This window comes from Pongo abelii, chromosome 7 (assembly GCF_028885655.2).
Source record: "Pongo abelii isolate AG06213 chromosome 7, NHGRI_mPonAbe1-v2.0_pri, whole genome shotgun sequence".
Classification (NCBI taxonomy): Eukaryota; Metazoa; Chordata; class Mammalia; order Primates; family Hominidae; genus Pongo; species Pongo abelii.
Genome location: NC_071992.2, coordinates 18,980,059 through 19,213,618, shown reverse-complemented (window position 1 = coordinate 19,213,618; position 233,560 = coordinate 18,980,059). Strand labels below are relative to the sequence as shown.

General features: G+C 39.2%; 3 protein-coding genes and 1 long non-coding RNA gene across 16 annotated transcripts; 2 read left to right on the top strand and 2 right to left on the bottom strand.

Moving 5' to 3' along the window:
- Window positions 1–39,323: 39,323 nt before the first annotated feature.
- Window positions 39,324–45,751, bottom strand: LOC129060900 (uncharacterized). Its single transcript, XR_008527776.1, has 2 exons — window positions 45,510–45,751; window positions 39,324–39,495 (listed from the first exon to the last, which is right to left on the bottom strand). It is a non-coding gene; the product is annotated as an uncharacterized LOC129060900 (long non-coding RNA).
- A 107-nt stretch (window positions 45,752–45,858) lies between these two features.
- MTMR7 (myotubularin related protein 7) lies at window positions 45,859–162,760 on the top strand. 2 transcript variants are annotated; one of them, NM_001133083.1, is given in 14 exon segments: window positions 45,930–45,969; window positions 85,746–85,868; window positions 87,780–87,942; window positions 97,353–97,510; window positions 109,576–109,704; window positions 117,380–117,514; window positions 127,628–127,760; window positions 145,518–145,627; window positions 147,285–147,410; window positions 149,561–149,610; window positions 152,931–153,131; window positions 154,458–154,598; window positions 156,698–156,824; window positions 158,738–160,767. In NM_001133083.1, coding segments are annotated over 14 exon segments (1,983 nt in total). In that variant the 5' UTR covers window positions 45,930–45,945; the 3' UTR covers window positions 159,101–160,767.
- Window positions 127,173–212,637, bottom strand: VPS37A (VPS37A subunit of ESCRT-I). Of its 10 annotated transcripts, XM_054561228.2 has the most exons (13): window positions 212,163–212,237; window positions 193,771–193,815; window positions 193,605–193,679; window positions 191,186–191,300; window positions 190,602–190,702; window positions 183,538–183,763; window positions 182,025–182,095; window positions 178,352–178,479; window positions 178,210–178,268; window positions 178,064–178,132; window positions 173,898–174,041; window positions 172,019–172,099; window positions 160,935–163,954 (listed from the first exon to the last, which is right to left on the bottom strand). In XM_054561228.2, exons 4-12 carry the CDS (start codon window positions 191,228–191,230, stop codon window positions 172,019–172,021), a joined length of 924 nt encoding a protein of 307 aa, XP_054417203.1. In that variant the 5' UTR covers window positions 191,231–191,300; window positions 193,605–193,679; window positions 193,771–193,815; window positions 212,163–212,237; the 3' UTR covers window positions 160,935–163,954. The 10 variants fall into 10 exon arrangements, with proteins under 10 accessions (XP_063582592.1, XP_054417200.1, XP_054417201.1 ...); XM_063726522.1 differs by lacking the exons at window positions 160,935–163,954; window positions 193,771–193,815 and adding an exon at window positions 127,173–128,635 and having other exon boundaries at window positions 178,064–178,114; window positions 212,163–212,605; XM_054561225.2 differs by lacking the exons at window positions 160,935–163,954; window positions 193,771–193,815 and adding an exon at window positions 127,173–128,635 and having other exon boundaries at window positions 212,163–212,523.
- A 292-nt stretch (window positions 212,638–212,929) lies between these two features.
- Window positions 212,930–230,295, top strand: CNOT7 (CCR4-NOT transcription complex subunit 7). 3 transcript variants are annotated; one of them, XM_024251627.3, is made up of 7 exons: window positions 212,930–212,984; window positions 214,282–214,493; window positions 216,317–216,510; window positions 222,146–222,307; window positions 224,677–224,821; window positions 226,985–227,095; window positions 228,667–230,295. In XM_024251627.3, exons 2-7 carry the CDS (start codon window positions 214,377–214,379, stop codon window positions 228,793–228,795), a joined length of 858 nt encoding a protein of 285 aa, XP_024107395.1. In that variant the 5' UTR covers window positions 212,930–212,984; window positions 214,282–214,376; the 3' UTR covers window positions 228,796–230,295. The 3 variants fall into 3 exon arrangements, with proteins under 3 accessions (XP_024107395.1, XP_054417208.1, XP_054417209.1); XM_054561233.2 differs by lacking the exon at window positions 212,930–212,984 and adding an exon at window positions 213,071–213,336; XM_054561234.2 differs by lacking the exon at window positions 212,930–212,984 and adding an exon at window positions 213,672–213,690.
- Window positions 230,296–233,560: the final 3,265 nt, after the last annotated feature.

The following is a 233,560-nucleotide window of genomic DNA, read 5'->3' as shown; positions in this document are numbered from 1 at the left end:
CACCCCTTAAAACCCAATAAGCACTTTAAAAGACAACTCTAGGAAATTTGCTCTTCATTTTAATTTAAGAATACTGATTACAGGCTGGATACAATGTCTCATGCCTCTAATCCCAACACTTTGGGAAGGTGAGGCAGGAAGATCTCTTGAGCCCAGGAGTTTGAGGCCAGCCTGCGAAACATGGTGAGAACCTGTCTGTATAAAAAATAAACAAAATTAACTGGGTGTGATGGCACGTGCTTGTAGTCCTAGCTACTCGGGAGGCTGAGGTGGGAGGATCACTTGAGTTCAGGAAGTCAAGGCTGCAGTGAGTCATAATCACACTACTGCACTTCAGCCTGGGTGACAGAAGAAGACCTTGTTTCCAAAAAAAAAAAAAAAAAAAAAATGCTGATTACAAAAAGAAAAAAAAAAAGCCTGAAATTTCTTTCTCAGGAGCCTGATCTAAATGTTGAGAAAATTGTGGTTCATTTTTGGGAGGGGTAGGAACCTGATCTAAATTTTGAGAAAACTGTTGCTGAATTTTGGGAGGGGCAGGTCCCTGTTCCACGTCCCTCTTTCAGCAGCATAAGAACATTTTGGCCAACAGTTTCTCAGTGCCACACCCTTGGAACCATGGTCACAGGCTTTTCCAATGTTTCCAGACTCTATGGCATCCGTATTCCAGAAACAGAGTTTAGTCGCTCAAACCTTTGGCTTTTCAATCAGATAGTTGGCAAAGTTGCTATTTGCTGCTCACAAAGAATCCTGTCTTTGTGAAAAGCACACCTGTTGATTTAGAAAGGTCTTTTCCCGTTGGGGTTTCATGTGTAACGTGTCTTAGCAAATATTCACAGCATAGGTACTAACCTCCAGAAGTAAATATGACCATCTACATTCATGAGGAATCAATTTGGTTAAGCCTGCTGGAAGAACACAGGACCCAAGGCTGTCAACCATGCTCAGGCCTGGTTGTGAGTGGTCATTAGACCATCAAGTGGTCAAGGACCCTAGCTAGTCATAAATACCAGCCAGGAGTATCCAAAATTATCCTGTCTCATTTTACAATCACTTATACATTACTAAGTCAGTTCTTGGCCAGAATACCTTTAAAAATATAATCCAGCTTTTATAGGTCACCATATTGGAGATTTTATTTTTAGTTTCAGAAGAATAAGACACTGGTGACTATTGCAATTCCAAACATCACACATTGTAGGGGTTTGATCCTATAATGTTAAACATTATAGAAATTTGATCACCATAATGCCAGATAATTACCAGACTCTAGAGCTTGTATTTTATTTACCTTTTTGTTGTTGTGTTTAAGACATTTACAAAATAAGAATATTTGAATATTTAAATCAGGGATCCACTTCTAACTTTTTTTTTTTTGTTTTTGAGGCAGGGTCTCACTCTGTTGCCCAGGCTGGAGTGCAGTGGCTTGATCTTGGCTCACTGCAACCTTCACTTCCTGAGTTCGAGCGATCCTTCCACCTCAGCCTCCCCAGTAGCTGGGACTACAGGCACGCGTCACCATCCTGGCTAATTTTTGTATTTTCCGGTAGAGATGGAGTTTCACCATGTTGGCCAGGCTGGTCTCAAACTCCTGACCTCCTGCAATCCATCCACCTCAGCCTCCAAAAGTGCTGGGATTACAGGCATGAGCCACTGTGCCAGGCCCTCTAACATTTTTATTCAGACTTACTTTTGCTCTTTCCTAGTAGATCTTTTTGGTATTATTTTATAAAATGAAAGGCAAAATGGTGAGACACCTATTCTTTAATTAATAAGTTTATTAACAGATAAGCTTACAGCAACTGAAAGTGTTCAACATCTGTAGGTATGATGACATGAAAAAGTTTGAATTTGTTTCATCTATCACCTTGCACAGTATGGCAAGTGGAAAGAGGCACTGTAGGTGCAAATCCAGCAATTACAGCTGGTTAAGCCTAAAACAAAAAGAAAATATTCCCAATTTCTTCTTCCATGAACACATGTATCTTGTTTTGGATTATATTTTTCCACTGCATTTTGACCTTCATAAATATTTTTCAAGTCTGCTCTTTCTGTCCATATTATTATGTCTTTCTATTCCATTCTGGGAAGCAATAGGATCTGGAGTAGAAAGATGCCTCTGATTTCCCCAGGCAGAGAGAACACACCAAGGAGAAAGGTTGCGTTAGTGTTTTACCACCCTTTAAAATCGGTGCTTCCCAAGTGTCTGACCGAGACACTTATTAAGAATACTAATTCCCAATCTGGGCCTTTGAAGAGTCTTATTTGATTGGCTTAAAGTGGTAACAAGGGACTTCTCTCTCTCTCTCTGTTTTTTTCTTTTTTTGAGATGGGGTTGAGCTCTGTCACCCAGGTGGGAGTGCAGTGGCACAATCATAATGCACTGCAGCCTTGGCCTCACCCGCTCAAGCAGTCCTCCGGACTCAGCTTCCTGAGTAGCTGGGACTGCAGGTGTGCGCCACTGAATCTAGCTAATTTATTTTTATTTTTATTTTTATTTTTAGAGATGCAGTCTCGCTATATTGCCCAGGTTGGCCTTGAACTCCTGGTCTCAAGCAACCCTCCCACCTCGGCTCCCCAAAGTACTGAAATTGCATGCATAAGCCACTGTGCCCAGCCAGACATCTCATTTCTTAAGCTACTGGGACACTGTTATCATCAGGGCAGTTTAGGATGAATTAAAATAGGTTCAAAGAACACCTTTAAAGGATCAGGACCACCGAGGGAGACTGTAGAGGTTGTACTCTGCCCAGCCAAGTAGGGAGGAGCTGGGCTGAAATTTTACCAGCCCTGATGGCCAAAAGGTTCTCATTGGCAAGACTTTGGGGGAACCTGAGAAATAAGGGCTTTTAAATTGGTCCACCCACCGGAAGCATCTTTTTCTCATTGGCACCACACTGCATGTGTGTCAGCTACTGGCCCGATCAGAATGGCCTACAGCTCTGGTTATGTGCACAGATTCCTGGGTTCTTACCCCATATCTGTTGAATCAGCATCTCTGGATTGGTTGTATTTTAAACCATCTCCTGCCACTCCCCACTACTGTGACTCTCATACATATAAAAGTTGGAGAACCACCAAGTTCTTAGATACAAAGCCTTTTTTAAAAATTTTTATTTATTTTTATTTTGTGACAGAGTCTTGCTTTGTCACCCAGGCTGCAGTGCAGTGGCACAATCTCAGCTCGCTGCAACATCTGCCTCCCGAATTCAAGCAATTGGCCTGCCTTAGCCTCCTGATTAGCTAGGATTACAGGCACCCACCACCACACCCAGTTAATTTTTTTGTCTTTTTGGTAGAGACAGGGTTTCACCATGTTGACCAGGCTGATCTCGAACTCCTGACCTCAGGTGATACGCCCACCTCTGCCTCCCAAAGTCCTGGGATTACAGGCATGAGCCACCGTGAGATCCAAAGCCCTTAAATAGCAAACTCTTTGACAGACACGACTTCATATTCTTTTCCTCCCTAATCTTTGTGGACTTTTCAACCCTTATCAGAAGTTGCAGGCTTGAACCTGGAGGTGGAGGTTGCAGTGAGTTGAGATCGTGCCATTGCACTCCAACTTGGGTGACAGATGAGGCTCTGCCTCAAAAAAAAAAAAAAAAAAAAAAAAAAGAAGTTGCAGGTGGCACTGAGCAGAAATTAGAAAGGACCCTAGTGCTCTAACAGTACAACCTGAAAAAGCAAAGTCCATAGGTCCCCAGTCCCTTGGGCCAAAAGGCATTCTACCAATTCCTAATACCTTTGGACCTGGAGTGTACTTATAATAAACATACAGACCCCAACTACGACTGTCATTACTGGAGGTCAATAACCACCTCTCCTACCTGCACTGCTATGTCCATACAGGACCTATGTCTCCCTCAGTTTCCTCTTAGTTTCCACACTTTCCTGGATTCTGTTCCTTATGCTCCAGTCCTACTGCAACTCATTTCAAAGTTTGTCTCTATTATCTGTAGATTTTGCAAGGTCCCTGAACCTTATCTTCTTTGATATTTCAACTTTTACATGCTGCCTTGCTTTCCAACCATTGATTCTCTTTGTAGCTTTTCCTCCCCACCTCCCTGACTGCCCACCACCTGATTAACCCTTATCCACCCACAGTGTTCAGCTTTGTTCAACCTAAGTGCCAGGGATATGCCCTCAGGACACACTGGTTTCCTTCCTTTGGGACAGAACAAACACCTCTGGATACCTACAGCCAGTGAGGCTTCATGGGGGCTACTCAGGTTCAGCTCTCCAGGAACAGATTTTGTTGAATTATTTTCAATTTATTTATTTAGGTTTCTGACTAGGATATTATTGTGTCTGAGTCCAGCACATTTCACAAGGTGGTATCTGATTTAAAGCTTAGAGAAATGAGACACAACAGAAAGGACAAAATTGAGACTCAAAGCAAAACTAAATGAACATCACTTCAGGTTTGCCTGTGGATCTTCCGTTGTGATTTAAACTCCACTTCCCCCTTTCTTAGAGTATTTTGATAGACTTTCCTTTTGAATCTACATCGCATGTTCCCCCTCAATCCCTGCCTTCTGAAACAGGGAATGCCTAGAAGTGCTTGCAGTTTTACCGACTTTGAGATGCTGGGAGAGATTTCTTTCCTATTTTCAGACTCCTTTTTTCATATTACTTCAGATTGCTGCTGATTCTGCTAGGTAACCAGGTTTCTCCTACTCCAGAGTTTAGATGATTTTACTAGACATGTCTAGAAAGTAAGATACTTCACTTATGGAATAAACTGGTGTTTAATGCATTTTTGCTTGGCTTCATGTAACAAGAGCCGTAACATAGTAGGAGATCAAAAATAATTCCTTAATGTTTTTAAATAGCTTTCCAGAGGTTAAAAAAAAACCCTAGATTTTGCGGAAATAATTGGTTAGAGGGAAAAAAACACCACTGCAATCTACTGATTCTTCCTAGAAACAACAATCTTGTCACCAAGACTGGATAGAGTGACTTGTTATTAGCAAAGGATAATTAGAAGGTGGCCAATTCTGAACATGAAAGACTACATATTATCTATTAAATGTTATTAATAAAGTGCACTATTTTGTTCTCTAATACAAGTTTTAGTCTTAGTAAGCAATTATTTTCCCCCTAAGACTTCCCCCCAGAAAACTGAGTAATGGATGGATAACTGCTGATTTTCCATATAACTGGACTCAAATAATCATTGTCGACTCTCCCTAACAGAGTTAAACGTCCTGTGACACAAATTTCCTGAAAAGCTTTGCTACGTGACGCTCTTTCAGTGGCCCTGTGTACGGAGATCAAGGAGTGAAAACGAGCCCTTAGACTGAAAGTGAACCTCACAATGGAACAGAACGACCCACCACCAGACAAGATTCTGCACGTGGTTAAGGGACCAACTCCAGTCACAGTGATGACACACCAGTTCAAGGAGTAATATTTCAAAGGAAGAGAAAGCTCAGGCCACATCCAGTCACCGTGCATCACCAGCCTCAGAAGAAGGGGGGACTGGCTTATGCAAATTATCAAATTTGGTTCAGTTTCCCAGCATTGTTTTCCTTACCTGCGGCTGTTTGTCTTTCATTATAGAACTAATACCAAAAGTTCTCCCTTACAGGTGGGAGCTAAATGATGAGAATTCATGGACACATACAAGGGAACAACAGCAACTGGGGCCTTCTTGAGGGTGGACGGTGGGAGGAGAGAAAGGAGCAGAAAAAAATAACTATTAGGGCCTATGCTTAGTACCTGGGTGCCGAAATAATCTGTATAGCAAACCCCCATGACATGAGTTATATATAAGAAACCTGCACGTGTACCCCTGAACCTAAAATAAAAGTTAAAAAAATGTACCCAGAGAATATGTCATGGAAAGGGAATTTCTCTTTGATTTGCAATACAGAAGAAAAGAAAAGCCCTTCTCTTACTTGGATAATGTGGAAAATATTTCACTGCTGTTCACACTGTGATAGCTTGGGTTGAGGGAGAGGAGAGGCAGGAGGCTGGGAAGCTGGGAGGACTCGATAGAGCATGGCTCCTCCTCCTGGGGTGTCTTCCAGCCTCGTGTTCTCTCTTGCGGAGAAAGTACATTCATGCTCAAATATTAACAACCATTCCCCAAAGAATGGGCTTCTGAGCAGAATAAGATTTGAAAACTAGAATTGATATTTCGAAAGCTTTGGAAAAGTGATCTCTTACCTTTCTTTGTTGGTTGAAGGAGCAAGCTAGGAAACCGATGGGAGTGTTTTGATTAAAAGTTTTGCCAGAGTAATGGGTGGGCTTAGGTTTTTCTTTTCTTCTTTCAGTCTCTGGTATAAAGACACAGCAAGTCAAATCTAGGGGGGAGTAAGGAGTGAAGCAACGGGGAGACAGTGCTTAGTGTCAGGGTTCTGGTTCAGATAACAATTCAAAGTTTCTAAAAAGCCCATAAACATCTGGAATCCATGCAACTGGCCTGGCGGGGTTGCAAGAAAGGCTCTCCGGAGATTTGTCAGTTACTTCCTGCCCTAATCAGGACAAGCATGTGTGAATATCTTTTCCCAGTGTGTCTCTACTTTCATTTCCAGGGGAAATGATATATGTAGGCATAATTGGAATATGGAATGAGAAAACACATTTCGTACATTATTATTAGATGATTATTTCCATAAGCCCCCAGTAGTCAATAAGATTTGTCTGGTGATTTACTTAAAGTATAATTTTAATAGAGCTCTATTTTTCATATGTTTGTACATATATATGTGTATATATTGCACACAAATGTAATATATATGTACTACATATTATATGTGTATTTAATATATGTGTATTATATATATAATATATAATATATATGTGTAATATATGCACTTATATTTTAAAAAAATAAGGAAGAGGCCGGGCACGATGACTCACGCCTGTAATCCCAGCACTTTGGGAGGCCGAGGTGGGCAGATTACCTGAGGTCAGGAGTTCAAGATCAGTTTGGCCAACATGGTAAAACTCCAACTCTACTAAAAATACAAAAATTACCTAGGCATGGTGGCATGCGCCTGTAATCCCAGTACTCAGGAGGCTGAGGGAGGAGAATCACTTGGACCTGGGAGGCAGAGATTGCAGTGAGCTGAGATTGCGCTACTGCACTCCAGCCTGGGCAAACAGAGTGAGACTCTGTCTCAAAAAAAAAAAGGAAGACAGCAAAACATTCATGTGCACAGAAACACAGATATAGAAATGCTAGAATCTTTTTTGTGTTCCAGGAAAAAGAATGGCAGCCCCATATATGAAGAGACATGATTTTAACTCAAGTCAAATTCTTTATAGGAAAGTATACGGTAAGATTTAAAGACTTTTTTCTGTATATCTAAAAATCAATCACAGCAACTGGCTTAATGAAGAAAAAAAATAGATAAGAATAACACTTAGAATTTCTGTTCTTTTCTCCAGGGAGCAACTGCTTAGTACTATAAAGAATTGCAAATATTAATATTTTCTGTTTACAGGGAAAGCTTGAAAGTTATACCAGAAGTTTCAAAGACTAACTTCTGAGCCTTGAGCCTTTGCCAATACACTACATTTATTTTTGTTTCCTTGCGTGCTTACAGTTTGCTTATACCCCAAGTTCTATGCAGGCTTTGATTTTTTTCCCAAAAGATCTGTCCAACACTCCTAACGAATTCCCCTCTCTGAAACGTTAGTGACCTTTCCGTAGGGGCTGAATGCACCAGTTTGGCTCATTTAAAAAACATATAAACCAGTGATGGCAATGGAGAGAACACCCAGGAACCCAGTGCTGGAGCCTCATGTCACAGCAGAAATGATTCGTCAGCAATACGGTCAGCGTTCCCAGGGCAAATAACTTCCATTTCACCACTGGACTGGAAGACAAAGATAGAGATGATTTTTTAAAATTAAGTTTTAAAATTTTGACATCTTGTACTTGGTAGTGCCTTTGACAGGGATATATGTATACACGTGTCTGTGTGTGTGTGTGTGTGTGTGCGCGCGTGTGTATACAATCTTAGACTCTATCCTTCCTAGTCCCTAAAATACGTGATGAGAGATTTTATAAGTGAAGGAGTACTCCTCCGGGCCAAACATATGGATAAGAGAATTACAAAAAGCAATACCCCAATTATGAAGCCTAATTATATCTACTTAATAAAGGACAAACAAACTTCTTACAAACAGGCAAAAGTAATCAAACTCTAACTTTATTTTATTTTAAATCTGCTGAGTCTGGCGATTAAATTTTTCAAAGGTGAAGTCTGAATGGCCCTATATGCCTTGAATTTCGTGAATAGCACGTTGCGGTGAATAATTTGTGCAACAAACATATTAAAGAGGCTTGGAAATGAGAAAATAAGCTAATATTTAGTTTACTTTTCAAAAGGTGTGAGGCTCAGAATGATTATTCGGGTAGTGATTTTAATTTAGAGAAGATCTGAGAACGTGTAACCAAACTTTTGGAGGCCAGGAGAGCTACAGGCAAGTTCTGGCCAATCATTCAATTATCAGTTCTTAATGATCTATTTATGTGGCAAGTACTGCGCTAGGCAATGGATATATACAAATAAAGAACTGAAACACTCATGAGCTAGTGAGTAGACATGGAACACATTATTGTAAGGCACCATGCCAAGTGCCACAGTAGAGATGGCAACTAAGAACTCTAGGGGAACACAGAGTCAGAAGATACTGCTGGCCTCAGAGAACTGGGACAGCTTTCTTTAAGAGATGGGATTCTGCTCTGTTGCCCAGGCTGGAATGCAGTGGCACCATCACTGCGGCCTCAGACTCCTAGGCTCAAATGTTCTTCCCACGTTCACTTCCCCGAAGCACTGGGATTACAGGTATGAGCCACTGCACCTGACCAGGTGAGGTGATCTTTGAATTGGATCTTGAAGGAAGAGCAGGCATGTTCCCGATGACAGAAGAGCCAGTACTTCCAGGCAAGAGGAGCTCCCAGTGCCAAGATATGGAGTCCTAAAATCACCCAATCTTTTAGAGAAGCTTAATGCTGCTGGAGTGTAGTTTGCTTGTAAGTAAGTACAGGGTAAGAGTTGAGCTCTGTGGATAGATTTTCCCACTGTTTTCCTGCATTATCCTTGGCTGCTTACTTAGTTTATAAAGTTAGACAAAAGGATCTCTAAGTTTCAAAATTTTATGATCCTATGAAATTTTTGGTAAAAAAATCTGTTCCTAGTTGGACGAAAAGAACTCTTTGGGGTGAACAAGGGTGTGGGATTGTTTCCATGAAAATGAAGGTTTGCAGCTGCCTCACACAGCTACATTAAACAAAAAAAAGGACAAGACTTTTTTTTTTTTTATTCTTAGCACATCTTCTTGACATGTGCTTCTAGCACTATTCAGAAGGCAAATAATTTTTCCTCCAATAATAGATAAGTTTCTTTTTTGTTTCTTTAATTAGACTCCCTCAGCAAATGGAAAGTTTTTGTCCTGGTGTCATTAGATGAAAAAGTGTGTGTTTTAAAAACAGCCAACCTACTTCTAAGAGCAAGATGAATACATATTTATTGTCATTTAACTATACACATGTACAAATGCAGGAAACTGAGGGTCCAAGTCTGGGTGGAACTGTCTGATCACAAGTTCTTTGCAGACTTCAGAAACCACAGTGGACCTCAAGTTATTGGGATGAAAGGAACGACCTGTAAAATTGATATGCTACTAATTAACGAAAGAGAAATAAACAGAAAACATCTATTCGGCACATAACGTATAATCTCAATGAAAAACATAAAAGTTGAAAAAAAGGTGGGCTTATAAAAGACAGACAGACATTTGGGATTTTTTTTTCAATACATAATATTGAAAATTATTATGACTTGATTATTTAAGTAATTTCACCTTAACTCATAAATACAGAGACTGTAGCTAAACTTTAAATTTTAACTCATAGACAAAACTCCAGGAAGAGATAATTGCTAGTTTTACAAAGTCATTTTTTAAAAAATCAGAAAAAAGCAATTATCTGCTGTTAAAAACTTGAATTTTAATACCTTATTTTTGTTCTTTTTTTTTTTTTTTTTGACAGGGCCTCGCTCTGTTGCCCAAGCTGGAGTGCAGTAGCATGATCTTGGCTCACTGCAACCCCATCTCCTGGGTTCAAGTGTGCTTGTGCCTCCCCCTCCCAAGTGGCATGTGCCACCATCCCTGGCTAATTTTTTTTTTTTTTAGTAGGGACGGGGTTTTGACATGTTGCCCATGCTGGTCTCAACCTCATGAATGCAAGTGATCTGCCCGCCTCGGCCTCCCAAAGCGCTAGGATTACAGGAATGAGCCACTGCACCTGGCCATAATTTGTTTTATTTTCATCTCCAAAGTTTTAAAGAGTACTTGATACATTTTGCTTCTCTGAGATCTGTGATTAAAGACCACTGATTGCTCTGACATAAGCAACTTCACCCCAAATACCTTTTTACGCTCTCTGAAATGGAAAAACGTGTGACATATAAGAAACCTTTGTGTTTCCCTGTTCCGATGCTCTCATAGCAACCGGCCCACCTGCCCAAAGCATATCCACCCTTTTTCATCAGATTTGCACTATCTCCCACCTGTAAAACATCCTCTTGGTCATCTCTGCTTGAATAACTACTTTCAGCTCAGAAATTCTTCATTACCTATTCCCCATCACTTAACTGGTAATTAGCTCCATGCTAGCTTTTTAATAACTGTCCTCAGCTCTTTCATTGGTGACTCTAAGTAGGTTCTGGTGTTAATGCCTCAATCTACTTAATAATGTCATTGATGCTTGGGGACACAGACTTTTTCTTTTTGGCACTTCCACAGAGTTTAGCTCAGTCAATATTTGTTGATTTTGAATAACTGGTTAATTCAACAAATATTTACCAGGCAGCTACCATGTGAAACTAGCATAGGCCCTGTATCTTTTTCCAGGTTTGTCATTAAAAGCTGCCAGCAAACTCAAAGTAATTTAAACATAAAAATCTGTATCCCTTATAGATGAGTTATTTATGGAAGTTAATGATTTGAAATTTTTTATTTGGCAAAAAAGAGTAAGAAGGAGAAGGAGGAAGAGGAGAAGGAGGAGGAGGAGAAAGAGAAGGAAAAGAAATGGAAATGTTTATGGGGCTTTTACAAATCCAAATGTTTATTTTCTGTGTGTTTATTTCACAGCATTACTATTTATGTCATAGGTTTATGGCTAATGGTGTGATGACAAAAGGAATATATGCTATCTCTCTGAACTCAGGAACCTCCCATGGCTGTCTTGAAAAAGATGTGAGCCTCCTTCCAAAAAGGGCCAATAACCTATGTGATGTCAATATGTCAGCATCCTCAGTGACATGATGACTATCTTTGTTCATTTAGTGTTGCTGTAACAGAATATCTGAGACTGGGTAGTTTATAAAGAAAAGAGGTTTATTTGGCCTACAGTTCTGGTGACTGGAAAATTCAAGATTAAGCGTCTGCAACTGGCGAGGGTCTCGGGCTGTTTCAACTCACTGCAGAAAGTGGAAGAGGAGCCAGCCATGTGCAGAGATCACATGGTGAGAGAGGAAGCAAGAGAGAAGGGAGAGCCGTGGCAGGCTCTTTTACACAACCAGTTCCGGAAGGAACTAATAGAGTGAGAATTCACTCACTGACCTAAGGACGGTGTTAATTTATTCATGAAGGATCCACCCCCCCTAGGACCCAAACACCTTTCACTGGGCCCTAAGTCCAACATGCGGGATCATATTTCAACATGAAGTTTGGAGGGGAAAAAACATCCAAACCATTACCAATAACCTAGTGGAAATGACAGGGCATGCGAATTTGAGTTCAATAACTCGATTTTTAATCTAACTGTATTGCTTAGTTTAGCTACTCAGCTTCACTTCTTGGAAAATCAGGGAAAATTATTATCATGATAATTATAATAAAGTTATCTTCATAGGGTTCATATAACAAAAGAACATGAGTATGCATGAAAAGGTATTTGAAAGCCTTTGAAAAATTAGTTAGGATAACAAATTTCACTTTGGCCCATCAGTCCTCCACAATCATTCAACAAATATTATCTTCCCATATTATGATCCAGCCATCATGGATTTTGAAACTTGCTTAATTGTGGCACTCAATAACAATATCACCACATAATCTTGTTTTGTTCCTTGTAGATGAACATTTTTTCTTAGATGAACTTTTTTTATATGGAGGAGAGCTCTGGCTCTTTCATTTCCCTGTATTTTAGGCAAGTTCCAAGGACTTAATAATAGACGTAGATTCCTTATAATTGATGGTAAATCACAGCATTAAATATATTGCAAAAATTATAAAACAGAAGGTAGTATATTAAAAAAACAAGGAGTTTTAATGCATGTAAGCTATGCTATAAGAGATAAAGGTATTGGATCATGCAATTCAAATCTGCAAAACCCCAAAAAGGAATTTATTTATCTGGTAATGGAAGGCTATGAACAAAAAAGAATTGCAACTAAATACTGTACCCAAGTTGGTAAATTTCTTTCTGACAGGGGGTGGAAATGAACACTTCTGAAACTGCTTTGCGTGTGGAGTGAACAAATGAGTACATACGAGGAGCCAGATTTCTCACAGTCAGATATGAAGTTAAAAATAAGGAATACGAGAAGCTCAGAGTGAACCCTGTGGCTCTAGATTAGAGTCAGAGGCATCAATATAAACTCCTGTTTATGTTCATATATATGCAAATAGATAGAAAAAGAAATAATCTTAGATGTGCATATATATGAGTTAGTATGCATACATAACATTGACTCAGCAGCAGTATCACCCCAAAGGCAATAAGCACTCTGTGTCCAGATTTTGGTTTCCACATATCATTATCCAATAAAAAGAAGCAGGGCTCCTTGGAGAAATGGCTGATTCTAGGGCTGGGGCAAGGAAAATACGAGACAGTTGTTGAGCATTTTGTAGTGCCAGAAAGTAAGGAAGTACTAATAAGAAGGAGGAGGAGAAGAGGAGTGGAAAGGAAGGGGGAAAAGGAGGGATAGAAGGATCAGAAGGAGGAGGAGGAGGGGAAGAATCAGGAGGAAGAGGAGGAGAAGGAGGAGGAAGAAGGGTAAAGGGAAAGGAGGAGGCGTCAGGGGCAGGAAGATGAGGGGAAGGATTAAGAGGAGGAGGACTAGAAGGACTAGAATGAAGAAGAAGAGGAAGAGGAAGAGGAGAAAGAGGAAGAGAAAGAGCCATATTAAAAGGACCAAAAAGCCAACCTGAAAGGGCTCCCTATTGACAAACCTGGAATAATTTGAGCGGCCAAATAAATAATGATAGCATTGGATTATAACACAAAGAATAAAATAAGTATTGTTGAGTCCATACTGGTATAAATGAATGAATGAATGAATGAAGGAGAAGGGGCATCTCTTTCTTACAGAAGAATGCCAAGCAATATATGTAGATACTTCCTCCTCCAGGAGGTAGAGCTTAATTTCCTTACTCTTGAGCGTGGGATGAACTTAGGGACTCAATGCCAAAACACAGAGAATGGAAAGGAAAAACAGTAACTTTACAGAGAAGAAACTCACAAGATACCATCTTAACCAAGTGGTAAGTCATGTGAATATCACCTACCTCTTAATATGATGTGAAGAGAGCTGCAAACCTTATCTCTGAGGTATTCTTATGAAAAACAAACCTTGGGAGCAATCTTTGTGTTTTTTTTTTTTTTTTTGAGACAGTCTCATTCTGTCTCCCAGGCTGGAGTGCAGTGATGAAATCTCGGCTCACTGCAACCTCCACCTCTCGGGTTCAAGCGATTCTCCTGCCTCAGCCTCCTGAGTAGCTGGGACTACAGGCTCATACCACCATGTCCAGCTAATTTTTGTATTTTTAGTATAGACGGAGTTTCGCCATGTTGGCCAGGCTGGTCTCGAACTGCTGACCTCAGGTGATCTGTCCGCCTCGGCCTCCCCAAGCGCTGGGATTACAGGTGTGAGCCACTGCACCTGGCCCCCTGGGGGCAATAATGAAGAAAAAACATGGAACTAACCCAAATGGGGGGAAATTCTATAAAATACCTGGCCTATACCCTTCAAAATTTCTGGATCATGAAAAACAAGGAAAAATAAGAAAATTTTATACACCAGAAGAGAAACTAAGGAGAGATGACTACTAAATGCAATGTGGTTTCCTGGATTACATCCTGAAACAGAAAAAAAAATATTTTATTGTAAAAAAACTGAAATCCAAATAATGTCTATAGTTTACTTAAACAGTACTATTACTTAGTTTTGTCAAATGTACCATGGTCATTTAAGATGTTAACATTAGGAGATACTGGGTGAAGAGTATGGATATTATATTTGCAACCTGAAAGTATTACAAAATAAAAAGCTTATTTCAAAATTTTTTTGGTTTTGGCAATAAAAAGATGCGGTACTGATACATGCTACAATGTGGATAAATCTTGAAAACATTATGTTAAGTGAAAAAAGCCAGTCACAAACGACCCTATATTATAAGATTCCATTCATATGAAATAGAACCATCCATTTGTCTGGAACAGGCAAATCTCTAGAGACAGAAAATAGATTAGTGGTTGCCTAGGGCTGGAGGGAGAAGAGGAAGGGGAGTCACAACTAATGGGTACAGGTTTTTCAGAGAGTGATGAAAATGTTCTAAAATTGATGGTGGTTATGGTTAAATATGAATATTGTAAAAACCATTGAATTGTAAAGTTTAAAGAGGTGAATGATATGATGTGTGAATTATATCTCAATAAAGCTGTTTTTAGAACAAATTCTCCTGGGCAGGTTTTTTCTGTCACTGGATGTTGAAGTTCGAACATCATCATTAGACTTAAACTTGATTTTTCTGCATTTCTTGGTTCTACCTTCCTTTATGTTGGTGACCCCTCAGCTCCACATGGCCCCTTCAGGTTCAAATTGTATTCACTTCTCAACACTCTGGTGGCATGAGGATGTCTTTCTACCTACAGTCCCAACAAAAACCTCGTTTCACTTTATTTTTTATTTTTTGAGGTGGGGGATCTTGTTATATTGCTCAGGTTAGTCTCAAACTCCTGGACTCAAGCGGTACGCCCACCTCAGTCTCCGGAGAAACTGGACTACAGGTGCAAGTTCTGATTGGATGATTAGAAAGTTTCTAAACCAAACTCCTCCCAAGTGTGTGTAATAGGATAGGGGTGGGAGGGGCGGATAGGTTTGTGTGCCATTGATAGCTACTCAGACAACAAATAAAGAAACAAACAAAACCCATCGTTCTGTTAACAGGAAAAATGTGAGTGAATGCTGAGTAGCAAAGTAACATATATCTACCCTTTCTTGGTCAGTATGTAGAAGTCGAAAGAAATGAATCTTTTTTTTTTTTTGAGACGGAGTCTCGCTCTGTCGCCCAGGCTGGAGTGCAGTGGCGCGATCTCGGCTCACTGCAAGCTCCGCCTCCCGGGTTCACGCCATTCTCCTGTCTCAGCCTCCCGAGTAGCTGAGACTACAGGTGCCCGCCACCAAGCCCAGCTAATTTTTTGTATTTTTAGTAGAAACGGGGTTTCACCATGTTAGCCAAGACGGTCTCGATCTCCTGACCTCGTGATCTGGCCGCCTCGGCTCCCAAAGTGCTGGGATTACAGGCCTGAGCCACAGCACTTGGCCAGTGAATCTTAATGAAATGAATGGGTTTTCCTTAAAAAAAAAAAAAAAAAGCAAATAAATATTTATGCTGTATTTCTAAATTTTTCTCTTTGTATTCAACAGAAAAAAAAGAAAAACCAAAAGGAATAGAAAAAAAATTGTACCAGTTTTGAGTATACAAAAGTATACAGTATGCAAAAGTATTGGCGCTTTTTCTTTGTAGCAATTTAGTTGGTTTCTAACTTTCACTCAGGCAGGGAAATATGATATACCACCAACTAAAATGCAGACTGTTTCATGACAGGATAAAACTGTTCACTATTATAGCCATTGGCCACAGGTAACTATTCAAATACAAATTGAAATTAGTTACAGTTACATGCAATTTAAAATTCAGTAACTTAGTTGTATTAGTCACGGTTTTAACTGTTCAGTGGTCACATGTGAGTAGCGGCTAATGTGTAACAAAGAATATTTCCATCATGGAAAAAAAATTCCATTATTGAACAGCAACGGTTTCAATTATTTTATTTTTTATTTACTCATTCATTCATTCATTTTTTTAGAGATAAGGCTGGAAGGCAGTGGCGCAATAATAGCTCTCTACAGCCTCAAACTCCTGGGTTCAAGCAATCCTCCTGCCTCAGCCTCCCAAGTAACTGGGACTATGGGTGCAAGCCCCCACACCCAGCTAATTTATTTTATTTTATTTTATTTTATTTTATTTTATTTTATTTTTTGTGGATACAGGGTCTCACTTTGTTGCCCAGGCTGGTCTCATACTCTTGGCTTCAAGCAATCGACCCACCTCAGCCTGGCTCTGGTATTACAGGTGTGAACTACCATGCCCGGCCCTGTTATATTTATTTCTAGAGTTTTATCAGACATCAGATTTTTGAAAGCATCTCCCATAAGACAATTTAATTAGGCAGATAAAAACAAAGAAAGACTCACACTTAGTTACCTTCATTTCCTGAATATGATGACTCCATTCTTATGAGGTTAGCTGGATGCCCCTCAGTGGTTACTGTTAACTGTCCATCCCAACGTGGCGTTGGAGTCCTTCGTGGCTAGACCCCAGAGTGGCTCTGTCTAGAAAGCAGTGAGTATTGTTAGTTCCCTTTCTTACCTCATAGTGCGTCCCTTGGTAAGTTCATTTGCTAGGGCATTGCTCACTGTAGGCAGAGCCCCAGTGTGCTCCCTAATGTGGAGCCAAAGACATTTGCTCCTGGTCACAGCTGCTGTCACCACAGATACACAGTGGCCCTTTGCATGCCAACATTGCCAGTTCAGCCATCACATTGAATCTTTTATTGAAATTGGCAGAAACACAAAAATCAATCCCACAACACATACTTGGATCACCCTGATCTCTTTTGCTCTTCTCAGCTTCTCAAGCAGACAGAGGACACCAGGGGTCTCTGTGTTGTGGTCTTTGCATGCCCTAGCACAGGGCTCTGTGGTTGTCTTCCCACAAATTAGAAGAGCCAGGCAAATATGCCCTTGGTAAGACATCCCCCCTCGCTCTGTGCAAGTGGGTGGGTGAGGAGTGTCATCAACTCCAAGAAGACTTGGAACGAATACTGCCAAGGCACTATTTCCGCTCCAATACTCCAAGCTATCAGCATCATGTTCTCCTATCTGGGCTTTTCCTTAAGATCCCATCCTCTCTGGAATGTGTAAACCTCCTGAGCCCCTAGAGACAAAGACTTTGCACATTTCACCCATGGAACTCTGCATAGCACCAGGTTTCACTGAATGATATCAGATCCTTGTTGACACAGATTTGCCATCTAGAGACTTTACCGTACAGTTTTACTTCTTCAGTCAGACCCTTAAAATGTGTAAACGATCCTCATGCCTGTAATCCTAGCACTTTGGGAGGCCAAGACCGGGGGATTGCGTGAGCTCAGGAGTTAGAGACCAGCCTGGGCAACATGGTGAAACCCTGTGTCTACTAAAATACAAAAGAAATTAGCTGAGCGTGGCGGCGTACGCCTGTAGTCCCAGCTACTCTGGAGGCTGAGGCATGAGAATCGCTTTAACCCAGGAGGTGGAACTTGCAGTGAGCCGAGATCACGCCACTGCACTCCAGCCTGGGCGACAGAGCGAGACTCCATCTCTACAAAAAAATAAGAATAATAAAATAAATAAACAAAAAATGTGTAAATGTTCTTTTAAAATTGCTGCTTAAAGAACTTCCAAAAATAACTCAATTTTGAAATTTAAAATATAGGATATAGAAATAGGCTGGGTGCGGTGTAATCTTAGCACTTACACGCCTGTAATCTTAGCACTTTGGGAGGCCGAGGCAGGCGGATCACCTGAGGTCAGGAGTTCAAGACCAGCCTGACCAACATGGTGAAACCCTGTTTCTACTAAAAATACAAAAGAAAAAAAAAAAAAATTAGCTGGGTGTGGTGGTGGGCGCCTGTAATCCCAGCTACTCAGGAGGCTGAGGCAGGAGAATCGCTTGAACCAAGCAGGCAGAATGTGCAGTAAACTGAGATCATGCAACTGCACTCCGGCCTAGGCAAGAAAATGAGACTCCATCTCAAAAAAAAAAAAAAAGAAATAATCCAGATCTTTCTCAAGTGAATAAATTAAAATAACAAAAAGGTTTTTGCATAACAGCTTTACTGAAATATAATTGACATATGCTACTGCCATGTTCAAAGTATGAATTTGATAGGTTTTGACATACAGGAAACCTTTGCCACAATCAAGATAATGAATCACCAGGCTGGAGTGCAGTGGTGCAATCACGGCTCGCTGCAGCCTCAAACTTCTGGGTTCAAGCGATCCTCCCACCTCAGCCTCCCATGTAGGTGGGATTACAGGCATGTGCCACCATGCCTGGCTTTTTTTTTTTTTTTTTTTTTCATTTTTAGTAGAGATGGGGTCTTGCTGTGTTCCTCAGGCTGGTCTTGAGCTCCAGGGCTATAGTGATCTTCCCACCTCAGCCTGGCAAAGTGCTGGGATAACAGACGTGAGACACTGCAAGCTAGCTTATACGTATTCTTCGGTGAAGTTTCTGTTCAGGTATTTTGCCCATCTTTAAAACTGGGTGTTTGTTTTCCTATTATTGAGTTTTGACAGTACTTTATATACAAGTTCTGGACACGAGTCTTTTAACAGATATGTGATTTGTAAATATTTTCTTCCAGTCATTGGTTTGTCTTTTTAATCTCTTAAGATGTTTTCGAAAGAGTAGAATTTCTTGACTTTGATGAAGCCCAATGTATGATGTTTTAGTGCATTGTGCTTTTGGTGTTATAGATAAGAAAATTTCACTTAATCCAAGGTCACATAGATTTTCTCCTATGTTTACTTCTAGAAGCTTTATAGTTTTAGGTTTCACATTTACATCTATAATCTGAGTTAATTTTTGATTGGTGTGAAGTACAGATCATAGTTGTTTGTTTGTTTTTTTTGCATTCAAAAATTAACTTTTCTAACACTGCAGTTGAAATGACTCTCCTTTTACCACTAAATTGTTCTTGTACCTTTGTTGAAAACCAGTTGACCATACACGTGCAGGTCTTTTTCTAGACTCCGTTTTGTTTAGTTACTCTCGTATAACTGGTCTCAAGTCAAAACTACATTGTCTAGGTTACTGCAACTTTGTAAGTCTTGCCGTTTGGTAGTATATTGTGCAGTATATTAAAGTGAAATTTGATCATGAATATTTCCTGTCTGTCTCTCTTAGGATAGTATATTGGGTGGTATAAAGTGTTTCTTATTTTTCAAAATTAATTTGGCTATTCTAGGTTCTTTGCATTTCCATATTGTCAAATCAGTTTGTCAATTCTACAAAAACAGCCTGCTAGAATTTGGACTAGGATTGCACTGTATCTCCTACATGTGGAGTACATCATAATAATATTGAATCCTTCAATCCATGAAGATAGTACAACTCTATTTATTTTGGGTTTCTTTAATTTCTCTCAGCAATGTTTATAGTTTGCTGTGTACAAGGGTTATACTTTTTTGTTAGATTTATCCTTATTTCATATTTTTAATGTTATTAATGGCATTTTTAAAATTTTCAATTTCCAGTTGTTATTTGCTAACATATAGAAACATAACTTATTTTTTTGTGTTGATCTTGTATCCTACATCCTTGCTAAGCGTACTTATTAGTTCTAATAGCTTTTGTAGAGTCCATCAGATTTTCTGTGTATGGAGCCATGTCTTTTGGAAGTAAAGATAGATTTACTCCTTCCTTTTCAATTTGGATGTCTTCAAATTCTTGTACTTGCTACTGCATTGGCTAGACCCTCCAGTACAATGTCAAATAGTAGTAGTGGCATTGGACATCCTTGACTTGTTTCTGATGTTGGGAAAGCTTTCAGTCTTTCATCATTGGGTATGTTAACTGTAGTTTTCTTGTGGATTACTTTTTCAGGTAGAGGAAGTTCCCTTCTATTCATAATTAGCTGAGAGTTACTTTATTTATTTATTTTTATTTTTAAATCAGGAATGAATGCCAAATGTTGTCAAATAATTTTTCCATATCTATTGAGATGACAATATGGAGGTTTCATTAGTCGGACAATATGATGAATTAAATCGATTTGTTATTTTTAAACCAACCTGCATTTCTGGGATAAACAAAATGTTTTTAAAAACAGAGAAATTCATCAGGTTGGATTTAAGTTAAAGCAATCTGACTGCTTGGTTAGTGCAGCACAATTTATTAAATCATGGAAGATAAGTTATTTTTCTAGTTATGACTGTTTTCAATAAATCTCAAAAACTTTCTTAACTTTTCAGTGAAACTATACTAAAATATGTGAAATTTGTAGTGATCATTAGTTTATCAAGGTAAAATGCAACATATTCTTCTCTTCAGTCTATTTAGAAATTAGAAAATATCTGAAGTGTCTACTTTTCATGAGATCTTATGCATTTCCAAATACATAATTTTTTAGTCTAGGGCAAAGTATTTTGTGTGGTTCTACCTGTTTACACAATCCTCTCTTTTCCCTCTATTTTATGACACTCTTAGTTGAGAACTAGTCTAAACTCCCTTTTTGAGGCATTTTCTCAAAGGAGGTTGCAGTATTACTGCCTTGGGTGATCCTGGTAGCCCATGGAGGGAGGTGAACATAAATGCTTGAACACTAATACCACCCGTTAGCTACTGCTCCTAAGAGAGACGGACAGGAAATATTCATGATCAAATTTCACTTTAAACTCAGGGCAGGAAGTCACTATCCTCATCAAAAGGGAATTAAGAGATTCCCTCGGGCCTCAGAAGACAGGGAGGCTGTTTGTACTAGTGAGAAAGTTGCCAAAGTGAGAAGGGAGATAATGAGCTCTTCAGATGTGGGGACAGAGCCAAGCAGACATCAGCTCTTTCATTAACCAGTCAATCAGGTGAAGCAGACTGGAAGGAATTCAAGCCTTCAGAAGAAGTAAGATGATCAAGACTTAATCCTCAAGGTTGTTAAGCAAGTACATAAGCAAAGGCCAGGAATTTTTGCCATACAGTGGCTGGTGGTGCAGGATTTGGGGACAGGGAGACCAGGGTTGAGTGGGGACTGCACAATTTCTTACCTATCTCTCCTTTCATTTTCTTTCTGTGCCACCCCAGTTTTCTTATTTGTGTCGTTGTGAGATGAAGTAAGTAAAGCAACTAGCGTATTACTGGTACTTCACTGTAATAGAAGAAAGATGCCATTCATAACCCTGACCGGCTTCTAGAAAGGATTCTCTTCAATGGAAGGCTGCTTCATGCTGCTGGAGGCTTAACAGGTTTGTACGAGAGCACCAGCTGGGAAGCGTCGACTTGCTCTGCACATTAAAGAAGCAGAACCCCGTCTCTAGTAAAAATACAAAAAATTAGCCGGGCGTGGTGGCGGGTGCCTGTAGTCCCAGCTGCTTGGGAGGCTGAGGCAGGAGAATGGCGTGAACCCGGGAGGCGGAGCTTGCAGTGAGCTGAGATTGCACCACTGCACTCCAGCCTGGGCGACAGAGCACGACTCCATGTCAAATAAATAAATAAATAAATAAATAAGAAGCAGCAGAATGTGGAGTTCCCAAGGCAGTCTTGGTGGGAAAGGAGCAGAGAAGTGAGTATGAGTAGAAAAAGCCAGTGAGGCTGGGCGCCGTGGCTCACGCTTGTAATCCCAGCACTTTGGGAGGCTGAGGTGGTTGGATCACGAGGTCAGGAGTTTGAGACCAGCCTGGGCAACATAGTGAAACCCCGTCTCTACTAAAAAAGTAGCTGGGTGTGGTTGTGTGCACCTGTAATTCCAACTACTCAGGAGGCTGAGGCAGGAGAATTGCGTGAACCTGGGAGGCAGAGGTTGCAGTGAGCCAACATCGCACCATTGCACTCCAGCCCAGGCGACAGTGTGAGACTCCATCTCAAAAAAAAAAGAGAGAAAGGAAAGCCAGTGAGAGGGAAGGCCCAGTGAGGGACAGTGAGAAACCCCCAAGGGTGAGTGCAAGAACACCTCCAACAGCCAAATGCTAGATGTTGTGGGTGAAAATGTCATAGATTTCCCCATATGTTGCAGAGGTATGCAAAATGGAAACTCTTCATTTCTCTGCAACTGAACTAGATTTCGAATGCCCCTTTCCGCTTGGTAGTGACAAAAGAAATCTGAGTCAGGTCAGCTCAGACACTTAGGATTCAAAACTCAGCGAATAATTGCTGTCTTCACAATCAAGTCCATTTCTTCCTCAGCTCTTTTCTCCCTTCTGCCCAGGAGGTGATGTAAGTACCAGAAGGAAAGGATTTTAACTGTCATCCATATCAGGGAAGAGAATGCTTTATCCTCAGTCATCTTTTGTCTTTCTCTGGCTGCTACTGAGCTGAAACTTGTCCCCCCAGGCCTCTGGGTGCATGATCCACTGCTTATGCCAAAATGACCACTGTTCTCCCAAGGACTCTGATTACCTGTTCCATGCAAACCACGTGTCCTCCTCACTGGGGCATAGAAATCGGATTCCTTCACATCTCTATTAGTCTGTTTTGCATTGCTATAAAGGAATTCCTGAGGCTGGGTAATTTATAAAGAAAAGATGTTTATTTGGCTCATGGTTCTGCAAGCTGTACAGAAAGCATGGCACTGGCATTTGCTCAGCTTCTGGTGAGGCCTCAGGAAGCTTTTACTCAGGGCGCAAGGTGAAGGGGGAGCTGGCATGTCATATGGCAAGAGACGGAGCAGCAGAGAGAGCAGGAGGTGACAGGCTCCTTTAAACAACCAGCTATTGCGTGAGCTAAGAAAGCAAGAACTCGTTCATGACCATGGGGAGGCCATTCTTGAGGGATCCACCCTCATGGCCCACCTCTAACACTGGAAATCACATTTCAACATGAGACTTGGAGGGAACAGACATCCAAACCCTATCAATGTCCACTAGTCTAGGTGTCATCTCCATCGTCCTCTCAGGGGCCACAAGCAACTTTCTGCCACTGTCCCCTTATCACCCTGGAGGTCCATGAGGCCAGCTGTCAGGGTGTCTCACTCAGAATTTGCTGACCAGGATGGATGCTGAGTTTCTCCCTGAAACTCACAGTCTTCCCAGGTTTATCTACTGAGAAAGAAGGCCAAGTCCTTTCTTGTGTTGGCTCCCATAAACCCATATTAGATTTGCAGTTTTCTTCCCCACTTCAACACGGCCTGGGGGGAGGTGGAGCCAGGGGTCACAGACACAGGCAAACTCACTCTTTTGTTCTCCTCTCCTCTTTGAAGTTCTTTCTCCAATTCAAGCAATTGAGCAAAATATTTCATCTTCTTGTGTGGCTAGAAATGGACTCTTCATCTTTCTCCTTCGCAAGGATTGTTTATGGGTAAACATTGTGTCTTCTGCCTTCAGGCATTGGCTCTTGATAACAAAAGCCATGTTTTTGGAATTCAGAAAACGTTTTCCTCTTCAGGTGCTGTGGCTCTCAGCTCAAGTCTCTGCTGTTCCAAGGCTTTTTCTCTGTAACTTCTCTCTGACTAGAGTGTAGATGAAAGATGTTACAGGTGCTGGACCAGTGAGAAGAAAGGGGACGATCAAAGAAAATGTAAGGAAAGACAACCTCAACTGGCATTTCAAACATTATTCACTACACTAATATGTGTTTTTAGGTTGGTACTACTGTGTGGGATGAAGTGACCCTTCTATGGAACCTAAACATCTTCGGTATAGTCTATATTTTTGGAAATATTTGGGTTCAATTGTTTTTTATTGGAAATCTAGAAAAAAGCTTGGGTGTAAGTCTGAGATGACATAGTACAGAAGAGCAGCAATGGAAACCTGGAGCCCATATTGACCTTGAGCATATAAGCTCCCCTACACACATCTAAAAATCTGCAGATATGTGGCCTTTCCTGTAGTATGGACTGTGCACTCAAGCTCATTCTATCTCAAAGCGAAGATTTCCTTGGTGATATCTGGGTTAAACAAGAAAGGGCCAAAAAATGTTAGGTAATTATAGTAGTCCTAACAGAAGTAGGAATTGTGGTGGTAGGAATCTTCCTGAAGAATCAGACATTCCAGTGTGGACTGGCTGGGGAAAGAACAACGTGAAACAAGACCAGGACAGGAGGCATCTCTTCAGCAATGCTGGCGTAGAGACCTAGACAAGAGAAATGGAAACTGATATCCTAACTCACCTAATACCACCTATTGCTCATTATCTACAACATAAATTAGTGCTCTCAAGGGCCTCAATTTGTAGTCAATCAATGTCTCGTTTGCTGACCTTCCAGGCAAGTGGTATCACCGGGCATCTGTGTGGATGCATTGCTATGAATGAATACTTTGGCATTGTCTGAAAGAGGATAGGATAAGTGTATTAGACAGGGTTCTCCAGAGAAACAGAACCAATAGGATATACTAGTTTCATATATATCATATATATAAATGAAATTTATTTTAAGTAATTAGCACACACGATTGTAGGGGCTGGCAAGTACAAAATCTATAAGGCAGGCTTGCTGCAATTCTGGCAAAAGTTGGTGTTGCATTCTTTACTCCCAAGGCAGTTTTGAGGCTGAATTCTTTCCTTTTCAGGGTCCTCAGTCTTTCCTCTAAAGACTTTCAACTGATTGAAAGAGGCCCACCCTTGTTATAGAGGGTAATCTGATGTTTTCACTGATTTAAATGTTAAACACATCTATAAAAATACCTTCACAGCAACATCTAGACAGGTGTTTGATCCAACAACAGGGCACCATAGCCTACCCAAGTTGACACATAAAATTAATCACCACAATAAAGGTTTTTATTTTCTTTAGAGTAGAAACATATGAGTAGGGCAGACTGGGAAGACGAGAACAGGGTTAACATGGCCTAGTGTTTGTCCCCCTCTGGTTACTCAGGTTTCAGCAGTGATGGAAACATGGGTGAGCCCCAAACTAGGAGAGCTTCCTGAGAAATTCTATGGACTCTGGGCTCAAGCAGAGCTGCCCTGAGGCTGAGAGATATAAGATGTGACCCAAAGGTAGGAAGAGAGGCATCCTCCCCACTTCTGTAGAAAACCCAGCGTGGCACTGCCCTTCAAAATGGTCAGTCTGAAAGTTCCAGAAAACAACACTCTTGACATGGATGTTAATCTTCTCATTGAAGGGCCCCAGGGCACTGGCAAGGATGAGGTCTCCTCCAGCAGGAGTTTTCATGTGGCAGAATCTGAAGTGGAGCGTGAGGTTAACAGGTGTACCCAGGCCTATCTGAACAAGCCTCTAGGAATGCCTAGACACGCCTGCGAGGAGCTTTTCTGGAGACAGGACTTTGTGTGGTTTTTTTTGTTTGTTCCTTTGTTTTTGTTTTTTGAGACAGGGTTTCACTCTGTCACCTGGGCTGGAGTGCAGTGGTGCCATCTTGGCTCACTGCAATCTCCATCTCCTGGGCTAAAGCGATCCTCCCACCTCAGCCTTCCTGAGTAGCTGGGACTACAGGCGCATGCCACTATGCCTGGCTAATTCTTTGTATTTTTGGTAGAAATGGAGTTTCACCATTTTGCCCAGGCTGGTCTTCAACGCCTGAGCTCAAGAGATGTGCCCACCTTGGCCTCCCAAAGTGCTGGGATTACAGGCTGAGCCACCTTGCCTGGCCAGAGACCTGAATGAGCAAGTGGAAACAATGGGCCAGTGGAAGCCATATCCACAGGTTAGAAAGACCTCAAGACTTTTGGGTCATACTATCCTTTACAGACTGTAAATTCAATTGGTCTCAATAAACTTTTTGTGGATTTCATAAGAATCCTTACAAATCTTGTTACCTGTATCCATCTGACATGCTTTGGTTCTGTGTCTGTACCCAAATCTCATCTCCAATTGTAATCCCCACGTGTCAAGGGAGGGAGGTGATTGGCTCATGGGAGCGGTTTCTCCCATGCTGTTCTCGTGATAGTGAGTTCTCATGAGATCTGATGGGTTTTTTTGTTTGTTTGTTTGTTTTTGAGACGGAGTCTCGCTCTGTCACCCAGGCTGGAGTGCAGTGGCACCATCTCGGCTCACTGCAAGCTCCGCCTCCCGGGTTCACGCCATTCTCCTGCTTCAGCCTCCCGAGTAGCTGGTATTACAGGCGCCCACCACTGTGCCCGGCTAATTTTTTGTGTTTTTAGTAGAGACGGGGTTTCACCGTGTTAGCCAGGATGGTCTCAGTCTCCTGACCTCGTGATCCGCCCGCCTCGGCCTCCCGAAGGGCTGGGATTACAGGCGTGAGCCACTGCGCCTGGCCTGGATCTGATGGTTTTATATGCATCTGGATCCCTTGCTCGCACTTTCTCCTGCTGTCATGTGAAGAAGACCCTTGCTTCCCCTTCACCCTCGGCCATGATTGTAAGAGGCCTCTCCAGTTATGTGGAACTGTGAGTCAATTAAAGTTTTTCTTATAAATTACCCAGTCACTGGTAGTATCTTTATAGCAGTGTAAAAAAAAGACTAATACACCATCTACAAATTGAACTCCACCTAATAACTAAAGTCAAGAGTCCAGGGTACAGGGTGAACAAAACCAGCTCTGTTCAGGTTACTGCATAATTGTATAGATGAATGTATTAACTTTATACTTGCCCAAAATCTGTTCTTTGGTCAAACTGATGGAGCTGTGTTAGTTTAACTTAAAACCATAAGTGATTTAGTTTTTATGAACAAGAGCATGTGATTTGAAGTAAGATAATCATGAATTTGAATTCTTGTACCACCTTGACAACTTTGTGACTTGGATTAGTTAATTACTTTTTTCATCTCAGTTTCTTTCTCTGCTTATGAGTCTGTTATGAGCCCTGGACTATAGAAAGGACTCAAAAAATAGCAGTTGTTAATATTATTGCCTACTTCATCCACTACAATTTCCATTATTTTCCCTTAAACTTTAGTTGACACCAATGAAAGTGAGATTTAAATATCTGCTGTGGTTCTTAACCTGGGTGGGCATTTGGAACCAAGGGACAGGGCAGGAGGTGGGGTGCTGTTTTTGGCTGTCAAAATGATTGGGGATTTCTGCTGGCAATAATATAACGATAACAATAGTGCCCAGAAATCAAGAATAAGAAACAGTCTGCAATTTGTCAGTCACCTTGCACAATGAATTAACTGTCTCACCCGAAATACCCCTAGGGTCCATTAATGAGAAATGCTGTGTTTTCATTTCTGCCTATTTTGAGCTAGAAAAGAGAAATGAAATGGAAGAGGAGCTGAGTCCAGCAAGCAGGGTTTGTGAGAGTTTACATGTGGGAGGTACTCTTCTATCTGCTTACAACTCATTACTCTTTGATTTCTCACAACTCAGTTATTAATTCCCATTTTACAAGTGAGGAAACTGAGGCACAGACATTAAGCACATTCCGGGCCTGTACAACTGAAATGGAGGAGCCAGTATTCAAGCCCAGGCAGTCTGGCTCCTGAGTCTCTGTGCTCTCAAGAGTTGCATTATAATGCCTCTCAAGTAGGTGAAATAAAGCAAAACAAAAAGCAAAAATAATTAAATGACGTAAAACACTCACTGTGGGTATAAATAGTTTTAGAGTTTCCAATGATAAATGAAAATTCTTTGTTTTTTTTTAAGCCCAAAAAGATTAAAATAAAATTATTTTCCTTGGTAGTGCCTCCCATTTCTGGGTTTTTTTTTTGTTTTTGTTTTTTTGTGTGTGTGTGTATAAATTTAAGTTGCGATTTCATTACATGAATATTTTCTTTAGTGGTGAAGTCTGGGCTTTTATGGTGTCCATCTCCTGAATAATGTACATTGCACCCATTAATTTCTCACCATCCACTCACCTCCCACCCCTCCTATGCTCCAGAGTCTCCAGTGTCTATCACTTCACATGCTATCGCATGTGCACACATTATTTAGCTCCTACTTATAAGTGAGAACATGTGGTATTTGTCTTTCTGTTTCTGAGTTTTTTCCTTTAAGATAATGGCCTCCAGTTCCATTCGTTTTGCTGCAAAAGACATTATTTCATTCTTTCTATGGCCGAATAGTATTCCACTGTGTATATACATCACATATTCTTTACCCATTCATCCATGAATGGACACTTAGGTTGATTCCATATTTTTCCTATTGTGAATAGTTTTGTGATAAACATACAGGTGCTTATTTTTTAAATAGTTTTGTGATGAACATGCAGGTGTCTTTTCGTATAATAATTTCTTTTGCTTTGAACTGTTATAGAGAAAGCAATTTGAGGAAGTTATTAGTAATCTCAGTGGTAACATACACACTTTGCTACAATTTGCAAGAGGTGTCTCCTCCTCTCAGTGCAGTGAACACTCTGTGTGTGTGTGTGTGTGTGTGTGTGTGAACATATATTTTTATATACTCTATTTATAAAGATAAATTTATATTGAAGGAGTATTCATTCTCCATAGCATTCTAATGAAAAGTTTGATATCAATTTTTTTAGAAAATAAAAATATACTTTATTGATTGAAGCAGAAAATAAAAGTACACTTTACTGATTGAAGGATAAGACAAAAGAGTAAAGGTAATAATGGACTTAAAGCAATCTGCACTTTCATTACATTCTATGATGACCTCAATTTGCAGACTTTGAACTTTTGCTTATCAACTGATAAACACACATTTAGAGTTGGCCCTTGGTAATCTGGCTGGCCAATTGACATATTCCTTTAAACTGTATTGCTTCCTTGGTTTGTCCAGAAGTGTTCATGCAATTACTTGAATATTGAATATATTCTTGCATTTTCCAATTATTTTTAATAATTGGTAATAGAAAAATAAGACTACTTTTATTAGTCCGTTTTCATGCTGCTAACGAAGACATATCTGAGACTGTGCAACTTACAAAAGAAAGAGGTTTAAATGACTGATATGGTTTGGTTCTATGTCCCCACTCAGATCTCATCTTGTAGCTCCCATAATTTCCACATGTTGTGGGAGGAACCTGGTGGGAAATCATTGAATCGTGGGGGTGCCCCTTTCCCATGCTGTTCTCATGATAGTGAATGGGTCTCACAAGATCGGATGGTTTTAAAAATGAGAGTTTCCCTGCACAAGCTCTCTCTGCCTGCTGCCATCCATGTAAGACATGACTTGCTCCTCCTTGCCTTCTACCATGATCGTGATGCCTCCCCAGCCATGTGGAACTGTGAGCCTCTTTCTTTCTTATGTAAGAACCTCCTTCTTTTGGCTGGGCATGCTGGCTTACGCCTGTAATCCCAGGACTTTGGGAGGCCGAGACGGACAGATCACGAGGTCAGGAGATTGAGACCATCCTGGCTAACACGGTGAAACCCCGTATCTAATAAAAATACTAAAAATTAGCCAGGCGTGGTGGCAGGCACCTGTAGTCCCAGCTACACGGGAGGCTGAGGCAGGAGAATGCCATGAACCCAGGAGGTGGAGCTTGCAGTAAGCCGAGATTGCACCACTGCACTCCAGCCTGGGCGACAGAGCAAGACTCCGTCTCAAAAAAAAAAAAAAGAACCTCCTTCTTTTGTAAATCGCCAGTCTCAGGTATGTCTTTATCAGCAATGCGAAAATGCACTAATACAATGACTTATAGTTAGTTCCACATGTCTGGAGAGGTCTCACAATCATCGTGGAAGGCAAGGAGGAGCATGTCACATCCTACATGGATGGCAGCGGGCAAAGAGAGAGAGATTAGGCAGGGAAACTCCCCCTTCTGATATTGTCAGATCTCGTGAGACTTATTCACTATCACAAGAACAGCATGGGAAAGACTTGCCTCCATGATTCAATTACCTCCCACCGGGTCCCTCCCACAATACATGGGTATTGAAGATGAGATTTGGGTGAGGACACAGCCAAACCATATCACTAGTGATATGACAATAGTAGCAGATATAAATAATTAAATATGATAAGGCATTTAGCTTTAGTTTCAATCACATACTTTTTGAATTTCCATTTTGCAACTGTGTATTAAATAGTGAGGAAAAAGAAAAAAATCAATAAAATGTGCAAAATTCTAAAAATAGATTGTTGATGTTTATGAATCACAGTTGAAGTGTGCTGATGATGGAAATGGAAAAATATTTAAAATTAAGGATTGGGAACTAGCACTGAAGACACTGTGGAAATCGGATGCTATAGGGAAGCTCACAGAGCCACTGCCAATAAGTTGGCTAGCAGAAGCTTCCTCTTTCAAAGCCCAAAGGAGTCAGGTGTTTGATGTCGTTGATAAATACCTCAATACAGTCACCACACATTGTCACAGTCTTCTGTTCAAACCTAGGCATTTTTTTCCCTAGCAATCTTCTCTTCCTAACATTAAAGCAAATTTCTTTTGTTTCAAGTCAGGGTCGCTAGTAACCCAAGTGAATGAGAATCAGGGTAACAAATTACTTTAGGAAACTATTTTTCCTTATGTATTTAACGTACTTTTTGGGATTTATAGGCATTATGTATCCTGCAAAGAGACAAATACTATTCATTATACCACTATTAAGGATACTGTAATTTAAAAACTTTTCTAGTAATGGAAGTTCTGTTGCCCAGTTTATTGTCTATTCCATTGTCCTACTTTGGTTTTCAGGGCTTCTGGACATACAAAGATGAGTCACTAAATATGAGGTCATGGGGAAATCATTGTTGAGTGAGTCCCTTCTCGTTTCTCTTCTCTTTTATTCTTTAATTCAAAAGTTTTAAAGTTTAAAACAATGATTTCAAAAGTGGACAAGAATACTATCAGTTAAACCAGAGTAAGATCCATTTTTCTCAATATTCTAAAAAAGTTTATATAATTATCTCTATTTAATGTTTTGCTCTTGTAAATTGTCTTAAAATCTTTTGTGTTCACCATTTCCAAGACCAAAATGAATGAAAAAAATGCTAAAAAACATGATCATGAAATCAGGAGCAGTAAGCTAAGGAAATGGGTCCTTCATTGACACATTATCGTGTTGACATGATATTGTCAATATATAGATATATAGATATATAGAATATAGATATTCTATATATAGAATATCTATTCAATATATAGAATATTCAATATATAGATATATAGATATATAGAATATAGTTACATATTCTATATGTAACCATAAAAACAGTTACATATATGTATTTATATTTGATATATATATGGATATAGGGTTACATGTGTGTGTATATATATGAATATGGATAAACATATGGATATATACATGGATATGGATATACATATATGGATATATATATGGATATAGGGTTACATATATATGCATAGGAACTGGCTTGATCTTGAGTTTTAGGAACAGACCTTCTCCTTCTACCTTAGAAATAAGAGGAGCCACTTCTTATATATATATGTAACTCCACATCCTGGTAGGATATAGTTTCACAGTCTGCACAGACCATGGAATCTAAAGAGCTTTATGACTCTTTTAGCCTAACAATGTAAAGATAAAGAGTTGTTACTGGTCTTCAAGAGAAGCCACTTCTGATGGCACCCCTCCCACTTGAGAGCTGCCCAGTCCACCACTGCTCTGGAGTTTGTAGGAGTGCCTCCTCTTGTTTCTAAGGTAGAGGGAAGAGGTCTGTTCCTAAAATGCAAGGTCAAGCCAGTTCCTATGCATTTCGCTGGAGACATATTATAAATGGGAGTCAGATACAGTGTAAGCAGTAGCAGGATTAGTACCATTGTTTGCAGGAGGACCCAGGCACAGCCATCGTTTGTGAATTTGGAGCAGTGAACAAGCTTTTTACAACTTGACTTTTGCAATATAATGCATTTATAAGTTGATTCTTTCTCCTTCTTATTGTTATAAGTCCATTTTGTGCCGCTCTAATAGAATGCCTCAGACTGGGTAATTCATAAAGAACAGAAATTTATTCTCTCACAGTTCTGGAGGCTGGGAAGTCCAAGATCAAGGTGCCAACAGGTTGGGACCTAGTCTCTCCGTTTCTGAGACATTGCCTTGAATGCTGTGTCCTCCATGGGGAGGAATGGCGTGTCCTCACATGGCAGAAGAGCAGGAGAGAGAGACAGCCCACTCCCATAAGCCCTTTTCATAGCAGCATTGATCCATTCATGAGAGGGGAGCCCTCACGACCTAAACATTGTCATTAGGCCCCATCTCTCAACACTGTTGCATTGAGGATTATGTTTCTAACACCTGAATTTTGGGGATACATTCAAACCACAGTATCGATTATCCTTGCAAAATGGCTGAATGATTAGGAATGAAACACTGAAAATAAACTTGATTTACCCTACCAAAAAATAATGGGATTTGTGCCATGTTAAGTGCTTTAAGAATGTCTTTGCAGTGGCAACAGTCAGTAGCTACTGCCTAATCCAAATGCAAACACAGGTGGTTCTCAGCAAGTTAGATCCAGATCAAATGCTTATGTTATTTCACCATTTTGAACAAATCTTCTTCACTGCTTTTGTTTACAGAAATATTCTCTCTGCCAAAGAAGAGAAGAAAGAATAGTCATGCAGAGCCAGCATTTGAAATTATTCATTATCTCCACAAGAAAACCCTAATATAACCCAAGAATAACTTTTAACATCTGTTTATTAAAAATCTGAGAGTGTCGTGGTGAAAAGATCCATATTCATATACATTTTTCCAATATTTAGAATCTATATCAAAATTAAAAAGATGGTGGGATTAAGGTAAGGCTTTATTAATTATGTAAATTCTATTTTCTCAAATATCAAAGATATATTTGTTACCCAAATACCAAAGATGCATTTCAGATTTATTACTAAAAGTTAAATTGAGTAATTTTAATAGACTATTGTCTTCAAAGCACCATAAAACTTTCCTTTAAATCCAATTGGACTCATAGAAAAATCTTCGGGGTTTTTGTTTTTTGGTGTTGTTATAAAAGCAGCCTTGCCAAGAACTTGACAACTCAGGAGGAAACACCCTCCTCTTTTCTTTTTCTAGCTATTGTTATACATTTGGGATATTTGCTGTTATTGTTTCCTCATGGCAAATATGCCTGATTTTGTTCTTGAAAAATAACTGCTCAGAAAGACTATTTTTGAATTGAAATTTTAGGAGGGTCTTTCAACTAATCAGTGTCTAATTAGTGGTTTGCTAAAAAAAAGTATTCTCTACAAAAAGTTTTCCTTTGACTCATGACACTATGATGTGATTATTGATTATGTTTGGTTTTTATTTTGAAATGCCTTTTTAAATTTTTTTTTTTTGAGATGGAGTCTTGCCTCGCTCTGGCACCCAGGCTGGAGTGCAGTAGCAGTATCTCGGCTCACTGCAACCTCCGCCTCCCGGGTTCAAGCGATTCTCCTGCCTCAGCCTGCCTAGTGGCTGGGATTACAGGCACCTGCCACCACCAGCTAATTTTTGTATTTTCAGTAGAGATGGGGTTTCACCATATTGCCTTAGCTGGTCTTGAACTCCTGACCTCAAACGATTTGCCCACCTGAGCCTCCCAAAATGCTGAGATTACAGGCATGAGCCACTGTGCCTGGCTTGAAAAGACTTTTGAAAAATACTTGTTCTTTATAATTATTAAAATATGTAATGTGAATATTTGTAAAATATTTTTTAAAACATAAAATTAAAATCAACCACAAACCCACCACTCAGATGTAATTGTTGTATCTATTGATTCCTTTTTCTGTTTTCTCTCTTCAGACACACACACACACACACACACACACACACACACACACATTTTGAAACACAACTTAGGTCATACTATATATAACACTTTTGTATCCAGGTTTTTGGCTTAAAATTTTGCCATGAGCATTTTTCTAAGTCATTAAGTATTCTTTTTTTTTTTTTTTTTTATGAGACAGAGTCTCGCTCTGTCGCCTAGGCTGGAATGCAGTGGCGCTATCTTGGCTCACTGCAAGCCTCCCGGGTTCACGCCATTCTCCTGCCTCAGCCTCCCGAGTAGCTGGGACTACAGCGCCCACCACCACGCCCGGCTAATTTTTTGTATTTTTTGTAGAGACAGGGTTTCACTGTGTTAGCCAGGATGGTCTCCATCTCCTGACCTTGTGATCCGCCTGCCTCAGCCTCCCAAAGTGCTGGGATTACAGTCATGAGCCACCGTACCCGGCCAGTCATTGAGTATTCTTTGAAACAATTTTAACGGCTCTATCATATTGTATATATGGCCACACCACAATTTATTTAATAATTCTATTTATTTTTGCTATTGTTTCTAATTTTTCACTATTCAAAATGTGACAGGAAGTCCTAACTGGACTAGAGCTGGGACTCAGATGCTTCCATATTGTTAGGTTAGGAAAAATCCTGCCTCCCCCACTACCCCACCACAGTTCTATTGGAATACAATTATTTTCACAGGAGCTGAAGAACTTCCTGAATTTATAAAAACTTGAACCCTGAAGAGATATTTGCAATTATCTGAAGAACTAGACAGTCTGTAATGCAGGCTGCATATCATCTGCCCCACAAAGGTCCTGACTCCACCCAAAAAACGAGATAAACTCATCACAACTGCAAATGGGAAAACCGTGAAAAGCAGATTCTAGCATCAGGTTTTCATGTCAGAGGGAGAGTGGAGGCTCTGGGTACAATGGGCTTACTGATCTTAGAATGCATCCCAGTGATGCACCTCGTGGGGAATGGCAATGTGCATGAATAGAAGGCCTATGGACTCTGACACTGTGGTGACCCAGAAACTCTGCTGTGGTGCAAACCCTTACTTAAGAATGTCCTAACTTCTCAAGAATATCTGCAGTGGGCAGATCTCTGGCACTGGGGTACAGTGGCAGCTTTGCGATTTCACAGGCATTGAGGAGAGCATGTCTTCAGCACTGTTAGTGGCTACAACCACAGTGAAAGTAACAATACTGGCAATGGCAGTGACTAACCATAACGGAAGCTAAGTCCCAGTCAAGAATTTGCACAGAATGGAGCTGTCACGGTGGGCCCAGCTTGGATCACCGTGATGGGAAAAGAAAAAACTCTTAAACTCTAGGAAGTGAACATCATTGGATGGGGAATTCTCCAAAATGAGTGTGAGTTTGATTCTTGAGTCATGAGCTGAGGCAGGCTTTCAGCTTCCCTGACATCACATGCTGCAAATTTCCCGCAGCCGCAGTGGCAGTAGAGAGGAGTAGCATATTTTAGGTCTTTCTGTGCCTACTGCCATGGAATCCTGAGCCAGCTGACAAGACAGCAGGGACCCACCAGGATTGGCTTGTGTATACATGTTGGAAATATTTATTAGGGAATATTAGGAAGAACAAGACTTTGTCATGAAGATGGAGGCTTCAGGCTGGTGAGATTTTAGATATTAATATTCATGTGACTGTCTTTATACTCATAAATTCATGAAATCTGAAGTATTTAGATTTCATAAAAGCTGTATTGCGACAGGTATGTGTGTCAGGTCAGAATCAGCACAAGGAATAAAATCCACTCTAAGTACTTATATTAGTCAGCTAGGGCTGCCATAACAAAATGCCACAGAATGGCACAGACTGAGTGGCTTAAACAACAACAATTTACTTCTCACAGTTCTGGAGGCTGGGAAGTCCAAGATCAAGGTCCAGCAGGGTGCAGTTTCTGGCAAGGGCTCTCTTCCTGGCTTGCAGACAGCCACCTTCTTGCTGTCTGCTCACATGAGTGAGAGACAGAGAGCTCTGTTGTCCCTTCCTCATCTTATAAGGGCACCAATCCTAAGGGATTAGGGCCTGACCCTTATGACATTATTTGACTTCTGTCACCTCCTAGCAGGCCCTATCTCCCAATACAGTCATATTGGAGGTTAAAGTTTCAACAGATGAATTTTGTGGGAACACAAACGTTCCATCCATAACAGTATTTTAAACCGACAGAATTTAATGCAAGAGATTAGGTGCTTACAAAATTAATGAGAGGGCAAGAAGAGGAAGAAAGCTTAATAATAAGAGGTGCCATAAAATGGATCATCCTGTCTGTATAGTTATTGAGAATGTCACTACATCACCGAAGCAATGCCCTATGGTGAGTATTTACATGGGACACAAGTATTTTCATACTCTGGGCTCTTTTGAAAGATCCATCCCTAAATATTTTCCTTATTTCTTGTTGCCGATCTCAAATTTTGTTCCTTCCAAGTCCCGGGCATTGAACAAATGCTGGTCACTCACCTCTAATTGGCATCAATCTGTATATGTGGCCATCTATCCTTCAAGGCATTGAAGTTTCTAGAAAAATTGCACAGTTCTGCCCACCTGGAGAAGTTCCGTCCTCTCCATCCTTGGTGGCCACTCCTGAGCAGAGCTGTAGTGCTGCAGCATTCCACTTCTGGCCGCTTTGAGTTTATGGTGCAGAAACATACATAAACCAGGCTGGAACTTTTTCTTCTTTTGTGAAGTAGGTGCATTAAATGCCCTATAACACTGTAAGTATGAATTGAGGGAGAGGTGGCATTGTTCGACACTGGAAGAAGGCATGGGAATCTGAACCACCTTCTCGGGCAACTCAGTTGGACCTTTAGCGTATGCTTCAGTGGGAGCTCTCTCTCTCTCTCTCTATTGTTTTTGAGACAGGGTCACCTCTGTCACCCAGGCTGAAGTGCAGTGGTGTGATCATGGCTCACTGCAGCCTCGACTTTCCAGGGAGATCTCTTATGTCCCACTTCATTCTGATGTTTGAGTGCTTCTGGGCTATGCAGAGGATGCAGACATCCTCTGCATCTTTTTAACATGAGTACAATGGACCACCTCATACCCATTAAGATGGCTGCTATAAAAAAAAAACTAAAACTAAAAATCCTCCAGAAAATAACATGTATTTGTGACGATGCAGAGAAATTGGAACCCTTCTGCACTGTTAGTGGGAAGGTAAAATGCTGCAACCACCATGAAAAACAGTGTAAGATTTCCTCAAAAAACTAAAAATGGAATTACCATATGACCCAGCAATTCCATGTCTGGGTGTATATTCAAAAGAATTGAAAGCAGGTGTCAATGAGATTTTTGCACACCCATGTTCATAGCAGCATTATTCACAATAGCCAAAATGTATAAGCAACCCAACTGTCCACTGGAGAATGAATGGATAAACAAAATGTGCTCTATCCACACAATGGAATATTATTCAGCCTTCAAGAGGCAAAAAATTCTGACATATGCTACAACATGGATGCACCTTAAGAAAATTATGCCAAGTGAAATAAGCCATTCACAAAAGGACAAATACTTTACAATCATACAGTATTTATGTGAGGTACCTAGAGTTGTCATATTCATAGTAATAGAAAGTAGAATGATGATTGCCAGGGGCCAAGGGGAGGGAAAAATCAGGAGTTATTGTTGTGTGGGTACAGAGTTTCAGTTTCGCAAGATGAAAAGTGTTCTGGAGACGGATAGTGGTGATGATTGCACAACAATGTAAATATGCTTAACACCACTGAACTATACACTTAAAATGGTAAATTTTACGTATATTTTACCATATTTTGAAATATCTTAAAAGTTAACACAAGGGCACTGTATGGCTGGTGGTGGGCCATGCAGTAACCAACTATGAGTCTTCAATTAGAGCTTGTAAGAGGCTCCATACCAACCTCTATCTGCTGCAGTCCCCTTCAGTATATCTGGATCTGCTGAGGTCAAAAGGCCACTGTGATAGATCTGTATCCACTACAACCCAAACAAGCTGGAGAGCCTTTTTGTGCTCTGGGCCCTGTGCAGAGCTGGTAGCCTTTCTGGATAGCTCAGGAATAGGTTACATCACGTATTAGTAGGGGTGCAAAGTGAAGCGACTTGCCTTTTGCTTTGGAGAGGCTATTTTAACATGCTCCAGACTACTGCAGATCTCTAGAAATTCACTGAGATGTCAGGACCCTGAACTTTCCCAGAATGTATCTCCCACCCTCTGATATGCATGTGTCTTAGTTGGACATCTGCTACTTTCAGTTCAATAGGTTCAATCAGCATGTTATTATCAATGTAGTGGACCGTGTAGTAGCCTTAGCATAATGTACTGATCAAGGTCCTCGTGGAAAAGTTGTGACAGATGAAAATAAACTGCTTATGATAATCTCTGCTCATTGAAATGAACAGACAAGAGTTACTTTGGAAGAACTGCATCTGGTGGGAATGTTCAAATGAATTTTGACATGAACCTCAAAGAAGTTGATAGAGGTGGAACAGCATGAGCGAAGACATAGAAATAATTTGCAAGTGCAGGATATAGAAAGGGATTGGTTGACTGATACATTTAAAAGTATGTATTGAGGCTTGGTGCAGAGGCTCGCACCTGTAATCCCAGCACTTTGGGAGGCCGAGGGGGGCGGATCATGAGGTCAGGAGATCGAGACCATCCTGGCTAACATGGTGAAAGCCTGTCTCTACTAAAAATCCAAAAAAAAAAAAAAAAAAAAAAAAATTAGCCAGGCGTGGTGGTGGTGAGAGCCTATAGTCCCAGCTACTCGGAAGGCTGAGGCAGGAGAATGGTGTGAATCCGGGAGGCGAAGCTTGCAGTGAGCCGAGAGCGCACCACTGCACTCCAGCCTGGGCAACAGAACGAGACTCCATCTCAAAAAAAAAAAAAAAGTATTGAGCACCTACTAAATGCCAGTGACTTACCTGGCTGAGTTTGTAAAAGACAGCACTCTGAGCCTTAAATGACAGAATAAGGAAATAATTCACAAGGCAATTATAAATCACTTGAAGGTTTTTAAGCTGGAGAGTGATATGGTTAGGGTGGCTTTTCATGAAGATTAATCTGGCAGCAGAGGCTAATATTCCAGCCAGGAAGAAGCAATAGGTTATGACCTAGAGTCTGAACTAGAGCTGAACTAGAGGATCTGAACTAGAGTCATGACAGCGAAAAAGGAAGAGAAGGATGGGATGGAGAAATGCTGTAGAAGAGGAAAATGCATCTGCCCTGATATGGGGGCCAGTAGGAGAGATGAGCCAAAAACAACTCCAAGGCTTTGAGCTTGAGTAATTGAGATCAATGAAAGAAATAATGAAATCAAGAGGAGGAGTTGGTAGTAGGCAGGAGACAATAATAAGGATGATATTATTACACTGAAATACCTTGAGGGCAGGGACTGTGATTGTTTTGATCATACTTTTGTCCCCAGTGCTTGGCATAAGATGAATACTCAATAAATATTTGTCATGTAATATGTCATATGCTCAATTTCAGTAAAGTGACATGTCCACCCTTAACAAGGAAGTATAATGATCCCTCATTTTTGCTATTAATTCTATTTTCATTTTGACCTACCTAAGGCATGTATAAAAATATAGGAAATACTATGATGAATACCCACATATATGCCAACTACTCAACCTGAGGAACAGATTTTTTTTTTCTTTTACAGACATTATCACTACAGATATTATCTGTCTTAGTCCATTCAGGCTGCTGTAACAAAATACCATAAACAGAATGGCTTATAAAGAATAGGAATTTATTTCTCATGGTTCTGGAGGCTGGGAAGTCCAAAATCAAGGTGCTGGCCAATTCAGTGTCTGATGAGAGCCTGCTTCTGGATTCACAGACGGCTGTCTTTTCACTGTAGTTTCACATGGTGGAAGATGTAAGAGGTTTTTCTCTGGCCACTTTTTAGAAAGGCATAATCTCATTCGTGAGGGCAGTTTACTGAATCCCAAAGACCCCACCTCCCAAAGGTCTCATCTCTTAATATCATCACCTCGGCACTTAACATTTTAACATTTGCATTTTGGGGAAACAGAAAACATTCAGACCACAGCATTTTTATTGTCCCCATCCCTCCTGAAGGTTCCACTTCCCAAAGGTCCCATCTCCTGATACCATCCCCTTGGTTGTTAGGATTTCAACATATGCATTTTGGGGAGACACAAACATAGCATTATCATTATTCCATCTTATAGGCAAGAAGCTTAAAACTGAGAGTGGTTAAATAACTTGGTTCAGGTCACACAGCTAATACGTGCCAGAGTCGTGATGTGAATATAGGTCTTTCTGCCTTCAGAACCCATGTTTATCACTTTATCTGGTTTGTGACATTAGGGTTATTGATGGGACATCCAAGTAGAGGTACTCAGCAGGTAGATGGAAACATAATATGGCATGTAGGAAGAGAATCCAGGACTGGAAATACTGATACAGGAATTATCTGCAGCCAAGTGATGGTTGAAAGGATAGAAGTGGGAAGGGAATAAGAAAATAAGTGTCCTGGGTGGATGCAGTGACTCACGCCTGTAATCCCAGCACTTTGGGAGGCCAAGGTGGGTGGATCACTTGAGGTCAGCAGTTCGAGACCAGCCTGGCCAACATGGTGTAAACCTGTCTCTACTAAAAAATACAAAAATTAGCTGGGCATGGTGGCAGGTGCCTGTAATCCAGCTACTTGGGAAGCTGACGCACAAGAACTGCTTGAACCTGGGAGGCGGAGTTTGCAGTAAGCCGACATCGTGCCACTGCACTGTAGCCTGGGCAACAGTGAGACTCATCTCAAAAAAAAAAAGCAAATGAAAATAAGTGTCCGGAAGACACAGTCTCGAACTTGAGCTGTATGCCTTCCTGGAGGGAGAACAAAATACAGGAGACTATTTTGCTATTTTAATTATTTTTAAATGTTAAAATATTTTATTATAAAAGGTTTTATTCTTATATGTAATCAACATATAATTGCACACATTTATGGGATACAGTGTGATATTTTGATATACGTATACACTGTGTAATGAACAAATAAGGGTAATTAGCATATCCACCACCTCAAACATTGATCAGTTCTTTGTGGTGAGAACATTCAAAGTCCTCTTTTCTAGTTATTTTCAGATATACAATACAATATTGTTAACTATAGTCACCATACTACGGAATAAAACACCAGAACTTATTCCTTCCATCTAACTGTAATTTTGTACTCACTGACCCATCTCTTCACATACCCATCTCTCCCCGATTTTCCCTAGCCTCTGGTAGCAGGTATTTTACTCTGGACGTCCATGATATCAGCTTTTTAAGATTCCACAAATGAGTGGGATCACACAGTATGGGTCTTTCTGTGCCCTGCTTATTTCACTTATAATGTCCTCAAGGTTCATCCATATTGTCACAAATGACAGGGTTTCATTCTTTATGGCTGGATAGTATTTCACTATGTATCTCTACAACATTTTCTTTATCTATTCATCCATTGATGGACACTTAGGTTGATTTCATATTTGGCTATTGTGAATAGTGCTGCAATAAACATGGGAGTGCAGATATTTCTTCAACATAGTGATTTCATTTCCTCTGGATAAATACCCCCTGGTGAGATTGCTGGATCATACGGTAGTTCTATTTTTAATTTTTTGAGGAACCTCTATACCGTTTTCTATAATGGCTGTACTAATTTACAGTCCTGCCAACAGTGCATAAGGGTTCCCATTTCTTTGCATCCTTGCTAGCATTCGTTATTGTTAGTCTTTTTTATCATAGTCATTCTAATTGGGGTGAGATGATAGCTCACTGTGGTTTTGATTTGCATTTTCCTAATGATTAGCAATATTGAGTATTTTTTCACAGACCTGTTAGTCATTTGTGGGTCTCATTTTGAGAAATCTCTGTTCAGGTTTTTTGCCCATTTTTAAATCAGACTATTTGGTTTTTCTGCTGTTGAGTTGTTTGAATTCCTTTTATATTCTGGATATTAACCCCTTGGCAAATGCGTAGTTTGCAAATATTGTCTCCCCTTCTGTAGGTTGTCTCTTTACTCTGTCGTTTCCTTTATTGTATAGACGCTTTTAAATTTAATGTAATCCCATTTGTCTCCTACTGTGTTTGCTGCCTATGCTTTTGAGTTCTTATCCCAAAAACCCTCGCCGAGACCAATGTCTTGAAGAGTTTCCCCTATGTTTTATTCCAGCAGTTTCACAGTTTTGGGAGGAGGCTATTTTAAAGCCTTGACTGTTCACAGAGTAAATACTCTTTTCATGCTGCCCTAGAATTTCCCTTTTGGCTCCTGGAAAAAGGGCAGAGCTGACTGCAATCCACCGAGTGCTTTTCCTCCACATCTTTGTTACACGGCAAGGCCAACAGAGACATTGATACATTGCATCATCGAGTTCATAAAAATCCTGAAGAGATGCTGCTTTTACTTTTTGCCAGGCAGAACCCCAAATGCAGCTCTCACCATAACATACTGAGTGACTCCAGATGAGGCTGAGTTTGTTCAGAGATGTGTTCCCGCCTCCACTTATAATATGGTCCATTTGGGTTTAATTACGCTGAATAGGATTGTATTGAGTTTGTAATCATTAGCAATACCATCCCCAAGGAAACACGTTTTGGTCTCACTGCCAGATCAGAAGTTTGCGTTGCCTCAGGAGAAATGTAAATATTCCGGAAAAAGTCTTGCAAGTGTTTTTGACAAGAATTCAAAACTCCTCAGGCCATTGAATATCACAGGATTTTGGGAAAGTGCCCAGTTAAAATCAAGTTTGTATTTTAAAATTCTGTAGCAAAAGTATTTGCAACTAAATTATCTATGTGATAAAAGTTACATAAGAAGAATTCTCTAGAAGACGTTTGGTAACTTGCAATCAGGTAGTTTAGGTCTTGCATATGGTTAGGTATCCCTAGAGATCTTTAAAGGCATTACCAACTCCCTCTTTAAAAAAATCAGAAACACAAAGGTAGAGACAGTGCATTATTTTGACTCTCAAATTCCCTTTACACTTCAACATAGTATAGGCTAGGCTAAATTGAGCGTTAAAGTTCAGTGGCTTTATGTGACAACAACAACAACAAAAGTGTTCTTTTCACTCACAAAAGAATCAGCTGTGGCTTTCCAGAGTAGTTCTTGTAATAATGTAAGCTAATGGTAATAGAGATACAGGCTGTTTCTCTCTTGTCTCATTTCATTTGAATACTGAATAGTTTGGGGCCAAAGTTTCTTCAAACATGAAGAGCAAATTCATTATTATTTTCTCGCCTTTTTAAAAAAATTTATTTTTATTTTTATTTTTTTGACAGAGTCTTGTGCTATCACCCGGGATGAAATGCAGTGGCACCATATTGGCTCACTGCAACATCTGCCTCCCGGTTCAAGCGATTCTCCTGCCTCAGTCTCCCAAGCAGCTGGTATTACAGGTGCCCACTACCATACTTGGCTAATTTTCGTATTTTTAGTAGAGATGGGATTTCAACATGTTGGCCAGGCTGATCTCGAACTCGCGAGCTCAGGTGATCTGCCCGCCTTGGCCTCCCGAAGTGCTAGGGTTATAGGCATGAGCCACCACACCCAGCCTTTTCTCTTTAATCTCAACATGTGACCTCCACATCATCAAGACAGGAGATGAGAGAACTGACGGGCCACACAGGGGCTTCGTTGGGGTTTGGCCCAGAAGTGGCATAAGCCGCTTCCACAGTCCATTGGCCAGAACCAGTCACATGGCCCCATTCAAGAGCAAGGGAGTTGAGAAGTGTAGTCTCTGTGTTCCCAGGTAGGACATGAGAGTTAAATATTGATGTGCACAGCAATATCTGCCATTTCACAAGGCAAAAATCCCAGACACTGATGATAAAATGAGGACAACTACAATGTGCCCTGGCAAGGGAAAACCCAGTTAGGTGGACATGCAGGTAACTAGATCTTAACTCTTGCTTTGCTTGATGGTAAAAATAGTTTTGTTGAATACACTTATTTTCCATCCAAGAGTCACAAACAGTAGAGAAAAAAATAGCCATTTTCCAACTCTGTGGACATAGGCTGATTTAGTGTAAATTTGAGTGTGGCTCCATCTGCAAATTACATAGAGTTGGAAGAATAAGCTTTTTTTTTTTTTTTTTTTTTTTCCCTTCCCTTCTCATTTCTTGGCCTGGGGCCAGATGGAGAGATTTTTGCTCTGTGAAGACTCAGACTCAGACTCAGAGATGCAATATTCATCCTACTGGACCACGGTTCATTCCAGACACACCAAACATGAAACTTCAAGAAGTACATGATTCTAAGTCTATCCACTGATTCTTCTTGAAGTAACAGGAAAAATGCAGTAAGTAGATCATTCTTCTTGAGGCTTCTTTAGCATTGCCACATGCTCTCTCACCACCTTAGTTGGTTTACCTTTTATTTCCTTGGTGTTGGCCATATCACAATTACAGGATTTAGTGTCCTTCTTATCTGGGACTCCCTTCAATCTTCCAGCATTTGCCATGATACCTTGAGTATGACCCATAGTTAAATCATAGCAATATTTTCTGAGTAAATGAATGGCTGGTTTTCCTTTTCTCTCTACTTAGGATGAATATAGCCAGATATTTCAACAACATACTCTCGGTTCCCTCACCTTACTGCCCTCCAATTCTTGCTACTATTTCAATCTCTTCTGCCCTGCTAGGTGGTGTTGGAATAGCAGTGAAGCTTGGGGGGCTATATGACACTTTAAGTACCAGAAAATTCTTTGTGGTTGTTAGGGATCAATACAGTTTGTGATCTAATATCTTAACATTAGGCTACTTAAATTGTTCAGACTTACCTCCCTTCAGCTACCAATCAGTGTTTTTTTTAAAATCGAGTATAGTAAGCCACAGGTCAGAAGCACTTTCATGCAAAAATTATCAAGTAGACTTTTAATTAGCTCACCAGAAGAATAGAACCCTGAAAGCATATGATTTCAATATCATTTGCCTATTTAGAATGTTCCCCTCCACAAAACTATATAAGATTCTTGGTATTAATGGAATTTGGAGATGACAGCTAACTTTTGAGATCATCTGGGCAGGCGACTTTCTCGTTTTATAAACAAGGAGACTGAGGCCGGTGTGTGAGTTGGCACCAGAGCGCTCTTGACTCTATTCCTGGTCTTCTTCGGTAAAGAAGAAATTATGCCCTGGGTCAATCATGACATATGCAAATGGTGGTTTATAGTACTTATTCTAATTGCCTCCCAAAGCAGTAGGAGGATGAAATGGTAGAAGACGTATGAAAGAGGGATCTGGAATTTTTAAAATAAATTCGACACCGTATTAATTATTTGTTGGAAGCCTGCAGTGTGTCCAAGTATTAGATAAAAAAAGGTAAGCAGAGTCCCTATGGTCAAAAAAAAAAAAAAAAAAAAATCACAATCCAGCCTGAAAGATGAGTAAGAGTGAGGAAAAAATTGAACAAAACTATGTAGAGTTCTATAAAATTTCACTTATGGTGGAGCATTGTACTCTTAGGGCTGCAAGAAAAAAAAAAAACAAAAAAACTGGAGGGCGTTCTTCTTCTCTTTGGCTTTTCCCAAGAGGCCTAACACTAAGAATGGCACCAACCCTACTGTTATTATCATCAATAGGGAAATGGTACCGCATAATGGATGCTTTGTATTTCTATCTCTCAGTTCAGTTGGAGCTAAATAAAGAGGGCAAATGAGCAGCCAACCCCGTGCCAAGGGAAAAGTGTCGCCTGCAACAGTGAAGTCGCAGGTGGATGTGAGATGCCTGACTTAGCAGCGCGCTTACCAAGGCGCTAACACTGCTGCTATTATTTCCACCCGCACCCCCAGTGCTATGCCGGCCGCGCCTGGGATGAAACACACACATTGAGCCCACGAGACCGTGCTGGGTCTAGAGTGTCTGTGGCAGCCTTCTTTTCCGCCCCACCCTGAAATCCTACCTATCCTGGGACGCCCTAGAAGGAAGCCCAGGGACGGTGTGGAGCAGCGTGTACTCCTCATTTCTCTTCCAGGAGGCCACACCCAAAACAAGGCCCTCTTTGTGTCTTGGGAAACAGTGGCGGTACAGTGCTTCGCCGGCTGCCCCTCTTAAGAGAGAGCGAGCAGCCATCGCCCCAGCAACCCCAAACAGAGGCGCGTCACGGCGGCGGCGCAGGTGGGCGCAGGCGGGCGCAGGCGCGGAGCTGGGATCTCTAGGGCCGCGCGGGAGCTCCGGGTCCGCACGCCGCGCGCGGAGCACCTGGGGGCGGAGCCAAGACCGCGTCCCGCCCACTCCCGGGCGCGAAGCCCCCTCCCCGCGCCTCTCCTGTCGCGCCGCAGACGCGCGCAGGTGCGTGACGCCGCGCCCGCCCGGGACTCTGCAGACGTGGGCCAGCCATGGAGCACATCCGCACGCCCAAGGTTGGTGGCACCAGCGCGGGCGGAGGAGGGACGAGAGGAGATGGGGGAGGAGGAGGAGGGATGCTCAGCGCGCGGGAGGCCGACTGCTCTGCGGGGCGCCGGCGGAGCCTGGACCGCGGGCGAGGGAGGAGCAGGCAGTGCCTGAGCATCCCGGGGTGCCTGCGAGCCCGGTCGTTCTCTTGCTGCCTCCCAGGCCTAGCCTTAGCTGCTGCTGGGTCTGACCTCTTGGTTTTGGGGGTGCGCAGTGGACACAGGGGTGAACGGGAGGGAACCTCAGTTGTCTGCTAGTAACTGGGTGTTGATCAACCCTTCTTTCTCCTGGCACGAGGCTTTCTCTTTTAGCTGTTGGCCGCTCAGAATAGTTGAAAGGGAAATAAGCCTTTCGGTGACAGGTGCAAGGAAAATGAGCTGAATGCAGATGGGCTCCTGCGCTTGGAAGCTTGTTAAATCTAGGGTGTCAGGTCCACCCGACTCGGCCTTCCCAGTCCCCATCCTCATCCTCAGCGTAGCAGCTGCAAGGGGCTTTACACAGAACGGATGATCAATATTCATTGTAGGTTGAATGATGGTGTGTTCTTGCCTTTTCCAGTCCGTTTTGTTCGTTAGAGAAAAGGACGCAGCTTACGGATTCGTCACGCACTGTTGTGTTTTAACAACACCAGCTTTTGCTAATCAACAAAAGCGAATGGTCCCTGATCACTCCAGTAAATTAACATTGGAAACGTTGATCGCTGTACCGACTCTTCCTACTCAGTTGTACTGATAATCTAATTTAGAATGAAAATGATGATCGACGTTACTGCCTGATAAAAACCCTAAACGAGTGAAAGACTATGTTTAAAAACCCTATTGGCTGTCTGTTGTTACTACCATCACAGCTCCTTGCGTTTTTGCAGGGTGAACTTCCATTCAAAATGTAGGCCCCTGACAGGTCAAAGCTAGGTCAGAGTGGCCATAGCTCAGGTGGTTCCAGGGATCCCACACATTTAAGAGGGGTGGGGGCAATTGCTTTATGGCCAGCAAGAATTGATTCCTAAATTTTGGAATAGTTCCTGAGTACCTTTTTGTAAAAGCAGATTAAAGTGATCTCATGTCATTGGAAGAAGAAATCTTTTAGTTTGCTGGAGAATGTCAGTTCCGACAGTAAATTTAAATTGTATTGATTTTGCACTAGGGAACTAAATTGTCGCTTCACAATCAGGAAATTGTAAACTTAGAAGACAGTGCTACAAACCACAGAATAGGTGGCTCAAAGCTTTCAGAGTTTAAGTGGTACTAAATAATTTATTCCAGAAGGATGAATTTAACTCATGGACTCTGCCCTTGCCAAGGGCATTCTTCCTTCTTCCATGATGAAGGGGGCCGTTTGTAAAAGTGATAGCTGTTGTGGATATTGATAGCAAGAATGATAGGGTGACATGGCAGTGGATGCCACTTTGTTACAGAATATGAATTTGGGGGAATCAAGGCCTTTTCTGTTCTATATACAAAGCCACCTGGTACAAAGTCACGTGTGAACCTGAGTTGTAAGCAGTGTTCTCACTTACTCTTAAAATTGGTGTTTATGGATACCCTCTAAGCGGTGCAGTACTTGAAGTCAGAAATCCTTATTTATCTGGAAATGGAAAGAAATTGGGGGAAAATGGAAAATTGTCTGAAGTGTTACTGAATTGGGTGGGTCATTAACATTTGCGATAATGCTGGTGAAAAAAGAAGAAATTCCAGAGGTTGGTTGGATCAGATTCATTTATTCATTTATTTTATTCTACAAGCATTTAGAACCTTTCATGTGCCAGGCTCTGTGTTAAGTGCTGGGAGCATCCAGGAACTCACAATCTGTAAGGGGAGGCAGTTGTAAATATGTCAGTGTATGATAGAGACATGTGCAAGGTGCAGTGGGTAGAGAGGGAGACTGAATAGAGGATCAGCTCTGCCCTCAAGGTCAAGGGAAGCCTTCTTAGAAGAGCCGTCTTAACCTGGAAGGAGTTAAGGAGGACTAGGAGCATTTTCAACAGTGGTCATGTAATTGTATAAATATATATTGTAATAAATAATTACAACCCTAAAGAAGCTGAAAAGAATAACAGCGGTCAAAGATAAATGATTCCTTGAGGTTGAATAACATCCTCCTTTTGTTTTACATTTTTAAGGGCAAAATTAATTTTCACAGTCTAAATGAAAAAGAGAACAACATTACTTACAGAGCTTGCGGAGTTAAATATATAGTTGTTACTGGTCATATTCATCTTTATTATTTGCTTCCATTATACCTGGTGAAACTATAGGTAAATTTCCTTCGATTTCGTGGTTTCATGTCTTGGGTTTGCAAGGAGTATATACAAAGTTTGTTTATCTGGCCCATTGTGGGTTTAAAGCAATATTTACCGTGTGGGTAGTAGAGTTTTAAGAGGAAAAGAATTTTATGCGTGTATAATGTACAGTTGCTTTTCTGTTACAATGGAAGTCATTCACTCACTGTAGACTGTGTAATATCCATGACAGCCTCTGTGTTCTGCTTTAGTCTCTGGAGTGCAGTTTAAGGAGACAGGTGCACGTGCATAATCTGCAATGCTTTGCACATATTTCTTTCTGGGGGTGCATGTATGTTTAACTGAAGCCTTTAACAGAGCATATGCTAAGCAGAGTGCTTCTCTTCCAGAATGGTTCCTCTAGAGGGAAAAAAAAGTTCCAAGGACAAGCTGGTTTGCGGTTGGGTTAAAGGGGGGACACCAAGTATTACTTGTGTACTCATCCCAGTGAACTTCTAGGTTTCTACTTCACTGTCTGGCTTTCTTTACCACTCTGAAAACTTGCTGGAAGCTTAGGCATAATTTGGGTACAAGTGCTGCTTAATTAAATGAAAAGACTTCAGGGCTCCTGGAAGTAGCTTGAAGTGTTTGTAGGATTTAGTTTGGTACTAGATTGAGGCAAATGTGTCCAGGATCCTGGTAAGTGATTTCTACTTTATATGCTTTGGTCTTTCTGGAAGGCATTTTTCCCACGTGTAAATTTGAGTTATGAAATAGAATATGTGATAACCTCCAAAACAGACCTTGCAAATGTCTTCTCTTCCTTTCTACACCTACCCCCTAGTCTGACCCTGACTGGTCTCCTGATTTATTTTTTTGCTCTTTTCTAATCCCGTTCTCACAGAGGGGCCTGGATGATGCTTTTATGTCTCAAATTGATCATGCTACTTCCCTGCTAAATTTCCTGGGTGGCGGTCCCTTTGTACCCAGGATATAAAGTGAGAATCCTCAGAATGGCTCGTAACGCCCTGTGTAGACTGAGCCCTTCCTACTTCTCCAGCCTCGTTTTGTGACAATTTTCTTCTTATCCACAACCCTCTGATCACAACTTGTTTTCACAGAGTTCTCCAATGGGACCAGTTCTTTTCTGCCTCAGGACTTTTGCACTGCTGTTCCATCTGGGGGGACATTAGTTCTCACTCTTCACCTGGCTAAATACCTCATCTTTCTAGTTTCAAATTGTGATTTCTCAGGCTATTGTCCAACTCCCCCATCTAAATCAGATCTGCCTGTTGTATTTTATCATAACACCTTGTGTTTTCCCCTTAGGTTCTTCATTACAATTGTTAAATTTATTTGAGTTATGTTCATTTAATGTCAAGCTCCCCTGCTTGATGGAAGTCCTATAATGGTAGGGATTATATTTTGTTCACCCTTTGTATCTATAGCACCTAACACGGTGCTTGGGACCAACTAAGCATGCAGTAAATAAATTCAAAATTGAATTAGTGAAGAATGCATAATTCATTACTTTTTGTTTGTTTGTTTGTTTGTTTTTGAGACGGAGTCTTGCTCTGTGGCCCAGGCTGGAGTGCAGTGGTGTGATCTTTGCTCACTGAAACCTCCATCTCCTGGGTTCAAGTGATTCTCCTGCCTCAGCCTCCCGAGTAGCTGGAACTGCAGGCATGTGCCACTACACCCAGGTAATTTTTATATTTTTAGTAGAGACAGGGGTTTCACTATGTTGGCCAGACTGTCTTGAACTCCTGACCTCAGGTGATCCACTTGCCTCGGCCTCCCAAAGTGCTGGGATTACAGGTGTGAGCCACTGTGCCCAGCCTCATTACTTTATTTTTAAGAATTTGCTTTATTAATCCAGGGCTCTTGTGCATTGTACACTTGTATACAATACTACTTGACAGTGTTGTGGATCTTATAGTATTAGTGTGAAATATTTGTGGATGTCAATGTATCTGACATAATATGTGAGATATATATGAAACATTTTGCAATTATATATATTTTAATGAGATAAAATTCAAATAATGTAAAATTCACCATTTTTATTAAAATGCACAATTCATTGGTTTTAGTATATTTACATATTGTGCAACCATCGCTACCATCTAGTTCTAGAACACTTTCATCACCCTGAAAAGAAATCCATTAGTAGTTAGCCCATTAGTAGTTAAACTTGATGATGCCCATCAAGTTACCCATTAGTAGTTAGACTTGAGGATAATATCTTATAGTTATCTATGTTGAATATTATTTCATTGAATTTAGACTTTTGCTTATGTCTTACTCTTTTTTGGATGCTGATACACATCTGCTGTTCCTGTCAGTTTGGTACCATCCACTATTTAATCAGCTTGCTTTCTATTACCTCATTCATTATCTTATCCAAGAGCAGAAGTGACTTAAGCCACTTGCCCCCATGTCTCAGGATCTTGATCCTAATAGCAGATTCAATAGTTCTCTCAGTTTGATGTCATCTAGAAGTTGATAAGTTTGTCCTTCATCACGTCGCCAAAGAGCTCCTCAAAGAAAGAAAGGAAGTCTTCTGAAATGATGATGGTGGATCCATGATGTTCTTGCTGACTGATGGTTTCCACTTTTTAGGTTCATACAAAGGTCCATTAAATAACTCATTTTAGAACCCTGCCAGAATTAGTGTTGAACTCACCAACTTATAATTATACAGTTCTGTTTTCACCATGGGCAAATAGTTATCTCATTTTCAAGTTCTGTCTGTGATGGACGGACATCAGCATATCCATGAGGTTTGCCTTCTCTTGATCATTCACTGTCAGTATACTGTCAGCTCCAAGGGTTATCTCTTCTTTTATCTTCCTTTAGCAAATAATAATTTTCTGGTTATAAAAGTAATAATTTCTACAAATAATTTCTACATGTAGAAATTAGCCACTGTTAATATTTGGCTACATTTTCTTCTGGTGTTTTTTCTCTTTGCGTACACTAAACATTGCTTAGAAATTTAGGATCACCAGTTCAATTTTGTAGTTTGCTTCTTTAAATGTACCATATTGCAGTGTTCAAAACATACTTTTAGAAGATTATGTGGGGCTTTTTTTTTAATCCTATGGAAATTTCATTATATTTACTATTTCCCCATTTTAGGGCTATTATAATAATGTCCTGATGAACATCTCATTATTATCTGCATGTGATTTCTTCCCTAGAATAGAACCCTAGATGGAATTACTGTGTCAAAGAAGATGAATAGTTTTATAGTTGATATATATTACCAAATGACTTTCCAAAAACGTTATGTCATTTAGCACTTTCAGTAATAGAATATAGACTATCTTTCTTACTATACCATTGCTTTATTATTTAAGGTTATTTTTTGCTAATTTAAAGGGGAGAATAGCACTTCATTCTTTTAGTGTATTTTTTTTACTAGTGAGGTTGAAGCTTTTCCAAAAATGTGTTTACTGACCATTTTGTTACTTTTTGAATTATCTATTTATATTTTCCCCATTTTAATAATGGGTGATTTAGTGTGTATGTATAGTATATGTATTTCAATAGCTTTATTGAAGTGTAATATGATTTATGTAGCATAAAATTTACCTTTCTAAAGTATGCAATTCTGTGATTTTTTTGTATATTCACAGAGTTGTACCACCATCATCATTATCTAATTTCAGAACATTTTCATTACTCCAAAAAGAAACACTATACCCATTAGCAATCAGTCTCCATTTCTCCCTCACCCCACCCAAGGTAACCACTAAATATACATTCTGTCTCTATATATGTTTGTTTTTCTGGACATTTTAAATTTAATCATACAATATGTGGACTTTGTGACCTCTTCTTTTCACTTAATGTTTTTAAGGTTTGTCTAAGTTGTAGCATGTATATCAGTACTTCACTTTGTTTTATCTGTTCTGTGGCTAATACTGCATTTTGTTTATACGTTTATCAGTTGAGGGAGATTTGTGTAACCGTGTTTTGGCAATTATGAATAATGCTGCTATGAACTTCAGTGATAAGTTTTTGTGTGGACATATGTTTGTATTTCTCTTGGATAGAATTTCATTTTTCTGAGAACAGAATTGCTGAATCGTATAGCAACTTTGTAGTTATCATTTTAAGGCACTGCGAAATTATTTTCCAAAGTGGCTGCACTATTTCAGAACCCCGACAATAATGTGTAAGGGTTCCAGTTTTTCCATATCATCACCGACACTTGTCATTGTTTTTTATTTTAGCCTTTCAGGTGGGTGTGAAGTGGTATCTCATCCTGGTTTTGATTTGTGTTTTTCTAATGACTAATGATATTGAGCATGTTTTCATGTGCTTATCAACCATTTTCCTGTCTTTTTTGGAGAAATGCTTATTCAATTCCTTTGTTTCTTTCTTGAGTTATTTTTCTTAAATTATTGGGTTGCAAAATTATGTAATCTGGATACAAATCCTTAGTCAGTTATACGACTTGAAAACGTTTCCTCCCATTCTGTAGGTTTTCTTTTCCCTGTTTTGATGTCCCTTGAAGCACAAAAAGTTGTTAATTTTGATGAAGTCCAACTTATTTTTTCTTTTGTCACTTGTGCTTTTTGTGTCGTATCTATGTATATTTTCTAGAAAGCCTTTTTCTGATCATAAAAGTCATACATTACAGAAAATTTAGCTCAAAGGAGAAGAAAGAAAATAGTAATTCTGCATAATTTCAAAATCCAGAAAAAAATGCTGTGTGTATATTAGCGTTTTTCTTTACATATATAAAACAGTGCAATTTAAAAGAAAATCATGTCCATTTTCTCTGTGGTGTGTGTGTGTGTGTGTGTGTGTGTAGTTTTGGGGAATGAGAACCTGTTTTTTAATATGTCAAAATATTTTTCTCATTTTATTACACCTTCTGAAAAGTGATTTTCTTTATAACCACATAGTCCACATTACAATGATGACCATACATTATTTAGTGTCTGGAGGCAATTCTCCATGGCCTTTTGCAGTTTTGCACTTTTGTTCTAAACTATCTTTTCAAGGATGATTTTATAGTGAACAGCCTTGAAAGAGAGGAATAGCTTCTTCCTTAGTAGCAGAGGGCAGATTTATTTGCTGTCCAAGGTAATAAAGATAATGTTATCCTCATAAAGGATTACTTGCATCCTGTTTATGTGATGGGCATTTCTTAAACTCTGAGTCTCTAAGGTTCCTCATCTAGGACTCGAGCCCTGCTGTGTGCAGCATCCATATGGACTGCTCCATATTGCCCCTTAGACTTGGGAGGGGGAGCGTGGAGAGTCAATATGAAGATAAAGCTTCTCCCTCCTGGTGTACAGAGAATGTCCTTTGTCTCTGACCCAGAAGTCTTGTGTCTTCTGCCAGCACATGAAACACTGGGAGGCTACTTGTTAGGTTGTAAGCAGATTCAAATTTCAAACACTTCCTAGTTCTTGACAGTTAATCCCCTAGTATTTGATATTTAATTTGTCTCTATATTGTCACTATAATAAATAACTGATAGGCTGGGCGCAGTGGCTCACGCCTGTAATCCCAGCACTTTGGGAGGCCAAGGCAGATGGATGGCTTGAGGTCAGAAGTTCAAGGCCAGCCTGGCCAACGTGGTGAAACCCTGTCTCTACTAATTTACAAACCTGTCTCTACTAATATAAAATACAAAAATTAGCCAGTCATAGTGGCCAGTGCCTGTAATCCTAGCTACTCTGGAGGCTGAGGCAGGAGAATCACTTGAACCTAGGAGGCAGAGGTTGCAGTGAGCTGAGATCACGCCACTGTACTCCAGCCTGGGCCACAGAGCAAGACTCCGTCTCAAAAAACAAAACAAAACAAAACAAAAACAAAAACAAAACCACCACCAACCAAAAAAACCTGATAAGCATCAATGTATTTAAATTGTTGTGTAAATCTCTATTACCTCAGATTAAGTTTCTCAGGCATCTTCTCTGGTTCCATTTCTATACATATTTTAAAGATTTTTGATGCTGTTTGTATGTTTTCCTCTAGGATTGTGTCTGCTAGTATGGCAGAGGAATACCCTTTAAAAAATTCTTGAGAATTATAGATGAAGTATGGTTTCTTATCAATTTATGTTTATTTGTTTACTGTTGAGATTGAATTTATTTTTTTACAATTGTTTATAACAAGAGCAATACAATAATAGTACTGATAGTACTGATAAGATCCATAATATCCATAAGATTCATAGTACCTGGATCTTATTAAGAAAATAATTTGTATATCTAATTAATTCCCTCTTGCCTCACACCCAATTTTCTCCTCTTGCACTCTTTCCGGTCTTGGCGATCCATACGTTCCAGTGCTGGAGCCAATAACTTTGGAATTATCCTTCACTCCTCTTTTTCTCTCCTCCCATATCTATTCTAATAAAAAATCATCAGCTTATCCAGGTTATCCCACCTCCATTCCTACCACCCTATTCTGAGATACTATCAACTCTTGCCTGGTCCCCTTTCTATTTTTGCTGCTCCCCTACCAGTTTATTTTTGCCAGATATACTGTTAAATATAATTTGGAGCTTGGACTTCTTTTGTGGGTCTCCTCACACCGAAAGCATCTAAACTGGAAAGGAAACAGTCAAATTATCCTTGTTTGCAGATGATATGATCTTATATTTGGAAAAAACTAAAGAGTCCACCAAAAAACGAGCGAACTGACAAAGAATTCTGTCAAGTTGCAAGATATGAAATCAAAATACAAAAAACAGTAGCGTTCATGTATGCCAACAGTGAACAATGTGAAAAAGAAATCAAGAGACCAACCCTATTTATAATAGCTACAAATAATATGAAATACCTAGGAAACAATTTAACCTAAGAAGTAAAAGATCTATAAAAGGCAAACTATAAAACGCTGATGAAAGAAATTGAAGAGGACACACAAAAACTGAAAAGATATTCCGTGTTCATGGATTGGAAGAATAAATATTGTTAAAATGTCCATACAACCCAAAGCAATCTACAAATTCAATACAATCCCTATCAAAATGCCAATGCTGTTCTTGACAGAAATAGAAAAATTGTAAAAGTTATATAGAATAACAAAAGACTCAGAATAGCCAAATGTATTCTGTGCAAAAAGAACAAAATTGGAGGAATCACATTACCTGACTTCAAATTATACTACAGAGCTACCGTAACCAAAACAGTATGTTATTGGCATAAAAACAGAGGCATAGACCACTGGAACAGAATAAGAAATCCAGAAACAAATCCACACACCTACAGTGGACTTGTTTTCGAAAACAGTGCCAGCGACATATATTGGGAAAAAGACAGTCTCTTCAATAAATGGTGCTTAGAAAACTGGATATCCATATGCAGAAGAATGAAACTAGACCCATATCTCTTGCCCTACCAAGTTAAAAAGCTTCTTCACAGCAAAGGAAACAACCAACAAAGCAAAGAGACAACCCACAGAATGGGAGAAAATATTTGTAAACTATCCATCTGACAAGGGAGTAATAACCAGAATATATAAGGAGCTCAAACAACTCTATAGGAAAAAGTCTAATAATCTGATCTGAAAATAGACAAAATTTCTGAATAGACATTTCTCGAAGGAAGACATACAAATGGCAAGCAGGTATATGAAAAGGTGCTCAACATCAGGAATCATCAGAGAAGTTCAAATCAAAACTACAATGAGATACTATATCACCCCAGTTAAAATGGCTTTTATCCAGAAGACAGGCAATAACAAATGCTGGCAAGGATAAGAAAAAGAGGGAACTCTCATGCACTGTTGGTGGGAATGTAAATTAGTACAATCACTATGGAGAACTGTTTGGAGGTTCCTCAAAAAACTAAAAACAGAGCTAGAATACAATCCAGCAATCCCACTACTGGTTATATATGAGTATGTCCAAGAGATATCTGCGCTCCCATGCTTATGGCAGCATTATTCACAGTAGTCGAGATTTGGAAGCAAACTAAGTGGCCATCAACAGATGAATGTATAAAGAAAACGTAGTACATATATACAATGGAGTACTATTCAGCCATAAAAAAGGAGGAGATCCTGTCATTTGCAGCAACATGGATGGGACTGAAGGTCATTGTGCTAAGTGAAATAAGCCAGCTACAGAAAGACAAACTTCGCATATTCTCGCTTATCTGTGGGAGCTAAAAATTAAAACAATTGAACTCATGGAGACAGAGGGTAGAAGGATGGGTTACCAGAGGCTGGGGAGAGTAGTGGGGTCTGGGGCAGGTGAGGGTGGATAGTGGCAATTGTTAACGGGTACAGAAAGTAGTTAGAAAGAATGAGTAAGACCTAGTATTTGATAGCACAACAGGGTGAATAGTAATTTAATTAATAATAATAATTTAGCATTTTAAAGTAACTAAAAGAGTATAACTGGATTGTTTGTAACACAAAGGATAAATGTTTGAGGAGCTAGATACCCCATTTACCATGATGTGATTATTACACAATGCATGCCTGTATCAAAGTATCTCATGTACTCCATAAATATATAGACCTACTATGTGCTCACAAAAGTTAAAAAATTTTTTAAAAATAATTTTCCAGAATTTTATTATTGACTGAATTTATTATGACTTATTTATATCAGACTACTTTCAAAAGAATTTGAGACCTTTGTAAAGTATACATGCTTTAAAAAATAACCCTATAAAATATGTTTTGTATTGTCATTCCATAGTTCCTTAAGATAAGGAACTTATCCATAAGATCCATAATATCCATAAGATTCATAGTACCTGGATCTTATTAAGAAAATAATTTGTATATCTAATAGGTACCTCCATTTCACTATGTCCCAAACTGAGCTGATTCCCTCTCGTCTCACACCCAATTTTCTCCTCTTGTACTCTTTCCAGTCTCGGCAATTCACCCTTCCAGTGCTGGAGCCGATAACTTTGGAGTTATCCTTCACTCCTCTTTTTCTCTCCTCCCATGTCTATTCCAATAGTAAATCCTCAGCACTCTGCTTTTAAAATATATCCAGGTTATCCCACCTCCACTACTACTACCCTATTCTGAAATACTATCAACTCTTGCCTGGTCCCCTTTGCATTTTTGCCGCTCCCCCACTAGTTTATTTTTGCCAGAGATACTGTTAAATATAATTTGGAGCTTGGACTTCTTTCGTGGGTCTCCTCACACCCAGAGGGAAATTCTGTACATTATCTGCCCCTTCTCCCTCTCAAATCTCATTTCCCACAACTACCCCACTCCCTGCTCTTGGACCTCACTGCGTGACCACTACTCCCTGGATACCCAAGCACACTCCTTTTTCAACACCTTTGCACGAGATGTTTCCTGTGCCTGGAACTTGCTTTCCTTAGATATGCAGATGGTTTGCTCCCACACTTTTTTAGATCTTTGCTCAAATGTTATTTTATCAAGAAAGCCAATTTATCATCACATATAAAATAACAATCCTAACTCACCCAAACCAACATACTTTACCTCTTTATATTTTTCTCCTTAGCATTTTTTCTGTAACATACATACACACCTACACACATACACATACCACACACATGCATACAGTCTGTATCCTGCGGATTGAAACTGGCAGCTAGCTGCGTTTATATACAACACTGAATGAACGAATATGGATTATTAAGTTCTATAACAGACCGTGTGTTCTGTACACCCAAGCCTCCATGCAAGACAACCAGACTTCAACTTTTGCTAGACCTGTTAAAAGTGAGGATTTCATGAAATGTGGGCGATTTTTGAGGAAACTTCTGTGATTACTTGGCTTAGACAATCTATTCTTACTTGGAAAACTTAAAAAAAAAAAAATACTGCCACAGCTACACTTTTAAGTGGATTGCTTCATTCCAACAAACTTATCAGCCTTGTCTTTGGAGTAAGAGCGTATTTGATTACAGTGACTACCTCCTCAACAGCTGTTAAATATTGTGCAAGAAAAGTCTGACAATTAGATAAGAATCCATCTTTAAACAGGTCTAAATCAAAACAGCACTGAGGTTTGTTCTTTTGATAAAATCAAATTGCAACGACAAGAAAAACCAAGGGTAACGCTGGATAATATAGAAGCAGCCCATTACTCTAGAGGCAAGGAAGCAAACAGGACTCCAGAGGGCCTGGAAACAGCATCGTAAGGCTGCTGGGAACCTAAACTGCATTTTCTTTCCTGTTCTCAACATCAAAACGCAAAATGGTAAAGTTGTTAAGAACACACACTCCGGGGCCACAATGCCTGGTTTTGAATCCTCACTCTGCCTCTTATAGCTCACTAACTTATTTAACTTTAGTTTCCTCGTCTGTGAAATGGGGATAACAACAGTACTCACCTCTTAGGGTGATTGTGAGGTCCAAGTGTCTTCATAAATGTAAATCTATAGAATGATGCCTATCACAATAGCTATAGTGTTATTTCAGGATTTTCTTGTACCAGTACTATCAGTACTATTGTTGTATTGCTCTTGTTATAAATAATTGCAAAAAATAAATTCAATCTCAACAGTAAATAAATAAACATAAATTGATGAGAAACCATACTTCATCTATAATTCTCAAGAATTTTTTTAAAGGGTATTCCTCTGCCACAATAGCAGACACAATCCTAGAGGAAAGCATACAAACAGCATCAAAAATCTTTAAAATATATATAGAAATGGAACCAGAAAAGATACCTGAGAAGTTTAATCTGAGGTGATAGAGATTTACACAACAATTTAAATACATTGATGTTTATCAGTTTTTTGGGTTTTTTTTTTTTTTTTGAGATGGAGTCTTGCTCCGTTGTATATATGTACATGTTTTCTTTACACATTCATCTGTTGATGGCCACTTAGTTTGCTTCCAAATCTCGACTACTGTGAATAATGCTGCCATAAGCATTGGAGTGCAGATATCTCTTGGACATACTGATTTCCTTTCAGGTAATGTGATTCCTCCAGTTTTGTTCTTTTTGCACAGAATGCATTTGGCTATTCTGAGTCTTTTGTTGTTCTATATAACTTTCAGGATTTTTCCTATTTCTGTCAAGAACAGCATTGGCATTTTGATAGGGATTGTATTGAATTTGTAGATTGCTTTGGGTTGTATGGACATTTTAACAATATTTATTCTTCCAATCCATGAACATGGAATATCTTTCCATTTTTGTGTGTCCTCTTCAATTTCTTTCATCAGCATTTTATAGTTTGCCTTTTATAGATCTTTTACTTCTTAGGTTAAATTGTTTCCTAGGTATTTTATTTTATTTGCAGCTATTATAAATAGGATTGCTTTCTTAATTTCTTTTTCGCATTGTTCACTGTTGGCATACATGAACACTACTGTTTTTTGTATTTTGATTTCGTATGTTGCAACTTGACAGAATTCTTTGTCAGTTCCAATTGTTTTTTGGTGGACTCTTTAGTTTTTTCCAAATATAAGATCATATAATCTGCAAACTAGGATAATTTGACTTTTTCCTTTCCACTTTGGATGCTCTTTATTTTTTTTCTCTTGTCTGATTGCTCTAGCTAGGACTTCTAGTACTATGTTGAATAATAGTAGTGACAGTGGGCATGCTTGCCGTGTTCCAGATCTTAGACAAAAGGCTTTCAGTTTTTCCCTATTCGGTATGATACTAGCTGTGAGTCTGTTGTTTATGTCTTTTATTATGTTGAGGTATGTTCCTTCTATCCTCAACCATTGGAAGTTACCAGAGGCTTGCAAATACTGTCATCCGTTATTTTAAATTGATGACGCCCTAGCTCTGATTGCTTGAGCAAACAGATGTGCAAAAAGAAAACTAATAAAAACTCTACACTTTCACTTTATACCCCCTTCTTTTTAACTTTTTGTTGCATCTCTTGATGTCTTACTGTACTATGTCTTGAAAAGTTGCAGTTACCATTTTTTATTGGTTCATCATTTAATCTTTCTACTTAAGAGTAGTTCACACACCATAGTTCTTTAGGTTGGGACGTTCTTTGTGGTTATCCCTTTGAATACATGTTATATTCCCATTTCTTCCTCTACCTCCTCTTTAAGGCCAGTAACTCTTAGATTTGCCTGTTTGAGGCTTTCTAGATCTTGTAGGCATGCCTCATTGTTTTTTACTCTTTTGTCTTTTGTCCCCTCTGACTGTGTATTTTCAAATAGCTTGTCTTCAAGCTCACTAATTTTTTTATTCTACTTGGACAATTCTGCTATTAAGAGATTCTGATGCATTCTTCAGTACAGCAATTGCATTTTTCAACTCCAGAATTTCTGCTTGATGCTTTGTAATTATTTCAATCTATTTGTTAAATTCATCTAGTAGAATTTTGAATTCCTTCCCTGTGTTAACTTGAATTTCTTTGAGTTTCCTCAACACTGCAATTTTGAATTCTCTGTCTGAAAGGTCACATACCTCTGTTTCTCCAGGATTGTTTCCTGGTGCCTTAGTTCATTTGGTGAAGTCATGTTTTCCTGGATGGTCTTGATGCTTGTGGATGTTTGTTGGTATCTGGGCATTGAAGAGTTAGGTATTTATTGTAGTCTTTGCATTCTGGGCTTGCTTGTTGTCATATTTATTGGAACTTTCCAGGTATTCAAAGGGACTTTGTACCAAAGCCCAATAATGCTGTGGTTTTTGCAGACTCATGGAGGTACTGCCTTGATGGTTTTATATAAGATCCTGAAGAATTATCTGGATTATCAGAGAGATAGTCTTTTTCTCTTCATTTATTTTCTCCCAAACAAATGGATTCTGTCTGTGCTGCACTATCTGGAGCTGGGAGTGGGGTGACACAAGTACCCCTGTGGCCACCACCACTGGGACTACACTGGGTCAGACTTGAAGCCAGCACAGCAGTGGGTCTTGCCCAGGATCCACTGTAACCACAACCTGTCTACTTCCAAAGTTCACTTAAGGCCCTAGGGCTCCACCATTAGCAGGTGGAGAAGCCAGTTAGGTGTGTGTCCTTCCCTTCAGGGTGGCGAGTTCCCCCAGGCCCTGGGCAGGTCCAGAGATGTTGTCTGGGAGCCAAGGATTGGAGTCAACAACCTTAAAAACCTACCTCATGTTATATTCTGCTGCAGGAAAACTGGCCCTCAAAACACAAGACAGTCTTTCCTGCTCTTTCCTCTCCTTTCTGCAGGCAGAAGAGCCTCTTCCAGTAGCCACCACTACCACTGGTCCATGGGGTTTCTGCAGGCCACCACCAACGTTCGCTTAAAGCCCGAGGGCTCTTCAGTCAGCTTGTGGTGAATTCTGCGAGGCTTGGAGCCCACCCTTCAGGGCATTGAGTTCCCCTCCAGCCTAAGGCAGGTCCAGAAATGATGTTAAGAGCCTTGGCCTGGAATCAGGGACCCCAAGGGACCCCAAGGGACCCCAAGGGACCACGTGGTACTCTATCCCACTATGGCTGAGCCAGTACCCAAGGTGCAAGACAAAGTCCCCTTTACTTTTCCCTCTGTTTTTTTCAAGCACAAGGAGTCTTTCACCATAGCCCCCACAGCTGCATATGTGCTGGGCTCCCCTGAAGCCAGCACACCTCATTCTCACCCAAGGCCCACTGTGTACTACCTGGGTATCACTGCTCATTATTCGGGGCCCGAGCTCTTTTGTCAGCAGATGATGAATCCTGCTAGGACTGGGTTCTTCTCTTCCATTCGGCAGGTTTCCTTCCGTCCCAAGGTGTGTCTAGAAATGTCATCTGGGAGCTAAGGCCTGGAATGGGGGCCTCACAACTAACTCTGCCTGGTGTCTGATCCTTTTGTAGCTGAGTTGTTATCCAAGATGCAAGACAGTCCTTTTTACTCTTTGCTCTCCTCTCCTCAAGCAGAAGGAAGGAGTCACTTCCAGAGGCACTGCCTGGGGTTGTGAGAGGGGTGGCACAAGCATTCCCTTAGCCACCCCAGCTCGTGTCTCCCTAGGCCACACGCTACCCCAGTCCACTGAGGCAGCCCAGCACTAGGACTTGACTAGGAGTTGCAGTCCTGTGTCCTGGATTGCCTTTCAGATTTACTGAGGACCTGGGAGCACTTTAGCCTGCAGTAGTGAGGCTTGCTAGAATTCAAGTTCTGACCACCGGGATAGGCAATTTCCCTCTAGCTAAGGCTGGTCCACATACTCCCTGAGCCCAACACATCTTTGCTTTGCTATGATAGGGCGGCACTGAGTTGAATGCCAAGTCCTCAAGTAGCTGTGCTCTCCTTCCCGCAAGTGCACAGATTCTTTTGCCACGTAGGAGAAAGAATCTGTGGACTTAGTCACTGCCAGGGGATGGAGGACAGGTTGCCTCGGCAATTCAAGACTGTCTTTGTTACACTTGTCAGTGCCTCTTTCAGCAATACAAAGTTAAAACCACATACTTTAATAGCTCACCTGATTTTTGGTTCTTATGACGGTGCTTTTTTTGTGTGTAGTTGTTAAAACTTGGTGTTCTTGCAGGCAAGATGATCTGTGGAGGCTTCTATTTGGCCATCTCTCCTTCCATCCCCATAGTTTCTCTGGAATTTTTTTTTTATAAACCATATGTTGGTATGAGCAGCCATATCTCCTGATGGATATTATTATATTATTTAACATTGAATATTTTATTCTATATCATGTACATAAATATACTTATTTCCAGTAGTTTAATCTTTGTTCTTTGTCACCTTCCCCTATCATCTATTAAGATTGAAGTCATAGACTCTAAATACATTTCCCAGTATGAGAAGAATGTTGTATTTAAAAGTATACTGGATGGTTCCTTTGTAATGTGAAAGATTCTGCTTTGCTTTTTCTGGTTTCTATGTTTAGGTGTTTACATCTGTTTAAAAAAGCAAACAAATATATTTATATATTTGTATACTTATGTGCAACACCACAACCAACCCAGTTTAAACAGTGGGCAAAGGACTTGAATAGACATTTCTCCAAAGAAGATATACAAATGGCCAATAAGTACATCAAAAGATAGCCAACATCACTAGCCATTAGGGAAATACAGGTCAGAACCACAATAAGATACCACTTTATACCCATTAGGATGACTATTACTTAAAAAGAAAGAAAGAAAACAACAAGTGTTGGCAAAGGTTGTGGAGAAATTGGAACCCTTGTGCATTGCTGGTGGTAATGTAAAATGGTACTGCTGCTGTGGAAAACCCTTTGGTAGTTTCTCAAAAAGTTAAATGTAGAATTACTGTATGACTCAGCATTTCTACTCCTGAGTATATACCCCAAAGAATTAAAAACAGGGACACAAACAGATGCTGGTATGCCCATGTTCATAGCTGCATTATTCACAATAGCCAAATGGTGGAAACAATCCAAGAGTCCATCAACAAATGAATAAATAAACAGAATGTGATATGTACATGCAATGGAATATTATTCAGCCATGAAAAGGAATGAAGTTCTGATACATGCTACAATATGGGTGAACCTTGAAGACATTGTGCTAAGTGAAATAAGCCAGACAAAAAAGGGAAGATAATGTATGATTCCACTTACATGAGGTATTTAGAATTCTTAGAAATGAAAAGTAAAATAAAAGTTATGAGGAACTGAGGGTAGGGGAAAATAAGGATTTTTGCTTAATAGTTAGAGAGTTTTTGTTTCAGGGGTTGAGAAAGTTTTGGAAATTGATAGTGGTGATGGTTACACAACAGTGAATGTACTTAATGCCCCTGAATTATACGCTTAAAATGGTTTAAAGGATATCTTTTATGTGTATTTTGTGACATTTAAAAAAAATATGTTTCCTGGCACATAACCACTGCTCAGTAAGTACTTACTGACTGAATGAATTTGTCGAATGAACTAATACTTAATTTGGCAAGTGTATATCAACTATTAGCATTATAGTGGGTGGCATTGTGGGTCTGAAGTCGGATACTCAGTTAAAATTCTTACTCTGCCATATATATATATTTTTAATTTGGCATAATTAAAAAACTAACATATTTACATATTATAAAATTTATCATTTAAAAGTATACATTTAAGTAGTTTTTGATATATTCACAACATTATGTAACCATCACTACTATCTATGTAATTTCTGAACATTTTCACCACCCCAAAAAGAAACCTGGTATTTACTAGCAGTCATCCCTCCTTTCTCTGTCCCTACACCCTGGACGATCTCTAGAGATTTGCCTATCCAGGACATTTTATATAAGTGGAATCATACAATTTTTGGTCCTTTGTGACTGGCTTCTTTCAGTTAAGCGTAACTTAAGATTTTCAAGGTTCATCCATGTTGTAGCATATATCAGTACTTCATTACTTTTTATTGCTGAATAATATTCCATTGCATGGATATACCCCACATTTGTTTATGCATTCATCAGTTGATGGATATTTGAGTTGTTTCTACTTTTTATTGGGAATAGTGCTGCTATGAACATTTATGTATAAATTTTTTTGTGTGTGAAAATATGTTTTCAATTCTCTTGGGTATATACTCAGGAGTGAAATTGTTACATCATATATTAATGCATGCTTAACCTGTTGAGAGGCTAACAGTTTTCCAAAGAGGCTGCAGCATTTTATATTCCCAACATTGATGTATGAGGGTTCCAGTATCTCCATATCCTCACCAACACTTGTTATTGTCTCTTTTGATTATAGCTATCCTAATGGGTGTGAAGCAGTATCTCGTGGTAGTTTGAGTTGTATGTACCTGGTGGCTAATTATGTTGAGCATCTTTTTATGTGCTTGTTAGCTATTCGTATGTCTTCTTTGGAGAAATGTCTATTAAGATTATTTGTTCATTTTTTATTTTATTATCTTCAACTTTTGTGTTAAGTCTCGGGTTACATGCGCAAAATGTGCAGGTTTGTTACATTAATAAACGTGTGTCAGAGTGGTTTGTTGTACAGATCATCTCGTCATCTAGGTATGAAGTCCAGCATCCATTAGCTTTTATTCCTGATGTTCTCCCTCTCCTCGCAACCCCCCTGACAGGCCCCAGTGTGTGTTGTTCCCCATGATGTGTCCACGTGTTCTCATCGTTCAGCTTCCACTTATAAATGAGAACATGGAATGTTTGGTTTTCTGTTCCTGCATTTGTTTGCTGAGGATGACAGCTTCTAGCTCCTGTTTGTTTTTTAAATTGGGTTATCTGTCTTTTTAATGTTGAGCTGTAAATGTTCTTTATGGATTTTGGGTACTAAATAATTAGATATGTGACTTGCAAATATTTTCTTTCATTCTGTAGGGTGTCTTTCTCATTGTTATCTTTGAAATACAGGTTTTTAATACTAATGAAGTACAATTTATCTATTTTTCTTTGGTTGCTCATACTTTAGGTGCTGTATCTAAGAAATTACCTAATCCAAGGTCACAAAGATTTACACTGTTTAGGTCTTTGATCTATGTTGAGTTAATGTTTGTATATGGTGTGAGGTAGAGGTCCAAATGCATTCTTTTGCATGTGGAATTCCAGTTGTCGCAGCAGCATTTATTGAAAATAATTTTCCTACTCCATTTAATTGTCTTCGTACCCTTGTTGAAAATTTATTCTTTATAGATGCTTGGATTTATTTCTGGACTCTCAGTTCTATTCCTTTAATATCTTTGTCTATCCTTAGCCAATACCACACAATCTTGATTATTATAGCTAGGTATATGATCTTGAAAGCTTTGGTTTTCTCACGTATAGCTTGTTAGAGACTAAACAGAATACATTTAAAGCTCTAAGTAATATGGCACATAGTACATTTTAGCTGTTTTCAAGTTATTTTTATAATCATCATCATTGCAAAAGGATGTGGCCAAAAGTTTGTATGCTGAAAGAACTTCCATGAAATTTGAGAATAAAAAGAATTTTCTAAATCCAAACATTTCATTTGACCTACTCATTTACCTCCCCGCTGCACAATGAGTTTCAATATTTTTTCCTCTGGAGGAACTCTGCAAAGAATGCCTCCCTGTAACCCAACTCTAGTTCACACCCAGACTTTGGAGCATATTGTTTTTTAATAAAAACATTGATCTCGTCAAACACATGGATTTTAGGAAAGGTGTCAAGTTTTGCTCAGGAAGCCTCTGCAGTGGCCTATGAGGCAAAGCCCCAGTGACATCGCCCTAGATTCCTGAAGGAGAGTCTTTTTGGAATGGAAGTATGGAGAAGAAAGTGGGAAACACACTTTGGCTTTTTAGTGGAGGAAAGTAAGAGGGTAACATTTGTGCTGCCATGAAAGCTTTAAAAAGGGATGCAACTTTAAGGCACTGTACACCTTGAAACATTTATATGCTTGTAAGGAATGATAAAGACATGAAACTGTAACCTCCTATGTAAGTCTACTTGAGCCATTATTTATTTATTAGTAAATTTTGACATTTCCCTATTGAAGTCACATTATTAACTGATTAGGTTTGGTTATCACTTCTGTCTTACATCTGGAGGCAAAACAGCATTTGGAATGCTTGTTTTCGCAGATGTACATATATTTTCTCATCCTTATTTAAAGCTTATTTTTATTGCTTTTTTTTTTTCCATTCTGAACAGGACAAGCTGTGAAGTATGCTTGAAATTAAACCTCTTGACCAGACACCCAGGATTCCGTGACTTTGTCCGTGTGATGGTGCAGTTTTATATTCTTATACTGCACTCAGAGGGAGTCCAAGAAGCTCATTTTGTACTATATTTCTTAGGCCAGGAAAAGTCTAAACTATTTTTCCTAGTGCCCTTTCCCCTGGTGGACAGCTAGTTGAAGCCTCTGGGAGTAAAAGTACTTCCCAGGACATAAACCCAACCCTTCCTCCCACAACCATTTAAAATGGTTTAAAAATAACCCCCACTTAATGTTTTGTGGCAGGCTATGACAACTTTATAAAAATTGTATGTTTACTTTTCTCCTCTTTTTCATTTATTAAAACACTGCTTATCATAGATTCCCGGAGAAATAAATTTATTGCCAAGCTGTGAAAGTAAATTTTATTCCTTAGGGCATGTAGCAAAGCACACATTATTTAGAACAAGGTACAGTTGAACTGTGCAAGTTGCGGTGAACTGTTCACCCAGTTTGAGTAGTGGTAGTTTAAGGAAGGGATTCTGCCTTTTAAGCTAAAGAGATAAATTTAAAGACACTATTGATGCATATATCCATTCACTTGTACATTCAGCAAGTATTCCTTGAGTGCTTTCTCTATGCCAGATGCTGTTTTAGGCCCTGGAGGTCCAATGATGAGTAAGACAGACAGCGGCCCTAGTTTCATGGAACTTACAGTGTAGTAAAGAATTAAACAAAAATAATACTGCAGTTCTTTAAAACAATATATATGTCATCACTGTAAGCCAAGATTTTGGAAAATCTCCGATTTTTAAAAGATTTTTCCCAGATCCTGCCACCCTCCCCCTATAAACCTTCCAGTTGCTTCCTACCCTACTCAGAGTGAAAGTTAAAGTCGTAACATTGTCCTGGAAGGCCCTACAAGGTTTGTCCATCTACTGGGCACCTCATCTCCTACTCGTTTCCCCTCACAGATGCTGATCCAGAAGTCCTCACCTCCTTGTAGACCCTTGACCATATCCACCTGTTCCTGCCCAGGGTCTTGTCATTTGTTGTTCCCTCTGCCTGGAATGCTCTCCCCAGATACCCCCATGGCTGGCTCTCTCACTCACTCTGGTTCTCTACTGAAATACCTAATTATGTTATTAGAGAAGACTTCCTTGGGCACCTGATATGGTCTGGCTCTGTGCCCCCACCCAAATCCCATCTTGGATTGTAATCTGAATTGTAATCCCTACGTGTTGGGGGAGGGACCTCATGGGAGGTGATTGGATCACAGGGGTGGTTTCCCCTTAGTATTCTCAAAAGTGATAATGAGTTCTCATGAGAGCTGATGATTTCCTAAGGGGCTCTTCCCCTTTCATTCTGTACTTCTCTCTCCTGCTGCCTTTGAAGAAGGATGTGTTTGCTTCCTCGTCTGTCATGATTGTAAGTTTCCTGAGGCCTCCCCAGCCATGCAGAACTGTGAGTCAATTAAACCTCTTTCCTTTATAAATTACCCAGTCTTGGGTACTATATAGCAGTGTGAGAAGGGACTAATACAGCATCCTGCTGGCCCTCCTCACCCAACTGCTTATCCTGCTTTAATTTCCTCTCTAGGAATCTTCTGGCATACATACGTGGTGATATGGTTCCAGCATATCTTATGCCAAATTGTAATCCCCAGTGTTAGAGGTGGGGCCTGGTGGGAGATGGTTGCATGATGGGGGTGGATTTCATATGAATGGTTTAGCACCATTGCCTTGGTGCTACTCTTGTGATAGTGAGTTCTTTTGAGATCTGGTTGCTTAAAAGAGTGTGGCACCTCCTCCCTCACTCTTCCTTGTTCCTGCTCCCACCACGTGAGAAGCTTCACTCCCCCTTTGCCTTACACCATGATTGGAAGCTTCCTGAGGCCTCCCCAGAATCAAAAGCCACTGTGCTTCCTGTACAGCCTGCAGAACCATGAGCCGATTAAACCTCTTCCTTTTATAAATTACTCAGTCTCAGTTATTTCTTTATAGCAATATAAGAACAGACTAATACATGAGGGGTTTCTTTTTTTTTTTTTTTTTTAACATATTCCCTGTTTCCCTGCTTTCCCACCTTCAAGCAGAATACAAACTCCATGTGAGCAGTGACTTTATCTTCCCAATTCATGTGCCCCCAGCACTCAGAACACTCTATGTCTGGTACAGAGTAAAGGTGCACAATAAATATTTGTTGTACGAATGAATAAAGGAAATGGTTTAATGTGACTTGGTGTCGAAGCTTCAGTATCTTTCAATATCTTTCAACAGACATGTTTTTTCTTCTCCTCCAGTATTCTCCATTTTAGTTATATGGCCCTACTTTTCACATTTGCAGATGAAGTTTTATTTTTTCCTCGTCTCTGCTCTGTTTCCTGTATGTGCAACATCTTCCACAGCTGAATCTTTCTTAACTTCCTGTCTGAAAAGTCAAATTCAGTGATAAAGCATTCTGGGTTAATCATACCTAATTCTACCTAGAAGCCATCACATAATTTATTTTTACCATAGTACTGTTAATTTTCATTCATTGAACAAATACTTAGCATCTGTGCTTGGCATCAGGCTACAAAGATAGTCAAAAACATTAGTGCCAATCTTTAAGGATCCTGCCATGAAGGGTTGCTGTGATGTTCTGAAATGTGATCATTGTTGTTTCAGGAAGCCAGTAAGCCAAGGACCATGTGTCCCTTTCCTTTCTTCCCACAGTTGTAGTGTGAGTGTTTGCCTAGCATTGTTCATTGTGCTGCAGGGAATATTAGGAATAAAATAACTTGGGTTCCCATGAGAATATGATTTTGGTAATGGTCAGAGTGTACAGTAAAGATAGCATGTATTGAAGTAGTGTAGGATAAGTAGAAACCAAGTAGTGATCAGAGGGGTTACAGCAATTCAGAGGACAGTGAATGATCCCAGTGGACTGGGGTAGTTGAGGAAAGGTGTTACTGAGGAGGTGGATCTTGGGTGTCAGGCTGGAGGGGAGTGTGTTGCGCTGGGTGAGTGGCAGTCCTTTTCTTACTGTTCTTGGTGACCTCAGAGTGCACTGTGACAGGCAATTATGCAGCTTTGCTTATTGGGCCTCAGAAGAGGCCTCCACATCATTGGGTCTGCAAGGCATTCTACTTTATACTCATTTCCCAGAGTGGGAATGATGGACACTTTAGGGCCGGACTGTAAGAGGAGAAAGAGGAAAATATGGTGCCAATTATGCAGTCTGTCCTTGGGGGCTTTGAAGTCGAGGAGTGAGGCATGGGAATGTGTAAATGAGCTGGAACCTGGCCTTGGCCTGGGTGGACACAGTGTACCCCTTCGTGCTCTGGCACTGGTACTTGCCAGGGGTTGGTGGGAGGGAGAGCATGAGACTTGGGTCTCTCTTTGCCTGGGCTTTCTCCTCCCTTTGGACCAGTAGTTAGTAAGTTCTATTTGGCACAACTTGCCCTTGGAAAAATGTTTCCCCATAGTTCCCAAAGAGCTATATAAGTAGATGGTTTCGTCCTTTGCTGTTAGTGCCTTTGTCAAAAATAGGTCAAATTCAGAATCATTTTAGAATTTTATAAATATTGTTAAAGGAAAATCATAATCAAATAAGCCTTTGACTTTCTGTATTGCTTCAAAGCAAGGTCTTATTCTCCCAATACTAGTATATGTTTTTAAAATGACTTTATTGTTTTGAACCCAACTGTCTTTAGTAGGTCATTCCATACATTTACTCTTTGAGATACAAAGTATCATGTATTCACTGAGTTACAAAGAACCAGCATCTGTTCTGAATTTATTTTTCTTTTAACCTCTTTTTTCTTCTTTTTTTCTTCTTTATGCTTGTTGAAAATGGTATTTTTGGTTGGGGTTATTTTAAGTTGGTGTTGAAATAAATCCTGGGACTTTGCTCTTGTTCAACAGTGCATGTTCTTTTAAGCCTACATATCCAGGGTCATCCTACCAAAATAAATTATATGGGCCCTTTGCAAAATTCTCAAGTGCCTGAATTTTTATTTATGACCGTTGGCTGCTGGCATAACGTTTGTAATTTCCCCTGAGCAAAAATGGGCACTTTTTTCTTGTTCTGCCTTTTCTAAGAATTTCTATCACTCTTACTTCTTATGTAGCTATGGCTGTGTCACTATTTTAGCTTGTATATTCCCTTAGGAGAATTTTTAAAATTTCCTTAAACGTCAGTCAAATCTACTGTTTTAACAATTGTATAGGTAGATGGAACTCAACAACCTGCCCATTTGTAAACACTCAGGCTTATCCAAAATCATCAAGATTTTTTTTTACTTTGACCTAAACTAGATACAATAATCCTTATCTGAATAGGAAGTTTGGGTGATTTATTTTTCTCCTTTTAAATGCAAATTTCTCAAAGCATATTTTTCTCTGATGAGTATAATTTTATGTATAGGAATTAGAGATTTTAGGTGGCTCCAAAATCTATAGAAATGTGTGTATCAAGTACCCCATTTCCCATGTGGAGGAAGGACTTAAATTTTCTGTCAAATTGGGAAATGGATTCTTCACTTGGGACACCGATATACTAACAATCCTTCTGACATGCGTAGAATTACAAGATCTGTATTCATTTTTAATGTCTTTCTGTGCAACCAACATAACAAAACAGTCTAGATATATTCATTTATCGTTTCCCCCTTACTTTTCAAAGTTGTATCAAGATTACTGGGGTGAACTTTTCTACCAGTAGCTCCCCTGGGTCTGTCTAAACTTCTTGGATTGTGAGTCTATTTGAAACTGGGTCTTAGTCTTTGAAACTGGGTCTTAGTCTTCCAATCTGTACCTCCGTACTTCACTTAACCTGGCTGAGACTGGCTCTGTCCAGAGTTTGAAGTATGATGATATGGGCTCTCCAGGCTAAATAGATATTGGTAGAGGAAGAAACAGATGCTGGTATATCAGAATACTTGGGATATCTGGGATATCAGAATACCTGGGATATCTTCACATGCACAGATGCTGGTACATCAGAATACCTGGGAAGAATGATCAGTGATATCTCTCATATGAGACTGTTGACTGCTTTGGGAATGAAAGGAGGAACCTGTTTAGCAGGTAAGGTGGGGCCAGGTTGTGGAAGGCCCAGTTAGCAGCAGCGGGGAGACACTGTAGCTCTGAACAGAGAGTGACATGATCAGGGTGTGTCTAGAGTGACTACTGTTTGAGTGCCAATCTGGGGACTAGACTGTGTGGCAGGATGTGCTGGGCTTTGGCCACCCATCATCCGCTCTCCCATGCTCCCTCTGAGGAGCCATGCCTGCTCTATGCCCAGTCTGTATGTTTTTTTGGTGTGTGGCGTACTGCCAATCCAGCTACCCAAATCATGTCATTTCATGACCACACTGAATGGTTTAGGGATAAGCGTGTGACCAAGTGAGATGCAATAAGACTTGGCTTGGGCTCCAAGAAGGGCAGCTGGTGCTTTTCTTCATGGCCATGGATGTGGCAGGAGATGGGACAGGGGTAGCTGGAGCCATCATGAGCAGAGCCTGCTGAGAGCCAGCATTGAGGGCCCAGCGAAGAGTTTGAGGGTGAGGAGCTGAGTGTTTTCAGCCCCCCTCCCCTTCTGAAGCCAGCCCTATCACTGACCTTTGTAGACATACGATCCAATAAAAGCCCTTTTGGCTCAAGCCATATGAGGTTTAGATTTCTGTCTCTTGCTCCTAGAAGAGTCCTAGGCGATAGAGGTGGAATCAGATCATCTGTGGGCAGTATTACCAGTTAGGAACTTTTTGTTTTGTTTTTGAGACAAGGGCTCGCTCTGCTGCCCAGGCTGCAATGCAGTGGCATGCATGATTACGGCCCACTGCAGCCTTGACCTCCCCGGCTCAAGTGATCTCCCCACCTTAGCCCTCTGAGTAGCTGGGACTATAGGCATGTGTCACCATGCTTGGCTAATTTTTAAATTTTTTTGGTAGAGACAGGATCTCACTGCATGATCTGGGCTGGTCTCTAACTCCTGGGCTCAAGCAGTCCTCCTGCCTCAGGCTCCCAAAGTGCTGGGATTACAGGTGTGAGCCACTGCTCCTGGCCAGGAGAGTCATAAATAGTCTGGGTGCCTGGCACAGAGCAGGCACTCCACAATTTAGCAGATTTAATTAATTAAATTAAAAGGGCTTAAACTGATGGGCAGCAGCTGTCTAATTTTCACAAGGTTCTTTCACAAGTAGCTTGCTTTGTGTTGTATTTGACTATTAGGCCATTCTCACATTGGTATAATATCGGAGACTGGGTAATTTATAAAGAAAAGAGGTTTAATTGGCTCATGGTTCCACAGTTTGTACCGGAGGCATGGTGGCATCTGCTGCCGGGAGGCACAGGAAACACAATCATGGCGGAAGGCTAAGAGAGAGGAGATACTTCTTACATGGTAGGAGCAGGAGCAAGACAGAGCCAGGGTAGGTGCTGTACACTTTTAAACAACCAGATCTCATGAGAATGAACTCACCATCGTGAGGACAGTACTATATTAGTGTGTTCTCATGCTGCTAATTAAGACATACCTGAGATTGGGTAATTTATAAAGGGAAGAGGCTTAATGGACTCCCAGTTCTGCATGGCTGGGAAGGCCTCACAATCATGGCGGAAGACGACGGAAGAGCAAAGAGACTTCTTACATGGTGGTGGTCAAGAGACAAAGCTTATGCAGGGAAGCTGCCTTTATAAAACCATCAGATCTCGTGAGGCGTATTCACTGTCACGAGAACAGCCCAGGAATGACCCAGCCCCATGATTCACTTACCTCCCACCAAGTCCCTCCCACGACACGTGGGAATTGGGAGAGCTACAATTCAAGATGAGATTTGGGTGGGGACACAGCCAAACCATATCAAGTACCAAGAGGGATGGTGCTGAGCCATTCAGGAGAAACTGCCCCATGATCCAGTCACCTCCCACCAGCCCCACCTCCAACACTGGGGGTTACAATTTGACATGAAATTTGGATGGGGACACAGATCCAAACTATATCAACTGTATTAACTATGTTTTTGAAATAACTTAGTTTCACAGCAGAATGCGTTTTTTAAAGAATTAATTGTTTTGGGCAGCTTGAGAATAGGATTCTTTGCATGCCTCCCAGATATATCCCTGTGTGTGCATCCCACCAGCATTTTTCTTCATTATACTAGAGGTATCTAAGGGATTTCATGAAAGGTAGAGTCTCTGTTTCTTCTGGTTATGTGTCATATATTTTCTTGGATTATGCTCAATTCTTCTGTAATCTCTGACCTTTGAATAAAATAGTCCTGGGAAAAGACTTTCAATGGTTTTATAGATGTAGAAAGATTAAATACTCCTTTTGGAAAAACAGTTGATGTTCTTTATTTCTCTGTCAAAAGGCTGAATTTAAAAACTCCTGAAGCTTCATGGTTACCACCTTTTGTTTCAGCAACTTTATGTAAATAAGACAAAAGTGCTTTCTTTTTAAATTGGAAAAACCAAATGCTTTTTTTCTGTAATTATAAGAGATCGTGGCAATTCTACATTGTTTGGAAAATTTGCTATAGCTTCAGTTTTTCTTCTTGTATGTCAGAGTACTTTGCCAGCTATAGTTGGGTAGTTTATATTTTTTGCATACTCTTTTTTCTATGAGTTTAACAAAGGGGAAATGAAATCGTGGACGTGAGGTGGCAGCAAGAAGTAAAACTCTGAAGTCTGTGTTATGGATATGTTTGTTAATAATTATTTTATTTATTTATTTATTTATTTATTTTTTAGAGATAGAGTCTCACTCTGTCATCCAGGCTGGAAGGCAGTGGCATGATCATGTCTGACTATAACCTCAAATTCCTGGTCTCAGACCGTCTGCCGACTTCAGCCTCCTAAGTAGTTGGGCCTACAGGTGCCTGCCACTATGCCTAGATATTTTTTTATTTTGTGTAGAGATGGGGATCTCATCTTGTTGCCCAGGCTGGTCTCGAACTGCCGGCCTCAAGTGATCTTCCTGCCTCAGCCTCCTAAAGTTCTGGGATTGTGGGTATGAGCCACTATGCCCAGCCAATAACAATTATTTTTTAATAACTGCTGAGATGTATGCTTTTTTCCCCTCTCTCACACATGCAGTTACTTATAGATAGGATCATTTGTCCAGGAACTCTGAACTCCAACTTGAAACATCTTTTTTTAGCAACCATTATACAGACAGTGACACCTGCCATAAATAAAAATGACGTGAGAATTTCTATATGGTAGATGTTTCTATAATTACTGCATGGCGGGTTAGAAGTGGGACTTGGTTCCTGCATGGTTCCTCCAAAGCCGCAGGAGGCCATTGCACCTTTTGATGTGAAACATGCTGGTGCTCACTTAAGAGCTCTGTCCAGAGAATCCCTGGACCACCTGGAGAACCAGGCCTTTCGGGGATTTGCCCCTCCAAACGAGAAATGAGCAAGTAGGGAGGTCACATGGCCAGCCAAGTTGCTCTGTACCAGATGACCAAATCTTTTAGCTGTAGTCAGAGCATTTAACTTGTTACACATATTCGTCTCTAACTGAAATCTCAGGGACGATGGAGGAGAGACTTTTGAGCCAGGATGTTTTTCCTTAATTTGCAATATTAGACCCAGACTGAAGAGGTCAGGTATGGGAGAGATCCAGGGAAGTGGAGACTTCTGGTTTGAAATCTGGCTCTGCTCTAGCTGCGAGGCTTGGGCAGTTGATTGACTTTTCATGCACTTCAATTTTAGCACCTGTGAAACGGAGTAACCATGTCTTTGTCTCAGCTAAAGTTAGAAATAGCATATGGATAATACCTAGCGCAGTATCTGATGCTCGGTAGTTGTGTGGTCAATGGTAAAAGTATTTTCGTTGTTGTTATTACCCTTCCTCCTCTTGCTCCCTCTGCTTGAGGGAAAGGTTAAAAGGAACGCACCACAGTTCTGCTGCCTCCTTTGCCATAAGCTTTTCTGAAAAATTCATCCTGGATTGCCTGGATTTGGCATCAGCACTTAGTTAAGTAGGGACTGAGGGGGTGGGCACTGTTTAAAGGTAAAACAGCCTCCATGCCCAGAACCATCCTCCCAACCTTGGTATCTAAGGGCGGCTCCCTTCCCTGGGACCTTCCACACCCCCCAGGTGGTGGATGTGTCTTATCTGAGCTGCCAACAGGCCCTGGATCCCCGTCCCCATATCTCTGAGCAACACCAGCCGCTCTCACGACATTCTGTCCTGACAGTTTGGTGCCCTGTGAGTGCTTCTTACAGCCAGTGCCCTTTGCCCTCGCTACATTCTCCTAATCACTGTGCTAATTACTACACAGTGTAATAGAACTGCATTAACTGGTGCGTATTTTAAAGTGCAATATTAATGTAAATTTTTGTGCTTTACACCTGCACATTTTGTGGCTCATATAACATGTTCTGCTCACAATGGAAGAACATTGAGAAAAAAAGGACTCTGCCTGCATTTTTAGCTTCTCATTACTGTAGTGGTCTCAAATTTTGTTTCTGCACAAGGTCTCCTTATCACTCAGGCACTTTCTGATCAAGGGGTGGGTATTTCATTTGAGACACTAAGATTGTTCTGCATGCCGTGTAGCCCGAATATCAGCATTAAAGATTGCGAAAAGAAAAGAAGATGGGTGGATGGATGTGCTAAATAGATAGATTTTAAAATAAAGTCAAATGAAAGTCTTTATTTTTAAGAGTACAGCAAGACACTTCATCAATTCAGTTTTGAATGCAAATGATACTTAATTATGAGAGATAGAAATAACTCAGAAATCTTACCAAGTGCTCTAGGGTTTCTAGCCAGTGATTTTCTAACTCCCCAAGAGAAGCAAAAAAGAAGAGCTCGAGATGGGGAAGGAATCTGGAGAATGAAAAAGAGCCACTGTGGCCAGGCAGCTTGTTCCTCCAGGCTGGTGGGCTTGGTGCCCTTGGCCTTGGGATGCTTATCACAGTCCTTTGGGACCAGAACACTGGATATCAGTGCAGCCTCTGGACCAGCTTCAGAGGCTGTTAGAGCATCATTGCTGCTGTGGCTGATGCTTCTTTTCCTCAGTAAATCACAAAAGTTGTGTTGGCCATCCAGGTTACTGAGTGACTTAATTTCCAGAAAATTTAATATTGGGTCATTATTATACGCATTTTTACTGTTGCCATTTTGTATCCTCGTAGGTAGTCTGTGAAGTACCACTGGGTCACAGCTGCAGTCTGCTAGAATGGAGAGAGACATTAAAGACCCTTTAGATCCCTTATAGAAGTCAAAATGCAGGGATAGTGTCTAAACTGCCTACTCCCAGCAGTTCAATTTCAGAACCAGAACCAGAGCCCAGGCCTCTTGACTCACAAATACTTTTCTTTTCGTGTTGGTAGAGTTAGAAAATGTCATGATACCAATTTTAGCACAACAAACTATTTATCTAGCTGCTTTTCTTAGATTAGAACATAAACTTGTCTTTGGTTTTGGCTGCTGCAGAGATTTTGATTTCTCTCTGTTAAACAGTCCCTGGCTCTCTTCCCCCAGATGATTGACAGCGATCTGGAGCCTAATTTATATGGTTTTGAGGACTTGGTCTTTGGCCTGAAAAAAGCCAGTAGCCAGTGCCACTGCTTTCTGTCCTTTTCAATGACTGGCACCCCGGCCCTGCACTTTGGATTCTTCATCCTACAGAGCACCTTTAGTTACCCAAATAGTCTGAGATGGTTCTGGAACCCTGAATGTTCAGCAGTTCAATATTTGACCTGCAGGATGGAAAGACCCACATTCTACTAAGATTGAAATTCGAAGGTGGCACAATAGAGGGTCACTGAAGAAAGGCTCTGTCTCTCAGTGATTTATGAGGTCTTCCTGACACCCAGGCAGTGAAGGGAAGACCAAGGAGGACCTATGCTAGGCCGCCAGTGTGGCCTCCTCAGACCTAGAAGTGCAGTGGTGGGGCCCAGGGTTTTGACTGAATGTTTTCAGCCTTGGCCTAGAAAAGATGGTGAAACCCTCTTTTCCCGTCAGTCTAACCCCAACAGAGGAAGGACGGGAATTCAAAAGAGCCATTAAAGTGGGGCATAGTCTTTTCCATTGAATCTGTAAGATTCTTGAAGATAGACAAAGACGCTACCTTATTCACCCTTTTGCTTTTTTTTGGCAAAACCTGACACAGTGCCACACATAGGCATCTTTTTGAATGGAATTAGATGTTTAGTGTTCTGTCTCTTTTATTAGTTCTGAGAATCTCCAAAGTCTGCTAGTGCCAATCTTTGGGCTCTTGTATCCATTGCCAAGCTTTTTGTTTCTGGGTTTATCTAAAAGAATAATATTGTGATAGTGGTTTGTGAATATAGTTTTACAGTATAATTTTGTCTTAAAGCATTCTGTTTTCAAATACTAATTTCATGTATAAGATTTCTTACAATAATTATTAACTGACTATGCTAAACATATTAATTTTGAATAACAATTCTAGAATGACATCAAAGGCATTTACAAGTGCCCACCGCAGCCATGGTGAAGGATGAACGTGGCTTTGAAGTTAGACAGACCTTAGCTCTAGCACGGGTGTCCTGCCCTTTGAATGTGAGGATGTTTTTGCCTATATGTGGTGGCGAATATCATGAAAATTATGCATGGTCCTTTTTTTTTTTTGTAAGCTCATCAGCTATTGTTAGTGTATTTTATGTGTGTGGTGTGGCCCAAGACAATTCGTCTTCTTCCAGTGGGGCTCAGGGAAGCCAAAAGGTTAGAGACCCATGCTGGCCGGGCCACGCCACCTGTTCCCTGCAGGATCTGGGAATGTTTGTCAAGTCTCAAGTTCAACAGAACTGTGAAATGGGGATTACGCAAGAACCTATAATTCAGGGGTTACTGTGGGGATTAACTTGAGCTCAGGTATATAAAGTGATTGTGCAATGCATGGATATCGAATATCGAAAAAGATTTGTTATTGTTTTTATTGTTATTTGGCGATTTTTCATAAACAAACTGACAACTGGGCTTGGCCTGATTCATGAGATATTGGTGGAGTTCTTGAAATGCCCCAGTTCTCTTTTCTTCAGAAGTCCAAAGCTTTCCCCAGAATTTCTGCCAGTTCCCATGGAGGTTTGCATTTTCGCAGTCCCCTCTGGCATTCTGAATTAGTTCACGTTGCAGATCGACTCACCATCCATTTATGTGTCATTGGCTTGTGGCACAGCTCTTCCTTAATCACCTAGCTCTTCCTTAATTACTCTCCCCTCCTCCAAACCATCAGTGCGTTATGGTATATAGCCAACTGTTCTGAAGATTTTTGCAAAGGAAGGGATGATACTGCAATGAAACGGTGCCTTCAGACAATTTAGATTAGATTTGTTCACTCCATCCCTGGGGATTATTTCCTGTGGTGCTTCACTACCTAATTAAAAAAACAAAAACAAAAACAAACAAACGATCAAAAAACCCAAAAAACACTTAACATGAGGTATAGGCATTTTTCCCAGAAGACTAACAGTGCTGGTGTTGGATTATGGTCCTAGGGGTGATTTTCTTTTCTTCCTGTTATATTTCCAAATCTTTAAACATTAAATAAATAAGTACATGTTTCCTAATTTTTAAAAAGGCAAGTTCTAAAAGCTGGGGGCAAAAGTTTGTTAGGATTGGAGAGACAATATAAGCAGGATAAACAAATCTTTGCTCAGTGATCCCCATCTCCTTCTAATCCTTTAAAATGTATTTTTCAATCCGGCCTAATGGAATCATTTTATTTCCCGTGTGTATCACAAGTGCAGATGCCCCGGCTGGTAGCACTAACAGGCATCTTTCCTTCAGATGTCTTGACGTGCCAGTTGCTTCCGAAAAGCTAACGTGGCTCTTGCTGCTCCGGGGTGGAGTTCGAGTGGTCTGCTTCTGCCCGCTCAAACCCCACTTTGGCAAAGAGTGGTATCTACTTTCTCAGTGCCTGGGAGTTGACACCTCAAGCTGCTCTTTCATGGCTTCAGATCCTTGTGCTGCCAGGACCCCTCCTGCTAAGACCACCAGTGCCCCCATGTTCCTGAATCCAGTGGGCCACTTACAGTTCTTGCCTTACTCCATCTCTCAGCAGCATTTGACATAGACACTCGCTCTCTTTTAAAATATTCCCTCTGCTACCCTCTTGACAGCAGAATCTCCTGATTGTCCTCCTACCTGTCCATTTCTTTGTTTCTGTGCTTTTCTGATTCCTCTTCTTCATTTAGACCTTTAAACATTGGGTTTTCCTCAGATCTCTTCTCACTCTGCCTGCTCGCCCTGGGTAACCTTTTTTAGTGCCATGGCTTCAATTATTATCTTTTATGTGCTAAAGACTAAATTTATCACATTTCAACAAATCTAAGACATCAGCGATGCTAAGAGGCCGCAAGATTTTATGAACCACAAAAGTAGAAAGCAGCACTGCCAATGAAATGACACAATAGCTTCTTACACATCAATCATCAGATGTGTCCCATTTTTAGAAATACCAGAATGTAAAAAATGTACATCCAAGAATTAATAATATATTGTAATATCTTCTGCATAGATTTCCATAGCCTTTTTCAGAGTATGAATACCTCGTATGTCTTAAGCATAGTGCTCCTGGGAGCAGGCAAATGAGTTGCAACAATTTTGTTTTGAGAAGCTGGTTGTTTCCTTAGTCTTAGCTCTCCCTAAGTATAAAACTGGCCTTATTACTTTGTACTGTGTACAGCATATTATATGTATAGATGAGATAGAATTAAGTTAGCCCAACGGTAAGGCTGAATTACTGAGTCAGTGGGTCTTGAAGATGGTGCCCAAACTCTGAAATTTATTTCATTTTAGATCATTTTCAACGTCTTAATATAAACTATGAGGTGGTCCCTGAACAGTGCTTTCTGACTTCATAACATATCTAAGACAACTGAATTTTAATTTTTATAACTCATTTTTAATTGTTAGTATCTCTGGGAAATCATACTGTTGGTGTTCCCCTCCTTATTTCTTTTTTCCCTCTCTGTATCTTCAAAATTGCTTTTGACAGCTCTGGGACCTGTAGGAACTATTGCCAAATTTTGGAATGTAACTTTCCTGCAGCAGCATCCAAAGTTAACAAAAAGACATGGAAAAATCCCATCTCAATGGTAGTATTCTAATCTCCCAACATTTGCGTATCTTATTCTGCTCCACTGAGCTTTTCTAGAAATAATTTAAGTGATATAGCTTCCTCTACTTATGTAGGGAGAATAATCCATATCAAATATTTTTGCCTCAAAGTATTATCTTATGCTTAATATGATTATCTTAATAAAGTTTCATTAGTCCTAAGTGCAAGGAAAATTATTTGCATTCCATTTGTAGACATTTGTAGATATTGTTAAATGATATGTTTTCCCTGAACTTCTGTTTAATTTAGCTAGGCACATTTAAGCCTGCAAATGAGTTTTTTCCCAAAGAAATATTCCAAAATTAATATATCCCCTTATTTTTCTCCTCCCATACTCTTTCATAATATCTTTCCTGTAGTTAGTTTAAAATAGAATGTTTAATGATAAAAGTTTAAGTAAAATATCCCAACCATATGGGAATTTGGAAAATCCTCCCCTTAAAAACTTTCAGGTTGAAGAAGAAATAAAAACTGCAATTATAGACCATCTAGAAAGAAGAATGAGAATACTATGAATAATATTCACAGGATGCAACCTGAGATATACTTGGAGGAAAATGATTGAATTTAAAAACTTTTGTTATTAAACAAAAAGAACGACAGTTAACAAACTGACTGTGAAATCTGAAAATTTAGAAACAGACAGACAAAAACCACATGGCATGTCCAAGCAAAGCAAGTTAAAACATTTATTAAGGAAACAGAAATTAACAAAGTAGGAAAGAAAAATATTATAAAGTTGATATATCCAACACCTGTTACTTTAAAGAAAAACCTTTGCCTGTCTAATCACAAAGAGGTAAAAAGAAAACAATTCACAGTAGTAGGAATGAGGGAAGGGATAAGAAGAGAGGGGTTTACCCACAGATAAGAATTAAAAGATTGTAAAAATTTGAAAATCTGCAGTAAGATAATTTGTAAAGGTATTATAATATTAAAATGAGATTTAGTAAAAATTGGAAACAGTGAACGAATCTGTAACCACATAAATTGAAAGCATTACTAAAGAATTATTTCTGTAAAAAGAAGTACTATACTTGTTTCAACTAATAAATACTTTGTATGTTGAAAGCTTCCTGATTAATTGATGTAATCATAACCATGGTTAATTCACTTGATAAAAGCAGCATGAATAGGCTAGGGCATGCAGGTTCTCTCTTAATAGTATAGATGCAAAAGAAAAAAAATCAAAATAACAACTATGGTAGTGAAAATACAAGGAATATTAAAATATCAATACATAATGACTGTGTATGAATTATGTAGTTGTGATTTCAAGTTGGCCATATACTGGGAACACAAGACTCCTTTAAAGATTAGGAAATCTATTACTATTATTGATAATTTAGGACTAGAGTTAAAAAAGCAAATATTTATCCAAATATGTATTAAAAAGGCATAACATTCACTTCTGATTTTTAAAAATCAAAACTCTTAGTAAACTAGGATTAGGTCACTTTCACAATGCGATAATAAATACTAGCCTCAAACTCAATGGTAAAAGATTATAAGTGTTCCATTAAAAATGGGTGCACATAAAGAGATGCTAACGTTGTTAGCTATCAGGGAAATGCAAATCAAAACCACAATGAGATCGCATACTAGGATGACTATAATCAAAAAAAGAGATTATAATAAGTGTTAGCAAGGATGTGGAGAAATTGGAACCCTTGTATATTGGTGGTGGGAATATTAAATGGCACAGCTCCTTTGGAAAATAATCCAGAAGCTCTTCAAAAGCCTTACTATATGAGTTACCAAATGACCCAGCAATTCCACTCCTACGTATAGCCAAGATAAATGAAAACATACATCCATACAAAAACTTATGCTCAAAAGTACATAGCAGCAGCATTCATGGTAGTCAAAAGGTAGATACAAGCGAAATGTCTATCAATTGATGAATGGGTAAATGAAATATGATATATCCATATAATGGTATATCATTGGGCAACAAAAAATAAAGCACTGATACAGTCTATGAATAGATGAACTTGTATTGAAACATAGATTGAGAACATGATTGCTAAGTGAAAGAAACCAGTATCAAAGTATGACATGTTGTATGATTCTGTTTATACAGAATGTTCAGAATAGGCAAATCTATAGAGACAGAGGGTAAACTGATTTTTTTAGGGCTGGAGTGGTTGGGGGAATAACTGGGATGTGACTGGTAATGGGTGCAGGGTTTCTTTTTGCGGCGATGAAAATGTTTTAAAATAGTGTGTTAATGTTTGCACAATGATGGTGTATACAGTGCTGTGAATATGCTAAAAACCATTGAATAGTACATTTAAATGGGTGAATTGTATGGTATATGAGTTATATCTCAACAAAGCTGTTATTAAACAAGTGAAAAACAATGCAAGAGTGACTGTGGTCTCCATGCTATTTATAGTTACTCTGAAGTTTCTAATTAATGCTATTATACAAGGAAAAAAGATAAATATTGGAAAGGAAGCAACAAATTATTACAGAAAATATTTGGCTACTCAGAACATTCGAGAGATTCATACTAGAATTAATTTTAAAAAGTTCGGTAAGGAGGCAGTTATAAAAACTCATTGGGCCTTGGGCTACTAGCCTTACTGTATAAAGAGTTCTTATAAATATGTAAGAAATGCTGATCACCCAGTAGGAAAGTAAACCAGTGATATGAAGACCATTCGCAAAAAATACACCATGATGGATAACCATACAAAAGAATGTGGAGCATATCAGTAACAAAAGAATTCTTCTAAAAAAAAAATCATAAGCTGGTAGGTGAAGGGCACTGTTGTTGAATGAATGTCTTTAACATACATAGACTTTCACAAGTCCTCAGGAATTTCACAATGCTCCAGAGTAAATTGCATGACTACAGATATTTATAATACCTAAGTCTTTATTGACCTCAGTAGATCTCTGAAAATTGGGAGGAAGTGAGATGGGACCCTCTAGAGCTACTCCTAGAAGGAGCTGGCTTGGCTCTAAGGGCTTAGAGGAGACTGAGGCAATGGGAGGTCTTGGGTCCTGTTTGCTCTTGGTGTTCTGAGGAATGTTCACGAGGTCTGCTACTCCCCCGGCTTTCCCTTGGAGTAGATGGGAAGTCTGAGACTCCCAAACTAGATCAGGACCACACCTTCTATTATTTATTCATTTTTGAGAAGGAGTTTTGCTCTTGTTGCCCAGACTGGGGTGCAGTGGTGTGATCTCGACTCACTGCAACCTCTGCCTTCCAGTTTTAAGCAATTATCCTGCCACAGCCTTCCGAGTAGATGGGATTATAGGCGCCGGCCACCACGCCTGGCTAATTTTTGTATTTTTAGTAGAGACGGGGTTTCACCATGTTGGCCAGGCTGATCTTGAACTCCTGACCTCATGATCAAAGTGCTGGGATTACAGGCGTGAGCCACCGTGCCTGGCCTATTTATTTTTTTTTCAGATGGAGTCTCACTCTGTCACCCAGGTTGGAGTTCAGTGGCACGATCTCAGCTCACTGCAACCTCTGCCTCCAGGGTTCAAGTGATTTTCCTGCCTCAGCCTCCCGAGTAGCTGGGATTGCAGGCACCTGCCACCACCCCAGGCTAATTTTTGTATTTGTATTTTATTTTATTTATTTATTTATTTTGAGATGGAGTCTCACTCTGTTGCCAGGCTACAATACAGTGGCGCAATCTCAGCTCACTGCAACCTCCGCCTCCTGGGTTCAAGCGATTCTCCTGCCTCATCCTCCTGAGTAGCTGGGACTACAGGCACCCACCACCACACCCGGCTAATTTTTGTATTTTTAGTAGAGACAGGGTTTCACCATGTGGGCCAGGATGGTGTCTCGATCTCTTTACCTCGTGATCCACCTGCCTCGGCCTCCCAAAGTGCTGGGATTACAGGCGTGAGCCACCGCGCCCGGCCAATTTTTGTATTTTTAGTAGAGACGTGGGATTTCACCACGTTGGCCAGGCTGGTCTTGAACTCCTCACCTCAGGTGATCCACTCGCCTCGGCTTCCCACAGTGCTGGGATTACAGATGTGAGGCAATGCAGCGGCCCACAGCTTCTATTTAAACTGAAGAATGGAGCGAATACAATGGATTAGTTCCTAAGCTGCCTCATGGAAGCAAATACCATTTTGGCTTGAGGGATGAGTCAGTGTTTCTCTGCAGGTGGTTGATCCTTGGCAGTGGTAGGACTGCTGTGCCTTGTGGTCATTACAGGAATGTTCCTCTGGTGGTTATGGTGGCTGTGTCTTACTAGAATTACCATTGCTTCAGTTTTCTGTCGCTCTGTAGAGATTGTCTTGTCATTTCCATTACATTTCATGTTAGGATGATCTCAGTGCACGTGTCCTTAAAATTGTTCTGCATATAAGAGATGTATGCTTTGTAAAAATTGTTTCCAGAAATCTCTTCTAGCAGTTTGGATTTTAGCTGAGTGGTGATAATGCCATTCATTAGGAAGATTTTGTTATAAATGAATGTAAGCATCTTGAAATGGTATGTTTTCCAGATTTCTCTGATACTTTTTTCTCCCATATGTATGTTTATACTTCCTACTAGTTTATATGGAAGCAAACAGCCTTAAGGCCATTTCTACAAGCTAGAAACACATAGGAAAATGTGCTGTTTTCTTTTTCATAGAATGTAATTGATACATAGTGTAAACTCAGAACTTTTACACATACACTTTCTGCTTTAAATTAGAAATGTAATATAATTATAATGAAATGAAAGTGTTGACCATTGTAAAACTCAGAGAGGGTATTCTTAATAGGGTCTACAAATCTTTTGTGGTACCTTTAAACTCATATTTTCATAACTGGTGAATGTTCATCTTTTAATATACAGAATCCTACTCTGAGATCCGATTAACTTAAGGGGAGGTTTTTGGTTTTTATTATTGGGGGAATTCTCAAAAAATTGTATTTTGGAATAAGTGTGAATTTACCCTCTTATCATTTATTTCGTGAATTGCTCTTCTGCTTTACAGTAACTCTTTTCATCATGCCGATTTCTCTAGGTTGAAAATGTCCGCTTGGTAGATCGAGTGTCTCCTAAAAAAGCAGCTCTAGGTACTTTGTATTTGACGGCTACCCACGTCATATTCGTGGAAAATTCACCTGACTCAAGAAAAGAAACATGGGTATGCTTTCTTTATTTTTAGCTTTCCTTGTTTTGCGTTGTTTGAAGTAAAAAGTGTTTGCCCTCCATTCATTTTTCCTCAGGGTGAGATGGGTGGGCTTTTGTGCCTGGGTGTTAGGGAACTGTTTCTGGAATGTGTGTTTGGCCTTTTTCTGTGCAGTCATATCTACTTGATCTAGTATTCATTTTAAACACAAATTATTTGAACATCAGTGAAGACAGACTTAGAACTAGCCAGAAGATACAAGTGCTTTCTGTCACAGCTGTCAAGGAGAGATTCAATAATGTCAGTAGGCCAGATTCAGCATTGTCATCCTCCAGTGCTCCGTTTGCAGTACTCTCTATTTGCAGGGTCCTGTAATGCAGCCATTTGGTCATTTTATTATGTTGCCTCTACTTTTCTGATAATTTTAAAAAGAAAGAAAATCTAGAGGAGCTTCATCATCAGGTATTTCTCCTACTTATTAATGAAACCATTAGATATTTGAACATCACTAAATAATAATAATAATTATTATTATTATTAATATTGTTTTTGAGATGGAGTCTTACTCTGTTGCCCAGGGTAGAGTGCAGTGATGCGATCTCAACTCACTGCAACCTCTGCCTCCTGGGTTCAAGTGATTCTCCTGCCTCAGCCTCCTGAGTAGCTGGGACTACAGTCATGCGCCACCACGCCTGGCTGACTTTTTTGTGTTTTTAGTAGAGGCAGGGTTTCACTATGTTGTCCAGGCTGGCCTCAAACTCCTGACCTCAAGTGATCTGCCCACCTTGGCCTTCCAAAGTGCTGGGATTACAGGCATGAGCCACCATGCCTGGCCTTATTATTCTTTCAGCAACCCAATCATGACATCCCTGAATTGTAGATTTCAGTTTTCTATATTCTGTGCACAGTGGTACATTTTTAGCAGAAGGTGGCAGGCACTTCTTAGTGGAGGGAAACTTAAAGATTAAAATGCTGCCATTGAAGACTGAGCAGAGACCCTCCTGTAACACCAGAGATGCACTTCAGTATGATTTCCTTTAAAGTTAATCTCTTTAGAGAGTAGAATGATGGTTTTACCAGAGGCTGGGAGTGCAGAGGAGAGGGAGGGAATGAGGAGATATTGATTGAAGGGCACAAAGTTTCCAAAAGACAGGAGGAAAAGTCTGGAAATCTATTGCACAGCAAGGCGACCATACTTAATGGTAATGTATATTTCAAAATAATTATGAGAGTAAATTTCAAGGGTCTCACTGTTAAGAAAAAAACAAAAAACACTATAGGTAAGTGATGGCTATGCTAATTAGCTTGATTTAATCATTCCACATGATGTACATATATCACAGCATCACGTTGTAGCCCATAAATGTGTACAACTATGATTTGCAATAAAAATATTAATTTAAAAAATAAAAAGATAAAATAAATCCCTTCTTTTGCAGCCTGCCCGACCACCAACAGCTTAGAAAACAACAATCCCGTGTTGATACAGAACTCGAACATTCCATGTGGAATTAAGGAGCATGGTGGCACCTCCCAGCGGAGCCATCTCTAACTTATGTTGATTGCAGAAGTTTATTTTGCTAACTTCTCATGACCTTATTTAATTTTAGCTATTAAGTGCATTCAACATTTGACTACCAAAATGTTTCCTTACCTGGACTTGTGCAAATTTATATGCTGAATGGTTTACTTCAAAATAACTATCCTGGATATCTGGAAGCTTGGTATTGAAAAATAAAACTATAAATTTAGGAAGTTGGTTCTTACCTGGAACATCTCAGTGCTTGTCATCTGAATGCAAGGGTTGAGCCAGCTGGAGGTTGGGGAGTGTTTCTTGTCTTTCTTTGAGCCACAAAGAAATGTTAGTCCTTGTCGTATTCATTAGTTATTTGTGCTTAGCTTATGCAAATTAACATTTGGTTCTAGATTCTTCACAGTCAGATTTCCACCATTGAGAAACAGGCAACAACTGCTACCGGATGCCCTCTGCTGATTCGCTGCAAGAACTTTCAGATAATACAGCTCATCATACCTCAGGAAAGAGATTGCCACGACGTGTACATCTCCCTGATACGCCTTGCAAGGCCAGGTAGGGAAGAGGAACTCGGCATTTAATATGGAACCTCTCTTAAAAATTCGCAAATCATGTTCAAGAATTTGTATGGTGCTTAGGAATGATAGGGGTTCAGGGATTATGTGTCAGTCTGGTTCTCAGGTGAGGATAAGCCCGAACGATCATCTGATACAGAGTTTGTTGTTTTTTTAGAGTCTCCCCCGAGTTATTAATTATGTGAGTCTCTTTCATGAATCTTAGTATTAACTTAATCTTGGTGGGGTTATAGGATGTCTTCCTTTTGGGGTGAAATTGCCTTTAAGTTATGTGCTTCTTATATTGTGGTAATCAAGCCACCTTGAATGGGGCCAGTGACAGAACTGATCAGTTGTTTTGTGTGGAAAATGTTATCAGACAGTTCTAGTTCAGTTTTCTCTCTCTTGAAGCTTTTAAGGTTTGGTCTCCATTGCTTTTTTTTTTTCTTGGGGTTTTAGTTTTTTTTTTTTTTTGAGGCACTTTTGCTCCATTGCCCAGGCTGGAGTGCAGTGGTGCAATCTCAGCTCACTGCAACCTCTGCCTCCTGGGTTCAAGCGATTCTCATGCCTTAGCCTCCCAAGTAGCTGAACTACAGGTGCCCACCACCATACCCTACTAAATTTTGTATTTTTAGTAGAGGTGGGGTTTTGCCATATTGGCCAGGCTGGTCTTGAACTCGTGGCCTCAAGTGATCCACCTGCCTCGGCCTCAAGTACTCGGATTACAGGTGTGAATGACCATGCCTGCCCCTCCATTGCTTTTTGATAATAATTTATTTTTTCCAAGGTTGGTACAACTAGACTAGCATCAGTGACTATTCAGGGTGTTGATCTGCTATTCTCCTGAAAAAAAAAAAAAATTTAATGTGATGGGAAGAACATTTGGATTTGAAAAATATGTTCTCGCCATTGCTATCTTGTTCTAGCCATCATCTTGGGCTCTTCAAATTTATAGCTTACTGTTCGCTTCTACAGAAGTGTTTCTTGCCTCTCTGTGTGGCTTGTGTGAGTTGTGGTGTCGTTTCCCTTAAAAGAAATATACTCGGCTGGGCGTGGTGGCTCACATCTGTAATCCCAGCACTTTGGGAGGCTGAGGCAGGTGGATGGCAAAGTCAGGAGATTGAGACCATCCTGGCTAACACGGTGAAACCCCGTCTCTACTAAAAATACAAAAAATTAGCTGGGTGTGGCAGCGTGCGCCTGTAGTCCCAGTTGCTTGGGAGGCTGAGGCAGGAGGATGGTGTGAACCCGGGAGGCGGAGGTTGCAGTGAGTCGAGATCACGCCACTGCACTCCAGCCTGGGCGACAGAGCGAGACGCTGTTTAAAAAAAAAAAAAAAGAAAGAAATATACTCTACTATACTCTACGTTTCTTGGAAGAATACAGTGAAAAGAGATCATTTATATAAAAGTTGTGTTACACAGAAGTAATTAATAAAGGAAATAAGATATGTGCTGATAATTACTTTGCCAAATGCTTTTTGATTCCGGACAAGAAGTTCAATTATAAACTTTTCAAGGCATTTGGTTGAAAGCATAAGTTTCTTATGCTTTGTCCATATTCTTTGTAGGTAGCTAAGAGCTAAAGTTACTAAATGGAAATGACGCCAGGGAGCTGTCAAAATCTGGTAGTTTTTACTTTACACTATTACCCTTTAAAGGCAGTTGGTTGAGGCTTTTTCATCCAAGTGTGTTAAAAGAAAGGCAGAGTAAGCCAGAAAAGCAGTTGAACTTTTCGGAGGGTGCACTAAAATTGGAACAGAAGTTCTGGGAAGATGTACGTTAGGTTGCACGTAGCAGAGAATGTGAGGAGGATTCTGTGCTAACAGTTTCTGTGTTGCTGATTCATGGAAGTACTAGGCGATAAATGTGCTCTGAGCGGAGTAACGGGATTTAGGAATAGCCCGGCGAACTGGGAAAGGGCTGAGCAGCTGAAAGAGTGAATCACAGGGACCAGGAGGGTCATGGCCCAGAGACAGCGAGTGCCAGGACTCTCGCTGTGAGGATCCTTGAGGGGGAAATTACTATGTTCCCTCACTTTTGAAAAGAGAAACTTTTTCCTTAAAAGATGAAGTTTTGGGAGTTGGGTATTAGATGTAGACAGAGATCTGACTGGCTACCTTTTCTAAAAGAAATCATAGTAATTCATTGAATCAAAGCCATCACCTAAGAGGAGCTAAAAACAATCACCAGCATTTTGAAACATGGGCATTAGAAATGCCAGTTTGCCTAAAATGTAGTGTTTTAATAAGTGTGGGAAGGTGAAACAGAACACAAGCAGTTCACAGTGTAATGTTAAAGGCAATGCTAAAATTAGGGCATATTGTAGGCTGTAACTTTGGAAGCAGGACTTTGACTCTGGAGGGAGATGGGGAAATGTGGAAGGGGTTAGACATGAAACTGTGGCCTTCAACTGGGGGATGGGGTGGTCTTTCAGAACCATCTGAAGATATTTTATAAAAGACACCCTCCACCGCCTTTAAGGAAGGGTATGAGAATAAGGGTGTGTGTGTGGTTGGTGAGGGAGGTGTACTTTGAATTCTAGTAGTACAATATAGCTCTCTCGATATGCTGGTTAGTCACCAACAAAGTTTACATATTTTCAGTTTATTTATGGACACCCAGCTAACTGTAAGGTTCTACAGAGCAGGGGTCCCCAACCCTTGGGGCACAGACAGGTACCAGTCTACGGCAGGTTAGGAAGCGGGCGGCACAGCACAGCAGGAGGTGAGTGGCGGGCGTGCAAGCATGAGCTCTACCTCCTGTGAGATCAGTGTTGGCATTAATTCTCTTAGGAGCATGAACTCTATTGTGAACCGTACATGTGAGGGATCTAGGTTGTGTGCTCCTGATGATCTGAGGTGGAAGAGTTTCATCCTGAAACTATCTCCCAACTGCACCCCCATCCACAGAAAAATTGTCTTCCACAAAGCTGGTCCCTGGTACCAAAATGGTTGTGGACCACTGCTATGGAGGACAAAACAGTTGTTTTTTACATAAGAAGAAATGTTTGGGAATTCCTTTAAGTCCAGGTCTCTGAAGGAGATATTTTCAAAGCTGTTGTAATTTAATATTAAAATCAAAAGTACTTTAAAAATAGAAGAAGAAAAAACCCCAAACCTTAGTTATCAGCAGAATGCGAAGGGTGGGGAAGAGAAGAGAAAAGTTTCCAACTGTTAGCAGAGGGACACAGAGGTGTGAGGTGTTTCAGAACCAGTGTAACTATTGAAAGGGAAATTGCTTCAGACATTCTGCTGAATTCAGGCAACTTAAAATAAATGTCGAGATTATCTCTTTACTGAGTTAGGATTTCTGGTATAAGGTAAATCAAATTATTAAAAAATTAGAGACTTTATTGGTTTGCTTTTTGTGTGAATAAAGATTGATAACAATTTGCTCACGGACTGTAGAGGATCTCAGGCAAAACATAACATGTCTAAATGCAGGAAGCTGTTTCATTCTTGGTAAAGAACTAACAGGTTAAAATAAGGGTTGTGGCTCATATGAGATCAGTTAACCTTGTAGATCTAATGTATTAATAAGGATTGAACTTTTCTGATGAAAAGACCCCTGTTTCTCAGAGGCCTTCAGCTTTTCCCATGTCCTTTCTCCTCTCTTCCCTCCAATTTGCCTCCTGCTGTTTATTTTTGTATCAATTATCTTTCCCTCTTTAGTGTTTGTGGGCACTTCAACACTTAAATAATTTCGTTTGTTTATTTTCCCCCTTTTCCTAAACTAGTTTCTTTTTAGTATCTTACTCCCCAGATCTTTTGGATATTTTTTATTTAAAAAAAAATCTCATGATTGAAGTAGTCTCATTTGCTTTTTTGGTAACTTTTTATATTCCTTATATAAGTCATTGATGTTTAAGCAATTTTTGCAGTGGTAATTTCTTTTTTATCAGAGCGTAGCAGCCCTTTTCCACTGTGTTAGCTTTAACAGTCCTAATATTTAATTTCAACCCTTGTTTGCTTAAAATAGACCGATAAGGTGAGGCACCCTCATTTTTATTTTAAATATGCAAAATCCAATAACAGCTGTATTATCTTCTCACCCCACTCTAAATGGTTTTTCAACTACAGTTATTTTAAGTTGCCTGAATTCAGCATAATATTTGATGCAATTTAGCTTTCAGTAGTTACTTTGGCTATTAAAAAAAAAAGCTTACATCTCTGTGTCCTGATGACTGTTGGTAAGTTTTCCCTTCCCTTTCCCACCCGTCACATTCTGCTGATGCTGATTCATGTTTGTTTTTTCATTTTTAAAATACTTTTGATTTTAATATTACATTATTTATTGCTTCTCCCAGTTAGTCTGTAATGAGAGGCAATTACTCCATATATTTATCCTAAATATTCTGTTTTTATAACCTTTAACCTGATACCTAGGGAACAAGCTAGGTTATTTTCCTTCCTTCCCTAATGTTTTGTTTTACCACATCTCTCCCTTATTTTGGCAGAAGGAGCACCCTTTTCTTTATATGGGAGAGAAGGAGCAAAGGTTGTGTACGGACGCAGCCCCATTTATTCACCTGGTGGTTCCGAGTTGAGAGTTTCCACCTGATGTCTTGCATTTTCTATGGGAAGTAGGAAGTGGGGTTATCTGAGAGTGAAGGAGGCAGGGAGGGCAATAGAGACTGAGCTGCACTGTAGTGCCATAGGCTTCCCTAGGTTAAGGGGAGCACGATGAACACCAGTGCTAGAATAAGATCAGCCAAAACATGGATCTCTGTGCTTGGGTTGAGCTCATGCTTTCAACTGAAACACTGATTTGGTCTTCCTGGAAATAGCCAAACTGTTACTCATCCTTAATTTCATGTAGTATTTTAGAAATTATCATTTTGCTTTCTGGGTAGAAAAACATTAAAGCTGGACTCCTGTTTCATTAGTTATATGATTTAAGTAGATAATATATGATACTGTAAATACCAAGATTTCCACATTAACTTTTTCTGAATGTTTTTTAAAAATTAAAGGTGCACATTCAGTTTACTCCCACAGTCCAAAGGCATTTTGAGTATTTGCTTCTTATTGGAGGAGCTCTTATGTAATGGGGCCCCTTAGGGTGAGGCCCTCGGTGTACTTCCTGCTGAAAGCTGCTGGTTGCTAACAGCAAAAAATGTTTTAGTTGGATATGCTGGATCAGACTGTGATGGGAAAAGCCAGTGGAGCTTTTTACATGCCTGTTTTAAGAGTGGGTACAAAATCAGCTGAGGGATATGACCTTCCTAGAGTGGGCAAATATTTTCTCTCTGTTCAGATTCTGTAAATATTAAAGATTTGTCTAAAATATAAGAAGCTTCTGCATAACAAAGGAAATGGAAGAAAATACTTGGAAGCCATATACCTGATAAAGGATTAATACCCAAAATATGTCAGGAACTCAAACAACTCTAGGAAAAAAAACAAGTACTCTGATTAAGAAAAGGACAAGGGACCTCAAGAGACATTACTCAAAAGAAGACTAATGTTAGATGGCTAACAGATACATGAACAAAAGCTCAACCTCAATAATCATTAGGGAGATGCAAATTAAAACCACAGTGAGGTATCGCCTCACAACTGTTAGAATGACCTTTACCAAAAAGATGGAAGATAACAAAGCTTTGGCAAGGGTAGGGAGGAAAGAGAATGCTTATTTACTGTTAGTGGGAATGTAAATTAGTACAGCCATTATGGAAAACAGATGGAGGTTCCACAAAAAACAAAAAGTAGAATTATCATATGATTCAACAGTCCTCCTTCTGAGTGCTTACTGGAAAGATCGAAATCTATAAGTCAAAGAAACATCTGCTCTCACATTTTCGTTGCAGCACTATTCACAGTAGCCAAGTTGTGGAATCAACTGAAGTATCCATCGTTGGATGAAGAGATAAAGAAAACATGGTATATACAAATAATGGAATGCTATTCAGCCTTAAAAAGGAAGACATTTTGTTATTTGTGACAACATGGATGGAATTAGAGAGCATTATGCTGAGTGAAAAAAGCCAAACATAGCAAATACCGTGTGTTCTCACTTACATGTGGGATCTATGACAGTTAAACTCATAGAAGCAGAGAGTAGAATGGTGGTTACCAGAGGCTGGGGATGGGGGAAATGGGGAGATGATGGTCAAAGGGTGCAAAGCCTCAGGCAGGAGGAATAAGTCTCATTATTTTGAGATCTGTTGCACGGTGTGTTGAGTATAGGTAATAGTTCAGTAGTGTACATTTCAAAACTCTGAGAGTAAATTTCAGATGTTCTCGTTACAAAAAATGTTAAATACTTGAGGCAATGTATATGTTAATTAGCTTGAATTAATCATTCCACATTGTAGTCAAAAATAATAACATCACTTTTTGGCCGGGCGCAGTGGCTCATGCCTGTAATCCCAGCACTTTGGGAAGCCGAGGCGGGCAGATCACAAGGTCAAGAGATGGAGACCATCCTGGCTAACACGGTGAAACCCCGTCTCTACTAAAAAAAATACAAAAAATTAGCCGGGCTTGGTGGCAGGCGCCTGTAGTCCCAGCTACTTGGTAGGCTGAGGCAGGAGAATGGAGTGAACCCGAGAGGTGGAGCTTGCAGTGAGCTGAGATCGCGCCATTGCACTCCAGCCTGGGCGACAGAGCGAGATTACATCTGAAAGAAAAAAAGAAAAAAAAATCATAACATCACTTTTTACCCCAGAAATATATACAACTATAATTCATCAATATATTATTAAAAAGTCTAAGCAAAAAAAAATAAAGATTCTCAAGCCCTAGTTTTTTGGGTTTTTTTTAAGCTTGCCTCCCAGCTAATTACTAAACATTCTGCTAAATATTTGGCAAAAGTAGAGAGCGAAAAGAACAGAAAATTATGACATGGGAACAATTCAGTAAAACTTTCATCTGTGCTTGTGGCGCTTTTTCATTTCTTAGAGTAGGCAGAGTCTGCAGGCTGCTTCTGGGCTTGCCTGTGGGTAAGAAACTTGCCCATATTGACATGACTGAGTGTTGGCTGAAAAATATGGGCTTTTCCTGGCCTTCGTGTACAATTTTCCTTAAATTGGGCCTAAGGATTGGTTGATCACCCTTTTCCTTAAAAAAGGGAAAATTTCATAATTTCAGTGTCAACCCATCCTAATATCTCCAAGTTCAAGAGTGATCTGCTTAATGTCTGTTATAAATTATTCTTGCTGTAATTTATGGATTATTTCATTGCCTCTTCCCAGTGGAAACAGGTATCAGCCCACACAGAGAAAACTCTCAGTAGTCATAGGATGTTTTTCTTCTTCTACCTTTAAAGCTATTTGTAAATATTTAACAAAGGGAACCTAACTGCCATTATTAGCCCATATTCAGTAGCTCTTCTTTCACTCCGGGAACTGAGGCTTTCTCAAGAGATTCTTTTGGCGTCCTAAACAACTTGCATTTGTGGTTAACATTATGGTAGCAGAAGCCTGAGTCATGAAAATGGTACTTAGAGACGGAAAAGATGTGTCAATGTCGAGCCAACTGTTCCCATAACAGGATCTGAAGTTTCACATGCTGTCTGCAACATTAGCTAAGATAAGAAATTGATTTTACGGAAAGCGTCTGCTCTGCTTTGTGTGTGAGCGCACCTGGATGTGCGTATTTTGTTATTTGTCCAAATAGTCCGTATTCTAAGTTTTGAAGTTTAGAAACATGACATGGAGAAAGACTGAAATAGAACATAATTTATCTCACTGACATACAGCAGTTGCTTCTTACTCTCAAGAAAAATGAAGAAATCTGGTGCTTAAAATATGACCCTTATCTTTCCTCTTCCATGCAGATGAGTCATCTCAACAGCAATCAAAACAAGTCTGAAACCTGAGTTTTCATGTCAGGCTGCCTGTGTGTTGCTGCAGCCTCTTGCTGGTGGCAAGATCCTATAAAGGGCTACACATACATATATTTAGGAAACTTAAATTGTTCACACTGAATACTGTCACTATGCTAAGGACATAGGAAGACCTAGGAACACTATGAGAAAGAAAGATATTGGAGAAAAACAGGAAGATTAGGGGACTGGAACGAGGAAGGAAGAAGAAGAGAGAAGGATCTGCGTTTGGGGAGGGTGTGTTACAATTAGGAGCAGGCCTTCTGCAGCCAGATGTCTCATTTAAACCTGGACTCCCCGGTTACTGGCTGTGTGTCTCTGGGGGAGGGAATGTGCCTCCCTTTTGCCTCAGATTTCTCGTCGGTAAAATGAGGACCATCAATGTTGCCTACTAACTGGATTAATGCACTTAATTGCAACAGAATCTGGAACAAAACAAGGTCTGAGTATCAGCTATCCTTTATTATCATCAGAAATGCTTAGATCTGCACTGTCCAAGATGGTAACCACTGGCCACAGATAGCTGTTCAGTGCTACTCCGAACTGAGATATGCGGTTAAGTGCCAAATACACGTGAAATTTCAAAGACAGCACAAAACAAAATGTATCAAATATTAATAAGTTTTATATCATGCACATGTTGAAGTGATAATGATTTTGGATATATTGGGTTAAATAAAATAGCTTGTTAAATTAATTTAACTCTTTTAATGTGGCTACAAGGACATTTAAAATGACATACATAGCTCACATTATATTTCTGTTGGATAGCTCTGGTCTCTACACTTCCCTTAAATGGCAAGAGCAGAGCAAGAAAATCAAATCCTAGATTTTACTGGAGAGAGGGAAATAGTGGGGCTATTGGGCTTCACAAGCATGAAAGGCAATATATAAAGACAGAGATAACACGACAGGATTGAAAGAAGCCGCGTCATGATGCAGCCTTCAATTCGCATCCCACGAGCACAGCGCTGTGCACTATGAATTGATTTTTTTTATGAATCTTATGCAAATGAGCAGCACAATTAACGATATTTATGTAGTTGTTTAAAGTTCAGATGTTTCCAATGCAAACGTTTAATATATTCCAGAGTTTTTTCAACTTTGTTATTTTTTTCTTTTTTAACACTGTGAGCATCAAAATGTGCAATTGGCCTGGGCCTTGTGTCTGCCTCTGAGAGGCCATCCCAAATCCAGGATTGATAGGCATTAAAAAAATGGAATCTTCATGCCTAATGAATGCATATGTTCTTAATTTTTGTGTTCCATATTTTATGTGGTCTGGAAAATATATTCGCTTTTAAAGCAACAATGAAAAAAGCACAACATGGAGATGTCCCTGTGTTCTAAAAGGAAAGAAGGTACTGCCAAGTTGAGTTCAGATACCCCAAGGTCATCTTGTCATTGGTGGGAGGAGGTGGGAGACCCTATCTACTGCACACAGGTTACTCCCAGGAGTGTGCAGGGGGTGGGGGTTGGGATGGCCTCTCAGGGCACTCCAGGTGGGACAGAATGTTTTCGGGGAGATTTGGCTCTGGTTTTGACTAAGCTTGATTTAACTTTATCCTACCTTTTCTTGCAGTGAAATATGAGGAGTTATACTGCTTTTCATTCAACCCCATGCTGGATAAAGAAGAAAGAGAGCAAGGCTGGGTGCTGATCGATCTTAGTGAAGAATACAAGCGGATGGGCCTCCCTAATCATTACTGGCAGCTCAGCGATGTGAATAGAGACTACAGAGTGAGTGCGTGAAACCCAAACACTGAAGCCACATGAAATTAGGATTTCAGCCAGCTTAGCATCCCTTTATTTTTATCTCCTTCAGGTTTTATAGCTCTTTGTAGATATCCATGTGTGGATTTCCAGGTCTCTCTTGGTTAGTGCCAACTGTATTTCCAACCTGGACCTAGAATCAAAACGTTTGAACCTGCTATAGAGATCACCCCTTCCAGACCCTTCATCTCATGGTTGCAGAACTTGAAACCCACAGAGGCCGGGTGGCAGGACCTGTGGACAGGCAGTTGGTGGGAGAGCTGGCCAGGGTCTCATTCTCCCATCAGGTCTTTTTATAGTGTAGTGAGTGATTAGTGGGCAAGTCAGTGAGACTCTGAAGGCAGTTTGGCACCAGCTCCTCTATGTGCTCACTGAGCCCTTGCTTGGTACACAAGGTCACCAAGAGGCTTCCCTAGAGAAACATGTCTACACTCACAGGAAGGAATATGGAGAGGCAGGGAAGCTAGAGTGGCAGAATTAATCCCATCTTCTCCTTAATGACAGGCTTACAGATCAGGGGTGGTTTCACTATTAATTTTTAAAATATTTAAGTAACAAAAGTAATGTGAGAACATCCTAGAGAGTTTACAAAAGGAAAAAAAAACCCCACCATCCCATTTTTAAAGCATTCTTATGTTTTAAAATTTTCCTTCAGTTGTTTTCTCATCTGTATAGTTTGATAACTTTTTTCATATGTAAGTAATGCATATTCATTATTGAAAATTGGAAAACATAGAGCAAAAGGATATTAAACCACCTAAAACTGCCATCATTCAGAGATAGCCACTGTTATTATATCTGGCCAATAGTCTTCTGGGATTTTAATGTATATATAAATTTTTTATGTATGCACACACTAACCTATTTAAACATATATAACAAAAATGGAATCATTACATGTGCCTTATATTCTGCTTTTCTTCACATACATATTGAGAGATTTTTCTGTCAATAATTATATTTTATGATATATTTAAAACACTGCATAGTATTACCTAAGTATGGCTGTATCAAATAATATCTACCTGCTTTCTAATTTTTAGACATTTAGATTTTCATTACTTATCACTATTTTAAATAATGGAGAACATCCTGGTAACTATACCTTTGCCCATATTTTAATTTTTTTAAAAGATAGAATTTTAATATAATTTTTATGTCAAAATGCCTACACAAAGTTTTGTACATGTTGTCAAAAATAATTGTGGAAAGGCTGTACCAATGTCTATAAATTCTCAGTTGTGAATGCTTGATTCCTTATACCCTCACCAGTAAAGAGTTAGCTTTTAAAAATCTTTTTCTACCTTGATGGTGGGATGAGTGATTTCTTATTTTAATTTAATCTTCATATCTTGATTTCTTGAGTTGTAGCTTTTTATATATTGATTGACCATTTATATTTTATCTCCTGATAAATGACCATTTCCAGTTACGTATTTTGAATTCTGGTTATTTTCTTGACTTTGTCACAGGGATTTTTTTTCGGGTTTTTTTTTTTTTTTTTTTTTTTTTAAGGAAACAGGGTTTCACTCTGTTACCCAGGCTAGAGTACAGTGCAGTATAGCTCGCTGCAGTCTCAAACTCCGGATCCCAAGGAATCCTCCTGAGTAGCTAAGATTACAGGCACATGCTACCATAATTGCTTAATTTTTCAAAGTTTTTGTAGGAATAAGTTCTCCCTATGTTGCCCAGGCTGGTCTCAAATTCCTGGGCTCAAGCAATCCTCCTGCCTTGGCCTCCCAAAATTGCTATAATTATGTGTGAGTCATCTTGCCCAGTGTCACGAGGATTTGCTACATTGCTATATGGTACTTACAACAATCAATGAAATGATTGTGCAGTAGTCCATCAAATGAATGCACTGTAAAGTACTAAAGTATTTCTTTATTAATATGCATTTAAGCCAGGCACGGTGGCTCATGCCTGTAATCCCAACAGTTCGTGAAGCCATGGCGAGAGGATTGCTTGAGCCCAGGAGTTTGAGACCAGCCTGCGCAACATGGGGAGAACCCCATTCCCACAAAAGCATTTTAAAAAATTAGCTGAGCATGGAGGTGTGCACCTGTAGTCCCAGCTACTTGGGAGGCCGAGGCTGGAGGATTGCTTGAGCCTGCGACGTTGAGGCAGCAGTGAGCTGTGATCGCGCCATACACTCTAGCTTGGGCAACAAAATGAAATCTTGTCTCAAGTTTTTTAAAAAGGGCTTTTAGATTACTTAGACTTTTTTTTTGCCATATGAATAATTCTTGATGTAGTATCTTTATGCATATAATTTCCCACAATTTTAAATTATTTTATAAGAAAAATCTTTCCAGAATCTATCAAAAGGCATAAAGGGCCTAATTGTTTTAAAAACTTCAGGCAGGTAGGACATTGATGTTTTTGTTTTTGATCAGTATTTGTTAGTTTCTAGTCCCTTATATTGCATTCAGTGCACGTGGCCTGTAGAATTCATATTTGGGGAATGTTTTGAAGACTTATGTCTTCATAAAACACAGTATTCTATTAATTTTTAATAAATATTTTGAGTCTGGAAAAATGTGTATTCTCTGTTATTTAGGTGTGAAATTTCGCATTTATCTAAATTGAATTTCTTATTATTTTGGTCTCTTTGCTCAATTGATTTCTGACAGAGGTATGTGAAAATATTCCTGTTATGATTGTGATTGGACATTTTCTCCTTAAGTTCTAACGTGTTTGCATTATATATTTTAAAGTTACTCTGCTTAGTGTGTAATGATTAAGGACATCTGCTTGGTGTATTCTTTTTGTCAGTTTCACATAACCCCTTTTCCTGTGAATTATTTAAACTTTGAATTCTATTTTATATGATTGTATTTCCACTGTTTCTTTCTCTTTGTCAGAATTTGCTTGGTGGAGCTCTGTTTAACCCCTTCTTTTTAACTTTCCTATGTAAATGTTTTGTCTTTTTAAGCTGAGTTTGGTTAGATTTTTTTACTCAATCTGAAAATCTTCTTTTGTGGTAAAATACTATCTGTGATATTGTTCTAGATATCTTGTATTGTATGTTTTATCAATTATGCTTTTTCCTTTTTATGTCTATCACTGGATGGTTTTTCCCTGTATTTGCTTGTAATTATTTCAGAAGTATATATCCTATTGCTTTTCCTCCACTGAGTATCTTTCATTTAGAAAAAAAGTTACTGAAATCATCCTACAAAGTAGAGAAGGAAAAAAGAAAAAAAAGTTATTTATTATGGCACACTTATGGCATACACAGGACTTTGAAGAATAACGGAATGAACGCCAGGGATCCATGTGCTGTATAAGATTGAACATCGCCAGTGCTAGTTAATTTCCCAGATGTTCCTTCCAAATTGTCTCTTGCTCCAGCATCAATGTCTGCAATTTGGCATTGCCATTCCTTTGCCTTTATTGCAGCATGTCTACATTTCTAAATATAGGAAGGCCTCACTTAATGTCGGTAGGTTCTTGGAAACTGCGACTTTGAGTGAAACGATGTACAGGAGATCCTCAAATACCATCATTTTGCTCGACATCATTTTGTGATAGCTATGAGGGAAAAAAAAAGGTGTCGTTTTATGTTCTTTTGCTTAAAGTTGCAATTGGCTACAACCTAAGGGCATTGTTGAGCAAGGACTTACTGTAGTAGTATGTGGTATTGTTTTGCATGTTTTTATACTGTCTGTACTTGTTCTGCATATGCTGTATATAGTTTTCTGAAATTTGACTTTTCACTCAGCATAGTAACATTTGTATTTGTGATCCATTTCATTTAAGAAACATGAATATAGTTACTACATGCCAGGTACTGTTCTAAAAACTTGATAAATATTAGCAAATATTAGTTCTATGTATAGTATTATTATTATTTCTACTTTATAAATGGAGAAAGTATGACAGAGAGATTAAGTAATTATCTAAGGCATAAAGAGATTAATAACTGTTGATACCAATAGCTCTGATTCCTTCATTTTTCACTACTGTGTTGTATTCCATTTCACAAATATACCATAGTTTTAAAAATTATTCATCCTTCCCTCTTTCTTTTTTTATTTTGTTTGTTGTGTTTTTTTGTCATGAATAAAGCTGTTAAGTGGCTATGTATGTCTTGTAGTATATTGTGTTTCTACTTAGGAGTAGTGTTTATGAGCTGGAGAGTATATAGATTTGAGCTTTACTAAATTCTGGAAAATTCTTTTCTAAAGTGTTTGCATGGACATATTGACCTGCTTGCAGGATATGAGTTCTCATTACTGCACAGACTCCCTGACAGTCGGTATTGATGTGATATTCGCTGGTATTCTTCTTTGTTGATCCCACAGTGCCACTTCTGAGAATTTATTCTATGGATTTAATAGCATACACACACACTGATACCCAAGGTTATTATTTTATTTTATTTTATTGAGACAGGGCCTCACTCTGTTGCCCATGCTAGAGTACAGTGGGGCGATCTCAGCTCACTGTAACCTCTGCCTCCTGGGTTCAAGCAATTTTCTTGCCTCAGCCTCCCAAGTAGCTGGGATTACAGACACCCATCACCACAACTGGCTAATGTTTGCATTATTATTATTATTATTTTTAGTAGAGATGGTATTTCACCATGTTGGCCAGGCTGGTCTTGAACTCCTGACCTCAAGTGATCTGCCCGCCTCTGCCTCCCAAAATGTTGGGATTACAGGCGAGCCACCATGCCTGGCCCCCAAGGTTATTTTTTTGAAGCATTGTTTGTAATAGCAAATATTAGAAGAAACCCAAATATCTTTAATTAGGTTCTTGGAAACTGCGACTTTCCAAGAACCTAATTCTTGGAATGGGGGCCAGCTAAATAATTTTTGCTCTATCCATATGATTAAGTTAGTTTATAACCATTAAAGGCAATGTGGAAGATTCCTATGTACTGATAAAGATTGCTAAAATATATTGTTAGGTTAGAAAAAGCAAGGCACAATATGGTGAATATAGTATAATACCTTTTGGCTTAACAAAGGAGGGAGAATAATAACACGTTTGCCCAAAAGTGATAACCTAGAGTGGTGTTGGTAATGGGGTGGATAGGACACAAGGATGAAAGTGGGATTTCTTCTCCTGCTCCAGCACCACTGGATGCAATTTAGCATTGTTGTTCTTTTGCTTTTATTTATAGCATTTTATGCACCTTTTGGTATTGTTTCATTTATATAACCATGTGGATTTATTAACTGATCTTAACTTTGAGCCAAACTGATTGGTATGAATTGGATCTTAATGTGGTTTTTGCATTGACCTGATCAACTAGTGAGGTTAAGCTTGTGTTTCTTGGCCATTCATGTTGACTCTTCTGTGAATTATCTACTCACATTTTTGCTCTCTTTTCTATAAAATTATTTGTTGTTTTCTTGTTGATTTGTAGTTCTTTATATAATGTAGCCAATAATTTGTTATAATTTATAGCACTTGCAGATATCTCGTCTCAGGAGATTCTGATACACTGTTCCAAGTGTCTTCAGAAGTTTTGAGTTGTCAGTCTTTCTTACCATGTTTTGTCTTTCAGCATACTGTTTTTCTTTTTTTTAATCCTGGTCTGTTTGCTAAACTTTGTCCCAATTTGACACTGTATAAATCCCACAATTACATTTTTACCAGTTATGATTATTATGGCTTTATAATCTTGATATCTTAAAAGTTAGTTCCTTTGACATAATTCATTAGGATATCTTGAATTTATGGATTTGGGCTAGAATGGACACTTCCATGACAGTGAATCTTCTTCATAATTACAGTTAAATTTAACAACCATAGAGTTAATTATTATAAAGTATCTGGCTCATGTAATCAGACTAATTTGTTCTCATACTAAAGCTAACTTTTGCAGTGAATTTTTGGCCTTGAAATGAAAGAAAGGAAAATCCAAGTTTAGTAAAGAAAATTGGATCCCTTTTTGTTAATATGACACATCCTTGGGCAAGGGAGAAAATGAGACTGAACCACATCTTGTGGAATAACGTCTCCTTGGAAATACAGGTTCTTCCTATTTTTGATGAGATTTCCTTCTAGAATTAGCGCATAAACATGACTCATATATAGTTGCTTAAGTCCTACATTGCACAGACTGCAAAACATGAGTTACTCAGCATTTCTTTTCAGAAGCAACACACAGCAAAACAAAACTAACAGCAAAACAAAACTAACAAGGAACAAACTGTTTTGAAGCAGAAAAGGTAAAAACCTAGGGGATTTTCTGATTTTGCAAATATCACTGAAATGGGGGGAAGATGATGTACCCTGATTTGTCACTAACTTAGCAAGAGAATAAAAGTTGTCTTATTTCAGAAATTTTTTGACTAATAATCCATGGAGAGAGAGATATCCAAATCCATTCCTTTTGCTTTTGACCCCATGGCTGAGAAAACGTTTACTTTTTCATCCCTTATTTTACAAGTTATCTTATTTCCTCTCAGAAATCCTTTGAGGACGGTGGGACAAGAAGTGTCATTTGATGGAAAAGACACAATTGCCGATGGTGGAAATAACAGCAGACGTAGAATACAAAACTTAGATTCTAGAACCAATTTTGCTATTTTCTTTGTGTAGCTTTGGGCAGGCTAATTATTACTATTATCTGTATCATCTTACTACCATTGCTATTTATAAGACACTTGCTTATGGTAGTGTAAGTCTCTAAGCTCAGATTTCTTTTTACACCTAACCCTTGAAATTGTCTTTATTTAAATAAAGTAATTGGTATTCATTGCTAGGTTAAAGTTTTAATCTAACTCTCTTGGAATAAAATATAAAATACAACCCAAACCAGTGATTTTATTAAAGCTCATTTATTTCAGTTCTCCACAGCTATATTTTATGTATCATGCATTATTTTGTTTTATTCACATATATGTCATTTTATCCTGTTCATAACCTCCTCCTTCTCCCTGTTCATCATAAATTCCTTGAAATAAATTTTAGCACTGAAATGTTTAAGAAGATTGTCTGTATAGATATCTCTCAGTTTCTGACAACTCTTACCCCAAAGTGCTCAGTTGAATGACTGGTCCTTGGAGGTCTGAGTGAAACTTTTGGATTGCATCTTAGATGGCTAGTAGCCTGCAATGATAAATATATTTACTGGAAGATTCTAACCTGGTTAACAAAGATCAGCTGTCCCGGGAGTGTGAAATCTTCAAGGCCAAAAACTCTTATTCATTTCTGCTCTTGCAACTGAGAGTAATGCCTGGCGTATAATAAGTACTCAGTAAAAGGTTGTTGAATGAGTGAAAGAGTTACCAAAAGATTCCTCTTGCCGGGACAGCACCAAGGGATGTGGGCACTTCAGGAAGGTCCATTAATTTAGTGGAGCACAAAGAAAATCGGTTTCCTTATTCATTTTAAAAAATGGTAAAATGATTAACTGACTTCCACTTTCATTAACTAAGGCAGAGTGCATGTAAAGAAAATTCAGGAGAAAAACATTTTCCATTCCTCTGAACTTCTCATATTCTCTCTGAATTGTGTCAGGTGGTTTTCCAAACCTGACAAAATCCTGAGAGGCATACTGAGTTGTTTGAAAATTAGCGATATATGTTGCATCATTGTGTGCATTATTTATTGTCGGAATTTTGACTACAACTCTGTGAGCTTGTTGCAAAAATGGCAGCAGTCAATGCTAAGATTGTTTTTCCTTTTCTTTTTTCATTGTGATTTAAAAAATGCATAACATAAAGTTTTCCATCTTAGTCATTTTTAAGGTATAGTTTAGGAGTGTTAAGTAGATTGACACTGTCGTACCATAGATCTCTGGAACTTTTCATCTCCAGAACTGAAACTCTATACCCATTAAACAACTCCCCATTCCCACCTACCACAGCCCCTGGCAACCATCATTCTACTTCTTGTTTCTATGAATTTGACTACTTTAGATACCTCATATAAGTGGAATCATACAGTATTTTCTTTTTGTGGCAGGCTTATGTCACTTAATGTCCTCAAGGTTCATCTGTGTTATAGCATGTAACAGGATTTCCTTCCTTTTTAGGGCTGAATAATATTTCATTGTAATGATATACCACATTTTGCTTATCCATTCATCACTTGATGGACATTTGGGTTGCTTCCGCCTCTTGGCTGTGAATAATGCTCTGTGGATATGGTTGTGCAAATATCTCTTGTAGATTCTGCTTTCAAGTCTTTTGGGCATACATCCAGAAGTGAGATTGCTGGATCATGTAGGAATTCTATTTTTAAATTTCTGAAGAGCCTCCATACTGTTTTCCATAGTGGTTGCATAATTTTATATCCCCATCCACAGTGCACTAGGGTTTCAATTTATCTGCGTGCTCACCAATACTAGTTGTATTATGTTTTCATTCTTTCATTTTGTAATAGTGGCCATCCTAATAATTGTGAGTTAGCATCTGATTGTGGTTTTGATTTTGATTTCCCTAAGATACGCAATTTACTAATAGCTTCTCCCATTCTGTAGGTTGCTTTTTCACTTTTGATTGTGTCCTTTGATGTATAAAAGTTTTTAAGTTTGATATAGTTCCATTTGTCTAGTATTTTCTTTTGTTGCCTCTGCTTTTGCTGTCATACATAATAAATCAGTGCCAACTCCAGTGTCATAAAGCTTGTCCCTTATGTTCTTTTCTAGGAGTTTAATACTTTCGGGTCTTATGTTTAGGTCTTTAGTCCACTTTGAGTTAATTTTTTTATATAGTACAAGATATGACCCATCTTTATTTTATTTTACTTTTGCATGTGGGTATCTAGTTTTCCCAGTACCATTTGTTGAAGAGACTAACCTTTCCCCATTGAGTAGTCTTGGCACCCATGTTGAGGATCATATGACCATATACATGAGGGTTTACTTCTGGGTTCACTATTCCATTGGCCTGTTTGTCTGTCTTTATTCCAGTACCACACTGTTTGATTGCTGAGAAATAGATATGGCTTTGTACTATATTTTGAAATTATGAAGTGTAAGTCCTCTAACTTTCTTCTTTTTCTAAATTGTTTTTTGCTATTTGGGGTCCCTGGAGAATCCATGTGAATTTTAGGATGAATTTTTCTCCTTCTGCAAAAAATGCCATCGAGATTTTGATAGGGATTGCCTTGTGGTTGCTTTGGGTAGGATGGACATCTTCACAATATTAAGTCTTCCAATGCATGAACACAAGGTATCTTACCATTTACTTGCGTCTTTAATTCCTTTCAGTGATGTTTTATCTTTTCAAGGTAGGATTGTTATTTTAATTTCCACTTGAGAGTGCTGTCTACTTTGATGAAAGCAGGACAAATATCCATGCTTCTAGCTTGGTAAGAGGTTTTATCTTCCCGTGTTAACTGACACCCTAAAACTGCTTTTCTCAAAGGCATTCTGGCTTCTTAGAGTTCCCTAAGCAAGTACTCATCAGAATGCCTTATAACTTAAGCTGTGACCCATGGAGATTTTTCTCCTAGACCCAGTGCTCTGGGGAAGGCAGAAATCCTCGTAACTGGTATTGTGTTCGTTGAGGAGGGCCTCCACATCTGATGCAAACCTGGCCACTGGTGACTGGGCGCAGGTTGTTGAGCTCTTTGTCCTGGCACATGCCAAGCCATCAAAGTCTACATACCTCTGCTCTGCAGAGTGAGAGCTCTGGTGCTCTTAGAGGGCAGGAGGTGGTCTTCTTGCTCCTTTGTGAATCAAGAGGGCTGTGAGTTGGGGCCAAGGAGAGTGGGCCTCTGGGTGTTGATTTTCTCTATTTGGTCTCATTCCAGCTATGGTGCACACAGGGCCATGATGCCAGCGAACGTAGGTGTTTATTTAGCCTTAGAAGACCATAAAAGGGCCTGGCAGGAGGTTACCTCTTGCTCTTCAAAGAGGCTGTGTGAAATAAGCATGTTGACAAATATTGCATGTTACTTACTCTTATTTAATCATAAAACTTTGTAGTTCCTTAGTGTTGTTACAAGGAAGAATGTAGGTAATTCCCAACTTGCTGAAAACCTACTCATTTCCTTTTAAAAACTGTTATTTTAGGAAAATGTTGTTGGTCTGGTGCAATGACTACATGTCTCTTGAACCTGAGACAAACAGGTGTGGTCCATGTCATAGTGTTGTAGCTGGCTGACTTCATGGAGGTTCAGACACCAGATTGGCATGGGGGAGGGAGTGCAGTGTTTTATGGCAGTCTTCCCAGCTAAAGCTCTCTGAGTCCAAGTTGGTTGAGCCTTCTGTTCTTGGCAGATTTTCCTTTAGAGTGTTAGTGCCACAGCCCATGTTAAACTCTTTGGTAATCTTCTTTCCTAAAATGTCTGGTAGAACCCTGAAATTAGATTCTGGGCCTGTGAACATCTCTTCTGTGGCACTTTTATTTCCTGCTCTATGTTGTTTCCTATTTTGGTAACAAAGACAATGGAGGCCAGCAAGGGAGGCATCATCACAGAAGACTTTATAAGAGGCTTGGATTTCAGTTGTGGGTTTTCAACCCCTACAACCCCATCTTCCAGAGTGATAAGGGTGGGTGGAGATGGACACAGGACCTGCAGATAAAGTATTTCCCCTTGATATGGGTTGCTGTGTCCCCACCCAAATCTCATCTTAAATCATAGCTCCCATAATCCCAACATGTCATGGGAGGGACTCGGTGGGAGGTAATGGGATCATGGGGGCTGGTCTTTCCCATGCTGTTCTCATGATAGTGAATAAGTCTCATGAGATCTAATGGCTTTATAAAGGGCAGTTCCCCTACACACGCTGTCTTGCCTGCCACCACATAAGACGTGCCTCTCCTCCTCCTTCACCTTTTGCCATGCTTATGAGGCCTCCCAGCCATGTGGAACTGTGAGTCCATTAAACCTTTTTCGTTATAAATTACCCAGTATCAAGTGTTTCTTTATAACAGTATGAAAATGGACTAGTACACCCCTGTTGTTACATGTACTTGAGGACTCCCTTGAGATGCCTAGGAAAATGTTTGACATCCAGGAAGTAAAGAGGTGCTTGACATATCCCAGGACACTTCCATGTGGGTGATCTTCACATTGCGAAAAGACTGATGGACTGAGTGAATGCAAAATGTGTTGAGCAACAGTAGCCTCAACTGCTATCACTGTTGCTACCACTAACATTTGTTTTGGATTTAGTGGTTTATAAAGTGCTTTGCCATGGGTGTTACCGGATTTGATCCATCTGTCAACCCCATCAGATATTGTTGCTGCAGTATCACTTCTAGAGATTAGCAAACCACAGTGCACCGTGTAGTTTGGCTTCCCCAGGGTCATGAAGTTGCTCAATCAGAGCCAGGTTCTAAACTGCTGATTTCTGGTTCTTAACTGCAAGATCCTTCCAAGGCGCCCTTCCACTGTGGTAATCACTCTCAGGGATGCATAGAAAGAGTACATCGATCCTTACCACTTATCAAATCAACACATAAGAAACAAAAATCAAGCTGCTACATTGCGCGGTAATGTGTGGCACATTAGGAAATCTGTATGGGCTGAAAGGTCAAGGAAGAAGCTTCCCGAAAGATGTGGAACTTGGATTGGCCCTTGAAGAATGGATGGGATTTGGGAAGGTGGAGGGCAGGAGTGTCCGGGGAGGCATCAGCTTGTGTGGTGTGTCAGGGTCAGGAATGCACTGGGCGTGTCAGAGCCACACAGGTAACCTGCTGGCTTAACCAGTGTGCTTATGTTTTAGGAAAAGTGTCTCCTGGTGTCATTCTGTCTTTCAACCAAATCCTGGCAGCTCAGATTTTCTCAGCCAGGATGCAGCATTGCAGTTTGTCTCTTTCTGGTGAAAGGAAGGCTTCATTGTCACTGGTCTTGCACAAAGAGCCCTTGGAGAGAGGGGACAGTGCACGGGGACAGAACACTAAGGGTAGCTCGCGTTCCTTCAGAATGATTACATACAATCAGCGGCACTTCATTCCTCTGAAGTGGCTTTGAGTTTCCTCGAAATAGCCTCCTCTGTAACATGGTTAAGGGAACTTAAGGATGCACCTGTAAGCGTGATGAAGTGGAATTTCTGGGGGCAGTTCGCAGGGCATTACTAGATGGCCTAAAAATCTCTTTGTATTTTCTGGTGACAGGTCTGTGACTCTTATCCTACTGAACTGTACGTTCCCAAATCGGCCACGGCACACATCATAGTGGGGAGTTCCAAATTCCGGAGTAGACGGCGATTTCCTGTCCTTTCTTACTATTATAAAGATAACCACGTAAGTCTCGAGGCATGTTTTTGTTTTACGCTTTGCTTTTCTAGTTTTATCATAAGCAGGCATTTTCTAGCTGCCTTCTGCTGTGCGTGTGTGTGTTTGAATTCTTCAGAAGGTATGTGAATATTCCTGTGCATGGTATGACATGATACAACTATGCTAAGTCCTTATCTCAAGTAAACTTCCTATGTTTATTTGACAGTAATGTAATGATTCAGAAAATGACTCAATAGATTCAGAAAACTCCTAAAGCTAATCATCCAAGTGAATACTGTCCTCTTCTAAGTGGGCACCTTGGGAAGCTCTTTGCTTATTCAGTGCTGCAGATCTGTGGCATGCCTATTTTAGAAAAGCCCCCGAAGTCCATGGCCCTTTCTTTTTCTCTATTATGTTGTTTTTTGTTTTTTGTTTTTTTTGAGACACAGTCTCACTCTGTCACCTGGGCTAGAGTGCAGTGGTGCAATCTTGGCTCACTGCAACCTCTGCCTCCCAGGTTCAAGCAATTCTCCTGCCTCAGCCTCTTGAGTAGCTGGGATTACAGGCACCTGCCAACATACCCAGCTAATTTTTGGTTTTTTTTTTTTTTTTGTATTTTTAGTAAAGAAGGGGTTTCACCGTGTTGGCCAGGCTGGTCTCGAACTCCTGACCACAGGTGACCCACCTGCCTCGGCCTAACAAAGTGCTGGGATTACAGGCGTGAGGCACTGTGCCCGGCCTTATTACCTGTTTTTAAATGATGTGTTCTTTTGAGTATCTTCAGTATAAGAAATCTTTGATTATAGAGAGCATGGGTTTTATTTTTTAAATATTATTTATAAAAGCCAGAATTGGGTTTGTCTGTAATAGGGACTCTAAGTAACAGTGGCTCTAATAGGTTAGAATTTTTTTCTCTTGCGTAAAATTCCCAGGGGGGGCAGTCCTAGCCTGGTAGCCTGGCCCCACCCCACTTTGCCTTCAGGTACTCAAGCTCCTTCTACCTTTCTGCTCTGCCATCCCCTGGATTTGGCCATGGCCTGCCTGGTGCAAGAGGTCGCTTCAGTACAGTCACCACCCACACACTGCAGGTGGCAGGTGACCGAGGGCTAATGGTGTGTGCCCAGCTTTTTAAGGAAGGCTTCCAGAAACTGCCACGTGACACCTCCCTTTCATCAGAACTGCACAGGGCAGGCATGGAAGTACAGTGTTATGGGTGGCCATTAAAACAGCTAAAACTTAGAGTTCCATTTCTGCGGAGGATAGGAAAACAAATTCGGACGAGCAAGAATGGTCTTTGGCACCCACTTTTAAAAGGTAGCAAAAAACCACCTTTAAAAAAGGTGGTTTAAAACAACAAAATGTTATTTGGTTCTAGCCAGGTGAGAGAGAAACTAGTTTTTAAGCTAGATAATATACTTCTGGATTCAAAGCCGAGTGAGGCTATAAACAAAGGGAGGGGAATGTGTGAGTGTGTATCCACATGCCTGCACCTACAGCCAGGGGGTACAGCAGGGTCTCAGTCAGTTTCTAAAGGCTTCCAAAAATATCTGGAGCAATGCCGGCTTCATCAGAGTGAGCACATAGCCCTCTCTGTTGCTACTTTGAAGGAAAATATTAATTTAGTGGTGACAGTTCTGTGAATTGGTAGGATAAAAATTATTTTTAGTTACACTCATTGCTCTTCGTCTTTTCCTAGCCTTGAATGAGGGTCTAAAGTATTTTATTAACTCTGAATATATTTCAGCTTGCACAGAGCTGGAGCACTTGGTTAGAGGCAAAGGAAGATGTGATTTTTTTGTTTGTTTGTTTTTTGGAAACAAGATCTCACTTTGTCACCCAGGCTGGAGTGCAGCGGCACAATCGTAGCTTGGTGTAACTTCAAACTCTTGAGAGCTCAAGGGATCCTCGTGTCTCATCCCCACAAGCAGTTAGGACTGTAGGCACATACCACCACACCTGCTAAGTTAAAAAAAAAATTTGTAGAGAAGATAATTTTTTTTTTTAATTTTTTGAGACGGAGTCTTGCTCTGTTGCCCAGGCTGGAGTGCGGTGGCACAATCTTGGCTCACTGCAGCCTTGACCTCCCCAGGCTCAAGTGATCTTCCCATCTTAGCCTCCCGAGTCACTGTGACCACGCGTGTGCCACCCCGCCCAGCTAATTTTTTTGTATTTTTTGTAGAGAAGAGGAAAGCCATGTTGCCCAGGCTGGTCTCGAGCTGCTGTGCTCAAGTGATCTACCTGCCTCAGCCTCCCAAAGTGCTGGGATTACAGGTGTGAGCTGCTGCACCTGGCCTCTTTTTTTTATTTAAAGATAGAATAAATAGAGATAGGAAATTTCACGATGTTGCACTTGAAATTGGGATGCTGGTAACATGCACTTTTTTTTTTTTTTGTAGCATCCATTGATTAGAGAAGAGAGAAGATGAATCCAGGAGAGGGAGAAAGGATCTTTTATTGTTGTTTCAGAGGTGTTTTATTGTTGTCTGTAGAATATTTTAAAAGTGAGCACAGTGTGCCTAGCAACTCCCTTTTTGTGTTCTTGAGACAAGGGACATTTTACTTTTTGTCAGTATGAGTAGTATCAGGATTAAATGTGTATTATCTCAGAAAGGAGAGAATTTTTAGCAGTTAGACCTCAGAGGCAGCTTCTTCCCCGGCTGACCTCAGACCCGCATGGCTCCACGCCTGCTCCCCCAAGTGCTATTCTACTGAACCTCCAGGCCTGAAAATGAACTCACACAGCATAGTTACAGCTTAAGAGTATTCATTGCCCATATTTAAGATTTTAAAGCAGAAACGACTTGAAGCTCTAGCTCTTCTTCCAAGGTACAGAACAGAGATGTGTTTCGAAGCAGCGCTGTGTGATCGGGTTACCCCAGGGAAGTCCTGAGTGAGCACACACTTGCCCGCCGACTCTCCCACCCCGTGAACAGAAATCTATTTTGCGGGTAGAATAATGATCAAATTTGTGTTTTATAACAATGTGTACATTTTAATATCAAGGTTAATTACATAAATGCTTCTGATTTGACTAGGGCTTTTCCTAAAGGGAGGTATTATTACCAGAGGTGGATTTCTGTGCTTAATGGAAGACACTGAAATGCCAGAGTAGTTATCTGTGCTGTCATTGCTCATCGATGGCCATATAGAAAACAGGCAGTCTCCCAGAAAAAGTAAACAGGTACACATTCCATAAATTTGCTGATCTATCTTTTCTTCTCTTTGGTTATTTGAGACATTTTAGGCTTAAAGTATGTATTCCTACTCCCAAAGAATTTATGCTTATGAATAAGGATACTACATTTTATGGTGAAAATACTGTTTCCCACGTATGTTACCAAAGGGACACTTTTGATTTTGGTGGTGAGATGACTTGGCTAATGTTGGGCACTGGGAACTGGTGATCAGATTAGGAGAAGCTTGAAGTGCACATGATTTTATGAACCTGAAGTTCTGTTCAATATAAAGGCCCCTGTGGAGGGTCCATCTTTCCCTTTGTATCAGCTGTTACCACATGTAGTGTTAGGTTGGTGCAAAAGTAATTGCAGTTTTTGCCATTACTTTTAATAGATGTAATCACATTCTTTCATCCCCGTGGTGAGGGAGGGATTCCTGCTGTAGGTTACAGGGACAGCCAGACACACAGCACTTGACACTGGGCAGGTGAGATGAACACTCACATATACTCACTGCCAAGGGGAGGAGGACACCACAGCCCATGAAGGGGCACATGAGGTTGCACTGAGGAGCAGAGTGTCAGCCAGGGGCTGTGAGAGGCAGGCTGTGTAGTATCAGGAACTTGGGGTCACCCTTGGTTCCTGCAGGAGGATGCGATTAGCTTGCGTGCATCATTCCATGGCTGGCAGGGAACTAAAACCTGCTACTGGGGGACGGGCAGGAGCTGCACCTGGTCTGCTGGATAAGAATTGTTTCACTGGTGAACCTTACCTGCAGGAGCAGAGCGTGGCAGGGAACTTGCAGTGAGGCCATTTGAAGCCCTCTCAGTTTTACCAGATGTCGAAGCAACACATAATATTAATTTGAGGCCTTAACGCACACGGGTTATGTAGAGCCACATGGGTTCCCTTTGAATATCCAGCTATTAACAGCTTTACAGATCATGGTTAGAGATGCTTAGTCATGTGCATTCAGAATTCTGTATATCTTTCTATGAGAGTTCTTAGAATTGCTGTAGCCTTTGTTCTTTATTATGCTAGGATTTTTTTTTTTTTTAAGTTTCACTGTAACGTGGTGCACAGCATGGTCTCCCAAATTTACGGTACACATTTCTAGGAAACAAAACTCTAGAAGATTTCCAGTAAGGCAACTTTCCTTAGGAAAAATACAGATCTTCTTGGTCTCTTTTTATAATGAATACTCATTGAAACTTCCTATGTGTTAGGCACAGTGCCAGGAGTTTTACAGTGTTATGCTCCTTCTCACACCCTGTAGTTTTAATATTTTACCCATTTTATAGATGAGAAAACTGAGGATCAGAGAAGATACATAAATACCCCAGATCATACAGTGAGTGAGAGCACAACTGGGACTGAAAGCCAGGTCTTTCTGCTGCATCTTTATGTTTTGAGATGGAGTCTCGCTCTGTCACCCAGGCTGGAGTGCAGTGGCGTGATCTCAGCTCACTGCAGCCTCTACCTCCCAGGTTCAAGCGATTCTCCTGCCTCAGCCTCCCAAGCAGCTGGGATTACAGGCGTGCACCACCATGCCTGGCTAATTTTTGTAGCCAGTAGAGATGGGTTTCACCATGTTGGCCAGGCTGGTCTCGAACTGCTGACCTCAGGTGATTCACCTGCCTCGGCCTCCCGAAGTGCTGGGATTACAGGCATGAGCCACTGCGCCTGGCTTTATGCTGTATCTTAATGCGGTATTGTGCTGCCTGACCTATTTCCTCCCATTGGGGCTTCATTTACTTTGTTAAGAATTCAGGATCAGGAAATACTCTGTCTGGATTCAAATCTTGGCTTCCCTATTGCCTAAGTGTGTGACTTTGAGTATCCTACTTAACCTCTCTGTGCTTTGGTCACTTCATGTATAAAGTGGAGCAAATAACAGGTCTTATTGTATATGATAATTAGGCTAATTAAATAAAAATATGCAAAGTTCTTATAATAGTGCCTATCATATAAACACTCAAAAACAGTAGTAAGCCATCAAAAATGTTGGATATTTTAATTATTAGGAGCATTATAAATGAGTGCTATCCTTTACAGTTTGCAACTGAAGAGTTTTTAATATATGCTCCAACGTCAGTAAGAAATGCTGCCAAGTAATAGTCATACTCTTTGGATAATCTGTCTAGGGTACGTATAGGTGCACAAAAGCACTGAGACTACTTACTGTTCTGCACAAAATTGAAAACCACATGTTAGCAATTACTGAGTCAATGAAAAATTCCATTTAGAGCATATCTTTAGTTTATTAAGAAAATCTAACTACAAAATACCAAAAATGTAGTCTCTTTAATATGTGTGTTTTAATTTATCGACTACATTCCATAGTATAACAGTTCCAATATAGTTCCTCATTTAAAACTAGCCGTTCTAAACCAGAAGATAATTTGAAATAGTTGTTGTCCCTAAATTGCTTCATAATTGGTGTCTCACTCCTTTAGTGAAGTCTGGTGTGTGTGTTCTCAAATTCTCACCGTTTAAATGTGTTCCCATCCCCACCTAACCCTTCTGATGGGATCTAAGATTGTCTGGTGGCAGCTGTCCTTAACTAATATTTCTTTTTTTTTTTGAGATGGAGTTTCACTGTCGCCCGGGCTGGAGTGCAGTGGTGTGATCTCGGTGCACTGCAGACTCTGCCTGTCGGGTTCAAGCAGTTCTCCTGCCTCAGCCCCCTGGGTAGCTGGGATTGCATGTGTGTACCACCATGCCCAGCTAATGTTTGTTGTATTTTTAGTAGCGACGGGGTTTCACCATGTTGGCCAGGCTGGTCTCGAACTCCTGACCTCAAGTTACCCACCCACCTCGGCCTCCCAAAGTGCTAGGATTACAGGCGTGACCCACCACACTGGGCCAACTAATATTTCTTTAACCCGGGTAAAGTATCATCTAAAGCCAACTCAGAATTATTCTCTTTCCAGGCAGAATTCTCTCTGAGCAGGTGGCAGACCCTGACCCCTTACAGATCAAAGGAAACAGGACCCCTGTGAAAGCCATCTGTGTCATTTGCTTTCTGGACCTTGGACATAGCTTGCCTTCTGCTCGCCGAGTCCCTCTTGATCCCCACCTTCACTTCCCCTTGCTCCTGGCCTCGCCGTCGCTTGCCATTTTCTCTGCCATGCTCATACCCGCTGATCTTTTTCTCCTCCCCACCAGTCAGGAATGAGCCACCCTAGAGCGACTCTGCTGCCCCTTTGCTTTGCTTCCCACGCCCACACCTTGTCCCCCTGAATTCTGAATCTGGCTGTAGGCCTCAGGCTTCCTTTAACCCCCTCCGTGATTGTCCGTCTCTGCAGAATGGTGTTGGCGCCCTCAGTCAATGGCCCCTGTAATATGTCCAATCAATCTGTGGCTCTCTAACTTCAGAGCTAGCAAGAAATGTCCCCACCTTCTCCAACAAGGAGCACCCAAGCCCTTTGGAGAGATCCAAACCCATGTTAAGTTGTTCTGGGTTGGGCTTGAAAGACAATTAAGCCATGGTTGGACTAAGAGTTGGGGTGCCCCTTCATGGATGGAACTCCGCAATGCAAGCACGCTGAATAGGCTGTGACATGACAGGAATATTTGCAGTGAAACTTTCCCGTCCATATTATCCTGCGTGAAGGGGTTCTGTCACTGCCTGCATTATTTCACACTGTGGACTTACAGTCTCATTGTAGATGCTTTGAGTCATTCATGCATTTTATTGGGTGTTTTGTGTTTAATTTAAATGTTAAAACCTAAATCCATAAAAGTACTTTGCCACAAAAGCCGTAGTTTTATAGCTGCAAGGTCGGGTCTGTACTACCTATTCCTCACTCGGGGAAATGTTTCTGCTCTTCCAGCTATCATCTGACAGTGCAATCTACTCTGTCAGAATTGCAGGGTACGGGACTTGCGGCAGAGAATGCAGATTGATTCCAAAAAAAATCCCCCTTGTTCTAAGTAGACTTGAGTCAGCACGGGTATGTGCCTGCTGTCCTTCGGTTTCAAACCTAGCAGCAACCTGGGCTCTCGTCACCGTGAAAGTTTCCCATTTAGAATTAGAATTGGTTTTTGGTATTTGTGATGTTTCTAGATGGGCTAGTTTTTTTTTTTTTAAAAAAAAGTTTGGAAAGCATTAAAAAAAAGTTTATTTTACTAATGTCACCATTAATAGTATCCTATACATTTGAGGAGAACAGTTATTTATTTTGTATTTCTTCTTTCAGCAGGAAAATGAAGCAATATCAGTGAAAAGGAAAGTAGATTATTTAAATGGTTTTGAATATCATAACTTAGATCCTATCTAAACATTTCTACACATTCCTAATATTTTGCACAGACAGGCTGTTTGTATTGCTTGCCCATTAGTGGTTTCTTTGACTTGAATTTTAATAAACAAGGCTTGATTTCCAGAAAGCTGTATCACATTTTCATAAGCCGAGGTGGACTATCAGTGAGCCAAGGGCTCTTTGTTCTGGAGACACACGTAGAGTGTCTCTCATGGGTACAGTTACCTGATGATGCTATATTGCTGTCACCTCTCCCCCTAGGCCTCCATCTGCCGGAGCAGCCAGCCCCTGTCCGGCTTCAGTGCCCGGTGTCTAGAGGATGAGCAGATGCTCCAGGCCATTAGGAAAGCCAATCCAGGAAGTGACTTCGTTTATGTCGTTGACACCCGGCCTAAAGTAAGTGTCACCGTTGCGACGCATGTCTTTGCACCTGAGCTGTGAAACTGGAGACAGGCAAAGGCTAGCCGACTGCCATCTCTTGTACAGGTTGCTTCATCTGCAAAGGGGCGGTTCCTCTTGGCATAGTCAGCGTCTGGGCAGCCTGCTGGCTGCTTCCTGGAGGTCTAGTGCACCTGAAGCCTCTGACTATACAAGTACATTTTATATTCCCCCTGCCCCTAGCATTGTGCTGGGCACACAGGGCCACCCAAATGAATGTGGCTTCATTTTGGAGATTGCGCTCCTAAGTATACCATATTAGTACTTGGTTTCTTTCTAAAACAACCCTTTCTGCTCTGACAATAAAATTCACTCTGGAGCTCCAGCAGTTCAATTGTTGCAAAGTACTTAGCTATTATTTTTCAAATTCAACTTGTAGTAATCTATATCTAAGACTTGGAAAGATTTATAAAATATAAGGTAAATTAAAAAATGTATTTTTTTCATAAAAAGTTCTAGGTGTGTAAAAAGGTGTAGAAAAAGATCTGAAAGGTTAAACCCTGAACTCTTAAAATTCCATGGAGAAGGGAGTAGGATTTGGGGACATAGAGGGCTTTCTACTTGTTGATTGTTAGAAAATTATTAGTTTACAATTACATATGTATTAACATATTAGTTTTCTAATTTAAGAAAACCAATAGGAAATAATAGATCTAGACATCAAGGAGTCAGCCACGTTGATCTTACACTTACCTCCCACTCAGCCTTACTTTTTCGTTTTTAAGGAGAATCAGTGTTAAGTCCAATAAAATTCCAGTTTTTCTCCTTAGACGCAAGTCTTCTAAAACTTCAACAAGTGAAGTCCCCAGAGGGACGGACACAAAGTCACCTACAAGTGCATTGACTACAGCGGACAGAGTGAGATGACAGAATGAAACGTCCCTTAGTCAGCTTATTTGGCATTGCACTTTCCTAGCCACTAATGAAAATGTGCCTGGACCTATGACTGAGGAGAAAGATGAACGTCCAGTTCTGTCTCCTCGTATGGTAAGCAGAGGAGTCCAGGATGTCCTGTTAGGCAACAAGAGTGGGATAGAGAAATTATGTTTAATGTAATCCCGTTAAAAAAAACTGGGGCTGGGCACCGTGGCTCACGCCTGTAACCACAGCACTTTGGGAGGGCAAAGCAGGTGGATCATCTGAGGTTGGGAGTTGGAGACAAGCCTGACCAACATGGTGAAACCTCATCTCTATTAAAAATACAAAAATTAGCTGGGCATCACAGTGTATGCCTGTAATCCCAGCTACTGGGGAGGCTGAGGTGGGAGAATTGTTTGAACCTGGGAGGCGGAGGTTGCGGTGGGCCGAGATCATGCCATTGCTCTCCAGCCTGGGCAACAAGAGCGAAACTCCATCTCAAAAACAGAAAACAAAAAACAAAAAATTGAGAGAATGTATACCACAGTGTTTAAGGTAGTTTTTCCTGTGGAGTGAGATTTTAGGAAACTTTTCACTTCCTAAGTTAGAGTTTGAAATTTTTTTTCAATATAGAAAAGGTAAAAGAGCATAAGGACCTTAAATTTAGTTAAACGTAGAGTTACCATGGGAATCAGCCGTTCCTTCCTAGGTATATAGCCAAGAGAAACGAAAACTTATGTCCATATAAAAACTTGTATGGGAATATTTGTTCATTATTAGTAATAGCCTAAAATGTAAATAATCAAATGTTCATAAATGGAGAATGGATTTACAAAAGACAGTATGTCCATTCAATGGAATATTATTCAGCTATAAAAAGGAACGGACTATGGATACATACTGCAACATGGACGAACCTTGAAAGTGTTATACTAAGAGGAAGAAGTCTGTCACAAAGGAATCATGAAATGTTTTAAACGGGTAATTTCAGAGCTATTGAAAGTAAACTGATGGTTGCCGAGGGCTGGGGGAAGGGAGAGAAATGGTGAGAAACCGCTGATGGGTAGTGGATGTCTCTTTAGGGTGATGGAAATGTTCTAAAACGAGATCATGGTGATGGTTGCACAACCCTGGGGCTATACCAAACACCACTGAGTCATATGATTTAGATGGGGGAATGGTATGACATGTGAATTACATGTCGGTGAAGGTATTAAAAAAAGAACATAGGAAATAAACATTACAACAGGAAGGGTAAAATAGAACCAGCAGCTCAAGTCATTTAAAAGCGTACACCGTGGGGAAGAGGTAATTATAGACACGGTCTATGCTCATTGGTGATCTGCAAAATCATGAGACCTGAATCCTATCCTTTGTGTGGATACTCAGGCCTTGGTGATTTTCACGGATTCTCTGAACTTCATGTCACCAGGTATTATGATTTGTGTCCAGGATAATGGAATGTGATGTTTTCCTGGAGTGAGATCAGTGCCCTACTCGTCCCCTCACCCCAGAACCATCCTGTCTTCTTCGGAGCAAGGCACCCAGCGGGAGAGAAGTGTGTGGAGTAGTGAGGATGGAGTTACTACTCACGGATGCCAGATGAGTGACTCAGTCCTGGAGATCAGTGATGAAACTGATACCACAGCTAGATCACATTCACATTCTACTAGATTATAAGTAAAGGGTCCCTTCCTTTTAAATTCTCAGAGCACGACACACAGATAAAAGTTTCAAACTGAAAACAAAAATAGCTCCTTTGCTGGAAGATGTTCACTGAAACATACCAGAAAATCTCTGGCTTTTACTGTTGTCTGTCAATGTGTGCCCTTCTCTCTGGCTCATTGTGTTTAAACCCTTCCTTCTAATGTGACTGCCTTCCCACCTCTTCTTCGTACCCTTTGTTGGAGCAAGGCGGGGCTGTTTTGAATTCCCTAATAGTTACAGATGATTTAATAATTAGCTGCTTAGATATACTGAAGACAAGATAAGAAAAGGAAGAGAAAAGACGGGGGCTTTACTGAGGAGAGATTGGGAAGCCCGTTTCTTATCCTGTTTTTTTTCAGATTTAAATAAAGCCACAGATTCACCTACTAATTTTAGGACCAGTGATCCAGATATGTACTGTGTTGTGTAAACCTTCTAGGAAACGTGGCAGCTGTAGAGCCAGGCATATTCCAGATTTAAAATAAATTAATCCAAAGGATTTGATTCGAAGGGTATATTTAGTGCTAAGTGTGTTTACTCTCAGCGATGAGTTTGACACTGATCCATTAAAGAAAACTGGGGTTTCGTACAAGCCGTGCCCTCTTCTCATATTTATCCATGCACGCACACTTCACGTGAGTTTTAAACTGTTTGCTTAGAGCTTTCATTCTTTTAAAGATTGTGTTTGTTGATTTTTGTTCCAGAGTGTGTTAGGCCTCCTTGGTAGCCAGGAGACTGAGTTTGCTCTAGAAGGTGTGGACCCTGGCAAGCAGGCACTTCTCAGGTTTGCTCACAGGTTTCATTAAAAAGAAAAAGGATTAGGAGCTAACCTGGATCATTCTTGGCCTTTGAGCAAGGCTAGCCCCACGTGAGAACTTCCAGAGCTGCCTGTTCAGATGAAAGCCTCTGAATTGCTTGTTGACATTTTTTGGGAGACACCAGCCTGGGCAATGTAGCGAGACCTCCATCTCTACAAAAAACAGAAAAAAATTAGCTGGATGTGGTGGCATGGGCCTGTAGTCCCAGCTACTTGGGAGGCTGAGGTGGGAGGATTGCTTAAGCCCGGGAGTTTGAGGCTGCACTGACCTGTGATTGTGCCACTGCAGTCCAGCTTGGGCAACAGAGCGAGACCCTGTCTTGACAGAAAAAGAAAAAATTGGGAGACAAAGTCAATGAGGTCTTCAAGCATGTACTGAATGTCAATTCCAAAAAAAAAAAATTATACTCTTCAGGGCACATATTATAATACTGCTAGGGTCTGGTGCTTTAAGAACATATGAAAGTGTTGCTGCAGTATTCGTTGAATTTTCAAATGAGGGCCAACTCAGTGCAACCTTGTTCATGACTTTCTCATTAATTTGTTCTGGGACTTTTGCTGAGCTTGTAAAAATGGCAGGCACTTTTTTGTTTTTTTGAGATGGAGTTTTACTCTCCCCCAGGCTGGAGCTCAGTGGCACGATCTCGGATCACTGCAACCTCCATCTCCCGGGTTCAAGCGATTCTCCTGCCTCAGCCTCCCGAGTAGCTGGGTTTACAGGTGCCCGCCACCACGCCCGGCTAATTTTTTTGTAGTTTTAGTAGAGACAGGGTTTCACCACGTTGGTCAGGCTGGTCTTGAACTCCTGACCTCAGGTGATCCGCCCGTCTCGGCCTCCCAAAGTGCTGCGATTACAGGCGTGAGCCACGGTGCCCGGCCAAGGTACTTTCTCATTTAGTTCTTTTAAGAATCCTGGCAAGTTAGGAGGGTTTTGTTTTGTTTTGTTTCTTTTCATGGATAAGGGCTAGAACTTAAAGAGGTTAAGTAATTTGCCCAGGGTCTCACAGTTAACATCCAGGATTCACATCCAGGCTTATCTAACCCCAGAGCCCACACTCGCTCTGTTTGACCATGGTGTTTTTTCTGTTTACAAAAATTCTCCAGCAGAGCCTCATTTCCACATGGAAGCTCTGTGGGGTTACCACCTCTGAGCACACACCTGACGAGGCCAGAGAACCCCCCACCAGCTCCTCTGACGCAGCCAGGGCCAGCGGAGGGGGTGCTGAGGCATGAAGAGAAGGGCCGAGGGCGAGGCAGCACTTGCCTCCGTGACGCCTGGCCTTTTGTCCTTGCTCCTTCTCCAGAGACTCTGCTGTGGTTCTGCCCCCTGATTTCACCAGGTCAGCGAGTTTTTAGTTGTGTAACAGGATGTCACGTGGGATGTTTTTCTTTTTCTCTGGAATTAGTGAGTAGGTGGTTCCTACTTGCTGAGTCCTGGGAGGGGTCACCTAGGAAAGTCAGTGGTAGAGATGAGGGGTGCTTGAGAGAGGGGAATCTGGGGTCTCACACTTGCTGATGGCCATCATGGCAGCAACCAGAGTGAAGAGAACTGGGGCGAGGGCAGTGTCCAGTGGCCGTGGAGCAATCTGTGCTCCCTCCTTTTGGCAGGGCAAGGATGGAGAAATTTCCTGTGGATCCAGTGGAGCCTAAGGAAGGAAGTTGAGCATGAGCCATCTTGCTTCAACATTCCTACAAGGGCTCAGCCACTGGGTGTCTTCAGCTGTAGGTGACTTGGGGTGGGTATGCTGGTGAGGGAAGGTGAGCGTATTGGGATAGGCTCAAGCCAAGGTGCATCTCTCATGTCAGTTAGATGTGTACTCCCCACCTCCAAAAACCTGCGTCTATACCTTGGGAGATTCAGCACTTGGACACTATGCCAGAGAGGGAAATGGTGACCAACTCATGTCCAACCGATGAAGAGAGAATTGCAACCCTGCCTAGCTTTCCAAAGAGAAATTTACCTCTTCTCTTATCCCTCCTCTGCACGCATCCTCCCAGTACACAGATAGGGCCTATAAGAAAGAGGAGAGGGAGGGCGGGCCGGAGCAAACCCCTCACCAGTCCAAACAGCCTGTAAGGCGGCGGGGAAGAGCTAATTTTGCGTCATATACGGGACTGGAATTCTAAGTTAGGCTGGATGGAGGTTTTCTATCTGAATGTAAACCTGACGCTATTAAATCTGCCCAAGAGGTCCTTAGCAGGTAGAAAGGAGGATTTTGACTAGCACAGTTGTAGAGAATAGTTACAAGGAATAAAATCAACTCACGTTTGTGTCTGCACCGCAAGTGAAGTTTCTTCCTTTAACCAGTTATATAGGAGGGAGAGAGAAAGAGCGTCATTTGACAACCTGTGTTAGGGCAAGACCAAGTCCCCTTCCTGCCAAGATCGGCTTGTACAGTCATTTCCCAACCATGTCAGCATAGGCGCTGTCATTCTTCAGGCATAAAATGTAGCTGTGGAAATGGTAGACTTGAGGACTAAGGCAGTGACCAGGCTGACCTTTAACCTGATACCAAGATGAACACAGACTGAGTTTTTCTACATTTGATTGACTCAGGGTTAGGGTGAGAATCTCATGCTGTTTCTTCACAGTCTTGCCCTGCTCTCCCCTGGCCTCATTCTGTTGTCCAGTCATTTATGCATTTGCTCAGCCGGTCAGTAAATCTTCCTTGAGTGCCTGTTCCATGCCGGTTTGAAGGACATGGATGTGGCCATAAATGAGACACTCAGGGCCCCTCGTGGAGCCTGCATTCTCCGTCCCTCCTCTTTCAGCGCTGAGGTTTTCAGTGCCCACCCCTCTCTGCTCGCTTCTTATTCCTGTGCATCTTCTCGTTGTGGACACTAAATCAGTGTCCGGTTTTTCAATTAGACTTGCTCAGAATCCTGGAGTTGCTCTCCACTGCCACAGGTGAAGCCTCAGTTCCTTGGCTGGGCCTGTTGTAGTGGACCCTCAGTGCTTTCTAGCCTTCCCTCTTGCTGTAGCTGCCACACAGGAACCTTCGTCTTCACCTGGAGTGGTTAGTTCATTGGTCATCTAGAATGCCCTCCCCTCTCTCTCCATCCTTACAGATTGTGTTAAAGTCCAGCTCTAGCTTTCTCTCTTAAACAAAACGTTACCCCTGATCCCCAGGCCGACAGAGTTGCCTTAGATTTCAACACCTGTCACTGTCACTGTCTCTCCCGTTGCTCAGCTCTTGCCCAGTCCTGGTGGATGTCATCTGGGACCACTGGGTGCCATGTGCTTTCCCTTCCATTGTCAGTTCTAAGCTGAAGGCAGCAGGAACAGCTTCTTTTGATTCCGCTTAATGCCTGGCCATAGTAGGTGTCTATAGAGTGTTGACTTTGCTTCATTTATTAACTTCTCTGCACCCAAAGACACTGATATTATTATCAAACAGCAAAAGAACCTTGTGTTAGGAAACAGGGTATTTTTCCAGTCCTACTTTTCACCTATCTGTTGTGTTTCTTAAACATAAATTGAAACTGAAGTGGCTACCTTTATTGCTTTATCTACTTGAGAACTTTTAGGACCTGAAATGAAGAGCTTTTCTTTAGTTGTGAAATGGAGTTCTCAGTCAAAGGGACAGAGGACCATATTTGATGTAGTAATAGCGATTTGTTTACGTAAGGGATGCTGTATCTTACTGCACACACATACATGTAAAATGTCCAAGATAACATTGAATTTTTATTAATTGTAAAACCATATCTCCTGCTTTGAGGGTTCAGCTTTTGCTACATTATCATGATAGGTCCTGTAAAAAAGGTGGAAATCCTAAGAAATTACACTTCAGATGGTAGATGAAATAGTGCCACCTTCTGTTCATTTTGAGAAGTGCACATTGGTGTTCAGGAGGTTATTTGTGTTGCTCCTTTGCTTTTAAGGAAGATTACCAATCACTTCTCCCAGATCAAGGATAATCAGCTATTTCATAATGTGTACATGGAGTCTTAATTGTAGATTAAAATAATATTTTTTGTTTATGTTTAAAAAATCTATTCCATATTCTAACTTTTGTAGACTATGTAGTCTCTCTCTCTCTCTCTCTTTTTTTTTTTTTTGTATCTCTGCCTGGGATAACCCTCCTGTCCTTTGTGGGTGAAGGAGGAGAATGGTCGGTAACATGGGGTCTCGCTCTGTCACCTAGGCTGGAGTACAGTGGCACGATCACAGCTCACTGCAGCCTTGACCTCCCAGGCTCAAGCAGTCCTCCCACCTCTGCCTCCCAAGTAGCTGGGACTAGTCACATGCCACCATGTCTGGCTAATTTTTGCATTTTTTTGTAGAAATGGGGATTTGCCATGTTGCGCTTGAACTCCTGATCTTGAACTCCTGAGCTCAAGAGATCTGCCCACCTCTGCCTCCCAGAATGCTGGAATTATAGGCATGAGCTACTGTGCCTGGCTGGTTTTTGTTTCTTATGCTTTTTAAAAGAGTATCTCTGTGGTATGTGGTGAATAGGCTTAACTTGAATTAGTCAAGATACAGCATAAATGTAAGGTTCATGTCACGTAAGGATACTTGCAAGTCTCCTATTAATTCTATTTATGATGCTTGTTATAAAGGATAAACCAACATCTTTGAAAAATAATTATACAAAGCAGTGATATTTTATAATAGTTTTGGAAGAACAGTGTCTATGGTAATTTTACAAAAGTTTTCCCTATAAAATATTTATACTTTTTAAAGTGTGAACATAAGTTGTCTTAAATGCATTATTTTAATATTTTTTCTTGATTAAGGCCAAACTCTTTATTCTCGTAGCATGCCTGGGAGAAAGATGACATCCTTTTGTAGATGGGAACAGTGTCCTGAGGGGCTAATGTGGCCCAGCTGATGTCACGTAAGCCAAGTCATGGAGCAGGGCTGCTATTGAAACGTGAGGTGTCTGCCAGCCTGGGCCCCTATGGCAATGGCTTATCCTCTGCTGTTTTTTTCACTTCTAATATACTTTATTTCTATTATTTCAATTACAAACTTCATATATGCTCTCGGTATCAGTGAAAGATTACAGGGGCGTCCAAAGTAGTACCGATGGCATTCTCCTGTCGCCTGCCATGCTATCTTTCTGCTGTAATTGCTGCCAAATTGGTACCGTTTTCTCTACATTTTTATTCTGCTTGATAAACACGCAAAAACTTAAATACATATCTCTAAGTTGGTTTATAAAATGGATGATTGTATGAATATTATTCTGTAGCTTACTCTTTTCACTTGTCATGGGCCAATGCCAAGTCTATGCACAGAGGGTCCCTGACTTAATGGTTCAACCCATATGATTTTCTGACTTTTTACAATGGTGCAAAAGCAATAGACATTCAGAAACTGTACTTCTCTTGTGATGCTGGGCAGCAGCAGCGGGCGCAGCTCCCAGTTTGCCATGCACTTTTGACTTATGGCATTTTCAACTTAAAATGGGCTCATCATGACATAATCCCATCGTAAGCCTCAGAGCATCTGTCTGTCTGCTGTGTGATCTGTGCCCTCCTTCTTGGTCGTTGCTCGCAGGTCAGGGCATGATAAACCATCGTGTATCCTGTCATTGTCCTATTGAGATAGTCATGGGTTTTCAGCTTTTTTCAATAAACATTCTTGGGCATCTATTTTTATGTGCTGGTACTTTTAATTTTGTCAGACTTTTAGGAGATCTATGACAAAGAACATATGTGTCTTTAACTTTAAACTTAGCTCTTTTAGCTTTTAAAAAGTACTATTGTGCACTGTGCTTTTAAAAGCAGATATTTTTTCTGGTGGTGAGTTCTCAGCATAGGTTCTCTGCCTGGGTTCGCCCTCCTGTCCTTGGTGGGTGGAGGAGGACAATGGTCAGTGAATGCTGTTTTCTAGGATGTGATGACCTGCTTAATAAAATAGCAAGAATGTTTACACATTCTAGAAACCAATGCATTTCCCAGCTAAAGTAGGTCTTGTCCCCTTCTTGATTTTAGCCACGCAGGCTAGGACAGTGTTTGGATTTAATAAATTTCTTCAAAGACCATTGTGACTTAACCTAGTTTGCACTTGGAGACCCCAACTTCTCATATGCAAAATTATAATAATGAAAGTGATCAAAAAGCCCAATAGATCTGTAGATTTAAATAAGGTGGCTGGCGGAAATGTCTCTGGAGACTTGGTTGCATTCCCTCTCTTCATTTTATTCAGTAATTCCTGCTCAAGGTTTAACTGAGCATCTGAGGGATCTTGTGGGCAAATTAGAATGATGCAACCCATTCCTATTTGATAACATGTTTATTGGCAATATAATACTAGAAGATATAATAATGTATAGAGCCTTATTTTGACAGCTGTTTCTGCGGATATTCTTCTGCCAACCTACCAGTTATGTGTGGTATTAAATTGGACTACTTGGTTCCATCACAGAATTCCACATCCAGTTTGGCATCTGTGACGGGGACTGCAAGTGACATCTCCAGAAGGGTTTATCAGTAGACTGCTTTCCAGCTAAGAAAATGTGACCCACACTGACAAATTCATGCTGTTGAATCTAAGCTCAGCAGGAGTGCCTGAAGCTATGTAGTTCAGTACAAGGTTGCAGTGATTCAGATAAGCATGTTATGTTTCCGTGCATCATTCTGAATGCTTTGATTGGGTATCCATGAAATGTTTTGGTTGTTTCATCATTGTTTCATCAATGTAATTGATGACTGTTCTGTTTTGCTGACCACTGCAGCTTAATGCAATGGCAAATCGTGCTGCAGGGAAAGGCTATGAGAATGAAGACAATTATTCCAATATCAAGTTTCAGTTTATCGGGATAGAGAACATCCATGTCATGAGGAACAGTCTGCAGAAAATGCTGGAAGGTAAACCATTTCCTTATGCACAGCATTAAAATGCAGTTAAGTATTTTGATGCCAAAAGGGAATAAGATAGTCTTGATTTTAAAATGTTTTTACATAGGTGTGATAATTTGGGAAGAATATCATGTTACAGTGGCTTTTTAAACACTTAAGAACCTTTCTCTTATTTGTAAGCATCACTGTGATGTGGTTTTGGTGGTTAGCAGTCAGGGACTCTACAATGGTACTTAACATGTAAGGTCAAAGTGCACAGGGATATTTTTGTTTCTTCTTCATAATGTTAGTTTGATCCACATTCAAGGTCATTTAGGAATAAGGCAATCCTACATTTAAAGCAATAACCAACCATTCTTGTATGGAGATCAGGCTCAAAAACTGTATCCTTGCTGAATGGCCATTCGAAGGGAGAATATTGGAGGAGCTGACCCTCATTTCTAAACAGCAGCCACTACAGTACACATGCATGTAACCTCCCGCCACCTCCACACACACTTCGACATATATGGCGAACACTACAAGACACGTACCCACAGACTTACATACTCGTGTGGACAGGAAATTAAAGAGATGGATTATGTAATAGAGAAGAGTTATTCATGTGGCCAAGCCAGCCATATGCTGATGAGCAGACATTCTGCATTTCAAGCAAAACCAGCTTAGTCTGCTGCTTCTGCTCCTTATGATAGTAGTGACCCCAAGAGGAATCTGTCGCTGTAGTCTACCACTTCCGGCTCTGCGAACTGGGAAAGGACAGAGGATGCAGAAACCATGGCCTTGTGCCTTGGCTGTCCATGCAGTGTCTGCGCTTCTGGGGAAAGCCCTGGAGAGCTGGAGCTGGGAGCCCGGGAAGTGGGCTGTCTTGAGTGGAAATGCAGGCTCTGGAATGAAGAGGGACAAAGGAGGTGCTGAATTATTTTTTCCAGGAATCCACGTTTGCTCTCAGTTACTTAGGCCGCTCTTCATTTAATCAGAACACCCTAACGTTGGGGTTGGAGAAATCTGAGTGTCACAAACAGGCCTAGTTTCCATTCTGTTTCCTGGACTTTCTGGTTCATCTCAGTCATTATGAAACTTTGAACACATCAGTTAACTTGTTTGGGACTCCATTACCTGCTGCGAAATGACAGGATTAGACCAACACTTTCTATGGGTCTTCCAGCTTTGACAGTTTGATGCCCCTCTTTAGCAGAAGTCCCTTTCTACATCTGAAAACATCTCAGCCCCAGAGCCATTTCCATCTTCTGTACATAGTTGGCAGTCCGTCTCTCAGGTCACAGTGACAATACCTGGACATTGTCTCAGGTCACAGTGATCATACCCTGGGCATGATTATTTGAGCAGCTTAAACTTTTGGAGATTATCATGCACAGTTTGACTGTTCCTGCTACAAACTATGTTTTTTATGTGTTGAAAAATTGGACTAGCTTGGTACTGTTATTGGAAAGGTAGTCTGACTTTAGTCTGAAGACTGTTCATCATTTATCAGGATCCTTAAGTTATGCTTTAAATTTTTTATTTAGTCATTTCATAAGATGACCTGGAGAACATAAATGTTCTTCTATGCAGAAAGTTGCTCCTACCAGTGCTGATAGCATATACATTTGGCTTTTGGTTTTAAATGGGTAATTCTTTGGTTTCTCGTTAGGAACCATTTCTCCTGCCCTTATACCTGTGGTCTGACACTACTGTTTTCTAAAGAACATGCAAACTGACCAAGTTCTGGAGGGCAGCTGTCTGTTTCATAAGGGAACATGGTGCTTTGACATAACTTTTCCAGCTACGTGCAGTGCAGTAGGCAAGGATATCTTTCTGGATGCCTGTGCGTGGTCTTGACCAATGTTTGACTATCTGTTTTTACTGAGTAAATTATAAACCATTGCGGAGGCTGAGCTGATGATGGTGTTGCAATCAGACCCACCTTCTAAGGCTTTTCCTCCTTCAAACAGCTATCCTTGGTATCAAAGAGATACGAAGGTTCATACTGCTGCTCACTTGGTAGTCAGAGGAATGAACGATGCATTTCATTCATGATTACTATTTTCTGAATTATTTTTTACCATTGTTATGGATATAATCAGAATAGATTCTGAATAACAGAAAAGTAAAATTGTTTGCATTCTGGTTTCAAACAGCTGTCTGTGAGCAAGAGCTGCAAGATATTTCATCAGAAACTGAAATCTAGGACCAAGTTCACATCCTGTGTAGGTCCTCTTATAGAGATGATTTAATTTTAACTTCTATTTGTAAGTCTCAACCGAACTATTTTTGTGGGATCTATACTTCCTAAGGAGAGAAAATGATGCCTTTCAGTCACATAGCAAGCAATTTTGTAATTTAGTGAAGTGATTTTCACAATAGTTTCCCTTTTGATAATATAGATACTGGCTTTTCCCTCAAGTAATAAGAGGATACCCTGTATTTTCTTTTTTTATTTTAAATTTTTAAGTTCTGGGGTATGTGCAGGATGTACACAGGTGAACGTGTGCCATGGTGGTTTGCTGCACCTGTCAACCCATCACCTAACTATTAAGCCCAGCAGGCATTAGCTATTTTTCCTAATGCTCTCCCTCCACTCCCCCACCCCCGCCAAGAAGCCCCAATGTGTGTTGTTCCCCTACGTGTGTCCATGTGTTCTCATTGTTCAGCTCCCACTTTTAAGTGAGAACATGTGGTGCTTGGTTTTCTGTTCCTGAGTTAGTTTACTGAGGATAATGGCTTCCAGCTCCATCCATTAAAACAGTCTGTAGAAGAGCCTGGAATAGTCCCTTTCAAGGCCAGTGTATTATCATCAGCAGATGTGGAGCTTTTACCTCTTAGGCATCCTGGGTGTTGGGGAGGAAGTGGTGAAGAGGAAGGTGGAAAGGTACATGCAGTTACTTGCATCTCTCCACTTGTTGAGGGTGTGCCCCATTGGGACACCTCTTCATATCTGCCCTGAAAGTCAGCAGGCACTGATAGGAAAGACACAACAGTGACATCTTCCTCCTCTTCCAATCAACTTGCCATCTTTTGGAGGTCACCTAGAAAATTTCACTTTTTCCCCATGAGTAGCTTTGTGCCTGCCTATCTTCCACATGACTGTTAGATTAATACTGTTGGTCGTTGTGTCACTGACCACTTATTCATCAGTGTATTCATTAAACTAAAAATTGAGCAATTGCTCTTTGCCACACTTCATAAGTATTTTCATTTAAATGATTGTATCTGATTTTCACAACAGTTGTGTGCAGTACGTGGTATTATCTGTACAGATGAAGAAGCATAATTTTTTAAAAGAGTAAACAGTAAGTTGAAATAAACATGTAGATAAACATGTAAACTTGCTCTGGTAATTAGAGAAATGTAAGTTAAAGTACCATTTGCCACCCAATTTTTTTTACAGATTAAGATATTCGCTACTCAAAAGAATGTGGTAAAACTGGTGCTCTAAATATTTATCGTATTATTTAAATTGGCTTAGACAGACATAATATATTTGGTTTAGAGATAGTTTTTTACCAGGTTGCTTCCTCTTAGGGACTAATCCAAAATATGTTTTTTTAAAAATAAAGATACAGGAAGGGCATGGAGGCTCATGCCTATAATCCCAGCATTTTGGGAGGATGAGACATTGAGGATCACTTGAGCCGCAGGAGTTTGAGACCAGCCTGGGCAACACAGTGAGACCCTGTCTCTACAGAAAATTTAGAAAATAAAAAAAAATCAACCAGGTGTGGTGGTGTGTGCCTGTAGTCCCAGCTGCTCAGGAAGCTGATGTGGGAGGATCACTTGGGCCTGGGAGGTTGAGGCTGCAGTAAGCCATGATCGTGCCACTGCACTCCAGCCTGGGTGACAAAGAGTGAGGCCCTGTCTCAAAAATAAAATAAGCTATAGACATGCCTATGTTGATAGTAGTGTTTTATTTATAATAGTAGAACATTGGAAGCTGAATGAATGTTTAACAGTAGTAGACTGATTAATTTTACTTCACCTTCTTGATAGAAAAGTTTGCATCCATGAAAAATACTAAATGTGAAGACTATATGTACTAACATGGGAGAATATGTATAATGTAAGCAAAAAATTCAGGTCGTAAAATTGCTTGCATATTCTTTTCACTATACAATAAATCATATGTCTGAAGAAAGACTAGGAGAGCACGTCCAGAATGGTCACTGCATTAGCAAGGAAAGATGAGAGTGATGTTATTCCCTTTTTCCCTCTTCATTTACAAAAGATTTGCTATGGCTAGTATATTCCTTTTTTAAAAAACGATATTTATTATCTCATGGTTTCCGTAGGGCAGGAGTCTGGATGTGTCTCAAGCATAAATGGGAACTCATGGACCCTCTTAGCATCTTTCAAGGCTGCAGTCAAAGTGGCAGCTGGGCTGCGTTCCCATCAGGAAGTTTGAATGGGGAAGAACCTACTTCCAAGCACTTACGGTTGTTGGCAGAATTCAGCTGAGGGCCCCATATGTTGGCTGTTCACAACATGGCAGCCTTTTTCTTCAAGGCCAGCGGGAGTGCCTCTCTCCAGTTACAGAGTCTGGTGTATTACACTTTTAAATTGTTTTTTAAAAGCATCCTTTCCAGTATCACATTACAAAGTAGTATTTTAACCTAGCACTTTTTATCATATCACAGTGATCCTTGTTGAGTAGTGATTCTGATGTAAGACAAGCTCACAGCTTGTGACCACAAGGAACATTATATGAACCGCAAGGATCATTATAACCACCTCACATAGTAATGAAGATACGTTTATGGAATGCTTACTATGTATTGGACACGGTTCAGATTTTTTAAGCTGTATTTACTCAAGTAAACCTCATTGAAGTTGTGGTTGCTACTCTTATCTTCATTTTATGGATGAGGAAATTGAGGCACAGAGCCTGAGAAACCTGTTTCAGCTCAAAATAGTAAGTGGTAGAACCACCATTTTTACCTACTTAATGTGAGTGCAGATGCCTCACTCTTAACCACTAGGCTTTTCTGCCTCTCGAGGTAGTGGGTTGGTATGGAAGGTTCCCTGGCCTCAGTGTGTGAAGTCCTAGGTTTGGGTTCTTGATTGAGTCTCTGGGTAAACTTGAACAAATCTCATTTTCTGTATTTGTAAAGCAATGTAAGCAACATATCTTCCCCACTTTAACTCATGATCATTAAAAGGATTTCTTGCAAACTATAAAGTGCTTTCCAATGTAAGGTGGGTATGCTTTCTCTTGGGAAGCAATAATGTCTTTGAAAATAAGCACTCAACGAAATGGACACGTTGATGGGCTGTAGGTGAATTCAGTCAGCCAGGCAAGTATTTGGTAGGCCCCATGCCTTCCTATGGGTACATTTGCTGAATTTCTTTATTCAAAAGACACGGAGTAAGAGCACAGTTTTCAGAAGTGTTTGTCTCGTGATAGGGTCTGTGTGCAATCAGTGCATGTTCATCAAAAATGATTTAATAAACAAGACATAGGCCTTTGGGTATTTTCTCAGCAAGTTGTTCTATGGACTTGCAAATCTTAGCCTGACAGTGGAGCAGGGGAAGCGAGCCCAGAGCATGTGGGACGCGGGCCCCGCGTCAGCTCAGGGATGTGGGCGATTGTACGGTCAGGGACTGAATGAAAGGGGGCCAAGCAGATCCATTCTAAAAGACTGGAATCTTTTTAGCAGGCCTCAAAATAGAACCACTTAAAAAAATATTCCCTGACATGATGGGCATTGACTGTGGAGAATGTTTTGTGGCAAAGTCAGGTGGCCCTAGAGATGATACCCGATCTGTTCTTCCACGCAAAGGTTTTGAGGCCTGATTGACTGGAATCTTCATTCGGTGTGGAAAGGATGGTTGGAGGCATAGCACTTGGAGTTGTCGTGGGAGGCACCATCGTGGTGGGTATGACGGTCACATGGTGGATGCCTGCTCTAGTCTCCCTGCCAAGTTGCCTTGGAGGCAGTCTAAAGGGAACAGCCCCGGACACACCCAGCTCCAGTGGTTTCTCTGAAATAGTTCTCTCTGCTTGGAGAGGAGAGGTTGTGGCTGTTGGTTCCGATGTCCCTTTTGCTCGACACATTCTTCTGTACCTCATGTCTTTATGGAGTGCTGGCTAATTCAACCTTGAGGAAATGGAAGATGGATTCAGCCCTTTGTAGATACTGCAAATTTAAGCTTTTCATTTAAAAGTATTTCTTTTATCACATTACCTGCAAATTTATGCTGTGAAATTCTACCAGATGTGAGCTAATGAAAAGCTGTAAAGGTTGGTCCTTCTCCAGCTTTCTGTAGTCTCAGTTTTTAACCATTATTAATTTCCTCAGATTACTTAGCTATTGGAGGAGATAACCAATAATAACCTGAAAATCTAGTCATTTCTTTCTCAAAATTTGGCACCTTGGCCTAGGTTTCCACGTAGAAAACCCATTTTCCCATTAAAGTGGAAATAGGTCGCTCTACATGGAAATAGCAGTTTGTATGGCCTTTTAACAAGTGTTCTGCTAGACCAGCAGCCTGTCAGGCTTCACTGGCTATCGACATGATCATTTAGAGGAAGGAAATGGATCAAGTACGTGTGCTTTTGCCTCTCTGGTGTTGTATGAGGATTTCAAACACAGCTGCTCAGGTGCTGGATGGGATCTGCCCATCTGGACCATCATACACTAAGCGCAGTGGCATAGGCTAGAGGAAGAGCATGGATGCATGTGCGGTGGAATGGATTCCAGCTCAGTTATTTACTGGCTATGTAACCATGGATGGCCTGGTAAACCTCTTGAAGCCACTGTTTCCAATCTGAAAATCGAGAGTGAATCTACCCTGTAGGGTAGATTATGCAGAGCCTCAGGCACAATACTTGCTTGTAGTAAGTACTTAACACACAGGAGCCGGGCCAGTTATCGCAGACGCTCATGCATTCATCAGACAGTTACCGAGAGTGTTCTATATGCCAGGCATTGGATAGACAAGTGCTTCATTCATTCATTCTGAAAGAAGTAACCAGTTTTGACCTAGAGCAGAAATCATGGGAGGAAGAAAAGATCATGCTTGTTTATTAGTGATGTCACTGAGGGCCTTCCCTGGGTAGGTCATATTGAGTGTTTTAACTGGATGTCAAAGCCAAAGCATTTGGCATTATCAAAGGGACAAAAGAAAAGGTTATTTAATGAGACAATAGTAGTTATATTTCTCCCAGCGATGCTTTATTTTGCAGTTCACTGAGACAATTCAAAGATGAATTTTAAAATGTTCACCCAGATGGCAGATTTCCAGAGAACTAGGAGAGCTTCAAAATGAGTGCTTGTAGAAGAAAGTGTAGCCCATCAAACTCAAGACAGTTGTGGCTAATGTTAGTGATAAAAGGAGCTGTTTTTCCATAAGGCTCTAGGTGGGGTTTGGCAGTGACAAACCCGATATTTGCTTGCCAGTGACAATACAGTCTCAAAGTTCATAAGAGTGTTGGTCCTGGAAGGTTTCTCAGCCGGCATGAGGCGTGTGGAATGACCCCCACCCCTGCGGCCTCTGTTGCAAGTGCTGCTCGTTTTACCACGTGAGTTACTGGCAGCCACCATCTCAGTCTTCCGGGATTCCTGGCCTTCTCTCTAGTGCCTACCACTTTATATCCAAGCCAGACTTTCCAGCCTCTCAACACCCCATCTTTTCCCAGTTTCGACTTCTCTTGTGCCACTTGCTTTCAGTTCCCTATTAGATTTTAGCATCCCTTAAACCCTACCTTCAGTTCGATTCCTGTTCATCCTGGCTCAGTTTGTATATTGACTTTTAATTATTCTCTATTTTTTAGTGAAAATAATATGGAAAGTGGAGTCAAGGGATTTAGATTTCGATCCCAGTGCATTTGCTGCGTTGCTAGCATCTGAGCCCATTACTCCTTAATAAATCAAGATAATTCTGTTGGCTGGGTGTGGTGGCTCATACCTGTAATCTCAGCACTTTGGGAGGCTGAGGCGGGCGGATAACCTGAGGTCAGGAGTTCGAGATCTGCTGTCCAACATGGCGAAACCCCATCTCTACTGAAAATACCAAAATTAGCTGGGCGTGGTGGTGTGTGCCTGTAATCCCAGCTACTCGGGTGTGCCTGTAGTCCCAGCTACTCGGGAGGCTGAGGCAGAATTGCTTGAATCCAGGAGGTAGAGGTTACAGTGAGCTGAGATGACACTACTGCATTCCAGCCTGGGCGACAGAGCAAGACTCTGTCTCAACAAAAAAAAAAAAAAAAAAAAAGATAATTCTATCCACTGTAGATGGGAGGTTGTGAAGGTTCATTAAAAGGAAAGCACCAAGCCCCATTGTTTACATAAGGCAGATGTAACAGAAATGGGCACACACATACATATTTTTAAAATAGGAGAGAAGGTCTCCCTGTGTTGTCCAGGCTGAAGTGCAGTGATGCAACTGTAGCTCACAGCAGCCTCTGACTCCTGGGCTCAAATGATCCTCCTGCCTCACCCTCCTGAGTATCTGGGACTACAGGCGTGCACCTCCACACCCAGCTAATTCTTTATTTTTATTTTTTGTAGAGATGGGGTCTTGCTACATTACCCGGGTTGATCTCGAACTCCTGGGCTCAAGCAATCCTACTGCCTTGGCCTCCCAAAGCTCTGGGATTACAGGCACGACCCACTGTGCCCAGCCACATGTTTTTTATTTGTTGTGAAGTTTTACACACCTCTGCAGTTAATATTCACTTTTCCTTACCACGTGTTAAACCTAAGATGATAGAGGTTACCATCATACACTGTGAATTTGTCTTTAGACACAAAATTCACATTCACACATACTAATAGCACATTATTCTATGAACTTGCTGCTTGATTTTCTTTAGGCCATTGGTAAATAGTATTCTGGAACATACGGTGATGAGCTTGTGTAGCCTAAACACTTCGATCGTATAGACCATAATTAAGTCCTCTTTGAATGGCTTCACCTGGTGGATATTCAGTGGAGGGACATTATCATCATTTTGCCAGTTCTCTGAAGACTGTCTTATGGATCTTGGCTTCATGACTCCAAAATGGGAAAAGGACAGAGCCAACATTGGCAGAATTCAGACAAGTGCTGGGCTGGTAATCAAGGGAGGGCCATGTATGTTTCAACTTCGGATCTCAGGGTACGAGAAAGACCAACCCCACAGGGTTCAAATGGAGACTTTTTTTGCACCCCCACTGACCTCACCCAGCAATTGCATAGGAGAAAGTAAGAGTGGTATAAGAAATACCTAAGGCAGATTATCTGAGGCTTATTTTCTTCTAAGTAAATTCCACATTTGCAGAGGTCCCAAAATTATATCTGTTGTCTTTGCTTTTTTATTTTTTTACTGTAGTTTATATATGTTTCTGACATGTAGTTGTCCTTTTATATAAAACAAATATCACTAGACCTGGGCATGAAACTCCCGATTAGTAAGCCCTTTTCTCTGCAATTTGTGGCATATGTCTCTGATGTCAGCTGAAATGAACTTTGTTCAGCAAAATGGTTTGTAAATATTGGTTTGGGTTTGGCAACAAGAGTAAACAAATAAGTATTTCTGCCTTATCCTGAGTTTATCCAAACAAACCCAACAGTTTTATATTTAAAAATCCAGGCGCTAATCGCTTTGGTCTCAAATGTATCCCCAACTGCCCATGTCTGTTAATCATCTGCAGACCTCTTTGCTTTTCACACTGCCACTCAGCACACAGGGGAAGAAAACACCCTCTCAGTGGTTAACTTTGCTTGAGAAACTGGTGGGGTTATTTTACTTAGAACACGCAATGTTAATGCTCCTGAAAACAGAAATGTTGAACAAGAAGCCTTGTTAGTGCTGACATGGTAAAAGCCACAGCAGCCTGTCCCGTTGCTGAGAGCTAACTGGACAGAGAAGCATGGGGATATTCTCTCTGGCAGGACATTCTAGGGCCTGGTCCTGTGGCCATCCATTCCTCTCTTGCTTTTGGCACAGGCCATTTCCAGGTTAGCTGGCAAGGCTGGTGTCTTTATTTTTAAACTTGCAGTCATTTCCATGCCTTGTGGGAAGAGAAGGTGGTGAAGAGGATCTTTTGTTCCTGGGCTAAGCGTCAGAGCTTGGATGCCAAGGTATTCTTCAGGCCCCCTGAACTTATAATCAACGAGAATGCTAACTAGCCCTAAGCCCTATAATAACAACTGGAAAGTTTGGCCTGTTCAGTGAAAAAAAGACTGCAAGAGAATGTTATCTATGGAAGGCTTGGAGGAATCAATTGTGTCCTGAGACTTCACGCAGTGGAATGTGTGTATTTTAGGATTAAGTTGAACACTTTGGGGCATGGCCTGGGGAGAGACAGAAAGCCCAAACAGCAGGCGCCCAGGGAGTGGTGAGAGCTCATGGAGGGTGCTGGAATTTGCCATGCTTTCCACTGGGCTGTGTTTCAGGGCCATGTGCACAGGCAGAAGTGAGCCTGATGCTTGGAGGGCCTGTGCGGTATTGCTGGGCACTGTCACAAGGCAACAGATCTCCAGAAGAGCCGAGCTTGCTCAGTTTTAACTTGGGGCTGGCATTTGGCCTTTGCATCAGATTGTGCTGTCTTCCAGTTGGGTCCATGCATCCCTGAGTTCGCAGGAAGACTTTTTGAAGTGCACCCTGGCTACATTACTTTAAGGAAATTGGCTTCTAGATCATGAACTTCTGTATGTCCTCCTTACTACGATTACATGACCTGCCTCTCAGAATGCTCCTGGGGCCAGCTTTAAGCCATCTCTCCCTTCCTAGCTCCCTTCCTAATTGCCTTGTTGCCACCTTACAAAAAAACCACCCTTTACCACACCCTCAGTCTTGCTATGATGCATCATCTCAGGGTGTGTGAAGGAATATGTAGTTTTATATTTTATTTTAGAGGTACATGTGCAAAAATGTTTGAAGACTTCTGATCAGATTAAGCTTCCTTGAGCAATCTAAGTCAATACTGTGCATAGAAGTAAAATGCAAGACACAAGTGCAGAAAACATTTGGAATTTTAAACTTTCTGGTGGCCATATTAAAAGTAAAAAGAAAATTTCATATGTTATGTAAATATATATTTATATTAATTTTAATAATGTATTTTATTTAACCCAGTCTATCCCAAATGTTATTTCAACGTTATCAGTATAAAAAGCTAGTAATGAGGTGTTTTTCCATTTTTTGTGTGTACCATGCCTTTAAAATTGGATTCATATTTTATACTTACAGCATATCTGTCTCAATTCTGATCCGACATATTTCAAGTGTTTCGTAGCCACATGTCACTAGTGATTCCTATATTAGGGCAGCACTGTTGTAAGTGATAGAAAGCCTAACCCTTAAGCTGATGGTATTTGGGAACCAAGACTGGTTCCTGTTGAATTATGAAAAAAAAACAAACTGAGGTTGAGAGGCATTAATTAAGAGCATGAACTCTGGAGCCAGACTGGAGTGTCATCTCACCACGTATCCATCAGCTGGGAGACGCTGGACAAGCACTTAGCCTCTGTTTGCGTGGTTTCCACAATCAAGAATGAGAATAATAAGTGCCTTCCTCAGAATGATTGTTTGAGGATTGAAAAGCTAAAGCTAATCTATATAAAGCATAGTGTCTGGTACCTGGTATGTAAGTGTTACTATTATTATTTCTGGTAAAACCCACCAAGGTAGCCATGGTGTGGTGGCAAAAACTCTAGGTTTGTCTCTCAGAAGACTTGCATTTGAGATGTCTTTCTGCTATTGATCACTTCGTGCCTTAACTTTTCGGAGCTTCAGCGTTGACATGTTTGAGTGAGTCTAACACCTCCTTCCTCCCAGGACACCCCTGCTGGAGGCACAGATAATACAATGTGTATCATAGCTACCATTTTCGGGAATCTTCTTTATGCCAGTGTAATGCTTATGTATTATTTCATCTTCAGAACTGTTTGAGGAAGGTGTTTTTATCCCCATTTTATATTTGAAGACAGCGAGGCTCAGTAACTAGCCCAGGTTACCATGTTGAGCATGGGCAGAGCTGGAGTTTGAGTGCAGCTGTCTGCCTCTGAAGCCCTTAAACATTGCTACATGCTATTGCCCATGCGTATATCATGATTATTACTCAGATGTACATTTTAGTTCACATAATACTAAAATCTAAGTTAAACGAGGAGGCTCTCCTATTTCCCCAAGATGGCAGAGTAAGCTAATGTGAAATCCCTGCTGTTAAAAACATCTGGAAGTGTCGGTGAGTTTGATCAGGGAAGCAGGACAATGAGCAGTGCTCTGGAAAAGGGGCCTTGTTTTCAGGAGATGTTGGAGATGTGAGGGTGCGGAGCTGGGTGCCTGGAAGAGCAGAGGACATGTCACTGGTGAAGGCCTGCAGTGGGGGCTGGAGGGGACGCCTGTGGAGGCTGCTTTTCCTGTGTCAGGTGTCCCTGAGGGGCACAGAACTGGCCATCAGAGGCAGGGGACTGAGGACAGATTGGAGTGGGCAGGGAGAGCTTCATCAGCTGCCACTTCACGTCACCTTCCAAACACGCAAAATACCTCTAGGAGACCCTAACCTGGAACCATCCAGATGAGAGAATCTCAGGAAACCTGGCTGTGAATTAGCTGACATGATGGGGTAGGACTGCACTGCAGTGGTCAACAGCGATTCCTCCTGGAACCATGGGAAGAGTGAGTCCAGACACATTGGGAACACCATCCATTATGTTTGTGGGAGACTTCCATCCTCCTGCTCCAGTTCCAGTAACCTAAAGCCTGTTCCAGATGACTGTTCTATCATATCGGGTTCTTGGGGTGCTCATCCTGTATCTTTTTTCCTCTGCCTGCTAGCCATTATCATGAACACTGTTCACTGGTGTGCTGAAAGCTTGTCTTCAGCCCAGCTTTTTCTATGGGATTCCACAGAATTGTGGAAGTGTTGCTCCTAAGCAGCATTTGGTGTACATCTGCTGGGTGTCTGTGAGATTCCCAGCCCAAACATGATAATTCCTTATCTTGGGGACTTCTGTGCATAAGGAAGGTGTGTTTGGATCCCAAACATGTGTGAGACTAGGCCCAGGGTTTCAGCATCTCAGGAGAGATTTTTGTTTTCCTCATGCAGGGTCCAGGCAGAGACTGGCTTCCCATCATCATCCTGAGTGCATGAGTGGATTTTTTTTAACAGCTCAGTTTGATGTAGGGAATCTCAGTTCCAGCTTCTGCCTTGCACAGGCCCAAAGTAATTTCTTGTTTCTGTTCCAGTTAAACACAACATATAATAACTTACCCACTTCCTCCTGACTTCCCACTAAAATGAGAATGAAGTGGAAAAAAAGGCAAAAATACAAAAGGACGGGAGATTGAAAGAGGAGGTGATGGAAACAAAAATATAAAAGCTGCAAAATAAATGGATGAGTGATAAGTAATGCCACAGACTAGAAAAAAAAGCTGCAATTTATGGTGGAAGTATGAGAAACCCCAAAGTAAGCTAAATAGAAGTGCAGATCCTTAGACAATCTCTGGAATTCGAGCCATCAGGTATCTCTGAAACAAGGGTAGTAGCCGAATGTTTGCACAAGAAGCAGTTCACTGGATCCCAGCCTCCTTCCTCCCCTGCACTGCCTAGTGAAGCCTCTTTCCACACTTCCACAAGAGAAGATGGTGATACACTTTCTGGAAAGTCAACCTTTCTGGAAACGTTGACTACAGGGACTCTGGGTTCAGGAGTACCAGGAAAAGCTGGAAGAGGGGATGGGGAATTCCAGGCCAAAAACAGGGGTTAAGGGAAAGTATGGAAGAATGAGACCCACGGTTACTGCCCCAGCGGTCCTCTTAGGACATTGGCATCCAACGTGATGCACTCAGGTGTTCAGAAGATTCCATGCTGGGGCCTGCAAACATCCAAGACAAAGGACTTGCAGATGTTACATTGGCCAAATCCCCCATAGCAAAGCCCAGCAGCTAAGAAAGCCTGCCCATGCACACGGCACACGGCACACGGCACACGGCACTGCCAGCCAGCATCCTGTGTCTTGCTCTTACATGTGAATGGACAGGCAAAAATTAGCAGAAAACTGAGGAAAGCTCAACATGCAGGACAGAGACCACACCCCCACAACACACACACTTCAAGCAAATTCTAAAAAGTCTAGAAAACAACATTCAATTCAGAGAAGAAAACAAAAACTGCCATTAATATTCTTAGAGAAATATTATAAGATTGGCAAAACCTAAAGCATCAGCATTACCAAGTATTAGTTGGGATATGGGAAAAGGAACTTTCCCACCCTACTGGTGAGAGCATAAACCACTGCAGCCCTTTTCAAGAGCAATTTGGCAGTAGAGTCATCCCTCAGTATCCAAGGAGAATTGTTTCCAGCACCCCCACCCCAGCCCCCATAGATTCTCAAATCCACACACGCCGAAGTCCCTTACATAATAACATGGTGTATTTGCATATAACCTATGCACATCCTCCCATGTATTTAAAATCATCTCTAGATTACTTGCAATACTTAATACCATGTAGATGCTGTGCAAATAGTTGTTACACTGGATTGGTTTTCTATTACCATTATTTTTTGTTGTATTGTTATTTTTATTTTTTTTCAAATATTTATGCTCTGTGGTTGGTTGACTCCAAGGATGTGGAACCTGAGAATACAGAGGGCCAACTGTACATGATAGAGCTGAAGAGTTAGGAACTCTATGACCCAGCCCATTTCACTTATAGAAATCCAGGTACAGGGAGACTTTCCACAAGGAGACTGTAGAAAGATTTTTTTTTTTTTTTACTGTACTGTTTGTAAATATTGAAAAAGAGGGAACAACTGTCAATAGTAGGGGGATGGATAAATAATTTAAGATACAGAGTGGAATATTATATAGCTGTTAAAATTAATGAAATTTATTTACATAATATGGATATCTAAAAAAAGTTGGATAAAAATTGCACTATAATATATATGTAAATTTTAATACCTATAAAATATTTATATTATTTGAGAATAATAGTAATAAGGGCTAACATAAAGAATAACACTTTGATACAGAGGCTATTATTACCATTTTACAGTTGAGGAAACTGAAGCACAGAGAGGCTAAGTAATCTGCCCAAGCCCACACAGCTAGTATGTAAGTAGTGAAAGGAAAAAAGTTCTTGGGAATATTAACAATCTTCACAGGAAAGAAGCAGGATGACACGAAAACACGAGACTTTATTTGTAACTTTATTTTTTTACAGACAGGATCTGGCTCTGTCATCACCCAGGATGGAGTGCAGTGGCAAGATCATAGCTCACTGCAGCCTCAAACTCCTGGGTTGAAGTGATCCTCTCGACTCAGCCTCCCAAGTAGCTGGGACAATAGGCATGTGCCACTAAGTCTCACTAATTTTTTTCTCTTTTTTGTAGAGACTGAGTCTCACTACTTTATATAGGCTGTTCTTGAACTCCTTGGCTCAAATGATCCTTCTGACTTGGCCTCTCAAAGTGCTGGGATTACAGGTGTGAGGCACTGTGCCCAGCCTTTTTTCTGTTTTGTATTTTTTTCTTAAGAGACATCTGGAGCAGTTGTGGCCAATCTGGATGTCTGTTACATTATCATGTTTTTAAAGACTTTTTTTTTTTTTTAAGAGCAGTTTTAGATTCACAGCAAAATTGAGCAGAAGGTACAGAGAGTCCCAACTAGCCCTGCCTGCACACATGCACAGCCACCTCCATTATTAACATCCCCTACGGAGTGGTACACTGTTGTGATCAGTGCACCTACATTGGCACATCAGTATCACTCAAAGTCCACTGTACGGTTCCCTCTTGCTGTTGGACATTCTGTGGGTGTTGACAAATGTTTAATAATGAATGTAACCACTGTCATAGTGGACAGAATAGTTTTCTGCCCTAAACATTCTTGTGCTCCACCTATTTATTTCTCTCACAACCCTAACCCCTGGCAGCCACTGATTTTTTTGCTGTCTCCATAGTTTTGCCTTTTCTAGGAGGTCATATAGTTGACATCATATAATATGTAGCCTTTTCAAGGAAAAGTTGGCTTCTTTCCCTTAGCACTGTGCATTTAACTTCCCTCTGTGTCTTTTCATAGCTCATCTCCTTTTATCACTGAATGGTATTTCATTGTCAGGATATATTACATTTTAATCTTTATATGTTTAAATATTGTATAACTTTTAATGATTAAAACTGTAAGCTTGGGAACTCTCAGCCCACGGCTGACTGCCCAGGGCTATTAGAGCCACAGATTCTGTGAATCATTGTGTGTTTTTTCACTGGCCTTCCACTAAGCAACCCTCTCCTTTACTGTTCTGCATGCACTTTATCAGACACATAGTGCCTTCCTGACTGTGATGCTGGGCCTGAGGTGTGGAAGGGGCAACACTGTGACCTTAGAAAGGTAGTGCTCCGAACCAGAGCTAATTCCAAGGGCTGTCCCTTCACCAACTGCATATCAGGTCTTCAGAGCTGTGCTTCCAGCTCAGGGCAGGCATTTGGAAGGAAGATTTTGGAATCTTGCCTGAACATATTCATGATATGTTTTTCTTAGGTTGGGTGTTTTGCTGGGAATTTCAGTGTTATTTCCTTCAACGTTGTTGTCATCTATGACTCAGAATTTAACTACTTGTGCTTTTGTGTGTGTGGCTTTTATGCTGCAGGAAATCACTGAATCCTCTTATCTGCATTCTCGGAGGCAGGGCATCTGACGAATTAATATTTTTGTTAATGCTGCTATGTGACCCATATGCACAGTGCTTTCAAAGAGTTCACAAAGTTGAATCTGGAGGTTTAGAGTTAGAAGGATATAATTTATACACCTTCCCCATTTTAAAAATGAAGAAATTGAGGCTCAGAGACTGGAATAACATGGGCAAGACTACACAGCTCTTTGCTCATGGAGTTGGGGGTAGAAAAAAGGCTCCCTTTTCCCTATGTGTATTTACTGCATCACAGAGAACAGTAAAATAAAAAGAAATCTATGATTTCTTGATTGAATTTCATTGGTTGATTGATAAGACTCCTCAATAGGGCTTTATGGGTCTAAACCTCCACTTTGCATTGCAGTATTTGTGATATGTACTCAGAACACTAGCTCTAAAGCTTTTTAATGCTTTACGTTAAATAAAAGAAGCTCCTGAGGTGAAAGTTGGTGGTTTATAATATTATAGAGGTGTTTATACACCTGCCTTAGTTGTGTAAATATAGATATCACTGGGATCCTAGGTTTTCTTCATTTTCACTCAAAGGGAAAGCCTCTACCCTGATGCTCTAGAACTGGATCAGAGGCATATGTGTTATTTTTAAGCTTACAGGCCTTACTCCCATTGGGTGGGGGTTATTGGCAAGAGGAGTTTGATCACTTTCATTTAAGAAATTTAGGATTGCTCTGTCTTGTGTTTTTACAACAGTCCTAATCTGAAGTGGTTGGGTGATGGAAACTTCTAAGTGGGTAGGTGCTACAATTAGTTATATGATTTTTTTCCTCATAGTACTCCCAATTCATATTCCTTAGTGGCCCATTTTTAATTACTTTGCTGGAAAGGCAAATAGATGTTTTCTGCCAGAACTCTTAATGATTTTCATTAATATTAGGATTTACACCTTACATATATATAATACTTGTAAACAAGTGCAGTATTCCCTGTGACCAAAGAAGGCAGAAAAGCCTTACTTGAAATGGTTCCATAGAATCAAGTTTAGTAAACGTGGGTATTTATTTTGACTTAAGTCTTCCAGAAAATACCTATTACAACAAAGGAATCATTAACAAACTACCTATAAAACATGATCATACGTAAAATGAGAGAGTACCTTAATTTTGCTTTTATAACATCATTTATCTTGCAGTGTGTGAACTTAAATCTCCCTCCATGAGTGATTTCCTGTGGGGTCTGGAGAACTCTGGCTGGTTAAGGCACATTAAAGCCATAATGGATGCAGGAATCTTCATTGCAAAGGTATGCAATTGCAGAGGAAATAAATTAAGGGACAGATGAGCAAACCACTGACTTCAAAATGGGTATCCCTCTGCCATGGACTTCCCTGTCCTAAGCTGCACTGCATTGACTGGGTAGCCAGCTTTGTAGAGCTCCATATAGTTTGTGCACTGAAGATGTGATTTTGTGAAAGAATACAGTGCTTAGCTGATAGTATGTCAGCACTGTGATCAAATGGTAAAATATTTCCAGAGTATTCTCTTCCATTAGGCTTAATCCTGGATGGAGGAAAGAATTTTCTGTAGAATACAACCAAATGTGAGTTACTTCAGTGATGGGGCTTGGGGCTTACATCCAATAGAGCCTTCTTTTTAGTCATGGCATAAGCAAAAGTCATGGCATAAGCAAAAGTAGCTGGAAGGTAGCGTCCATTCTGCCATAGGAAAATGTTGCTGCAGCTTTCACACAAGCTGTTTTAGAATGCAATGTCTTTTGTGTTATTCAGTTTTTTTAAAAAAAATAAATTCCTTGGATTTATACCTAAAGAGAACCATATCTTCCCTGATGCCATGGTATGTTCCCTGTTTTGAGGTAATCATTTATTCAAGAAATCTTTATTTAGTGCCAGGTACTATTCTAGATTTTACAGATGTGATGTGAATAAGGCAGATCAAGTCTCTTCCCTCACAGAGCTCACATTCTGCTGTGGGAGACAGAGAATTTTTTTTTTTTTTTTTTTGAGAGGGAGTCTCGCTCTGTCACCCAGGCTGGAGTGCAGTGGCACGATCTCAGCTCGCTGCAACCTCTGCCTCCCAGGTTCAAGCAATTCTTCTGCCTCAGCCTCCCAAGTAGCTGGAATTACTGGCATGCGCCACTATGCCTGGCTAATTTTTGTATTTTTAGTAGAGACAGTGTTTCACCACGTTGGCCAGGCTGGGCACAGACTCCTGACCTCAAGTGATCCACCCGCCACGGCCTCCCAAAGTGCTGGGATTACATGCGTGAGCCACTGCCTCCAGCTGAGACAGAGTATTAATAAACTAATAAAACTAGAATTTTAGGTAGTGATAAATACCATGATGAAATCTCTCCCATGTTTCCCAGCGTATGTTAACTGCTAAGATATTTAGCAAAAAATGATGTGCATTTGCAATAGCAAATAGATATTCTTTCCTTCGTGGAGATTTTCTGGTGTCATTTTTACTTTTGTTTTTTCCTTTCCTCAACCTTGGATCCATTACTTGACTCTTACCTTTTATTTATGACTTCATAGGTCTGTAATTTATAACTTTTTTGCCTTTTCCTTTTTGGAAATGGTTGGGGCCAGTAGCAACTCCAGAATTTCAGTAAGGCTTAATGTGGAAACCCAGAGGGGAGGGAAGAGGGTTGAAGGTCCATTTGCATAGGACGAATGCTTATATTTAGTTAAGTACATGCGCTTATTGGAGATGACTTGAGTGGTGGCTTCTGGATAGAATGGGAAGGGAAAGCTTTAGCTGCCAGCACCAGGCCACTCTGGCTCTGCCCTAATTAGGGGGGGCCCTAAATAGATGAATGGACAGGTGTTTCGTTTTGGCTGTTTCTTTCTGTAAATATACAGTCAAACCTGGCTGTGATGAGAGGTTCTGCCTTTTTACAGCCATTCTTTGTGACTCTTTGCGGATCGTGTGTTTTCTAGGCAGTTTCAGAGGAAGGGGCAAGTGTGCTTGTTCACTGTTCTGATGGCTGGGACAGGACCGCTCAGGTGTGCTCGGTGGCAAGCCTGCTGCTGGACCCTCACTACCGGACTCTGAAGGGCTTCATGGTGAGTGTGGCCACTGGGCCATTCCCACAGGCGGTGCCTTGATCAGGAATGGACCCCTGTTTTTACAACTACTGGCAACTGCTGTTTTCTTGCCAGCATTATTTTTCTTTTAGTAGCTCAGCAAGATTAAAGGGGAAGAGATCAGATAGGCCTGGAATAAAGAGATGAATTTCTGGGATATTGAAACCATTTCAAGTCAGTGCTACTGAATGAGTTTTGGGGCAAATATAAAATATATTTGGTAGTTTGTAAGACAATTTTATATATCATTTGCTCATAAGTATTTCGTTTGAGGTAACGTGAATATATAACAGAAAACTTTTTAGACAAAATATTTTGGGAAAAAATTTTCTATGTTGTGTATGCCAAAAGTCCTTGGTAGGAAAAACTGTTTTCACTTCCAGGGTATGTTTTTTAAGTAGTCCTTCACACCCCTGGATGAGGATACTGAAAATTTCACAGCCTTTGTTGTTGTTGTTCTTTGCTGAAATGACGAGTATATCCTGTAGAGTTTGAACTTTTTAGGTGGGCATCAAAATGTAACATGTTGCTTTCAACTACAGAGTATTGTATAGTTGCCTGGGATGGTGAAGTTTTCATTGATCTGGTATAAGTTCCTTAAAATGAATTAACCTCTTAACCATGATTTGGTAGAAAGTGCTTCAGTGAATCACGAATCCGTGCTACAGAAGATGCTGACAAAGGAGTCCTAATGGAGTATCTTTACTGCGGGGTCTCCATTATTGAGTAATATCAGCAACACCCTCGGACAAGAGCGAAGAGGCAGGCTCCCTCTCTGGGATGTTTTTATTTTTTTGGAAGTGTCTGAGAACTTCCAGTTACCTGTGATAGCACTGACACCTCAAAGTGATACTCTTGCTTCAGATCCCTGCTGGACTGAGGTCAGTAGGGCTGGATTGCTTCATTTGCATTTGGAGAGTAAAGAGGTTGCCAGTCACACACTGCCCTTAGGCTCTTCTGCACACATCCTTTTCTATCATCAACTCATTCTCATTGTGCCCCATTAAACTTACAACGCAAAGAAAATGTCTCGAGTTGTCAAGAACAGACTTCCACCAGTTCGTATTTCTTTGTAAGGGGAAATCTCTGGCCACTTGGAAGCGTTGAGGATATTGATCAGACTATCCATATTACTTGACTAAACACTTTTTAAAATCCAGGCTGGGTGCGGTGGCTCACACCTGTAATCCCAGCATTTTGGGAGGTTAAGGAAGGAGGACTGCTGGATCCCCAGAGTTTGAGACCAGCCGGGGCAACATGGCGAGACCTCGTCTCTACAAAAAATTTTAAAAAAATTAGCCAGGTGTGGTAGAGCCCACCTGTGGTCCCAGCTACTTAGGCTGAGGTGGGAGGATCACGCGAGCTCAGGAGGTCAAGGGTGTAGTGGGCCATGATCGCATCACTGCACTCCAGCCTACGTGGCTGAGTGAGATCCTGTCTCAAAAATAAATTTTAAAATATAAAACAATATAAAATACAAAACCAAAATAAACATTTAAAAATAATAATCTGGACTGCTTCAGACTTAGAAATTCATGTTAACCCTAATTTCAAAGCAGGGCTGAAGCTTTGAATATACCCCAAACCCCATCATTTTAGAATTCTTCTAATGTGTAGAAAAGATCACTGAAAAACTTCCCAATTGTTTTTTGTAAAGAGGTTGGTAATTTACATTACACTGAGAGGCAGCATCACACATTGGTTGAGATAGGGTTTGAAGTGGAGAGAGCTGGGCTGTGAGGTGTCTGCTTCCTAGTAGCATGATCTTGGGCGAATATGAAACCTCTTTCCTTCAGTTCCCCTTCTAAAAGAGTGAGAATACCTATCCTACAGTTAGAGATCATATGTAAAGCAATGTGAACAGTGCCTGGCACATAGGAAGCATTCACTGGGTGGGTTCCTGCGTTTTTATACATCCATTTCCACTCACTGTTCCTGTGGATGACCTTCAATTTTGCCCTTGCCATGTGCATCTCTATATGGGTGGATAATGCCTGTTCATGCATTTGCAGGTTACTCGAGGATGGGGACTTCTGCAAGTGCCTCTGAATTCCTCAACATTATTGGTTGTGTGGTCTCTTATTTTTCGTCTGCTTCTCTCCATGATATTTGTATTCTTTCTTGTGTAGGTATTAATTGAAAAGGACTGGATTTCCTTTGGTCATAAGTTTAATCACCGGTAAGTAATATTTAAGACTGTTGTTTTGAATGTTTAGAATAAAAGCACTGTTTCTAAAATTTTCAATTGAATATTTAGGGGAAAATCGTCTTGTTTTTTAAGAGTTTGTGTCTCTTATTCAGAAAGCTTAAATTTTGTTGTATATGTCATATCATAGATAAATGAAGTTATAACTGATTCCTCTTGGTAACAGTTGGGCAGAACTAACTAATGTTAACTTGTTCTAGAAGAGACAGAGAATGCTTGTTCATTAATTGTCCTAGTGAGGATCAGCCTTCCCTTCCTCCTGCCATTTGCATGTGACTTACTAAATTATTCCATTTTAGAAGTCCAGAGATTCACTTTAGTCTGCAAGTTGTAAACTGCCTGTGGAAGTTTCTCTTTGATCTTCTATAGTCCTAAGGCATTTGTATCGGAGTGCAGTTTGTCCCAGATGTCTCTGGAGAGATGATGAAGGCTTCAGAACCAGACACATCCAACTCCAGATCCAGGCCATGGTATTCACTGTCTGGCCTTGGACATCTGTGCTGCCTGACCTTTGGTCTCTCATCTGTGGAATGGGGATGCCGAAGCTGTTGTTTTGGGAGCCACCAGTCTACTTTTGTCAGTGTTGATGATGCCTGTATTGTGTTCTGGCGTTTTCTACTCTTTGAATTTTAAATAGTATAGCTGTACTTAGTTTAGTCTTTGGTGATAAAATTTAAATTTAGGCAGCAAGTTTCATTAGTTTGATATATATTTTCAGATGTTTTACTGTGTTTTCTTAAAATTCTAAATGCATGCAACTGCTCAAGTATATTTTTGTAGTCTTTTGCTTTTAGCATTAATTGATCACTAATTCTGTGATTTTCAGGAATTCTATTTTTCTAATTTTTTCCAGGAAAGCATAGGAATTCCATTTACAAATGAGAAAATTAAAGCCCTCAATTAGATAAACTTCTTAACATGGCATTATTTTCAGTTTGGGGTTCTATTAATATTATATGCTAGGCAGTTAGGATCTCCAAGATAGGCGACAGATGACAGAGAGAATATGGAAATGACTGAAGATCAGCTAGATAATTGTTTGATAAGGAAAAAATACATTAATATTAGGCAACCCTTTTTTTTGATTTTCAATAAAGTTTGTTTTGAAATAATTCTGAAGCCATAAAAGACTAAAATTCACTTTATGCTAAAATAAATCATATTCTCCCATAATGCAATTTTTTCTTCCTCATTTTTTTATTTTTTAATTTTATTATTATTATACTTTAAGTTTTAGGGTACATGTGTACAACATACAGGTTTGTTACATATGTATACATGTGCCATGTTGGTGTGCTGCACCCATTAACTTGTCATTTAGCATTAGGTATATCTCCTAATGCTATTCCTCCCCCCTCCCCCCACCCCACAACAGTCCCTGGTGTGTGATGTTCCCCTTCCTGTGTCCATGTGTTCTCATTGTTCAATTCCCACCTATGAGTGAGAACATGTGGTGTTTGGTTTTTTGTCCTTGTGATAGTTTGCTGAGAATGATGGTTTCCAGTTTCATCCATGTCCCTACAAAGGACATGAACTCATCATTTTTTATGGCTGCATAGTATTCCATGGTGTATATGTGCCACATTTTCTTAATTCATTCTATCGTTGTTGGACATTTAGGTTGGTTCCAAGTCTTTGCTATTGTGAATAGTGCTGCTATAAACATACGTGTGCATGTGTCTTTATAGCAGCATGATTTATAATCCTTTGCGTATATACCCAGTAATGGGATGGCTGGGTCAAATGGTATTTCTAGTTCTAGATCCCTGAGGAATCGCCACACTGACTTCCACAATGGTTGAACTAGTTTACAGTCCCACCAACAGTGTAAAAGTGTTCCTATTTCTCCACCTCCTCTCCAGCACCTGTTGTTTCCTGACTTTTTAATGATCGCCATTCTAACTGGTGTGAGATGGTATCTCATTGTGGTTTTCATTTGCATTTCTCTGATGGCCAGTGATGATGAGCATTTTTTCATGTTTTTTGGCTGCATAAAGGTCTTCTTTTGAGAAGTGTCTGTTCATATCCTTTGCCCACTTTTTGATGGGGTTGTTTTTTTCTTGTAAATTTGTTTGAGTTCATTGTAGATTCTGGATATTAGCCCTTTGTCAGACGTTTAGGTTGCAAAAATTTTCTCCCATTTTGTAGGTTGCCTGTTCACTCTGATGGTAGTTTCTTTTGCTGTGCAGAAGCTCTTTAGTTTAATTAGATCTCATTTGTCAATTTTGGCTTTTGTTGCCATTGCTTTTGGTGTTTTAGACATGAAGTCCTTGTCCATGCCTATGTCCTGAATGGTATTGCCTAGGTTTTCTTCTAGGGTTTTTATGGTTTTAGTTCTAACATTTAAGTCTTTAATCCATCTTGAATTAATTTTTGTATAAGGTGTAAGGAAGGGATCCAGTTTCAGCTTTCTACATATGGCTAGCCTAGGCAACACTTTTTAAAGCTACCAAAGGTGAGAAACTGTAAGATCTGAGAAGTTTCTAGACAATTTCCAATGTTCCCACTCTTGGGAAAACTCTAAAACTGATCATTGCTCATTTCTCTTCCTCAAGGTGATGATCTCTTACTAACACAGGGTTCTATATTGTTATTTTGTCTTTGATGACACCAAAACATCCTTTTGGATTCTCTGTAAAACTCACACAATAGTGTAAAGGGCTAAGGAGTCTTCATTTTAAAATCAATACAAATTTGAGGAAGACGATTCTGATGTGCTCTTGAAAAAGCAAAGCAATGGGAGATAAAATAAAAATACATGTGGAATCTGTGGTCACATGGAAATAAATCATGTGACAAGCTTTAACCGCTTTAGAAATGGGAATATTCCTGGCAACTTGGGAAACCACGATTTTTTTTTCAAGTTGTCTTTTTCCTCATCCCTTCCCAACAAAACAGTGCAAAAAATGAAGAGCCCTAAAGTTGTTTGGACATTTCTTCTCACCCGCTCATAAAGTGCAACATTTATTTTAAAAGTTCTAATGTACTTTTAAGCAATGAATTTAAAAATGCCCTTTTTCTGTGGAAAGTGTCTTTGAATTTTATTTCTTGCACTAACACTTTCTTTTGTAACTATAACGTGAACACATCCCTTCTATCCAGACCTTCACTACAAAGTTGCTCTGGAAATTTGAATTTAAAATCTTAACTTTTCTACTTTTTTTGTCATTGCAAGTTTGTAAGATAAGATTTATTTAGGAACTAGGGTTGCTTTTATGGTTGTTTTTGCATTTATGGCTTTCTAATTTAAAAATAAATCTGCCTTGAAAAGTCTCTAATGCTTTGTTTTATAGATATGGCAATCTAGATGGTGACCCAAAAGAAATCTCTCCAGTTATTGACCAGTTCATTGAGTGTGTCTGGCAGTTAATGGAGCAATTTCCCTGTGCCTTTGAGTTCAATGAGAGGTTTTTGATTCACATTCAACATCACATTTATTCTTGCCAGTTTGGAAACTTCCTATGTAACAGCCAAAAGGAGAGACAAGAACTCAAGTAAGTGTTTTGGTGTTTTTGGTTAACTTTTATTTAAAGATTTTGATGACTGAGAATTTTAGGTGGCCTTTCATAATTTTGAAGACTTTTTTCATTTAGTCACATACCTATACTGACAGATTAGTTTTATTTTCTTTTTCCTGGCATCATTTCAGAAATGGTTTAAATGTCATCAACTGACAGATAAATACAGTTTTTTTCCCTCAGTTTCTGCCTGATACACAGGCAGCTTGACAGACTTGATGCACGAATATCGAAAGGGAATTTTCTGGAGTCAAAAAAGTGGTTTTTGCATTTAAAAGGAAAAGGTTAAATATCTTTGGTGGCTATGCTACCATAATAAAAATTGCAAATTTAATTGGGAAAGCAAATATAAAAGCCAGAATTTATTTAGATTAAAACTGTATTGATTTATCCAAGGGTAAAAGTAGATAAAATGTGGACTTTAAAATAAGTGATAGTAAAAACCTTACAACAACAAAGTGATTTAGGCAGTATAAATGAGAGAACATTTTTTAAATTTTCAAAAAATGAAATTATTTTAACTATGATATATACAACATTATCAGATTTAATTTGGGGAATGATCATTTCAAATGAAATGGACTCATAAAATTAATTTTTGTAGTGGATACTAGTTTTTTTTCTCTAAGGAAGCTCAAGTGTGATTCCATGGAGATGATTTAGAAGGAGCAGAGTGTATCCTTCAGGGTCACCTGTTTTCTTGTACCTGACTAGCCAATTCTAACAGTATCTGCTTGGGTCTGAATATGGCTTTTTCACTTACTAGCTATAGGACTTTGAGAAACCACTTACTCTCTCTCTTCCTCAGTTTCCTCATCTGTAAATTAGACATACCTCATAGCAACTCAGTGAGGATTAAATGAGAGAAAACATGTGAAACATTTAGAATAGTGTCTGACAAATTATAAATGTCCAATGACTATTTGGGGGAAAAAACTCCCCCCAAAAGAACAGCTTAACACACACACACACACACACACACACACACACACACTCCCCCCAAAAGAACAGCTTAACACACACACACACACACACACACACACACACACACACACACACACACACACACTTAAAGGAATCGAACACCTTGTCAAGGCCAGTACAGATGGTGGTGAAGTTGAGATTATTACAGTGTTCTCCCTCTATACCATGAAGTCACCAAGATGATACATCTACCTGCTATCGAACAGACACGTGGTTTTCAGGTAACAATTATTAGTTCCTTTCCAGCATTAATATAACATATCTACTATGTGTAAGCACCAAAACAGGTAATTTATAGACTTATTTTCTTTATAACAGGATTCAAGAAAGAACATACTCATTATGGGCTCACCTGTGGAAGAATCGGGCCGACTACCTGAATCCTCTGTTTAGAGCTGATCACAGCCAGACTCAGGGAACCCTTCATCTCCCTACAATACCATGTAACTTCATGTACAAGTATGTAAATCCTTAGGAACTTTGTAGCTATGGTATGAACTTGGATTCTGGTACCGTTTAACATTCAGAGGTCAAAGTGTATGACACGGATCTCTGAGGCTTTTGTTGGACCCAAAAGACACCAGAAGGAGATGCTTGAATATCTCATCTGGTATTTTTGCCAGTGTCTCCTCTGCCTCTTTATTCCTCCTAAATGTGGAATTTTCTTCAGGAGGTGATGTTTTATAATAATGATATCATAAAAAGGTAAGTTCCAATTTATTTTTTTAAAAGCAAACGAAAGAGAATAATGCAAATGCCTTAAGTCAAATGTGGAATCACAAGTTTCAACAGTGATCATGACTTATTAAGGTTGGAGCAAAAGTAATTGTGGTTTTTGCGGTTAGTTTAAACAACAAAAAGGCAAAAACCGCAATTACTTTTGCACCAACATAATAGCTTGCCTTTTTGTCTCCACTGAATTAAGTCCTACTGGAAATACTTCCCTTGTGGAAATTACGTTAAGACTGTATGTGTCGGCCGAGGCGGGTGGATCACCCGAGGTCAGGAGTTCAAGACAAGCCTGGCCAACATGGCGAGACCCCGTCTCTACTAAAAATACAAAAATTAGCTGGGCATGGTGGTGGGCGCCTGTAATCCTAGCTACTCGGGAGGCTGAGGCAGGAGAATCACTTGAACTAGGGAGGTGGAGGTTGTGGTGAGCCGAGATTGCGCCACTGCACTCCAGCCTGGGCAACAAGAGCGAAACTCCATCTCAAAAAAAAAAAAAAAAGATTCTATGTATGAGGAGGATGGGGAGAGCAGGGTGGCATCCTACAGGTTCTACTAGGTATGTGCTAGACACGTATGTTTTTTCCTTTGGCTTCCTTGCTAGGCTTGTATAATATGAAAAAACTCAAAGGTGAACAACATCAAAAGCCTCATACAGAATAAACAGAAACCCCATCTCTTTCTTCCTACTCACTCCCGACACAGACTTGATGGCTTTTCTTCCTGTATAGATTTTGTTTCTCAAGGTTTTTTTTCTTAATTATTTCAATCTAATTATTTTCTCAGAATTTATAGCAGAATTTTCTATCATACTAAACAAAAGCCTCCATAGTGCACGTAAAACAAGTTTTAAGAGCTGTTGAGATATGACCAATTGGATTGCAACTAATTTATTATTAACAGCTGGTCAACACATATTTTATTGAGGATCAAACAGTGTTCTGGGCACTGCAGATAAAACAATGACACCAAGTCCTTGCCCTCAAAGTACTTACTTATCTATGTAAATAAAATAGTGGGTCTAAGGATAACTCCATGATAACACCATTTTTCTCATTTGCATTCCAGTTGCTTTTTTGTGTAGGATAAAAAGGGATTTATTGGTAAGGTGTGGTGGCTCCCGCCCGTAATCCCAGCACTTTGGGACGGTGAGGCGGGTGGATCACCTGAGGTCAGGAGTTCATGACCAACCTGACCAACATGGTGAAATCCCGTCTCTACTAAAAAAAATATAAAATTAGGTATGGTGGTGCATGCCTGTAATCCCAGGTACTTGGGAGGCTGAGGCAGGAGAATCGCTTGAACCCGCGAGGTGGAGGTTGCAGGGAGCCGATATCACACCACTGAACTTCGGTTTGGGTGACAAGAGCGAAACTCTGCCATTAAAAAAAAAAGGGGGGGGGGGTATTGCAAATGCAAATGTCAACTTTTAGTGGTAGTGATACAAAAGATAAAAGCTGCAAGTTTAAGATTCCCTTTGTAGCTGAAAGATTCTAAATATACAATTTCAAAGTTCAAAACTAAGAGCCATTTTCTTAAAAGAAAATGGTTACATGTGCTATTTTACTTTTAGAAAAATGTATTCTGTGCTTTCTAATTCATATATACAAGTAGACTTTTCATAAACTTATTCTCCCCAAAAGGCATTTACTGACCCAAGAAAAAAACATCAACATGAAATTATTACATTAAGTAGTGGCTTTTTGAGGCTGAAATTTGCATTTGGTTATTATTAAGACTGTGGTATCACAGATACCTTAGAAGACTGGAGGATGTGAATTTTCAGACTGTGATAAGGTGGTATCATGACGCTTTGCCGTCCTTTCCAGGTTTTGGAGTGGAATGTATAACCGCTTTGAAAAGGGGATGCAGCCCCGACAATCAGTTACAGATTACCTAATGGCAGTGAAAGAGGAAACTCAGCAGCTAGAGGAAGAACTAGAGGCCCTGGAAGAAGTAAGACATACTTGCTTTGTTAATCTATTTTCTGTGCTTATTTCTTGAAGAGCAAGGCTTCATGAAAGCCTCTTAAGATTCAGTGCAATACAAATATTTCACATTTTTAGCCAGTAGAACACCTAAAACACAACCCCATCCAGGTCAGGACTCAGATAACCGAAGCCCAAACCTAGGCATTTAATGCATTTCACACATCTGGCTTGTGGCTCAGTTCTACAAATTTTTGGTTGTTCCTTATTTTAGGTCAACTTTTTTGGTTACTGTTATTTGAGAGTAGTAAAATTAATTTTTTTCTGCAAAGTGTGAAACAGTAAAAGAATAAAATCAAATATATGTACTTGTAAAAATCTTTCTCCAGTTTTAAAAATTATGTAACTATTATATTAATCTATAATTGGTAAAAGGGGAGACTGACTATAAAGTCTATCTTTTGGCTTCTATTAACTTCCCTGTACTTGGACAGGGAGGTTATAATAAAATGCTTTTCCTAATTGGATAACTTTGTTTCCAATGGTACTAATGTAGTTTATGAACATCTTAGTATTTATTCTATTAGTCTATTCTAGCAATCTGGCTCTTTAAAACTGGCTCTTCCTTATTACAAAATCAAAATTCCTTAGGCTGGCATTTGAGATTTTCTCTTTTCAGCTTTATTTTCCATGCTAATATTTAATGGTTTCTGCTGCTTGTATACAATTTAGACCTTCCTACCTTTGTGTTTGTCCTCTCACTGTCCCTCCTCCTGTCAGGAATGCTTACTAGCTATCACCAGAATGTCCAAGTTTAAATCTTTCACAGTCCTGTTAAAATGTTCCTTCCTCCCTGAAACTTAGTCTGTTCTCTTCCTTCTAACCTTACCACTTCATCCCTCTTCAAGAACTTTTGCCTTTTTGAAACTCTGCCTCTGTCTGCTCCACTACTCCATGTTCCTTAGGGCTGGGTCTGTATTTATCTCTGTTCCTCACACTGCCCAGCACAGTGCTTATGCACATAACCTAAATGAATGGTTTTGAATGAATACATAATACTTGATCTTATAACACCTCCTCTGTTAACATCAAAACATGAAATCTGGTAAAATGTATTCTGAACAACCCAAGTGTCCATGACATGATGAATGTAGAACAAAATGTGGTATATCCATGTAATGGAATACTGTTCAGCCAGAAAAAGGAATGAAGTACTGATACATGTTGTACCATGAATGAATTTTGAGAACATAAGCTAAGTGAAGGAAGCCAGATACAAAAATCCACATGTTGTATGATTCCATTCAATTTATATAAAACATCTAGACTAGGCAAACCCGTAGAGATAGAAGTTAATCAGTAGTAGCCAGGGGCTGTGGGGAGATAGGAATGGGGAATGACTGCTAATGAGTATGGGGTTTTCTTTCGGCAGGGGAGGTGATGACAGTATTTTATAATTAGTAGTGATCGTTGCACAACCTTGTGAATATAACTAAAAACCACTGAATTGTATACTTTAAAAGGGTGAGTTTCATGGTAAGTGAATTGTATCTCAGTATAAAAGTTAGATGATAAACACTTCATTCCTAATTTCTAAAAAATATTTTTTGAGTTCATGGGATGACACTCGTCATTTGAAACCATGTAGGTATAGAAAAGAGGGAGACTAGGGTTCACTGGGTGCTTCAACTGTGCTATATTGTTTATGATTACAGAAAACCTATGTCAAGGCAGGTATTATCCTTACCTTAGAGATAAAGAAAGCAGGCCCTCACAGATTTTGTCCAAGGTCGTGAAGTCCAGGTTTGAACTCACATCCCTCTGAGTCACATGTTCTTAACATTATACCCACCTGGGAGGTAACAAATGCTAAAGGCATGCATATATAGAAAAAGATAAATTATTTATGATTTTTCCCCGAAATTGTTCTTTCTTTCTTAGAGGCTGGAAAAAATTCAAAAGGTCCAGTTAAATTGCACTAAGGTGAAGAGTAAGCAAAGTGAGCCCAGCAAGCACTCAGGGTTTTCTACCTCAGACAACAGCATAGCCAACACTCCCCAGGATTACAGTGGGAATATGAAATCATTTCCATCCCGGAGCCCTTCACAAGGTGATGAAGATTCTGCTCTGATTCTAACCCAAGACAATCTGAAAAGTTCAGATCCAGATCTGTCAGCCAACAGTGACCAAGAGTCCGGGGTGGAGGATTTGAGCTGTCGGTCTCCAAGTGGCGGTGAGCATGCACCGAGTGAAGACAGTGGCAAGGACCGGGATTCTGATGAAGCCGTGTTTCTCACGGCCTGAAGTTTCCCTTTGGAGTTCCAAAGTAAAGGACACATAAGCAACACTTCCAAAAAGAAGGGAACAAGGTAGTTTATCATAAAAACAAGAAATGGTGCATGTCATTGAGAACTATTTTAATGCAGCTCTGAAAAGGGAAAAAAGTGCCCAGTTGTTGATTTCTTAGATACTGAAGAGGACGTAGTCATTTCATTTATCAAATATAAGGAAAATTATTCACCATTTTGAAGCTCATCCCAGACTATGAAAATTATATTCACTGCAGAGCAATTACTTCTGTCATTACCTGAAGTGATCAGTATATATCTTCCTTGTCATAGCATGCATCTCTCAAAAAGCCTCCACTCCTTTCCCTCACATCTGTGATCATCATGATTCTTTTAGTTCACTTCCAGATGCATATTTTGTGTTTTCTAAAGCATCTGACATTATCCTCCTTTCCGACCCTCTTATACATATTTCTAAAAACAGGCACATTGGTGAGATGCACGCTTTTTGGTTAACAGATGCATTCCTAAGGAGCTTTTAATTGCTTATCTTTCAGGCATAATCATCACTTTAACTTTTCCTTAGAGCATATATTTTGAATTGTTAGAATAATTTTGTTGCTTTTCTCTGAGATCTATAGTCTGTTTCTCCTCATTATTTAAAAATGCTAAACCTTGTATCTCACTTTTTCTCTAACACTGATTTAATAGCTAACGAGGCAGAAGCAACATTCATTCTCCTGGTCTTACATATGAATTTAAGTATCAGCTTTCTTATAATAACCTTTTATTACTATTCTAGAGACTACACTACCGACAGTGTGGGCCAGCCACCAGCCTGATCTCAAAGTATCACATTATAAAGTTAGTAGATAAAACATCTGTGAGTGAAAATCCAGTTTCAAGAACCAGAGAATTGGGTTGTCATGTCTGTTTAATGAAGGGAATAGGTTTTGTAATCTATCATTTTAGAAATTATGTAACTGGCCAATATGGTTTCATTAACCTTAGTAACATCTCATGACCACTGACTGCTGAAAGTTCTGAAAAGAATTTTTGTTTTGTTACACTGCACATTTGAGGGAGAGTCCCTCCCCTTTCTTATGAGTTAAAAAAGACCTCACTAGGTGACCTAAATGAAACTTACTGGGGAAAAGTGGCCATGTTTGGACATAAATAAATGGTATTCACACTGTATGGTTTTAATATATTAGTACATTCTAGAATGTAAAAGGATTAAACTTTACAATTTACATCAATATTTTCAATATGTGAAAGGATTAATTTAAACTTTACAATTTACATCAATATTTTGAATATGTGATTTTTTTTATGGGAGAATGTATTACATTTCGCTGAAATGAGGACAAAGTCAAGAGGGCAAGAAAGCAACATTGCTGATCTCTCTAGTATGAAAGATTTGGAGGGAGTGTTGCAATATATATAAATGAAAACATTTAATTGTGTTCATCATATTTAAAAATAGAATATATTAGAGAACTGTGATATAGAAGTATTGTTAATGTAAAAAATAAAGCAAGTGTAATTCTTTCAGAATATAAAATTTGGGCATTCTCTGCTGAGCAGTTCCCAAATTAAGTACAAGGAATGTTTATTCATTTTCTGCAATATACTATATGTAATAGGGAATATCTTGCTAAAATAAAACTTAGGATATAGTGGTAATGGCTTTCACATTTTTATATCGTAACTCACTTCACAACCTTCTTGGAGCTGTCCACTCTTAGAAACTCTGTTGCCTAATATTGAGGATGCGGCTTTAATTTCTTCCATTTGACAGTGTATGTCTATAAAAACAATAAACATTTTTAAAAAAATGACAAAGTATCTATGCCAAACAGCACTATGCTTTTATTTGAAAAGCAAATAGTATAAATATTTGATGTTTTAAAATGTAGTTTTTTAATATGACAACTTCCACATCAGAGTCATAAACTTAGTCCCCTCAACTTTTTTACAAGACATTATAATTTATGTAACATGTTCGTCTACTTATTAGAAGTTAACCTAGCACTGAGATTTATATAAAAGGTTACACTTATTGCTTATTAAAACTTTACTGTACTTTCACAGATTCTTCAAAGAGCATGGCTAACCCAACGAGACTAAAATATCTAATAATCAAACATTAATCAGGAAGTGTTTTATTGAAAGCAGTGGTTTAAAGCATAGGGAATAATCCAGTATAAAACTGATTTGAGGCATATTACTTCCCAATTAGTAATATTTAGAATGCAAGTAATTTATTTTTTAAATTTGATATGAAATAGGTAAGAATTTTGACCATGACCCAGCAAATCAGTAACTGAGCTTTTTATAGAATGGAAGGTGACGATCAGAGACAGAAACCATAGAATAAATTTTTATTCCTTAAGAGCACATTAGTTTACTTTCTTCTCCTAAAAATGAATCTGAGCTGTCCTTCAATTTAAGCATATATATGTGTCAAGCACCCTATATTCTGATATAAATTTCCTAGTCTCAATGTATGCCTAGAAATTTCTTTCAACTTTGAAGTGGGTCTCTTTAATTTATACCTCACTGATTTAGAATTTTCTTCTATTTTGAGATATTAACCTTTAAATCTCTATCTATGACAAATTCCTACACCGATTAGTCTAGTAAGTCCTAAGTATTCGTCTATAATTCTGATTTCTATCTCATCTTGTCAAATCAGAATACAAACTTTCACATGCGTTTCATTTCTCCTGTGGCACTGCTTCTCCAATGTGGCCAATTTCTATGAAGAAAATATAAAGCCATAAAATTAGAAAAAATGGTCACTTAATCTCCTGCAAAAACAGAGCCCACATTCATACGGGCATATCCAAATGCAGATTCTTTTCATCCTGGGTGACGTATATAACCTTTATGTAAACTGATTTGTCTATTTGTTAAATGCAGATAACTGATCAAACTCCTCTGTTTCATGACTGGGTTGTAACAAAGTTATCCAATGAATGAATTTTGAAGGAGAACCTAAGCTGTGTTAACCAGTATAGAATGAAACTGGGATAGTTCAACTTTAAAGAATAAAAAACACTGAGATGAACTACTCATGTGATTATGTAGAAGATATTTACTCTGTAAGAAAATGTTTCATTTTTTTTCTGTTTTTCTGGTGAAAAGGAAAGTAGATAAGCATCTAAACAATGTTTATCTTTGTATAGTATTTCCACAATGCCTTATTCCTAGTAGGTACTTAATAAAATAGATAGATCAAGTGAATTAATCAAATGAAAGGCTGTGGTATGCTCCTCCCTTGTTACGGGATACACCTACCTGGTTTCTAGGAACCTGATTGTTGGCAAAAGATTGAGACTGTTATATCTCCCATTGCTGTTACTGCTGGGAAAATTAAGCTCTGGTGGCCAGTGCAGTAAGGAAAGGTTTCTGAATACCCACAAGACTATCATAAATTTGAAACACTCTTACCTCAGTTATCTACAAATCAGGAGTAATAATTATTCCTTCCTCATCTGGTCATTTTGAAGATTTAACAGCATGCCCTTAGCACAGTGCCAGGAAGACAATGAAAGTTATCTTCTGTATCCAACATTGTATCTTAGTCCATGTGAATACTTGGCCCTCCATAAAAAGACTTAAGTATTAAGCATGTTTTAATTCTAACAAAATAATTCTGTTTTTCCTATAACTTTATTGCCAAAAACATGTACAGGAAGAACTAAAAAATATAAAAAAGACAATCTATACTGTATGCTGGTGCTGGGAAGACAATCATACTGGGATGAAATTTAAGCAAAATTATGCATTAGTTTGTTTTGTAATTTATATGGTACCTTACCAAGCCTGAGCTACAGCATTTTCCTTTATGAGCTTTTAGGGCTTCTCAAGAAATACATTAATTTTGTGACATGGTATAGAAGCAAATTGCTCAACGTACTATATAAGAACACTCAATTAAATTCATTAAAAATCAGGATTGCCTAAAAATTAAATTTTACTTATTACTATAGCTTTTCTCTTAGGAAAAGATAACAGTAAAGGTCAGAAAAGTTCATTGACTTTTTTGTGTACAGATTTAGTGTTTATTAACATAAAGATTGTTTTTAACATTAGGAATTTAGAAAACCTATCCAACCACAAATCTACCAGATACTTATTATTTTTTTTAAATTAGCATGAGAATTTGTGTTGGAATGGTTTAAATGAAAGGCAACTTTTTTTTTTTTCTATTAGGTACAATATTTACTTGTATTGCTTCTTAAATGCATCTTTAGTTTTAAAAATGAAACAATATATAAGAACAGCTGGTTTATTCTTTTGATTTATTGTAGGTATTAAAAGTTTCTTTTGTGAGATGGCACCTATATAGGCAGGTTTGGTGTTTCTTAACACTATGAATATCTTAAATTGCTTTTGAAAGTTTTATCCACAAAGAAAGAAAAATAAGGGTTTCCTCACAGGTGAAAATAGTTTTTCAAAAAAGGTTAAGAGGAAAAAAATCTAAATACCATTCTTGATAAAGAAATGGAACTTCAAGTTAAAAATACAAATTTAAATGAAGTTTTATAAAATATTAAAAACTAGCTAAAAGTACATGCATAGGCATTTAATCAAGATAAGAGGAACAGCAGTGGAACTTAAATATGATAGGATTTATCAACAATAAATAAACATTTCAGTGCAAATAGTGCAGAAAAATTTCTCAAAGATCATAGCAATCATTCTAATCTGTACAAAATCAGTCTCAGTTCTATATACAATCTATATAGGATATCTGTGAATTTAGCCACTGATGAAATGCCAGTTTGCAAACCATAAATATAAAACAGTGTTTAGTTTTGTGTCCCATTCCTCTCTTGGCAGTTCATGTTTCCAGGAAAATCTAGAAAGAAAACAATAAAAAAAACCCTCTAATATTTAAGAAGATAAATATGTATCTCTTTACATTATCTTCCAATTAAGATTTGCCCATAGTGGCTCCCAGGCAAGATGGCTGAATAGGAACAGCTCAGGTCTGCAGCTCCTAGGGAGACCAACACAGAAGGCAGGTGATTTCTGCATTTCCAACTGAGGTACCTGGTTCATCTCAATGGGACTGGTTAGACAGTGGGTGTAGCCCACGGAGAGTGAGCAGAAGCAGGGTGGGGTGTTGCCTCACCCGGTAAGTACAAGGGGTTAGGGAACTACCTCCCCTAGCCAAGGGAAGCCTGGAGGCTCTATGGTACCCATCCCAGATACTACGCTCTTTCCACGGTCTTTGCAACCCGCAGACCAGGAGATTCCCTCAGGTGCCTACACCACCAGGGCCCCGGGTTTCAACCACAAAACTAGACATCGAGCTAGCTGCAAGAGTTTTTTTTCGTACCCCAGTAGTGCCTGGAACGCCAGTGAGACAGAACCCTTTACTCTCTTGGAAAGGTGGCTGGTGTCAGGGAGCCAAATGGTCTTGCTCAGCGGATCCCACCCCCATGGAGTCTAGCAAGCTAAGATCCACTGGCTTGAAATTTTCACTGCCAGCATAGCAGTCTGAAGTCGACCTGGGATGCTGGAGCTTGGTGGGGGGAGGGGCGTCCACCATTAATGAGGTGTGAGTAGTCCGTTTTCCCCTCACAGTGTAAACAAAGCCTCCGGGAAGTTTGGACTGGGCAAAGCCCACCTAAGCTCCACAAAGCCACTGTAGTCAGAATGCCTCTCTAGATTCCTCCTCTCTGGGCAGGGCATCTCTGAAAGAAAGGCAGAGGCCCCAGTCAGGGGCTTATAGATAAAACTCCCATCTCCCTGCAACAGAGCACCTGGGGGAAGGGGTGGCTGTGGGCGCAGCTTGCGCACACTTAAACGTTCCTGCCTGCCGGCTCTGAAGAGAGCAACGGATCACCCAGCACCATGCTCTACCTCTGCTAAGGGACAGACTGCCTCCTCAAGTGGTTCCCTGACCACCATGCCTCCTGACAGGGAGACACCTCCCAGCAGGGGTCGACAGACAGCTCATACAGGAGAGCTCTGGCTGGCACTTCGCAGGTGCCCCTCTGGGACAAAGCTTCCAGAGGAAGGAGCAGGCAGCAATCTTTGCTGTTCTGCAGCCTCCGCTGGTGATACCCAGGCAAACAGGATCCGGAGTAGACCACTAGCAAACTCCAGCAGACCTGCAGAAGAGGGGCTTGTTAGAAAGAAAACTAACAGAAAGCAATAGCATCAACATCAACAAAAATGACGACCATTGAAAAATTCCATCTGAAGGTCACCAACAGCAAAGACCAAAGGTAGATAAATCCATGAAGATGAGGAAAAACCAGTGCAAAAAGGCTGAAAATTCAAAAAACCAGAAAGCCTCTTCTCTTCCAAAGGATCACAACTCCTCGCCAGCAAGGGAACAAAACTGGACTGAGAATGAGTTTGATGAATTGACAGAAGTAGGCTTCAGAAGGTGGGTAATAACAAACTCCTCAGAGCTAAAGGAGCATGTTCTAACTCAATGCAAGGAAGCTAAGAACCTTGATGAAAGGTTAAAGGAATTGCTAACTAGAATAATCAGTTTAGAGAAGAACATAAATAAATGACCTACCTGATGGAACTGAAAAACACAGCATGAGAACTTCATGAAGCATACACAGTATCAACAGCCAAATCAATTAAGCAGAAGAAAGGATATCAGAGACTGAAGATCAACTTTATGAAAAAAAGCGTGAAGACAAGATTAGAGAAAAAAGAATGAAAAGGAACAAACAAAGCCTCCAAGAAACATGGGACTATGTGAAAAGACAAAACCCATGTTTGATTGGTGTACCTGAAAGTGACAGAGAGGCTGGAACCAAGTTGGAAAACACACTTAGGATATCCAGGAGAGCTTCCCCAACCTAGCAAGACAGCCCAACATTCAAATTCAGGAAATACAGAGAACACCACAAAGATACTCCTTGAGAAGAGCAAACCCAAGACATAATTGTCAGATTCACCAAGGCTGAAATGAAGGAAAAAATGTTAAGGGCAGCCAGAGAGAAAGGTTGGGTTACCCACAAAGGGAAGCCCATCAGACTAACAGCGGATATCTCTGCAGAAACCCTACAAGCCAGAAGAGAATGGAGGCCAGTATTCAACACTCTTAAAGAATTTTCAACCAATAATTTCATATCCAGCCAAACTAAGCTTCATAAGTGGAGGAGAAATAAAATCCTTTACAGACAAGCAAATGCTGACGGATTTTGTCACCACCAGGCCTGCCTTACAAGAGCTCCTGAAGGAAGCACTAAACATGGAAAGGAATAACTGGTACCAGCCACTGCAAAATCAAACCAAAATGTAAAGACCATTGATACTATGAAGAAACTGCATCAACTAATGCGCAAAATAACCAGCTAGCATCATAATGACAGGATCAAATTCACACATAACAATATTAACCTTAAATGGGCTAAATGCCCCAATTAAAAGGCACAGACTGGCAAATGATACAGAGTCAAGATCCATCAATATGCTGTATTCAGGAAACTGATTTCATGTGCAAAGACACACATAGGCTTAAAATGAAGGGATGGAGGAAGATTTACCAAGCAAATGGAAAGTAAAAAAAAGCAGGGGTTGCAATCCTAGTCTCTGATAAAACAGACTTTAAACCAAGAAAAACCAAAAAAGTCAAAGAAGGGCATTACATAATGGTAAAGGGATCAATGTAACAAGAAGAGCTAACTATCCTAAATATATATGCACCCAATACAGGAGCACCCAGATTCATAAAGCAAGTTCTTAGAGACCTCAAAGAGACTTAGACTTCCACACAATAATAGTGGGAGACTTTAACACCCCACTGTCAATATTAGATCAACGAGACAGAAAATTAACAAGGATATTCAGGACTTGAACTCAGTTCTGGAACAAACGGAACTAACAGACATCTACAGAACTATCCACCCATAATCAACAGAATATACATTCTTCTCAGCACCACACAGCACTTATTCTAAAATTGACCACATAATTGGAAGTAAAACACCCCTCAGCAAATGCAAAAGAATGGAAGTCATACCAGTCTCCCAGACCACACTGCAATCAAATTAGAATTCAGGATTAAGAAACTCACTCAAAACCACACAGCTACATGGAAACTGAACAACCTGCTCCTCGATGACTACTTGGAAAATAACGAAATGAAGACACAAATAAGTAAGTTCTTTGAAACCAATGAGAACAAAGACACAATGTACCAGAATCTCTGGGACAGAGCAAAACTGTGTTTAGAGGGAAATTTATAGCACTAAATGCCCACAGGAGAAAGCGGGAAAGATCTAAAATCAACACCCTAACATCACAATTAAAAGAACTAGAGAAGCAAGAGCAAACAAATTCAAAAGCTAGCAGAAGACAAGAAATAACCAAGATCAGAGCAGAACTTAAGGAGACAGACACACGAAAAACCCTTCAAAAAAAAAAAAAAAAATCAATGAATCCAGCAGCTGTTTTGAAAAGATTAACAAAATATACCACTAGCCAGAATGAAAAAGGAGAAAAGAGAGAAGAATCAAACAGACAAAATAAAAAATGATAAAGGGGAGATCATACGGGCGTGGTGGCTCATACCTGTAATCCCACCACTTTGGGAGGCTGAGGTGGGTGGATCACCTGAGGTCAGGAGTTCAAGACTAGCCTGGCGAACATGGTGAAACCCCATCTCTACTAAAAATACAAAAATTAGCCAGGTGTGTTGGTGCATGCCTATAATCCCAGCTACTTGGAAGGCTGAGGCAGAGAACTGCTTAAACCCGGGAGGTGGAGGCTGCAGTGAGCCGAGATCATGCCACTGCACTCCAGCCTGGGCAACAGAATGAGAGTCCATCACAAAAAAACAAAAAACAAAAGATCACCACCGATCCCACAGAAATACAAACTACCATCAGAGAATACTATAAACACCTCTACACAAACTAGAAAATCTAGAAGAAATGGATAAATTCCTGGACACATACATCCTCCCAACCAGGAAGAAGTCAAACACCCCTTCATGCTAAAAACACTCAATAAACTAGGTAATGATGGAATGTATCTGAAAATAATAAGAGCTATTTATGACAAACCCACAGCCAATATCATACTGAATGGGCAAAAGCTGGAAGCATTCCCTTTGAAAACTGGCACAAGACAACTCCTATTCAACATAGTACTGGAAGTTCTGGCCAGGGCAATCAGGCAAGAAAAAGAAATAAAGGTATTCAAATAGGAAGAGAGGAAGTCAAATTTTCTCTGTTTGCAGATGACCTGATTGTATATTTAGGAAACCCCATTGTCTCAGCCCAAAACCTCCTTAAGCTGATAAGCAACTTCAGCAAGGTCTCAGGATACAAAATCAATGTGCAAAAATCACAAGCATTCCTATACACCAATAATAGACAAACAGCCAAATCATGAGTGAACTCCCATTCACAATGGCTTCAAAGAGAATAAAATACCTAGGAATCCAACTTACAAGGGATATGAAGGACCTCTTCAAGGAGAACTACAAACCACTGCTCAAGGAAATAAGAGAGGACACAAACAAATGGAAAAACATTCCATGCTCATGGATAGAAAGAATCAATATCGTGATAAGGGCCATACTGACCAAAGTAATTTATAGATTCTATGCCATTCCCATCGAGCTACCATTGAATTTCTTCAAAGAATTAGAAAAAATACTTTAAATTTCATATGGAACCAAAAAAGAGCCCATATAGCCAAGACAATCCTAAGCGAAAAGAACAAAGCTGGCGGCAGGCATCATGCTACCTGACTTCAAACTATACTACAAAGCTACAGTAACCAAAACAGCATGGTACTGGTACCAAAACAGACATACAGACCAATGGAACAGAACAGAGGCCTCAGAAATAACACCACACATCTACAACCATCTGATCTTTGACAAACCTGACAAAAGCAATGGGGGAAGGACTCCTTATTTAATAAATGGTGCTGGGAAAACTGGCTAGCCATATGCAAAAAACTAAAAATGGACCCCTTCCTAACCTTATACAAAAATTAACTCAAGATGGATTAAAGATTTAAACGTTAAGACCTAAAACCATAAAAACCCTAGAAGAAAACCTAGGCAATACCATTCAGGACATGGGCATGGGCAAAGACTTCACGTCTAAAACACCAAAAGCAATGGCAACAAAAGCCAAAATGGACAAATGAGATCTAATTAAACTAAAGACCTTATGCACAGCAGAGAAACTATCATCAGAATGAACAGGCCACCTACAGAATGGGGAAAATTTCTGGAATCTATCCATCTGACAAAGGGCTAATATCCATAATCTACAAGGAACTTAAATTTACAAGAAAAATACAACCCCAACGAAAAGTGGGCAAAGGATATGAACAGTTTCATAAGAAGGCATTTATGTAGCCAACCAACATGAAAAAAAGCTCATCAACACTGGTCACTAGAGACATGCAAATCAAAACCACAATGAGATACCATCTCACACCAGTTAGAATGGCAATTATTAAAAAGTCAGGAAACAACAGATGCTGGAGAGGATGTGGAGAAACAGGAACACCTTTACACTGTTGGTGGGAGTGTAAATTAGTTCAACCATTATGGAAGACCAGTGTGGCGATTCTTCAAGGATCTAGAACTAGAAATACCATTTGACCCAGATCCCATTACTGGGTATATACCCAAAGGATTATAAATCATTCTCCTATAAAGGCGCATGCACACGTATGTTTACTGCAGCACTATTCACAATAGCAAAGACTTGGAACCAACTCAAATGCTCATCAATGATAGAATGGATAAAGAAAATGTGGCACATATACACCATGGAATACTATGCAGCCATAAAAATGAATGAGTTCATGTCCTTTGCAGGGACATGGACAAAGCTGGAAACCATCATTCTCAGGAAACTAACACAGGAACAGAAAACCAAATAATGCATGTTCTCACTCATAAGTGGGAATTGAACAATGAGAACATATGGGCACAGGGAGGGAACATCACACACTGGAGCCTGTCGGGGAGTTGGGGGCAAGGAGAGGAATAGCATTAGAAGAAATACCTAATGTTGATGACAGGTTGATGGGTGCAGCAAACCACCATGGCACATGTATACCTATGTAAAAAACCTGTACGTTCTGCACATGTATCCCAGAACTTAAAGCATAATAATAATAAAAAAGATTTGCCTATAAAATAACTTGACTATGAGGGAATAGAGGTAAGGAACGGATTTGAGTATGTTCATATAAAGGAGCAACTACTCTGTGTCTACTACTTCTTAAGCTGGCAGATATGCAAAGTTGGTATCAAAAATCAGCCCCTACCCTTAAGGAATTTATAGTATGATTTGGAAAGTAACACATAAACCAATTCATTGTGAGCACTAATGTTACAAGGAGCAGAAATAGTTTACTGGACATGAGAAATGCTTGTCATTTCTTTTCCTGTACCCTAGTCCCTGTTTTAGGGAACCTCTCATGCTCTCTTCTCATAATCCACTCCCTCAGCCCAGTTGACTGGGCAGAGGACCACAGGATACCAATTCCCAGGCCAAACTGACTACAGTAGGATGGATAGCTTGCCCATACTGGGTCAGTTACTTTCCCAGGGTATGTTCTAGAACTCCTGGGACTCTTGTTTATCTCCATTGGCTGTTTGAACCGTCAGATGATATAATCAGGAATAGGTGAAGGGCAAGTAAGAAAAAAATTTTTTTTTTTTGAGACAGAGTCTTGCTCTGTCACCCAGGCTGGAGTGCAGTGGCGCGATCTCGGCTCACTGCAAGTTCTGCCTCCCAGGTTCACACCATTCTCCTGCCTCAGCCTCCTGAGTAGCTGAGACTACAGGTGCCCGCCACCATGCCCGGCTAATATTTTTTTGTATTTTTAGTAGAGACGAGGTTTCACTGTGTTAGCCAGGATGGTCTCGATCTCTTGACCCTGTGATCCACCCGCCTCGGACTCCCAAAGTGCTGGGATTACAGGCATGAGCCACTGCGCCCGGCCAGAAAAAATTTTAAAAAAGAACAGAGATGCAGAAATAAGAAACAACCAAACAAGCAGCCTCAAAAAAGGTGTGAGAAGAGCTGTTTTGGTCACTGAGTGGCTGTTTTCACTCTCAGGTGACTGTACTTTCCTTTGTTTTTACTCTATAATAAATCCCTGTCCTACCCAATAACATAAGCTTTTACTTAAGTTTGTTGGGGTGGGAACTATTCTTGCAAACAAATCATTCCTAAAACACAATAGATGCAGAGGAAAAGGAAAGGCATCTTAACATCAGGTACGAGCACAGCCAAAGATACCGTGGTAGAAGGAAGAATGTGCCATGTAAGACAATGCAATATAAGGGGAAAATGCAAAGTTAAAAGGGATGATCTGAAATATATGTGAGATTATGGAAATCGTAAAAGCAGAGAATTTGGCATGGATACTGTTATTACTAGGGATTAATTACAGGTTCTGGAGCAGAGCAAATTTTATCATAAAAGTGGTATTTTAGGAAGATCATTCTATCAGTGCTGCATAGGAAGAGAACCCTCAAGTCATGCGGACAGGCGAATTATTAGAGTAATCATGGTGTGGGATAGAAAAAGAGACTGGCTGGAAGTTCACTTTAAAGGAAGAAGTGACAAAGGAGCCTTCTGAGAAATGTTAGCCACATGATAAGGTATACTCTACACACCAGGTGAGAGAAACGAACTGACCATAACTTACAATTCTATATTAGCAGCTAATGTTAAAAAAATCTCATTCATGCCAAGATCATAGAAAATATCCAAAAGATTTCTACTAGTTATATGTTTATATTATGCTTATTATATAACACAAAGCATTCTATGTTACACAGCACAATAACTATAATGAGAGAATTATGCTTAAGGCTGATGAACAGTCACCATTAACAACATGTCTATTTAAAGAACACTGATGCAATAACCTTGAGACTCAAACTTGAAATACAATTTACCTATAGTGGAGCATGAAATTGGCTGTGCATTGCTATTGCCTGCTGAAGTTTCTCTTCCTTGGCTCTTCTACAGTGGCAAATCTAGAAAATAAATTTTTGAAAATACCAGTCACTTTTACAAAGATATGCCTACTACTTTACTTCCAACAGTATGACAGGAATCTTTTAACTTGTTGGCATTATTTTATGTTTTCAATGTTGAAGATACCTAATAATCTAATAGCTAAAATTATCAGATTATGAGCAAATTCATTTCATTAGCACTAATGTTACAAGGAGCAGATAATACTTTGAATGGGACATGAGAAATGCCTGTCATCTTCTTTCCTGCACTCCAGTCCCTGTTTTAGGGAACCTCTCATGCTCCCTTCTCATAATCCACTCCCTCAGCCCAGAGGACTGGGCAGAGGACCACATGACACCAATTCATTTTGAATTAGCTAGTAATCTAATAATTGAATGTTGAAGATAGCTAAGGTTGAAGACAGCTAAGAATTTAATAATCAAAAAAACAAAAAAACGCTCTTGCTTGGAAGACAGCCTTTGCCTGCAAGCTTCTAGAATGTAAAAAACACTGATCCTTTATATCAATTATCTAACTTTAAATATCTATGTTTAAAAAATATGGACGTAAATTCTGCTACTGTTAACCAGGAAGATTAACAGATACAAGCTTCAAGGCACAGTTACGTAGCATTAAAGAATAATGGACCAGAAATCAATGCCTTACTAACACTATAACCATAAGTAAGTCACTAACATCTCTGAACTTCAATTTCCTTTCATGAAAAATGGGAATGATAAAATCCACCCATCTGCCTTAACAGGAGTGTGAGTGTGTGTGTGTGTGTGTGTGTGTGTGTGTGTGTGTGTGTGTGTGTGTGTGTGTGTGTGTGTGTGTGTGTGTGTGTGTGTGTCTCACAGATGTTTCATAAAGTTTACTAACAAAATATTATTTTTAAAATGTGATTATTTCAGACAAATTAGGTAAATATTTTGGACTGTATTAAAAGGCAAGAAACTATTAAGCAGACTTTTTTGGATTTTTCTTTAAATACAACAGAAATATCAGAACAGAACAGAAACTGTTTCTCGATTTTTAAAAATGTATTCTATAATCCCTGTAGGTTATTCTTTCTTTCAACAAGTGGTAAAACAAGTCATTGAGGAGTATTTTTCAACTATTAGGACTAGATTTATCAGCTATATTACAGAATGATACAGATACTACCATTTCTGAAAAACTATTTGATTTACCTGCTTGTATACTCAGAAAAAGCAAGTCTAAAGTGATAGGAAGATGTTGCTATTATTCTCAAAAGGCTTTTGAGGTTCCTCTCATAGCACTCAAAACTCCAGTTCAGTAATGTGCTAATGTTTTTCACTCATGAGTATGCTAAAGTAATTTGATATTATGCTGTCAAAAAAAAAAATTTTTTTTTTTTCCAGATCAGCACAAAGTTTATTAGCAATTTCTGCTCAGAAGAGCCCCCTTCTGACCAGGACTGTTCCTGTGACACACTAGACAGGAAATAGCCACATGTACAGGCCCTCACTCTCATTTATATCTCAAGTCACATCAAAAGGACATCTTAAAGCAATGGCAGTTGCCCCCCTGGGGTTCCCTGGGAATAGCTAAGGTGTGTGGCTGTCCAGAGTCCTATGACAGACCTTCAAAGTTTTAAGTTCCAGGAACCTGGTTTTTGCCCAAGTCCACACCCAAGGAATAGAAACCTTCCTTTCAGGTAAATAATATATTGAACAAAAAAAGGGGGATGATATCATAATAGAGAAATAGCTAAGACCCAGTGCTTCTCCTCCTCTATAAAAATACCAAACTTTATCCAATACTTGTCCTCAACTGACGAATATTACATACTGTTCTCTTTTCCATGAAGCTACTGAGAAAATCATCTATTTCCATCTTTCCCTCCAAGAAGTCTTCTGCAATATTATCAGATTCTTCCTCAGCTTCATGTGCAGCTACTTTCAATCTTGCCTGAAGGGCACTTGCACTACAGCTCTGAAAAAGAAAATCAGGCACTACTTTAATTTATGATACTCACGAGAACTCCTCACAGGGAACGGAAGTAAGGTAGTGGTATGGAGAGGCAATTTATTATATGCCGTATATAGCCTCTTTTTGAGAAAATCTGCTGTCTTATAATGCCCCACCCAGGTCCTTAGCTTTTGGATAGGGGTAGATACCTAACTCAAGAGAAACTAATCCATTGGCTGCAAACTATTAAATGAGAGAAACTGGGAAAATCATTGTTCTCTCCTAAGGATTTATGAATTAAATCATTCTGGTAGATATATGCTAAGGAGACTCTCCACTAATGACCTCACCTCCTGGTGTTCCTGCCCTTGCATAATCCCACTGTTGAGTGTGGGCTGAAACTGATGACTCATTTCAATAGAATAAGGCAAAAATGATGGGATTAAATTTCACTAAAGCAGTGAAAGACTGGTAAACAGAAAACCGTAAGGTACTGCTATAAGAAATTGAAGACATAAATTACTGGAAGACATCCCATGTTTATGGGTTGAAAGATTTAATATTCTTAAGAAGACATTACTAATCAAAGCAACCTATAGACTCAATGCAATCCCTATCAAAATCACAATGGCATTTTTTGCAAAAATAGAAAAACCCATCCTAGAATTCATACAGAATCTCAAGAGACCCCAAATAGCCAAAACAATCTTAAAGATGATTAATATTTCATTTCAAGTTACTACAAAGTTACAGTAATCAAAACTGTGGTAGTGGCATAAAAACATAAAGAACAATGGAACAGAATAGACAGCCCAGAAATAAACCCTCACACATATGGCCAAATGATTTTCAACCACGGAGTCCAGTCCAGTTAATGGGGAAAGGAGTCTTTTCAACAAATGGTGCTGGAAAAAACTGGATTATCGACAGGCAAAGGAACAAAGTTGGACCCTTACCTTACTTAAATACAAAATTGATTCCAAATGGATCAAAGACCTAAATCTAGGCACTAAAACGATTTTTTAATAATAGCTATCCTGCTCGACGTGGTGGCTCATGCCTGTAATCCCAGCACTGTGGGAGGCTGAGGCAGGCAGACGGCTTAAGCCTGGGAGTTCATGACCAGGCTGGGCAACATAGCGAGACCCCATCTCTACAAAAAATACAAAAATTAGCCAGGCGTGGTGGCACGCACCTGCAGCCTTGGCTACTTGGGAGGCTGAGTTGGGAGGATTGCTTGAGCCTGGGAGGTCAAGGCTGCAGTGAGCTGTAACTGCGGCACTGCACTCCAGCCTGGGTGACAGAGTAAGAAAAAAAAATAATAATGGCCTTCCTAATGCATGTGGGGTAGTATCTCTTTGTGACACATCATAAACAAAAATGAACTGTAATGTACCATTTTCTTATTGCCCTTGCCAAAATTGGTTATCTATTTTTACAAGTATGGCTCACATGGATGTTTTATTTGGCTTTTAAAAAAATTATAGTATACCTGAACATATTTTCAAAAGTTTCCAGTTATTTATTCATTAAATATTTATTGAGTATCTATTATGTGCCAACCACTGAACCAGGTATTAGGTATACAGTACAAATGAAACAGAACAGATTCCTCCATCACGGAACCAACAGTCTACTGAAGTGGTTTTCATATGTTAGAGCGCAGAAGATTCATCATCCCCAGAAAATTTTGACTGAGAACATCTAGAAAGAATAGGAATCATTGTTCTGTGTGTGTGTGTGTCTTTTTTTTAAGTGTTTGAAGAATCACTTCCAGCAATTCTTATATGAATGTTTAAGGATCAGAATAACTGTTAAAGCAGAATCTTTAATGGACATTTATATTTCTCCTTTTGTCAGTTTCCTGTTGTTTCCTTTTCCAATAGACCATTGGCATTAGTATGTGTTGTATAGGCTAAAAATATCTGTACCCTTTTTTAACTTCACTTTTGATTTCATGATTTTTTAATATATCCGAGTTTTCAATCTGTATAGCTAAGTATGTCGAGTTTATCCTTTATGCTCATATCTGTTTTATTATGCTCAGAAAGGCTTTTCCCACCATAATCTTAAAGAAAAAATCCTAGAAGCTAGTTGACGTTTTATGGTTTCCACTGAAGCAGTTTATCTGTAATAACTTTCTGTGTATTGTATGATACAATGATCTAACCTTTTTCTAAATGGATACTAAATAACCAATTTTATAATTTATTGAATCCTCAATTTTTTCCAACTGATTATTCACATACACAAGTCTATTTTTGAACTGCATAGTCTGTTCCATAGAAATAATTTTCTCTTCCTATAAAACTACTACACTGTTTTAAATAATGAGGATTTACAGTGTATTCTGATACTGAGAAAGGGAGTTTTTTTTTCATTTTTTCTTTTTGTTCAAGCTCTTCCTGACTACTTTTACCCATCTGAAAAATAAAGTTTCAGATGAACTTTAGAATAAATCTGTTAAGATAAAAAAAAATACTCGGCATTTTGATAAGAACTGTATTCAATTTCTAAGTTATTTTGGGGAGAATGAAATCTTTTTAATACTGGATCTTTCATTCAATGAATATTCTATGCTGCTCTAAATAGTCTGAGAAAATAGAAAACTCAACTCTTCTTTTATGGCATTCAATAAAGTTTCCTAACTTACTTCATGGGGTTTACTTCTAAGTACTTTACAATTTTGTTCCTATGGTAAATGAGTTGTTTTCTGTACTTCATTTTGCAGTAGTAATTGCTGGAGCAAACGGGAAAAAATGTCTCCGTTCTCTAGAATTTTTGATTGTTTATTTTTGGTAAACAACTGTTTCATTCTTTCTTTTTATGTTATACCACTTTTTTTTGTTCTTGCAGTACTCAAAACCTCCCAAGGAACGTTAAACAGCAGTGATCATGAGGCATTACTCTCTTATTCCTAACATTAATGGGATCCTAGAAATGTGTAGTAATTAAGTGTGAGGTTTACTGCTGGTAAATAAGAAATTTCTATTTTTTAGTTTACTAAGAGTTTGTATAAAGAATGATGTTGAGTACTATGAAAGCTTCTTCAACATTTACTAAGATCCAATATATATCTAACCGTACTTCAGTTGAGTCTCACAGATTTTCTGTGAAGGAGGACTGCTTAGGTTAGACTCCTAACTAATGTTTCTACTTGTATGACCTCAAGGAATTTATTTAATCTCCCTGTGCCTCAGTTTCCCTATCTGTAAAATGTAAAATGGGAAAAAGTTAACAATACCTATTTCATAGGATTTGGTGTAATAATGGCCCAATATATGTAAATAGCTTCATGCGGTGCAAGACATATTAATTGCTCAATGTTAGCTATTATTTCTTTATTCTGACAAATGACCATATTATCTGAAATTCATTATAAATTTATATTCTCCTTTACCATCTTTTTTGCTGTTGTTGGTTTATATCTATTTTATGTTTTATTTCATTGACTTTACCCAAAGTTCCTAATTTTACAGGAAATAGAATATTAATTATGAGGTTGTTATTGGTATGATACAAAGATTATGTCCTCTGTTTCCTTTTCATTTTTAAAGATTCCTTATTTTCAGAAATATAGGTTGAATTTTATAAAATTCTTTTGATTTTCACATAACTGGATTTCTAGCATAAAACTTATTTGTAGCAGATAATACTATATATTTTTCATATATTATTCTTTTTAATTTGTGAACTTTTCATTTAAGGTATTTGTAGATAAGCTTACAAGTGAGTCAAAAGTTTTTTGTTGTTGTTGCTAGTTTTCACTACAAGGGTTACGATGGTTTCATAACTTACCCAGAAAAGTTATGTGTCAGGGCCTGTCATAATTTTCTGTTTTGGAAACAAATATGCTCTTATATGAGCACAAATAATGTATGATGCCTCATCATTGAGAGCTGTTCATCCACGTTTAAAGGTATCATGTCTTATAAGGTCAGATACCTCATAAATAGTTTCTGATGATAATGAAAGTAAGATCAGGACTCATGCACATAAGATTAAAAAAAAATCTACTGCAAAGGGAAAAAACTAAACAGTCTTACCTCACTAAGTTCATGCTGCCTTTGCATCTTCTTTTCAAAAGTAGACTTCATCTGTGTAAGTAATTCATACTAAAAGAGAAAATGAAAAGGATGTTTTATTCTATTTTTAAATTACATAAATTTCTTCAAAATGATCACTAACTCACCTTATCTAAAACAGTTTGCCTTTTGGCTTCCAAGCTGGGTTCCAAAAGGAGATTTTTTCCTGTAAGATAAATCTCTAGTTTACTTCTAGGTAAAGATCAGATTTTTTTCAGGAAATTTGCGCTCAGGAGAGGGAAAACATACTTGCTAGTTCCTCAATACTTTTTACTAAGTCATCTTTGTCGGTAATAATTTGTTTTAGTTGAGGCAAAGTCAGAAACTGTTCTAGTAATACCTCCTCTTGTTCATTCATATCTGTGAGTTGTGACACACTAGAAACACAAAACAAAAAATGTTAATAAATATCAGACATCAAGTTTTTCTCCATGACAACTATTTACAATTTTTCAGCTTTATTTAGTTGATAGGGTTCTAAATAATTTTTACATATACACCTAAGGCTGCCAGTTTTAACCTTAAAATCATATAAAACATCAACCACAATGGAACATACAGCAGTCTGTAATATATTCTCGACAGAATCTGTAAAAGTAAATTCTGGTCCAATGGATATATCGATATATCTACTTTCTTTAAAAATCACAGCTGTGGGGAAGTGTTCACAGTTATACAGTGACCTGAAATTAAAAATAAAGTCAGCTTAACTCAGGTAAAGAACAATGTATGAAACTAAGGAGCTTATTCAGCTTAGGTTTCTTAAAATAGGGCAGCAGTAATATAGTTAAGTATTTTTTTCTTGTTCTTAATTCTGTTTAACTTAATTGCTTGAGAATATCACTTATTTCTTAAATTTCTCTGATAGGAACCAGACTTACTGATATGCAAAATTTAAGCTATTTATTTCTTCCAAGCATAATGTTGAACACACTACTACTATAGTAAATTCAGACAAGCACAAGTTCACAGACAAGGTAGCATTAGAAGAATTTCTTCCTAGTCATTTCATTGTATGTATTGATGACAGGGAAACAGAGCTGAAAAGAGGCCAGAGTAGTTACTGTAACATTTTGGCTTTTTCCTCTAGTCAGCTTTAGACCAAGTCAGTGCATGATTCCAAGGATGTGTTGGCCAAAACGTAGCCAGTAAAATCTCCCAAGACTCTACAAGATAAACAGTCTCTGCTAGTGTATAATGTCAGTTACTGTAGGACCAGTAAGACAGGGCGCATAAGCAGTCAACAACTCCGTTTTAACCTCTGTGCCTATTTAGCTTACAGATGTGTGGCTATCACAGTAAGAGTTATAGATATGTTTATGTGTGCTTATGTATATGTGTGTATAGATATTCATAAAATATTTAAAGAAAAGAAATAATGGAGGGCTAAACCAAAAACAAAAATGGTTATCTGTAGGGTGAAAGAACTAGGTGGAGCAGATATGCATGGAAGCAAAAGTTTTCTGAACGTATCTTAGTTTTGACTATGAAGCCATATAAAAACGTTGGATAATTTAAAAATAAAGAAGAAAAGAAAAAGCAGTCTTTAAAATTCAGAGAAAATTGACTGCTTTGAAAATAAATAAACCTGTACATTCTAAGTTATATTAACACCCAGAGAAAAATTATTTGAAGACATTAAAAAAACAACAGTATATTCTGGCATGTCATATCCTAAAGACAACAGAACTGTAAAAAACAAAAACAAAAATTAAACCTGCATTCAATAATCTTAGTAACAATACTGGTATTGTTATTTTGGAAAAGAACAAGCGCCCTTCAGAGAAATGGCTGACTCTAGATCTGAGAGAAGAAATGTTCATGATGAGCCCACAGCATCTTCACTTTGCCAAAAACGATATAGAAGGCAACTTGAGTTTCTCACCCATCAGAGCAACTTTTGGAGATGGATAGTGCAGCAACCTCATTATTGTGAAAGGTGATAATATAAGGGGAAAAATTTAAGCATTTTTCTTGGTCCTGTATGAAGTGTGTCTCAGTATAACTAAATATGTAGTTGATTAAGTCAAGTTCTTCACAGAGTAATTCTGGTTAATAAATTCTGGTGGTGATGATAAAATCATTAAATCATATTTACGACCCTTGCTATATTAATGATGGTCAATGATTTCAGGTGCTTTAACCTGACATAATCTTAACGTCACTAAAAAAAGGGCAACCAGACCTCACTGCTGCCTCATGGGATGTAAAAGGAAGCATGCACTAATTATGACGTAAGTATGGGCAAAAGAATTGAACCTTGTCTACTTCTAGCCACCAGCAGCATAAACTATGGGAAACAGAGAAACATCTTCAATGGTACCACAAGGAGGCACTAAGGAAAAAACAGGATATGGAAAATTTTATAGGACAAATAACCAATTTAATAAACACACACTATGTCTAATATATACATATGCATGTATGTACATGGACATGTGTTTATTCCCATATTTGTGTACATGTATATGAACATATGTAAATACACATATGTATATGTCTAAGTGTGTGTGTGTGTGTGTGTATAAAAGAGAAAAGTTGGGGAGAAATGGTTCATTATTAAAAGGAACTTAAGAGAGCCACTATCCAAATGCAATAGGTGGAACTTGTTTTGAATCCTGATTCGAACAAACTGCTCACAAAAACATTAATTATTAAGACACCGGAGAAATAGGGTAATATTAAAGAATTACCATTAATTGTGTTAGGTATGATGATGATGGTGACTGGGGTTATGGTTAAAAAAAGGAAAGAAAATCCTTACCTGGTAGAAAAATTTACTGAAGAATTGATGGGTTAAAAAGGACGTATTATCTGGGATTTGCTTTAAAATAACGGTGACTCATACCTACAGCCCTCCAAGAAAGCTGGATAGAAGAGGCATGAAGCACGGTGAGCAAAAGGGTTTACAGCTGGTGTTGCCACATGATGGATACGTGGAGGCTCATTATACTAGTTTCTTCACCTTTTTTGTATTTTTGATGTTTTCATAACAATTATTTCAACAAAATTTAAAGCAAAAAAGATAATCTTATTAAATGAGAACTCCTACCTTATGGGGTTATTGTGAGCATTACAATGCATATTAACCTTTAATGCATGCAGTATATTGTAAATACTCATTATTATTACAGAAGACAATAAATCACTATTTCCTTAAAATGACTGTAAAACACTGGTGCAAATAAATTCAAACTCTTTTTAAACTATAGAATTTTTCATGGGTATCTGGCTGTACATCTTTGATGAGATATATTCTAAAGACAAAAAGAACTGCAAAAAAAGAAAGAAAAAGTTTAACTGCATTCAGTAGTCTTATTAGTAATAAGAGCCTTATGAATATCATGAACTCTCAATGGGGGTATAAAGGGTGCAGTGCTTCCCAAAATTGAACGGCAAAAAACCATTTTCTTCAGGAAGCATTTTAGAGAAGCAAAGTTCCATGAAAAATGGCACCTTAAATTTGATTATAAACTTTTCTGCTATAAATTTGAAAAAAAGTTTGGCTCTGTAAAAACACCTAATACTTTATAACTTTATTTCTCTATATGTAAAGTTTATCTACTAAGGGAACAATGGAAGATCTAAAATAGGCCAAGATATATTTTGAAATTGTCAGGAATAATGTATTCAAAAATATTTTTCAAAGAATGCAGGCCACATGAGAGAAAGGATTTTGTTATCTTGGTAACTATTAAATCATTATAAAAATCCTATAAAAATCCCTGAGTATGTACCAGTCACTCAATTAATATAACCTATAGGACCTAAAACTGATTTTTAAATCCCACTAAGGCAACTACAATACTGTTTAGGAACAGTGAAGATTCTTAATTTTAATTTATATGGATATGAAATAATTATCTGGTTTATGCTTACAAATAAAACAGACAACGTGACCAACTTTACTTTCCAGGTTTACCTTAGTTCTGAGAGTTCTGGAAATGCATCAGGGACATCTGGCATCTTGTAACCAAAACCATTTTGGCTTGTCTAAAGAAAAGTTTTAAATGATATTAAATTTCAGCCATATTTTTGACTGCTCTCAATTACTAATAAACGTAATCTTTAATGTACTATATCCCATAACTGTTTGCATTATCATATTTTCATCTTCATATCTCACACTGCCTTAGTCTCCCCTTCTTCCTTCAGTCTGTCTTTTTTTCAGCGTCGTATACATAGGATTACTTTTTTTTTTTTTTGGTGAGGGCCATGTAAGTACCTGTGTTAGGTAGAGAACTGGTACTTCTATTTCTTGTCTAAGTATATGGCTGTAGATTTCATTGGTATATATGAATATGTTTCTCTCAAATGAAAGGCATTAAATATAGAAAAGCAGTAATTTAGCAACAGTCTGAATAGTTACATGCCTCAGTCATATGAGATGGTAGGGTAGATGAGCAACCGAGTAGCCACTGTTTGAATATATATGACTTTTTATCCTTGAGGACCCTTGAAAAGTCCTCTTGTAATTTTGTTCATACTACTAACTGTAATTTGTTCCTAACACTCATTAACACAATAAATGAAAGGTTTTGGAAAAACCAAGTCCACTTAGGTCTGTATCTTCTAAATGATTATAAACTCTGAAATTAGTAATGTTGGATATACTGTGGTTTTATACTTGAGTAATGCTATGGGTGATATTCACTGAGGGTTGTAACTGAAAGGTTTTATACCCCTTTAAATGTTTTATGCCCAAAGTATTAGTCTCTCCCTCAGTAACATTCCACATAGCCAACAGTTACCAGCTTAAGAACAGACGAGTTTTTAAACCAGTGGAACACTAGAAGCCCTCAGCGCACGTTAGCAGACCCATCATAATGTGAAACCTGCTGCTCCCACATGACCATTCTTCTGCCTTTGCCCACACCCTATATGGCAGCCAGAGAGATCTACTATAGGCAGCTTCACAAAAATGCCATCCGGTTTATATCTCAATGCCTGTGACAATGTTACTACCTCTCAAAGAATGCCTTATGTATCCCCTTGTTATTCTGGCAAATTAATAATGATCTTTCAAAATCTGGCCTCAAGCATAAATGCATGCATTTGTTTAGCTGCCTCGTTTTTAATGAGTACCCACTATATTCATCAGTATATTTGAGGCACTAAGAAAGTGGTGAAAGAAACCAGAATCACATTTTTTGTAAAGGCAACCTACTAGTTCTACCTTGGTCCCTAGGAGCACTGACCATTCCCCTAACTGTGTCTCTACTAAAACTCTAGCTGTCTCTTCTACTACACTAGAATTAGAAGCTCCATATTTAAAATTATTATTTGTTGGATACCTGTTACTTGAATTGAAAAATGTGATTTAATCTTTTCATATTTTGTGTCTAACTTATTGTCTGGCACACAGAGGCATGTAATAAATGTGTGTTGAGTGAATGTTTCAGTGGCACAAAATATAGATAACTGACGATACCAACCGGTATTGAAGCATCCATTGTGGGAATGGGTAATGGCAGATTTGAAAGGACACCAAATGAAGGAGCGGCAGGCTTAGCTGTGGTATGACTTGTTGTTGAAGAAGAAACAGTGTCAGCAACAGATAAAGAAGTGATACTCCTGTTTGCTTCTTGTGGAGGATATGGAGGAAGAAATGGAAAACCCTGAGAAGCATAAGGAGACATCCCACTTGGGTTACTGTATAGACTGAAGAGAAAAAGAGAAGATCATTACATTAGATTTTATGGATAAAACATGTCAAATTGTTTCTAAATTGTTCTAAATAACAAAAGTCAAGTACTATATAGATGAAATATTATAATGGCAGGTGATATTTATTAAATTATATAATGGAATTAAAGTGGTAAAATATGACCCCCTAATCCAAAAAAAAAAGAATTGTAGAACTGTGGTTTCTACAAAGAAGATGATGAGTGCTTTAGAAAGCATGCAATTCAACTGGACAGAGCAGAAGTGGATAGACAGGACATTTTTGAGTTTTCAGCATTCCACTGGTATCAATCAGTATCTCCATAGAGGGAACGGAGAGCAATATTTAATCCAGGACATTTATTCAAGTAGAGGCTAACAGCTTTCTCTGTATTTGTCAAAATCTGACTGAAAGTCAAGACTGCTTTTCTAGAAACTTTTAAAGTAAAATTAAGTGTGCAGATGAGCTTCTAAAATGTTGAAATATTAAAAACAGATGCATATATAAACATGCATGTATATTAGAGTCACACAGCATTATGTACTTTGGATTCAATCACAGAACAATATAGTCAGTATTTATTTTTGCAAGATAACAAATATTTTACATTTAGCATTTTTTTCCCCTTAGCAAATTTTAGAGAGAACCAGATCATTAGATTACTCTAAAAAGCATTAGAGTAATTCAGACCTAGATGCAGACTGAGAATCATCTAAATACAATATATGAATAATACAGTGAGTTTATATGGATCAGGCACTCTAGTGTAAAGGATGAGGGACTTACAGTTATGTTTTAAATATTAATGTAATGCTACTAAAATGCTTCCCTTTATATTGAAAAATGTTTCAAAATGTATAATTTTTTATGAGAGTACTATTATTTCATTTAATGACATAACCTGAGTTGGAAATTTTGTGGTAAGAAAACATTTTTTTTTAAATGTATATGAATGACACTAAAATGTATATGGAAAAATAAGCCAGAGTAGAAAGAAAAAAAGCCTGAAAAAGGAAGGTACAGAAATATTAGTCCTGTGATAAAGCAAAACAAATTATAAAACCCTAATACACGCCTGTAATCCCAGCACTTTGGGAGGCTGAGGCAGGCGGATCACGAGGTCAGGAGATCGACATCATCCTGGCTAACATGGTGAAACCCCGTCTCTACAAAAAATACAAAAAATTAGTCAGGCGTAGTGGCGGGCGCCTGTAGTCCCAGCTACTCAGGAGGCTGAGGCAGGAGAATGGCGTGAACCCGGGAGGCCGAGCTTGCAGTGAGCCGAGACTGTGCCACTGCACTCCAGCCTGGGCGACAGAGCGAGACTCTGTCTCAAAAAAAAAAAAAAAAAAAACCCTCATAATACAACAAAATTTAAAGCATAATACTAGTGAATGGACAGGCAGATCAATAGAACTAGATACAAAATCCAGGAAAAGCTCAAACACATATAGGAATTGGGATATAACAAAGACAGAATCTCAAATAAATGAAAAATAGAACAGTCAAAAAGTAGTATTGAGACATCTGGAAAAAAGAAGTTGGAGCCAGATCCTCATTTTTACACTAGTGTAACAATCTAATGGATCAAAGTTTAAGTTTTTTTAAAAAACCTTAAAAGAACTAAAGACATCATCGAAAAATTATAACCTTGGGGCAGGAAAGGACTTTCTGTGAACCCAAATTCAGAAGCCATTAGATAAATATGATAAATCTGGCCGGGTGCGGTGGTTCACGCCTGTAATCCCAACTACTTTGGGAGGCCGAGGTGGGTGGATCAGGAGGTCAAGAGATTGAGACCATCCTGGCCAACATGGTGAAACTCCATCTCTCCTAAAAATACAAAAATTAGCTGGGCGTCATGGCAAGTACCTGTAGTCCCAGCTACTCAGGAGGCTAAGGCAGGAGAATTGCTTAAACTTTGGAGGCAGAAGGTGCAGCGAGCTGAGATTGCGCCACTGCACTCCAGCCTGGCGACAGAGCAAGACTCTGTCGCAAAAAAAAAAAAAAAAAAAAAAAAAAAAGAGAGAAAATAGTAAAAGTGACAACATTTTAAAAAATCTACATGACAAAGCCCTTTATAAGACAAATAACAAATGTGGGGGAAAACTTCTATCACAGAGAGAGGGATAATTTCTCTAATACATAAAGAATTCCTACAAACTGATAAAAAGACAAAAAACCCAAGAGCAAAATAGAGACTAGGATAGTATATACAGGTTATGGAAAAGGGAAAGAAAAAAATCTCTAAAACACAAGAAAAAAAAGTTCAGTTTAGCTATTACTAGTAAGATAAATACAACTAAAATTATACTAATGTATTGTATTCTGCCTATCAATTGGCAAAGATCCATTTGATAACCTATTTTGGCAAAGGGTATGGGGAAATAGGGATTGTATAGGAACAGAAACTGGTACAAGTACTCTGGTGGGCAATTTTGCAGCATTTGTCAAAACTACAAATGTGCATTACACTTCTAGAATTTATCCAACAAATAAGCTCACATTTGGGTAAAATATTATTTTAAGGATTATTTACTGGAGCAGCACTGACGGCAATGAAGAAGGATGGGCTTTTGAGGGAGGATTAGAAAAAATGAAAATATCTGTCAGGCTTGCTAAAGACATTATAATACATCCATAAAACAAATACTTTGTGGCCATAAGGAATAATGAGGAAGTGCCTCAGTACTAACATGAAAAACTTTCCAAAACCGTATCATTTAGTGACCACCCACCCCCCCCCCCCAAAAAAAAGCAAGGGCAAAATATGCTACCATTCATATAAAAAAGGGGGAAAATACAATACTACATATATTCTCTTGTAGATGAATAAAACAGCTCAGGAATTATATATACACAAACCCAAACAAATAACTTTAGATGCTAATGAGGAAAAAAATTAAGCTGCAAGGGAAAAAGAAGTGACACGGAGATTTTCACTCTATACTCCTTTAGACTTGTTGAATTTTGAGCCAAGTGAATATATGACCCCTACAAAAAATTAAGTTTTCTAATCAGCTTGTTCATTTCAAAGGATGGCTCATCTTTATCTTAAAATTACTTTTATCTAAAGGAATTAGTGATATGTATGTGAATATAACAAGCTATTTAGAAACAATAAAACCAACATGACAGAGTATTTGTAATATCCTTGAATTTAAATCAATAATTCTGACCCAATCTGCTTTGTTTTGAACTCAGTAGCAGGTAAAACCCACAAAATAATCTAACAGATACATCAAACTTGATTTTTAATAACGTGTACTATATCCCAGAACTTATCTGAAATGAAAACAAGTAAACTTTTCAGTTTATATTTTCAAATAAGGTAAATGAGTTTATATCCAACCCTATCACTACAGAAGATAGAAGTATGGGTTTTGAACACACTTTTTATCTGAAAATAAGGACTCAGGGCTCTAGAACATAGATAATAGGAAGAAAAAGATGAGGGGAAGAGGGCTGAAGTACCTGAAGTGGAAGGCTGCTATGACAACAACAACAACAAAAATCTAAAGTGTGGGAGTAGCTTTGGGACCAAGCGGAGGTATAGGCTGGAAGTCCCCTCAGAAGATTAGGAAGGTCTAATGGGCCTCAAAGAGGCTGTTAGGAGGAGCCTGGTGGGCCTTTGGGCAGATGGTCATTGGAAGGAGAACTTTATATTAGTGGAAAGTTTACCAATACTGCTGCATGCAATAATATGGAAAACAGAAAATGTACCTAGTGAATTGGATGATCTAGCTAAGGAGATTTCCAGGCAGTGCTGAAGGTGCCACCTGATTGCTAGCTGGCTGTAGTAAAATGTGAGAAGAGAGAGAAATTAAAGAACTGCTAAATATAAAAGATGAGATTTCCTGGATTTGAAAATAAATTTCTCTCTCATTCCTAGCTTCCCTAAGAGTCTCAAATTAAGAAACATCTCTAAAAGCAAAGTTCAAACCCAGCATGGGCTAGAAGATCCTTTGTTAACACCTCTGAAAGAGCCAAGGCAGAGCCTCAGGGAGCTGTCGAGTAAGAAAAACAGCCACTTAGGGCTTCAAAGAATCTTAAAGACATTGTCTCTAAGCAGCCTCACTGGAAGCCCAACAGCTTATTTGGCAGAGCTTAGTGGGTGTTGCTTTTGTTTAATGAAATGAATGAAAAATGGATTCATAAGAAATCACAAGCCTTTTTTTTATTTTTTGAGACGGAGTCTTGTTCTGTCATCCAGGCTGGAGTGCAGTGGCGTGATCTCGGCTCACCGCAAGCTCTGCCTCCCGGGTTCACGCCATTCTCCTGCCTCAGCCTCCCGAGTAGCTGGGACTACAGGCGCCCACCACCACGCCCAGCTAATTTTTTTGTATTTTTAGTAGAGACGAGGTTTCACCATGTTAGCCAGGATGGTCTCTATCTCCTGACCTCGTGATCCGCCCGCCTCAGCCTCCCAAAGTGCTGGGATTACAGGCGTGAGCCATCGCGCCCAGCCAATCATAAGCATGTTAAAGGAATTGTGCCATCTTGGGTCTACAAGGGACAGAGAGAGTACCAAATGAAAAAGAGGCTATCAGACCCTTAATTTCTATAGGCAGGAAGCAGGCTGAAAAAACTATGCACTTGGAAACAAGGGCTACATTTTACAGAAAGGAATAATGACACAGAAGGCAGAACCAAGAAACGAGAATCACTCTATGAAGAATCATTTCCATTAACTAAGTCTTAATAAAAAAAAAATTCGCCCAGTTGGATTTCAGTACTGGTATGAACCAGTGGCTCCTGTGTGCTTCCTACTTCCTCTCTTTTGGAATCTATAGTGGTTACCCGAGGCTTGTTCTACCATGTACAGTGGGTGTGTGAGGGGCAGCTACCTTGTCTCTTTAATTCCGTTGTCTTCAGATCAAGAGGAATTGTTCTTCGGGAACACAAGTGAGAAACCTCATCTGTACTTGAATCTGATTTAGATGAAAGAACACAAGCCTGATTCTGTAATAAGATGAACTCTGCAAGTTCTTGGGGGAAAGGGGAGTGTGCCTATTCACATATAGGAAAGAGGTGAATTCTTATGGCTAGGAGGAAGAATGTGACAGACTTTATTTTCCAAAATGACCACAACCAGATTTCCAGTCCCATATGCACTTCTCGAACTTTGCTACCCCATCGAGAAATGAAGTCTACTTTCCCTCCCCTTTCAATCTGGGCGGGTCTAGGTGACTAACTTTAGAAAATGCAGCAGAAATGATGCTGAATAACATTCAGGACTAAACCAAAAAAGATAATACAGCTTCCACTTGGTTGGAATGCTCTCTCTCTTGGGATCCTGACCCTCAGATCTCATCCCTGCCATGCGGTGAGAAAGCGCAGGTCACATGGAGATGCCACATATAGATGTATCAGCACTAAAGTCTAACCATGAAGCCAACATTAACTGCCAGACAACACCAGCTAATGCAAAAAGTGGAGCAAAAATGAGTTATTGCCACTGGTCCCTAACCAAATGGTAGATTCTTAAAAAAACATAAATGTCATTATTTCAACCACGAGTTTTTAGGGTAATCTGTTATTCATCTGATATAGTTTGGATGTTTTCCCCTTTAAATCTCATACTGAATTGTAATCCCCAATGTTGGAGGTGGGGCCTGCTGGGAGGTGACTGGATCATGGGGGTGTATTTCTCATGAATACTTTAATGCCATCCTCTTGGTGCTGTCCTTGCCATAGTGAGTTCTCATGAGATCTGACTGTTTAAAAGGGTGTGGTACCTCTCCCCTCCTCGCTCTTGCTCTCATCATGTAATGTGCCTGCACCCGCTTTACCTTCTACCAGGAGTAAAAGCTCCTCAGATGCCAAACAGATGACAATGCCATGCTTCCTGTATAGCCTGCAGAACCCCGAGCCAATTAAACCTCTTTTCTTTATATATTACCCAGTCTCAGGTATTCCTTTATAGCAATGCAAGAACAAGACTAAAACAGTATCCTTAGTACGAGAACATGACTTTATTCAGGAAGCTACTGGAAGGCAGTAAACCAAGAAACTAGGAAATGGCCTGAGAAACGGAAAAACGAAATCTAAGAAATGGAGAATCCAATACAAGAAAGTGGCAAAGGGAAAATCCCAGGACGACAACAAAGGAAATTCCTGGCTGAGAGTTACGCAAACGTCACAGAGAGTAACTCAGAATGGAGGGAAGAAGTGGAGCACTGAATGTGAAGGAAACAATGAAACCTAGATATTACCTTACTGGTTTGATGTGAAAAAAACGGTTTAAAGGATATTTTTCATAGTTGCTAAAAGCTCTGTGGAAATTTAGTAAGATCTTAAAATTTAAGATGATGTGGAAAATGAAGATGATCTAAAACAAAACCAAACAAAATACAAAATGTAGGTAATTATTAATTCCAGAAAAAAGACAAAAAATTCCACCATAAGGGAAATGTAAACATGGTAACATACTTGGCTCAGCAACAGACAATATTTAGAGTCACAGTAATAAATACACCAAATATGGAATAATATTAAAAATCCTGATATAATTTCACTGAGACAATAAGGAGAAAGGAAGTTTAGTGAAAAACAGCTGAAATCTTCATCTACTACAATAGGAGGCCAATAGATAATATCTAAAATGAAAGAATCAAGCGATAGAAGTATGCATACATTATTCAGAAAGATGTAGGTAAACATTAGAAGAAACAGGTAAAAGAGTAAAACAGTTGCCTCTGAAAGTGTGGATGTATTTGTGGGGATGTAGAAATCAGAGGACTGATTTTTAACATCATTTGAATTTTTAAACTATATTTTGGTTAATACATTAAAATACATGCAGACTTTTTTATTTACTAGAAATATACTTACTAAGGAAATGCTGTTGAAGTAGGAGCTAAAACCGGAGGATTCTTCCAAAACTCATCCAACAGACTCTGAATAATTTTTCCAAGATCTGAGTGCATTGTAAACTGAAAGTAACAACACATGATGCTTAAAATCACTTTCAGAAAAAGATTATAAAGTCTCATTAGGATAATGTCACTCTAAATATTAACTTACTTTTGCAGGTCAAGAATTAAATGAAAAAGGATATTAGCAATGAACAAGTTATAACATTTTCTTATAGAATCGATACCATAAATATCTGGTGATTAGTAAACAGGTTAGAAGTCCGTTGAATCAAAAATGGAGCCAAAATATTTCCTTACTTGACTATTTACAATAATTTGAGGGTTCAAAGGTAAATACTAGAGTATATGGAAGTTACAATCTTTCACAATCAACCATATCATATTGTAAGAACTTTAAGGCATAGTCTTAAATATTCAATTTTTAAAAAAAGTACTCATGACAAAATGAAACTTTAAATGCATTTCGGATTTCTAAAATATTTAGCAGAAAAGTAATACACCAATTATATTACCCTGAAATAAATTATCCCATATACATACATTGTTTACTAATGGAGAGGTAACATACACTCCTTGTTTATCCATTAAGTGATGTCGTATTGGTGGATAAACACTGATCACTGGTTTTTCCTGAGGAAACTGTGGAGGAAGCAATCTGGTAGAGGTAGAACAGATGAAAAACAAAAACAAAGATAACAAAGGTACATTATACAGTCAAAATCTTAAAACAAAGGTATTTAAAACTAAATTAAATTTTCACACTTTGATATGGGTTATTTAGTAATAAGTGCTCTATTATGGTGTTGTCTGAAAATATGTTTAAGACTAAAATTTGGTAACAAAACTAGTAATTCAACACAGTAAAATCTTAATGTGAAATATGGACATGAATTATAGAATATTCTTCACATCATGCCAATTAGTTGCTTTCAAACACAATATACCAAGCTATGCAAAATCTTAGGTAAAAATTAGATTGGCATTTTTATCAGGTGAACCATACTAGTCCAGTCTGGCTATTTATTGGACCACAGGTTCTAGCCATATAATTTTCTGTGGTTTTTCTACTTTGAGAATGCTGTCACGGCTGGGCATGGTGATGCATGCCTGTAGTCCCAGTTACTTGGGAGGCTGAGGCAGGAGAGCCACTTGAGCCCAGGAGTTCAAGTCCAGCCTGGGCAACACAGTGAGACCCCATCTTTGAAAAACTAAAGTAAGATAAAAATAAATAAAATGCTGTGCAACATTATTTCACTATTTACTGTATTTCTAAAGAGTAAGAGGATAAAATGTAAAGCAGGAGGTCTGAAACATTGTAGCTGTCATCAAGACTTGGTTCTACACGGCTCCCTTCTGAATGCCCCAAATGACACATCTCTCCCAAGCTAGAGGTCAATCACATGGTTTCACGTAAAGAACAGTAAATTTTCAACACATACACACACACACACACACACACACAAAAGCGGAAATTTTAACCTTTTTTGAACTACTACAAAACCAAGATTAGTGAGTGAAATCTTAAAAATGAGAGTTTACTGGATATGAAACCCTGTTTCCAAATCTCTAAAACTCAAGAATATTCTACTTAGAATTGCCTCTTTGTTCCCCTGATGGTTCAGACAACTATTTGTTGGTCATACTGTTGAAAAGAAAACTGGGTCCTTGTTGGCCTCTCCTGCTTAGCTCTACCTGGGCATTTGATGAGAGATAAAACTACTTCATTTACAAAGCTGAAGATTTTAAAACTAGTTTGATAAAAAAGGCACCAAATGGCCTTTGGAGCCCAGTTTGTATCTTGACTATGCTACTTACTAACCCTATTTCTGTAATTTGCCCTAATTTGCAAGGCTGCTGTGAGGATTCAAAAAGCTCACATACACCTGTAATTCCAGCACTTTGGGAGGCCGAGGCGGGTGTATCACGAGGTCAGGAGTTCAAGACCAGCCTGACCAACATGGTGAAACCTCGTCTCTACTAAAAATTCAAAAATTAGCCGGGCGTGGTGGGGCGTGCCTGTAATCCCAGCTACTCAAGAGGCTGAGGCAGGAGAATTGCTTGAACCAAGGAGGTGGAGGTTGCAGTGAACCAAGATTGTGCCACTGCACTCCAGTCTGGGCGACAGAGGGAGGCTCCGTCTCAAAAATAAGTAAATAAATAAAAAAGCTCATATATATCAAGTTAACATAGCAGTTATATATTCATGCTTTAATTCACTCATTAGTATTTAATAAGGCCTCCTATGTACAGGCAGTATGCTAGGCAAGGAGAACGTGAAGGTGAATAAGATAAGGTTCCTGTCTTCAAGTTAGGTGCCTTCTTATCTGGCTCAAACACTTGCTCTAGCAGCAGCCACTTAATGTAACCTCAGGTAATCACAACCTTTTCACACTACAGCCTCATAACTGCATTTAAGGCTAAATTGCTACTTCAGCAATCACTTTGTCCAACTTTTTGTAACTTAAGTAAAACCCTCATAATTATATTTTTAACTTTTTTGTTTTTCTTAAAAATGATCAGCAAATCAAATCTAACCTTGAACTTTCTGCTTGATGTAGTATGTCTGTTGCTGAAATTTGGAATATTTTAACTTGTTTCTGATTTAAAGGTGAATCTATCTCTAATGGCTTTATATATATAACCCCTTTGTTTTTTATTATCATTTTTCAGCATACCTCCAGCTAAGATTTTAGTGCTAATCAATAAAAACAATTACAGTACTAAGAATTAGTATTGCACATTTTTATTGCATTTCCTCTTTTCTAGTTTCTTTCTTATAACACTATAACAGTGATGGCTTTTGAATATTTTTATTTCACTGAATTGTGCACTATTTTATAAATTATAGTTACTTGAAATAAGTTCACCTTAAAAGTTTATTTCTAATAACTAAGAAACAAAACAATAAAAAAACTGTTAAGTCCTTTTACACGAAAAAGTAGGATACAATTCTACTCACATATTAATGTTAATTGTCAGGTTGTTTATGGTGAATGGCAATCTGTATTCCACATCTTTCTGTATTTCGGCTATACTGCAGGAGAAAATTTAAAAAAATTTACCCAAAGTCATGAAACCATTATTGTTAAAAACGAATGTTAAGTGCTAGAATCTACTAAAACTACCTTTATTTTTAATCACAGAATCTGGATAGCCAGCATAACTTGTATCTTGAGGGGAAGGAAAATGATCATAGTTAGAAAGGCTCATCAACTAAGCATACAGTAACATTCTGAACTATCCAGGGGAAGGGAGATGATTGAGGTAAAGAGGCAAGAAAAAACTCTTCATTAATGCTACACTGATTTACTATCACTCTATCCAATTTACCATTGGCAGAAGCAATTGTGTGTTCTCTGGTTAATACAGGTGAGCAAGCCATCTGGGTTTTAACTGCCACTATCCAGCAATATTGGCAGCTGGGGAAGTCTGGGTCTTAACAGCTTGAGCTTAAAAGTCTAGATGAGATGCATCCTACAATCTTATGACAGAGGATGCTGGCTGCTTTCCAAAAACAAATAGCCCCTTTTTTCTAAGTGGAGAAGCCTGATTTTATTCTGGCTAGCAATGTTCTAGTTAGTTCTTATAGCTAGTTGTTGCTATAGACTTAAATCCCATCCAGTAGAATGTACAGGAAAGTTGTAGGGAGAAATTGTGGGAAAATATCTTAAAGGGAACAAAATAATAGACAACTGATATGAGCGCACTTTGCCCTTCCTGCCTTCCTTCTACTGCCTCCTTGGATCTAGGAACTAGACTTCTCATAGCCATTTTGTCCCATGAGTGACTCTGAGAATTGAAGCCATGCACTAAGGAAAGCTAGGCAGAAAGAAAGAAGCAGCTTGGGTCCTTGATGACTATGAAATTGTCAAACTCTGAATTTCCTTTATGTGCGAGAAAAATAAACTTTTATCTTGTTTTAGCCACCATTCTTGGGTCTTTGGTATTGGCAGGTAATATAATTCTTGGCTTCTAAGTCCCTGATACTTTAACATTCTACATTCATAATTTTGTTTTATTGTTATTTGCAGGCATATTATTATTACAACTATAATACATTAAGCAAGTCTTTTGGGGGCTCACTTGAAATGCTAACCAATATTCATGATATTTCCAAGGGGGAAAATGCTAAGTAGTATTAATGAGGTGAGGGTGCAGAGGAAGCTTAATATTGAAATGGACATGAAACTTCCTCAAGCATGAATACCCTTCAAAGGCCTAGCTTATGAATAATGATTTGCTTTTTGTTCTTTTGGATGTTTCATCTAACAGCTTTATAAAACCTCTTATTTCCCTCTGTTTTTGGTCCTTTGATAAAAACCCAGCCTCTAGGATATGTAAATCTTAAGATAGCTTAAAAGATTCAAAAGTGTTGGGATGGAGTTACAGAAAAACTGTAGATGTACATAAGCTTTCCTCTCTGATATCCTATGAAATGGAGTTATCATTTAGAAGAAACGATTAAGAAAAGACTCAAGTGGATACTCAATATTAGGACTTGAACAGTTTTTCTGGAAGTTTTTCTTTGGGAATTCGGTTTGGACTGAAAAACCTCCTCCCTTGTATGAACACCACATAATCAACAGAATGGCCTAAGTTTTTTATTCCTGTACATTATTTTAGAACCTGAAGAGGTCACTGTTCAAGGAAATAAATACTGGTCACAAAAGCATCCACCAGTTCAAAGTCAACTAGAGCATCTTAGTGATTAAGAGCACTGCCTCTCAAGTCAGGCTTCCTGGGTTCAAATCCTGTCTTTACCATTTATTTACTGTCATGGTTAAGTTAAGCCTTTTCTCTCAAATGGGAAAGGGAGATGTTAAAAAATATCTACCTACCTAAAAGATTTGTTAGATTACGCAAAATAATCCATGTAAATCCCCCAACATAGTACCAGGCAAGTAAGTGTTCAATAAATGTTAGCTACTATTAAATAGGCATTTAGAACATGCAAGTTGGTCCCTCTCTAGATTTATAGTACCAAAGTTTTTTGTTTGTCTTTTTGAAACGGAGTCTCGCTCTGTTGCTCAGGCTGGAGTGTGGTGGCACGATCTTGGCTCACTATAATCTCTGCCTCCTGGGTTCAAGCATTTCTCTTACCTCAGCCTCATGAGTAGCTGGGACTACAGGTGTGTGCCACCACACCCAGATATATATATATTTTGTAGATAAGGGGTTTCACCATGCTGGCTAGGCTGGTCTCGAATTCCTCACCTCAAGTGATCCACCTGCCTTGGCCTTCCAATGAAGTTTTAACTCCTCAGTTTTTCAGACATTGTTCAGATATTTACAGAAAATTTTCATTGAAAACATATTAAAATAAATTTGATTTAAATAATTTTTATCTAAATAATTGGTTAGAAATGTCCAATTCATTTTCTCCAGTTATACTGATGGCAGTTTCTAAAATTTTTTTATGAGTTTTCTTCACAGACTAGGTATCACAAATAACAGAAGGTGATACTTATAATATTAACGAGAGCTGAACCATCAACAAATTCCAAAACAAGTTAATCATGGCAGTCTAGAAATGCATTTTGATTAGCTGCATTAGATAAAACAACAGATAAGTACTTGTTTTACTTAATTAAAACAGGAATAATTCCCTGAATATTCATCACAAATGTGATTTTGAATGTTGCTATTTTAATACTTTTAAAAAACTTATTCCAAAACATTCATTCTCATTAAAAAAAGTTATCACCAAAAAACCACTGTTAACATATTGCTGTATAATCTTCTAAACTTCTTTGTACATTCATAGCCCTATTTAAAATAAAAATATAATTACACTGTACATCAATTTTGTAAGTTACTCTTTTTCCACTCAATTGTGATTATCTTTCCAAATCAGTAAATGTTATTTTACAATATCTTTTTTTTTTTTTTTTTGAGACGGGGTTTCACTCAGTCATCAGGCTGGAGTGCAATGGCGAGATCTCGGCTCACTGCAACCTCTGCCTCCCGGGTTCAAGCGATTCTCCTGCCTCAGTCTCCCGAGTAGCTGGGACTACAGGTGCGCACCACCACACCCAGCTAATTTTTGTATTTTTAGTAGAGACAGGGTTTCACCATGTTGGCCAGGATGGTCTCGATCTCTTGACCCCGTGGATCTGCCCGCCTCAGCCTCCCAAAGTGCTAGGATTACAGGTGTGAGTCATTGTACCCAGCCTACAATATAATTTTTAATGGCTGCATAATGTTGTAGTATATGGTCATACTATTATTTAAGCTATTTTCTACTATTAGATATTTAGATTGTTTGCAGCTTTTACTCTTATAAACCATGCTTTGAGAAACATTCTTATAGCCATATCTTTATACTGGCAGTGGTACTATTTTCAACGTAAATACACACACACACACACACACACACACACACACATTTTAAAGTAATATTTTAATCACACCACAAGAGAAAATTTAAATGACCTGTAAATTAATAATTTCGTTTTCTAGTTTCTCTGGGAGAAGACAATTATTATGGTTTTACCTCAGTGGCTCTGAATTTGTTGGGGCTAAATAAAGGTGTAATAATAAATAACTTTGTTATTAAGAATATAGATTAACTGGCATCCTCATTTCTTTGATAGTCCCCCAAATGGAAACAAATAGACCTTAACATGCAATAGAGATTTCAAGTTCCAAAATGGTGTCATAGAAGCAAGATGGCTTCACTTACTGTCACAGAAAACAACAAATATGTAACACTAAGATTAACACCAACAACATCCCAGAATCAAATATGAGGATCAGTCACTTCTCAGGGCCACAGAGAAGGGAAAAAACTCTGAGTAGATGGTAAGACAATCGGACTTCCATATCTGTGATGCCTCTCCCCACAATCTTCCCAGCAACAAGCATACAAAAAATTCCCTCGACTCACGATTTCTACACTGGAAAAAGTAAGATCGAGGTGGACAATCGGCTTCCCCACCATTTTTGGTTCCCTGGCAGGAGACTCATCCCTGCCTCAACTCACCGGAAGCATCATGAGGACTGAAGGGAGAAATATCCCTGAGGACAGCCAGAGACAAAGGGGAGAGGCAAGACTACCATCCTCAACCCTGGAAACTGCTCTGTCTGCAGCCAAAGAAAACACCAAATCAGAGTGCCTATTCAGCAGCTCCATGTTGTAGGAGATATGTTCCACAAATACCATGGGCAGGAACCCTTTGCCAGCCTTCCCACACTGTTGGGATACCCCCTTTGGGAGCTCGCCCATTAGAGATGGGCAGTGCTCCAGGTACTTACTAGAGCCAAGGCAAACCTGGGTTTAAAGTGCCACTGAGAACCAAAAAGGAGGCAGCAACCTTACAGTAAAGAGTCTTTAAGCAGATATATTTAATAAAACCAAAACAAGCCAGAGAGAGAAGACCAGAATAAATAACTAATTCTTCGAAGTAAAGACATAGATGCACATCCGCAGGAAATGAGCAAACAGGGAGCCTGACTTCCCTAAGTGGACGAAGCAAAGAACAAATGACTGACCCTAATGAGATAATAATATGTGAGCTCTCTGAAAAAGAATTTAAATAGTTGTTTTAAGGAAACTCAGTGATCTCCAAGATAAAACAAAAAATTCAGAAATTTATCAGAGAAATTTAATAAAGAGATTTAAGTAATAATAAAAAATTAAACAGAAATGTTGGAACTGAGAAATAGATTTGCTGAACTGAAATACATTAGAGGCTCTCCATGGCAGAATGGATCAGGCAGAAGAAACAGTCAGTAAGCCTGAAGACAGGTTATTAGAAAATATGCAGTAAGAGAAAGAAGAAAAAAGACTGAAAAGAAATGAAGACCACCTACAAAACACAGAATATTGCCTCAGAAGACCACATCTAAGAATTACTGATGTTCAAAAGGAAGTTGAGCCAGAGCAATGGGTAGAAAGCTTATTCCAAGAAATAGTCACAGAAAAACTTCCAAAGCTTGAGAAAGACATAAATATCCAGTTACTGGAAGGTCAGATACACTGAACAAATCTGACACAAATAAGGCTGCCCCTAGGCATATAATCATCAAATTCTCAATGGTGAAGAACAAAGAAAGGATCCTAAAATCAGCAAGAGGAAAGAAACAAATAACATAAAAAGGAGCTCTAATTTGTCTGGCAACAGACTTCTCAATGAAAACCATATAGGCCAGAAGGGAGTGAAACAACATTTTCCAAATGCTGAAAGGAAAAAAACAAACAAACACTTGCCATCCAAAAATACTGTAACTAGCAAAGTTATCTTTCAAATATGAAGGAGAGTCAAAGTCTTCCCCACATAAATAAAAGCATGGAGAATTCACCCCAAGACCCATCTTATAAGAAATGTTAAAGGGAGTTCATCAGTCTGAAAGAAAAAAACATTAACGTGCAAAGAGAAAACATCTGGAGGCATGAAATCCACTGGTAAAATTAAGTACACAGAGAAACCCAGAATCCTCTAATACTGTAATTATGGTGTGCAATCCACTTATAACTCCAGTATGAGGTCCAAAATAAAAATATATCAAAAACAACAATAGCTACGACAACTTGTTAAGAGATAGGTAATATAAAAATCTGTAATTGAGACAATTAAAAGTCAAAATGTTGGGGAGAAGGAGTTAAGGCATAAATATTTTAGTTTCTATTCTTTTCTTTGTGATCTAAGTTATCGTCTCTTTGAAATAACGTATTACATGTACGTTTTTTGTAAACCTCATGAAAACCACAGTGCAAAAACCTATAGTAGATTAACTAAAAATAAAAAAGCAACAAATTAAAACATACTACCAAAGAAAGTCACTTAACTACAAAGGAAGACAGTAAGAAAGGAAGACAGGAGATTAAAAACAACCAGAAAACAAGCAACAAAATGGAAGAAGTCCTTACTTATCAATAATTAATGAAATGGACTAAATTCTCCAATTAAAAGGCATTAAGTGGCTGAATGGATAAAGCAACAAGACCCAAGAATATGTTGCCTACAAGCAACCCACTTCATATACAAAGACACACGTAGACTGAAAATGAAGGAGTAGAAAAAGATATTTCGTGCAACTGGAAACCAAAAGAAGCAGGAGCAGCTATACTTATATCAAATAAAACAGACTACAAATCAAAGACTATAAAAAGAATCAAAGGTCACTATATAAAATGATAAACGGGTCAATTCAGCAAGCAGATATAACAATGACAAATATCTATGCACCCAAAACCAGAGCTCCAAAGTACATACAGCAAACATTAATGAACCTAAAGAGAAAGACAGATTGCAGTACGTTAACAATAGGGGACTTTCACTCTACTATCAGTAATGCAAAGATCATCCAGACAGAAAATCAATAAAGAAACACCAAAGTTAAACTTCACGTTGGACCTAATAGGCCTAATTGACATTTACAGAACAGTGCACTCAATTACTGCAGAATGTTCTTTTCATCAGCACATGGAACATTCTCCAGAACAGAACATATCTTAGGCCACAAAACAAGTCTGAACAAACTCAAAGAAATCAGAAATTACATCAAGTATGTTTTCTGACCACAATGCAATAAAACTAGAAAACAATAACAAGAGGAACTTCAGAAACTACACAACCACATGGAAATTAAACCTGCTGCTGAACAGCCAATGGGGTGACAAAGAAATTAAAAAGGAAATTTAAAAAAGTCTTCAAACAGATGAAAATGGAAATAGAACACACTAAAATCTATGGGATAAAGCAAAAGTGATACAAAGAAGAAAGTTTATAGCAATAAATGACTGTATCAAAAAAGTAAAAAGACTTCAAATAAACAACCCAACTATGCACTTTGATGAACTAGAGAAGAACCAAACCTAAAAGGAGAAAAAAATATAAATATCAAAGCAGAAATCAATAAAGTTGAGACCAAAAATACAAAAGATCAAGAAAATGAAAAGTTGGTTATTTGAAAAGATAAAATCATCAAGCCTTTAGCTAGATGAACTAAGAGAGAAGACCCAAATAAATGAAGTCAGAATGAAAAAGGAGATGTGACAACTGAGACCACAGAACTATAAAGAATCATTAGGCACTACTATGAATTATATGCTAAAAAACTGGAAAGCCTAAAAGAAAGGAATAAATTGCTGGACACATACAACCTACTAAGATTAAACCATGACAAAATAGAAAACTTCAATAAGCCAATAATAATGAGATTAAAGCCATAAAAAAAAGTCTCACGTCAAAGAAAAGCTGAGGACCTGATAGCTTCGCTGGTGAATTCTACCAAACACTTAAAGAACTAATAACAATTCTACTCATGCTTCAAAAAAATTGAAGACGGACTACTTCCAAACTCATTCTACAAGATCAGCATTACCCATAGAAACAAGAAAAAAGAAAACTACAGGCCAATATTACAGATTAACATACATACAAAACTCCTGAACAAAATACTAGCAAACCAAATTCGACAAAACATTAAAAAGATCATTCACCATTATCACGTGGGATTACCCCAGGAATGCAAGGACAGTGCAATATATACACAAATCAATAAATGTGATATATCCATTAACAGAACCAAGAACAAAAAACATATGATTGTTTCAACAGATGCTGAAAAAGCACTCAATAAAATCCTTTGTGATTACAACCCTCATCAAACTGGGTATAGAAGGAACATACATCAAAATAATAAAGGCCATATATAACAAACCATAGTTGACATTATAGTGAATGTGGAAAAACTGAAGGCCTTTCCTCTAAGATCTAGAATAAGACAAGCATGCCCACTTTCAAACTTTTATCCACTACAACAGTGGAAGTCTTGGCCAGAGCAATTAGGCAAGAGATAGAAATAAACGGCATCTAAAATGGAAAACAGAAGTTAAATTAGCCTTGTTCGCAGATGACACAATGTTACGACTGGAAAAACCTAAAGACTCCACCAAAAAAAACAGACAAACAAAAAACCTGTTAGAACTGATAAACCAATTCAGTAAAGTTGCAGGATACAAAATTAATATACAAAAATCAGTGGCATTTACATATGCTAACAATAAACAATCTAAAGAAAAAAGTAATCCTAGTTACAATAGTTACAAAGAATATAAAACACCTAGCAAACAATTTTACCTAAGAAGTGAAAGATCTAAACAAGGAAAACTATAGAACACTGATGAAAGAAATTGAAGAGGACACGTACAAAAAAAATGGAAAGATATTCCATGCTTGTGGCTGGAGGAATAAATACTGTTAAAATGACAATACTACCCAAAGCAAATTACAGATTTGGTGCAATCCCTAGCAAAATACCAATGACATTCTTCACAGAAATAGAATCAATCATAATTTTTTTTAAAATTATACTTTAGGTTCTGGAGTACATGTGCAGACGTGCAGTTCTGTTACATAGGTATACATGTGCCATGGTGGTTTGCTGCACCCATCAACCCGTTGCCTACATTAGGTACTTCTCCTAATGCTATCCCTCCCCTAACGCCCCCTGACAGGCCCCGGTGTGTGATGTTCCCCTCCCTGTATCCATGTGTTTTCATTGTTCATAATCCTAATATTTATATGGACCCACAAGACCCTGAATAGCTGAAGCAACTCTGAGCAAAAAGAACAAGGTTGCAGGCATCACACTATCTATCCAGCTTCAAAATTTACTGCAAAGTTATAGTAACCAAATCACAAGCTACTGGCCTAAAAACAAACACATAGACCAATGGAACAAAACAAGGAACCCAAATACAATTTACAGCCAACTCATCTTAACAAAAGCACCAAGAACATACAATGGCGAAAGGATGATGTTTTCGATAAATGGTGCTGGGAAAACCGGGTAACTATATGCTAAAGAATGAAACTAGACCTTATCTCTTACCATACACAAAAATCAAATAAGAATGGATTAATGACTCAGATCTAAGACCTGAAACTATGAAACTACTAGAAGAAAACATTGAGGAAATGCTTCAGGACATTGTTCTAGGCAAATAATTTTGTGTAAGACCTCAAAAGCACAGGCATCTAAAGCAGAAACAGATAAATGGGATTACATCAAGCTAAAAACCTACACAGCGAGGCCAAGGCGGGTGGATCCCCTGAGGTCAGGAGTTTGAGAGCAGCCTGACCAACATGGAGAAACCCTGTCTCTACTAAAGATACAAAATTAGCCGGGCGTGGTGGTGCATGCCTGTAATCCCAGCTACTTGGAAGGCTGAGGCAGGAAAATTGCTTGAATCCGGGAGGCGGAGGTTGTGGTGAGCCGAGATAGTGCCATTGCACTCCAGCCTGGGCAACAAAAGCGAAACTCCATTTCAAATAAATAAATAAATAAATAAATAAATAAAACCTACACAGCAAAGAAACAAAGTAAAGAGACAACCCAAAAAACGGGAGAAAACATTTGTAAACTATCCATCTGACAAGGGATTAACCACCAGAATACATGAGGAGTTCAAACAACTCAAAAGCAATAAAACAAATAATATGATTTAAACATTGTCAAAAGATCTCAACAAACATTTCTCAAAAGCAGCATACAGGGTGTGGTGGTGTGCGCCTGTAAACCCAGTTACGTGCAAGACTGAAGTGGGACTGCTTGAGCCCAGGAGTTCCAGATTAGTCTGGGCAACACAGTGAGACCCTGTCTCAAAAAAAAAAAAAAAAAAAAAAAAAATCATTTTACCCCAGTTAAAATGACTTTTATCAAAAAGCCAGGCAATAACGAATGCTGGCAAGGATTTGGAGACAGGGGAACCCTGATACACTTCTGGTGGGAATGTAAATTAGTACAACTAATTTGGAGTCTGCTATGGAGAACAGTATAGAGGTTCCTCAAAAGACTAACAATATCTCTGCACCTTTAGAACCTTGAAAAAAAAAAATGAAACTGCCATATGATTCCGCAATTCTGCTACTGGGTATATTGCCAAAATAAGGAAAAAAAAATCAAAGAGACAGCTGCACTCCCACGTTTATTGCAGCACTATTCACAACAGCCAAAATATGTAATAAACTTAAGTACACATCAACAAATGAATGGATAAAGAAAATGTGGCATAATACACAACAGAATATTATCCCACCATAAAAAAGGATGAAATCCTGTCATTTGCAGCAACATGAGTGGAACTGGAAGTCATTACGTTAACTGACATAAACCAAACACAAAAGACAAACATTGCATACGTGAAAGCTAAAAAAGTAGATCCACAAAGAAAGAAAGTAGCGTGATGGTTCCAGACACCAGGAAGGGTAAACAGGAGGGGAAATGAAATTAATTAGTGAGTTTAAATATACAATTGATAAAAGAAATAAGACCTAGTGTTTGTACAGCTATCATGTATCAATTTTAAAAGATTTAAAAATGCAAGAGGCATTAGTTATGAAGCTTCCTTTTACAGAACAAACAATAATTTATCACTTAGTTTATACACACACACACACACACACACACACATATATTTAAGATGAAGTCTCACTCTTCTTGCCCAGGCTGGAGTGCAATGTCGCGATCTCAGCTCACTGCAACCTCTGCCTCCCAGGTTCACGCGATTCTCCTGCCTCAGCCTCCGGAGTAGCTGGGATTACAGGCACCTGCCACCACGCCCGGCTAATATTTACATTTTTGGTAGAGACAGAGTTTCACCATGTTGGCCAGGCTGGTCTGGAACTCCTGACCTCAGACGATCCACCCGCCTCAGCCTCCCAAAGTGCTGGGATTACAGGCGCTCAGTGAGCCACTGCACCCGGCCCACTTAGTTTATATTTTGTATTTATGTTCATATTTAGTTTGATTTCATAAGACTCAGTTTAACTGAACACCAACCATATATCCAGCATCCTGCAAGGAAATGGAAATACAGAGATGAATATGGGGTGGTTTGTGCTCTGAATGAGCATGCGGTGTGATGAGAAACTCAAGTTACTAAAAGGATCAATTAAAGATAATGATATCATGCATTTCCCTCAGTGTTGGGTAACTCAAGTAATGTTTATAGGTGAATCTTGCAAATAAAAGATTCAAGTGCTTAGAATGGAGAACAGACAGACAAACATCCTATCTAAATCTCCATGATTTAGATAAAAAAATCAAAACAGATTTTTTATTTTTAATTATTATGGCTACATAATAGTTATACATATTTATGGGGTACTTGTGATGTTTTGATAGAAGTACAAAACAGATTTTTACAAAGCAAATCCATAACAGTAAAACTACCATACACAGATAAATTTTGAGGAAACTGACAAACAGAAAGGATTACATGTAAGGAACGAGTGAACATTTAAAAAAAAAGAAGAAGAAAAAGAAAGTAAACAAGGAAAAAAAATCACAATCCAAAACATAAGACCAATATAAAGTTTGGAGCAGTTTGAAGGTCCTCTAAGCCCTTGAACCAGGTCAATGCAAACCAAGAGTTTGGGGGTAAGAATGCAGGTCAGGAGCATTTTTCAGAGTAATTAATCAACAGGGTGACATACGTGGAGCAGCAGGTAGGCTAGGGAACTAGCCTCTTTTCCTAGCTTGTTTCCAGCTTGTTGCTGGTAAACAGCAGTAATATTTGCATTCAGATTAACACAGAGATAGCCTCTAAACTAGCTGAGACTCCTCAGGAAGTTACTAATCCCATGACAGCTACTGACTCCCCAGGAAGCCTCTTTTTCCAGAAGGTCACTATCAACTTGCCCTACTTAAGGACTCGTCATTCTTATTCTTCATCACCAGAAGCAGACTATGGTAAACAGAGTAAGTATTCACCAACAAGTCAACAGGGAACCTCAAATACAGAAACGAGAACGTCATAAAGGTTTGAATAAAACAAAATCATGCAAACTGTGCACCAAATTCAACAAATTGAAACATAAAAACAAAAGAGCAAAGACAAGATGACTATAAATTTATGTAATATCATCAGAACAACAAAAGAAAATAGCACTTGCACACACACACATATATACACAGCTGATATAAGAATGAAAAAGTAAGAAACTGGAAATTTAAAACAAACAGCTCCAAAAATGGTTCAGTGTTGTCTGGAAAATCCTTCATACTATAGCTGTCTCTTGGAGAATGCTGATCCACTTTAGCACATTAAAGATTTTGAGAAATTCCAAAGTAAATTGTGTTTGTTTTCGAAATCTGTGTAACATGGAGCACTTATTTCACTTTTTTTAAATAGAACACATGATAATGACTGAGTTGTACAAAGAGCTATGAAAACACAGAAGAAAGCACCTAATCTAGCGGCAGTGGGGTCTTCTGGAAAAAATAATATCTGGGTTACATTTAAAAGAGTTAATACTCAGAAAAGTGAATCAGGGAAATAAAGTGTACATTTTAAATGGAGAAGCGCTATCAGAAAAGCTTCAGATACAAAATAACACAAGTTCTCCAAAAGTCTCCATAGCCTTTGCCATATATGAAACGTTACATTCTGTTTGTTGATATCTTTCCACCAGTCACATCACCATCTTCTGTGACAACCAGGAATCAAGTTAAGGTGGCTGGCCTTTTTTGACAAGAGTTAGGAAACTACTGAAAGGAGTGACATGGTCAAGTTTGAATTTTAGAAAGATTACTCTGGCAGCAATGTGGAAGAAAAGGTAGAGGGAAAAAGGCTGGAGGCAGAGAGAACTGTTAGAACCTCGTGGTAGTAGACATGGAAGACTGAATGGAAATGAAAGAGGGCACAGGTTTTCGGCTTAGGTGAGCAAACAGCAGAAATGGTTTGGAAGGAGTTCAGGTTGGGGGAGGGGCAGACGTGGCTGATTTAACTAGCAATGGAGAAATGACTGCCTTATCATAACTTTTTTTTAAAGCAGTAACAGACTAATATTTCTAATGAGAAAATTAACTGAAGATAGTACTTGAGCTGTATGATATTTCTTAAATGATACCATGCTTTATTGCATTATATGCTCTGCAATTATACGTCTTAATCACTGGTTACAAATAGACAATATAATTTAATGTGTCAAAGTTTTCACTTAATTACAGGATTGATACACATAATTTTAAAGTTTACTATATAGAGCTCAAAGTGCATTTATAGAGTCAAAATGTTGATATTTTGTAGATTTCTGTAGCTTCAATGGGCTAAGGCATAACAGATGCTTGTGGAATTTTTTATTACAACAAGTTAATGTTATTTCCTTCCATAAAGAAGTTTTCCTATCAAATAACTACACCAGCGAGGTAACACACATGAATGAAGGCAGCTGCTTGTAGTCTAACAGGGAGTGAATTGCAAACTAGTGAAATGGGTAGTGGGCAGCCCAGCAAAGGAGACATGTACTCTTCAGCTTGAAGCAAATGTGGCTATGTGGAAACCAATCTTTCCAGATTTTCCATTTTAAAAGAAGAGTTAGAGACGACAGAGGACATAGGGGAAATCTTCTGCCTTTTAATTTTGCTGTGAACATAAAACTACACTAAAAATAAAGTCTATTAAATAAAGAAAAATTGGGCTGGGTGTGGCAGCTCATGCCTGTCATCCTAGCACTTTGGGAGGCCAAGCCAGGCAGAGCGCTTGGGCCCAGGAGTTTGAGAGACAAGCCTGGGCAACATGGCAAAACCCCATCTCTACCAAAACAACAACAAAAACAATTAAACGTATGAGCCGGGCGTGATGGCATGTGCCTGTAGTTCCAGCTACTTGGGAAGCTGAGGTGGGAGGATTGCTGTGGTAAGCTGTGATCGTGCCACTGCACTCTACCGTGGGTGACAGAGTGAGACCCCGTTTCAAAAAATAAATAAATAAAAAGGAAACTTGAAAATTTTAATACAAAAATTGCAAATTTTGACTGTTCATAATAAATCCTTTTCATAAAAATATATAATATTCAACGTGTTGAAACACAGACATACACATCCCCTCATTACAATATCTCTTGTGTTACCAAGTTTGTGTGTGAGTCCTTATGAGCTGAGAATGAATTCTATAAAAATAAGAGCATGGAATTTAAGCTTACTCAGAATCCCATGAGATGGGGGGACAAAGTCTTACAGCTGTGATCAAGAGGTTAAGCTTAGCAGCTGTCGGGGAGAACTATACAAGAGCTGACTCTACAAGAAGTTTTAAGGCTAAACATTTAGGCAATCAGAACAATGGAATCCGGAGACTGGCAGCAAAAGAAAATATTAAAACAAATTTTAAAGACTATGGAGAATGGCACTACTATTTTAAAGATACGGACAAGAACAAAATACAATAACAATTGCTGTTTACATCTCCTGTGTGCAAGATAATATTTTAGGTTTTTTACCTGCATCATGCCTAATTTTATGAAGAAACTAACTCTCTGGACTTGCTTTCTAAATGGAAAGTCAGAAGTAGTTCCGCCAGAGACAGATGAGTTGTAGGTAGGCTTATGAGACATCTATAAACAATAAGCTGGCTAGAAGCTTATAGGCTAAGAGGCAAAGATTTCAAGCACACTGATTCTATGCAGTAGAAAGAAGGAATGTAATTTGTCCTATGCCTACTATGTGCTAGATACTCTTCCAAATGTCTTACATATATTATTTAGTTATCAAAAATCCTGCATGACAGGAACCACAATTCCTGATTTTACAGATAGGAATTGGAGGATCACGGTTGTCTCATATAACAATATCCAAAACAGGAGACATTTCTTCCTCCCAGTCATTTCTTACTATTGCTGAGAAAACATTTTGAGTAGCTCCCCAGCAGACTTCCCCTCCAACTCCCACTAACCAAGAGTCCTGCTTCCACAGTAACTTGGGGGGAAAGGTGACGAGACCATCATCACTGGCATAAACAATCCTTATTCACCTCTAGTGGAGGCTGGGTCGAAAGATCCCAGCCTCCACAAAGTATGGGCCTTGCAGAGGGAAAAACCAACAGTGTCCATAAAGTCGGCTTCCTCAGGAAGTATAAGAAACAGAATTAGTTCTACTCCTGTCCATAAAGTCAGGAATTTTGGTGATAAACTGAATACTGTGGTAAGTGTTACTTAGAAGAGAGAACATATTACTTGAGCCCAGGATATATAATTTCTAGTTTCCATTTTCACAGCTGATTTAAACACTTTGGTTAAACACTTTTTTGTGTGTGTCATCTATGACAGTTATCTCATTTGCCCTGCATATTGGTGAGACTCAGATGAAAAAATTTACATAAAATTCACCTTTTTTTTTTTTTGTAGAAGACTGAGGTAGCTGAGGAGATAAGAATTTAAGGCAACTAAAAAGTTCACAATCATTAGAGAAAGGGACAAAAAGAGACTGCTGCAGTGCAATTTTCAGAATTACAAGGGGTTAAAAATGGAAGGGAGATGAGAGAATGGGGTAGAGAAAGGTTACTCAGTAGGGCAGAAGAAAAGATACTTTCACTGCCAAAAAAAGATATTCACCTATTGAGCTTACATTTGGAGCTTACATTTATGAAGAGACATAAAACGAAACAAGAGGGAGGTGGGCAGCATGTAACAAGATATTGATATTCCTCATGTAACAAGTTTTTGTACTGCTCATAAAAAAAAAAAACACTGGAAATTCTTTCAACTTTTACACACCACACCTTTAGAATAACCAATCAGTGTCTGTTTGCACAAAAATCTTTTAAGTGTAAGTTGTACCACTAATTTAGGTAATCAGGCACCATATTGCCAGTATTGGGGCTCACAAAACAATACCCCAAAATATCGCACTTTGGCAGGCTGATTACTTTGAATTAAAGGAGTCTGGCGGGCCTCAGAAGTAAAGCTCTCTCTGACCACCTCCTGCCACTCTTTCTCCCTTGAAGAAGTCATAGAAACCAGAATTCCTCCTCCCCTGGGCGGTATATTACAAACTAGAACCCTTCTTCCCTACAAAAAATCTAGAAAGGTCACTTTCCCTTCCGCCCTGAAGACCCTCACTCCATAGGAGTCTGGGCCCATCCACTAGAGGAGGAGGTTATACAGAGAAGCCAAGAAAAATCTGAACAAACAGGCCTTGGTGGGTTTCCCCCTCCTCTGTCTATTACCATTACCATACTCTTTTTGTCCAATCACATTTCTACATGGCTGTCCATTCTTCATTGAACCTAATCATAAATACAGACAGTTTTCCTTGGGTCTTTGGGGCTTCATTTCTGAAGGCTCCCATGCAGTGTAAAACTTGGATTAAATAAATCTGTTATGCTTTTCTCTTGTTAACCTGTCTTTTGTTATAGGAGGGTCAGCTGTGCCCCTTATGACTGATGAGAAAAGATATCACACCTTTTCCATCTTTACATCAGATACCATACAGATAATTTTTTACCTCCTAGCTTAAAAATAATATGTCATTATTTAAAAGGGTGGACTAACAAGAATAGGTGAATGGCATTTTCCAGGATTGTGCCATTCTTTGAAAACTGGAAGCATATGACCTACTTAAATGTCTCCAGAATTATTCAAGTATAATTTGTAAATGCGAAACATCTCAATAAAACTTCAAGCGTTTTTATAAAAGAACTTAAAACAATAAAATACTTAGTTCATAACACTACAAAATATATTACATTATCTAATGTAACCATGTCCAATCATACGTTCATAATTTCTGGTTCAAAAAATAATACATAAAATGAATCCTCTCTGTATCCAATTCAGGGTATTTACTGATCCTCTTAAGCCAATTCCAGAAGTCTTTACATTAACAATTGCTGCTATAGAATCTCACTTTATTTGGGAGGCCAAAATTATAAATTTCAGATCAATTACTTCCCTTACCAGCCTTAGCAGCAAGAGACTTTGGAGTATTTAAAAAATTAAACTCCAACCTCGAAGAAAAAAATTAGTCAGCATTGAAAATATTTAACATAATACTACATACTAAGGTTTAAAAGCAATTAATTCCAAAAGTGTGGTTCTAAAAAAGTGTTTCTGCAATAGCAGGACTGGTTCAGTATATAGTCTACCAAGGTAACAACTTCTAAGGGAACAAACATGTTAAAAATGAGTCCCCTTATTTTATAAGCATACCTTGTGACAGTAGCTCTTAAAGGTCAGTACAGAACATGATTTGGAGTAAGACTGACTTGTAAGAACTTTGTGAACTTAATTTTCCAAAATGAAAGCCACCAATAACAGCCTGCCATTCTTTTCTGTTAAACAGCATAAAATTTCACCTTTTGAAAGTTCTGAACAAACAGAACAATTGAGACAAGGAACCAAGAAACACCTAAAGTTCAGTCAGCATCAGGTCTTATTTTAGCCAAACTTATTTTGCAGTGAATTTTTTTATTAACAAGACTATCTAGTTTAAAATCAATCCATTTTAAATAAGAATTATTAGATATTATCTCAGGATACATATTTTTTAACTGTATAAAAATAATATTTTTAAAAGGGTTAGGAGCCCGGCGAGGTGGCTCATTCCTGTAATCCCAGCACTTTGGGAGGCCGAAGCGGGTGGATAATCTGAGGTCAGGAGTTCGAGACCAGCCTGACCAACGTGGTGAAACCCTGTCTCTACTAAAAATACAAAATATTAGCCGCGCATGGTGGCGCGCACCTGTAATCCCAGCTACTCGGAAGGGGTCGGGGGAGCTAAGGCAGGGTGATTGCTTGAACCCGGGAGACGGAGGTTGCAGTGAGCCGAGATCGCGCCACTGCGCTCCAGCCTGGGCAACAGAAGGAGAGTCCGTCCCCCCAGCAAAAAAAAAAAACAGGGGTTAGGGACTTAACAATGTTGTCATCTTTATTTAAAATAGTGTGAAACTGTTAAGTAAATATACTTGCAAAATGCATATAATATAAAGAAGCAGTTCTAATTTTTGAAAACCATTAGAGGCCATAGACATTTGCAATGTAAAAGGCTGCAGCAAACCAATTTACAGTAAAAGTTGAAATAACATGAATTGTAAAAATATTTCTAAACTGACCACGATAAAATGAAAAACTCATAGGAAGACAACAGAACAATCAAGATGAACATAAAGTAATTCTTGAGCGTGGGGACAAGACTATGAAAGAAGTGAGAAATGTACATGCACTGGTCGCTGTGGGATGGGGAGAGACTGCTCCCAACAGGGTAAATCTTAGAGACTCAAGAAGACTGACTACGTGATAAGTGACTCTCAGACGAGAAGCATTCACTGATGAAAACTCTGGCTTCCCTTTCCTTTGATGTTGCAACAGTTCTATTTTCCATTCTTTGTGAAACCTGGAGATTACTCTTCACAATTGTATTTTAACAATTCTGCTGACGCGGCAATCAGGTAGGCAAAGGGAGAAAGATCAGTGGGGAAGCCTGGGCAGCAAGGGATACTGGAAATAGACTATGAGAGAGATTGAGAGATTACAGTCAGCAGCGATGTGTCAGGAGGGATGAGGAAATCCGAGTTAGAAGCGCTGAGCAGTGGTGCGGCAGGAGGCAGGGAGGGTCCGGAGGAAAACAGTAAAAGTGGGCAGGAGTGGCAGAGCAAGCGTGTGACCCAGAACCAAGGGAGGTAAACCACATGAGGAGCTGGTGGGGAGCAGACTGAGGCGCTGCGAGGGTGGTTAGGACAAGCCCGCCCTCCCACCCTACTTTTTCCTCCGGTGGAGAGGCAGCGACCAGTCACCTGGAGTGTGAGTTCCGGAGGGACTCGATCAGGCGCTGCTTCTGCTGCTGGAGGCTGGTGAGGCCACCGGGGGACCCAGCCGCGGAGGAGGAGGCGCTCTTGGTCAGGGGAAAGAGCCAGCTCATCCTCCTCGGGTCCACGGGCCGGAGGCCCTGGAAGGCTCTGGCCTGCTTCTCCCAGTGGCTCGGCCCGGCGGTTCTCCAGCGACAGAGGAGCGGGGTGCGACGTCCGTGGCCCAAGCGCTGGGGACCGCGTCTTCTCTAAGCCAGTCCTGCCTGCGCTCCCCGGGTTCTGGGGGACATGCTACGAACGGCGGGCGGCTGGAGAGAGAAACTTGCCGCCCAGAACAGGCGGTTCCACCTTCACGGCCCAGACGCCCAAGCCGGCCAGTCAAGCAGCCTGGCCGCCCAGCGCTCCACCACCCGCGCCGCCGTCACATGCATGCCCCGCCCCCTCTGCGTGTCGCGTCATCATCTAGCGCCCGCGCCAGAACGTGCGAAAAGCGACGGCGCAGTACGGTGCGGCGCAGCTCCTGCTCGCCTTTCCCCTCGCTGGGCGAGAGGTGTCTATGGGGCACCCGCTGCCGCCGCCGCTACCGCCACCGCCACTGCCGCCGGGTGCTGTCTCTATGGCGAGGAGGAGGAGGAGGAGCGCGAGCTCAGCGACACAAGTATATCTTGCATCCGCTGCAGCCTTACGGGGGGAGGGGCGGGTTAGGGAAGTAGAAAGGGGGCGGGGACGATGAACCTGAGAGGGTGCGCGATGGCGCCAGCTGGAGTGCGGCTGGCGGAGGAAGGAGCCTGGCGGCGGGTTGGGGGCTGGGTGACTGGGGCTGGGGGTTTGTAAAGGGGTTGGCGCGTAGTGATGACGCAAAGGCTTTGTACCTGGGGCTTCGAAGTGGGACGGAAATTGGGAGTGGAGGGCGGTGGCCTAGATCCTCAGCTCTTCGTATTCTTTCACGCAGCAGTGCTTGGGAGTCAGTGTAGCTCCAGTCAGTGTTATCAGCACCTTCGCACTGGCGCTTTGCCAGGGAAGAGAGTTATCTATATGACTTGAATGCCTCGGTGCCGTCCTCTCGTTTCTCTGGGAAACTGCAGTACGGAGATGCTATCTCCAGTAATGAGAAGGCCTTTGGTGTCTCTTCGGGGCTTCTGGGACTGCAGTAGAGAGAGAGGTGGAGGAAAGCAATGTTAAATTACAGGGTCTTTCCAAGTCTGTGTGTTTTTGTGCTTGTGTGTGTGTGTGTGTGTGTGTGTGTGTGTGTGTGTGTGTGTATCGGGGTGGGAGAGTTATAAAGGAGGGGTGTCCTGGATCTCCTTTAGTTTCTTGGAGAATTCGAAGTTACATTTCTGACTCTTCAGAGTTTAGAAGACAGTTATAAGACCCTCTTTTTACTCTTGGTTTTTTTTTTTTCCAATTTGTATGAAAAGTGCAGAAGGATTTGAAATTTCCCTGCCCAAGAATCAACACGAACTCTGTTTATAGACCAGAAATGTGAGATCTATCTTTGGTAACCAGGGAATATGCTGTGAGTTTTAGACGTTCTATTGTGTTCTTTTTCCCTTCTGCAACTGCGAACATTCAGATAATTTTCATGGCCATTACTTTTTTCTCAGAGCATTTACAAACATTTTTGACCCCTCTAGTCTAGTTTGAATAAATACCAGTAAAGTAGATCTTGTTATCAAGTCGGATTTTGGTTATTTTGTTAATGAGGAATAAAGATAAACACCATCTTTGGCATGGTAACATCTGATCTTGTCACATGTATATAAGTAATTTTTCGTTTTTGTCTGGAAATGGATGGCTTTATAAAGTTTTATGCAGAGTAGTTGAACTCAGATAAATCTTTAATTAGTGGAAAGTTATAAAATATGATTAGGATGTGTGCGTAAAAAAGCTATTTTAAAATAACTGAAATTAGGAACAGGAAATCCTGTAGTCCTTTTTTTCCTACAGACTAGCTGTGTGACCTTAAGTTACTTTCTAAACTTTGATTTTTTTTTTTTTAATGAGTCAAGAACTTTGAATAAATAACTTCTTAGGTTCCTGCGAGATCAATTATTCTGTGATTCAGTTTGATATATCTGGTCTTCATTTTGTTTTTTTATTTTGACAGGTACATAAATAAAGGATAAAATATTTTATGAAACAATTCTTCAATCAAGTATAACATTTTGATGCTTGGCATCTAGACTCCCTTGTGCCCTCACTATGCCAGCGGCAACTGTAGATCATAGCCAAAGAATTTGTGAAGTTTGGGCTTGCAACTTGGATGAAGAGATGAAGAAAATTCGTCAAGTTATCCGAAAATATAATTACGTTGCTATGGTATGCCCACAAGCAGATCTTTAAAACGCTTCATATAAAGGAGGAAAAGGAAATTTTAAAGTCTTGAATTCAACCCTTTTGGTTGATATTTTTAGGGATTAATTTCACCATGAAAAGAAAGATTTGTCACTGCCCTCTAGCCAAAATCCATCAGGAATACACCTGTGATTTGACAGGTTGGGTTTATCCCTCATTGCAGTGAGGGAAAACGCATTGGAATTCATGGGAACCATGGGCCCTTTGAGTAAGAGAGGGTTAGAAAGGATTTGGGCTTGTGTCAAGTGTTCTTAGGGGAAGATAAGGGAAGCATGGCTTTACTTTGGATTGGATGTGGTCAGGAAGCTGGGGTAATTCTGTGATTGGGTATCTTACTAAGTCTTAAATGAGAGACTAGAATGAGGTTAAAGCTGCAGAGAAGGAACAGTCATTCATTTAGCCAGGATGGAGATACTTGGTCATTTTGTGGTTTGACATTATTTTTTGTCCTTGTTCAGACATGATTACAGAGTGGCCTTATTTGAGGTTGAACTTCTGTGAAATTGTGTTCAACAGGAGAACATTAGGGCCTAGCTATGAGTGCCAGCTCTGCTCCTAGCAACACCAAAGCCTAGCTGGTAGTACCACATGAGCTCCCAGAAGCTAGGGTGCTCTTTCTCAAACAAAAAAATCAGATGTGCCAGTGAAACGTTGTTGGTCTGCAGTTTGTTTTCATAATTAACACTGGAGTTCTGTGTTTTTGCACGTGCTGTTTGGTCTGCCTAGATTGTCTACCCAGTTAATGATTTTTCTTCTTTACCATTATATTGTCTATATCTGTTAGCTACCCTACTGTTTTCTACATCCACTAGATGATTATTAGCTCCATAAAGCAAGTGCTTTAATCATCCTTTCTCTCCCAACACCTAGCGTAACACATACGGTATTGAATAAAGTGGCTGTTGAATTGTGCTGAATTTAGAAAAATATTGATTTCTTTACTATTTCATAGTGACTTGATAGGTAGTTTTTATTCTTAGCTAGCCCTAGTTTCAATTCTAACACTAAACTGATGTATCTTTGTCTCAGTATTTTTAATAAAAATAAATGCATTACTTTGGGGAGGAGCAGGTTGATTGGTTAAAATATGACTGTTTCTTTGTAAATGACATACTATTTGATAAAGGTGTACTTACCCATGATTAGAACTAAAATGGTTTTCTTAACCAATGGAAATTCATAGTGATCATTGATTTCTCAGATGATAAAGAGTGGCAACATAGAGAAGTGATAACATCCTACAGGAGTGAGTAGGTGGCATGCAATTCTTGACAACCTGCTTTCTGTGGACTATAGAGAGAATATTGTTTCAGCCAGAGAAATTAGGAAGCTAATGATGTTTTTCTTAGGATTTTGGTGTTGAGAAAAACCTTGTCTCAGAGAAGCAATGGAAAGTACAGGGCGTTTTCCCCTCTTTCTAACCAGTTCTTCAAGAAACTTGGTTTTAGCATTGGAATACTGTGAGCATCATTTCACGTATCCTTTGGGAGATAGGAATTTATGATTTTCCCCCCTTTCTTGGTTATAGAGTAAGTATTTGGTTACATTTATCACATGTATCTCATATGTAGTAGTTTTTTGGATATATTTAAAGAAAGGTTATTAAGTTTATAGAGTTTTATAGTTCTAAAAAGTGATGTTCTTTCTAGTTAAAATATGCTTTGTAATTGAATATAAATGTGTAGAATATCATCTGTAGGATTCTTTGATTTGCATCAAAAATTAAGAATGTGTGGATTGTAGTTTTGACTGTTTAGTACATAATGAATCTTAAAACTATTTTACAGGACACCGAGTTTCCAGGTGTGGTTGCAAGACCCATTGGAGAATTCAGGAGCAATGCTGACTATCAATACCAACTATTGCGGTGTAATGTAGACTTGTTAAAGATAATTCAGCTAGGACTGACATTTATGAATGAGCAAGGAGAATACCCTCCAGGAACTTCAACTTGGCAGTTTAATTTTAAATTTAATTTGACGTAAGTGGGAAATAACTGTATAACCCAGACTTTTTTTTTTTTTCTTTAATCTTAGGAATTGATTTTCCTCAAGTATGGTGACATGCTAGGTGAATTTGGTGTAGTTATCCTGGAAATATATAAAACGTAACATTTCAAAAGCATAGTTTTCTTTTTTACTATGGGACCAAAAAAAATACTTTGATGTTAAAGATGTTATATTTAAAATGTGACTGCAACTTTTTTTGTATTTGGAAAACTTTGGGTATTGAAAGTACTTCTGATAGAAAAAATAATCCTACATTAGTTTTACTTTCAAAAATTTTGTGTGCAATTTGAAATATAGCCTTTTATAATTATCCTTCTTGTAAAGATTTTTATTGCATTCATATTCCAGTTTATGAGTAGATTACATGTCAAATGCAGTAAGACGTTTTCTGGAACCTTGGGTACGTTTTCCTTTCAAGTCAGTATTATATAATCATTATGTTGCCACTTCAGCCCACAAAAGCTCTCTTAATTTACATATAGGAGAAGTAGTAGTATCCTTGAACCTGGTGTTTATCATATGTCAGAATCTGCATTCTAACTCAAGCCCTGGGTCTTCACCCAGTTTCCTTAGTTATAATATTTCTATATTATTAGTAGAAGTAGTCTTGATAGCTAAGGGAAGTTTTAGATGTTTTTGGAGAAGGGCAGATTATTTGCAAACTGTAAGTTGGGTAAATAAAATATTTAATACAGTCTAATTACAGCAGGACGTCAAATGTCATTTTCTTCAACACTGTTTCATGGTAACCTTCATAAAAAATAAAATTGATTCCTGACCTGGGCCACTATCTGTGTGGAGTTTGCACGTTCTCGTGTATATGTAGATTTTCTCCCGGGTCCTCTGATTTCCTCCCACATCCCAAGGCTGTGCACGTTAGGTCAAATGGTGTGGCTAAGTTGTCCCAATGTGAATGAGTAGGTGTATCTGTGTGAGTGCACCGTGCCACGGAATGACATGCATACCAGGGTTGGTTCCCACATTGTGTCCTGAGCTGCCAGAATAGGCTCTGGCTTTCTTCACCCTTCAGCTGAATAATGGAGCAAATAATTATCTTGTTTTTATTAATCGTTCTTAAATTTACATATAGCTCACATTTATTTCATTGTTTAATATTAGAAGTATTTTGGTTTTTATCTAGAAGTTTGATGATTTTTTTGTGACCAGAAATATGCCATAGGAGCTTAACTCTTGTTTTTATCAGTTAGCCTGTGGTAAAAATTGGTTTCGTTATCCATCTTTTGGCTTAAAGTTGCAATTTCCAAGAACTTATTGATAACGTTGAGTGAGTACTTAACTGTATGTTGCAATATTGCATTGTTCTTCTATTTGATATCCTACATTTGTGTCATATATCCTAATATCTGGTAGGTAAAATAGTAAAAGAAACTGTAGGCAATTAATGGTAGTGCCAATGTATGAATTCTTTCTTCCCGTTCTTTGTCAAATAAACAAAGATATTTAGTATACACAATTTTACGAAAGTAGGGCTGAGGAAAAGCAGAGTAATGGTGCCTGTGGTATAGTAATATGGCTTATAATTACACTGTGTTTAGCGTGACTCTCCATTTCACTCTTTTGGGTTTAATAATATACTCTCCATTCGGAGACCAAGGCAGGAGGATTGCTTGAGGCCAGGAGTTCTAGACCAACCTGGTCAACATAGACTCTGTCTCTACAAAAAAAAAAAAAAAAATTGAAACTTAGCCAGGCGTGGTGGCTGTGTACCTGTAGTCCTAGCACTACAGGTGCAGGTACGGGTGGCTAGCACTACAGGTACAGGGAGGCTGAACCAAGTGGATTGCTTGAACTGAGGTGTTCAAGGCTATAGTGATCTAGATTGCACCACTGCACTCCAGCCAGGGCAACAGTGATACTTTGTCTCTAAAAATACCTGTATCTATACACACACGCACAGTCTACAGAACCTTGTAAACTTGTCCAACCCTTGGCCCAGGATGGCTTTGAATGCAGCCCAACACAAATTCGTAAACTTTCTTAAAACATGAGATTTTTTTGTTGTTGTTTAACTTAGTTTATTTAATGTGTGGCCCAAGACAGTTCTTTCAGTGTGGCCCAAGGAAGCCAAAAGATTGAACACCCTAGTTACAAAGGGTGAAAAGTACTCCACTCAAACTGAAAACCTTTTATAAGAACTACAGCTCTGAAACACTGAAAATTGCCTCCTATCCTTTTTCTCAAATGATAAACCTTTATTAAAATTAGTGCTTTACCATTTCATTTGTTCCGTGTTACTTTTTGTTCAAGTGAATTAGAACATTGTTTTTAAATTAGATACTATTGTGATCTCAGTACATGAGAAGGAGGTAACCCATCAGCTTCTCAGTTTGGGTAAAATTGACAGTTTCCTTTTCTAGAAACACCTTTGTTCTAGTAACAACTGCTTTCTTAGTACAGCCTGTAAGTGACATTTTTTCTTTCTTACTCAAAAACGACTGCCAAAGTTTACTACCAAGTTTTGCTACCATTTACACCAGGGGTGTCTAATCTTTTGGTTTCCCTGGGCCACACTGGAGGAAGAATTGTCTTGGGCCACACATAAAATACACTAATGCTAACAATAGCTGATGAGCTAAAACAAACAAAACAAAAAAAACCTCAAAATGTTTTAAGAAAGTTGACAAATTTGTATTGGGCTACATTCACAGCCATGCGGGGCCGCATGTGGCCCACTGGCTGCAGGTTGGACAAGCTTGATTTACACTGATGTTAGGAGATGTTTAAGGAGAAGGATACAGTGAAAAACATTGGGTAGAAGAAGTCATTTGGAAGATAAACGAGTAGTGCCTAATATAGAGAGAGCACCGTGAAGAGAATCTTGGAAATTTTGAAGAAAGATAAAAATTGACTTTTTAATGGCGTGGCTAGAATGAGTGTCAGTTACAGTGCTAGACACTAGGGATTTAGTACTGAGGAAAGTTGGTCATGGCCTTTATATCTCAGTGCTTTGTAACTCTTCAGTTTTCTCTCTATTGCCAAAGTCTAAGAATTAGAATTGTAACGTATGGGAATTCTCTCCAAACTGAATTTGGAGTTGATACATCCATGAAAATTGAAGTGGAGTACTGATGAGCTGTGAAGAAGCAAAGCATTCTGTGGAAATAATGTCACTGATAAGTCAAAGAGGATTAAAAGAAATTTTTAAAAAATCCTCACTTTTAGGCTGGGCATGGTGGCTCACGCCTGTAATCCCAGCACTTTGGGAGGCCGAGGCGGGCAGATCACAAGGTCAGAAGATCAAGAGCATCCTGGCTAACACGGTGAAACCCTGTATCTACTAAAAATAAAAAAAAATTAGCTGGGTGTGGTGGTGGGCACCTGTATTCCCACCTACTTGGGAGGCTGAGGCAGGAGAATGGCGTGAACCCAGGAGGTGGAGCTTGCAGTGAGCCGAGATGCCACTGACTCCAGTCTGGGCCACAGAGTGAGACTCCGTCTCAAAAAAGAAAAATCACTTTTGGTGATTGCAGTAATTCAATAGGATAGTAGAAATTACAGGGCACCTTGGATTCGGTGGTAACAGAAAGGATGCTGATGCTTCATTTAAGGAAAGTGGCAGTGTAAAGAAGGAGATAGAGAGTGCCATAAGAAGGAAGGCTGGATGCAGTAGCCCATTCCTGTAATCCCAGCACTTCAGGAGGCCAGTTGGAAGCCAGGGTGAGCAGGTCGTTTGAGCTCAGAAGTTCAAGACCAGCTCTGGCAACATGGCAAAACCCTGTCTACAAAGACAAAAATTAGCCAGGCATGGTGGTGCATATCTGTAGTCCCAGTTACTTGGGAGGCTGCAAAAGGAGGATTGCTTGAGTCCGGGAGGTCAAGGCTGCAGTGAGCCGTGTTCAAGCCACTGCTTCCTGGATGACAGCCAGACCCTGACTCAAGAAGGGAAAGCAGAATCAACAGAATAGTGGTTTTTATTTTGTTTTACAGATAATGCACAGACATATTTGAGTGTTCATGAGTTAGTTAAGGAGTTGTATGTTAGCATAAAGATAGGCACTTGACAAGTCCTTTGAGGAATGGCGTGGAATAGTGTCTAAGGCATTGGTAGCAATTAGCTTTGGCGATGAGGCAAGCTGGCTTTGGCGTCTACATGAGAAAGATCTTCACATAGATGGGTAGATGTAAAGAAAGACAGGAATATTAATCTGATGTTTCTTTGTAAAGCAGGTATGGGGTGAAGCCATATGCTGCAAGTAAACAGGTGAAGGGTGTTATTGGAAACTTAAGAGAAAAAGGTCTAAACTACTTGTGTACCTATACCTTGGCAAATGGCCAAGAATGATGTGAGCCTGGAGAAGAGTCTGTTTTTTAGGCCTTTCATTGCTTATAGCTGCTAAGGCATGCCTCAGTGTGAGCACTGGGACCTGATGAATGAGATTCTAATTTTTTGAGGTACATATTTTTAGCATAGGAAAGCTATGGTTTCACTGGGAAAAAAAAAAAAGAAACTACTTCATTGGGTTTATTCTGTTACCCTTCCTAAAGGATTTTCCAGGGGAGACTGACTTTTAAGTGATTGTTGTGGTTTCCTTCTCTTTTAAAATATTTCCATTGTTAGTTTTGTAATTTTTCAGACATTTAGAAATAAATTGATTTCTGAAGGACTAACCATAATGATACTTTTTGGCCCAAGTGAAATGTACCCCATGGTTTAGATTTGTCAAGTGTTTAATAGGAATTCCTTTTGCCAAGAGGTAGAAACCAGTATTCTTACAATCTAAAAAGTAAATAAAAAAATACTTTTTCACATATTCTCAAAAATGTATCTGTATTTTGGTAACTTTTTTGTTTTAATATTTCAGATACAGATATACTGTATTTTGGGAACTTCTAATATTTCAGATACACATATATTTGTGGTTGGAGATGGCTTTCTTTTTGGCTTAAGTGAAATCTTGAAGAATTGGTTTATATTTCGATTTCCTGGCTTGATTTTATAAGGCAGTCTTTTAGGAGTAGGATTGTTGGCAGAAGAAATTATTGCTGTTACAGCACAGTCCTTAACTTTAAACAGTGTTGCTTATTGGAGGCATTCGCAAGGCTCATCATTTGTGAAAGGAGGCATCTCCTTCTTTAAGATGAAGTGTAGTTTGACTCATCCACATGAGACGTTTTCCACTGGGTCTCCTTACCGGTGCTGCTGAGAGCACGGGAGATGGGCATATATGCACCACAGCTATGGCTGCAGCTCTATCTGGGAGCATTACAGTGGCTGCTGAGACTGAGAGTCTCTGAAAAAACTTGTCTGTCACTTTGCGACGGTAGTCCCTGGTGAATAGGAGACCCTTTTCCAAACCCAGTTAAATGTATTTAAGTATGAACGGCTAATAGAGTTAATAGAATAAAGATTAAAATTGCACCTTTGGACTCTTTGAATGATGTTTTATTATTCGAAACACTTTTGTGAAATAATGACCTTTGTATTTAAATTGCATTTTTCTTGCATATATGTAAAGCATTGAAACAGGTGGACTCAAGCCAACTCTCTGTCTCTTTTCTGGCACTATAGTTATAGATGTAAGCAGAAGAACAGCTTGTTTGAAGTAATGGCATGTTTGAATGTTGTCTTTCTCTTTCCTCTGCCAGGGAGGACATGTATGCCCAGGACTCTATAGAGCTACTAACAACATCTGGTATCCAGTTTAAAAAACATGAGGAGGAAGGAATTGAAACCCAGTACTTTGCAGAACTTCTTATGACTTCTGGAGTGGTCCTCTGTGAAGGGGTCAAATGGTTGTCATTTCATAGGTAAAACGACTACATTGAAAATGGCATTTGTTTTTCCATCTCATACTTGCTCCACGCTTACTTGGGTCACTATGTTAGCAATTTCAGGTTTAATTCTAGAAAGAGTTGACTGCCATATAGAGTTGTCTCCTAAGTCTTAGGAGGCTAATGTTGGTCTACTTAAAGGTTAATTTAAAATATGGGATCCATTTTTGCTTGTGAGAAGCATGTTGCATAGTGGAAACAGTACGGGTTCTCTAAAAAGTGAAAGACCCTGGTTTAAATCCAGCAGTGCCATTTGGAATTGGTGTTACCCAGGGTTTTCTTTTACTATTTCTACACCTTAGTTTTTAATGTTCTACAGGGGAAACCATTCATTTACATTTACACAACGTTATTGAGTATTTACCATATGGCAGGCACTGAGATGAGATTCTAGGAACTAAGCTGTGAATAAAACAGACGAAAATTATTTACCTCATGGAGTTTATATTCTCATGGGGGTGGACAGACAGTTTTTAAAAATGGAGTTCACATTGTGATTTGTTAGATAGTGGTAAGTACTATCTCAAAACAGCAAAGAAAATGCTAAGGATGGGTGTGGAGGTGGATTTTAATTTTTTTTTAAATAAAGTGATAAGGCATCCCTTAGAAGAAATATCTTGAAGACTTGTTTTAATGGTCACTAAAATACTTTATAAACAGTAAATTCTCAATAAGTGGTGGTTCTGAATTCTTTATTGTTATGAAACTAGATTATTTAAGAGTGTTTCTGGTAAGGAAACTATTCCGATTTTGTGAAATAGACTTCCATGTATGAAAAAGAGTTTTCCTATCTAAGCAAACTAAACTGACGTTCCAGGGACTAAAAGTAACCTTCAGAATGATATTGGCTTTTGTTAGGTTTTGAAAAAGCACTGTGTTACATAGATGTTAGTACTCTCATACTTGATCCACTTCACACATTTATCTTAACTCTGAGTCTCCTGCATGGTTTAGTTTCTGTCTCTGATCTGTGGGATGTTTATAGTGAAGGACTGTTCATGTGGGCAACTTTGATGTGTACTAACCAGAAATGGTTGAGTTGTAGGTACTGAACACACTCATTCTTACCTATCATCTTTTTTGTCTCTTCTGCACTTGAACTTGTACCTTAGGAAACATAACTTAAGACTTGACACAAATACCTTTTTTTTAGTCATTTTTCTTCCCTAGATATGAAGATGCAAAAGAACTGGAAAGTATTGCCCTACCCTTTTACTGTATATGACATACCCTTTCATTTAAAAAATACTCTGACAAAATACAGTGCACTAGGCACTGGGTATTAAGATGAACGAAAACAAACAGGGTTCATTCATGTCTTCTTGGAGTTTAGAATCTAAGTTAGACTGATATATTTGAATATTTATCAAGATAGAAGATTTTATTCCACTAAATATCATTAGCTGTTTTCCTCATATTCTAATCTATTTCAAGTAATAAAGAATAGTTTAAGAAGTTTATAAATCCTAAGCGCTAATATAATCTTAAACTTTTAATGTTAGTAAGCAAATGTTATATAGGCTTCCTGTCAGAGGTCCTGGAAGGAAGGGTAGACAAGGGACGGACGTGTCTAAGTGGCCTGGGAGTGTAGGGAGACAGAAAGCTGTGGAAAAGGCCGGACAAGGGAGAGGAGGTTTGGATTTGAGAGTGTAGGAGTTTGCATTTTCTGATCAAGAGGGTAGTTATTTTTTACTACCCTTCACTTCTTCCATGTGCAACATTTCCATTAATGACTGTCAGGGAGCCACACTGAGAGGAAGAGAATTGTGAAGGAAGAAAAGGGAGAGACCACTTCACACAGTCATTTAACAGAAGTGAAAATACCTTGTTACGGTCTTATTCTTTGGATACCAAAGTATATGATCACCTTATGTAAAAGATGGGATGACTTGCATTACTTTTGTCTACCGAATGCCTGTTCTCTTGCTACATTTGCTGACTCTTCTGGCCAAGTTTCCATTCATCTTTATTTCTCCATTTCCATAGTTATTTAAAAAAAAAATTTTTGAGACATCTGTGGGCAGCTTGATACTCTTCTTGGTGTTCTCTATTCAAATATCAACAAAATAGTATTTTATTGACCATAGGCTTGGTTTGGTAGTGTAGGTCTGTGTTGATATCTCTGGATAATAAAGTGATAAAGTTCTTAATACTGTAAGATGACGGCATTTTCCCATTATAGTTCTCAATATGTTTGTTTTCTCTGTTCTTGTGTGCACTTCTCTTTAATGTTTTTGGGAGGGCTCTAGTGTGACTTGCTTAAATTTGAATCAGAAAAACATTTTTTTTTTAATCTTCATGGTATTTATATGTCCCTCTTCTTTATTCTTTTAACCCTTTTATAGCGGTTACGACTTTGGCTACTTAATCAAAATCCTAACCAACTCTAACTTGCCTGAAGAAGAACTTGACTTCTTTGAGATCCTTCGATTGTTTTTTCCTGTCATTTATGATGTGAAGTACCTCATGAAGAGCTGCAAAAATCTCAAAGTAAGGCTTCAGGTGGCATTATCTACAGCAGCACACTGTTGAGACCAAGTGACTGTCATGAGAGCCTAGGCTGGGATGTTGTTTTAAACCATATTTTGAAGTATTACAGTAAATGCAATTATATTATCTGGTCATGTGATTTTTTTTCTTGCATGCATAATTTATAGGGAATCCTTTTTTCAGAGTTTCAGTATGTCTTGGCAGAGGGCAGAATTTTCAGCACATTTCAGGCTTAGGTCAGGTTCTTGTAACTGCTTGCCAGATTGAAAATCACAAACCAAAACAGAAATCTGAGGACAGTGAGGCTCTCATATGCACGCCAGTGTGAGTTCTTTCTCCCAAGACGCATAGAATCTGTTCTCACAAGGTGGAATCTAAGGTGGCCAGCGATATGCAGATGTATTCAGTAGTGTGGCAAAAGTTTTTCTTTCCTTTTGGCTTATCTTGGCTAGAAATTATTTTGTCAGTTCTAGTGATAGGATAGTGTTCCTAGGATTAAACTACATAGCTAAAAGATTCTTTTTCTGGCCAAAAGATGTCAGCTTGTTACAGTTAAGTACTATGGGAAATGTGTAGGTCCTGCCTAGATAGTAGTAACATTTTGACGCTGCATAACGTGTATTTTTAAATTCTAAACATTAATTCTTTTTTTGTTTTTGAGACGGAGTCTTGCTCTGTCGCCCAGGCTGGAGTGCAGTGGCGTGGTGTCGGCTCACTGCAACCTCCGCCTCCTAGGTTCAAGTGATTATCCTGCCTCAGCCTCCTGTGTAGCTGGAATTAACAGGTGTCCATCACCACACCCAGCTAAATTTCGTATTTTTAGTAGAGACGGGGTTTTACCATGTTGGTCACGCTGGTCTTAACAGATAACTGAAGATGAGAAGCTTTCTTTTGGCCAGTGTTTACCTTTAATACAGGATATGGTCAGCATATGACTAGAGAAATTTTCAAGAAAGGTTATTTTATGTTTGTAGCAGTAGACTTCTGTGTAATTTGAGGGGACTTCCAGTAAGTGAACTTGCAGTAGGGTGTCCCTTGCTTGAGAAACTCAGCCCACCCTGTGAAAGCACTGCATGCTGAGGCCTACATGTTTTCATCTGACTTTTTTTTTAATTGACATGTCTGTATAATGACAGTTTTCAGGAACAGGGAACCAAATTATTGCTCATCATGTGGTTGTTACTGGGAAGTTTCTAAGTACAGATATTCTGAATGTGTCCTGAGTAAGCTGCTGTGTTAAAATTCAGGTTAACGACAAAGATGCTTTTTGACCTATAGTCAGCCATGCTGTTCTATTCAGTTCTGTTCTCCTAAGCAGCTGCTAATGATACCTAATCCTCGTGCTATTTTTAGCACAGAAGCAACTGCTGTGCAAAGCCTTGTTTCAAGCTGTGATGCACAGAAGGGCCATTTTGCTGGTGGAGGCCTTAACAATTTAGAGAAGAATTTTTGTTTTGTTGTTGGTGTTTCTTTACTTCACTCTCTACTCTTATTCTCCCCTCCCTTTACTCTCCTTCCCTGTCCTCCCACTTTCTTTCCGTTACTGTCTTTCTCTTCCTTTCTTTCCACTGTCATCTATCTTTTTTTTAATTTAGGAGTATTAACATAGGTGGATTATAGCAGACCACTCTAAGGAGTTGTGTGCATATACTGGTCTTAACTAACAAAACCATAGTGAAGCATTTAGCATATTCTTAATGATTTGGTTATTCATAATGGCTTTGTTTTGTAAAAATTAAGTGAAAACTACAAATGGATGGTGGGGAGTTTAAGAAAATATGCAAAAAAATGGTGTTATACTAGCTTTTCAGTTTTATAATTATTACTGGATTGATAGACTATGAGTGTACTTGATAAATATTACCCTATATATGGTCTGCTTCCCTCCCATATCTAGGAAAGTATTTACCTGTCATATGCCCTAAAACATGATGAAGATACATTTTCCCAATTACTATCTTGTTTTCTATTAAATGATACATTTTCCACATTCAACAAATACATTAGTAATTCACATTCTCTGTTTCTTCCCCCCAATCTTTATAAGATTCACCTTTACATACTAAAGTTTATTTTCATTTTGGTCAGCGTCTAAGTTTTTAATTTGTGAATTTAGGCGTTGTAAGATTTTTCTCCTTGACAAGCAATTTTTATTTCTTCTAGGGTGGATTACAGGAGGTGGCAGAACAGTTAGAGCTGGAACGGATAGGACCACAACATCAGGCAGGATCTGATTCATTGCTCACAGGAATGGCCTTTTTCAAAATGAGAGAAGTATGAAGACATCACTGCCTTTTTCTCAGTTGGTTGTTAGGTTGAGAACATTAAAAATCTTGTGGCCAAAGATTTTGGGCAACAAGTACCTACTAAGTAAAGATATAATTAGAGATACCAATATGAGTCACATCCACCACACTTAAAAGTATTCAAAAATAAGTCATCTTGAAATGTAGTTCAGAAGGAACTGGGAGAACATGTTCATCATAGAACCAACAATTTTAAAACATAAACTACCTGAGAAATCATGTAGGTCCAACCATATTATTTCTCAGGTGAGAAAACAGTCTAATAACTTCCATGATTAAACACATTACTAGTGGGAGAACTCCAGAATTCTTTTTTGATTCCCATTGGTGCTCCTTCTACAAGGCAAGGAATCTTTATATTAGGTTTCTTCTAGCATGGCCCCTTTTAGGGTTTAAACTGGTGATAAATATATTATTTGCTCATGTCATTCTTCAGTGCTTTGAAGATTTTATAGAGAAGAACTCAGGCTTTTTTACTGCATTGAGTCTTAAAAGGGGGGTTGAATTCTGAAGGGATCAAATAAATCCAACATAGTAGTTGCATCAGAAACCATATTAGGAAAACCCTCCTTAAACGGCAAAAGGCAGAGATCAGTTCCTTGAGTATAAAATGTTAGGTATGGAAGAATGAAACTTAATGAACCCATTATCTACTCCTAAGTAATTTTAAGTGATATGCACAGATACACCTAGCTATAGGTAAACAGGAAAATTGGTTGTGCAAAAACAAGTGAGGTTTTTCTTGACTATAAGTTTTCCCTTTTGCAAAAATTCGCTGTGGATTTGAGTATATTTTCTCTTAGACATTAAATTGACAGACTGAGAATTTAAAACTTTTTGTAGCAATGTATTGATAATAGAAAGCATTAAAGCTGTTTTGCTAAGTAGTGTTGTTGATTCAGAAGTGATTTGGACTATCCATTCATGACACATAAATATTTTGTTTTGGACTCCTTCCCATTGTTTCATTAGATAAACAACCTTTTGGATTTTTTAGGTTTGCTTTTAAAACTGTCTTAATGGTTTATTTAACTAACGGTGGATTTCTGGCACTAATTTGTCTTGATTTTTCTTGGCTTCTTCAAGGACAGTAATAGAGTGTGAATGTTTGGATTTTACTGTCCATGACTTTATGGTTTGATATTTATAGCCAGCTCAGCCTTGCACACAGATTTAAGACAGCTTATGAACCTAAACTTTTTTCCCCCACCATCATTGGCTTTCTTCATTCTTGAGTATTGTTAAATTAATGGAATAAATATTTATTTTTCCATGATGACAAATTCTTATAAAAATGGTCTAAATGGAAAAGACATGCATTATACACTTTTTTTGTAGTCTCTTTGGTTTCTGAGCTCTGTACTTTTGAGGACATTAGTCTTACTCATTGAACTGAAATGCGTAGCCTCAAAGGAACACCATAGAAAAGAGCCATCATTATTGTCAGTGAACAGTCAGTACTTACATTGCTGAAATATAAATTACAAGTGGTTCCTTTTGGTTAAAATTATCTTTTTTTTCTTCAAAATTCCTTTTTAGATGTTCTTTGAAGATCATATTGATGATGCCAAATATTGTGGTCATTTGTATGGCCTTGGTTCTGGTTCATCCTATGTACAGAATGGCACAGGGAATGCATATGAAGAGGAAGCCAACAAGCAGTCATGACATGAAATAGTCCTTTTATTTTTATTTTATTTCAAGTTACACACATGCTTGTATATAGGTTTTATCTCTGGTTGAATCCCTTGAACAATAGACAGTACCTTCCCCCTCCCCTTCATGGCCCATTTTATTGTCTGCCTTTCAGTACTAAGTATGACCGTTCCTATCTCAGATCTTAATAAAAAGAAAAAAAAAACGCATTCAGGTTAAATTTGGCCTTAATTTAATATACTTGTTAGCAAGCGTGTGTGACAGAGAGTGGGGAAAGCTACATCATTGAATATTTTGATAAACTTTACCTACTTGAGTTTGGTTTATTTTTCCCTTTTCCTAAATTAACTAGCACTGACTGTAATTTATATTCCCTGTTTCATGTCTCTCCCTTCCATTCTGCAGGAGTTTTAGCTATTTGAGATTGTGGACCATCAGTTTTGCACTTTAGAGAGTGTTTCTGACTCAAAACCTCTGTTTTATCAGAAAATTTGTTTTTTCTTGATCTTAGCTGGAAAAATCTGCCAACTTTACACAGTATTTACTTGGTTTTGACCCACAGAATATAGCACATTGTGCAAACTGTCGATTCAGCGAAACTTAAAAAAGACAAGAAACTACTGAGGAGCTTAGTAACTGCTGTTTCTGTACGTAGTGTTTAATCTTCCAAGCACATCTAGTGTCTGTCAGTTTCTAATTGGCATGTGTAGGCTGCTCTGTGACTGAAGAATTTTCAAACCAGCTTTACACCCTTCAGGAAAAATCCCTTGTGATTGGATGTTTAGTATCTGCCAGGAAACTGGTACTCAAGATGTTGAAGCTACAGTTATTTTATGATAGCACACTTCCCTTGATCTGCTTATTTTTATTCCATCACCATTTACCCTTTTTTTTTTTTAAATTTTGTAGCCATTCTTATGATGCTCTTGATTTGTTGGTTACACAAATCAATTTTATTAAAATCCAAAGATAAGTCTTTAGGTATATTTTGTACCAAATTAAATTAGAAGACAAAAATTGCGCTTTCATAGTTGCTACAAAGGTAAATAATGGAGAGATTTGGTACAAAACAACAAAAAATATATATATATTCTCATATATATATATATAGCTGATAAAATTACCTGAGGAGTGTAATGCTTGTTTTTTTTGTGTGTGTGTATATCTTTGCAATCTATTTTATATATATTGACAAAAGAGACTGTGAAATATTTAGCCATGCAGAATATGTGACCAGACCAGAGCATGTGTAGGAAGACTTTTCGGTAATCATTAACTCTACCCCGAAATGATGGACAAGTTATTATGTGTGTTACCTACACTTCAATCAGTAATATTAGCAAATCTCCAAATGTTAGTCACATTGGTTTGTCTCCCTTGTACATTCTTTATTCATATTACAGTGCTGTAACTGGGTGGTCCTTTTTAAACAAAACATTATTCGCAAAACAGAGGGTATTATTTGTTTTTAAAGCTTTTGTAAATAAAGGCTTCAAAATGTTTTCTTATAAATGTTGATGACTGGTGATTTTCTTTTGGAAATACTCATTTGGGGGATATTGTTCATTTTTATTTGGGCAACAACAGAATTCAGTAACTTCCTTCATTAACCCTAGATGATTATTAGTCCATTAATTGAAAAATCAATCTGAGTTTTCTGCATTTCAAGTGTTGGCTTATTCTTGTTCTTTATGAGTACCTCAACTAGCTAATTAAGGACTGACTTCTGTTTCTCCTTTCCAGGAATGCATTTATTCCGAAGGATATACTTCACAAAGTAAATACATTTGGTATAAATGTGGCTTTTTAAAAAATCTAACACAATGTAGCAAGTTTCTCACTGGCTTCTTTTCTTTTGTCTTCCTTAAAAAGGAAGTGAAGCTTCTTTTCGCTTGTGATTTGTTAGTTGAGAAAACTAATATTTAAATTCTGTTCAACTATTCTTTGAGAAATCAATGCTGGATTTGAAATAGGAATGATAAAGATTGCCTTTTTATTAGCCACATAGTTGCTCAATCTCATAACTTGTATCAGTTCTGGCTTCTATCCCTAAAAAGTATAGATAATCCCTAACTTACTTTCGACTTAATGATTTTTCAACTTTACAGTGGGTGTATTGAGAGGTAACCCCATCAAAAGTTTAGGAGCGCCTTAGGACCAACGATGGGGTTATAGTTTCTACTGAATGTGTATTGCTTTTGCACCATTGCAAAGTCAAAATTTATAAGTTGAACCATCGTAAATTGGGGGACTGTATGCTGTTGCCTGCATTAAATGCATCTTAGTATTTTTTCAGATGTAACCTCATTGTAGGTTGAGCACCCGTATAGTGTAACTTTTGTAGAGGAACATTTTGACTTTTACTGGGTCTAAGTTTTACTTTTTTATTTTGTTCCAGACAGTCTGAATGTTTGTAAAGTCTAGGTTCTAGATGTAAGATATTTGGCTGGTAATTTTTTTAGTGTTACTGAGCCATTAATTACAGACTCATATATTCTGTTAAATCTAGTAGAGCAAGGGTTGTCAAACTATGGCCCGTAGCCAGAATCAGCTTGCTGCCTGTTTTTGTGTGGCCCATGAACTGAAAATGGCTTTTAAATGGTTGGGAAAAATAATCAAAAGATTATTTCCTGACATCTGAAAATTACATGAAATTCAAATTTTAGCGTCTGTAAGTTTCTATTGGAATGCAGCCACAATCATTTACATATTATCTATGGATACTTTTTTGCTATAATGGGAAAGTTGAGTAGCTGCTACAGAACCTGTGTATGTGTGTCTTGTTTCACATTGCCACTTGGCAAGCTACAGAATCATGGTGATGCAGATAGAACCTGAAAGCATTTCGAATGCCCTGTGTATTGCTTGATTTATTACTTTTTCTACTACCAGTTCATGCCCTGTATCTCAGAACAAGAAAAGTACCTTTTAATGTTATGCTTTCAAGGCACACTGGAATATGGACTATTTTATTATATGGTGGTACATTGTGTTTATAATGCAGTGACACTGAAACTGGTAAAAGAATAGACTGACAGTATCAGACTAACATCACAATATTCCCAACTCGTGGGAAAGCAACAGTCAGAAGAATTAGAAAATTTAAATGAAACATCACAGCAAAATTTCACAGAAGTAATAAAAATGAGGCTGCAACCAAAATGTTTACAAGTAGCCTATTTGTTAGCCAAGCAAAGAAAACCATTTACTAATGCTGAATTACATCGTGCTTGAAGATAGTAACCAACCCAAAGAAATGTGTCCAGAGAAAATTAAGACATCAGCCCTTTGATGAGAACAGTAGTTTGAAGAGTGAGGATTTTGGACACATCAAATGACACTGTTAATTCTTTGCCTCTTACTAGTCAGTACTGCCTAGCTTTATTTTTTGAGAAACCATTGCTGGATTTGAAGTGACCGAAGAATTTGTATGGAACTACAAGTGGGAATATTTTCAAAAAAGTTGATAAACAGTACAACCTGAAGTGAAATCTACTAAGATGTGATGCAACTGATGCTGGGAAAAATGCATGGAGCAGAAAAAATGTTTATTTGGTCAAATTTTAAAGCTTGTGAAAATGTAAGTTGTTTAAAGCCTATAGTTACTCACTTAATTATTCATCAGCAGGTACTTTGCAGGAAATATTGGTGTTACTGAACTAGTCAACAGTTAACTTCATTTGCTCTTGTGGACTTAACCATCTTCAGTTCCATGATTTTTTTGTGAGAAACAGAAGCTGAATATCCTGATTTGATTTGCCACACAGGCGTTCAATGGCTTAGCAGTGCTAAAGATTTATTTTTATTTTTTGGGCTCTGGGCTGACATTGAAATTTTTCTGAATGAGAAAAACCATCCTCAACCACTGTTTTTTAACACTGAGTAACTTTGGAAATTAACTTTTGCCACAGACTTGAAAATGTTTCTTAATGAATTTGATCTGAAATTACAAGGTACAACAACATAATATGGTAAATTCATTTCAATAAAAACTAAAATTTAAATAAGATTGTCAAGCTGCTTTATATACTTTCTGTGCTATGAGAAGTCAAAACAGCGCTGTATTGCCAAATCCATTTTTAGTGGATATATTTTCCTGTAGCAGATTTTTGGACCTTGATGCAGTGCAAAGAAAATTTTTAAATTTTAAAAGCATTTAACTGCAATTAAATGCTTTTAAAGTTTCCTCTTAATCTTCTGTTGGAAATGAATCATCTTGAATGAATGACATGCTAAAGGGCAAATACCAAAAAGGTGAATCCTACAAATGCCTTACAAGTGATGAATATGCTTAACTAAAATGACATGCTCATGGGTGGATGTGTCAGTATTTAGCAGTACCTTGACCTATTTGTGTGAAAAGAGATTTTCAAAGATGAAATACGTGAAATCCCATTACACATCAGCATTAACAGATTAACATTTTTAATTTATTCCAATGAGGGGATACCAACTTTCAGCCCAAATTGAGCAAAATGTTACCTCCCGTCCCCTGCCAAAAAATCCCATTATTCCCATTAGTAGACCTCTATTACTAAAAAAAAAAAATTGTACTCGATATTTTGAGTTTTCAATTTTTAGAATAAAAATTTTGTGAAAAGTTTCCTTGAGTACCTAAATAATGTCCTTCATTTTGTCTTAGCTTGCAAAGCCTCTAATATTTGCTACCTGCCCTTTCCAAAAAAAAAAAAAAAAAAAAAAGGCTTGTCCACCTCTCTACTAGAAGAAGCTTAAGGGTCTATATCTGTCCTCTTTGCTATTTCATCTGCATTGCCAA

Coding starts and splice junctions, on each gene's coding strand:
- MTMR7 (XM_054560966.2), top strand. CDS start 45,946: ATGGAGCACATCCGCACGCCCAAG. Junction 97,511..109,575: donor ATGTGAATAGAGACTACAGA/GTGAGTGCGTGA, acceptor TTCTGGTGACAG/GTCTGTGACTCTTATCCTAC. Junction 154,599..156,697: donor CCATGTAACTTCATGTACAA/GTATGTAAATCC, acceptor CGTCCTTTCCAG/GTTTTGGAGTGGAATGTATA.
- VPS37A (XM_009243558.4), bottom strand. CDS start 212,287: ATGAGCTGGCTCTTTCCCCTGACCAAGAGCGCCTCCTCCTCCGCGGCT. Junction 183,764..190,601: donor ACTTCAACAGCATTTCCTTA/GTAAGTATATTT, acceptor TTTTCTCTTCAG/TCTATACAGTAACCCAAGTG. Junction 172,100..173,897: donor GCTTCATGGAAAAGAGAACA/GTATGTAATATT, acceptor TTTATTTTCTAG/ATTTGCCACTGTAGAAGAGC.
- CNOT7 (XM_024251627.3), top strand. CDS start 214,377: ATGCCAGCGGCAACTGTAGATCATAGCCAAAGAATTTGTGAAGTTTGG. Junction 216,511..222,145: donor AATTTTAAATTTAATTTGAC/GTAAGTGGGAAA, acceptor TTCCTCTGCCAG/GGAGGACATGTATGCCCAGG. Junction 227,096..228,666: donor CCTTTTTCAAAATGAGAGAA/GTATGAAGACAT, acceptor ATTCCTTTTTAG/ATGTTCTTTGAAGATCATAT.